Raw genomic sequence first — 230128 nt, 5'->3', positions numbered from 1 at the left:
GCACCTGACCTGACACAGGTTGTGATGTGATGATGTGCCTTAACCAATGCATTATGAAATACCTGTATGCAAACTTAAGTAAATCTCGTAAAAGGGGATGTACCCTTTTTTTCAAGGAGATTGTTAACAATATCATGTACATGTATAACCTCCACAAGTTTAAAATGACAGATAGGCAAACATGTTCACAGCTTAAAAACAATCTTGGCCATTTTGGCATTCGGCTGGGTGTTTTGAGTGACAGATACATGTATGTATGCTAGGCATGCAGGGTTTCCAAATTTAAAACTGGATCCCATCTCAGCTCAGTTTCAAAGAGCCAGACACTTCTGGCACAGCTTACCATGGTGTTGTTATTTTCAGCATGATACTTTTTACCAACCCTTAAAAGCATGAGATAGTGTTCTGGGTTCTTTTACATGCACTACCTATCCTATTTTTGATGAAGACCACCCCAAACCCCTTCCCCTACTCTGTGACAGGTTGTAACGGGCTACAGGTTACCTTACCGTTAGCAGGCTGCACCTGACCTGATAGGTTGTGATGTGATGATGTGCCTCAATGCATTATGAAACTAAAGTAAACCAGATTGTTAATAATATCATGTACATGTATAACCTCCACAAGTTTTAAATGACAGACAGGCACAAATGTTCACAGCTTAAAAACAATCTTGGCCATTTCGGCATTCGGCTGGGTGTTTTAAGTGGCAGATACATATAGGTATGCTAGGCATGCAGAGTTTCCAAATTTAAAACTGGATCGCAGCTCAGTTTCAAAGAGCCAGACACTTCTGGCACAGCTTACCATGGTGTTGTTATTTTCAGCATGATACTTTTTACCAACCCTTAAAAGCATGAGATAGTGTTCTGGGTTCTTTTACGTGCACTACCTATCCTATTTTTGATGAAGACCACCCCAAACCCCTTCCCCTACTCTGTGACAGGTTGTAACGGGCTACAGGTTACGATACCGTTAGCAGGCTGCACCTGACCTGACAGGTTGTGATGTGATGATGTGCCTCAATGCATTATGAAACTAAAGTAAACCAGATTGTTAATAATATCATGTACATGTATAACCTCCACAAGTTTTAAATGACAGACAGGCACAAATGTTCACAGCTTCAAAACAATCTTGGCCATTTCGGCATTCGGCTGGGTGTTTTAAGTGGCAGATTCATGTAGGTATGCTAGGCATGCAGGGTTTCCAAATTTAAAAGTGGATCCCAGCTCAGTTTCAAAGAGCCAGACACTTCTGGCACAGCTTACCATGGTGTTGTTATTTTTAGCATGCTAATTTTTACCAACCCTTAAAAGCATGAGTAGTGTTCTGGGTTCGTTTACATGCACTACCACTACCTATCCTATTTGTTGATGTAGCCCTCCCACCAACCCCTTCCCCCTACTCTGTGACAGGTTGTAATACGTTACAGGTTAACATTTCAAATTCCCCCACCAACAAAAGTATTTAAGTTTCATTAACAATTTCTGAATTGTCATTTTGTACCGTCTACTGTACACTACTGCATACACATGTATACTACAAAGCTGAAGACCAAAGATGGCTCATAAGTGAGTACAATCACTGTAGCTTGCAAGCCCGAGGAAACCTCTAATCACGGAGACACAGATGCTAGCTACAGGAACTAGAAACACTGGTGTTCATACCTACTCTTCCATGAGAAGTGCTCTGGGTTATTTAATGTGCAGTACCTATCCTAATGCATGAGGACCCACCTCCTTCCTCCTACTCTGTGACAGGTTGTAAAGGGCTACAGGTTACCGTTAGCAGACGCATCTGACCTGACAGGTTATGATGTGATGAGTGCCTTAAAAAATGCAAAAGAAATAGCTGTTTGTCCACTAATGTAAAACCAGCAAAAGGGGTATGTACCCTTTGTGTTCATACCTATTCTTCCATGATTAGTGTTCTGGGTTTTTGTATGTGCAGTGACAAAACCCACATGATATTGCTTGAGTGAGAAATCACATCCACAATCTTGCCTTTATGGTCGGACCAACGCTGGACAGAAGAGTATTTCGCTAGAGGAGGATACCTGGATCCAACCATAGCTAAATGGAGGGGAAGGAGGCAACGCCAAAATATAGACGGTAGTTGGGCAATAGAAACCTCACTATCGCTGGGTCGGTCGGACCAGCGCCAGACAGAAGAGTATTTCACTAGAGGAAGATCCCAGGATCCAACCATAGCTAAATGGAAGGGAAGGACGCATTGCCAAAATAAAGAGGGTAGTGGGACAATGGAAACGCCACTATCGCTGGGTCGGTCGGACCAGCGCCAGACAGAAGAGTATTTCGCTAGAGGAAGATCCAGAATCCAACCATAGCTAAATGAAAGGGAAGGACGCAATGCCAAAATAAAGACGGTAGTGGGACAATGGAAATACCACTATCGCTGGGTCGGTCGGACCAGCGCCGGGCAGAAGAGTATTTCGCTAGAGGAGGATCCCAGGATCCAACCATAGCTAAATGGAAGGGAAGCACACAATGCCAAAGTAAAGAGGGTAGTGGGACAATGGAAACGCCACTGTTGCTGGGTCAGTCGGACCAGCGCCGGGCAGAAGAGTATTTCGCTAGAGGAGGATCCCAGGATCCAACCATAGCTAAATGGAAGAGAAGGACGCAATGCCAAAATAAAGAGGGTAGTGGGACAATGGAAACGCCACTGTCGCTGGGTCGGTCGGACCAGCGCCGGGCAGAAGAGTATTCCGCTAAAGGAGGATCCCAGGATCCAACCATAGCTGAATGGAAGGGAAGGACAAATATTCATAGATTTGCACTTAACTTACATTGTACAACATGTACAAAGAAGGTAATAGTCAACAACTTCCCATGGAATAATATTGTTTGAAATGCTGAATGCTTTTTGGAAAATGAGCAAAACAAATTAGTTTTGATCTTGTCAGTTGCTTGATCAAAAGTAGCATTTGTTTAAATGAATCACTTTTTTCTATTTCTACCTCAGTGCTTTAATCAAGTTATTTGCTTTATAATACAACTAGTTGATATATCCTATCCTGATCATAATACATGAGGACCCCCCTCTGAGACAGGTTGTAGATCGCCTGTAGCTGGCCATAGGTTAATATTAGCAGATGCCCCTGACATGACAGGTTGTGAAAGAAATAACTGTTATGTACCCTTTGCGTTCATACCTATTCTTCCTTGATTACGATAGTGTTCTGTAGTGACAAAACCCACATGATATTGTTTGAGTGAGAAATCACATCCACAATCTTTGCCTTTATGTTCTATAGTTGCGATAACGTATCCCTCCTTCCGATGGCCGAAGGGAGGAGGGTTAGGTTATCGCAACTTTTTGCTAAATTTGCACTTGTTTATTACACTATTTTTTCAGAGAAGAACTCAAGAGGCGCAAAGAGAATTGTGAAAAAGGGATAGCAATCTGACGTGGTAAGATAGTACAGAACAAAGAAAGAAGGAATTTCAGGAGCAAGGAGAGGCCCCTCGGCAGAACGGACTTTTCATGAACCATAGCTCAAAGTTTCATAGCCTTGGGGGAGACCATAGAAAATGCAACACACAGCACAGCACAGCACACTTCAAGGCACCTTCAGAGACTCTCGTAGCACGAGTTCTCGGGTAAACGAAGTAACCCACAGCACAATAATGCACAGTTGAGTTAAAAGAATATTATCCCTGGAAGAAGTAATCCAGTTAACATTCACAATGGAAGAAACTATGGTGACAGATGCTTTGGAAGAAATAATCCAGTTAGCAGCAAAGAACCATAGATAATTCAGCAAAGTGTTCTTCAAAATACCCTGGAAGAAGTAGCACAATTAACCGAGAGACATTAAGAAGTGATCAATCATGAAAAAGTAATCCAGTAATTGAGGAAATACCAAGAAATTCTGGAAAAGATAATCCGGCAAGTAGGTTCTCCTCATCAGGCAGCCCTGGAAGAAGTAACCCTGTTAGCAACAAAGTTTCAAGCGACTCTACTGAAAGGAACGGTAGAGAAGAGGATACACAGAGTAGTAGGACAGGAAAGGAACAACCAATTCCTGAACTGGAGTCTAAGTTAAAGTGTATGTACACAAACGCCGACAGCCTCATGAACAAAAGGGAGGAATTTCTAACCGTAATTGAATCCGACCACCCTAACATGATTGCAGTTACAGAGGTTCTACCTAAGTATAAAGGCAGAGACATTCAGAAGGCAAAACTGTCACTGGAAGGATACGATTGCTATTTTTTGGGGAGACGGCAGAGGGGTGTGTATCCACACTAGGAAATCTACACCATGACCTCAATGGTATGAAATTCAAGGACAGCATCTGGTGTGAGACCAGATTATCAGACGAAGATAAATCCTGTTAATTGGCTGTGTGTACAGAAGCCCGAGCTCATCTGAAGAGAATAATTCACAACTAATGAACCTCACCAGCCGGATCGTTCGCACCGCAAGTAAAATCATAGGTGGCCAACTTCCATCACTTGATAAACTGTATCTCTCTCGAGTTGAAAAACTAGCCCTCTCTATAGTAGATTTCCAGTTTCACCCGGCACATGACCTCTTTCAGCCCATGCGGTCAAAGAATCGTTTCCGTTCAATTAAATCTGGATCAAATTGTACTTTGCAGAGTTTTTATCCAACAGCTGTTCATGTTCTAAATGACAGGTTTTAATCATGAGCGTCTATTTCTGATTTTAATTCAATCGTACTGTTTTTATCTTTCGTATTTGGCATGTTTATTGTTATACTTTTCATAGATGTTTATATTATAGATTCGATGTATTTTTGTATGAATGGTAAATTTTTAGTGTAATTTTTACTTAACGTTTTTTTAGACACGCAAAACCAAAACGCATTTGTTTTTATTTTAAAACATTATTCTATTCTATTCTATTCTCATCAATGCCAACCTGTACCAAGAAGTTCAAACACCTGTTGATAATGGGTCCCTTCAATTTTCCTGAGGTGGACTTGGATTCATGGACCACGTCTGTGGGCGCTTCCCACCAAAGAAACAAACTGCTGGACTGTCTACAAGACAATGTATTGTTTCAAGAAGTAATATTCAATACCAGGTATAGAGAAGGACAGCAGCCCAGTCTTTTGGATTTGGTAATAGTGAATGAAGAGCACAGCTTGTTGACGACATTACAGAGTAAAAGCACACTTGGAAAAAGTGACCACATTGTATCTGAATTGCCAAAGATCTAAAACTGATGACCAGCCAACCAGGTTTTTATATACAAAAGGAGAAGCCCTACAGAGATTATGAAGCCTACATTAAGTTAAGAAATGAGGCAACAAAAGGCTTAAGATCAGCCAATATACACACAAGAAGTCAGAGAGAAACCCAAAGGATTCTGGAACTACGTCAGGTCAAAAACAAAGGTAAAGAGCGGCATGAGTGATCTCATTAAAGAAGATGGAAGTTAGACGCAAAGTGATCAAGAGAAGGCTGAAGTTCTGAATGAGTTCTTTGCGAGTGTGTTTACAAGAGAAGATGTCACAACTATCCCAGAACCAGATGTGAAATATGACGGTGATCCACTTGAGGTACAGTCATTACAACTGAGGAAGTCCTGAAGAAGTTGAAAAAGTTGAACCCCTCCAAATCACCTGGACCAGATGGGCTACATCCAAGGGTTTTAAAAGAAGCAGCAGAAGTCTTAGCTGAACCATTAGCTGTGTTCTTCAACAAGACAATTCAAGAAAGTTGTGTACCCGATGGATGGGAGGTAGCAAAAGTGACGTCCATTTACAAGAAAGGAAAGGCTACATCACCAGGTAATTACAGACCAGTTAGCTTGACATCTGTGATCAGCAAGATTATGGAATCAATACTTCAAGACCACACCTTGAGCTTCTTGGATGAGAAGAAGATTCTGAGCGACCATCAGCATGGCTTTCGTTCAGGTAGATCTTGTGAGACCCAGCTCATCGGTGTCCTGGATTTATGGACAATGCTTGAGGAAGAAGGTGGTGTTTGACGTTGCCTATTTTGACTTCAGCAAAGAGTTTGATTCAGTTCCACATCAACGACTTATCAAGAAAGTGAAGGCACATGGTATTCAGGGCAAGTTACTGGGATGGATAGAAAGCTTTTTGAAAGAGAGAAGACAGTGTGTGGTGGTGAATGGGAAGAAGTCGTTTTGGGCAAATGTGTTGAGTGGTATCCCGCAAGGCAGTGTGTTGGGCCCGATCCTCTTTGTCATCTATATAAATGACCTACCAGACAACTTGAACGGACATGCAGAAATGTTTGCAGATGACACCAAAGTATACACCCATTTTAAATCACAGGATGACAGGGAAACACTGCAACATGACCTAGACAGCTTATGTGACTAGGCAGAGAAATGGCAGTTAAAGTTCAATGTTGGTAAATGCAGTGTGAGGCATTATGGGAACCAAGGCGGTACCAGTCTATACAGTATGCGAGATGGAACAATGAGGGCAGATGTGAAAGTAAGTAATGAAGAGATCTTGGTGTCATGTTTGACCCATCACTGAAGTTCACCAAACATGTCGGGGTGGTTGCCGACAAAGCAAACAGAATAGTGGGTCTAATAAGGAGGACATTTGCGCATATGGATGAAGATATGTTTTGTTTACTACACAAAACACTAGTTAGATCCCACCTGTAATATGCAAATTGCGTGTGGAATCCATTTTCTCAGTCAAGACATCACTATAAGCTGGAGAAAGTGCAGAGAAGGGCAACAAAAATGGTCCCAAGTATAAAGGATCTCCCATACAAGAACCGGCTGGAGAGACTTGACCTGCCCACATTGGCCTACAGACGCCTCAGAGGTGACATGATCTAGGTGTTCAAGAAAACAAAAGGACTCATTGACATGGACAGAGATAGCCTCTTTTTGATGAAGGAAGGAACCATAAACCTGAGTGGCCATAGCAAGAAAATTCAGAAGCAACATGTCCACTTGAACATCATCAGAAAGAACAGCTTTATAAACAGAGTAGTTGACCACTGGAACATGCTCCCTAAGACGGCTCTCTAAGACGACAGTAGAAGCAGCATCGATCAATGCCTTCACAAAGGTGAAATTGATGCTTTTTTTCACAAGAAAGTACGACATGAGGGACTATTAAGCAGACAAAATATCTAGGTTTGACACAGCCCCCCACCAACCCCCTTCCCCCTACTCTGTGACAGGTTTTAACGGGCTACAGGTTACCATTAGCAGATGCACCTGACCTGACAGGTTACGATGTGTTGGTATGCCTCAATCAATGCATTATGAAATAGCTTTATGCAAACTACAGTAAATCCCATAAAAAAGGGAATGTACCATGTTGTGTTTGTAAAAGAGATTGTAAATATCATAGGCTAGCTTTAAAAAAGTCTTGGCTATGGGACGGTTTGTTTTTTGTTGCATGGTCATCATAGTAACACTTTTATAAAGAAATGGTGCATATAAGAAGGTATTAATGAACAACTTCCCATGGAATAATATTACTCGAAATGCTGAATAATTTTGGAAAATGAGTAAAAACAATAAGTTTTGATGAGTGAGTTAGTTGCTTGATAAATAATTTAAAAAAAACAGCAAAAATTTGTTTTTCACACTACTTTATTTTTTTTCCCCTTTCATGAAACTAAATTAATGACAATTCTAATTGAATACATCCTGCAGTATGTATTCTATCAGAATACTGTGTTGTTTCTACATGTGGAAAACTTTTCAAATTTCAATCTCTATGGTGTTATGATATCCAGTACATATATCGAGTTGAGTCCCCCCCCCCCCCCCCCCACAAAAGAAAAACAAATAGAGAGTTAGTATTTAAATTTTAATACAAATTTCTAAATTGTCATTTTTTGGTTTGCCTACTGCATTGTATGTATACTACAAAGCTGAAGACAAAACCCCAACATCATTATTGGTAAAATGAGTGACTTATGGCCTAACTAATGCAAAATAAAACAGCTGTTTGTCCACTATAAATACAGAACCAAGGATGACTCTTCAGTGAATATAATCAATGTAGCTTGCAAGCTTGAGGAAACATCGACATGGATGCTTGCTATGAGAACCGTAATAACTGGTATCCATCACTATTCTTCAATGAGAAGTGTTCTGGACAAATCCACCATTTTGTTTTAAAAGTGTAATATATGATGACATGCAACAAAAACAAAAAGGACACGACTTGCCAAAAGAAGGACACTCACACTCCTTACCCCCCCCCCCCCCTGCCAACTCCTTACCCCCCCCCCACCCCCCCAACGCCAAAAAGAAGAACACAAACTTTAATGTATGGTTCAAATGCAAAGCCAGGGTTAAACGACTCTGCTTACAAATTTAAACCAGCAAGCTATGTACTTCCACTTCCACTAAGCAGGGTTTCTGAAGTTCAACTCTGCTTTAAGGTTTAATCCAGGGTTATCAGCAAACTATGGTACAACTGCCCCAAGCTTTAAATGACAGATATATACTAGGAATGATTCTGGTGTCTAATTCTGCTTACAAATACAAACCAGGGTGGGCAAACTATTCAAAATTTTTAAAAGACACTAATAGTTAGCCTCTAGGCGGTAGTAGAATAAAAAGCAAGACAGTTCTCTAAGAACAAACTCTACCTGGCAAGTAGATACACACATGGTGTTATCGCAAACCAAATATATGGATCCCAACTGTTTGAAAGAGCCAGACACCTCCAACATGGCTTACCATGGTGCGATTATTTTCAGCATTATGATATTACCAACCCAACAATTTTGTTTCTTCATGTTACAGTGTACTTCCACTAATATTTACAAATTTGCACATGTCTTATAATAAGTGGTGTAAAAGATATGGCAATGGTCAACAACGTCCCGTTGAAAAGTTTTGCTTGAATTGCTTTATAGGTTTTGAAAAATTAGTTTTGATCTTGTGAGTTGCTTGATCAACAATAACATTGTAATTAATAACTTTAATTTAGTTATTTGCCTTATAAAAAAACAGTTTTCATAGACATGAATATGACAAACTACCAATATTGTCAATGTGCTCTGAGTTTGTAATATTATGTTGAAGTGTACAAATTTTCATAAACAAATGAACTCCTCCAAGTTCCTTTTTTTCATGACAATTCTTTCTTTGCTTTTTTTTCTATAAATTTCTATGAACAGTATTTTAATTACTTGGATTGTGCACTACCGTTTCATTGAGAAAATTTGTTCCATTGTTCCAATTCTCCAAATACCTAACTTTAGTTGTAGTTATGTCAGGGACATATTTTGTAAATGATTTGTTGATGATCTTGGTAAATAACTCTTTGCCAGGCAAGAAACAGAGTAACTGGGTGGTGTCTCTGTTTTAGATGGCAGCATGCGTTCCTCTCGGTACACAAAATGTTCAGGTTGGCACTGATATGTATACTTACTAGTTCATGTTTTTAGGTTTTTGTTTTGTTTTTTGGGGGGAAAATACAACAAATTTAATGACAGATAACTTTCCGTATGGCGCCACCACTTTCTCACTCATTTTACCAAAAAGGGATATCTCATTGAGGTAAATTAGGTACTTTATTATTTCATATCGAATGAAAAAGTGGTTAGCCATACAGAAACTTTTCCTAAATGACTTCACTCTTCGGCGAAAACATCATAATGATCGACAACTGCTTGGGTGTGAATCAAATCAACAACCTTTATATTCTATGTTCTATAGTTGCGACAATGTTACCCTCCTCTCGACGAGGGAGGAGGGTTAGGTTATCACAACTATGTTCCAGGGCTGTCTTCCTGCCTAGACCACCAAGTGAAGTAGCTGGAGGCAGTTTGAATTACATAATGTTTTAGCGGGATGTAACAGTAATAATATTAAAACAAAAGATAGTGAGTTTTTTTCATAAAAAAAAAATAAATAAAATGTTTCAGAACACCAAAAAGAACAACATTATTAATACTATACATCTTCAAAAACTTCTTCAATAATAAGAATGTGTCAACATCAATTTTCCAAAAGGATACATTATGATGGGAGGTTGGTGTCATATCCTCATTCTGCTGTCACTGAAGCAAAGTCTTGATGAAACCATAATGACAACTGCAACCATGACAACTGTCATTGGTCATAATGTGTGTATCACGGCAGCAAGATGAGTTGAAGTTCCTAACCGTTTCTGACTGCCACTTAATATCCCTTTTAATAGAAAAATTATATCCAAAAATACTCAGAATGATTGAAAGATTATGTGTAAAGGATGGAACTTTTAAAAAAAAGTGATCAAAGTTGCAAAAAGTAAACATTGTTTTGCTCTACGGTGGCCATCATGATGATGGTCATTGTGACTCCATGTGTAAACGCTATCTGTTTTAGTGTGTTGTTGATGTACGAGAGCGAGTGCGCGTGAGTTCCGATCTTACAACGAAAATGTCCGCTTTGGTTTTCTCTTGAAACTTTCAGTAGTTGTGTTTTTGCCATCAATTTTCTCTGACATGAGTATTTTTGTTAAAACTCTACTACAAACCAAACCCTTAGAAAGTGGCAGTCATGTTGAAATGGTTTTTGCAGGGCAGTGACGTAGTCCATCTTGAAGGATCCCGGCCATTTTGTCACGGATTTCTGCACATATCGTATTACACATCAGCGTCCGGTTGCTGGTTGGTTTCCAAGACCGAATCTGCATATAAATTTAAATGGCTTTTGTGTTTTTGGGTGGACCCTGGATTGGAATTGTATGCCCATGTCCGAATAAGCGTCTACGGCTTTTTGCCGCGGCTGTATCACGTCGGTATCGTGCGTTGAAGAAGTATGGGACGGTCCTTTCATGCAAAAGTCGTAGCTTTGCTGCTCTTTAGGTTGCGGTAGTGTAAAACTAATCCATAATCAACTTTAGTTTTTTTTAAATTTGGTTAAGATGATTGATAGGTTGGACGTTTGACCCAGCTAGAACCAGGGCCTCTAATTTCATAGAGCTGCTAAGCACCAAAATTTGCTTATAGCATGACATTTTGCATTAAATAAAAAAGCGGTTTCCAACCACTTCCATTATTTGCTCATTGCTTGATACTGATATATTATTCAGCTCTTGTTTGCTTATCTTGAAAGTCATGTTGAACTTTGGTTGGTAGGCATATAAGCCTACAAAGAAGGCTTTCTTATTAAAAATAAAAGAAGAAAACAATTATATAGTGTTTGCATTTCATTTTCTAACAATTCCTTAGTTAATTCTCCTTTGTTGTTTGCTTTCCAATCATTTATAAAATTGAGGACAGCATGCAGTGCCAATGGTTCACACAGTGTTTCGTCATGCTTTGCTTTATGATGTTCCGAGTGTAGCGCCCCCGGCGCCCGCCCCCAGCTACCTTAACGGGCCTTTAAATCGGGATATCAGACTTAGAGTTTTCGCAAAGAATGTCTTACTCTTAGTTTTATCATTAATATCGTATAGTTGAGCTACTTTTAACCTTAGGCCTAGATTAGTCTGTTTTGGTTTTGTTTTCTTTGTTTCTTTGTGTGTGTGTTTTTTTTCTTATTCTATTGTTCTCTCCCTCTGTTTCCTTTTTTTAGTTACTTTTTTTGGGCCCTACTTATTCATTATTTTTACCTGCTTGTATTTCGCTATTGAACATAGAGTAAGGACAGGCAGTGCATCTAACTAAAAAAATTGTTACACAGGAACTTTGGATATAATATTAATTATTATGAACAGTGGTACGTGGGGATGGGCAGACCCCCCCCCCCAATTTCCCAGGGAGCCCCCCCCCCCCAACCCCCGTTACGACACTGTGTGTGCCGACAGCAATACGTAAAATCAACTCTATAGAAATATTTCGTAAATTTATTTGTAATTTTTTTGTAAACGACAACAGGTGTTTTTTTAAACTCTATGAATCCTTCTTAGACTTAAGATATAAACAAAAGGTATTATAGATGATAACTTATTATCACTGTGTGAAATAAAAACAGTTCGGAAAAAAAAAATACTAAAAACAGTTCGGAAAAAAAACTTAAATTTCAGAACAATAAACACACAGATTTATTAAAAAGAAACAATATAGAGTGAATATCAAGTCTACACAAATTAATGTTTAAGAAAACTGGCTCTTTGCTAAAGTAATTTGTGGAAGTCATTCTCAAGTTCAACGAGTAGGGGAATACCCCCCTCCCCCCCCCCCTGTAAGGATAGGTAATGGTGTCAACGAGAGTCAATTTGTTGGTATAGTATTACCTGTCCAAACCTCAATAGGACAAACTGAGTTGCCGACGACAAGATAGTTATGACGCCTTTTTAATTTGCCACTTCAATGCTCAGCCCGATTGCTACTCCGCAACCAATGGATTGACAAAACAAAAATAAGTTCTTTCAAAATGAAGCTCATAATAATAGTTTCAAAGAAACTGAAATTCAACTAACTCAGGTATGACAGACAAAATAAAAGTGTAGATTCCTTTCCGACAATTTATATAAGGAATCAGGGGCGGTAATCTGTCTTGCAAGATGGGGTGGGGGACATTTACGGCGTGGGGTCCGGGGCCCGCTTTAGGGGCCCGGGAATTTGTTAGGCCGTATAGCTGCTCTTTGGTGCAATCTTGGGGGTCTGAGGGTTGATGTGCCCCCCTCTCAGATGTTGGAATTTAATCCATATTTCAAGCTATGATGCACCATTTTTTTTTTTTTTGCTATCATGGTTATTGTACGTACAAAATAAAATAAAAATCAATTCATAGCTTCGTGATATCCGTACTTTTTCTGCATTATAATGCTAAGACGGCGTTTCGGGTGGATCAAGACAATATTGAAATTTTAGGGGGTGGGGTTGGTGGGTGTGGCCCATCTATTAAAAATGGAGCCTGCTATAAATCTTACCAAGTAAGTACACATTGTCTTAAAGGCAATGGACACTATTGGCAATTACTCAAAATAATTATTAGCATAAAACGTTACTTTGTAACAAGTAATTGGGAGAGGTTGGTTGTATAAAACATTGTGAGAAACGGCTCCCTCTGAAGTGACGTAGTTTTCGAGAAAGAAGTAATTGTCCACGAATTTGATTTCGAGACCTCAAGTTTAGAATTTAAGGTTCCGAAATCAAGCATCTGAAAGCACTCAACTTTGTGTGACAAGGGTGTCTTTTCTTTCATAGTTATCCCGCAACTCCGACAACCAATCGAGCTAAAATTTTCACAGGTTTGCTAATTTATCCATATGTTGATATACACCAAGTGAGAAGACTGGTCTTGGACAACTGCCAACAGTGTCCACTGTCTTTAAAGGCCCTGGCATTTTTTGCACTGTGGTGCAATCTTATGCCAATAAAGAGGCATATAATGGAACAGAACATAAAACCTTTGTGAGCAGCAGTAGAAACCTTTTTGTTTACAGCACAAGGTGTGGATCTATGACACGAGTTTTAGTGGGAAAATCTGTCAAAGAGTGAGCATGCGAGTGTGAATTCTTCACGGCATGGGTCCTGGCCCGCTTAAGGGCCCGGGCAAATGTTGCATTCTAAATGCTCTGTAGTGCAATCTTAGGCCAATAAGAGGCAATGGAACAGAACACAAGCCTTTAAAATGTGAGCAGCAGTAGAACCTTTGCAGTAGAAAGTTATGTCATCCTTTGCCCCAACGATGGTGGGACACAAGGTTTGGTCTTACCATGGAGGAATAAATGGTCTTACACAGTGCAAAACGTGGGCTTCATGATAAAGGTGGTCACAAAGATGTGGGGGGGGGGGAGTGGGGACTTTGATATTGCGTCCCCCGCCCTCTAAAAGTTGGGGCCTTTATTCGGACGACCGAACGAAAGCTTTCCATATCCATGTTTTGATTGGCCAACCGAGGTGAGCTCAGACCAATCAAAACAAACCCAGCTTTTCAGTCACTGCATTTATCCAATGGTATCATTGCACCTGTCTTTATCCTTGTGGATAAAGTCACTGGCTCAGTCTATCACGCGCCCTAAAAAAGTAGGCTAAATGACGAAGAAAGATCACAAGAGGTCGCTGTTTGAAGCAGCTATCAGCAGGACGACTACAGTCACGATCAAAGACTTGGAACCAAGTGTACAGTGTATGCAGATGACTGACATGTCCCTAAATAAGTAGGCATACGTTATAAACAAAATACATTATCGTTTTACAATTTTTTTTTTACATTGATCCATGTCACTTTTAGTTATTATATATATTTTTTTACAATCTGTGTGAACGGACTCAGTGATGTGTACGGCCGGCTCAGCGTACTTCATAGATCAAGGAATAGTGTCTGTATCACAACAATAAACGGGGCAGCACACTAATTGACCTATTTATGTGTAAACTGTTGATGCATTGTTACTTTTGTACTTTTGCAATAGGAGAGAGTAATATGACGCTGCCCGTACTTATTAATTTGTCAAGCAACCACATCCTGGGTTGGCTAACTACCCGGTCCGGCGTGATACTCAAACGGGAAACGAGTATGGTATGACCCATTTGCAGGATGCTTTCAGGCACAGTCCTGATATAATAGGGTTTTTTTTCTTCTTTTTCTTCGCTAGGGGTTTCAAAAAATAAGTCGACGGAGCCGATCGAGATAAAGCCAAATTTGAAGACGCGCGCCGCTAAAATAGTACATTTTTATTTCAACAGAGGGCGCAATGCTCCAGTTTTGTTTAATGCATTCTTACAATAGAGCTCTGAGTTTTTATGTCACATTTGAATTTTTATTTATGCAAACTGCGAGGGGTTTTATTCGAGTATCAATGTAACAAATTTAAAAAGCCTATACAAACATCTATGAATAAACTTTACTGAAATTGTTTTTGATCCATAAAAATAGGATATAATAGCAGAAGAGATCATCTAACTGAATGTGTGACTTCGGTAAAATCCATCAATCAGTATGAACGGGCAACGAGGGGAGAAAATTTGACATAACTACTAAATCGAGGAAAGCTTTAGAGATGCATGGGAGCTATTGGATAATGCAGTTGCACCATGGGAATGACGAGGCGTGCCCATGTCGCCGTTTCCTTTCCTGTAAAGTGTTTTATGTTGAGGACAACATCATATTTCCATGATGAGTAAATAGCAAAGATCACCAGGACACTGTTTATTTTATATTCAGGGGGCCTGTGTATTTATTTTATGTCACTTGATTTTTGATTTTTTAAATTTGTTTTGGTGGGGGGGGGGGGGGGATGGGCCATGGGTATTTTTTTGTACGCCAACATTGCTTATCAAAGGGCAATTTTGTTCTTTCTAAATCGATTAAGAAAAGGGAATCCTTAAGGACAAAATAATTATGGTAATTAGTGAGAATGGCAATTCTTTACTTTTTGACAGAAAACAAATTTGCGGCCGGGAAGGGGATTGTATTTGGGTTGTTGGCGTGGCTTCGATAAAGGCAAACTCTGTTGTAAGTAAAGCTGAGATATTAATCATCGCTAACTCCTTTATATAGAACCACAAATTTTTCATTTGATCACCAAATCAAATAAGTTTATCATCAATTAGTTGAGAAAAAGGGCCTTGCCGCTATGACGTCAATGTTGCCAGGCGATATACCATTAGGTAACGTTAGACCAATCACCGCTCTCCTTCTATCGCCTTTTGGCTAAGATCACGTGGTATGTTATATGGGGCGGATTTCGTCGGACTCCCAACCTCCCTTGTTGCATGTATCTTTGTGTAGCGGCCGTATATTCTGCTTTGTTATGGATGTACACACGATAAACAGCCGTTGCACCGGTTCCTTCGCTTAGCGGAGCTAGCTTCAGCCAAAACCCACATATTTCTCGTCAAATACCTCTGATATTTTGCTTCTGTGGATGCCAGTTCTGGATGACAGTATTCCATGCATGCGGGAGGGGGAGCTTTGACCCACTGGAGGTGTTTTGAGGTAGAATATTAGGTGAAATCACAGTTTTCTAAGGTGAGCTGAGTTACTTTTTTTGCCCTGTCGTTCATTTTTAGCATTGCCATTGATTGAATGCAATACACTACACACTGGCAATTGGAACAACACTAAACCACAGCAGTTTATAGTCACACGCCTTTCTTTCATGTGTGTACAGTGTGCACACTACTTCGGCGATAAAATACCAAACACTAACCAATCCATGGTTGGTTGTTTACTTGTTTACAAATCTACTCCCTTTGATTTGTTGATAAATCAGAAAAAGAGTGACGTCAACAAAGAACAATATAATTTATTTGCTAATTTAGTAATTAGTATTATTAATTACTCCTACTAGTCCTAGAACTATTTTGGTTTCGTCCGGCTATCGTCTCTCGTTAACGTTACGGGATACGATAGCCGGACGAAACCTAAGTAGTTCTAGGAGTAATTATAACACCCCTTGCAAAGATTCTGCCTGCTCATTGGTTTAGAGCGCGTCACATGACATGTCTTCGTTTTGCTACACGACGGCCGTCGGTTTGCCATGCGCTAGTCCGAAGACTAGCACATGGCGCCGTGCGCTAGTCCGACAGACTAGCACACGGCGTGCAGTACCCAGACGTCCGTTGCGTGTACGAGGATCATAAATTAATAGTCTGTAACCATTTCGGATTGCACGACACTACATGCAACACAGTAAGTAAAAGTGTTTGCAACCTGTATTCGCATCGTCCGTGGATTGTAGCATTCAGGTCTGTAACTTAATAATAATAGTACAGTATTTAGAAATGTTTGGGGTGTTATAAAACAAATATTGACTGCTTTTACTCGTGCAATGGTTAAAAACTATGACTCCCTCAGTGATCCCCGTAGCGTTCTATTTTCCCTCGGCTTCGCCTCGGGAAAATAGAACGCTCCGGGGATCACCTCGGGAGTCATAGTTTTAACCATAGCACTCGAAGCAGTCAATATTTGTATACTATTAAATAGGCCTAGTACTAGGAAGTAGTAACTAGTAGTAGTAGTATCTTCCTTAATATTTAAAAACATTGTTGATTGTTGAGTGTTCACTGACTGTAGTAGTGTTATGTTGACTGTTGTGTTGTTAAAGACTGTGTAGGCGGCCCCTAACTGTTAATAATAAAAAATAGTATACACATTATAATGAATGTTTATGAGTGCAATGGTACGAATATGTTCATGAGTTGAAAGATGGAATGTTCTATTCAATGAGGCGGAGCCGAGTTGAATGGAACATTCCAGCTTTCAACGAATGAACATATTCGCACCATTGCACGAATGAAAAACATTCATTATTTGTTTTATATAACATCCAAGTAGATCTTTGTCATTTTGATTGAAAGATACAACTTTCAAAACAAACAAAGCGTAGGCCTACAATTTTTAATTGTAGAAGCCGAATGCTAGTAATTTTACTAATATGCCTTGCAGTAACACTGCTGCGTTACCAAAGACACGCGCACGCAGTGATGTTTTTACTCAGCTTTTTCGTTCCATCCGAAAAGTACTATTGCACGCTGGCAGCGTGCCAGCGTGCAATGGTACTTTTCGGATGGAACGAAAAAGCACGGTGAGTGACTCAGCGTGCAATGGTACTTTTATTTGCTATCACGTGACGGACAATCCTCCAATCAAATGGCAAGGATCTGCGTGGGTGTTATATAATATGACATGACGTCATGAATGTAATTTTAGTTTTTGTAACTCAACATGAAGTTGAATTACTTGCATATAAAGTGACAAAAAGTGACAAAATTAAATTTAATTATTGTTGTTTAAATGTTGTTATCTCCTCACTCATCGAAAAAATCCTCACACAAAGTTACTTGGGCCTACACTAGCGGACTAGTTTTACCAATGCAGACATGACTGACTCATTTCCTGACACAACAACAGTTGAGTAATAATAGTATTTTTCTCTTACCAAAATGACCAACTTCCGTACCAACATGACCAACATTGCTCTAACTTTACAAGCAACATCCTTTCATTAAGATGCAAAGTCATTTGACCCTTGTATTTATAGGCCTACTACAGTGATGATTTCGAGGAAGTACCCATACGAGGAACGAGTACTCGCAAATCACTCGAAGCAACTCGTTTACCACACTCGAGTTTTGCGTGCGTGGAGCGAGCGAGTGCGAGCGAGGAACGGGGGAGTTCGAGGGAGATTCAAGGGCTATCATTTTGTCCCATACTGTACACAGTGACTTGTTGTACATTATACAGTAATGTATTGTAGGATATTGTGTAAGCTCAGTACATATTATGTACGAATTATTAACCAGAGCTCACCTTTGCCGGTAGTATAAACGGTCGCACGATGGAAATCTTGAGGCAGTCCTAAAAAACGCTGAGGCCTATTATAAGCTGTGGTTTTTATGATCGCGCGTCAAGACCATCGCGCAACCATAACGTGACCGACTATAAACCAGCCTTAACACTAGTCCGGATGATTGTCACATAAAAACTGACTGTGCTACATGATGTACACCACTTCTCGATTTGCTCTGTGGGATACTAAAACTCTTGTTTAAAATCTGGACAACCGGGGCTCGAATTTAAGATCAAATTCATTCCACAAGACTGCAGGGCTTGTAGCTCAAATTGTTTACCGCACCAGAATTTATTATACAAGACCAGAATGTAAGTGAGAAAGAAGCGTTCTACACAGTTCAACATGTAAACTGTTTTTATTTGAGAAAATAGTATTAGCTGTTGCAAACAACTTACCAACCAAATGGACCGATGGTATAAATGCAAACAATAGGCCTGTTTAGAGTGTGATGTACTTCAATACTCAACAAAGAAAAAAAAAAAAATCAAAAATAGTTTCGCTTTTCCTATTGGTGGAGCGTGCGTCACCTGGGGGTGTTTAAACAGTTGATTATGACCAGCTGGAGCTGTTTAAAATAACCTGTTGTTTTTGGATACGTTTGTGCGGGTAAGCCCACAACCTCGTTCCCAGGGATGATCTAATCTCTTCGTGCTATTTTAACTGTCTGTATTAAATTTTTGTGTATGTATCGGCAGCAATTTGTGTGCATTCGCTCGCAATTCATGCATGTTGGCCCTATATACTACATGTGGCCTGTGAAGTGGGAGAACCCTAGTACTTAAATGACAGGTCCACATGAAAGCTAGATCAGCAGCGATGCGAAGAGAAAAGTATAGAGCGGTGTAGATCAAACTCATTTATTGTAAGATTATGAACACAGATGTTGGCATTACAGAGAGGGACAAGAAATGTCTAACATCGAAGAATGTGGGTACCATCTGGGGGGGGGGGGGGGGGGGTTACATGTGTGTGACTAATATTTATAGATTACTTGGAAATCAGAGCTTGTTGAACACCGACAAGTAATGTGAAAATAAATAAGGATATTCATTGATTTTTACTTTTGTGCATCAATTTGTACTGTTTGGTTTGGGTGTATACACACAAATTTACCCAAACAAAGGCTTATTGAGAACTAGCTGTTTGTTTTGCAGTATCATCTTACACTTCTTGGGGGTTTCATTTGAGTACCTGTTCAAGTATTTTAAATGACCATCCATTTTTGTGTGGGTAGTTTAAGATAAGGGAACACTCTATGATTGTGAAAATAGCCTTAATTAACAATCTTGCAACATGTAATTAAGAAAAGGAATAATGATGGCGTGGGTTGTTAATGTATGATGGACAGTGTAACAAAAACTATGACAAAGTTTATTTCTTGATAGGTGATACATGTACCATGTGGGCGGAAAACTAATGACAAGCTCAAAGATCAACTTTTGATTTATAATTGCCTGTCCAGAAGAGTGACTCCAAAAAGGCCTAACTAGTTTTTCTAATAATTTCTAATAAATCCTCAAGATGAACATTAATGACAGCCAGATACGTAACTGCATACAGAACATGTTGTGAGACTTAACATTGTTAAATTTCATTTTTCCCAACCCGGACCACAAAAGAAACAAAATGGACTCTGCATCAATATCACAACTTGTCATGCTTGTTTTGTCATGGGAACAAGTTGATTATTTTTTTTTTTAAAGGAAAAACAGTTATAAAAAAGGAGTACAAAGGTTTTTATGTTTGTGGGCAGAAAATTGCATTGCGACCTTGATATGTGTGTCAGTAAATAATCCATTCACTAGTCCAGGGACTGGGTATTTCAATCGCAGATTGTGCAGGGAGGTGTGAAGTATGAGTTCAAAAAGGAGTTTCTTATCATGTAGTTTTCAGAATCATATATTATGTATGTTAGTAGGCGTCACATTGTTACGCTTGGCCCTGGTAGTTGTTGTTGTCAGATGAAGTAAACAGTACTTCAGATATTTGTTTAGCTCATGTAATGAACAGCGTAGAATTTACTGAGTATAAATAAATGTTTTCGAAAGTGCTCTTTTTAGGGAAGTACATGTAGATCTATGCATCTAACTGGTGCTTTTAAAGGATAATTACTAAATTTATTAGACAATTTTATCTGTGAATAAATAAGAGTAACCCTAAAGTAGAAACAATAAACTTCATTGAATGATTGTTTTCATCTCCCATTTGTTACTTGTGTCGGATTGGAAGCATTTCCGAGAAATTAACGTGCAAGGGCAAAACTACTTTTTAACATTCGTTCCTACCCTAAATTTTGGAGCATGTCCCTACATGTGTACCAACCCTAAATTTGTTGTTTGTGTAATTGGAAACACATATTATTTTGTTCGGCCCAATTGGCATAATTATGCCCTCTGATTCTGAAATTTGTGTGTATGGCGCACCATCCAGCTGAAATTTACTTGTAATGCCAATGCGACAAACCGATTGAGCGCAAGTTTTTTTTTAGAGTGAAAGAATTTCAAACACCCAAGTCAAAATATTACTGACAACAGGTGTTTGGGTTAAAAATAAAGTCTTTTGATATTCTCTAAAATGACCAATTGTTTGGATTGAATTCTGGGTTTGAAAGATTTTAATGAAGGATGATCCAAGCAAATTTTTAAAACGAGAATGCAATTGTGTTCTTGACACAACGACACCACTTGTTTACTTGTTCAATATCATTTCTTTACCCAATGAGTAGGGATGAGGACATGCTTCCACGCCCCCTCTTGCTTCTTTAAAATAGTAACTACTATTTCATTTTAACTTTTTACCAAGACTATTTTGGGTCAAAATAGACCTTTGTATAATTCAAACTAAGACTTTTGATTAAAAAGAATGAACAAATTGTCAACCATCTCAAATAATTGTCAGCCAAATTTTGGTATCCATGGTTAAATTTTTATTAAATTATGACTTCGCAGTTGAACTTGCATCCATTAGGTGACATTCTGGGATTGGAGACAAACTCAGCTGTGCTAATAACATAAATCATAATGACAGGAACAGAAGGGGACTGTGTATGGTATGAATTATGATTAAAGGGAGGGCGGGAAAGGAATGGGAGTAGCGTACATGTATGAAGGCCAAGGGTTGAGAAGAAATCAATGAAAGCTTCATTATTCATGTATAGAGATGTTTCTGATGGCCGCTTTGTAAATGCCAGTTGCCAGATAAATTAACGCTCCTTTACAAGTATCTGGCATCCCTTTTTAGTTGGGTTTAATAGGAAAGGAAGTCAAATGAGGAAACTCTCTCGTAGGCAGTAGGGGATGATGATGAATGCATGGTCTTGCTTTGTGTGTAGGCCATGGTCATCTGTGGATGAAAGATACATGTAGCTAAGGTCATGATAGCCTGTACAACAATTAACTTTTACCTATGGAATGCATTCACTGTTCTTTGTTCTATTTTCCAAATGCTAAAGTTGAAGATATTTAATGGTAGTGGACACTATTGGTAATTCCTCAAAATAATTATTAGCATAAAAACTTACTTGGTAACAAGCAATGGGGAGAGGTTGATAGTATAAAAGATTGTGAGAAACGGCTCCCACTGTAGTGACGTAGTTTTCGAGAAAGAATTAATTTTCCACGGATTTGATTTTGAGACCTCAGATTTAGAAAGTGAGGTCTCAAAATCAACCATCTGAAAGCCCACAATTTTATGTGACAAGGGGTGTTTTTTCTTTCAGTATTATCTCACAACTTTGATGACCAATTGAGGTCAAACTTTCACAGGTTTGTTATCTTATGCATATTGTTGAGATACAACGAGAGGACTGGTCTTTGACAATTACCAATAGTGTCCAGTGTCTTTAAATACAACATGTACATCTTTTAACCTCCAAATGGACACTGTATTCAATGTCAATTTTATACTGAAGTATTGAATACTTATTAAATACTTTATACTCAATTTATTTGACATTTTTGTTTTACCCAAACACCAGTACATTGTTATGAGCATGCACTGAAGGAAAACAATATCACAGGCTACTTAGGTAGGAATCGAACCCACAACATGGTATTTAATGGGCACATTTTTTAATCGCAACACCAACTTTGTGTGACCAATGACATGAGGCCTGTTTGAATCCTTATATATGTTTTAGTTAGCGGGCCACACATATTATTTTCCAATCAATTGTAATTTAGAGATTCAAATATCTCAATTTGTGCAAAATTTTGTGTCTTGTTCAATAAATAGTCTGAAATACGTACACTACCAGTCAAGCTGGCTCAGCAAAAGTTGTGAATCAAATCAAATGAAAATTTATTTTGGATGGCTGAAGTGTATGAAGCCTTACCAATTTAATTACACCATTTCAGCACTCGTACAGTACATTTGCATTCGCTTCCCCGTTAAATTATTTTGCCAATCACAACTGTTTTAAAAGTGCACACTAATAGTAAGAATACAAACCAAGATCTCTACTTATTTTTGGTAAATTTATTATTCAGAATGTAAACTTAATTCCGGACTTGAAAGTTTTCAACCTTAAAATCTGATTACTCAATTTAGTTCAAAGCTCACTATAAAATTGTGTACATTCAAGTAGGAACATATTTGTTTATGTAGTCTATTTGAACTGGAGTAGAGGTTTTATTCTGAGGTATAATTAACTTACGCTGTAACGTGTTATCCACATGAGTAGCAAAATGAAGCTTGTTTGTCTAGCCACTGGCACTTGGTGAATTAAAAAATTAATGAGGGTAAAAAATATGGAAGTGTTTTGTCGGCCGGTCGGCCTCCGTGCATAATTGTATGACTTACAAGAATATTTTTCTGTTGAAAGGAGACCATCCAGACTTTCTGAATTTGTCCAAGCATGGAGGAACTTGCACATTTTTCACTTTTACTTGGATGAGATGAATGCAAGGTTGAAGTTAGTTCATGCAGACACGGACCCTTGGCGTGTGTTGAGGATCAGTAGAAAACTTAATTAAAAAGTAAGGTCACTATGTACGGGTCAGTTTGGTCGGTAGATATCATGCGCACTTGTATCGTGTAATGTAACATTCATGTAAATAAGTGGTAGTGAGTTCAGGTGTACATGTATATAGGGTAGACTAAATAATAATAATAATCTGACATTCAAAGACCTTTTCCGGGAGGTTGCAAAGTGCTACACAGATTCAAGATCAAAACCAGTGATGGCAAAACAAAATTAATGGTTGGGGCACCAAGGCCAAAACCAAGCACCACAAAAGCCATGGCCTCTGTGTATTTCTGGGCTTGTGCAGCCTAAGTGGGTTTTCTCATTTTTCTTTTCCTACTGTTTTTGTTTTCATCAGTGTCTCTTATGTTAATAAGTTCACATTTCAAGCCTTTTTATGTGTGAAATCTCTTGATTTCATTACATTTAAAAGTCAGATAACAAAGCTTGTACAGTAGCAGGCCTGCTTACATTTTTCACATTTTAGTGTGTCATGGCCGAGCGGTTAAGAGCATCGGATTCAAGCTCTGGTGTTTGATTGGCGGAGTGTGTGGGTTCGAATCCCGGTCGTGCGTGACACTTGCTACGTAAAATTGGGGAGGTACTGCTTTCTGCTCTACCGGCCATTCTTCGGATTGATAATACCCAAGCCTACGTCCGTGTGGACTGTAAAAGGGTTAGGTGTAGGAGTAGGTGGCAACGGCCCCTGGAAAAAAATAATTTAGCCTTAACCTTGAAGTGGCCTTCAAAGCCTTGTGTTTGGCGACTTGCATACAAAAAAAAAAAAGAAAAAAAAAAAAGAAGAGATTTCAACACTCCCTTTAAACAGGAAATGTTGTAAAACCTTTCTTGGACAAAGTATTTTTTCTTTCAGATTCACTTTGTCAGAATCATTCTTCTGGGATGTGATTTAGAAACCCAAAGAACCCTTTAGTATAAAATAATTATTTATAAATAACTATCAGTAAGTTTTGATACTCAGAGTTGGCAACCATGCATTAATTCTACAGAATAATAATCCCCAGAGTGGCTGTGCATAAGGCACTTGACAGCTCACTTGAAACTAGCACCAATGGGGAGGAACCTTGCCAAGCAGCTGTCCTCTCTATGAATTCAATCTAATTCAATTTCACACAAGGTTATGACGCCAACATGCTGAAATTAAAATTTGTCATTACATTGTGCATGCTGATGGATTCTAAAGTAGGTAGATATTATAGTTTGTTCGTTTATTTCCCCCAAAAGGATGTGAAAGTAAGTAGTTGATAAATTTGATTTTATTAGAGGAGTCGTTGAGTGTGGGGTTTGTTGAATCATTTATTCAACGGGCAGCTTAACTTCATCAAAATGTGTTGTGTGCTGTGCGAGTATGTCATTCAGATGATGTAATCTCAGGTGAGATGATAGTGCAGTTTGGAGCACTACCGACAATGAATTGTTTGTGACCATCACAAGAAAAAAAATAAAGCGATAATTTTTTATCTGAGACCATAATAATGTTTTTTATTTTTCAAAGGGGTTAAAGACACAGGACACTATTGTCAAAGACCAATCTTCTTTCTTGGTGTATCTCAACAGTGCATAAACTAACAAGTCTGTGAAAATTTGAGCTCAATTGGTTGTCAAAGTTCCGAGATAATAATGAAAGAAAAAATTGCCTGGTCACATGAAGTTGTGTGCTTTCAGATGCTTGATTTCGAGACCTCAAAATCTAATTTTGAGGTCTCGAAATCAAATTCGTGGAAAATTACTTCTTTACTTAAGAGAGAGCCGTTTCTCACAATGTTATATAATATCAACAGCTCGCCATTACTCGTAACCAAGTAAGGTTTTATTTATGCTAAAAATAATTATTTTGAGTGATTATTTTGAGTAGTTACCAATAGAGTCCACTGCCTGTAAGTTTAAATACACCATTACACAAACAAAAAGGTCTATTCCCCTCTGTACATCAGAAGATCTCAGCATAATCTCAAAATAATAAAATCTAAATAAACAACCTGGACAAAAAACAATGTATCTCCCTTTATGGTCATCATGATCAGAAATTTAATTTCTTTGCACTACTTTCATCAAGCCCCAAGTTATTTTCCCTCATGTTTACAATAACATCTCTGGTGTACTGTTCTGTTGGAGGCAGCAGATTGGAGGGTAGATGACCTGCAGAAGCCTCCATTGATATTTCTATGATTTTCTGTTTGTCTCTGGAGTGTCTTGGGACGAAACTAGGCACACCCTGAAGACTGTCACATAACATTTCATTCCCAGTAGATGGAATCAACGCAATAGTGTGAACTTTAATCATGTTTGAGGTATACCCTCATTTTGTGCTCATTTCAGGGCATTTTCCTTCAAGTTATGGATGTACATTCATGTGTCACAAACAATTTGTATATCACACCGTGCTTGTTTTTGCATGCCCGTTTCATCAGTTTTCATCAGTTTTCATCAATCATGTTCAATTCGGGCTACAAAGCAAGAAGAATAAATGAAATTTCTGACTGTTCAATATCTACTTGGTGAAAGAATGCAGTTAATAAACCATGCTCTTTGATTATTGCATTTCTCTAGTTTTTTTTTCAAAAGTTCCTTGGGATCAATAACCCCAGGGGTTTATGTGAAAATAGTTTGAATTCAATTTTCAAACTCTTTGTAAGCATTGAATTGCAACCCTTGATCTGAGGAAAATTCTCTTACATGTATTTAAAATAGTATAAACTATCTGACAAACAAGTTGAATAAAGAGACATTAGGGGACACTTATTGTTTAATCCAAAATTGTGTGATGCTCCTGCTAAAACCAAGCACTGCAGTTCCTGCCATAACTGTAGACTTTGTTTATTTTTTTTATTGTAGAATTTAGGCCAATATAAGTTAAAATTTCCTCAATAACATTGTTTTGTAAGACATCGCATCACATTTAAACAGGGAATGATGTTTTCGATTGTTCTCACTTCTGAATGCTATTTTACGACTTTGGAGAACTCCTCAATTTGGAGGCTGCACATAAAACCACTGCATTGAACAGACGGACACAACTTAAGTGAGCAACTTAAAAAGTAAAGTTACACTTGGTCAAGTGTAAGCATCCCCCAAGTTCGTATAATAGATTCAATTAGGATTGATCAAGTCTCTGAGGTCATTAAGGATTCATATTCCTACCTGTTTGCCCTTTTAGTTCAAACCTGTAAAAACAAAGTGCTGTTTAGCCACGTATAATTGCGTACTGACCCTGTTTTAATTACGGGGCAAGTTGATGCGAGCACTTAGCGGGAGATAAACGAGGCTGCTCCTGGCTTTAAAGTTGTCTTGTCTTTGATGGTCCATTAACACATACCCCCTGCCCTCCTGCTTGGTCCATTCTCATCCACAGGGCATTAGGCCAAATAAGAAACTAAACATGTGTAGCGTCCCCGCCTGCTTCCTAAAAAAAAAAAAAAAAAAAAACTTTGAAAGAAAGCCAGTCTGGTTGTCTTAATTCGTGTGTCAGGCATCCAATTTAAAAAAAAAAGAAAAAATCTTCTTTTCTTTTTTCCCCAAAAGGGCAGGACCCTATTGAATTGATTTGGCCTTATATTTCAACCCTGTATACATGTAATCCTGCTCTGATTTGAGTGGCGTTCGTGATCAGAAGCTATGAAGTACTTGGCAGTGAAAGACTCAATACTGTTTAGCGCTGTATCCTGCCAGGTGCTCTCATACATAGTATGTCATCCTGCACTAATCCTTACATTATTGAAGTTGTGAACAGCGGCTCAAGGCGCCCTCGTGTGATAATTTACTCATTTTTGGGTGTGGTCTGAAAATGAAGTGCGGTAAACAAGAAATTTAAAGTTATCCCCTGTAATTGGCAGTGATTTAATATAGTAACCATCCTTTCTCTATGATGTATCAAGAAACCGACCTCAGTTTTAGCATAGACTTTAAATTGATCATCCAGAGTCCATCACATTGGGTGGGGGTCAAATTTCAGTAAGTGTGAATTCTTTCTAGTTTCTTTTAAAGGGAAGGTACACGCTTGGTGATTGTCAAAGACCAGTCTTCTCACTTGGTGTATCCCATCATGTGCAGAAAATAACAAGCCTGTGAAAAATTTGGCTCAATCGGTCATCGAAGTTGCTAGAAAATGATGTAAGAAAAAACACCCTTGTTGGACGAATTTGTGTGCTTTCAGATAGAAATAAAAGACTTCTAGCTAGAAGTCTTTATTATTTTAGTGAGAAATGACCTCTTTCTAAAAAACTACATTACTTCAGAGGGAGTCGTTTCCCACAATATGATCAACAGCCCTCCAGTGCTCGTTACCAAGTCAATTTTTAAGTTAATATTTGTTTTGAGTAATTACCAAACGTGTACGTGTACCTTCCCTTTAACATAAATCTTGCAGTCTGTAAACCTACATACACTATGTAATATACTAACTTAAAATGCGACACCTATTTTCAAAATATCTGTTTAGATCTACAATACTATTCAATTATTCTAACAACTCGACCCTGGTTTACTTTTGAAACATCAAAACTTAAGATGAAAGTTATTTTTGTTAGGAGGTTGATTTTGATAACATTAGTTTGACACTTGATGTCGTAAAGAAATCATTCATAGACAATCAATCAGTCAACACTGTCTGTGATTCAATGCACATTATGTAAGGGTAACTATTTAAATATAAATATGAATAGTAAACTTGCGGGTACAACCATGAGTAAAATCTCTTTGGAAGGAGTGGTGGCTCTGAAAAAAGCCATGCACTTTGCTTGTCTTCATGCTAAATATTATGAAGTTCGCAATCAGAGTTAGAACAGATCAAACCAAGTTAAATCTCACCCATTTCCCCCCATAGGGTCGAACGGGTAGACCATGCATAATAAGTCCTGAGGCGCTTTAAGCCATGCTCAAGATTATGATCACAAATTTCAGACTTGAACAGGCTGTGTGTGTTTTAATCAATGGCAGTACAATCCCAAGTACATGTACGGGTTGCTAGCCAACTCCCAACCCCCATCCCATCCCATCCCCATCCCACTGTTTTGATTACAATTCTCAGATGAGTGGGACCATCTTCCTCCATGGTTGGACACGCTGTGCATTTTAATCAATGAGGCTCTGCCATTTCAGAGTAAAAGCTACCGCTCACTCCCCCATCCTTCCTTCCTCCCACCCCCTTGTAAATATGCACACAAATTTCTTACTTCAGTACAGGTACAAGCTTTCCAATTGTAGTGCTAACCCTGCAGAGTTTAATCCTACTTCGAAGCAGGGGTAGTCATTTCCTGGGGAATGGCTTTTCCAGGGTTAGCAATTTAGGTGTGACTAGGTCATCTGAATTTCATCTTGTTTGAAACCGAATGGGGCATCTGTGTGCTAAACACAATGTTAAATTATATCTATTATCTCACTGTGCTCACAACATATCACATGTAATTGTACATTCATAAATACCTCAGACAGTTTCACTATTCCTACTGGTGGAGAGCGTGTCACGTGTCACGTGGGTGTGTATAAACCTTTGTTTATGACCGGTAGAAAGTGTTAATTCATGGGCGTGACACGCGACTTTGTACCTGTTCTTATAAGACAGTTTCTCCATTCCTATTGGTCGAGAGCAACAGCTGAAACAGTTGTGCCACATCACGCGATACGCGCGACGCGCACAACATTCCCTTACAAGGAGTTGTTTACCCGAGGGCGGCGGAGGGCTTTACCATGTGTTGAAAGAAATCATTTACATGTAACAGTTATAATTTTTGCATTTATTTTACTTTTTGACCAAAAAGTGATGATGTTTTTGACCGAAAAGGTATTTTTGAATGGGAATCAAAGTGTGTTGAATCGGTTCTCAACTAGTGGTTTAAACCCGCCAAAGCCTGGTTCTTTATAATTTTCCTCGACTTTGTCTCGGTAAAATTATCAAGAACCAGGCCTCGTTGGGATTTAACCACGAGTTGAAAACCTCTTCACCACACATTGGTTCCCTTATGTATGTAGTGTCAGTGCAAACCATTTTCACAATTTGAATCATCTGTTTCTACACTGCTTCAAGGAAACACACGGTATGAATTGTAACAGATTTGGTTTTGTAGCACTCTCCCATGTCTTAATATCAATCATGCAGGTTTTTTTTGCGGGCTGGCGAATTTGTTTAGAAGTACCCAGCAACCAGTTTGGAAAAAATGAAGATTTAACACTGTTCTCTTAATGCACCATCTCTATGCTACAAACGTACATGTACGTGTACTTACTGTATGTGAGTATTTAATGTAGTAAAATGTTGTACAGAACACATGCAGTACATTACATAGTAGCGCGCATGATTGCATAATTTTCACATCATGGTTATGGACTAAAAAGTTCATTTATAATCAACAGAATTGAAGCAAGCATTCCTTTCTGCATAACTGCACTTGAGGTGAACACAGTGCACAGGAGTCTAAGATTAAAATAGCTGAAATTAAAGCCGAATAAAAATGCCAAGTTGTTAGGCATATGGCAGCCGGCGTGCTATACATGTAAGTACTATGGTGGAAGTAATTTCATCCTGAATATGAAATGTGAAAGGTTATTGGGCAGCTGGTTGAGGCTAGTCTCAGTAAAGAGCTACCCTGGGAGAGATAGTCCGATGCACCGTGGAGTGTATACTTGCTGCTAGAGTGTTCTCACAACGGGGGTACCGTGGAGGAAATTGTGAGGAGAGAAATCAATGGAGCGGGAACCAGTGATAGAGGGAACCAGTGTGGAGGGTTTCAGTGAGGTTTATTAGTGAGGTGAAGCCAGACGTTTTACTTGCTGCTAGAGTGTCTTCACTTTGGAGGAAATTGTGATATGAAAACGGGAACCAGTGATGAAGGGAACCTGTAGGGAGTGTGGAGGGATTATCATTCAGTGAAGTTGAACAGTGAGGTGAAACCAGTCGTTTTACATGAATGTCAAATGCAAGGGGGTACTGTGGAGGATTTTGTGAGGAGACAATTGGGAGCGGGAACCAGTGATGAAGGGAACCAGCATGGAGTGAGGTTGGGCAGTGAGGTGTAAAGCCATACAATGCATGTCAAATGCAAAGAAGCGTGATGTGTACCATTTTGTTGTGAACTTGTTATTATTTGATGCAAATGTCTCTGGGGAAAAATTTAATGTCTAATTAGCGATGCTGGCGTATCAGATAACTTGTTTAACTTGCGTTGGCTACCAGTGATTGTGAGCAATTATTTTCTGTTGGATGGGTTATTGACATCATCAAGTTATGACTTATACACATGTGTAGTACAGTACTCTAGGCTCTCTACAAGATTTTTCAAAACTACGGTGAGGCCTCGGAATTTGTGACCTTGATTTAAACAAATGTTTTGCTTTAAAAGGGGTGGGGGGGGGGATGGAATCTGTCTCAATCCATGCATATTACATTTATAAGGGAGAATCCTGGTGCAGTATTTTCAAGGCATTGTTGAACAATTTTAAACCATTTCCTTAAATCATGGAAACATCAATGGACACCACTAGACCGTGCCAATGTCAGGTTCAGGAACCTTAATACAAACACTGATACAGGTGTTTTGTCTGTAAGCGGAACAATTCATGTGTACAACGTAAAGGACTTCCACTGCATTATAACCTTCTGAAAGGGTTACTGCAGAACTCTGTGCTCAGTATGTTTGAACGGATCGCTTGTAAAATATCTGTAAACCATGAAGCAACCATGAGGCTGTCACTGGTGGCTCATAATCTGAACGCACTTGGTTAGAAATGCTTTCCTCAGCCATTAAAGTATTTATGTGCACTCAGGCTTAAAGGATGGAAAGACTACTGTAAAAGATGACCCAGAACATAAAGGAAGTCTTGAATAAAACAAGACACTCGGGCTGATAATGAGACAACCTCCTGGACTCTTCCTCTACTGTGAAGCGTTACTGAGTTAGATTAATCATTAAATAAATGAATCATTTATATTTCGGGTTGGCTTTGTGTGAAGAGTGCCAATTTTTTACATTTATAGTGGATGTGTCAACTCTGTGATTTAAAGGCAGGGCATGCTTTTGGTTTGTCAAGGACCAGTATCCTCACATGCATAAAAAAAAAAAACATCTTACAGTACATGATATGCAAAAAAATAATTAGTTAAAAAAATTCTAACATAGAATTGTGCGCTTTCAAATGCATGAGATTTGAGTGAGAATGGCTTCATGACTGAAGCCTTTCTCAGATTCAAATTATTTGGTGCATAATTTGCTCTTTCTCTTAATCATAACTTTAAAGGGCGCCGTTTCTAACAATTTTTTTTATAATTACATGTACCAACAGCTTTCCAGTGTTCTGTACCTAGTAAGTTTTTATGGTAATTAATTTTCATGAAGTATTCATCAAGAGGATGTCTCTGGTCATAGCAATTTCCAATAGGCACTAACCTTCAGAAATCTGAGAAATTATTCACATGGATCGTTTCTCAAAGTAAAATGATTTGGGGAGAAAACATTTCCAGACGATATTCCTTCGAAGAAAATCTTTTCTGAAAATGTTATCCTACATGTATCAACTGCCTCACAGTGCTTTTCCTCACCAAGTAAATTTTTTGGGTAATTTATTTTTACAAAAAGTTGCCAATCTATGACCCTACCTTTTTAGCCCAGTTCATACTTCCTGCGAATGCAAATGGGAAGTGAATGTTAATGTCACAAATTAGCAACAAATAATTCACAGCTGTTGAGATTTGCTCAACTCACTTGCAATATCGCTGCGAAAGGAGAGTTGTGACGTCGAATTCACTTCAAATTCGCTTCGCATTCACAGGAAGTATGAACCGGGCTTTACTAAACCTGAGTATTTGTGAAAGTTATGACACTTGGACAAGAGGTGGTGATATAGTTACACACAGTTTCATCTCGATGTTATGAACAATGTTGCCACAACGAGTCAACTTCTTAGTTTGCAATAGGTCAGAGCAAGTCGACTTCTTAATTTGCTAGATTAGGGCAAGTCGACTTCTTTGTTTGCAAAAGGTCGGGACAAGTCGACTTCTTAATTTGGGCAAAAACAGCCTAGGTGTAAACCCTGAAAAGTTTAAACAACTGAAAGTTGTTTTCTTGTAAATGTCTTGGAGAGAGATGTCTGCAGAGAAGATGTTTCCTTGGCCACTATACCACGTGAGGATGTTGAACAAATTGAAGTCAGTACACATCTTCACTCTTGAAGGAACACATTGAGTAGGCCTCACTGTTTCTTTGAAAAAGGACAGGTAATTTGATTTCATCTTTACTCGTCCTTCCATTTAGCTGACAGGTTTGCAATCAGTTTACATTGAAGGACTGTACTAAAGGCACTTCTTAAAGTGTAAAATATGTTGTTGCAGGCCTGAATGCTTCGTTTTTGAAAGGACAATGGGCACCAAGGCATTTTCTCCTTGGTAAAGGCCACCCTATGAAGACATTGTAAATTTCTACTGGAAGATTTCAAGGGCAACAAGGCAATAACCAGGGGGCATGAAGGCAATAGCCTTTGTTGCCTCTGTCTCTGTGAAGTATCAGCCCTGTTGTTCTACATGTATTATTCATTGAATTTACTTTCCGGAATTTATTTTCCCTTGCCATGGAGGCTGTTTTTGTTCACTTCAGCTTTTTTGATAAATTTTGAAGTTCATTGCCCTCCTGCAGGTGGTTGGAAAATGTTTTTGTATTGAAAAAGTTTTTTTTGCAGTATCAGTTTATGGGAGAAAAAAAGCTAAGAATTGTTGTCATCAAGTTCAAAATTTTCTATCAAAACAACTCTAGGCTCCCCCTTGTTATTCTGACAACCGCATACCCCTAGATCTGATGTAGAAAAACAAGCACTCAAGCAAGTTTATTTTTAAACATGAACACGACACAATCCTATAAAAAACTAGGTAATATGCAAAGCCAGCCCCCACTTTTTGCATTTATACAGAGTGTTTGCTTTTTGGCCCCTGGATCCAGCCAATTTGTTATTGAGTGTATTATTGTACATGAGTGACTGTTATTATGAATGAACCCCTTATGATATTGTTGGATCAGGTCAGATCCCGGTCTATTGTGTGGTGACGTCCGTTGTGTAGGAGGAAAGTCAAATTGTGACCGTGACATCATCGGGGTCCCTGACGTACGTAATGTGGACACGTCCTCATACAGATACACCAGCGCAGCAACATGCAGATAGGAAGTGCATACTTGTGTGCGTCAATGTTTAACCATTGCGGTGATATAGCTAGTGTGTTATCAGTGGTTGGATATTACATTGTATAAAGGGAGCTTGGATTCCAATGAGTGCTTAGGTGTTGATATCTCCCTGGAGTGTGATTAGAGTGGATTGTATAGTAGTAGCCCCTGATGATGATAGCGTGGCTTGGATTTACTTTGTGAACACTAATAGAAACTTGCTGATGAAATTTGTCTAATATTTGAAGGTAAGAAAACAGGGAATTGCAGTAATGTAAACGATTGTATGTGCACTGTCATGTGATGTACATGTAGGATGTACTGTAATCTACATTTAATGTTTATATTATGTAAACTGCAATGAACTTCATTGGCATCAATCTTGTTTGATAATTTGCAGTTGCAAGAAGTAGAGTGTTAATTATAAAGCACTAAATCTTGTACGTAGACATAATGCGCTGTGTGTACACTATGCATGAGACGCATTAACTACAAGACAGCAATGCCAATATTCAATGCTTGTTGATCCCTATCAACCTTTAAACCTGCAGTGAGAGGCACAAAGTGTGATAGACACATACATAAAGAGACTCTGAATTAGGAAATACATGTAGGAATTTGTGAATACGAGAGTAAATTAAAAAAAAACACTGTAATAACAGGAATACCGACATGAACATGAATCAGCAAAATTCTTACTAAATAATAGCCTACAAAATCTTTTCAGTTGGTCAGCCCTTGTTTTCAATAAAATTATCCTCCCCTTTTTTCAAGAGTAAAATATGATGCCTGTTGATCCCTTTCCACCTTTAAACCAACGGTGAGATGCACACACTGTGGTATACACGTAGGAAGAGACTCTATTTGTGAATTAGGCATTGGTAAGACATTGCGTGTCAGTTTGATTGATTGGTTAGATAGAGTGTGAAGGTCAAACCATCTTCACCTCTAGTTGCTCTTGGTAAAAAACGACAGGCTGACTGGAGTACGTATTAATAACAAGCATACATGGACATGAGTTACGGTACGATTGGAGGATATTTTGGTAACTTTTCACTTCGGCTTTGACACCTTCAGTCGTGTTTAAAAAAAAAATAAGCAATCGATCTGTTACTCAGCCTATCAATGTTTTTTATTAGAAGTTGCATGAAGATTCAGGGGTTATATAGGGTGCAATCGTTTAGTTTCCCTGGGCCGACCCCGGTGTGTGGCGTTTTTTTTCTTTCTAGGACGAACGTGGGTTAATATCTGCACACGCTGATCGTCCTGGAAAAAAACCCCGTCGTACACCGGGGTCGACCCAGGGAAGCTAACCTTAATTAAGACATGGCTTTTAAGATGCATGTATCCGCCCACTGAACTATGTATTGTGTTGTCACGTGCCAGACTACTGGCATGCGTATTCATCATAGTAAAGTGTATTTAGATAAGACTGCACAATTAGCGTAGCCTCAATTACAAGGTTGTCTTGTTTGTCCACATACGTGTACATATGGAATGCGTCCATGCACATGCAGTACACTAATTCCACACACGAACAGACTCGGTGCATGGGTCCATGCGTGTTTGTCGTCTGTGCGGACTGAGTGTGTGCATGGGGCTGTGTGCGTGTGCGTGTTTGTCAACCGTGCGCGTGTGCATGTTTGTCGACCGTGTGGACTGTGCAGTTGGACTGTCAGGCAATGGTCGAATGTACTTAAGCGCTGGCTTTCTGGCTGGCTCGCTGTGCTTGGATTCTTGTGAGTGTTCATCTTTATCGTTCTTCGGATTCGCATTAAATACAGCCTTGTAATCAAGGCTACAATTAGGGCGGCTACTGCATGTGATATTTCCGGGTGTATTCTGATGGCTTTGTTGTGGGGCGATATTTTGGTAATAGGGCCTAGTTTGACTGGTGGATTGTATGTCATTTATGAGATTTTTCTACTGATAAAAAGCAATCTTGCCTCAAGCATGTAATTGGTATGATACACAATAGGCCTACAAAAGGAAATCATATCCTGGAATGCTTTATGTGTGTTTAGTGATATGGCTCATCAGTGTAAAAAGGAAGTGAACTTGCCAGTTTTACAATTACGTTTATCCGATCGTTTTTTTTTTTCACTATCTGTGTCAGGTTCACAGTGGCCTTGGTTCCCAATCAAAATTATTCCCATAGACTTTAAGATTTTCCAATGGAAGTGCACTTTTGCAAAAATGAAATGGCCATGAAGGATAGAATTCCAGACATGTGATGTGTGAATTGTGTCAAAAAAAAAAAAATTTGTTCGTTAACCTTTGAATGCACCCTTGATTTAAACATTCCTGCAGTCCAATGGACTACTCCATGTTCAGCCACTGGAACCGTCAAATTGGAACATTCCTGCATGTACCGGTCCATCTATTTGAGACAGTACCAAGTACATGTACACGATTTTTGTCCTTTACCCCAAAAACAATATTTGTGGGAACCCATTGTTTGAAAACAATAGTTTTTGTTGATGTAGGAGAGGCACATAGTCTATTCATGGACACACAGGAGGAAGTATTCCATGTTCCATAGACTATTCAACTACCATAATGGGTAGAACTCTGTTGAGGTTCGTCAACCACTTTTTTGGTTGTGTACTCGACAACATTTTTAGAGAGTTACATGTTACTTGATTTCCAAGTATTAGGTCCTCTGGACAAAATTATAAAAGACTTTTGATTTGAAATATCCTGAAAAGTTTGTTAAACCCTGCTCACCAGTAGATGCCTGTCAGCCCTTGTTTACTTGATTAAAATGTGCTAACTCTTTTCCAAGGGTATGTTGGTCAATGGATGTGCGCTGAGCTACATCATGAACATGTAATTCCCCCGCCCCGCCCCCCCCCCCCCCTGATGTTTTTTTTTATTTGTGTCTATAGGCCCATTCACATGAGCGCTGCAAACGAGGGTCCCATGCGATTTCGTAACATCGATGTTATGAAAACGCAAATCCACGTCGTGTGAATGCTGTATATGTTACGATATTACCTGGGTCCCGTGTTGTTCATAACACAGATCGAGAACTCCTCCAAAAAATCGCATCGATGTTATAATCACGGGGAGCCATCGTCTGAACCGAATGCCTGCGATCGTAACGAGGGACCGCTGCGTTGACACGTGAAGAACTATGGAGGAAGAAATAGCATGCATATACATGTACATATACCATAGAGTTATATATAAGAACTAGAGGGCGCACGAGTGATGCTTCGTGCACAGCGCCACGGGAATGCAAGATGAATATGAAATATACACGTTTGATTTTTTTTCTACTGAACGCTTACGCGATGCTGTTTGTTCAACTTACAAAATGGCCGCACAAACACACGCTGTGAGATGCCAGTTTTGTCAACTTAGAAAATGGCCGCCTACGCGCATGCCGGAGCGCGTATATAGGCCAGTGCGCCCTCTAGTTCTTATATATAACTCTATGACATGTACATACATGTATATCTGCTCAACTCCGATCCGTTTGGACTACGATCCGTTTGGCTGGTGGGTTTTGTGGTCGGATGCTATTTGGGTGGTCATTTGGCAAGGCTTTTAGATGTTTTAATTCACCATTTGTTATGTCTCATCAATAATTCCATATCTAAAAAACATTTTCATTCAACAATGTAGCGTTTTTAACATCCAAAAATCTATTTGAATCGTGGAATTTTGTGTTTTTCTTCGACTCGAACATAGTGACTCGACGTTGCTGGATCGCTGCATTTCAAGACAAGCTCAAACCTTGAAGCAAAACATCGTTCAATCGCAAGCAGAATACGGCTGCCTACGCGCATGCCGGAGCGCGTATGTAGGCCAGTGCGCCCTCTAGTTCTTATATATAACTCTATGACATGACATGTATATCTGCTCAACTATGATCCGTTTGGACTACGATCCGTTTGGCTGGTGGGTTTTGTGGCCGGATGCTAGACCAGCCCAAACCTTGAAGCAAAAACATCGTTCAACCGGAAGCAGAATACGTCATTTGGCTAAGCTTTTCGATGTTTTAATTCATTATTTGGTATGTCTCATCAATAATTTCATATCAAAAAGCATTTCCATTCAACAATGTAGCATTTTTAACGTCCAAAAAGCTATTTGAATCGTGGAATTTTGTGTTTTTCTTTTTTTTAGCTTCGAAAACGTAACCCCCCTTTCCGCCGGCTGCCGGGATGAGAGTTACGTTATCGCAAATGTTTTTAAAATATTCTACATTTTATGTGACTTAATTGATTTCAATGAAATTGATTTATTTTATTCCTTTTAACTGTAAGGTTTTTGTTTTAACTCAAACCTCTTGCTTGTAGACTTTTGTCCATGCAGTAGGCCTACCCAAACGAGGGACGTATGTTTACATGTATGTGTGTGCAGGTTGTGTGAATGCTCGCTAAAAAATCGCACGCGGTAAAGACCGTGACAGACGGCTGGCGCCCTTAACCAGGGACCCGCGTTTGCAGCGCTCGTGTGAAAGGGGCTTTTGTGTAATCAGGCGTATATATCTAGTTCATTGTCATCAGTTGTGAAGTGTGCACTGAACAAAAATAGGTTATAATCACTGTAGTTGCTGTGAAAAGAGACAGTTCAGACAAAAGGGTGTTGATACATGTACATGGATCCCAGACAGGAATGTGTTAATGAGAGCATAATAATGTGCAAATGTAGCATCCGTGCTTCATACATATAGACCTTTCCCAGGATATGCTAATTACAAAACATTCATAGGCCACGGTGTATGGTTCGTTTTTGAAAGGGCAAGGGCATCAAGGCATTTTTTTCCTAGGGCATGGAGGCAATCGCCTTTGTTGCCTCTGTTGCCACCGTTAAGTATCGGACCTACATTCTGGCATGTACAGACACTGGTGGTTGGCAAATCCCATAGAGATGTGCACTACTGCAGGAGATGCACAATCGCGTCTGCGTCACGCCAACATCATCCCCATTCAAAAAGATGTGATGTTCCTACACTTTGCTAAACCACTGTTTGTGCGCCTGTGTGACGTGCATACATATTTCGTGCGAAGGGTCTTTTGTTATAAGAACAAGGACAGACCATGTAACTGAACATCATGTCCATCAGCGATGGTAGTAATTTAGTGCTAAGCAGAAGTAATGTTGGAAAGAGTCAGGAAACGGAAATCGGGCAATAAAATGGCTTGAAAGCAAAAATATTCAATAAAATAAAAGTAGTAAAATGAATTTACTAACCGTATCTCTGGCCGAAGCATTCACCAATAGGAACCAACCCTCAGAAATCTAAGAAAAGATTCATGCATGGATCGTTTCTCAGTTCAAATGTGGGTTTGAGAATTATCCAGGGGTACCTCAAAGGGAATATTCACTGGGAAAGTTTTTATTGTCATTCAATCTAATGAATGTTGTCTTTGGGTCTCGGGGACATCTTGGTTTTTTAATCTTCCCGTGTACATTGTACATTACTGCAAACTCATCTAGATTCAACATGAATAAAACATGATGCTCATTATAAATGCAAGCATCAATGAGGGAGCCATACGGGTCAGTGTGCAATATTAATGGTGGATATGACCTTGAGGATGAGACATAATAAATGACATGTTCCTTGCAATAGGATACCAGATACGTCTGACACCTGACGGCGTTAATTACGTCACTATGACCCCAGGGAACTTATGGTCTCCTCGTTAAAACCAAGGACTTTCATCAATATTGCAATCCCAGGTCAGGTTACCTGTGTGTAGGGTTGTGATCACTCTGCTTATAGATCAATGAGGCCAGACTATGTCTCCTCAATTTTGGCTAAATACATTATAGCCTTAGTTTGGCTACACAGTTTGGCTACATGATGGGGACCTCAGTTTGGCTACATGTAGCCTCGGCATTGCTGTGTGTAGCCTCAGTGTGAATGATGCCTCAGTATGGCTACATGTATGTACGTAGCCTCAGTTTGGCAATGTATAGCCTCGGCCTGGCTGTACATATGTTGTCTCAATATTTCTACATGATGCCTCAGTTTGGCAATATGTAGCCCCAGTTTGGCTACGTGTACAACGTATGTAGTCTCAGTTTGGCTACATGTAGCCTCGGCATTGCTGTGTGTAGCCTCAGTGTGAATGATGCCTCAGTTTGGCTACATGTATGTACGTAGCCTCAGTTTGGCAATGTATAGCCTCGGCCTGGCTGTACATGTATGTTGTCTCAATATTTCTACATGATGCCTCAGTTTGGCAATATGTAGCCCCAGTTTGGCTACGTGTACAACGTATGTAGTCTCAGTTTGGCTACATGTAGCCTCTGCATTGCTGTGTGTAGCCTCAGTGTGAATGATGCCCCAGTTTGGCTACGTGTATGTAGTCTCAGTTTGGCTACAGATAGCCTCAGAACACCTTGATCATACATTTTTAGAGTCCTCAATTTGAAATAGACCTACCTAATGTAAGAACAGTGTACACAAATTGTTCAACTGATTATTTTGTTTTGAAGGGACTTATTTGCATACAGTACTTACTTGATTGTACTTTTAATAACTGAGAAGAAGTGTATCTTGCAATTATCACAGTGCTGTGATATCATTAAGGTCATTTACTTTTGTAAACATGCAATGCGTTATGGCTGGTGTACAATGTAACATCTGGACATGTACTATTTTGTGGTATTTACATTGATCTTCCAAAGCCGTATGAAATCCAATACTCTGTACATACGCTATTCGGCAAAATATGAATCAGAATCTGTATTTTATGAGGCATTAAGCATGTAATCGGATGCTACTGGTGCAGAGTGCATTGTGTTTACATAGGAGGTCCTTTGTGTCTCTGGTACCCCCCATAATAACCTTGTAAAAACCGTCACGTTTAATCCACAATACTCCGAGCATAGCTTGTGGATGGCTTGATGAGGAGTTACTCGCACATGTACCAAGTATTACATATCAATAGTTTGTTTGTACAGCTCCGGGAAATTATTTGAAATGAAATCGGAGAGGACGGCCTAAATGTCATAGTTCGATAAGGCAACGTCGAATGTCCACGTGTTGGAAATGCTAAATTATTCACCGTGCGGGTTGTAGTAGCGGGGTTGAGGTTGTGTGTAGGTTGGATCCAGACGATTGCCTTGTTTCCAGTGGTACAAGAACTGAACTCTGACATTAAAGAAAGACATCAAATGGACTGCAAGTAATGCACCTCAACAACTATATAGATGTGTTGGTGAGGTTTATTTTCTTGGTTCCAAATACATGTAGCGGAAGTTTACAATACAGTATACAGCTGAAGAATAGTATGACAAGATGGAGGTTTTGAATGGCACAAGTTACATGACATTAACATTGTACCATGGCTTGATTGTTCAATACCAAATTGATTCTGACAATACCAGGAGATACCGTTCACCACAGATCAGCAGTGTAAGGTTGTCACAAAAGTTTGTTGGTGTACTGTGAATCATCGTAAACCACAAAAATGACACAAAAAACAATGGGTTTGATTGTATTAGTCATCTTCATGGTACCACCCACACCTAGATTTGATGACTTCGCTTGGAATGGAAACAAAAGAAGATGGCATCATTGATTTAAAGGTCTTTTGTAATTAAATGATTAGTTTGTAAGAGTTTTATCGGGGTGGGGGTGCTTTTTTTATACACACTGCTAGTGTACTGTACATCGTACATATTCTGAAATGTCAAGGATGAAAGCACCTTTTCATTCAACTGTCAATTTTAAGGTTGACTGATTTCATCAGCTGTTCATAGCGTGAATTAATACATTCAAAACAGGATCCCCTTTAAATATATTTTCCTTTTCTGCACAAATTTGTAAACGAAATGAAGAATGTCATTTTAAAAACACTTTTCGCAGCAATCCTCATGCATAGATTTTGTTTCATTTTTGAAATTTCCTTAGATATAGGAGATATTTACAGTAAACTAAGATGGGCATTTTATGTGCTCACCTTCGATGACCCAGTACAGGGCAAGTGTACACAGCGTTGACGCTAGAGAACTTAAAATAAAAAAAATCTGCCCGTATTTGATTGGGAAGCCATTGGTGTTTGTCCAGTGCGAAAGATTTTTATTGATTAGCGCTGACGACGTGAGCCTTGCTGCTAGCAAGTTTCTCCCTGCGAGCTGCCCTGCCGTCGTTTTAGGCATCCTGTGCATACATAATGGCCGTGTCTGCACGCTGGCTCCTGGTGTGTTACCGTCCCTGGCTCGCTCTTTATTAAACATCTCAGCTTGTCACGAGACCTCATATTGGACTACTAGTACTAGGTATATCATCTGCACATCTTGGCTGTAATTATCATAATAAGATGTTGTAGTACCTTGTTATTTAGTCTTGGGGTACTTGTGGAGAGGTTTAAGTTTAGGACTGTGTGTCTTGGGAATCGGAATGGTAATTATTACATTTGTAGTGCTTGTTTTGTTTGTCGTTGTCTTTACAAAGCATTCTATTAGCCTAATCATTGTTTCTATGCTCATACTTATCTACACTGCTTTACATTTCTCTATGTATTTTTTTCTGTCTAAAGACACTGGACACTATTGGTAATTGTCAAAGACTAGTCTTCACAGTTGGTGTATCTCAAGATATGCATAAAATAACAAACCTGTGAAAATTTGAGCTTAATTGGTCGTCGAAGTTGTGAGATAACAATGAAAGAAAAAATATTCTTGTCACATGAAGTTGTGTGCTTTCAGATGCTTGATTTCGAGACCTCAAATTCTAAATCTGACGTCTTGAAATCAAATTCGTTGAAAATTACCTCTTTCTCGAAAACTACGATACTTCAGAGGGAGCCATGATTTTCTCACAATGTTTTATACTATCAATCTCTCCCCATTACTCGTAATCAAGAAAGGTTTTATGATAATAATTATTTTGAGTAATTACCAATTAGTGTCCACTGCCTTTAAATTTCTCTTTCAGTTGAGACGAAACATAATGAAGATCATATCTAAGATCATGTGTAAAGTTTCCCATATAATACACAAGATTGCAATGAGATTTACGACCATAGAGAAAGGACCGCGGATAAATCTTTCTCTATGGATAGACCATGTTCTTGTGGGTGTCACTGTCATGTTGTTGGATGAATAATGAACCTAAATCCATGTATGCATCGTCGAATAGAGATTGATTTGTATGCGACCGACAAATCTCCACCTCAGGAAATGAATGCGTGTAAATAATTGTTTCCTGTGGACTCCAGGAAGTTATATGACTAAATAGCTGATTGAAATATGCATTTGTTGATTTACAGATCTTTGGAGACCTCCCAAGCTTCGGTCCTTGGTTTCTTGTAACATATTAAGGTAAGTTGTGTACTTGATGCAAATCATTCTACTCGAGACAAAGTATGCGATTGTCCAGATAAATAATTTGATTGATTGGTTTGAATTCACTATTGGAAATTTTATCTAGCCGCACAGTTTAAAGAGCAGCTACTTCAACATTGAGTTGTTGTTAGTTTCGAGAAACAAGTTGATTTTGGGGAATGGAGAAAAGAATAAAAAAAAAAAAAATAATAATCAAGGATAAAGAAAGGAAGAGTTTGATGATGGTGGGATATTTGTCGCAAGTAAGCACTGCAAGTGCAAGCTACACTGTATGTTAGGAATGCTTAACGACCAGGAGGCCTGATGCTTCAGGGAGGCAATTGCCTTCAACTGCATCCCTGCCTCTGATCATTGCCTTGGTGCCCCTTGAACATTCCACTAGAAATAAACAATTTCTTCATAGAGGCGCCCTTTAAACTCCTCGCTGCCCTTGCCCTTTCAAGAAACGAAGCATCGGTCGGTCAATAAGGGCGAGTTCAATTGATTCATTTGAAGAAAGGTTCTTCAAAGAAAATTTGCCAAAGGGCATCGTTGGTATCCTCTAATTGGACAGCAAATTCAACAAGGCGCGCAGAAGAAACTTCTTTGACTGACGCTTCGCAGTGTGATGGAGTAACGCTGTCGTCTTACGCTACGCCCCCCCCCCCAACCCTCAGATCTCCCAAGCTGTATGTGGATAGGTTAATAATCCTACACATGGTGGAATTAGTAATTAGCTAGGTCACCCCCCTTGGACTAGTCTTGGTTCCAAGACGCTTCAGTTGTGTGGTCACAAAAACCCAATCGCTGTAAACCGCTATCACCCCCATCACTAACCACTCGCCAATTGAGGGCGCTATCACACCACCAACCACTATCACACCACAACCGCTGTAGTGGTTCGTGGTGATATAGTGTTTTACTGGAATGATAGCTCCCTCTAGTGGCGAGGGGTTTGTTGGGTGATAAGCGGTTTATGGCGATTATATTTTGTGACTACACAACTGGAGTGTCTTGGAACCAAGACTACATGTACATGTAGGTCACCCTTACTCCCCCACTTCATTCACCACACTAGCTGGTGACATCATCTATCCTTAACTCTTACACTGAGGTGGCTGCCAAGTTGGCCATTCAGCTAAACTTGCAACCAAATTGACATTTTGTTATTTAGGGAGGGTAGACTAAGGTGATTTAATGAGGGGTTTGATGCGACTGGAAGACGCTTATTGTGGTTTATTTTCGAGGTGATAAATTTATTGTCCTCGATTAGCTGACAGGAAGTTATTGATGTACATGTACTTGTATTCCGGTGAATGTGAATGTTCTTCTATCTTACCAGGGCAATCTTTGATTTGTTTCTATTTATAGTTTTGAAAAGATTTTTTTACTAGGGATTGGATTGTCTGGCAAATGGAAACTGGATTATTGAGGAATTAAAAAAAGGCGGCTCTAAAATACATTTATGTTAACCATAACTGAACAGAATCAAAATTTCATTTCTGCTAAGGACACAAATTTGCTGTCAACTGAAAAAGCTGTCATCAGTAGCTGATTCCGAGCCAACCTGCAATTCGATTTGTGCTGTTTCTTCACCGGTTCCCATCTATAAATGTACTTAGCTGAATGAATAGCTTAGCATGTTTGGGTGAAGATGGTCATTATCGATTGCTCTCCGTGGGATGGACTTTACAAATATACGCTGTCCACCTACGTAAAATAAACAAATTTCACTCATTCAGCTGGCAGTGCTAGCTTTTGATTCCGTAAAAAAAAGACCTAAAGTAGACCATAATGGGCAAGGATTTCAATGTGAAATGATAAAGATATCAGAGCAGTGTATGTTTCTGTTACGCTACGTTAATTAATTATCACCTGAAACAATAATCAAAGGCCAATCGGGTTTCCTTGGGTGGGACTTCAAGGCTGTTTGTTATTTTGCATATATTGTAGGTAACTGTCAAAGCATTCCCAGGGCTGGCGGGAGGGTTCTTTTTTTCCTTTTTATTTTGGTCTTAGTCTTCTCTTAGCCACTAAGTCCCGCCAGCATTGAACCGCTTTTAGCTTGACTCTGCACTCATCATACAATTAATGCATTAACACATGCAGACAGGATAGATCGATCTCGGGGAAATGGCCAATATTTTAATGGCGTGATGTGGGGTCTAGGGTAGTTTCGCCTGGCTGTGTATAGTATAAGTAATAATATCATAAGAGAATGTTATTCTAAGGATTGGAGGTAAAGATAAGGATTTCTGACATTAACTTCATGTATGCATAATGCAGGTACATGGACATGATGTCGTTCAGTCAGTTTGCCTTTGAGGGGTTTTCAGACAGTTTGCCTTTACGCAGGGATCTCTGAACATCTCTCAGAAGTTTCTTCTGAAGGCGTTTATTTTTTTGTCTTTCGACGTCGCTGTCGTCGTTAGAGAAATGGTTCCTTCCAGGGGAGGGGGAAAAAGTGGAAGAAGCCGGAATATATGATGGGGAGGAATATATGATGGGGAGATGAGGAGGGCCGTAATTGCAGGGAATCGATTGTTAAATTGAAAGGTACCTCTGGGTAATTGCAAATTGAATGAAATAACACATATCTAATGATAGTGGGTATTTTTTATAATACACGGGTTGTAAGACTTCTATTGCAGTTAGTGTAGCTGCATATGAAATGTGTGTCGTCAGAACTCGGGCAGGTGATGGTGGGTATCACCTGGTACTTGAAGACCATTAGTGGACACACTTTGTACCTGAATATTCTACATAATGTATCCTTACTACGGTGGGATGCATGCCTCATGTGGGAAGAATTGTGAAGTGATCTTATTATGCGAGCTTTTTATTAGGTTGTTCTGTTGTCGACAAAGTAGGACAACCGAAACATCAGGCAAGATTCCAAAGTGTATTGTGTCTGAAACATATGCATGTAATGTACAAGTTGAGAGGCACATGGATTGGATACCTTGTCATGCCTGATACTTCACGGAGGCAAAGGAGGCGATTGCCTCCGTTGCCCCTTGCCATTGCCTTGGTGCCCTAGAAATTCTCCAGTAGAAATTTACAATTTCCTCATAGGGTGCCCTTTGCCAAAGAGAAAATGCCTTGGTGCCTTTGCCCTTTCAAAAACGAAGCATATAGGCCTGCCTTGTTGTATACCTAATAGACCTTACGCAATGATGTCATCCAGCCGCCGTCTTAGAGAATAACGGTGACGAAACAATCGAGACACGCAGATTTGTACGCGTGGCGCACGGTATTGGCCGATGAACAACCCCCTTTTGACCTCTACATGTAGGTGAGGGCGCCCTACTGAAATGACGTCATGTGCATAAGGTCTATTACAATGTACTACAATTTATGTGTTACTACTGAAATCTCTTTTAAATCTACATTATTTAATAAATCCAGTTTTGAGTTTTAGGCTCAAAGTGCTTAGTTTTACATGTATAATTGATTGATTTATCCCCTTTCAAGTCAGTTTGTCTCGTCTTTAATTAGTTTGGGTTTTTTTGTGGAAAAAAAAAACGGGCATCATGCATGCATGTTTTCCTTAATGTTTGCTCTCTCGTCTGATACTTCGTTCTTGTGAAGGCAATTTTTTTCATAGTAAATTAAATTACTGTAAAAGCTATCAGAATTATCAGAGTGAATTCTATGTGTAATTAAATCCTTTAATAAAAAAACGTTCACAATTTCCTGCGAGGCTTGATGGTATTAATGCCATTTTAAGAGGCCACCGCACATGACTTCCTTCTGGCAATAAACCAGCTTTCATTTCATATTTAATTTGTCCCTGCAATCACAAGACATTTATTTCTAATGCTCAGGCTATGTAACCTAGGCTGTAAGCTGTTGAGGGAGAAATCGTGCGTGCCATGGCATCCAGTGACACATACTCTAATGGCGGTCATGCAGCGTCGTACAATAGATACAGGCACACCGTTCTCTTGAATCATAAAAGGAACTTATCTTCAATTAGTCCTTACAACAAGTTGGGTCAAAGTTTCCCTCCCTAAGTATCGCCTAAATTGGCTTTTAATATAAGTGGTGTTCCATTTAGGCAAATCTAACTTCCATCGTCAAGGGAAGCTTTTAAATCAATCAGATGAACAGGAATTGGTGGGCAGTTAGATAGTCAGTTAGAAGATTAAAAGTGGCACATTACTGACAAATTTATGTATTCAAGACTTTCACAGCCTTTATTTTGATTTTGCTGTTCAAAAATAATTCAAATGGATACTTCTTTAAGACAATGAGCCTTAAAGGGTGTGTTCTGTACTACATGTACTGTACCTTGTCCAGGTGCGCCATGTTCAGATTTGTGGTTGATATAATCAGCTGAAAACAATTATGTTACTGTTCCCTTTAAATGGATACATGAAGACAAAAGAGTTTTTTTCCTTTAAAATAAAGCTCTCTGAGAACACCATCACAAAAACAGGCCCTGCTCATGGTGTGGCATCACTGGTGAAACAAGGAACATTTAAACAGAGCGTCTGAATTTTGTTTCTAACTTACAGACACACATGGTTGTGGCAGCATTAAAGGGTGGCTGCAGTGGTTTTTTTTTTAAATTTAAACGATTAAACATGACTTTTCAAACCTGAAATATTTTTTTATTTTTAAAATTTAATGCGCAAGTATTTTAAAAGTGGTTTTCAAGAGATTAGGGGAACCCACCCCGCCCCTAAAAGGGAGCCTTCATGTGACGTCATGTCGGGTCCCCTGGCTGTGTGCATATAGAGACGTGTGCATTGTGTGGCCTGGTACCTAGGCGCGTGTAGTTAGGAACCAGACTCTTTTTGCCGACGATATGTTTGAATTCCCGACGTGACGTTGATGGTAGGGGGACGGTAACAATCCACAAAAGGGGGGCATGACTTATTCGCTAATTACGCAAGTGAGATATGTCGGGGAAAAAACAAAACACATTTTATTGATGTTCAATACATATATCAGAAATAAATGACAGCAAAATTAACTGTTTTATTTTAATTCACTGCAGCATCCCTTTAAGCATTTCCTTACCTAAAGATAGGGTCATTGATTGGTCAATACTCCAAAGATTAATGATGGTAAAAACTCACCTGGTGAGTTGTTAATAGAGTTGTTGATAGTATAAACAATTGTGAGTAAAGATTCCCTGTGATATGGTTTGGATAATTTTTTTCTGAGAAACAATTCATGCATGAATCGTCTGTCAGATTTCTGAGGGTCGGTGTCTGTTTGCGAATGCTGCGGTTTGTACCTGCTGTCACCTTGCTAAACATGGATGGATTTGACGCTCCTGTGAAAATATTGTGACAGTATTTTTTTTCTTTTTTTTTTCGCTCCAGCAAATAGACAATATATTAAGCTGAAACTTTCACATGCGACTCTTATTTTATCTGTCTGTATGATTTTGCCTATAAATAAGCCTTGCAACGACCTTTTGAGAAAATTTTGTAAACATGTCTTTGTAGGAAATATTGATATTACATGAAAACAATTCTTATAATGGTTTGTCATTTACAGTAAGAATCTCTCATTGAACAAGAGGTGACTTTTAAGTTTACGTGTAGGTCATTACAATTGGAAGCCCATTGTGTTGACAAGCCTTTATGCCTTTCAACTTGATAAAAAAAAAAAAACGAGTAACTTTATTAACCAACTAATTGTGAGGGGATTAGATGCCATTGGAAGAGTAATCTACAGAGTTCTTTTGTCGCTTCAAGTCATTGCTGATGCATTTATTCTAAATATACATGTACTTGTACCTTTGGAAGGCCATTTTAGCTTTAGCTTTTAATGCATTCAATATGTTTACAGGATTGGTAAACAAAAAAATTCTTTGTTTCATTTGTGTCTGAAAGTTTATTGATTATGAAGTTCATACTAGAATCTGTTTTTTTCTCTGTGAAATATTTTCTTCTGAAAGTAAGTAATTTGAGAAATTTATCTGAAAGTGTAAAAAAAACCCAGCATCATTTAATTTTCAACCAAAACTAATGTTTAACATGCTGTAAATTGTCATTTTTCCCCCACAATTTGTATCCATACAGCGGATTAAGTAAAAAAATGTTTACAGTTTTTTTTTAAATAGTAATTACATGTATACAAAACCTGAACACTGTGTGCGACTGTTTTGTCGGCTCCGCCAATCTTGTACAATTCCTTTAACCGTAAGCAAAGTGAAGGTTGAGAGAAAAAAGTCCGATCCTCAATTTGGAATTAGGAAATAGAAATTTGAAAAGGTCCTCGCTATTGTGCATCTGGAAGGATGCAAGAAGGACTCGTTTGACATGTAACACTATGGGAAGTCTAAGAAAGTCATTCTGGTTGAGAGATCTGAAGCTAATTGGGTTAGTACCTCTGAAATGAACACCTCACACGTTTGGGATTGGATAGATACATGATGCATGAATCTTGCATGAATGAATGGGTTCATGCAGGCGTAGGGTTGGCAGATTGTCTTACTTTACTGTATTCCGTAGTATGAGTCCAAGCAAAGACCATTTCCTTGGTCCAAGCATGAAATGGTCAATGAGTTCATGTAGGCAGCAGTTTCTATGCCATCTTTGTGAGACCTGCACTACATTTTTTAACCTAGATGTGCAGGTCTCTTCAATGATATTTAGTTTAAAAGTCTTAGGTCCTCTCCTCTTTTCCCCATCGGGTGAAAAGGGGAACAGGGGGGTTGGGGACGCTTACTCCATGTAGATTTATAAGGCAGGATTTGGAACACCTAATACTACGTCAGAAAGCATCATAGCCACTACGTAAACGTGGAACTAGAGTGTGATGCCAACACCTCCCACACAGGCGAGCTGTAAGACTGCCATGAATTATTCTATGGGCTGTGCTTTAAATAATTGATGCGTCGCCGCCGCCGCTGCGCTGCTGCGGTGTACACTGGGCGGACATGAAGGCCAAGCAGAGGAAAATGAGTGTATCATCTTGCTGTAATTTGATCGGGGAGGGAGAGTAGAGACTAGCTGTTGGATGCCGCATTGCTTTCTTGTCATGGTTTCCCGGGGAAGAGAGGAGGGGAAAAGAAGACGAAGAGGAAAAACACAAAAACCTTCCTTGGTCGACGGCTCTGATTGAAGAAGATGTCTCGTTGTCACAGGAAAGGGGTTTAGCTTTTAATCCCATACATTGCCCCCCGTCTCCGCTGAGGATTTTCCAATGACTGGAATGGACTGAATTAAGAGACAGGTATTCGGTACGTGCTCATTTCCAGCAGATAGAAATAAGATCTTGTCTAAGAGGGGTCTGTTGAGAAAGAGAGAGAGAGTAAAGAAGAAGATACATCCACGAACTTGGGTCGGCTTGTTACAATGCTAGACTGATATTTTGTCTGATAGCCAGGCTACCTGGTTGAATCCGCACCATTGTGTGAAGCTCAGATTAGATAAAACAAGCGGGAGTTGACCCCTGGGAGACTACTAGCCACAATGATGGGCGGGAGGATGCCTTGTTGTTGATGCAAGATTCTCTCATAGGGTAATCATACAATATCTCTCCTCGTCCTGGCTTTGGTCAGCTAACACCCAAGGGTACATCCTTGATTTGACTCTCAGGTTTTGCATTACACTGATTTTTCTGTGAATTTACAATGAACTTTCATATCTCACAGGTCACACTTGTTGACAAAGCCAAGAAAAATGGATGGTGTTTTCCGTTTTGAATTACAAAATATAATTTTGTTTTTGTACTTTAGTAACAAAGGGGTTTGGCAATTCGTATTTTTTTCTGAAGATAAGAACACAGTTGACACAGTTTGATCGTTTGAATGATAAAGTGTCTGTACAGGAAAAGTAAAAATAAATGTTTGGAGGTTTTTTTTTGCTCTGTAGAAGATTGAGTGTGCTTTTAAAATTGAAAAAATTATGAATTGAGCAATTTGTGAGTGCATAATAAAATCACAGTAAAGGAGAATATTATCCTTACTCTACTTGTTAGAGTTTCAAATCACATGTTGAAACTGTTAAACGTTCCCTTTAAACATCTATTTGGGGCTGATAGGGCTTGCGAACTGTTAAGTATACATGTACATGCTGCATGCACATTCTGTATACGAGTATGTGTTCATATTCTAGAGAGGAGTTGAAAGAGGTAACGATCGTAAGGAGGGATAAATTGGAGCGTGACCGTTGAGCGTTTGTCCCTAGGCCACCTGTCAATGTGTCATATACAACGCAAATCAAAACACTTCGCACAGTTTGTAACAATTTTTTTCTTCACCTGGATGCAATTTTCTTGCAGAGTACCGAGTACTGAATAATAATAGTTAATAATAGTTAAGACATTTGTAAAGCGCCTGGTGCAAAAGTCTCTAAGTGCATAAAGAGAACAACAAAAATTACAATGAGTGAAAGATACAATTACAAATACATGTAAGCAGATTATAACAAATAAGCAGCTTCAAACAGATGAGTAAAACAGTGTACAAAAAAAGTAGACTGGGGGATATGCATAGGAAGACTATTCCAAAGAAATGATGCGGCGTAAAAAAAATGATCTCTGGCTTTAAAACTAGTAAGTTCTTTCATGTAGTTGAAAGCAATAACAATACGAAAAAATACATGTTTTGTTTGTACAGATTTGCTTTTGTTATTAGTCATAGCCCATTGAATATATTCCCTAGCCAATAAAAAAAAGTGCCTTTTAGTCTTGATGATTTCTTTATGAAATTTAGAGATGTCTGTCAGGCCTGAAGATACACAGAGGCCATCGTCTCTGGTTGCCTCTGCTCTTGACCATGGTGCCCCTTCAAAGGTTTCCCATAGACTTTAAAGATTTTGCTCTTCTAAAAAGAAAAATGGCCTTGCCCTCTCAAAGATGAAATTCCAGGCATTCGTGAATGAACACCAACCCTCAGAAATCTCAAAAACGATTCGTGCATTCATCGTTTCTCAGATATCTTGGTGTGAATATAATTATCCTTCGAAGGGAATCCTTCTAGGAAATAGTTTATACTATGAACAGCTGGTGTGCTACTCACAAGTACGTTTTTATGGTTATAAATGTTTGGAGTATTCAACATGGTTACCAATCTACATGTATGACCCTACCTTTAAAGGCAGTGGACACTATTTGTAATTACTCAAAATAATTATCAACATAAAACCTTACTTTGTGACAAGTAACGGGGAGAGGTTGATAGTATAAAACATTGTGAGAAACAACTCCCTCTGAAGTGACACAGTTTTCGAGAAAGAAGTAATTTTCCACGAATTTGATTTTGAGACCTCAGATTTGTAATTTGAGGTCTCGAAATCAAGCATCTGAAAGCACACAACTTTGTGTGACAATGGTGTTTTTTCTTTCATTATTATCTCGCAATTTCGACGACCAATTGAGCTCAAATTTTCAGAGGTTTGTTATTTTATGCATATATGTTGAGTTACACCAAGTGAGAAGACGGTGTCTTGGACAATGACCAATAGTGTCCACTGTCTTTAAGGGGCTGTGTATTGTCCGATCACTTCTTCATTGTGTTTATATATTCAGTGAATTTGATATCTTAAACGGTAGTACCGCCCAGTTTGGCATGCTAATGGTGCATGTGGAAATCCATGAATATATCAATTGCTTTTATCAATTCAATGCAATTAGGGTCAAATTATTGTCCTGTGGCATGACCCTGAAATCTGAAGAAGAAAAAAAACCCTCATTTGAGTCGATTAGATTTGCATAGATCTCCTTCATGAATAAACTGCAAAGTGTTTTATCATAGCACATGATGATGTTTGATGGACTGGGGCATTATTTAAATTTGTGGTTTGCGAGAATTCCCTTGAAGAAAAAAAAAGGCCTGAAGTAGTTGGGCTGTCATTTGGAAGATTTTTTTTTGTGTAAAAATAATTACATGTAATATGTTGGATTATTGCAAGCTAACAATAAACTAAATGTTACAAACAAAGTCATAGATCTACAAGATGGTACCTAATTAATAGAGTGTGACGTACATGTACATGTACACAATATGCAGTGTGCAAAATGTATGTTCTTGAAACTTTAAAATACAAAATATTATACACAAACAAAAAGTAAGTCTTTAATTATAGTACGTAATTATAAAGTACATTGTAGTTATTATTAATATTATTATTATTCATTGTACGTTACATGCCATTCCTATTAATAATAATAATTTATTGTACGCATTTTGCTAGAAACATGTTTAAAAGCGCAATACAATATAAGATATTATTATTAAGCTTATCAAATTAGCCTGAAGTTATGAAAAACAAAAGCAAACCAAATAGGGGAAAGAAGAAGAAAAAAAAAAGAGTTGCACATAGTATAAGTACACACGTAGATTAGCCAACTGCTTGTTTTTTCAATAGAAGGAATGTACATGTAGTCTTTTCCAGAGCGCTGGTGCAGCTTGTGTCAGTGCCCTGTCCCCTATAGATTGTTTTCAGTTTCCCTTTTGGATGAATTAAAATTCAATCTGTTATTAGTTTAGAACATCAAGAAAAGCAAAACTAGATTATCCATACATGGAGACGATTAGGACTATTAGCAAATTCCTGTCAACAGGGTTGATATTTAAGGGGGGAAAAAGGGGGGGGGGCGACTCAGAATGCTGACTGTCTTATCTTGATGAACTTTGAGTAGCTTGGGTTTATTTCACCACTGGAGAAAAAACGTCAATTGAACGTCGTTAATAACCGGAGGGGGTGATGATGATAGTGAGTGGTGTACCACCACGGTAAGAAAGCGCCCGGTGTCGTTGGGAAATAAAACAACTCCAACAGCTGGGGAGCATCTTGTGAGCGTTTAGATCATCCCATGCCCTTTTCAATTTCCACAGGCAAATCAGTAAAGAATTGCACTGGGAGAGGTTGACGACAGGATGCTACATGTACATGTAGCTTGACAGGCGATGGGTTTATGAGATCTAGACTCGGAGTTCTGTAGTTTACCAGAGAGTCAATAAATTTACAATCATCATGCTAGTCATTGGAATTGGGAGCTTTCCATAAAGTTTATTTTGGTTAAATTCGTGGTTTCCACATGCAAATCAGTAAAGAATTGCACTGGGAGAGGTTGACGGCAGGATGCTACACACATGTAATGTACATGTAGCTTGACAGGCGATGGGTTTATGAGATCTAGACTCGGAGTTTTGTAGTTTACCAGAGAGTCAATAAATTTACAATCATCATGCTAGTCATTGGAATTGGGAGCTTTCCATAAAGTTTATTTTGGTTAAATTCGTGGTTTCCACATGCAAATCAGTAAAGAATTGCACTGGGAGAGGTTGACGGCAGGATGCTACACACATGTAATGTACATGTAGCTTGACAGGCGATGGCTTTGTGAGATCTAGACTCGGAGTGTTGTAGTTTCCCAGAGACAATAATTTTACAATCATCATGCTAGTCATTGGAATTGGGACTAAAGTTTGTTTCGGTTAAACTCATGATTTCCATTGTGTGGATGGTTTGAACTGATTTGGAGATGATGCTGGGTCTGGAATTCGAGAAGGCAATGCCATTTTCATTTTGCGAGGGCATTTCCATTGGAAAATCTTTAAGTCTACAGGAAACTTTTGAAGAGGCACCAAGGCCAAGACCAGGGGCAACAGACGCCAAGGCCTCTGTGTTATTCCAGAACTGGTTACTAGTTCTGCGCCTTGAACACCCAGCAGGGTGGATATGTGCGCATTACAAGTCTTATTATTATTATTATTTATTAGTAATCACAATAACGAATACAACTAAGAACATCTATACTTTGTTCTGGCATACAATGTGTTAATATTTATTTACTATCTACATTTATGACTACATTACTTGAATTGTTTTCCATAAAATTGTACATAACCTTCAAACAGCCTGTGCATTTATATAGAAAAAAAGACCTACCCCGGCCCCCCCAAACATTTTTTACTTGCAAATTGCAAAAGGCAAAATCGGTGCAAATTTAATTTTCCTGCACAGGGAAATAAAACACGTCCTTGAATAAGGTAGGTTACAATACAATCCGGTACATTATGAGAAATGATAACTAGCTGTAGATTATAAACAAACAAGTAGACTAGAGATACCTGCAATTGATGTTGATGAACGTTTAAAATGTACCCCCCCCCCCCACAACATTTTTTACTTGCAAATTGCAAAAGGCAAAATCGGTGCAAATTTAATTTTCCTGCACAGGGAAATAAAACACGTCCTTGAATAAGGTAGGTTACAATACAATCCGGTACATTATGAGATATGATAACTAGCTGTAGATTATAAACAAACAAGTAGACAAGAGATACCTGCAATTGTTGTTGATGAACGTTTAAAATGTACTTAGTGTTTAACTACGTGTACCAGCACACTCGTGAATACATGTGAATGTTGATTTCACCGAAGTGTAACAGAGCTACAACCTGCTGGGGCAGGTTAAAAAACCCTGACTACAAATGCATGTGACCTTAATGCTTTTCCAGGGTCCTGGCTTTTGGCGCCTGAATAGATTTAAACACGGTGAATCGGTTGTCTCATCTACATGTAACAAGGTGAAAATAACCCCATTTGGACCGCACCATTTGTTCCTGCGTCTGTGTTCCTGTCCCAATGCGTCGTGTTAGTTCGTCAGGCATGCATGACATTATTTCCTTGGGTCACCTGGCAAAGCGACATGTACGCTACACTCTTGAGACGGGTTGGGATGAAATAAACATACTTTGTGACAAGTTGATTTCCATCGTCAAGTGGCTTCTACACAATGACGTCACATCAACGTCAAGAATATATATCACAGAACTCCATGAATATATGACATCAATATTGCATTAGATTTTAAAGGTATGATATCATCCATCTGGTGCTGACGGGTCACGGACATTTGCTTTTGCCCGTCACTTGTGAAATAACTATTCAGCTTGGAGTTCACTGTGCATGTCAAATCAGATATTAGCGTAAAAACCATGTAGTAATAATTTATTCTACGGTGCGATTGTGATGTTAAAGGTTACGAGAGTTTGGTATTTTGGAGGGGGTGGATAAGAATGTCAGCTGAAAGTGCATGGTGAGTTAGTTGATGAATAGACAGCATGTCATGGCCTTGACTTCTTAGGATGCCGTGGTCACGACGTCTCGAGCCGAGTTCGGCCCGAGTAGCACCAACTATATATAGGATGCTGTAGAACATTCCAGTGCAATGAATGACAGAACACCAGTGATGGATACGTCTGATATCATGAGTTCTGCTTGCTCCTCCATATACTCCTTCCTCAATGTACAAATGGCCAATAGACCGTGCAAGTCTCGCGCGTACATTCAAATTTCCAGGACCAAGTTGTTTCTAACTATATTGAGTTTTGTAGATGGGCGATTCTGTTTTGGTAGCGTTAGTGAATTGACAAATTGGATCATTGTGTTGGAAAGGTAAAATTTAGCCATGAAATGTATGTAAGTGAAATATAGTCAACAAAGAAAGCCAGAGAAAAAGACTTGACCTCTATTTCGTGTTACTCGTTTACCATTCAGATATTTGCCCCGGTGACGTTCTTGTTATGATTAAGTACGTAATGAGTTTCAAAACAGAAATTTTGATTTCTTAGAAAAGTATTGCTGTGAGAGACTTGCACAGTCTATTACCTGAATCACATAAGCAGACATTTTCTACTTTAAGGGAGTGCCTCCAACCCACTCACAAAAATTTGTCTATTTGAGTGAATAATGCAATTAAGGCAAGGACATGTGTGTAGGATTCTTGCAAGCAGATGATCTGTTCATCCATCATGCTGGCTGCACAACGTTTTTATTGATTGTCTTAACAAATAAGAACTTTTTGAGGTACACGTAGAAACTACAGTACTATGTTTTGTAGGCAGAAACTTGCAAGTGTTAAGCATTTTATACGTATGTAGCTTGGTCATATGTATTGTCACTGGGCAAGTTGGACTTGACAAGTATTCAACCTTCCTACTCTTGGTTCCGCTCCCCCCCCCCCCTGACAAGTTGACCAACCATGTGATTATTTTGGGACTGAAGCTGCAAAGCGTCCAATAATTATTCATATTGGACTCCAGTATTAAATTGTGGAGCACCGCGGCAGTAAATACATGGTGAAATAGTGTATGACAAAGTGACATGTTCTCTACCAATCAAATGTCAAGGATGTATGCAATATATAAAGCACTCTAGAGACATATCGGTGAACGGTAAAATGTAACTTAATTGCAGCACATTTAATTATTGATATCAGTAAATTCCGTCAATTTGATAATGATAATTTTGATATTTTGATAAGAATAAGGAGACTCCAGTCATGATTGACATTAAGGAAAGAGCTACTTTCAAGATCATGTAACACAAGCATCCACATGGAAGTCATTTGTTGATGTTTCTTGAATCATTATTACTCTGGGAGTTTATTCTTCCTCGAGTTGCTGTTCAGCAGGTTTTCATCCCTGTTGACATAAGCCAGCCAGGACATCTTGTAACTATTACACCATCTTCAAGATGAGCTGGGGGAATAATGTCCATCTCGGAAGCTCACTCAGGCTGTTGTCTGTTGAGGAGGGACACTGTCTCCTCTATTGTTGCCATGGTACAACCTATACCTATATTGCATCCTGTCGCCTCGGCGCTACCTTCTTTAGTTTGGCTTTAGCAGCAGCCGTCTAGCCGGCGGCAGTCACTTTTGTTATCTTGCGCTTTACATGGAGACTTGCGGAGAAAGTCCTTAGCTCTCGGATCCCAGCTATTCTTAGCTCACAGAGCTACTAGATCGCAGTGCGGACGCCAAGTACAGGGATCATAAATAATTACTTTTAAAATCTGCCTACATTATTGCATGGTTAAAGTCTAATCTCTTAAAAGGGCAGCGGTGATGTCACAGCAGAAAGGAATGAGACGAATGGAGAGATGTTAACAAACTTTACGTATAATTCCAGGCAACGAGATGCATTAGTTATGTCAGTGATTTCAACAAGTGCATGATTGCCGATCTACATTCATGTCATGCTAGATCCCCAGCCACTCTAAAGGGGTGAAGCGACGATAATACCCATTATGAGATTTAAAAGGTGGACATTTAAAATTGTACACTATTGCTACAAAATGAAAAGTCAAAAAACTATAACAAATTTACCTTATAAATAAGTTTAGGTCCAATACTCAGATTAGTTGTTATTTTGGAGGTTAATCTCTGCACGTCATTGATGCAGCTACATGTACAATGAGACTTTGCTACTAGAGAAAACAAACAAAGCCTTGTTAAATTTAATTTCTTGATCTATAGGAGTATTTCTTGCTGAGCTGATTATTTTTAGATAGTTTGTGCCGTCATTTTAGTTTTCATTTCAGGCGCCATTTTCTCCAAACATGCTGCAGACAATCGGTCTATTATGTGAAACAGCTAATTTTTTTTTTTTACTTGTGGAAATGTATTATAGGACAGTTGAATGGGACACTTTTGCTACAAAATAAAAAAAATACTACAAAATTAACCTACAACCCTACAAGATGGAAAATAATTTTTAGGTCCAATATTTTGATTTGTTGTTATTTTGTAGGTAACCTGAGACTGTAAGGTAACTGAGTCTCTGCAAATCATTGATGCAGCTACATGTACAATGAGACTTTGCTTATAGAGAAAAAAAAACACACCTTGTTTAGTTTCATTTCTTGATACATGTAGCAGTTTTTCTGAACTGATTATTTTTAGCTATGAGCCACCATCGACAGTTTCGCCATGTCAGTTTCAATTTCAGCTGCCATTTTCTCCAAACAACGGCTGTATACAGGTCAACTTTGCGAAAACAGTTAATGAGTTGTTTTTGTGGAAAAGTCTTCATTCACACTGTCTTGTATATTTTGAAAGCAAAGATGTCTACGTACATGTATACTTGATAGATGAATATCAAAGAATGCCATCTAAATGCCATTGTAGTCAAAATGTATACAAACAAAAGAAATGAAAGGAAAAACATGAACTAACGTTTCACAACTGCTCACTACATTGACGTCATACCAATCACCAAAACCATACATTGTTCACAAAGGATACATTAAACCTCCATTATCTTTTTGGTTGGTTTTTAAACTCATTTGTATTGGTAGATAAGAGAGTTACACTCACATTAAGTAAACAGTTAATACAATGTGTATCTCGCATCAACATTTTAATTACCAAACAAGTAGTTTACGGAAAGTGGAGTGATCCAAGGGAGAAATATGTCGAAAGTTGTCCACAATATATATTAAGTGAAACTGTGAAATACATGCATGCATATAGACTGTCCTAGTATTAAGCCCAGTTCATACTTTTTGCAATTTTGTGTTTTATTAAGAAAACATTTTCTAAAACAGTACATAGGTACATTTATTTCAAAGAATTCAGTACAAATAATTTTGTTAAAACATGATTTGTTTTCCCGTTTTTGATACTTTCACAGTCACGACATTGTGCATGATATATCTCCATTAGAACAAGTAGCCTGCCAAATGCCTACATGTCTACATGTACATGTTTGTGGACATGTAATGTACGTTTATTCCTATAAAGCGCAAAGGCACTCTTCACTGATATGCGTAACAAATACAAATGCGTTTTATTAGTATCTTCATTACTTATTAGCCCACTGGAGAACCTATTCATAGACAATCAATTTGTGTCTCTCTTTGTACTCTCTTTATGAGTGATATGAGATGGGCAGTGTAGACACAAAAATATTTATCTTGTTAAAGACAATTATGGACTCATTTGGTTTGGTGTATGTCTACACGTACTGTATTCTGTACTGTTCTTCGAGAATAGTAAATAATATATGTTTATTGTTATGCAGCAATAACAGCAACTAATATGTTCATGTGCTCTAACAGTAGTCAATGCCTAAACCAGTTAAAATTAACAATTCATGGCTGTGTTATATTTGCATATTTTGTCAGCAAATTTCGTAATTTTCTGTGATAATGTTAGGATTTTCTATATTTACCTAATTCAAAAGTAGCTTATTTGCCTACCAAATGGAAAGGAAAGTCTATGAATAAGAAAGAAAAAGGTTGAATATTTTCTCCGAAATGCAAATGTGCACCAATTGAACTGTATGTAATGAGCGTATAGTCCACTGAACGTATTACATTTAGAATCAGATTTAAAAAAAAATTGAATATTTTACATGTATGTACATGTAGTACAAATGTATAGACTGTATTGAATAACCCCCTTTTTGCTATGAAAAATTGCCATCTTGTAGGGCAAACCGTATGCGCGTCCAAACGCGTACATCATCGAAGCATGCATTGCGCAACATTCCCGTTTTGATTTCGCACACGCACAGACGCCATCTTGTAGGTCAGATATTTGAGCTGCGTGACGTCATATTCAATACGGTCTATATGAATATAAATGTATGAGCGACAATAGAGCGTTTTACATTTAGAATTACATGCAGATGATGAGAGACATTTTTAATCAGTAGGACTCTCATAGTTAAAGCCAGAAATTTAATCTGGTTCACTCAGTCCGCTGCAGGGCACATATTTTCATATTATTATTCATCTCATCTTCAGGCTTGACATGCTGTAGTAAATGTGTACTTCCTGAATGATAGCTTGCTCTTTAAGTGGAGCTAAAATACATCTGCTTAACTTGATTACTGAAAATGTAATTTGAGCAGCTAGCATTTTAAGCTGGGACTCAAGTTTTCACTGAAAGATATTACTGCATGTATTGCATTTATATGGGACTGGTTGACTGAAGTGGACTGCTATTTGAGCCTCTGCAGCGCCTTTCAAAAATATGTCCTGATTCTGTAAAATTTTGATAAATTTATGCCCATATTTTCCACAAGAATGAAGCGAACAAAAACAATGTGCGTGAAAATTACAGCTTGGTTAATTTTACCTTTACCATATTTATTAATTTTTTTGTTTGTAGAAGTAATGTTTGACCACCGAGCACTTGCGTGAAAGGATTTAAGCATCTGGCTGTGGCTACAGAAGCAGTGATCCAGCCATAGCTGTAGCCAATGCAGGCCTCATACACGTACCTAATTTCTGATTTTTGTACCCTCAGAAAAAAAAAATCAGAAAAAAATCTTTATTTAGTAGACAGAAAAGTCTTTAAAAAAAAAACCTACATTTGCACCATGTGTTATGTACATTGTAGTTCTGCCCTTGTACTCAATGAAACTGTCATACACCGTACATTATTTCAAGGGCCAAATATACCTGCCAATGTTGTCTGTGCCTATAAATTGAATTAGTAGTCAGTATAATTGTACCATGGCTACCATTAATACCAGAATAGTTGCAATGAAATACAAAGCACCAGTGATGGATACATATCTTTACACATCATGTATTCTGCTGGTTCCTCCATAGTCAATGCTTCTTCCTTCATGTACAGTACAATGGTCAATAGACTGTGCAATCTCTCCCAAGGCCTGTATGCTTCGTTTTTGAAAGGGCACCAAGGCATTTTCTCCTTGGTATAGGGCCCCCATGATGACTTGTAAAACTCAACTGGAGCATTTTAAGGGCACCAAGGCAATGACCAGGGGGCATGAAGGCAATCACTGCCTCCGTGAAGTATCAGGCTTGTCTCCCGCATTCACGGAATTATCCAATAGACCCCGAAATCTCCCCCAGACAAGTTGTCTTGTACTGTGGTTTAAAACTTATCACTGGGCCAGAAATAGTTTTTTTAAAAGACCTGAAAGGTATGACGCTGTTGTTTTTTATGGGGGCAGGGCTGAACTTTCAGGGGGAAGTTTGGAGTTTTAAAAGCTTTAAATGTATGTTTGGAAAAGCGAAAGGAAGATACTCATTAAAGCCATTTTCTGTAGTGTTAGACCAATGAAAAAATGCCATTAATATACAAATTTTTTATGAATATTGATTAGCTATTTTTGGGAGAATGGTTTGTTTTGAGAAGAACTTGCCGAGGATTGAGATAATTGAAAGTCTCAGCATCTCAAACAGTGTACTTAGCTAGTCTCTTCAGGAGGCTCTCAGTTCTGTACCAACACCTCTCACAAACAGATTTTGTTCATACATGAATGGTCGTTCATTAAACCTACCCTCTGCATGCCATCAAGGATGAAGTAGTACAGCATCCAAGCTTCTCAGAACTTGGAATAGACACTTTACTGTATTGAATACTTGGACATTGATCTCACGCATGCATGAGCCTCACTCCTGTAAGTAGAGCCATTATGCTAACACTGGGTGGGCCTGGCGCAAATGGATCTCACCTCAAAAACAAAATGAGAAGTTAAAAAAAATTCCAACTAGCCTAATGGAATCACATATTAATTTTTTTCCCCTGTGAGCCATGATGTCGGAGTGAGGACTTGGTTGGTACTCAAGCTATATACCTGTGTTAGTATTGGCGTTGAAGTGGACGGCTTCTGGGTACAAGACTTAGAATGAGGGACTCTATAGTGTGTGCTTTGTGTTAGAGGAAGAGAGATTTAAGGTGCATCTGTTGCTCTCGGCACCTCATTGACTAAACTGCTTTCTCTTACTACACTCGATAATTTACCTCCAATGCCTGCTCGTCAAGAGGGTACTGCTGCATAATAGTGCTGGGTATTGTTGCCTCACACATCCCTGTGAAGTACGAGAGTGAACAGGTGAAATGTCAATTAAAACCGAGACACGGAAGATAATTGAATAAATAGAAACTGATCAATACATTGACAATCACCTGATTTGAAATGAAAAGTAGAGAAATCAAAACAGGGATATAAACATTTCACAAAGGACGATTGTGTTTCATGGGATGAGAAAGCATATGTACATGTAGCGGACAATCAAATTTATTTCGGCAGCAACAAAGCATTTTTATTGCTGTATCACTCTGAGCTAGATTGAGTGGGTGTCTCTTGAAATGCAGGATTGTGTATCCCTGTGCGTTTTTGTAGCTTCCCCGACCAGAAAATGGAGAGTAATATAATCACTAAGCCTGCGGTTGGTATTGACGTGTAAAGAGTTCACTCTATTATAATGTACTATGGACTACTTGTATGTTGAGCGCTCAATAAGCAGCACAAAACACACATTATCAAAAACCACTATTTAGTCACCAATCTCGAGTGAATGAGTCACAGTCCCCGGTGATAATAATACTCTCTGCATAACGCACCGTCGGTCCCACCGTCCAGTCCCCCGATTGTTGGGAGTTTTTACATCATCACCAGGGCTGTCATCATAGACCTTCTGCAGGCTATTTATAGAAGACTCCTCGGTCGTTCATTCACGTTTTGATCTTCAGAGGGCCTGGCAAGTGCCGGCTTGTCGACGATGACTACTGCTGGGAAATGTTAAAATGGTAGAGTGTAGGAGGACTGCTAAGGGATTTTTATGCACCCATCGGATGCTATAGAAACAGTCGCGGGTCTCGTTGTTGGTCGACGTCGAGGGAAGGTTGGCGTAACGGGGTGAGTCTCTCTTGAGTTGTGGACGTAGACATTTTGTTTGTAACGGACTCACTGTCTCGATGAACACTTACTTGCCTCATGGCCCCTGATGTCAGATCTTCCTAGGAAAACAGCCATACTCTTCCTACTTGTATTTTAGTCTGTTTGTTTTTGCCCTGTGAAAATCAGAAAATTGTGATTAAATAGCTTGCGAAGTCTATGAAAGCCTCCACCATGTGTCCATAGGTCAGCCCTTGTCTTGCACCAATAAAATACACAGACATGCATTCCCTGCCTGACATTTAGATAACAAGATTTGTCAAAACTAGTTTTTTTGCAATAAAAAGATGATGATGAGATATTATTTGCATTTTTTTCACACACAACCCACCCATATAGTTTGCCGAACCCAGTAAATCAAGGACTTCCCGTTGTTCTTCCATTGTTTAGACTTCATTTAAAAAAATTATTTTTAGAGCTGATTAGTTGTGATTGCTTTTGATCAGATTGGCTTTGTTCACAATATCAAACCGAAGATGTCTTTGCTCCCTTTTGTTAAAGGCCCCATTGTCAACCAATGGACATGTTTTATATATTCATTAATACCAATTTAACTGCACATGCTGTGACAGATTCCACAAAACGTAACTCTCATAATTGCTAATGCCAATGAACCAATTGAACAACTTTTTAAGATCTGGTTTGATAACCTTGCCATATTATGCTTAAATAGGATTCCAAAACTATAATTTCAGGATTTTTATCAATTGTCAGTATTACTGAAAAAAACCTTACACTCACATTGAGCACTGGTTGCAATTTTCAAACCATTTTCAAGTTTATCGCAGAATTCTGTGAGAAGCAACGCCATGAAATTAGGTCCTGGTTTATTGTTAATTGTTCGAGGCTCTTACTGTACCATTGTTACATGTGTACTGCAATCAGTTTTCTATTGTTTTGCTTACGTGGGTAAAGTTGTACTTTGTAGTTTTCACAAAAAAAAACCAAATAAATAAAAGAAAGAATTTTTAATGATGATGCCACTACGTGAAGTGAATAGTGATTCTTTGAAGAATAAAAAAAACCAATTATGCAGTGAAGTCCTGCATAATGACATGAATGAAGAACCCAAGGTTATAAAACTCAATTGATGTTTGTTTGTATAACATGCTCACACCTTACACACATGTAACATAAATCATAATTGAAAATGTGGGACATGTCCTAAAGCGGCTTTGCTAAAAATAATTGTTTACTTCACACTGAAAGTGATTAGATTAGTACATGTATACGAACAGGTTGCCAGCTAGTTGCTATGTGATGCATAGTTGCTATGTGATGCGTATATTATTGAGATGGTTCCCTTTGTGTTAGGCAGTTGGTGCTTTTGTTTGTTTGTGAACCAGCTTTGCAGTAAGGCAGTGGACACTATTGGTAATTACTCAAAACAATTATCAGCATAAAACCTCACCTTCTAACGAGTAATGGGGAGAGGTGGATAGTATAAAACATTGTGAGAAACGGCTCCCTCTGAAGTGGCATAGTTTTCGAGAAAGAAGTAATTTTCCACGATTTTGATTTCGAGACCTGAAGTTTAGAATTTGAGGTCTCGAAATCAAGCATCTGAAAGCACACAACTTCGTGTGACAAGGGTGTGTTTTCTTTCATTATTATCTCGCAACTTCGACGACCGATTGAGCTCAAACTTTCACAGGTTTGTTATTTTATGCAGACATGTATGTTGAGATACACCAAGTGAGAAGACTGGTCTTTTGACAATTACCAATAGTGTCCATTGTCTTTAAGCGTGTCCATAATTAAATGTACTTTTGTACTTAATTGGAGGGTAGCCATAAAGACAAGAAAAACCTTGTGTTTGCCAGCAGTTATTGCTGTTATGTTGTGGATGAGTGGAGACCTAATTGGTAATGAGCAATGGCAGCATTTAAATTTGTTTTTTTGTATGTGAAATACATGAACCACCTTTGTGCACATAGTTAAGTTTATTGTGCTAATCACATATTTTTTGTTACTAATCATACAAATGTATACAGTATAAAATTAATTAAGGATATTGACTTTAAAAGACAGTAGACTTTTGTAAAAGAAAGGGGCATTATGCTAGGTTCTAGAGATTTTGTTTTATTTGTGTTATGTTATGTGTGCCACTGTCTGTGCTGGTACGCTTACATTACATTAACAAAGATGTAGATGAGTAAAGAAATGATTAAGACAAATATTTGATCTGTCAAGGCAATCAGATTAGTATGTGATCAAATGTAAAGATGCTAATGTAGAGCAAATACAACCAGATAGAGATTGATTATAAATAATTTAACGAAAGAAGAAGACGTAACAAACAAGGAAGCAGGGACTAAACATTTTGATTGAGATCCAATTTATGTGAAATTTTTAAAGTACATGTACTTTTGTCAAAGTGTTTCTGTTTGTTGTTGGAGGTTGGCAATTTATTTGTTTATTAGTTTGTTAAACATATTTTTATTAATTTAATTTATTGTATTATTATTATTTTCTTTGGTTTGGGGTTGAAATTTCAACAACATGGTTCCCTCTTCACTCGGGGCACCGTATTCTCCATTATAGGGCATTGGATTATCTGATTATATTTTTGATTGGATCTGGCACTATGCACAAGCCAGCCAAGGTAACATGTATTAGTGGCTAGTTGCCTCATGTGTATGTACAATGCCAATAGAGAAAACGCTTTCAACTTCCAATCCACTTAGCAGTAAATAGAAAGGTTAATGGTACGCTGCACGATGACAAAATTTGCATTTTGTGCACGGCACAAGCGGCACACATTAGAAAGAGATACAACTATGTGCACACATTGTATGAGGTGTAAATATTCATTAACCTATTTGATGTTAATTTCGACCATGTAATTTTTTTTTTTTACTAAAAGAGTGACCTTGTACATTCCAGTGCTTTTCTGGCAGGCAAGTAAGCACTGAAAATAAGGTTAATTGGTTATTCCTTAAAAACATTGTTTTTACTCTGTTTTCATGAAGTATGGAAATAAATAAATATCAGTTTTGAATGAATGAAAAAGGTAAACATGGTGATTATGACATTTATTATCATAATTTGGACATAAATTCAAGCGCTATAAAATTGGAGTTGAATAAATGTTGAGATGTGCCTCCTTATAAATTGTATCAAAAGTTGGTAAAAAATCAAACCGCGCAACCTTTGTAAAATATCGATTTGAAATATCGGTTTTTGATTGGGGTTTTTCCATTGGGCTGTGTAAAAAATGTGCCTGCTGGAAGTGAAAGCTATGTGGCCTGTTGTAAACTTGTCACAGGTAACGTGGTCTATACAATATGTACGTACATGGACAAGTTCTGGCAGAAATCATTGGGGGCGTTTTTTTTTTCCAAGTGAGTGTGTACTAATGAATTTTTTTTTAATGAAATCCGAAAGACTTTTTTTATATTTATTCTGCTTCGCTTTGTATGTAATGTAAATCTGTGTCAAGAAGCACAACCTTTTCTATAAATCAAACAACTGACCCACTACTGGAAACAAAGAGAAACTGTCTTTCAATTTTCTGGTGCGGAAATTAGGTGTGTCTTTAGGGAATGGGGGTAAAGAGGGGTGTGGCAGTGATGCATGAAATTAATTAAATTGTGTTATTCTCAATGAGGTTTTTATACTTATTGAATGTCAGAGCTATCTCAAGGGGGGGGGGGGGGGGTATACACCGGTTAGGAGGTCAAGTATTCACTCTGATTAAATTCTGACTGATATATTTGTTAAACAACCCGCGTTGACACATCATTTAGTTGAGTTTGTTGACACAACTTGTGATTTGATTGACTCTGTGGTAGAAAGATGTCTTGCTGTCCAGGTCTTGTTATCAATCAGGTTTTGGTAAATACTCACTCCTGGAATATTTAAACAGTGGTTTGTAATGCTAGGCGATTTAAAACATTCTGAATGGCGATATATTTCGGGTAAACGAAAATATTGCCGATATATGACAAAATATGTCAATATATAAATCAATTTGGTGACTGCGGTGTCTTGACCTGCTGTCTGTACTGCTCACTGGCTTACACAATACAGTGTAAGAAATCCTTTACTGAAACCTTTGCAGAATATTTCAAAGACTGTTTAGCTTACGAAAGCGGACTTTTGGTTACTTACAATATTTTTTTTAGCAAACAAAAGACAAAATTATCTATGTATTAAGAGTATCGTCTAAAGTTGTCACTATATTTTGATTTATTTGAAACCAACATCGATATTGATTGTGATATTGACCAGTGTGCTAGTGGTTTAGTTCATGTAACATGTACATGTATACACACAGGACTTCTCTTCCTGCGTACCTGTTTGTCAAAGGCCGAGTGCATCAAGGTCGGAAATTCCATCGGTGGTAAAAGCAAAATGTCTTGTGCGAAATGAGCAGTTAAACAAATATTCTTTGAACTTTGCAGTGCAGATTAAATTATAGTGCTTTGTTTTTTAATAAACATTGACATTTGCAGTGACCTGGTTTGTCTGCCTTTTTTTCATACCAGTCTGTAGCTTACACAACTCTGTGCGTGTAGTTGGTAGAGTCTGATGGTACAGTGTACATTGAGCTATAAGATGTAATTAAAACTCATCGCCATAAAATACCTTCAGATTGTTAACATGAATAAGCGTACATTAATTAAGTAGGAAAGTATTGTATTCAATGTCATGCGCTTTTACATTTAAAATGTAAACCATACCTTACAAATTACTTATATTATTGCTATTTTTTTTTTAAGGTTATTGTTGGTTTATGTATTTGTGTACGTGTGAAAGTGAGCGTTGAACCTTACTCCAAAGCATGTATACCAAGGAAGTAAAAAAACCGAGAACTGACACCAAGGAAGTGCTAACCCAGAAACATAAAATGTACATATATTAGCAATGTTTATAGGTAATTCATGTACATGTAATGCACGTATCAGTTGCAGTCCCGGCCCCGGGGGACCCGGGACTAGCAGCGACTTGGCCGGCCGGATGGGGCACTTGTATTTGGTACATTCCAGGCTATACACTTGCCCCGGCATGCGGGGCACATTATCACAACTTTCGCTCGATCCCGGCCCCGACATGCGGGGCATTTATAACAAACCCCGCACGATCCCGGCCCTGACATGCGGGGCATTTGTTACATACCTTGCACTATTCCGACCTCGACATGCGGGGCATTTGTTCTGACTGATGTCTATTTACCCCTTGGTATTTTTATTAATGTTTTGGAAATATCACAAATAAACAAACATGGTTTGTTAATTTGTTTGCAAGAAATGTGTTGAGTAAACAAAGATATCAAAGATATGTTGTTTGATTTTTATGTTTTTTTTTGACAGTGGGGTCCTAGTACTCTGGGATCTAGAGTAGAGTGGGCCAGTGCATGTAACGTAACCGTGGGATGATCCCTAGCCTTGCTCAAGGCAGTCGCATTATTCGCTCCGAAAATACGCCGCTGTAAACCCACCCGTATACCCTGTGCGTGGTGCGCGTGCGATCACACCGCATGACCCACCCGTATACACACTGTCACATCGTACGACTACTGTGCACACAAGTCATCCGCACTCGTACCACTAACCGCATGCGGAGGCCGTCAGGCCGACAGCCTTGTCGGGTCTGTAACTTCCGGGTTTAATGTGTTGTATTGAAAAATTTCCACAAGTGGAAAAAAATGGTGGGGCTCTCGGATATGCTAGTATGCAGCCATGAATATGTATATCTTTCGTCAGACCTACATGTATCAGACAACACAGGATGTGAGGCAAATGAATTATTCATTTTGACGTCCAATCACGCACTTCCCTTATCACGACCTTTGGACCCTATGCGTCCGGCCGTGGTGGTGGTGTGTGATGTAAACATGTCTCGTCTTTTGCGGGCATTATGGCACGGTTTTTGCACATCCCCGTCTATGTCCCGGCTACCTCTGCCAAAGTCCGGGTCCCCCGGGGCCGGGACTACAATTGATACGTGCATAACGTTGATGGAAGTTTTACTATACATGTTTACATGAAGGTAAAGTGTTGGAAACAATAAAGGTAAGAAAGTCTCGTGCCAGGGTCGAAACGTCGGGTCGTTAACTATTTTTGCATTTATAGGTCCTTGTGGTTTGTAAGAAGTTGATAACAGCTATTTCTCCAAATTATTTTTAGGACACTTTCCATCTTCATTTTGGACAAATAAGGGTAAATATTTGATCTGTCGAGGCATATTTTTGATTTAGGTACGTGATCAAATAGATACATGATCAAGTAGATACATGTAAAGTTCCATCTTCATTTTGGACTGTATTATAATTCCTACCTGGCATCAGCCTTTAACTTTCTATACACATATAGTTAAGCATTCAAACCATAATGAGGTGTGTGATGCACATCGTCAGCATCTCAACCGCCTACGTAGTTTCCCCCATGTCTTTTGCCCGTTATTAAATTGACAACACCTGTCTTCACAGAGCTGGTCCTCATCATGTTCGAGTGGCCAGTCCACAAAACCAATCAAAACTGGATGCAATGTGGCACTCCAAAATAAAAAAACACGCCAGCTCGTCCCTAACGCTGGATTATACTCTCCCTAGATCCTGTGTTTTTATTAAACGAGGGGCTTGTTCGAATGGAGGTAGGCATTAAAATGTCAGGACTCAGGACGGCCAGGATTAACGGTTAAAAACCGGGAAGGATTTTTTCGTTTTTGTCTCTCTCGCGGATCGATCGGCGATTGCAGATACTTTGAGGTAATGATTCTGAAAGATGATACGTTGTTTTGGTTCATGTGTTGTGGCATGATGGAGATGAGCCTCGAGCCATGTGCTGTTAGTAACGAGGTTAATATGTTAAGTTTGTCGCCACATTCTGGTGGCTTCTACCGTCAAGGAATAACTGGGTCATTACGAGTGAACTTGAACTTGATCTGAAGACTGTCCATGTCTGTCTTGAGCTTAAACCATAAACCCAATGCGTTATCAGCTTTCTGTAGTCACTGAAGGAACATGCCAGTCTTCATTGACGTCTTGGCGGGAGACTTGCCTAGGGACTGGGCGGGACATTTGCTGTTGTGAAAATAAATTGTGTTGAGGCGGTGTTCTGAATTTGTTTGTTTATTTGTACAACTGCATCACTGGGCTAAGAGATGCAGAGGCGTGAAATGATGGTCGTTATTTAGGGAGCAATTACACGTATGTACTTCCATCTATATTCTGCATCGAATCCCTTATGTACATAAGAATACTTTGTTGGTCTAATTTCTATATTAAGGAGGTTTAAAAAAGTAGGGTACGTCGACATTCATTTGAAGATGTAATGAACTGCATCCAGGCATTGAGTCATCCTCTCAAGTTATTATCTTGTGGCAGACCACCTCGGAAGACATTTGTTCTGAGATGGTCTCTGATGCAAGAAGTGAAGATGTTAACCGTCTCAAGGTCCCTTGGGGATGTGCACTAGTAGTGCTACTCAGGATACCCGGGAAGATAATGACTTGCATCCATTGAAATAGAACCCCCATGAGCGCTGAGCTCGACTGACCTCTGTGGTGTATCGATACCACGTGACATGCACGTACATGTATGACAAAATATCACCCGACACCCATGTACGACTATGAAATCCCGTGACAATCATCTATGACAAAATAATACCATGTGTTACGCAAGGATTACAAAATATCATGTGACACACACATGTATGACAGTGTAATCGTGTTACACCTTTGTCACTCATGTACATTTTTGACAATGACATCATGAGACACCCATTTAGGACAATGAGATCATGGCACACATGTATGACAAAATGATAGCGTGACACATGTGTGACAAAAAAACACGCGACACTCATGTCTGACAAAATGATATCACAAGACACCCATGTAAGACCAACTCGGAACGTCTTGTAAGACCAACTCGGAACGTCTTGCACCAAGACGAGCAAATAGCAAATGAGCAAATGTGATGCAATGACTTGCATGTACCTTCACTCTACAGTAAGCAGTTCTCTGCACTCTGAAGAAAAAATTTGTAGCGCTGAAAAATCCAGTCATAATCTATAGTAATAGGTCGTGCATATTTTTTTAATAGTGAAAAACAATAAGGCTGCGGGGGTCTCTCATAGACACTGTGATAAGTCAAAAAGTACATCTACCACTTCATAATGATCTTTAAATGTCAAAGAGTATGAAGTGCATGTATTTGCTGGGATAATTGCGGTGTACAAGTGAAGCGGTGTACAAGTGAAGCGGTATGTTTTGGGAAGTAGTGGGAATTTATCTTTTGTGAATCAAGATTGATTTCTTTTTTGTGTGGGAATTTATCTTTTGTAAATCAAGATTGATTTCTTTTTTTGTAAGTGTGCACCGTTCTGCTTTGTATTATGTGACCAGAAACAAATTGTGCTTGCGCGTCTTTGTGTTACTTGCAAGTTATTAAAATTTGAAATGCTAACCTCTTGTACACACTTCTTTAATAAGGTACAGAATGAGCCTACATAGATGTTTGAGTGCATTGCTGATCAAATTGACTGCCAGAGGGGCTGTAGAGGGTTTTTAGCCTTGGGGTCCACAGTGTGACATCAATGGCTCTACGTGCGTTCTGATAAAAATGAATACCGCCTACAACTAACATGATTCTATATTCCCAGAGTAATGTAGCTTGAAGTAGGAAATGAAATTAATCATTTATGATGGATATTTTGACATTTGAAGTTTTGAAGAATCTTCAGAATGTTTCATATATTATGTGAATGTAGTTGAGGTTCCGTACTTTTTTAATGCAAAAATTGAAGAGGAGTCATTACTGGGAAGGCTTGCATGTATTGGAACATTTTTGGAAACCTTGGATTCTCTTATACATGTTATACCAAGCCAAGGGACTCATCTTATAAGAGTGTAAGGCCATTTTCATTTTGCAAAGGGCACTTCTATTTAAGCCACTTCGGAGTTCCAGCTGCGCATGTCTGTTACTGCTGAAAATGCATTTTGTCTATCTCCAATAACCTTTAGCGGGTATTGTCAAAAGGTTACGGGAGATAGACAAAATCCGTTGTCAGCAGTAACAGACATGCGCCACTGACATTCCGAAGTGGCTTATTGGTCTGTTATACTCAGTGTTTTATATTTCCAGCCCAGTGTGCACAATGCATTCCACACATAATCTATACTTGATTTTGTGTCCAGAGGCGTGAACAAATAAGTTATTAGTGTAATATTTGCAATTAATTAGCCTACCAGAACAATGTTTACCTTACAATTGCTATCAAATTATCAGCGCAATTGCACTAGCCGTTCACAAACAACATTTCTCACGTTTTCTCAATGAGAGCTGATTTCAATGAACACAACTGAACTGTAGCGTTTTTAATATGCATGACCAGTTGCAGTGTTGAGTTACAGTGGTTAATACGTGCGTGCATGCGTACATTGTACATCATGTACATGGACATGTACATGTTCATGTACATGTACCCTGCATCATTTCATTGTATTTAAAGACATTTGTTTCCATTCTAACAGAGAATCAAAATAGCGATAACGAAGAACAGTAAGAGGAGAATTGGGAAAAGGGGTCATAAACAGGAAAGCCCAAGCTTGTAGTAGGTTTGCCCACAGACAAACAAAAAACACAAATGGACCAACATGAATTAACAAGTATAGTGAAAGTGCATGTAGATACAATGTTTAACTTAGACAGATTGGACTCTATGTGAACTTAAGTTGCTTCAGATTACGTGCAGTCTATTATAATTTGCATATTTTATGATTGAGTTTCAGTGAGTAAGATGCATTACATTGTTTGGTTGAGTAAAAAAGAATTAATCAAGAATTGTATGGCAATTAAATAATGCAGTGTTCAGAATTTTGCACGTAAATTGAGTGCTGGTCGGAGCATGGAGGAAAAGTTTATTTTCTTCCTCCTTGTTCGGAGTGACTGTGACTGTGACCATTTTTTTCTTGTTGATCGTGGTAACCAGTGGCCAAATGCCAACCAGCGCAGATCAGCATAGCTACCATGGCTACAGCACTGCATGTGATGAACATTGCTTGAGACAAGTAAGAAGTACAGAAAAGACAGTCTTGCACTTTGACATTCAATGTCAAGTATGCAGGTGACTTGCACGCCATCTTGTTAAAAAGCAGAGATGCTAACGGAGTAGTTTACTGCAGACACATGTACATGTACCTCTTGCTTGTTTAAATGGAGACACATTTAACCAAAAGGTTACTCTACCTTGGGTAAGGAATATTCAATAATGACACAGTGTATTTTGTATCAAGTTTTATAACACCCCTTGCAAGTATTCTGCCTGCTCATTGGTTTAGAGCGCGTCACATGACATGTCTTAGTTTTGCCAGACGACGGCCGTGTGATAGTGCGTCGGTTTGCCATGCGCTAGTCCGAAGACTAGCATACGGCGCCGTGCGCTAGTCCGACAGACTAGCACACGGCGTGCAGTACCCAGACGTCCGTTGCGTGTACGAGGATGATAAATTAATAGTCTGTAACCATTTCGGATTGCACGACACTACATGCAACACAGTAAGTAAAAGTGTTTGCAATCTGTATTCGCGTCGTCCGTGGATTGTAGCATTCAGGTCTGTAACTTAATAATAATAGTACAGTATTTAGAAATGTTTGGGGTGTTATAAAACAAATATTGACTGCTTTTACTCGCGCAATGGTTAAAAACTATGACTCCCTCGGTGATCCCGGAGCGTTCTATTTTCCCGAGGCGAAGCCGAGGGAAAATAGAACGCTCCGGGGATCACCTCGGGAGTCATAGTTTTAACCATAGCACTCGAAGCAGTCAATATTTGTATAATAGCCCCTCTTGCACTATACAAGATTAAAAACACATGTACATTAAGTTGTTTTAATGAGGGCATTGATAAAGTTTGTTTTCATATTTTCGGACCTGAGCAACGTGACAAATGGATTAAGCTGGAGGCGAGACAATTTACAGACGAACTGGTAATTTCTCCAGAGATGATACTATGAAGTGCACTGACTCACAACACGCCAGTAACTCTACACCGGCCACGGTTTGTCCTCTCTCAACTGTTATCTTTGGATGGCTCTCTTGTTGACTAATCTAACAGGAGAAATTATCACGCCAAAATAAGCGGGGTAAAAAAAAGAGCAGTCAAATTCCTGCGGGCGATAGGGCAGTGTGGAGGATGCTGTGAAACTTTAGGAAGATGTCATGTATGACCTACGCCTAAGCTTACCTTTAAAGGTGGTAAGGAGAGAAGATAACGCCGAAACCCAAACCAGGGCTGAATTTCATAGTGCTTCTGATCAATAAAGTATTGCATTACAAGTGATAATTTGTTGAGTCAAATTAGCAGGGAGCGCAGTCTCAAACATTAGATATTGCAAGATTGTTTGGTTGGTGACATGTTTTTTTGCTGATTTTTTTTCTGTGTTCAGGATATCATTGATCAAATCATGGTCGACTTTTAGTACATCAACCTGTGAACTGACTGATTAAGTAGAAATCCTGTAATAATGGAGATAAGAGAATTGTTACACATCCATGTCAGTAAGATAAGAAAAGCTGCATATGAAACCTTCAAGTGGTTTTTGTTTCCTCTCAAGGAATAATAACATAGTATCCTGTTTTGAGAATAGACCGATCCATTAAGCCACGCCCCATTACGTATTGACCAATCACAACCCATTGTTCGACAAATTAAGGTCCGACATGCGTGCGCGAATGCTTTGGGCGCGCGGCAGAGTTGTGCAGAATGACATTGAAGTGCGCAGTGGGCGGAGCCTAATGGATCGATCTATTACTAGAACTACATGTGGGCCTATCTCGCTGTTAATTTTTGAAACTGGAAACCACACAAAGATGATACAGGTCTATTCCTCGACATGTACATGTGTATGTAGTAGAGGTTTGGAGTGCTTCCCAAGAATATGCCTTATAGCTTCTCTTTATAGTAGTTCCATATTTACCTCGTGTCGAACACCTTATTATTTTTGTGTTTTTAAAAACCAATCACTGGTTAACACAATTGGTAACACAGTGACACAACCTGCACTCTTGATGATGACAGGTTTTCCTCCAGAGTGAAATGTTTTGCTCCTTCCTGTAATGATTCTATTTCTGTGTGGCTGCACAATTCAATTGTGGTGAATCTCCTTGCGGGAAGGATCGAGTGTAAAGCATCGCGGTATTGATTTGATGGCCCGTAGTACGCCAGTCTAATAATAACGCAGGGCTGCGCTGCGTCATTGGGGGGCCATAGCCCTGTTGCGTTGATTCTCTTTCCATCTCACCTGTGACTATTGTGCCTGAGGGGAGTTCGCAAGTTGATGATTCTTGTCTCTTCCCAGCTTTCTGTCTGGGGAAGAAAAAAACACCTTTGAAAAAAAAAGGGGGGGGGATATATCTGAGGCCTGGAATCTCATCTTGAGAGAGGGCAACGTCACTTTCATTTTGAAAAGGGCACTTCCATTGGAAAGTCTATGAGAAACTTTTGAAGGGGCAACAAGGCCAAGACCAGGGCAATGGAGGCCACGGCCTCTTTGAAATTCCAGGCCTGTAATATTGGCTGAAATAAAAAGCCTTAAAATAAGAACACAACATAAAATCTTCATGGATGACTAACACATTGTAAAACAGAACGATTGAGAAGTATATTGCATAGAATATAAGAAGAATAGAATAACGTGTCAGTAACAGAATGATACACCAAACGTCTCGATCACAAATCCATGACAACGGAGGTTGTGAGGCTAAATTAGTATTTTCGTACAAACCCAATTATCATTAGTCTTGTTTGTTACACTAGAGAAGCAGTGTGGATACAAAGCCCTCATTTATCCAACGATCGTAGATCACTTTAAAGGCACTGAACACACAATTGGTAATTACTAAAAATAATTGTTAGCATAAAAACTTACTCTGTAACGAGCAATGGAGAGCTGTTGATAGTATAAAAGCTCCCTCTGAAATGACATAGTTTCTGAGAAAGAGGTAATTTCTCACTCAAATAATAAAATACTTCAGCTGAAGCCTTTTATAATTCATCTGAAAGCACACAAAGTAATGCTACACAGGTTTTTTTTCTCTTCATTATTCTCTTGCAAATTCGATGACCACAATTTTGCAAATTTGATTTGAGCCCAAATTGTTCACAGGTTTGTTATTTTATGCATATGTTGGGATACACCAAGTGAGAATAGTGGTCTTTGACATTTGCCAAGCATGTCCAGTGCCTGTAACAGTGCACTGTTTGAATGTCGACTGAGCTGGACTGCAAGTAGTGTATCGATGTCAATAGAATTAGCCAGAGATAAATTGACACTGAATGAATATGACCATAGAACTCTATGAATGATATGACAGACTGCCTTAGAAACTATGACAACCTTATTAAAATAACAATGTTGAATTGCAACCATTGTGCCCCCGAATGTAATGTATATGATCACATTTTATAATCAAACTGGTGCAAATTTTATAATCAAACTGCACTGTAGGTGCTTAAGACTGTGCAAGTCTTGCAATAAAGTAATACACAATCATAATAATTTAACACACAAAGAGCTCCAGGTATATCAAATAATATGCTCCCAGGCACTGCTATTAATGTCTATACATGTAGGTAACCTTTTGGTAAGCATACTGTTGTTATGCTTAGCTACATGTACTGTACATTGACTATTTCTGCTTTAAGTGCTTAATTGGGCCCAGGCGGTGTTCATACACAAATGATGCCATTAGCCATCTCATGACTGTCCCTAGCCCTAATCACAGACTCATTTTGTTTGTACATTACAATGAAATGAGTCTTTGATTATAGCGCTCCTGTGTGCCCCATGCTTATTTGCCTAGTATGTACCGAGGCCCGTGTTCATGGTTACATGTGTCAATACCAAGAACCCTTCAGAGGTTCAATTTTGGAATGTTAATTTTGTGCATAGATGTCCCGAAGTCGGAGATCGAAGATGAGCAAGCATCTCTCCATATCTCTCTCTCTCGTCTTTGGCATGAGGAGATATTAGTTAGGACAGCATCTTTAGACAGCATACTGTGGTGTGTGTATATCGAGCACCGCGCTTCAACAGTAACCTGTCTACCATGAGTGGCTAGGTGAAATTACTCGGTTACATCACCGAGCTAGAATTACACTCTTGTATGATTTGGGCCAAATTGAAACTTAACGGATGACACCGGGAAGTTGTCAGTTTTGCAGTTGTTGTTTTTGATCTGACACCAATGCCAGGTGTTTTCTTTTTACTGGTTGCTTGAGATTATTCATTTGTGTTGGGATGATATTGCTAAAAGAAAAATAGCGTGACTTTTAATATTGTGATAGATTACATGTTTGGAGGCATTTTTGTTTTTTTTAGCAGAGCAGTATTTTTTAAATCTAGTCTTGAGAGATTAGTGACAACTGTGGCACATAAATTTGGACGACATCTTTCTTTTTTTACTCCTTGCTTTAGATTATTCATTTGCATCGAAATAATATGTTGCTGAAAATAAGGTGACTTTTAATAGACAGATTCTGTGCTAATAGACATTTTTGTTTTTTATCAGAGAAGGAGTGTTTTTTAAACATAACGTCTGAACGTACAGAAAAGATGAAGCCTTGAGAGATTAGTGTGGAACTGTGGAACATAAATTTGGACTACGTCTCTCTTTTTTCGTTGCTTGAGATTATAAAAAATGGAATGACTTTTAATAGACAATATTAGTGACTATAGGCATTTCTGTTTAGCGGGAGCAGTGCTTTTTTAAACCCAACATCTGAACGTTGAGAAAAGATTAGTGACAACTGCTGAACATAAACTTAGACTACATCTTCATGGTGATACAGCATTTAATGCTGTAAAGTGGGGTTTGCAATAAGACGATGTCGAGTCTAATCTCTGTGGGAGACCGCAAGGTTGTCAGAACAGCATCTTAAAAGGGTTTGTCCGATGAAGCGTTCCATGCGAGTGATGTGACCAGGTCTCTTTACCTTTAAATGTTCAGAATCATGTTAGAGTGCAAGATGGTTTGCGTACAGTGTATGTGTTGGGGCCAGGTACATGGGCATTGTACATTTATTAAAGTCTAGTAAAAAAATGTGTACAATAATAATTTTAGCTGATAGTTCAAGAAGATTGTAGCACTTCGATTTGATTTTTGTAGTCAATAGGGTATTTGGAATGTTTTTATTTTAGTTTTGTTTGTTTGTTGGGGTGTTGACTTAAGTGGACATGATCCTAAAGGGAGACATTCTATACACTTTTTGGTAATTAAGTTGTTGATGGGAAGTGTCTGGTCGATAATATGTACATTGTAGGTCGTGTACTAAGAATGTCTTGGCCAAGTTTTTTGTTATTGTGTCGGCAAGAGGGCTTACCCTGATGCCGACACCTTTACCCAGACAACATTGCTTTTTAATATTCCCTTCACCGTTTCAAGCCATCATAAAAATGGCAAAAACAACCCGCCCACTAACAGTGCAGAGTATTATTAGTGTACTCGAGATTACCATGGGAGTACACCCTGGAAAAATAGGCAACTTCAAAACAAAACCAAAATATGAGAAAAACAATTTACTCCCTTCGGTTTATAATTTGTTTCACCCACACAAATGCATTTGTAATGTTTCTTTATAGAAAAGTGACTTTATTATGATGTAACTACGTACGTCATTCAGTAAATAGCAATGACATTAAAAAGAGATCCCATTAAGAAAAGACTAGAACTTAATAGTACAAGAAGCGTACGAATAATTATACTCAATTTTTGTTCTCAAACTCTCTGATGAAAATATACATCAACAAATGAAGTGTTACAGTCACAGGGACATAATCTGATGGTATGATTTCGGATTTCTAAAGAGAACGAAAACTTACATAACAAGTTTTGAACCGAAATACAGTGTTAATTTGGAGATGAAAAAAATATTATTTGATATGTGAAATAAAAAGTTGCACACCCTTTCGATGATACCTCTGCTGCTGTTAAGTTGGGTGTGATCCCAGGCTACCGTTAAGTTGGGTGTGATCCCAGGCTACTCGGCATGCAGTTACAGGTTGAATGGCTACTGCCTGGCACTCCTGAGCAAATTATATCTCAAACTGAACATAATTTGGTCGTTGTGTAGCCTGTGCCGTAGACAGTAAGATCAATTGAAAAAGACAACAATAATGTGTAATACAATGAAACATTAGTTTATAATTTGGTAGCCATGACACTTTAACAAAACCTGCAGGACAAAACCTGCAGGTAGACAATGTGTAAATATTAGAGTGGGGATTGATATTAAAATTATTATTTAGATAAATTTAGCAGCAGAGGTTTATAAATATTGTAGTCCACAAAGCTTGAAATCATACTATTAGCCACTTGACCTTGAGATATTTCCCTCTGACGATTGTAGAATGACAACATGGACCTGTGAGTCTAGTGCCCCACCCACCTTCATCTCTCACAGGCTGCCTGTGGTCAACGGTGAAACCTGTGCAACATGACAGGGTTAAACCAAAAAAACGGGCTGATTTGCCACGAATGTCATTAGATAAGACACCACAGTGAGTCATCACTTACCCGGCTAAGAATACTCGTAAAATTGCATCAAGTACGGGCATTATATGCCGTACTAGAGCCATGTATACCCGCGTTAAAAGCCAGAACGGGTGCATTTCAAGTAGTTATCAATCGGCTACTCAGCGTATCACAGCGTGCTGATGTTTCTTAGCATGGCTTATTAGATGATTTATGTTTTGTCGAACACTCAGCGCGACAGTGTTTGGTTCATGTTTCCACATTTCAATGTCTTTGAGTGCTGTACTTGTTATTTATTAGCCTGCCTTATTCGGTTTACATCGGTTCGCTTGATTGAAAGAAACACTAAGAACCTTTCGTATGGTTATCTTTTATGGTATTAATTCACAACGATGCACTACATGTACAAAGCTGGTCACAATCAAACATACACATTGTAGAAAGTTCGTTTCAGATAGTAATAATATTTTAGCCATTGTGCTGTGATGAAAGAATGCTAGCGATGAATATCAGTAATCCTTTTTTTTAGATAGTAATTGTAAAAAATATAAAAAAATTAAAGAGAAAATTTACAGAGTCTTCTGTTAATTATCAATATCTCTGAGGTAATTGTATAAAATTGTCAATAACCATAATCCTTTTAGAGTATTTTACTAAAATTCTTCCTCCTAACAAAATCCAACACTATTTATGGTATCTCAAACACCTAAACTGATGGACTCTGATATTGGTGGTGAGGCCTGGTCTCATATGACGCATAACGCAGTCCTCTCAATCCAACAGAATTAAACAAAACATGGGCTTGAATTTTTAATGGGTTGGATGGTTTGGTATAATGCCTCGCTTTTCTCTTTAATCACCATTTGGCGGTGAAAGTGCATGTTTTTTTTGTTGCAGTTAACGCATAGCTTTGTTTTCAATCATATAGGAAAATGTCTGCGTTGTTCAAGCTAATGAACAGCTAATTTGGTCGTTTATTCTCCGCTTTATCAATTGATTGCTCGGGTGTGATCTCTGGCTATGTGTCAGTTACAGGCTAAATGGCTTCTGACTGGCGCCACCGATCAAAGATATTAACAGAATAGAGAGACTTGCTAACATTAGGGCTAGATAGCTCAGTTGATTGAGCGTTGGCAAGTTAATCCAGAGGTCTCAGGTTCAAATCCCCCTCTACCCAATTTTTCTTTGTCAACCTTTAAGGCTATAATGTATAATTTTTTACACCCAAACTGCAGATGCATACCTGAGTGTAGACTGGGAACACATTGGTCATGGTTAAAGGGTGGCTGTAGTGTTTTTTTTTAACAATTTAAATGATTAAACATGACTTTTTAAAACTGAAATATTTTTTAAATTTTTTTATTTAATGCGCAAGTATTTTAAAAGTGGTTTTCAAGAGATTAGGGGAACCCACCCCGCCCCTAAAAGGGAGCCTTCATGTGACGTCATGTCGGGAACCCGAGCCATCGGGTCCCCTGGCTGTGTGCATATAGAGACGTGTGCATTGTGTGGCCTGGTACCTAGGCGCGTGTAGTTAGGAACCAGACTCTTTTTGCCGACGATATGTTTGAATTCCCGACGTGACGTCGATGGTAGGGGGGCGGTAACAATCCACAAAAGGGGGGCATGACTTATTCGCTAATTACGCAAGTGAGATATGTCAGGGAAAAAACAAAGCACATTTTATTGATGTTCAATACATATATCAGAAATAAATGACAGCAAAATTAACTGTTTTCTTTTTTTAATTCACTGCAGCATCCCTCTAATATAAGTAGAGAATATCATCACCTTGAAAATTGGTTTTGTTCAAATTCTCTCCAAGGGTTTTAGGGATTTAAACAGCAATAATATAACTCTGATCCATTTGGGTCAAAGTTAATGAAAAGAAAACATGCAAAAGACACAAACAATTTAAGCTTACATGACCGCAATTACCAGAAAATAAATGATGTGAAACCTCAAAAGGCTCAACATCGAATTCCGTTCTCTGCGCTCCTCGTACAAATAAACACGTCTAGAAGATGTGTCATTGTTAACATCCGACCTAAAACGAGGGCATCATGAGCCAGCCTTGTTTGACACCGTGCGAGCTGTGTGAGTGAAATGTTTAGCTTAGGAAGACGTCTGAGAATAAGACGTCTGAGAATAAGACGTCTGAGAATTGATTGTGAATACCCCCCAAGCAGGTAACTCTTAATTTACTGAACGCCGTGGTCTGTGACCGTACCAATATGGTGGCGCAGTTTGAGGAATTAGCCAGAATATCATTACCTTTGATGTACGCCGACTGAGTTGACCCCTAAGTTGTCCGAAAGAAAACGTCAACTGCTATCTTCAAGATATGACAGGTGATGCCAGTTTGTTCAGAGTCTGCCTCAAGTGCTTTCATCGTTTCAGGACAATTATGAACCTTTTTTTCAGTCCTGTCAAGTAACTGCAGGTCTCCATTAAAGGTAACTTTATTGTGAAGCATTTGTTTCAGTTGGTATGCCATCAGAAATGTTTCAATTTTTCAGAAAATGTTTGATATACACAAACCTGGAAATACATGGAGGCCACAGATGAGGCTATTGCCCCTATTGTTGCTTGCCCTGGTCTTGGCCTTGGTGCCCCTTCATAGACTTTAAGATTTTACAATGGAAGTTTTATTTGCAAAATGAAAATGTCGTTGCCCTCTCGAAGATGAAATTCCAGCTGATCTCCTTTCTGGAAAATGTACCATAAATGTAACAAAGTATGGTTTCATTTCTCACAAATCACTCAACAAGGATGACCAAGTGAATTATTCACAGAAGAGTTAATTCAGACATCTTATTCAAAGACATTACAATGCAAACAAAATTGTCGGGTATTTTGACTGCTGGATTGGAAGTGCCTACCCATTCCTCTAATTCTCTAACAAAGACTAGGTATTCTTGCCAGTAGGTGGCCTCAATCCTTCCATATCATCTTCTCTAGTGACACTCCACACCAAATAGTTTGGACTTAAGATAAAGATTGGACTTCCTGATAAGTTTGCTCTTTGGTCCTACTGGATTAGCCATTCTGCATACTTCACTTTGGCAATTTACTTAAATAAAAGGATTTCGGACTGCAAGGATTGTAATGATCATTTTAACGATGAATGTTCTCCTTCCTTTAAAAAAAATACAAACAGTTGATCGATCGTGCGTTCCCCACCGTCTTGGCTATATGTGGAATCAATAGATACATTAAAGAGAAGGATTGAGCTTCTACCGAAGTCCAAGAATCGCAACTTGATGACAGGATCCCGGGAGCGCCCCCGAGGGACAATCTCAGAATTTAAAAACCCACAGATTGATTGAGCTGACTGCATGCAATGACATGCATGTTGAGTTAGTGTCCATGACTTCCAAGGAGAAGGGGGAGGGGCTTCAGTTCAATGTGCACAGTCTCAGGTGTCTTCGTTATTAATATTGATGTTGCTGACAGTATGCCATGGTGTGACCTTGTCATACTTGAAGAGATAGGGTCCATAGATTTAAAGGAAAGGAGAGGGGGGGGGGAGGGTGAAGTTCGCTGAGATTCCTTTGGTGTTTTTTGTTACGAATTTATTATCACATTTTGAGTGAGTTGAGTGCATACTGCTCACACATGGTACAGTGTGGTTTAACAGTTCATTATGAGCTAGAACCCGTTGATCAAAAAGAGAGGTGGGGATGAGATACAAAATCACCACGCGCCTCTGGGAATCCAAGACTGTAATTAAGTGATCTTACACCTTAGAGTCCATTTGATGAAAGGAGTAGAGAGTGGAGTCGTAATGTTACCTCAGGGAATACAGTAGCAGGCACTAACACATTGCCTCACTGGCTAGGACCCATGGACCAATGAGACAAAAGTGTGTATCTCAAGTGTGTATCTCATAATCGTGAAGAAAAAGACGGCAAAGTTACGGAAGTTATATTAACATGGCTGTACCCTGTGGCACTTCAAATTTGTCTTTATTTATCCTGGCTTGGTAAAGTCGGACCACGGCCCATTTGCATGGCTCTGCTTACCATCGAATTCTGCTTATGATCTGCTTACAAGCACGGAATTTCAGCACTAGCTGTGTAAATGAAGAATGCCTAGTATAGTAACATACAAACAATTTTTGCTAAACCTATGAAATAATTATGGTTAGTGTAAGCACACAATTACCTGCTTCTGTAAGTGTGATTATATGCTAAATGGAAAGCAGAGCCATGAGATTGGTCCCAGTATTCCACTTGTTACCTTTTTGTGCTAAGCATCTCAAAGGTGTAATCTTTAAAACCACAAAGATGCTGCTCGCTCTGTCTGTCTCTATTCCACCACCTGTTCGCTGTTACAAAGTGGGGTCTGCTGCCTCTTATGCTTGAATAAAGACTCAAGTTAATGAAGTGCCTTTGTATTTCACAGGTGCCCTGAACATAAATCTATTGTTCAGTTTGTCTATATTGTTGGAGTAGACTAGTACCCTTTATGCACCCAAATTCATTACTGCTGGCTGTCCTCAGTGTCACATTGGCCCTCCATTGTCTTTTGCACTGCATTGACTTCTGCTTATCCTCAACATTTTTTTCCAGTGTCTCTTTTTTAGTATGGATATGTTAGTTGTGCTGTGGCCTCATGTGTCTTCTGGTTCCATGTTAGGGTATTCAGTTAACCAGTTCTGAAACTACCTCATTCTTTATAGACTTTAAGATTTTCTTGCTGGAAAATGTAAGCTGTGCTGTGGCCTCATGTGTCTTCTCTTCTGGTTCCATGTTATGGTATCCAGTTAACCAGTTCTGAAACTACCTCCTTCTTAGCTCCTTAAGAAGTGATATCCAAAGTGTATTCTACTCTCCCTGATCTTTTCAGAGAGTTGTTTTGACAAGTCCCTGTTCAATACAGCTGGCTCTCCTTAAAACAAGATCGCTTGGACTGGCTAAGTTAACTCTGTATCACTGAAACGTTGTTGTAAGAGGACAGCAAAACAAAGAACCACAAATGAGCAGAAGTGAGAGTTGGGACTCCCGAGTGAACTCTTTATAAGCAGAATCTCTTGCAGTGCGCTGTGTAACAAGGGTTGACTGTAGTTCTCTGTTATTGATGTGCTGGTTCCACTGTATGTTGGGTGTTACTCTAAGCACGGAGGAAAGCTTCTATACTCTAAAGCATCGCTGTAGCAGTAATCAAGTTCTCCAAGTTGGGAAGCAAGAGTAGGACTGATTCTACTGTTCTAGATGAAGAGAAGCAGATACAGAAGGACCTGAATGTAGAGCAATCACAGGTATCTTAGTGGACACTATTGGTAACTACTCAAAATAATTATTAGCGTAAAACCTTTCTTGGTCACGATTAATGGGGAGAGGTTGATGGTATAAAACATTGTTAGAAACAGCTCCCTCTGAAGTGCCATAGTTTTTGAGAAAGAAGTAATTTTCTACGAATTTGATTTCGAGACCTCAGAATTAGAACTTGAGGTCTCGAAATCAACCATCTAAACGCACACAACTTCGTGCGACAAGGGTGTTTTTTTTCTTTCATTATTATCTCGCAACTTCAATGACCGATGGAGCTCAAATTTTCACAGGTTTGTTATTTTATGTATATATGTTGAGATACACCAACTTTCAAGGCTAGTCTTTGACAATTACCAAAAGTATCCACTGCCGTTAAGCACAACTACTACTAGACGCCATGGGAAATTCTTACTTGTTCGTAGTGCTCATGTTTATTCATTTTCATATGTGAACAAATAATAAGCTTTTAACATTTGTTAGGTTCGTTAAAATTTGTGATGCTACCTATAATACATTAGAAAGATACATTCACACAATGTAACATCGGTTACATTGCAACCTCGGTGGTCTAGTTGGTAAGACACTGCTCTAGACTTGCAAGGGTCGTGGGTTCGAATCCTACCCAAGTAATATGCCTGTGATATTCTTTCACAGGACTCGGGGAAAGTACTGAGTATACAGTGCTAATACACGTCCGTGTATGGGTAAAAACCAAAATTAATATTCTTTATCCCCTATGCAAATTTAACATCTATTATATACATTCATACAAGGCACAATTTACTAGCCCAGTGGGCTACTGTACAAAAAGCTACAAAGTGCAAGACATGATTGTTCATCTCTCCTTTTGTGAATGAACTTCTTGATAGTTCCAACATGGGAATGTGTCAGTCAAAACAGCTGATTGCAATCAGAGCCATTTTAATGACCAGCCCATACTACAATTCATGTGTCACACATACATGTTTGTGCACTCCAAAATTCACTATGAGCCGGCTGTTATACATGTATGTTTTCCCCCAATCCTCAAAACAGATTCTGTTTTAATAAAAGTGACACATCAATAGAAGAAGCAAAAAAACACCCCCAAAAACACAGAGAATGTCTGTAGAAGTGGAGGCAATATATCACCATTTGGCATAACGGTGACAAATTACAGCGATGCGGGCCTGCCAAACGAGCGCAAAACAGCAATCAAGGGATGCGTCATTTATCATTAGGGTCTGGGTGATGTGGGGCGGTCTCTTTACATGCTTTAGGCCAATTGACAAAAATACCAGTTGATCGTCTCCTCCTCCATCCATTTTTGAGGCTGCATCCTCTTTTTAAATCATTTTTTATTTTAAATTTTGAGACTGAAGAATTGGTGGCCAGGCTGAATTAAAATGCTTGGCGACTACCTTTGAAAGAAATTAAAAAATTAAAAGGCCCTCATCCTCCTCTTTTTGGAAAAATAAACTGTTTTTTTGTTTTACTTGGCCTTATAAAGATTCTTTTTGTCTGTACATGCACATGGACATGGAGGTAATTTCGAAAGAGGGCGGACAGATTGCCAAGTGGTAACATGAGCTGTTATAATGAATTTTGTTCTTCTCTGTTATGAGAAAAGAAAAAAAATAGTAAAGAAAAAAAAAGGAAAACGAAAATGGCCAATCAGAATACCTTATCTGGTTAATTCCATTAAAGGAACACGTTGCCTTGGATTGGACGAGTTGGTCTTTCAAAAAGGGTTTGATACCGTTTGTTATGAAATACATATGGTTAGAAAGATATTTTAAAAGTAGACCCTTTTACGTCGCGAAGAAACACGTTCAGCCATTTTATGGAGTCAACTTTTTGACTCAAAAAAATGGCTGACCGTGTGACTCCATAAAATGGCTGGACGTGTTTCTTCGCGACGTTTTAGGAAAATCATGCAATTTCGAGGCTGTTTTGTGTGGATCATTATATTTTAAAACGCTTTTAAAGACCAACTTGACCGATCCAAGGCAGCATTTTCTTTTACGATTCCAGTCATACATGTAATACATCTGTACCTTCTCAGTATGAATAGCCCATGCTGAGAACTTGCAAATGTGTACACAACCTTTTGAGAAATGTATCAGCGTAAACAGGTTTGGGATGAGGACTTTACGACCTTGTGAATGCCAGAGATGTGATTCTGAACATCTTTCTGTTGTTTAGAGAAGGGGAATATGAAATGTTATAACATTGAGTATTGACTGGCAAGGAATGTCATTCATGTGACCTCCAGATTTGTCTTCTCAACAGTTGTGTTGACTGATGTTAATCGGTATGGATTGATCCCTAAAGTGCTATGGGTCCTTGTTTGATCATAGAGCTAGGACCTAGCTCTATGGTTTGATGGTCTATGTAGGAAGCTAATGATCACACCAACGGGTGGTACATGTAGTAGTGCTTTGCATTGGTATGAATGCCTCAGATGGTACAAACATGGAAGAAAATACCTTCCTCCACGCTACAAGTAAGGCATGTGTTCCCACTGCACATCATCTCACCGCAAATTTGATACTGTTGTTTTATGAAAGTTTGATGGATTCATTATCATCATTATTGACAAGGTGCTTGGCATTTTGATATTGTAAGGGGTCTGCAGATTTTGGTTGGTACTAAATATCAATCGGCATTGTATAATTTTCTTTGAATATGTTTTTAAACTTGCATATATAAATAAGTCACGGCTTGGACTTGTGACTCTGACTCTGGCTCCATAGGGAACAAACTAAGACTCAAACTCAACCTAAATGACTGGGGAATCAAACTTAGGTTTGACACCAATAAGGACCCAAGACTCAAATTCAGGTCTGGTATGGACTGTAACTAGCAGGTGTGAGGTCTACTGCACTAAGTTCAGGGATAGTTCAAGGGTATTGTTTGTATTTGTGCGTGTACAGGTAGGCCTCTATACTGTACATGTACATAGTTCATGTACATTACATGTACAACTTTGGTACAGCAATTATAAAGGCAGTGGACACTATTGGTAATTACTCAAAATAATTACGAGCATAAAATCTGACTTGGTAACAAGTAATGGGGAGCTGTTGATAGTATAAAACATTGTGAGAAATGGCTCCCTCCTGCAGTGACGTAGTTTTTGAGAAAGAAGTAATTTTCCACGAATTTGATTTTGAGACCACATAATTAGATTTTGATATTTAGATCTGAAAGCACACAACTTCGTGTGACAAGTGTTTTTTTTCTTCTTTCATCATTATCTTGCAACTTTGACAACCAATTGAGCTCAAATTTTCACAGGTTTGTTATTTTATGCATGTTGAGATACACAAAGTGAGGAGACTGGTCTTTGACAATTACTAGTAGTATCTAGTGTCTTTAAGTGTATAACACACAGCAAGAGGAATTCACAGAAAGGCACGTGTACATGTACACCGTGTTGTAATTAATCTAATTCCATCTTAATGCGCAATTTGCTAATTATCTACAGGTACCTGTTTTAATGAAAATCTCTTCCATCAATGATTCATTAAAATTGAATGCACGAACTGTCTTTATGCGTTTTAGTCTGCACGTATCACTGACACAGACTGCACTCAGTCAGTTACACAATGTTTTATACATGTAGGTTTGGTCGTTATGTAACACTTTTTCATTGACGTAGGTGTTACTTGACAACGTGACTCTGTATTCAATACCTCCATGCTCTGTCTATGATTGGCCGACTGCGCCTCACCAGGGCGCAGTGAAATTTACATCAGGCTGCAATTTCATAAAGCTGCAAAGCATAGCAAATTGCTTTTAACGGAAACAGGTTACCAGCCGAGATGTCATGTGATTAATATTTGGGATATGACCGGTTACCTGCCAAGTGTTGCTTGAAGCGGACAATTTTTCGTGGTCACATTTTCTGCTTGACAGCTTCATGAGATTTGGGCCCAGACAATCATACTCTCTCAAATTGGTTTATTCCCTATTTCTTCTGTTCCTTCGGCGTCATCTTTGTGGGGGGTTGAGTACATGTACGTGTAGTTAAATTCCAAACAGTTTTACTTCATAGTTTTTAGCTGATAGACACATGGATTGTCATTTTTAGCCAGTTGGCAAATTGCTTTGCATGACAATAACATCACAATTAATTTGACAAAAACCCCCATAAATATACACAAATTATGTGAGGTGAGGTAGAGTTTAAGAAAGTTGAGGTTGGACAAGAGCGTCAGATAAGGTTTGGAGGGGGGGGGGGAGGGTTGTCTCAGGGGTTAAGGAAATATCCATCCATTGTGATTGTTCTGGGCCCAAAAGATGCAAAGCACAACAAACAAATTATGCTTACCAGATTAAGGTTACCAGCCAAACTACCTTGTCACATGTACCATTTGTGACTGGTGTACCCTGCTCATTTCTGCTTGGCAAAGAGTTGTTAAGCAATGTTTTTCAATTCAATTAAATTCAATTCAATTCAATGAAACATTTTGGGGGGTATTGCCTTCACATGATGAAATTCATAATTGGTGTTTTCTGCTTATAAAAAAGCAGCTCTGTGAACATGGGCCAGATACACTAAGACTCAACGTTGTTATCTTCATCTTCAAGTTACAAACAACAAGTTGGCAAAAGGCCATTGAACTTAACTGCACTCCTTGATGGAAATTGGATATCACTTAAGGAGGGAGGGGGAGAGGGGGGTGGGGGCGTTCGGGCAAGACTTACCAGTTGGAGCCTCAGTTTCAACTGGCATAATCTTGAGTTATTAGGAAAACATCAGAGCATTGTGTTGTATTGTGTTGTTTTCTATAGCAAATCGTGCATAATTTACACCATGTAATTTGTGCTCATGCTGTACTTGTACATACATATTCATGTCCTTTTGACACGAGGGATATATCATACAGACAGCATGTACATCCTTCATGGCAAGGGGTCATATGAGTTTCTGCTCGTCAGTATTCATTTGATTGAACAACCCTTTTTGCCCTGTTTTGAAAGACGGTGTAATGCAATACCCTTTGTGGACAGGCTGTTTTGTAGAAAGTGACAACCTCGCCCACATGAACTGTATGTCTTAGTCATTTTCACTCATTCTACTTCAGTTCTCATTGGCTAGTGGACCACTGTTTTAGAGGAGAGAATCTGAAGAGTACATGTACATGTGTGTCTGTGTTTGTTATAGCGTCTATTTCTCTCGTTTATATCGGCCTGTGTTTGAAGAGCAACAATTTATGTTAAAAGTGTGTATACGTGCTGACACCTTTACCTTTAGGTTGGCTTGGTTTGCCCTTAAATTTTTCAGTGACTAGCCAGCAGGAGTTGTTGAAGCTTGTCATTTAACGAGTCGGCCAGATTTTCTCACCAGTCCACAGTTAGTATAAAATATGGATGAAATGTTAACTGTGAACTAGCAAGTTTTTTAATTTTATTTTAATTTTATTTTTTATTTTATTATAATTACATGTAGACCACTTGAAGTGATTTTTTTGGCTAGTGGAAAAGAAGAGAGAACGCTGATTCACTTCATTTCAGGTTGATGAGAATCAAAGTTGAGCCAAAGCAATCGAGGATGATATGACTTAATTTCCAACCGAAAATGTACAGCACTATTGTAAATAAATAAATAAATAAATCAATCAATCAATCAATCAGAAGACATTGGTATACATGCAGCACCAAAATCAAAACAAAACCGTCAAAGGCGCTCAAGACAGTTACATGAAGTTACTTGAAAATACAATACCAAAAATAACATTCTCGAGAGCAATTTTTTTGAAAATGTGAAAGGTGAAGAGGAACCTCACAAATTGACAATACCGATTTATTAAATCTTCCCTGAATTTTCATTGAATTATGTTGATTGAATCACACTGTCTCCTACATTGAATGTTTCTTGAATATCGGTTAGAAATACCTGAGTAGATTTTGTACATGTTCCTATCACCTCATGCAGCTTGATCAAAATCATAATCTTAATCATGAGACTAGATTTCATTGACCGTGATAAGCATTGGGGCATCATTATCATCCTCTTCACATTCACCTCTTGTGGTGTGTATCCGAGTGTAAAGTGATGCTGATGTGGGAGTCAGTAGGGAGGACTCAAGATCACTCAAGCACGCCTTCAGAGGGCAGGGTGGGGCGGAGGGTACCTGAGCTTTCCGATAAAGGGACACCGAACTCATAGTCTACGGAAGGTTTGCTGAAAATACACCTATCTTTTCATGTTCTGAATCTGGAGAGCAAATTCGGAAATCACCTTATAATGGAAACTCTGACGCTGTTATGTTGAATGAAATTCTAAATATTATCTTTCTGATTGTTGTACAACATCTCCCTGATTCCAAGATGCAAATGTTTGCAGCTCTGTCAAACTAACAGGTAAAGGTGCAAAGATATTGGGGTCGTATGTACGTGAACATGTACATGTTCTTTTGAACTATAGGCATTATAACAGTATGTATGGTCTAATTGTACGCCTAAACAGTAGACTTTAAAACATGTACAAGCTAAAATAACCCACTTGTACTTGCCCCACATACTAGTTAAGTGCATGTTGTTACCCAATGGAATATTTATTTGTAATTGAGCGGCTCTCTCCACTTCTACGCTTCATGGGCTGTACGCAGTCTGACTGTGATTTTGCGCCCTTTACCTAAAGGTCGTAGCCAATATGAATTGCAGTGGAGAGATGCCTTATGGCATGACATGAATGTTTGCAAAGGCATAATTGGCACAACCGCTGTTGGTTGTTCTGCGGCACATGATGAACTCAATAAAGAGCAGTGAGGAGGAACTCCTGGTTGACAAATATGTTTCTCATATCACTGGAAGAGTGTTGGTGGAGTGTATTAGTTGATGGTTGCTATTATAGAAAGGGGCCATGGAGGATATGGTATGCTTTTTCTACGGTGGTGATGTAGAGGCTAACAGGGACATAGACTGGTCCCTTTCTGCCTTGTTCAGTACTTAGATGTACTAGGAATACAGGGACCTAAACAAAGAGTCATGGATGTACAATGTAATGAATTTGGACATGGCCTTACTCTTCTTCTTTCGATTCCATCATCTACTCTTCAAATGTTTGGCCAGGGCTGGGCACATCTCACAGCCTCACTGTGAATGTAGATGTTTAAAAATCAGGTCTACCCCCGATGAAGGGCGGCCCCTCCTGTGTATCTGCACCTTGTTATTACAACGGCAGGGCACATCATGGATAGTAAGAAATGGCTGCCAGTGTCTGATTGCTATCTCTCGCTATTCCCCTTTATCATCCTCCATGAAGACAAAGACGGAAGTTGGTCCCATCAACCACGTATTCTGGACTCCGTGATGAGTTTATGATCAAACGCCCCCCCCCCCCCCCCCCCCCCCACCACTCTCCCTGTTCAGTTTATAACCCACTCAGATTTGTATTGATTGCAATGATGAATTACTGCCGGGGGAACTCCTCGGGGTGATTTTTTTCCAACGAATGATTTGATCGCCATTTGCCAAACAACAGGGAGATGTAAAGAAGCGACGTTTTAATTTTTTTTATATGCTTAATTGCTTCTTTTGTTATTAAGATGTGGGCGAGTGTAGTTGGAGGTGGGGGGGGGGATTAATCTGCTTGTTCTGTCTTGGCGTTTGTGTTATTTGTTTATGTGTCATGGTGTGGAAGATGAATCGACGATGAGGTAACGTGTTGAATTTTGACTGGACTATCGTTTGCGTTGTGTTCTGGAGGGGACGGGATCCCTCCATGACCTTGCAAGGCAGCGTGATTTCATTTGTGAAGAACTGAAATCAAATTTGTCTTGTTTGTTGGGTTGAACCCATAAAGCGAATATGTGTGAATTCACTTGCTTCTAATGCACGCACTTCATAAATTAAATATGTCTTTATTCATAAACAGTTTGTATAGATCAATTCATCACATTTCATTCTCTGGAAATTTACAAAATACTCTGCTTTTATGTTGTACAAAAAACACACCATAATTGAACAAGTTTAGCATAACTTGATTCCCACTTTACAGCCCCTTTGTTTTAAAATAGGACAGCTGAAAACAAAGCTGTATAACAACAGATTTAACGTGTCAGTAAAATTACGCCAGTAAAATTAAAAAGAGATTCACAACAGATTGTTAAATTTATTCATTTCTTCAATTTTGTTTATTGTTCTGAACGTTGTGAACACTTTCTTTAAAATGTTGAATTGCAATTGGTATAAGAAGGAAACAACCAATTATCAATCATGTTGCTATCTCCTTACAATCAAGCGCACACACACGTACACACTCTGGGGTTGATCTTGAGTCAGCTTCTTCAAGATCTTAAATAATTAAGATTCCACGGATAAGCCAGGGAGGATTGGGGGGGGGGGGAAAGAAGGTATTAGTATGCTGATAAAACGAGGAGCACTACTCTCTGGCGTTTGTAACTGTAGCAGTAATTAGCGTCAGATGTGGGAAGTGAATAACCATGAACTTTGGCATTCTGTCTTAAGACGGTTCATCTTGGCTTATCGTCAATGGGCCCTCAAGGAACTGATGGTACTACCACCCCCTCCCCTCGTTCCCTCTGTCACGCATGAATCTAATCAGGGTTACACATACTTTTAAGACAAACAATCAATTAAAGTCTGAGACATCTGAGAAATGCTTTAATTGACCATAGAGCGAGCTTGCTGTAGGAATTAACTCACCCGTGGAAATCGTTAGATACATGAATTGGTGTTAATTATTACTTTTTGAGCAGACACATTCAAATTGTGCTTTCATTTTTAAAACAAACTTATTTTATAATTTATATTTTTTTATGGAAATGACCTCTGCGATTCAAGAGCAGTGTCTTACCATGGAAGTAGAAATAGTCCAATACATGTAGTCTCCATGGTCTCCATGGTGTTACCAACTAGACCACCGAGATTTCCCAATAGCTAGAAGCGGTTTTGAATTCTATATTTTACCGTTGGGTACTGCAACGTATTCCTCCATGTTTGATTTGGTGAGTTACTGGCTCGACCATTATGTATAGCAATCAGTGTGCATTACATCTTCCACATGTACAAATGTATGCTATTTGAACACCTTAGTTAACAGGATTGAGCACACTATCTCTATGATCACACCTAGAGTTTGCTATCAAACCTTGCATTGATTTCCTTGTTATGATCACCATTCGCCGCTTACAGGCTAGCATCAAATTTCTGTGCTAACTGTAATCGAAGAATGCATAGTAAACTTCAGTTAGTGGATTTTTTTTGTGCCAGATTTAGAAGAGTCGCCAGGACAGAAGCTTTGTTTATTTTTATTCAATCTGTCGGGCTCTGGCTGGTTCAATGCTTACCTTTCTTGTTGAATGTCGCGTTTATCATATACTATACTTGTAGTGTGTGATTAGCTTGAGAAATGAAATAAAAATAAATAAGCATGACAAAACAGTGCACTGCAACCAGGAGGAAACAATGTTTAATATGATGGCGTCAGATGCGTACTCATTGATTGCGCCATTAAAGAAGAACTCAGTTGCTTGATTGTCCCTTTCTGCAGGCAAGGACTAAACAATACAAACTTGCAACGATGAATGCAAACACACTGACAGTTCTTTTACTCTCAAGGGACTTCTCTCCACTCCTCTTTCTACAGTTGAAGAATGAATAAAAACCAATTATTGATGAGTCGTGGACAAAAATGAGTACATTAGTCTCCATTGTTACTGGCAACTCAATTATACTAGGAAGATTGGACATGTTGAACTGAGGTGGCTGATCCATGGTCACTGTTTTTTGTAGATGTCTCCTTATTGAGGATAATTTATGTGTACGTCAGCTTCATAGATTGTTCATCTGGATGATTCAATGATTAATTTTAATGGAATTTTTTTATATTTTAATTCAGGGTGCAAAGTTCCTTGTGATTAGACAGATTTGATTAATAACAAGTGTTTATCATGCATTGTTATGTACACATACTGTACATGTTACATGATGTGTACAGAGTAATGTGTTTGTATGTTAAAGGTACCTATAATTTACTGTAGGTACGTGTACATGTACTTTTTAGAAAGTACAATGGTAGAAATACCAGAACAAGACAAGCAGAAGATATGTCAGAGATAACATGTATCCTCCCCAAGTACATGTAGCTGAAAAAGATTACCAGAATGTTATTGGCCAAATGACCAGGGCAACTATATGTGAAGCCCATTTGCTATGAAGGCTAGTTATTTCTACTATTTTTAACAGTACCTACAATGTACATACACATGGTATGAGCCAGACTAATGATGATCTTTTCCACAATATAAAGATTATCTATCTTCCTGAAAGAGTTTTGGGTTTGTTTTGTGTCTGGTTTTTGCCCTTTCACAGTTGGTGTTTTTTTGGCTCCTGTGGAATAAAACCACAGGCATATCACTCGAGTGGGATTCAAACCCACGACCTTTGCCATGCTAGAGCAGAAGTCTCGACCCCTGATTTTTATTCCGTTTTCTAAACCTGTGTTTTTTTTCTCTCTTCTATTTTGATTTCCTTATCTGCAGGTATCCTAGGTAATGTATAGCAATATGGCGGACGAAGAAGTTGATGGTCTGGCACTTACCATACCCGTTTCCGAGCTACGGCAGCTCATGGAAATTAGGAAGGCGGAACTCGCAAAGACAATTAAGACGAAATACACGGACAATATAGGACTATGTCAAAAACTACGCACGTCGCCAACACATGGTAAGAGAGTCAGTTAATTTTTGTCCTACTTGTTTACCCGTCCAGTCTGATGTAAGAATTTTAATAATGGAAGGTATTTATAAAGCGCCATTACATAAAAAATCAAATCGCTGAACAGAAAAAGATGAGAGCCAAGAAAAAGCTAGGAGCATTCCTGATATTGATGGGGATGTAATATTGACTGGCAATGAGGTAATTAGTGAGCGTCTATTCTCCCGAGGGACTTTGAGTGACCAGAAGAGGGACCTATTTCCCGAGGCCGAAGGCCGAGGGAAAAAAGGCCCTCTTCTGGTTCCCTCTTGTGGTCTCTCTTCTGGTCACTCACAGGCCCCCAACCAGCTGGTCATTGCCTTGGTGCCCTTGAAATGCTCCAGTAGAAACTTACAATTTCCTCATAGGGTGCCCTGTACTAAAGAAAAAAATGCCTTAGTGCCCTTGCCCTTTCAAAAACTGAAGCCAACAGGTCTGCATCTGATGTTATCCTAGTGCAGGCAAGACACTACCCCATAGAGCAATTAGACACGTCAGTCTATCAAATTTGTGATTTAATTACTGTGACCGGTACTCGTCATGACAGACTACCAGTTTCCCCACCTTGCAGTTTGCTCTTGACACGTTGCCGTCACTCAGTGTAGAAATATGTCAGTCAAGGTCAGACCGCGCTGTTAAAGTCTTTTGATAGTCGCTGATGCAGTCATGGATATATTTTTCCACTTCTGCTTCTGTTTTGTTATGATAAAACTGAACCTAAGGTGTACGGTATTCACTTCACTGGCTTTTTAGGGTTATTGTTTTTTTTTAAGTGGCAACCTGTAAAGTGTTTCATGCGTCTTTGTTCATGGCTAGGAGAAATTGTTTCGACGTATCCAGGGCCAAATTTCCTAGAGCTGCTTAAGCACAAAAAGTAGCTAGAAAGCACACCAAAACTATGTTAACCACAACAAGGTTACCAGCCAAATAACCATTTCACGTGTAGAATTTGTGACTGGTATCCTGCTTATTTGTTCTAAGCAGAATTTTGTTTAGCAATTTCCGCTGCTTAAAGGAACACGTTGCCTTGGATCGGACGAGTTGGTCAAAACAAAAGCGTTTGTAACCGTTTTTTTTAAAATGCATATTGTTGGAAAGATGTTTTAAAAGTAGAATACAATGATCCACACAAGTTTGCCTCGAAATTGCGTGGTTTTCCTTCTACTGTGCGAACTAACGCGGTCGGCCATTTATGGGAGTCAAAATTTTGACCCCCATAAATGGCCGACGTGTGTTGACGAGGTAAAAGGAAAACCACGCAATTTCGAGGCATGTTTGTGTGGATCATTGTATTCTACTTTTACAACATCTTTCTACCATATGCATTTTATGAAAAACGGTTACAAACGCTTTTCAAAGACCAACTCGACCGATCCAAGGCAACGTGTTCCTTTAAATAACTCTATGCAATTTGGCCCTGGCCTTGAGCTGTGCTCTTAAAAGGGCACAGCATTTTTTCTTATGGTAAGGGGCACTTTTATGGGCAAAACGTAAGTTTCTATTGGAACCTTGCAAAGGGGCACCACAGCAAAAGCACAGGGCATCGGGGCAATTGCTGTGGGTGCAGTGGGGGTAGTTCAAGGCCTGCATGTCATTTGTTGCATTTGTAATAATAATAGACATTTATACCACGCTAATATTTAGTTTCTAAGCGCTACAGTCTAATTTAAGAGGAAAGGAAATGAACAATCAAATTTTGTGATAGTCATTTTCCAAAAGAGTCCTCATGTGAGTTGGGAAAAAAACATTATAAATCTCTAGCCTTGTGGTAAGTTGTGTAAACTGCCATTGCATTTGATACCCTTCCAGTGCAAATTTTTTCAACACCCAAAGAATCTGATGACATCATTCTGAGAAAAATGTGTATGACATTTGACATTTCCCTTCCTCTTTAAAGTAAACCAGGCCACCTCCACCAACAAAAAAACAAAAGATACAAAATTACAGAGGGTTTTTGTAACATCTGAGAGAATGTTGTTATCTGTGGTCTTGCAAAACCTTGCTTTAAGAAATCCAAGTGTGCATTTTATGAGAGGTTAGGTCACTAACCTCTGGAGTTAAGTGGCACTTTAAATCAAATTTCAGGATTTAATAAACTTATTGCATTTATAGTGGTTGGAAATGGCTTGTACCAAAATGCTCATCGCATCTGCAAATGCCTGCCAGATCTGACCGACTTCCACCTAACCCCAAAATGTTGCTATGTAAAAGGAGTAGATCTCATCATTCAAATGTAGTCCCACATACCTTGCAGGAAATACTGTATGTTAAAGCGCCTTGAGCGTCACTGAGTGGCGCTATAATATACATGTAAGAAGCCACTTTTACTATTATTATTATATTTCCTATTGCTAAAAATCGTTACATTGATCCGTCTTGTTTACCAACAGGTATAAGCGGTAGCCAAGGAATGAAACTTGACCTAGACCAAAGGATGGAAAAATATGGCCGGAATGAAATCCCTCCCAAGCCACCCAAGTCCTTTATACGGCTGATGTGGGAGGCTGTTCAAGATGCTACCCTTATCATGCTTGTTATAGCAGCTTTCATCTCCTTAGGACTAGCTTTCTTACCAAGTAAGTACACATTGTCTTAAAGGCAGTGGACACTGTTGGTAATTACTCAATATAATTATTAGCATAAAACCTGTCTTGATTACGAGTAATGGAGGTTGATAGTATAAAACATTGTGAGAAACAGCTCCCTCTAAAGTTACAGAAGTAATCTTTTACGAATTTGATTTCGAGACCTCGGATTTAGAATTTGAGGTATTGAAATCAAGCATCTGAATGCGCACGACTTTGTGTGACAAGGGTGTTTCTTCCTTCATTATAATCTTGGGACTATGCAATTTTCCTGGGAAAAATTACATACTAGAGGTAGCTGTTTTTCCCGGGAATAGCTAGTTCCTTGGAATTTGGCAGGGTCAGCAACTCCAGAGTGAATGCTGTAAATTTTAAGCTTACATCCTTAGAGTCTGTAGATGTGCTGGGCAAATTAGATTTCCAGCTCTAGAAGGTCACGGTTGTGATGACTTTTTGTTTGACTGGTCCGCGGCAATTTTTTGCTTTGGAGTGCACAGCTACATGTAGCTGTTTGGGTTCAAATGATTACAATCGAGTACCTTAAACTCTTGAGTGAGAGTTTCTTCTTAAGTGGGTGTTTCGAGGTGCTAATTGTGTACATGTGTAGGTGTGATTCTCTGACAAGGTTTTCAATTTCATTTTGCTAAAAAAAGTGCTGACTTTCCTTAGCTGATATTAATATAGCCAGTTAGTACACGCATCTCCCAAACCTGAGGGTGTAGTGTTGAAATGCAGTGCCCCATAGCAATGAAAGCCAACTGCCACTGAAAGTGTGAGGTGTTTTTTCCCCTCCCCCCCCCCCCCCCTTCTTAAAAAGTTAGATGGAGTTCCTCGGAAGATCGTGTCCACAGCAATCTTGTCTCCATTACTCTGTGTCCCTATCTAAAACGCAATATGTCATTCATCATCATCAGCGGAGATCAGCCTGGCCATCCATCAGAGCAGTGGATACACAGGCCTTTTGGGCTGTGCAGACCAAACACACATTAAGAAACGGTCGTGTTAACTTTCTAGAATTAATCACAGTCCTTTTGCCGTAGGTACGGTGATGTCAGTTTCACTGGCAAATGAAAGTGAGGTAGACTATTTGGACTATGCCTCGATCTAAACAAGGACATATTGTGTGAATGTGAAGATGTTTTCACTTTATCCATGTTCTTGTGGCTGTTGATGCCTTATTTTTTCAAATGATAAAAACTGAATGATGTTTTTGATTTAAAGACACTGGACACTATTGGTAATTGTCAAAGACCAGTCTTCTCACTTGGTGTACATGTATCTCAACATATGCATAAGATAACAAACCTGTGAAAATTGAGCTCAATCAGTTGTCGAAGTTGCGAGATAACAATGAAAAAAAAAAAAAAACACAAAAAACCTTGTCACACGAAGTTGTGTGCTTTCAGATTCTTGATTTCGAGACCTCAAATTTTAAATATGAGGCCTCAAAATCAAATTCGTGGAAATTTACTTCTTTCTCGAAAACTACATTACTTCAGAGGGAGCCATTTCTCACAATGTTTTATACTATCAACCTCTTCCTATTACTAGTTACCAAGTAAGGCTTTATGCTTATAATTATTATTATTATTATTATTATTATTATTATTATTATTATTATTATTATTATTATTATTATTATTATTATTATTATTATTATTATTATTATTATTATTATTATTATTATTATTATTATTATTATTATTATTATTATTATTATTATTATTATTATTATTATTATTATTATTATTATTATTATTATTATTATTATTATTATTATTATTATTATTATTATTATTATTATTATTATTATTATTATTATTATTATTCCCTTCCAGCCTCATCAATGATTGGAACGGACACAGAATTTTTAGGAAGTTAGAAGTTTGACAGGAATGTCAGATAAGGTGATTTTTCTTTTAACATTCCACCCTTATTGTTTCCAGCCTCATCACACCATGAAGCAGGGGAGACGGAAGCCCAGTGGATCGAGGGTGCAGCCATCCTCCTGGCCGTTATCGTTGTCATCTTAGTCACGGCTTTCAACGATTGGTCCAAGGAGAGACAATTCCGAGGGTTGCAGAACAAGATTGAGTCCGAGCACAAAATCACCGTCATACGAGCTGGGGAAGCCATCTTAGTCAAAGTTACTGAAATTGTAGTCGGTGATGTCTGTATGATAAGATATGGTGAGATTTTTAAGAAGAAGTATCTTGTGTATATTCGAACAGGTTTTTTCCTTCTCTTTTGTCCCCCCCCCCCTTTTTTTTTGTCATGTCAAACTGTCTTAGAGACAAAACCAGCTCTTTTCAGAGCTAACACTCCCTCAAAAGAGAATTACTACGTGGTTGTACTCGCAAGTTTACTTCTATTTACACTTTCAAATCAACCCTGAAGACCCATCTTTTTTCAAAAACATTTCAGTAACATTCACTAGACATTGGAATTTGTAATTGTTCTTGTTCTTTTGCACTGCTGGAGAACAACCAAGGGGGAATATTTTTATTGGAGCAAGTGCCATGAGCACTTTTTTGTGGATACCAGCGCTATATGTAGAAGACGTCATTATTATTACAAGAAATAAACAAATAATTTTTTTTAATGATATATCTAATGATAATTAACCATTTTTATAAAGCACATAACACAGAGAGTGATAAAACATGTTGCTATGCTAAGTGTTTCTTTAAAGCGATCTTAAACTTATCGGTGTAATCAATATTTTTTCAAATAATTCGGAAGACTGCTCCATGAGGTTTAGGCATCGTGAGCGTAGCTGCGTTCAACATATGACCTGGTAAAAACTGGTGGAATAACAAATGATTTTTACTTTCAGAACAAAGATTTCTAGATTGTGTGTACAATTATAACAATGTAATTAAAACAGGTGATGTTTGCTGCCCTCTCTAGGTGACCTTTTACCAGCCGATGGTATTGTTATACAGAGTAATGACCTCAAAGTTGACGAGAGCTCCTTGACGGGTGAATCCGATGCCATCAAAAAGAGTGTTGAAAAGGACCCAGCACTACTCTCAGGTATTCAACAATAATTTCATGTGTTAATCTTAGAATAAGTCTATCTTAAACATAACAAAACCCTGAGAAGTATTTTCTTTGTTTTTTTCCCCCTTTTTCTTTCTTTCTTCATCTCAATGGCGCCTTGTGGCCAAGTGGTCTAGTTCTGGTGTCGGCAGCAGAGTGTGGGTTTGATACCCGGTCACGACACTTGTGCCCACGAGCAAGGCCCTTAACCATAATTGCTTTGTAAACAATGGAAGACTTTTAGACAGTCCTTTTTCACAGTAGTGCGCATGCTCAGACCTACGCGCTAATACTGAGCATGTGTGCGCACGCTCAAAACAACAAATAAGGACCGTTATGTCTGCTGCCGCCAGCGTCTCAAAAGTCTTCTATTAGGAAGGTAGTGCACTCTGCTGATACCAGCCATGTTCTGATGAACACATTTGAAAATCTTCCTAATTGTGGAAACTTTTCCCCTAGCATGTAGAATGTATATAGGATTTGAGTTATTGCATGGTGAGGTATCAATGTATATTTGGTTTGCGGTTACACCGTGTGTGTATCTACTTGCCATGTACACGTAGAGTTTGTTCTTAGAGAACTGTCTTGCTTTATTCTACTGCCGCGGAGTAGATTATCGGGGGTACGGGAGACTTCTCAGTTCTGAAAAGAACTGTCCTGCTTTTAACTATTATCAGGGCGGATAGTATAGAAAATAGACTTGGACTACTACTTTAGCTTATAGGATCGTATTTTTACTGTACTGTCGCGGAGTCAGTTCTGAAATTGGTCTCAACGTTTCGACTAGCTTGCTCTAGTCATCGTCAGGAGACTCCATTTCTATTAATGTAATTCCCTGTGAAGCCAATCGCCCGATTTTTTTTTCGTCTCCATTTAATTACCCGGGAAATCAAATTGTATATCCGGGTAAAGTCAAAAGGCTAAGGGCTGGTAATTTATTTTCAAATCAAACTGTAATGTAATCATGACAGTGGTGAATTAAAAACAATGCCCTTCGGTTTACAGATGATTAAGTTAGAGTCATTTGACTAAATTGTGGTTACGGTCTGATGAGATACCTGCCTGTTCCTTTAGACCTTGTGCAGACTTGACGACAAAGAATCAGGGAGAAATAATTGTTGATAATTTGTCAACCTTTATGATTTATAGTCCGAATCATTTGTATACATGTTTTTTCTCCTGGTTTGTTAGTTTGTTTGTTTGGCAAACTCCGACAAGGGGATATAAACGCCAAGCTGGCAACAGCCAATCTCTCTCATACAAACATTGGTTTAACATGTATGATTATGAATTGAACAAATCATGTAATTGTGTATATTATATTAATGGTTTATTTAATCTAAATAAAAAACAAACAAAAGGTTAACAACACTCAAATTCACAATGTTTTTACAGAGTTAAGAAAAATGAAATTAACAATAAACAGATTAAATCAATACACAAACACCAAAAAGTTTTTGAGATTATAAAAATTGAGCATAAACTGGTAAAAGCATGCCATCAAAATACAAACAAAGAATATAAAAAAACGGGCAAAAGCATACATCAATACACACACACCAAATTTACCCAGCAACCCAAACATTTATTTCAAGTTTCTCGATAAAGAGGGTAGCTTCGATTCTCGTAGCGCTCAGTATTGCATTTTGGTATGTGAAAGCCAGATGTCGAAGCTGCTCTGAGTTGCATATTACATGTGTTAGTTCTCTGCAGAGGTAATAAATGACAAAATTTTGATTAATTACTTAGACGACAATAAATATTCTAGTCATTGTGGAATCGGCAGTTAGCTTATCAGAGCTTATTAGCTTATTAGCTTACCATCAGAGCCATCAGAGCCATCCAGACAAAAGACACTTTCAAAACGACCCTGAAGACTCATCTTTTTTATAAACATTTCAGTTACTTTCCAACACTGCTGAGGACAACCATGAGGGAACTTGTTATTTTGACTTATTAAAGCAATTTTTGTGGATACTGGCGCTATAGAAGACGTCATTATTGTTATAACTATATGATGTATGATTATTTTTATTATTTGACAGGAACTCATGTTTTGGAGGGGAGTGGTAAGATGGTAGTAACAGCAGTTGGCCTCAACTCACAAACAGGTCAAATCTTCTCATTGCTACTTGGTGTCAAAGGTCAAAAGCCTGAGGAAGATGGTGTTGCCGATAGAGGTAAGTCAAGGCAGTTTTTAGAGCTAATCATCAAACTCAATGACGTACTTGTACACTGATATTTTTTCTTTTCTTTTGAGAATTCAACTGGACCTCTTGTGAATTTTAGGCCCGATGTAGCGACATGTATGTGAAGCCTAGGTCATGGAGACCTTCACTTTAAAATTGTTAATGGACTGATGATTCGACCATAGCAGAGCCTTTCTCAAAAGGCAAAATGACTAAAGGGCAACAATTATCTTTCCAGCATTGATCTGCTTTGTTTTGCATTTTCATGAATAGTCTCAGGTACCCATTTACTTCAGGGTGAGGGATCGATTATACAAATACAGCTTGCTTAGGCCCTTTTCAAAAACACGGGTTTGGTTACCCACTCAGGGCTTAAAGGAACACGTTGCCTTGGATCGGTCGAGTTGGTCTTTGAAAAGCGTTTGTAACCATTTGTTATAAAATGCATATGGGTAGAAAGATGTTGTAAAAGTAGAATACAATGATCCACACAAACATGCCTCGAAATTGCACGGTTTTTCTTTTACCTCGTCGACTAACACGGTTGGTCATTTATGGGAGTCAAATTTTTGACTCCCATTAATGGCCGACCGCGTTAGTTCGCACAGTAAAAGGAAAACCACGCAATTTCAAGGCATGTTTGTGTGGATCATTGTATTCTACTTTTACAACATCTTTCCAACCATATGCATTTTATAACAAATGGTTACAAACGCTTTTTATAGACCAACTCGTCCGACCTGAATCCAAAGCCGAAGCTGTGGTTTTGGAAAAGGGCCTTAATTAGCCTTAAGTGACTTGACCGCGGTTTGAACCAATGTTGAGATGACTCAAAGTCAGCTGTGTCAGCTGTGTCAGCTGTTGGGACTCGAGTCTACCCTAGATTATTTTTAGATTCCATTTCTTTCGTGCTAAGCTTCAGGGATGATAAATTTCAGACTTATCTGAATTCAGACTGCTTGTTGAAAAAAAAAAAAAAAAAAAATACAGCTGTTATTTACTTCAGATCGATGGAAATATTATTCTGTTTTCTACTTCTCTAATGCTGAGGAAACTTTGCCCAAAAGCTTCTAGAAATCTATAACCTCAGGGGTGTATCGAAAGGTAGAAATGTCGTCATGGGTGGTGGGGTTGGCGTAGGTGTATCTTTCCTTGCCTTCTACCTCTAGGACCCTGGTTCGAATCACGCAGGGGGCATTATATTGATTGGGTTTTCAGTCTCTACCTGACTGCGTGGGTTTTCTCTAGAACATTTATTTGGGGTTTTCCTCCCACACGTAAACTGAAAATTCATTCCTTGTCTTCTCTCCATTCAACATAACTGATGCTTTGAAACTGCAGGCATGATTTTTCTCCTACTTGGTTGTATATTTTGCTCACGGAAATATCAGATTTTTTTTTCACCAACTAGCCTGAAAAGTCTACTAAAGCCTACACCATATGAACATGAAATTGTCCTATTTTTTCCCAAGCAACAACTGAAACTGTCACAATAGCTAATGAGGGTATGTTTTTGTTTCTCTCCTGAAGCGGTTGTCAAAGTACCAGCAGATGGTAACAACATTGATGAATCAGCAACGGGGGCCGCCAACAGCCGTGGTCCTAACCCAGAGAAGGAAGCCATGCTGCAAGAGAAGGAAGAGTCCAATCTGATGGAGGGCAAGTCTGTCCTGCAGGGCAAACTCACCAAGCTAGCTATCCAGATTGGTTATGCAGGTAAGGCCGTGTTCCAATTAGCGGCTATGGCTAAGTATAGGAAACCATTAGCAACAGCCGCAGCCGTAGCTGTTGTCGCCACTTCGGATAAATGCCTCAATTTCAATGAATACATCCCCTAGTAAATGGTGTTCATGGCCGAGCACCAGACTCAAGCTCTGGTGCTTCTGAGCAGCAGATTGAGGGTCCAAGTGACACTTGTGTCCTTAACCAAGACACTTAGCCACTATCGCGGCAACCTTCAGATGGGATTTAAAGCCGTAAGTCTCTTCTCAAAAAGAGAAGGGGTTTGCCTCGTTGTTCCTGGTTCGATTTGATGCATGTTAAGTAGGATTTAAAAACTTTGCGTGGTTGAAATACAACTAGAACAGGTTTGTGGTAACACAGTGTGGATATCTGTTTTTGAATACTGTTAGTTCTGAAAAGAACCAGTGGTTAACTATCGCCAAGTTCTGATTGTCTTAAGACAATTGGAGCATACTGATCTAAACAATGAGTCGTTAACCACCAGTTTATTTCGGAAACCACACTACTCAAAAAGAGATATCCACATGTTGTTACTGCAAACTTCTCCTTGCTGCATATTGCTCCACAGCGCCTAAACCATTACATAGTGCTCTTTAAAGGAATAGGTCTCATACTTCAAAACGTAGCACCACATACCTTGCAGGATAAACAAATACCAAGCAACAAGTTTTTCTTCTCTCCATTTCCTGCAGGCGTCACCATAGCTGTTCTCACCACTCTTGTCCTCATCATTCGTTTCTGCATCACCACCTACGGTGTCGACAAGCAACCGTGGGAAACAGGTCATCTGCAAAGTTTTGTCAACTTTTTCATCATTGGTGTGACTGTCCTCGTCGTGGCTGTACCGGAGGGTCTACCACTGGCTGTTACTATATCTCTGGCCTACTCGGTCAAGGTGAGGGATACTAAACTCTGTTACATTCAACCCTTTGATGTTTGGCTTTACCAACTTAAGTCTTAAGCCTGGGCGACAAGTGTCACTGTTGATTGCTTTGTCGGGTCGCGACTACCGTTTTTCAACTACTCCGTTTATCAGGCCGCCACGACTACTACAAAACTAGCATTTCCGGCTTGGTGAACCAATTGTGTTGCTCACGACTATTCACAACAACAAAATTAACTTACGAAACACAATCGGATATTAGTGACACAATTCGTCAATCCTTTCAGCATAAACTTTGCTATATTGCGCCTACGGCAAACAGTATGTCGCAATGCATCTTGGGAATTAAAAATTAGGCACGACTAGTGTCAAAGTCGCAACTATTTGAGTCACGACTAGTGGAGTAGTAAATTTCACTAGTCGTCCAACTATCCATTCTTCTTTCCCTTGCATTTTGTCACCTGCCTTCTTGTGCTCGAGCTTTGTTGCACTCACCCTCTCAAAGTTTACCCTGATTTAGGATAACCTTTGACTGAGAATGCTTATGTCCTGTAGTCCAAGCAACATGCCAGATCTAACTCTGAAAAACTTGTCTTTTTGTTTATAGAAAATGTTGATGGACAATAACCTCGTGAGGCATCTTGATGCCTGCGAGACGATGGGGAACGCCACTGCTATATGCTCAGATAAGACTGGTACCCTGACCACCAACCGGATGACGGTCGTCCAAATTTACACGGGCTTGAATCATCACAAGAAGATACCGAGCTACGAGGAGTTTGGTGCCGACCTGATACAACTGGTTTCTGAAGGCGTCTCTGTTAACAGTAGCTATGCTTCCAGATTGCTGGTTAGTTGAGAGTAATGTTGCTCCCCTAATGTGGAACAACCACCCAATACCCATTAGAAATGTTAACTTTTTTGCCAATGTTCAAGAATGGAAGTGCCAACGAATGGCCTCAAAGGCCTCAAGTATGTTAACTCAGATAACTAGACACACGGCCTTCTCTGAGTTGCATTTATATGATTTCGTCCAAACACAGTGAAGCGTAGGGTGGCATGGCCGACCGGTCAATAAGACAAATTTCACATCACTCTTTTCAAATATTTTCATAATTTAATTCCTCAAAAGTTACCTGCAGCCGATTTCACGAAATGCTAGGATTAATTATCCTATTTCGAGCTAGGACGAGTAGTGTATCCTAACTTACATTGTGTGTAGGATGGGTTAAATGTGTCCTAACAGTTAAGGATACGGAACTTTGCTAGTCCTAAGTCCTAGGATTAATCCTAAGTTAGGATGAGTTTGGTGAAATCGACGGCTGGAAACAAACCACCAACTGTCATGTCACTTTACTCTTTTTATTCCTAACCTTGTTCACAGGCACCGGAGCAAGAAGGTCAGTTGGCCAGGCAGGTCGGCAACAAGACAGAGTGTGCCCTCCTAGGTCTGGTCGTTGGACTTCAACAAGAGTACCAGGCTATTCGAGATCGGTGGCCCGTGGAGCGTTACGTCCATTGCTACACCTTTAACTCCACGCGCAAGTCCATGAGCACTGTCATACCACTGGAGGGTGGTGGCTTCCGGTTATACTCCAAGGGAGCCAGTGAAATCATTATGAAGAAGTAAGTTCAAGTTCCGGGGAAATATAACTGGCACCAGTGTGTGTCGGTTAGTAGGTATACACGTTAAAACCGTATAACAAAAGAGGACAACAGGGGTCCGCGATTCGGGAAAGGTCCACGGTTGGAAAACTCGCACAAAAACAATGGAAGCTGTCGCACAGTTTAAACAAACGATTGACAAGAAGGAGTTCACGGTTGGATGTGTATACACACTTGCTTGTGTTTGTGTACTTCACCTTTGCTCATCCACTTCCCAATTTGAACAGACTGTTATCTTAGCTGTATGAGAAACTTCACCTTAATTTTCCCAATGCTGTCATGTCAAATGATGTCACACTGCACGTTCTATGCTCGCTTTTAGCAAAGCAATCGTGGCCCTCCAGCCCAATATCTTTCTTATGACGTACAATGTGCAAAGCTCCATGCTTGATTATGAAAAACGGCACAATGTCATCACCTACCTGCCGTACTACATCTAAGCAGAGATGCCAACTCTCCCTGATTCTTCAGAAAGATCCCCGAGTGTATACCAATCTGTCCATGTTCTAATGAACAAATTCAAAATATTCTCCCTGATTATGTAACATTTGTCGCTATTATGTCCAAAATGATTATAAGTATCTCCCTGACCGTTGTACCGAATCTCTCCGATTGTAAGATGCAAACAGTGGCAGCTCTGTCTAAGACATGTTCTTATTTATCATCTCGATTCAGATGCACAAAGATCGTAGACGCTAACTGCCAACTGCAGCCCTTCAGTATGAAAGACAAGGAGTCGACGGTCAAGAACGTGATTGAACCCATGGCCTCGGATGGTCTACGTACGTTGTCCTTGGCGTATCGTGACTTTGCCGCGGGAGAGGAGGTCAACTGGGAGGATGAGAACAGTGTCATGACTAATCTGAACTGCGTCGCCATCGTCGGGATCGAGGACCCCGTCAGAGATGAGGTATTGCAGTCAGTTTTCCTTTTTGTAGAGATTAACTAAGAGAGAATTAAGAGTAATTATAAGCATTAATATGAATAGTAAATTAGCGGGTGCAAACATAAGTAAAATCTCTTTTGAAGGAGTGGTGGCTCTGAAAAGAGCCAGTTTGGTCTCGACGTTTCAAACAGTATACTCTGCTTGTCTTCAGGAGAAGAGAATACTTTTCGAAACGTCAAGACCAAACTGGCTCTTTTTAGAGCCACCACTCCTTCAAAAGAGATTTTACTCCTGGTTGTACCCGCAAGTTTACTATAAATATTTATAGTTGCTCTTATTATCCACACCATGCAAAGCTTCAAACACCATTTAAGAGAGGTTTGTGGTAACACCATGTGAATACCTTTTTTGAGAAGTGCAACAGAGTCCAGCATTCTGACCAGAATGATCAGAGCATACTGATCGAAATGTTGAGTTGTAACCACTAGTTCTTTTTTAGAAGCCACACTGCTCAAAAGGGATATTCACATGGCAATACCGCACAGTTGTACTTCCACCCTGCAAAGTTTCAATGCCTACTATTGTTGAGCTGTTTTTCAATCAACTTTAATTTCTGATTTTGAGGTTTAATTTCACAGAGATGCTGAAGCACAAAAATAGGCTAAGCAAGGAAGAATTAGTTTGATTTTGAGACCTCAGGGTTAGATTTTGAGGTCCCGAAATAAAGCATCTGAAAGCACACAACTCCGTGTGACAAGGGTGTTTTTTCTTCCATTATTATCATGCAACTTGGGCGACCAATTGAGTTCAAATTTTCACAGGTTTGTTATTTTGTGCATATGTTTGAGATACACCAAGTGAGAAGACTGGTCTTTGACAATTACCAGTTAGTGTCTTACCATTAACTAAACTCATTTATTTACATCTGCTCAGGTACCGCCAGCTATCGTCCAGTGCCAGAAAGCTGGTATCACTGTTCGCATGGTGACTGGTGACAACGTGAACACGGCTCGATCCATCGCCACTAAATGCGGTATTCTCATCCCCGGAGAAGACTTCCTAGTCCTCGAAGGGAAAGAGTTTAACAGAAGAATTAGAGATAGATTCGGAAAGGTGGGTGCATTTCTTTAGTCTCGTATTAGCTGATAACGACAGGTTTTTCCGAAAAGGATAGATTGATTTACTATTCTACGGGTATCTATAGTATAATATCCCTTGACCAAACTGTGTCACACTGTTGCTAAGCCCATACAAATACCTTGCTGAAAAATTTTATTCTCAATATTCACAGTGCTTTTTACATTTAAATTTACCAGATCTTCTTCTTTGCCCAGGTTGTATTTTAAGAAGCATATTATGAGCTTCTTAGTCTTAAATAATTAATTATTTAATTATTTAAATAATTTATTAATTAGTTTTTATGTTTGTTTTACTGTAAGCCGTGTTTTATCAGTGTCCATACTGTCTTTTAAATTGTCTATTTCTTAAATTTGGGCATCTGGAGATGAGTGGGATAGAAATTTAGTTTACTTATTTGTTTAAATCCACGTTCCACTTGTAGGTCCAGCAACGCCTGTTGGATAAGGTCTGGCCCCAGCTTAGAGTGCTAGCTCGGTCATCTCCAACGGACAAGCACACACTAGTCAAAGGAATTATCGACAGTAAAATATCGGCTCATCGTGAAGTTGTAGCTGTGACCGGTGACGGAACGAACGATGCACCAGCCCTGAAGAAGGCTGATGTTGGTTTTGCAATGGTGAGTCTTCAAGGCCCAGTTTCATGCAGTCTCTTAGCACAAAGGTTTGCTTAGCACAGAAAAGTATTAATATAAGAAACAGGTTACCAGCCAAAATTACATTACGTTTACATTATAAAAGAAATTTCGTCAAGCGGTATTTTCTGCCTAACAGATTTATATAAAATTCTTTTCAATCCCCTGCAGAAATGAGCAAAGCCCATTTTCATAGAGCTGCTTAAAGGGTGTATGTAACTTTTGTAGGGCAAAAAACACAATGTCCACAGATTTACACTAAACTTATGCAGTTTGAACATAGTCATTGTAGAAAGCTTCCCTGAAAATATTACTTGCTGAGGTGCTGTAGTTTTTGAGAAATAAGTAAAACAATGTCATGAAAATAATTTTTGTCTCAGTGATCGTGAGACGAAAAGTATTTTAGTGTGTAAAAACGTATTTTTCATGACATTGTTTTACTCATTTCTCAAAAACTACAGCACCTCAGCAACTAATAGTTTAAGGAAAGCTTTGTATTTATCATAATTTTCATACTGTGTAAGTTTAATGTAAATCTGTGTTTTGTGTTAGAAAAAGTACCCAAATCCTTTATGCCGAAAGTACTGCCTAACAGTGTTAATGTAAACCAGGTTACATGGTCTATACAGCAGTTAAAAAATATGTTTTAATCCTTATGTAATGAATATCCAAATTTACTCTGAGAAAGACACTTCCATATCTTACTACTTTATCCTTACCATCATTTTCACGTCTTCAGGGAATTGCTGGAACTGATGTCGCAAAAGAAGCCTCCGACATCATTCTGACCGATGATAACTTCACCAGTATAGTCAAAGCCGTCATGTGGGGACGTAACGTCTACGATAGTATCTCTAAATTTTTACAGTTCCAGCTGACGGTTAACTTAGTAGCTGTGATCGTAGCATTCTCAGGGGCGTGTATTATCAATGTAAGTTCCCTTTTTCTACTTTTTAAAACTTTATTATCAACACAAGTTACTTTGTTTCTACTTTTATTTTTACTTAATCAACAATGTAAGGTCCTTTTTTTCATAACTCTTTTAACTTACTATCAATGTAAGTTCCCTTTTTCTGTTTTTTTTTCCTAATGCAAAGCTGAATGCCCAAGTTTTGTTGTAGCTCTTATATGTTCTGAGCATTCTTATGTATTTGTAAACCTGTTAATTTGTTTTTATGTACATGCAGGTTCTTCAGCTGTTCCAGAAATTTTTCAAGGTTTTACTTTAACGATTTTGTCTGAAATGTTATCCTATTTTCATGGGGTACTAAACTTGCAGGGTCGTATTCCACGGGGATAAGAGATTAAGAGAAAAGGGCTTATAAAAGGTCACTGCACTTTAACTTGATATTTGTTTGTTGTTACCCCTTGTGTATCTTCAGGATAGCCCACTTAGAGCCATCCAGATGTTATGGGTCAACCTTATCATGGATTCCTTCGCCTCTCTGGCCCTAGCTACAGAGTTACCCACACCATCGCTTCTCAATCGAAGGCCGTACGGCCGCACCAAAGCGCTCATCTCCAAAATTATGATCAAGTCCATCTTAGGGCATGCTGTATACCAGTTGGTTGTCATATTTACCATTCTCTTTGCTGGTGAGTTGGTGTTCTTTGTATCAAAAACTTTTCAAAAAAAAGAGAAAAAAAAAAGGCGGGTTTTGTACTATTTTGTTTACTTACAAATGTTGGTGTTTCCGTTAGTATCGGGCCGTGTCCCAGACAGTGACTTTGGCTACAGCTACGGCTATATCAAGCACCTCTCCCCATTCTTCAACATGAGCAGACGCACTGATCTTCAAGCCGTAGCTGTAGCCAAAGTCGCCGTTTAGGACACGGCCCCAGTGAAAAATAAAAGCTTTCCAAAAATAATTGTACATAGATTTGTTTGGTTATGGTTTTAAAAAAGTATAGAGAAAGAGCCGATGAATTCAGAATTTGAAGAATAAAACACACACATCTTGTTTTATTTTTTTATTTTAGGTATACACACACCTTAATTCTTGAGGTAGAGTTTATTTAACCTGTCTCAACATGTAGAGATTATCAATCACATTCATTTACTCTACATGTTGTCATTATTCATTTTATCTTCTTGTCCATTTGTGCTTTTCGTTTAATGTCTGTATAGGATGTTCTCTCTACAGGCTCTGCTTGACTGTAAATAGCCCCATACTTTTCACCATCTACTGTTATTTATTTTTTTTTTTTTCCGACTATAATTCGAGATGTCTACCATAAAAATATTCTTGAATTCCTTTAATCTAAATTGATGTAGATAATATGGAAAGAAGTGAAAGTATGGAAATAACTGTTGTTTTGAACTGAATTGATTCAAATTGAATGTTGGTCTACCCTGAAGGCACACACCTGCAACTTGAACCCTGAGACTTGTCCTGACATGACATCCACCATGAAGGGACACCTCTTGAAAGGTCATCTACTCATGTGGTTGGCCCCTCAAGCTACTATCAATTGAGTTGTTGATGTGATAGTATATACCTCTGGCATTTAGACATTATTCAAGCGTTATCGTGCAGCTCTGTGGTTGTGTCTGCATTGATGGATTGGGCACCAGCCGCTGCAGCCGGATCGCTCAAAGGGTCCAATTGCATAGAGCAGATTGAGCAGAACGTACTGCTTTCGGCTAAGCAGAAATGAGCAGGTTACCAGTCAAAAAATTGTACATGTGACTTGGTAGTTCACCTTTTTCCTGGTGAGCACAATTTTGTTGTGCTTAGCAGCGTCTGTTAGTGCTTGAGCAGCTCTATGAAATTCGGTCTTGCTCTTGATTGTTGTCGGCCGTAGCCAATAGCCACAGCCAGCCATAGCCACAGCCAAAGTTGCTTGTTTCGGACGAGGTCTTACTTGTTGCAAAGTGACAATGCTTATATCCAGTAGCTGAAATGGAGATCAAGGAAAAAAAAAAAAAAATCGTGCAAGCAAAAGGACTCCTTAAGTGAATTCAATTAGAAGACTGGGGTGCTCTCCAAGGAAATTTTTTGTACAAATGCTATGGGAAACTGTTTTAATGCAGGGATAAAGGAATGAATAAAAATAATGCCAAGAATGGGCGTTATGAATTATCACAATAATATTATCAAAATGTTCGTCAACAATTGTTGTGTAACTTGTACTTTGTAGGAGGTTCTGCTATAGGCAAACTGGTTTATTTAAATGTTAGTAGTTGGTATAATGATTGTGTTTTGGGGATTAAGAGTATGCTATGTTTTACAATTGAACCAGTGTGTTACACCAATGTATGTCAGGGCTGTATGCTTCGTTTTTGAAAGGGCAAGGGCACCAAGGCATTTTCATCTTGGTAAAGGGCACCCTATGATGAATTTACAAATTTGTACTGCCAGAGCATTTCAAGGGCACCAAGGCAGTGACCGGGGGACACGGAGGCAATCGCCTTCGTTGCCTCCGTGAAGTATCAGGCCTGTGTGATGAGCAATACATATTCACTGCTTTGGGGGTCCTACAGGAAACAAACATTCCTGGGGGTGGGATTCAAACCCAGACCTTATTAGCATTCAAGAGCAGATAGTTTAGCAGCTAGAATCAACCGTGATTGGTGTCACATCGGGTGTAAGTGCAAAACCATACTAAAAAACAGGTACATAGTAATTTTGTTTAGTAAATACTTCATTAGAATATTATTTGGTTTTGTGTCGTAGGGTTTTATTGATTTTCTTTTTTATTCTATTTTTTTTACCCTCTGCTAGGATTATTTAATGTTTCTATCTTGTACTAGTTTATAGGGGGAGTGGGAGTCGGGATTCTTAAACATGATCCGCGGATGTTGTAATGTTAGATGCCATTTGAGATGTATAGTCGTTAGTACAATATGTTTATTATTGGTTTATTTTAAACAGTCGAACTTTGCAGCCAAATATATTTAATCAAATGTTAACATGTACCCACATTGTATCAGACATAACACACCTCTGAAATCAATGTTATTGTTTTTGTACTTTGAAGGTCCTTCTTTATTCGACATAGACGATGGTTCAGCGATTGGTCCCACTGGCCCGGCTACCGTTCACTTCACCATCATCTTCAACACCTTTGTGTTGATGCAAGTGTTTAATGAGATCAACGCCAGGAAGGTTCATGGAGAGAGAAACGTCTTCTCTGGCATCCACACCAATCCAACGTTTCTTGTCATTGTCATAGGCACGTTTGGTGTACAGGTAGGTGCAAGGGTACAGACTAAAACCTGGGCCCATTTTGGTTTTGGGCATGAATTAGTGTTTTTTTAACTGTTGATTATTTTTCATCCTATGAATGTAGACTTATACGACACAACTAACCTGTGAAAATTTTATTTCATGTAGACTTATACAGTACAACTAACCTGTGAACATATTATTTCAAAAAGGTTGTCTCGTTTTTGAGACAAACTCAATCGTTGTAACCCTTCCCCATGGTAACGGGGGTGCATTCCTTTTGGATAAGAATAAGAATTGAAATTAATAAAAAGTTTTTTGTAAGTAACAAAAATCCTCTGCAGGCACTGGATATGTTTGGAAATTGTCACAGAACATTCTTCTCATTTGGTGTATCCACACATGTGCATAAAATAACAAATCTGCGAAAAAAATTGTTGACCCCATTGGTCACCGTAGTTGCCAAAAAAAAAAAGTCTTTTAAAATTTTAATGAGAAATTACCTCTCGCTCAAAGGGAGTTTTTGTTCACAATGTGTTTAACTTGATCAACAGCTCTCCAGCTTACCATGAGTAAATTTTTATGCCAACAACTATTTTGAGTCATCCAGTGCCTAAAATGAAATTTGAAAATTCCTCAGGCCTTAATCGAATGCTAAATTTGGTTTGCGACAGATAATACTGGTTGAGTTTGGTTCCATTGTCTTCAGCACCACTGGCCTAAGCCTGGACGAGTGGGCGTGGTGCTTCTTCCTGGGCATGGGCTCTCTACTCTGGCACCAGATCATCATGTTGTTCCCCACGCACTGGTTGCCGAACTGCGCATACGGCCGCGGGAGCAGTTCGGAGCAACTGCCCAGTATCACGGAGATCGACGAGATCGATCGAGGCGACTCTAGGGTGGAGCTGAAGAGGGCACAGATCCTGTGGATGAGGGGATTGACACGCCTTCAACAACAGGTAGGTTTTGTTGTTGTCTGCTTCGGCTGTACTTTGGAAATCTGTGGGCTTGGGTTGATATGTGGCGGGGAGGGGGTCACTAAAAATTATCACTTTTCTTTTGTCTTCTTTTTTTTTTTTTGCTTTCTGCTTTGGTCATACTTCCAATTGGACTGGAAACATGTAATTTTTTTTTAATAAGAATTATTGGCTTATTGCTGAAAGCACATTGCAGCCAAAGGCTGAATTACATGAAATTTGGTTTGGACGAGGTTTGGGTTGGTGTGTGGAGGGTAGAGGAGTTCATAAACAAATTCGCACTCTTTTTTCTTTTTTGGGGATTGGGGCGGTAGGTGTCTTTTTGGGTCCATCATTGAAAGATGGGTTCATGAGCACGGATCCGCTAAGTTGTATCAACTGAAAATGAAGCAACTGCACATGATTAATATGTACATGTATATTCAGATGCGTTCAATAACCAGTACTGTATTGTTGGCTTACAACTTTGACTCTTTGAAACTTCATGATATGAATTTCAGACTTATTTCACATTATTGTTTTTGTTTAAACCGGTTGGGGAGAAAGTACGATTGTAAGAAAGTCTGATTACCGTGGGGGGGGGGGGGGATGGACTCCAGGCTTTGTGTATATTTGTACAGAGACCATTTTGTGTGGGATGTATTCGAGGCTAGTATTGATGTTTCACGTATGGGAACCGTGGGGGATAAATTCCTTAGATAACTAATGTTATTTGTAAGGGGAGGGGAACCATGCCATATGAAGCATGGACTCCAGGCTAGCTACTATCATCACATAAGGAACCAAGTGTAATGAATCCCAGGCTAGCCCATTGGGATCGCTAGCTACCAACCGTAAGCCTAACCACAGGGACTAGAACATACTCTTATATCCCGCGAGGAGGTCCCTCATCAAAGGATGGATTTCAAGCTATGATCTACACTTTGTTCTAGTCGATCAATGTGTGTGCACTCCAGGCTAGCCCTGTATACTCTATTATGATCTACATGCTGATGGTGGTATCATTAAAACCAAGATGCACAATCTGTCTTTCTCTATATATACTAACTCCCCCCTGCACCAGCACAATGCCAGCCTGGTTTCACTACCTGTAGGCTGCCACCAAGTTCAATGTCAGTCAGTACTTCCAGAGTCCGGTCATGTCCAGTATTTTTGTCATGTTGGTGTCCCCCCCCCCTTCTTGGAATGACAGTATCAGTACAACAGAGGGCAGCAAACATTCAGTAAATTTCAAGAGTCAATTTTCAGCCCATTGTTCTACTCTCTCAGTTCCTCTCCTAAGTTTCCAAATGTCTCCAAACTTTCAAAGAATAAATCTGCAATTATTTTTGGTACTTTTCTTTGAAGAAAAGGGATGTCATTTTTCTTGAATACAAAAATCCAAACAAACTAAAGTTCACCATGAACCCCTTTGCACTGGCTAATATAACTGAGGCCCAACAATGGAACAAATGCGTGCGCTGCGCACAACACTCGGCCAATGATGGTTCTTCCTTTTACCTCAATGAGGGCGCTGTTTGGGTTTTCACGTCGTATGCAAGGGATCTTTTGCAAATAATGAGCCGATTTCCTTTGTCAGTTTTAAAAAGCTCTGACAATCGAACTCAAAATCTGAAGAAAAGTCATAGCTGAAGGAACTGAGTGATTTTGAGTTTGTTTTGGGTCGACGGGTAATGATTTTGACATCGCAGGTTTTTTAACGTATGTTTGTGTGTATTTTGTATACAATATCGTGTGAGTGGTGTTTGTGTGGATGTCTTTACTATTCATGTACTGATTGCCTACTGATTGTTTCCTACACTGGTATCAAAAAGGGAAAGTGGGTGTTTTCTTTTCCTGTGGAAAATACTTTTCCTGGCAAAATGAAATAGAGGTTACATTTCTGATGAACTTTGACTTTCAGTTCTCTGGTTCATAAAAATGTTAAGAAGTTTTGTTTTTCCTTTTTGAGATTCATGGATTGACATTTATTCCAAATGAAGCAAGTTATGGCGACATGTTTTCTAAACGTTGACAACATTATCTACAGAAGGAGAAAAAAAATCAATTGATACTTTTGTTTATCAAACCAATAATCAAATATAAGTGGAACCACTTGAATGTTTTGTGGATTTGTGTATTGTACGGTGATCAAGTGTGAAGTCATGTATTGTATGTGAAGAGTTGACTTGTAATCACAATGTTTAATCCAAAACAGGTTCCCCTATTGTTCAACCTCCGTTGTGTCGTCTGAATGGTTGTTGTTTTTTTTTTAAGAAGGAAAAAAACAAAAAACCATGCCATTGTTTACTTGGACCTCTTGTTATCCATTGTTCACTTTTATGTCGTATTTGATCCATCGTCATCGTCGTCGGCCATTTTCTTCCAGTCTTTTACCTTTTGTGGTTTTTTATTCCCATCTCCGAAATTCTCACGCTGTCCTTGGTTCTCAATTTGCGCTGGAAGTCCCGTGCTGTGAGTAGCATATACTGCCTACATCTTAATTTGCTGTGATTAGTTGGTCGTACTAGAATAACAGAACCAAGCACGCTGCGCCGACTAGCGGTGGCACAAACCAAAAAAAAAAAAAAAAAAAAAAAGTTCTGTTATAATTTTTTGAGTGTCATCATGCCAGTGCATTTCATTTCCCCGTGATTTTTTGCTGAATCCCTCTTTCCCATCTTCATGATCAAGTGGCATCATCTCATGTAGCTTGAAAACCATTTCCGCTTGTACGTCACCCAGCTCTATATATTCATCAATTTTTACTCCATTTGCTTGTGCAGCATATTGTTGTCAGTTGTCGTTTTCTCCTTCGTTGTTGTGTACCCCCCTTCATTATGTTCCTCTCTCTGAGGTTGTCCTGCACGGATTTGTAATTTTGTTTTTTTGATTTTATTTTTAAATCGTTGCCTGTCTGTCATTCTAGCTGTAGTCATGTTTTGATCGTCGGATCATTTTGAGGCTTTTGTTGTCATATCATGTAGGTGCTATTACGTGCAGGCAGTTTATATGTGAACACAGTCATGGGACATGGGCTAATGCTAGACACCGGAGCGTGTTAACAGAATTTCAAAGTATGAGTCATTCCAAAAATATTGGCACAGTGTTTTTTGTCCAATTTCTTTCTTCACTGGCTTGCTGGGGGATGGTACAACATTGGTTTGGGGTTGTTTTTCAACTTTGTCAATTAAAGTCTCCAATACCGGGGGACATTTTTTAACTGCTGCCGTCTTGTGAACGAAATGCTGGAACAGCAAGTAATAATAATAGTTATAACAATTTATTTTGCGCCATCTCCATCTGAGGATGTTCGAAGGCTCAAATTACACACAAATTTTATAAAAAAATTGCTGCAAATTACAAACAATAAAGTTACAGAAAAACCCCCCCCCCCAGACTGATAAGTCTGTAAAAAAGAAAAAATAACACAGAAAATGTTTCGACCATGACAATTTGGTGAATCTCTTTTCTTAATTTTGAAAAAATAACACAGAAAATGTTTCGACCATGACAATTTGGTGAATCTCTTTTCTTAATTTTGTTATCGATGAAAACAATCATGGCAGTTCGGTATCTGATAATTCACTTGTTTTTATTTTGGTGGCAGCCTGGTATTTGATAATTTACTTGGTTTTTTATTTTTCAACTAGACAGTAATAAATAACCAGCAAGTTTTTGTGAAAAAGCACACATGAGGTTGCTGACAGTAATGTCCAAACCTGACGGATTCAGGGATGACTTGATTAAATTCCTCTCAAAATTTGTGCGTTTGGGTACGATTTGTTTGTGTATCTTTGCTCTTTTCTGTGTTGTACCTACCCCCTTAGTGAATGACTCCATGCCCTGTTACAGCAATTGAGAAACCTTGGAAGTTAAAACTGTCAGAAAGCCCCGCCTTAAGAAAAGTTCTTTCATCCAATCAGGTTCACTGGTTGATGTCACAAGATGTCAGTTATAAAATAACAGAGGATCTGATTGGACCAATGGATATCAACAAGTCATTGTACAATGTTTGAAGAAGAAAAAATCAAAATCATGTTTAACTATTTTTATTTGTCAAACACGAAAAAAATTAGTCATTAAATTAGTTTAATGCTTCAAATAAGTGTCTTCTGATAGGTCTAACAAATCATGGTTGTTCAGATTAGAGTGGACAAAGAAAATGCAAAGTAACAATTTCAATCAGCTTCTATTAGCCTTAATGGTGGACACTATAAGAGTTCACTGTTTGGTTTGGGTGGTTTGGCACCGAAAAATTCACCCAAAAATGTAATAGTGTCGCAGCATTGTGTCTGCCATCTCTCAAAATGGCTTATGGGTCAAGCTGTTACAGTGTAGCCTTGAACCGCCAAAGAAGTCACGTTAATCTAAGCTATCAAGAAGAAACAAAATTATGATCACAGCTATGTGAGAGAAACACAACCCCTACCTAGCATTAGCCTTTTTCATGGCCTACTTGGTTGTTTTTGTTCTTCTCGATTCCTGCTCGATGTTCTTCTCGATGTCCATGTTGGATACACCCCTTGGATGAATGTAGAGTTTGCATCTTTTGTTGAGTTGTGATTGAGTGAGGCATGGTTGACAATCGTAAAGATGAAAACCTCGTTTTTACACCCCCCCCACCCATGAGGTCTTTCATTTTGGTGTTTTTATCTCTGGCTGTTTTATAGTATTTTTTGCACAAACCTTAAAAATGTTGATTTGACGTCTGTATGAATGTGGTGGCATAAGGGATCGGAATGCTGCTGGCTGGAAAAGCACCAAACACACAAATGGTTATGAGTATTGAAAAAACAGTATGGAAATGCTGTTAAACGGCCATACCGTTTACGGGAAATGAGCATTTTGCACCAGCACTAAACTAACTATGGCCCTTTTCAAAACCACAGTTTTGGCTTTGGATTCGGCTCAGGCTAGCCTGGCCCCGCGGTTGCTTTGACAATTGTGCACGTTTTGCCTATGCACTCGGGGCTTAGACGCGAGGATGGAGCTTGAAGCCAAATCCAAAGCCGAAGCCATGGTTAAAAAAGGGCCTATGTATGTATAGGTATGTTGCATGCATGTGTGAAGCTGTCTAGCCAATAGTTGGTAGGTATATTACAATGTAGGATTTGAGGCATTACAATGATATCACCTTCTCATACCTAAATATACTGTTGGTAGTTTTGTATGTGAGGCCATGTCCGAAACGGCGACTTCGGCTACAGCTACGGCTAGATCGCGCACGTCTGCCTATTCTTCAACATTGGTAGACGCGCTGATCTAGATGTAGCTGTAGCCGAAGTTGCCGTTTCGGACACGGCCTTAGTCATACATGACTATCAAATTTCGACGCCCATTACATTGAAGTGACTCTGTAAGAGGCTTTTTCAAATCTTAGACTTCAAATTTCTAAACAACTGAATGAAGTAGAAGCTCTGTCAATTTCATGGCTTAAAAACTTTACCGCCTTGGTCAGTATGGTACCTTGACTGTCCTCAAGCCGACAGGGAAGGTTTGAGAGACAGGGCCCATGCTAAGGGCATTTCAAGCACAGTTAAGCCCGGTTCATACTTCGTGTGAATGTGATTGGACGGGAATTTTGACGTCACGAAACATTCGCTGTGAAAACAGGGCTGTGACGTCAAAATTTGCTTCGCATTCGCAAAGGAGTATGAACCGGGCTTTCTTGCAGTATCCAGGAAGGTTAACTTTGCTGGGTTGCATAACAAACTAGAATGCAATGTGATTGTACAGCTTACCGTGTTTAGTTGTGATGGGATAACACAAAGTTTCTGCTTCACCGATGTCTGAAACCGTTCCATGACGGTGCTTGAATCAATAACTTGTTCGAAAAGTCAAATCTAGACTCGGCTTCTAGCTTCTATGACAAAAGGTTGAGTCAGAGATTGGGTTCAAAAAAAGTCCTTTCAGTACCAAACCAGTTTTCTCGTTAGACAATGATGTTATAATTCCAATCGGGGTATAGTATTATCATTTGGGATGGTTTAGTTGTGAGTTATCCTCTACATGTAGCTACAATATAGCAATACAATCTAGGCTATTGTAGGATTTGACTTTGCATGGTAGAGATAATCAATTTGTTTGTAAGGTACACCCTATGTATTTCTTCTGAAGAGAAGTGATGGTTCCGAATAACAGACAAACAAACAAACAAACAAACAAACAAACAAACAAACAAACAAACAAACAAACAAACAAACAAACAAACAAACAAACAAACAAACAAACAAACAAACAAACAAATAAACAAACAGAAACCTTCTTACTTCAGAGGCAACACTTTTTCCTAGACAGAGAATGATACGCAACATACCTGAAAGAACTTAACAATTAAGAACTCTAGCATTCTTGTAAAAAACTTCAGGTCAGGTCATTGGGTGAAAATATTTCCAATAAATGCCAATAAGTATATCCCGAACGGGGTTGTTTTTAATAAACCCATTTATTATGAGTGTGATTTGCCTGGCGTGAAATCAACTTATTCTATGCCAACTTAACCAATTTATCAATGAGCACTATTGCATTTGTAAGAGTCATTTTACACTAGACCTCAATTTTAGTTTTTTTCTTCTTCACAAAACAACTTTGAGACTTCAAATTTTCTCGAAAAGTAGTAAAGCAATCACCAAAGGGAGAAAAAAAAGGTCCACAACAAGTCCAAACCTGTAGTTTAGTGTTTCTGTTGATGGACAGAGTCTGTAAACTCCATTAATTGGTAATACCAGGTCAAGAGTAAGGGGGGGGGGGGGCTAGACATGTAAGCCATTTTGTTTAAGTTACTCACTTTCATCCAATCTCGGAATAAGGTCACCAGCCAAACTACCATGCCACAAGTACAATTTCCGACTGGTATCCTGCTCATTCCTGCTTAGCAGAGAAATGTTAAGCAATATTTTCTGCTCAAGCAGCTCTTTGAAATTGGGCTGTGATGCTGAGAAAAATTGCCTCTTCTGACAAGAAACAACGCACCTTTCCTAGATTTATTCCACCATGTCATTTGAAACTTAACATCAAGTATTGGGAATCAGTAGGTGTACCTGCAAATTTTAACCTAATATGTTCACCCCCCCCCTTCTTGAAGTTGATGATAACAGTTTGAGTTCAATTTACGTTTGCGTTTGGTCCTTTTGACTTTCTTGTTTTCAACAGGTGTGTTGCATTTTGCTTTTTCAAATCTTTTTGATGTTTCTCTTGTGATACATTATCTTTCATTTTCTTTATGTATGATTTCATTCAGTTCTCTTTATTCATCTTTAAATATCAGGTTGATTTAAACATTTTCATTGGTGTTCTTCTTTTCGTCTCTCATTATAAATGCTGTGTTTCTTTTGCCTCAGTCTTAATTGCTTTTCTCTTTACATATTTTACTCTTTAACCTTCATTATCTGCCTTGTTGAAAACAAAAAAATAAAACTCGGCACACGTACTAAAAGGTAACAACATTGTTCTCTTGTGTAGCAAGTTCTCTGCACCCAACACACCAATGATCCAATCTAAGTGTTTAACACCCTTACCCTTGAGTTAGATAATAGGACAGAGGCTCCACATAATCGTTTTGTTTGATAAGCGTTTTGAAAACCCTTTCATTTTTGGCTTTTGTTTTATTCCCTTATCCCTGACAAAGTGATGAAAGTTTTCCCAACTTCCCCCCATAAAGCAGCGTTCCACTGTTGCCCTTGATAATAACGAGTAATCAAGATGTAATCAAGATGTAATCTCATTGGATACTCATTGAACTCTAGTCTTTGACTCGTGATTGTTCACTGTCTGGAGGTCAATGGTCGATTGAAGGAATGCCCAATGAGATTGACTCTTTAAGGCTACCAAATAAACCTTTAGTGTGGCATCTGGGCACAATTTTATGGCTCTGCTTACCGTAAGGGAAGAATCGGCACTTGCAGAAGCAGGGAATTATGTGCTTATGTCAAGCGTATTTCATGGACTATCTGGGAATTTGGCTTGTGTGCTTACACAGCTAGCGAACAAAATTCAGCGCTTGCCCTGCAAGCAGAGAATGGTGGTCAATAAGCGCAGAATTTGACAGCAAGCACAGCCTTGAAATTAGCCGTGACATCTTACCATTAAGATTGAAAGGGTAACATCTTTCTGGAAGGCTGTTTTTAGATTCAAACAACAGCATTGACTTTCGAGAACGTCGGCTTGGCTGTAATAGCTTTGGCTCCTTTTGCTAATGTTGCAGATGTGTGCTATGAGCACTGTCATTCAAAATGGTAGTGGGAGTCATAGCCAAACAGCTGATCATTTCTGCCTGCATTATTTTCTATGAATGCAACTTAAGCTAGTACCAAATTAGCAGCTGTGGCTTGACTGTCATGTACACGAGCATTGAAGCTCTAAATACCCTTAGCAACAGCCGCAGCCATAGCCGCTGTCCCCAATGCAGACTCCGTCTTATGCTGTATCCAAATTGGCGGCTAAGCTATGACTGTAGCTAAGGGTGTTGGTTTAATGCATAATGACCCAGTGATGTAGCCGTAGCGGCTAATTCTGACATGACCTTTTTATTTGGTAGCCTTATTTGGTAGCATTATTTGCATGGTTTGGTACCCTGACTCTAGTCTGCACAATCCAAGAACACTTATGTCCAGTATTGACGCCCCTTATTCCTGTAGCCCTATAGTAAAGATAGGGCGCATTTCAAGTTTTGGTACATGATGAGGTACATTTTAACATGTAACAAAAAATGTGCCTTATCTTAAAAAAAAAAAAAACATTTAACAATAAATGTGACCTCTGATCTACCCAAGATGCATGACACTAGTGATGCACAAACCTCACTAAAGGTGAATGATACCTCACCACACGAGGTACATTAGTACATTGAGGTGAAGTGAGGCTACTGTTAGGCTCATATGAAGTGAGGCAATTTGTGAGGTTATAAGTTCTGGTAGTTGGATCTCAATGACACCTAGATATCTTAAGTAAAATTCACTTGACTTCATTTCAGTACAAAGCACATGTAGGACTGACTACCTTATCACATGTATGTTTCTGTAAAGCACATGTAGTCAGTTTTCTCATTTGGGGATTTCAGCATCATTTCTAAACAGGGCCCAATTTCATAGAGATGCTAAGCACACAAATTTGCTTAGCATAACATTATTGCCTTGATAAAAACAGGAATACCAACCAAATTTCCAAGTGATTTTCAGGATAAGCAAACAACAGCTGAATACCAGCAACAAGCCAAGTAAAACAAGTGGAAATTTGGTTGATAATCCTGTTTCAATCAAGGAAGAATATTCATGCTAAGCAAATTTTTGGTGCTCAGCAGCTCTATGAAATTGGGCCCAGGTTGCATGCTGCACAATGAGTAGTCTTCTCCTAAGGCTATCGTCAACTTCTAGGGATACATGTACATGCAATTATTACTCTCCAATAGTATCCAAAGTCAAACTAACAAAATTTTAGGGTAAATTAAGCCACAATTGTTCACAATGTACCATAGTTTGCAATTAAATTACATGTTTTTCATTATAGATGGATGTTGCATAATTCTATAGGCACATGTTGTCTTCTTTCCATCATCAACATTTTCAAAAACCATTTTATAGCTCTGGAATGTTCTTCCCTAACGAATCCACCCTACCCCAACCCGCAAGATTTTGCATGAACAGTGTGCGTATAGTGGCCAACTGCACCCAATCACTGCTAGGAAGTATTTTTAAGCAGTCATTTTTGGCGGAGCTTGTTTCAAAAGTTTGTCCTTGGGTGGGCGGGGGGGGGGGGGGGGGGGGACCACTCTTTTATCCCCAAGGGGAACCTTTTTGGAGTCCTTTAAACGATCTCCCTTCCTTATAACAAGGGAATAATATATTGTTTAATTGATGTATCCATACATTTTGTAGTGCCTGTGTAGTTTGTGCATGACAATGAAAGTGTTGCAACATAAATATTTTGTTTATTGTTCAAATTAATTTGAGATGATTTTGTATCCCTTTAACTCACAGTTTGCAAAAAAGAAAGAAAAGTTATTTGCTGTGATTTGTGTAACTCTGGTTCCGACCTTCTGTTTGTTACACTTTTTTCTTTCTTTTCTATTTTCTGAAAGTCTTGTTGACCTTTTATTATCTTATCTGTGACATTGAGGGCGCTCTTTATAACAGCAGTGGCTGTTGCAGGGTCATAGCAGTTGCTAATGATCTTGTTTAAAAAAAAAAATCCCTGTTGGAAATATTTTGTTCTGTCTGAGAGCAACTTCTGTATTGAAATACAAAATTACTACGCATTGCAATAATGATATATGATAACTTTAATGAACCTTGCCTCTAGTTCAGTTTTTGTTTATTACCTTTATTGCACAAACCTTCAAATATAATGTGTTGCAAAAAGGAAAACCCCCGGACAAACACGCAGGCCCACTAAATGGGGACTCTTGGTCACACATAAGAATAAAACAAACATACAGAGAGAACAGCAAAAAAAAAAAAAAAAAAAAAAAAAAAAATGGAGAAAACTAGGAACTACAAATAGTCATTAGACCACTCACTGACCACCATTCAACCAATAGGACTGCGCAAACTAACTCAGGGTGTTTATAAATGTTCATCTAAGCATGCTAACCAGAGATACACTCTGTGAGTAAAGGCCACTGCTATATGCATGAAGTGCCCCCTCAATAGTTTCTTGACGCCCAATCTCTACCTCTCTATTTCTCTTTCTATCTCTCTTGGTCTGTATGAATTAAACATCCCATCAGATGTGGACACTTTCTTTCAACCTCATTCTCACTTTGATTGATCCCCTCTTGTAGATTCGTGTGGTCCATGCCTTCCAGTCAGGGGTGAATCATCGCATCGAGCGTAAGAGCCTGAGCAACTCCGTCCACGAGTTCATGGCACCACCACTTGGCGAGTCGTACGACATCGAGCACACCAAGAAGGACGATGACAGCGCCCCCACGGTGTCCTTTCATAGCGTAGAGACCACGCTGTAGACCGGGGGATCAGGAATTGGAATCTGCCATCATCAGGGTTTGGGGTTTTCAACATCATGACTAGAAAGCTTCACCATTGTGTTTGACTGGAGAGTGGCCGATATGGTCTCGTAGACACAGTCACATGACACATAAAGATGGTGTTGGTTGGTCAAGAAACCTGACCTTTGACATCGTATCCAGGGAATTTTATCAACAGACCGTGACTCGTTACTCTTTTAAGTGATCTACTTATGTGGAAGCGGATATCGGTAGTTTGTTTGATTGGGAATGAAGATTGAGTAGTAGAAAAAAACGGAAACAGGTTTCAACTGTGAAATGAGAAACAATGGTGTAAGATATTAATGTAGGAGGGTTTTAAGGAACGTACTGAAGTGGGGAATGGGGTGTGGGAGTTATCGGTAGTGTAAGGGGGTGTGAAGGAAAAAACGCTGGTTTGTCATTGGTTGCAATTTGTACATATTCAAATAAAACTGCAATGCTGCTGTGTCATGCTGGGGAGAATGCTCATTAAGAAAGCATTGTATATAAAACAGGCACCAAGGAAGCCAAATGCCGTCTTTCAGTATTGGATGCATAAGAAATCAAAACCCAAAGGAAGATGGAGAGGGTTCCCCCCGTAAAGACATCAGGGAGGCACTTGCCACGCCCTTATGGGTGTGGCCTGCATTGTAATAATAAGAACAATTTTTAAATCTTTGGACAGTTTAATCATTATTCAGGTAAACTGTTTGTTTTTTTTTCTCTTGTATGGGTGTCGAGTATTACCAAGCTTGGTGCATGTAGCCAGTATTTCTCTTGTGTGGTGATTGGATCTTTGCTGTGATCAAGTTTTTGAAGAAAAAAAAATAGTTACAAGGAAAAACAAAAAAAGTGAACATGTTGGCAAACATTACTTTGAAATAAAGAAATTTTCAATTCTGTTGTTGGACGTCAATAGGTTTTCAAACCTTACTGCTTCATTGCTTTGTAGTAGTGTCGACGTAATAAATCTGTTTAAAAATCAAATCTGTTTAATGGACTGTTCAGCTCCTAAAACTTAATAACAAAATACATGTGAAATCCCTGTAGAACTACCAGACAGTCGCGTTGGTCTAATTGGTAAGACATCTGTTCTCGAATGGTAAAACTCTTGGGTTCGAATCCCACTCAAGTAATGTGCCTGTGGATTTATTTTTTCACAGAGCTCGGGGGAAAGTACTACAGTGCTCGATACACATCAGTGTATGGGTATAAACCAAATCAAGGGGGCACAGAGACACAAAGGTCTAATATCTAAATATTTCATTTCATTAATTTATTTACTTGGTTTGTTCAATATGAATATTTAGTTAAATCCGTTAGATCCTGAGTGTTCACTCCCAAATGAGTAGGACACTTGAGGGACTGATAACGCTGATTATTGAACACATCGTTGACCACATTCATGAAAGGAAAGTTCTGAAGGAACTGAGCGTTGTCAGAGCTGCTGAGTTCTCTCACATTTCTTGTTTTCGCACTACTTTAACAACACACTATAAAGAAAGTATGAATACTTCATTACAAATAAGCCAACCTAATGTTCCTTAAAAAAAAAAAGGTAGAGAGTTTGTAGACTTTAGTCACATAGGTTTGAGGCATTATAAATGAAAATTGTTAACTTTGTGTATTTTCATTGAATAACTGCAAAATTGACATAAACGATTATTCTGTGCACAAACTTTGCTTTTTTTTTTATATACCGATTAAATAATGTTGTTTCTTCTATTAGTCCTAGTGTTTTTTCTGGAGGGAACTAACAATGTACATAACCTTTTTCTCTTCTTGTAAGAAGCCAGCATTCCTTAATGGAGTACTCTGTTACCAATGACCTTTCGTTGTGTGTATAAACTATGTGTGAACGTGAGACAAAATAAGTGATGTATAAAATAGGACCTACATGTAAGTAGTGGATTCAGGTGGTCACCTTTGTCCCCCTTTTCCCCGTTCCATATTCCATGGTGTGGGGGTCTATTGTGGAAGACCGCACCCCATTCCTACTCTGCTGTAGATTTCAAAGTTTGACGTCTTTGGGGAGGATAGGTGGTAGATTGAATGCTTTATACACTGGAGTGACACTATGCTTCCAGCTGCTGACTTGGCACATGAGAAGCAAGGTCAGGTGTCCAGTACACTGAGATTCTGATGTGTTCTTAGCCAATAAGACACTGTCTGTGCTTGGATTAGACCAATCATATCCAGTGCAGACTGACCAATCAGATTTTAACATGCATTTCAGGAAGTAAATTAAAGACCAATGACACTTCCCTGTGTGACACTCTCCTTGCTTGTTTGCTAGATTCTCCAATGATGTATCTGACCAGTTGTGCTTCATGTTTACAGATAAGCACGGAATGATCAGGTATATCACATGATATTTATCCGTGTCTGAATCTGAATTATTTAGGCGGCAAAGCATGGAAACTTAAAACCAACTGTTTAAAAGTTCCGATGAAGATGTTACAGTTTTAGACGTTGGAGAGCAAACCCTATAGGAAAAAAACCTAGGCTACCAGTATTAGGTAGGGACTGATAACCCAATCCACATGCCAGGCTCCTGTTTGAGGTGGGATTCGAACCGGCGTCCACAGAGGTGGAAGCATAGAGTTATATATAAGAACTAGAGAGCGAGATGACAAGCAAGATGACAAGCGTGTCCTTCTGCACGCGCGTTGAATATGAAATACACGTTTGAGGTTTTTTTTATCGAACGCTCACGCGATGCTGTTTATTCAACTTACAAAATGGCCGCACAATCACACGCTGTGAGATAGCTGCTTTGTCAACTTAGAAAATGGCCGTCTGCGCGCATGCCGGAGCGCGTATATAGGCCAGAGCGCCCTCTAGTTCTTATATATAACTCTATGGGTGGAAGGCAGGGACAGAAAACCACTGAGTCATAAGTGCATACAGGATAATGTCATAGGGTTTTAGACCAGGTCAAAGGTCAAATGAAGACTCTACTGCTACAGTTGGCTCCTCCCCCTGTATGTCTAAGGTTTCCATGGTGACATGAAAACACTTTAAGAAAAACGGACTGTCAAAGACAAGAATGCTGCCAGAAATATCTAGTAATCATTGTCAACTAAATGTAGATCAGGTGTACAATTTGAAAGAAGTCGCGGTATTGGAAGAATTAAAAAATGTATTAACTATTTATACAAAATGGGTATTATCCGTTACAGGTAGAGTTTTTTGATTTAAGATAATAAAACATAACAAGTAGCTTAAGTGTGACAAAAAGGTTTTCCAATGTATGTACATATTATTGAAAAAAGGTTACCGTGGTAACCTGCATTGTTGATCTGGCATTTGCCAGTTATTCTAGGGTTTGTTTCAATTTTAACGTTTAAAGCTCAAAGGCTTGTACTATTATATATATATATATACATATTAAACATTGATGCATTGAAGCTTTGATCTGTTTTTTGCTTATTATAAAAAGTAATCGTGTGAACGTAGAAGAGAATCTAGTGGTCGACGTCACTGAATAGTTTCGATGTTTCAATTAAATATCAGTCCAATGTATACATTGTCAAGCTGACCTATGTCTGTTTGGGGTGTTTTCGTTTTGATTTTCAATTTTGTTTTTTCCAAGATGCTAGATCATGATGGAAAGCGTTTTCAGAGCGGTAGTTTAAGAGGTTTGATTTTTCAACCAAAACCGGTTGTTGTTACTAGGCCGTGTCATGGTGTCTGGTAATTGAACGGTTTTACACTTTTTGCAAGCTTTATTAAATTTAAAAATTTAACGTGAATAAGATGTGTCTGACCTGATTGGCGCTGGCAAGGGCTGTGGTTGCTGACTATTGCTTCAACACTGAAGCCGTAGTCTCAGCAACAAGCAGCCCAGTGGGATGCATTGTATTACATCTCAAATCAACCTTGCGCGCCCTGAATAAAGGAAACACGCCCCCAGTTGGCAATTACTCTGGATGAGAAATCCGCACCACAGAGATATCATGAAGACATTTAGCTTACAATGTACACTTTTAGAATCCAATTATCCCACAATATATTAAATGTTAATTATGCAGAATGCTCATACATAATTATAGATGTGTTGAATATCCATGAAACAGGCCCATAATCTACCTCTAATACTAGTCCAGGATAAAACAGAACAATGTTTTTGGTAGATGTGTTTTTGCTTGCTACTTCCAATCATGTATCAAGTTAGATTACAGCTTGTATTAAAGATGTTTTAAAACGATTGAGAAACCTCAAACTAGTGGTGGCTGTACAAACAAAGTTATTCTTCAAATTTTCAGATGCAATTAATGTGTTCTTGCTAGGGTAGACCATGGGTAGACCAAACATTTATTTATGTTGTTTTTAATTTTGTTGGTGATGAAATAATAAGAGCAGCAATTTCTTCTTTATATTGAAGTAGAGTTGTTCGCACAATTTTGTTGTAAATTTTATGTTCGACTTAGTTTTGTTTTTAAATTCAAAAGTTGTTATCTTTTTATGCCGTAATTATTTTGTGTACCCAGACAGGTTTGATTTTGATTTGTACTGTGTGGAATTTTCCTTTGTTATTTTTCTATAATTATTTTGTAATTTCCTATACATAGCCAAAGTTATCTTTTAGTGTGATTGAAGACTTTGCAATCAAGATGCCTGACTCTAGAACATTACTTTGTAGTTTTGAATATCAATTTAATTAATACAAACTTGCAGTTGTTTAATGGCACAACCAGGCTTCGTTTCTTGACTTTAATGTTGTCCGAGTTTCCAAAAATTTCTTTGACCCCTAAACCCCAATATTAACCCCAAATCTTCACCCCTCCCCCACCCAATCACCTATTTGCCTTGTCATAAACAGAATAGGTGCTTCCTATTTCATGTAGTTAGGCATCCAACACTTCTTTGAGCCTCCACCCCCACATCACAAAGAAAAAACAAACTTTGCGAGCAACGATATCTTATAGGATTCATTGTTGAGTTTAAAAACACTAAATATTGTTTAAAACTTTATGAAGGAAGGCCCCCAAACCCTTCAGATTTCATTCTATAAAAGCTGGGCGCATAATATTACAGATGCTACGGCAATACCCGAGGTTACTGGTCTATAATTATTAGTTTTATTTTTTTCGTTTTATAGGTTTTGGGTTTAAGGGTAATGAGAGTCTTGCTGCACAATTCCACAGTCCAAAATGTTTCTGCATGAAATGTTTCTCAGATTGTGTGTTCCAGTTATGGATCATTTGTCCTCCCTGACATAACCGCTCCCGACTTTCGGCGGTATCTCACAAACGCTACACCTTTTGAAATGAAATTTTCACAGGTTAGTTTTCTACACAGTCAAAACAATCGAAAGGGTCCAAAAACCAAAGGTATATTTTGTCTTAAATGAGGTTTATACAGGTCGCTTTACATTTATTATACAAACCAAATTATGTTTGATATCTGCAATGTTTCCCAAAGGTTAAATGGTGTTGACTCAACTTCAATGGGCGACAAAATAGTACATAGTTTTTGGTGTAGAATCTCTATAGTGTTTCTCAAAAATACCCGAGAGCGTTAATAAATCACTTTTGATTCTTGAATCGACCTTTGTAGATATCTAGGCTGCTTCTTAGTTTTTGTTTGTCCAGACTGAATCTAGCAGAAAATCTGTGTTTGAAATTTTTAGCGTGTCTTAGCTGAGCGATTTGTCACATCAAATAGACCCTATGCACAACACAAAGCGCACATACATGTGCATATCTAGCATTTTGCGTGTCAAAACATGGACAAAAGGAAGGTACACGTGTTTACTCACCTTCAAACAACTACTGCCTTTTTGGGGGGAGTCCATTCCTTTTGTGCACGTTTTTACACACAAAATGGCAGACAGTAGACGCGCTTGTATGTGGGCTGTGCATAGGGTCTATTGGTGATAGCAACGTCATTGGAATAATCCTAGTTGTGACACTCATCTCCTTGAGCAAGACCTTAATTACAATTGCTTCCCGTCAACCAAAATCACTAGCCCAACCAAGTTTCGGCGTACACTCTAAGGTACGCATAAAATCCACTAGGAGTTCCTCCCTTCTTCATTGATTGTTGTTCCTAGTAAGGAGCCGATCAATCATCATATCAAGATCAAGATCCCAAGACCCAGAAGAAAATGGATACCTGTGAGGGTAAAGATTGTTGCTTTGAATAATGAGCAAACTATGCACTCATTTAGCTGCTGGTGCTGCATACTCCTAAGGAGTTGGGATGGATACATGAATAGAGAGGGTCCAGTAATAAAACTGTAAGACACTTTTGAAGGCCTATTTGGCTTGAAAAGGTGCATAATGAATATTTTAAAACAAATTATCATCATTTTTATTATAGTTAATATGCGTTTTTAATTTGGTAATGTTGCAGACTATACATTTGCTTCATCTTGTACATGTTGTGTGCCTACATGTACTTTGAATCAAACAAAATACATCATTTACCATGTTGGTAAAGATGTTGTTCCTAAAATGCTCAAAATCTTTGAATAATTTTGTTGCATCCCTGTAGAGCCATCTTTCCTTTGTCCCTTTACGTTGTGGTTAAGAACCTCCCATAGACTTTGTACACCAAATTCCCTGTGGAGCATCCCAGTCTTAAGATGTCTGTGGAGACCATTAGTTTTTCTCTTTTTTTGGTCTCCAAGAGGTAGGGCATATTAATTCACACAGTTAAAGACACGCGCTGCGAAGTTATCCCATTTTTCCATTACACACTCGCCGACGATACCTCATCAACTCTCAAGCCAATGATTCATCAAAGGCATCATTAAAAGTCCATTTTGGCTGAGATTTAAAGGCACTGGATACTATTGGTAATTACTCAAATTAATTGTTAGCATACAAACTTACTTGGTAACGAGCAATGGGGAGTTGTTGATACTATAAATCACTGTGAGAAATGGCTCCCACTGAAGTGTTAAAAACATAGTTTTTAGAAAGGGGTAATTTCTCACTCAAATAATAAAAGACTTAAGATGAAGCCTATTATTATGTGTCTGACAGCACACACAAGGTTGTTTTTTCTTGCTATATTCTCTTGCAACTTGAAAAGACCAATTGAGCCCAAATCTTCTTAGGTTTTATACGTATGTTGACAATGACCAAATGTGTAAATTTCTCCATACTCTTTCTAACTTGGGATTAACCTTAGGATTTAGAATGAGTTCATTTCTGTATCCATGGATGTTAGGATGCATTGAACCCATCCTAAGTTAGGACGGGTTACTCGTCCCATGGAGGTATTCTACCTCCATCTCGAGATAGGATTAATCCTAGCATTTCGTGAAATCGGCTGCAGTGCCTTAAACTGCTGTATAGCCAGGGATCACACCAAAGTTTATGGGACGAAAATAGCCAGGGGATCACCAAAGGGGATGCCCTTTAAACATTTATGACAAGGAAATAATTAGACGGTGGTAATCAATCAAGATTGAGTCGTCTGTTGATGATGCCTCAGCCATTAGGGACTACAGTCTTAAGAGTGATTCATCAAAGAGCAGAGATGAAGTAAAGAAAGACGTTCATCATCAGAAGCCCAAGAGGGTTGAAAGAGTGCGTTTCATTTTCACCGTTTAATCATTCATGAAGGGTGAGGGGAGTCAACGGAAAATATCAAGATGAGGTTAATTGTAGGTTATGAAACACCAATAGACCCTTTAAATGGATGTTAAATTTGTACGGGGATAAAGAATATTATTTGGTTTTACCATTACACGGATGTGTGTAAGCACCCTATACTCGGTACACTCAGAACTGGGGTAGGTACTGAGTATACAGTGCTACCTCACATCGGTGTAAGAGTAAAAACCAAATAATAACAATAGTACACCCAGTCTCCTGACGATGACTAGAACAAGTTAGTCCAAACGTTGAGACCAATTTAAGAACTCGCTCCACTCTAGTGCAATTAATAACGATCCTATAAGCTAGAGTATTTTCCAGCCAATTTTCTATACCTTCCGCCCGGGTAGTAGTTAAAAGCAGGGCTGTTCTTTTTAGAGTTGAGAAGTCTCCCGAACAATCCGATAAATCTACTCCGCGGTAGTAGAATATAGAAAGACAGTTCTCTAACAGAACAAACTCTACCTGGCAAGTAGATACACACTTGGCGTTTCAGCAAACCAAGTATATATTGATACCTCACCATACAATGCCTCAAATCATATAAACAGTGGACCCCTTGCACTGGTAGCCATCTTTGATGAAACGTGTACGCTTGAAAGGATCATTAATTTGCTGAAAGTTACGCGCAGAGCATACACAAAGTGTATCTTTCCAATGTTTATCATCAAAGATTTGAATAACAACCAATGCTTATTTCCAACATCCAAAATGACACAAACAATCATAACAATTTAATCTCAAGTTAAATATCATCTGCTCCGACAGATAAATTATTTATTTGACACACATCTGTTAGATTAAAATTAGACATTCATTGTCATGAAATGGAAAGACAGCCTCAAAAAGCTCATCTCAAATTATTCTAAACTACGTTAAGCGTTAAGTATTCATAGATTTGATAACCTTTTTGAAACCCTGCGGGGCATGAGTGTTTTCAAATATACACTGGGGCTTGCTTTTGTGGAAGAACCTCCATACGTATAATTAGAGTAATTAGCCCCCCATTGTTCTCCCATATAGTTTCCCATATCTGATAAACCAAAGGAAGAGCAAACCAAAGGATGAACCTACAAGATTATGGCCACACTTTACAGCCAATTGTCCCATGACACCCAGCACATTAACACGGCACAATGTCCATGTTGTATAAGTGCGTTCAGTGAATTTTTGCTTGTGAGCGTGCATACTAGGCGATATTTGCTTTATGCAGCATTTCAGAGTTCGCACAGTAAGTCAAATTATTTCTGACCTAAAGCATAGAATTCAGCAGTAACCAGAGCCATGAAATTGACCCTTCCCATGAAATATGCTAATTACATTCACGCATGCGTATAGACCCTGTTGGTTGGCAAACACAATAGAGTTGTGCATTAAGCAGACGCGCAATCGCGTCTGTGTCACGCACCCTTTAGCTGTGTACAAAACAGCGCGATGTTCCCTCATTTTGCCAACCAAAACGTTAGTGCGCACGCGCTATGTGCAATTTACATATTTCATGGGAAGGGTTTATTGGGCCCTGGTGTCTTGAAACATTAAAGGAGTAAAATATTTCAAAACCACCTTTTGAAATGGTTGATCCAATCTAACGAATATATAATATTAATTTAAGAAACCCTATTTCTTCATTAAGAATTAGGAAACCATAATTAAAAGCATTGGACACCTTTGGTAATTGTCAAAGACCAATGTTCTCATTTGGTGTATCCCAACGTATGCATAGGATAACAAATCCGTGACGACTTTTATTCAATTGGTCATGGAAGTTGCAAGAGAAAAATGAAAGAAAAAACACCCTTCTTGCACAAATGTGTGTGCTTTCAGATGCCTAATAAAAGGCTTCATGCCTGAAGTCTTTTAATATTTGAGTGAGAAATTACCTTTACACCAAACTATGTTTCTTTAAAGGGAGCCATTTCTCACAGTGTTATAAACTACCATAAGCTCTCCATTGCTCAAGTAAGTTTTTATGCTACCAATTATTTTGAGTTTTTACCAATAGTGTCCAGTGCCATTAAACCACCATACTGTTGAACCCCCACCACCCCTTCGATCACTTGTTTACATACACCCTCTCAACTTGTTGACAAATAGTGTGACCTATTGATTCCAGGGCTTTACCCGGCAGGCAAGATAGTACACTTGTCGTATGAGAAATGTGTACATTTTGTATCATAATTGCCACTCACACTCAAGAACGGTTACAATAAAGCGCCGATAATAATCCTTTACTTTATATCAAAATTTAATTTGATAACCAAAAAACTCCACGAAGGTTTTATTTTCTTCCCTTGTATTGATTTTAAATTGTTGTGGCTCTGTGTCTCTTTGAGAAACATGTTGTCACCATTTTAACCTCTGCAGCCAAACTTTCATGTTCGGAGAAAACCGCTCTTGAAGTAGAACTTATTTTGAAAACGATGACAATGTGTTGTCACATGTTACATGCTCTTAAGTATAAGGCCGTAGAACCGTAATATTTTTGTTAACTGATGGCAGACATTTTCAAAACTTCTGAAGGAACCTTAAAATGCTACAAAAGGTTCTCCTCTCCTAATTTTAGTGAAAAGGTCATGTAAAATATCATTAATCTCATTGCATTATGGTTTCAAATAAATTGTTTCAGTGGATGAAATGAATCTGTTGTGTTCATCTCACAAATGCGTAGACTGTACTACCATGAAGAGTAAATACATCACGTAGATTCACAGACGTCAGTTCTGAAAAATAGAGAAAAATAGAGAAAAAAAAAATTAAAATATTTAATCAAGAGAAATGGAAAAAGTGACAGAAAAAGTGATAGGTCAACTAACAAAAAGAAGTAACTACATCCTACTTCAAGTTTTCAACTCTGATCCCCTACAGTGCAGTCAAGAATACCATGTTATAATTACAGCCTGTGGCGGGCTACCAGCGAATTTGTTCCTTGGAAAAAAGAAAGGAAAACCTCGGCAATCATCTACCGTCCTCATTGTTTGATCCACGGAGTGCCAGTTTGAGTCCCGGTCGTGATACTTGTGTCCTGAAGCTAGACACTTAACCATTATTGCTGCATAAAGCTGTACGTCCTGTGTGTTGTTTTCCACATAAAATAAACCCAGTGCGCTTATCGCAAAGAGAAGGGGGTTTACCTTGTTTCTTGTTCCTTGTTTGATCGACTGCATATTGCGACAAAGCACCTTAAAGGAATAGGTCACACACTTTGAATACATATCTCCACATACCTCGCAGGAAAAATACTAATCACTTTGATACTAATTGGGTGTGATAAAGCTATATAATACTCCATAGTATTATTGTATTTGAACAATAAAACAACAACTATCAACTAAGACAGTTTGCGGTAACACCATGTGAATATTTCTAGTTGAGTAGTGCAAGTTCTGAAAAGAACCAGTGGTTAACAAGTCAACGTTTCAATCAGTATACTCTAATGGTCTTCAGGAGTGCTATCCACTTACCATTTGTCATGTCCTTTGACATGTACAGTCCAATTTTCTTGCCATGGAGTCCGAAGACCACACCGACCTGTTTGACAAGCTCCGGAACCGAAATAGGGAAATCTCCCCTTGGGTTCTCCAGGAGTATGGTACCCTGCGTTGACGAGGCTCCACACTGTGGTTGTGTACCACAAAGTTCGATGTTTACAAACCTACAGAAAGGTGCCGGGCCGATGGAGGTTGCTGTAGCAGGTGCGGACATTGATTTGGTTTGACCTTTGACATTACCTCTGACGAAGACCAGTTCGAGCTCAATTCCCTTAAGCTGAAAAAAAAAAAATTAATGAGATTAATTAAAATTACTAAACAAGGTTTACCTGACCTTGCTAAGAAGAGGATCTAAAAAAATATCCCACCACTGATGCAATCTTTATAATTGCTCCTTCAGTCACCCCAAATGTATCCGCCCGCCACACCTCACGATCACAATGACAAACATAGCGGATATAATCAACTGACACAGACACCAAACTTGTCAAATTTTATTTTGCAAACCTACATGGTAGTTCAATCAACCGTCATAAAATGTCACTGAATTGGACAGCGCCATCATTTGTTTACCATTAAATCTAACAGCTTAAACCACAACCCTAAACAAATGGGTTACATCTTACCTGGCAGGTCTCTCTGATAATTTCTTCCCCAGCCGCTACCGGGAACGGACAAATAGGCTGCTTGATGGTGGCATAGATGTACTGGTCATGTGACTTGATGATGTCACTCAGGCGGTCTGTTGATGGCTTGACTTGAGTAAAGATGGTGATGTCATCCGAGGGTACTAGCTTGGCCTGATCGAAAATCACAGATAAAAATTTTTTATGACCAATAAAATAACCAACTTTTTGTTTTAAATGTGTAACTCAAAAATTATTAGACGCAAGCAATGCATCCCTTTTAAGGTAATATTGTTACTGAAGCTTCCCAGGTTGTATTGTAAACTTGGGTGTGATCATTCTCTTTAATTGGTGGCTACATGTTGTATGGTTTTCGCTGGCACCCACGAACAAAGATATTGACAAAATCGGGAGACCACCAACATTAGGGCTAGATAGCTCAGTTGGTTGAGTTAACCTAGAAATCAAGTTTACCCAGTCAGTTGCCCTTGTAAACTTATTAATACTTAAGTAGGATTTGAAACTTTGCATGGTGGAAATACGATATAGAAAGGTTTGCGGTAGCACCGTGTAATAATAATTCTTTACCAGAAAATATTGAAAAAAGGTTACCTTTTTCCTGAGTTTCTGGATGCGGTTGATGACTTCCCTAGCTGTACCTTCGTCAAGCATGGACTGGTCTGGAGTAACGTCAAGTAGGACTAGAATCTATACAGGAATGAAATCAATTCATTATTAAGCCTGGGCGACTAGTGAAATTTACTACTCGACTAGTTGCACCTAAAACAGTCACGACTTCAACACCAGCCAAGACTACCTTATTTTCCTGCGGATAAGACGCGTCTTATCTGACTTTTTAGACCCCAAACACGTCGATGCGTCTTATCTTTCGGTACGCCTTGTCTGCTGACGATTGATTTATTTTGACGATCAATGCATGAAATAAAAAATACCTTCATGTCCAGTTCAAATCAACGATCTTTGTGTGAAGAATCCTTACTCACTAATGCGGTCGAACAAGGCTATTCAGACAATGAGACCGTATTTTCGTTCGAACAATGCCGCAATTCCCCAGACGGTCCAATTATTCCAACAATGCTGCAACGTGTTTAATCCCCATGACCGTGCTTTCATTCCATTAATGCCACAATGTGTCTAGCTTTCGAAACAGACGTCGGCGGCGTCCAAACGTTTTTCTGTGTGGCCGGATATTCGTTCCGAAAACGATTGACAGTCAATAACTTCATACAAACGTCATTCACCCAACCGCTATTGTGTGGTAAACTTTGAGGGTTTTTATTGTAGAGAACAACTATTTCTGAAGTATGCTTTAGGCTGAATATTGACTGCCTCTTTTTAGACGTTTGCTTTTAAAAAGTATTATGAGAACGGACGTAGCATTTTCTTACAAGGATATGATTTGTATTTGTTTGTGATGCCAAATAAAATAATCCAACACAAGCCCCCAACAATAGGGAATAATTTATTTTATTGAATTATTTTATTGCTTCAAAACTTCGGCTAGGAACGGTTGTTAAAATCATGGTTGCCCTTGCATGAAACTTGCCGGTAAAATCAACGATGTCCAAGTTTAGACTCGAAAATCTCTCAAAATGACACAGAAAATTAGCCCCAAAACGCAACCGTTCCGAGGTCTGTAACACGCAACACAAAAGCAGATATCACACCTATAGTCGTTGTTACTGTGCGTGTGACAATAAATACAAGAAAAATTTAACGCTAGAGGGCGTTTTGGAACATTGTAATAGCGTGAGTTTAAACGCCCTCTATTGGTCAAAATTACGCGAATTAGCAATGAACGCATTGAGACGAGACTCGACTTGTCTGGGCTAGACTGGGCCCCTGTCTTTATCCACAAGGATAAAGACGACGGATCCCAGCCGCTAGATCCAGTGATTCCCAATTGGATACACTGAACGTGCAGTGATGACATAGATGCCCAAATAATCACTGCTCTCAAGTCCGCAATGGAATTTGACTGCGTATCTATACGTTCAGGCTATGTCTGGGCATGCTTGGGACCCACACAGTCACGTGGGAATTTTGGCGCATTTCCAGGCAGCGCAAATGCGAGGGCGTAGCGCAACCCATCAGCGAACATCGCTCAATACGGTGCCCACCATGTCTCCAACATCTGTTGTGCAATCTTGAGATTGCGCAGCGCAATCCACAGTGTACACGTGCATATTAATGTGCATGCAGCGGCATCCCGGCGGTACGATACATTACCACAAACACACCCAACGTCCGTCTGTCGTTGCAATGTATCTGTATCAGCAAGGATCCTCGTTGTGGGACGTCGGATGTCCAGGGAGGCATTGTGTTCATGTTGCAAATAAAATTAACTTCAGACAGTGCGTGGACCATGGTTTCTGCCCGCTGATTGGGCCGAACATTGTTATTAGCAATATACAGCGTTTGCTGATTGGATAAAGGTCGGTATACATTCTCAAAGGCAACAAATTACGTCTTTGTGTCAATGAACCGACACCGGGTGGCGCCAGGTGTTCTTTTGTATGGGGTTAAACGTGCGCCTTGTGCGGCGGTGCGCCTTGTCTGCTGACGTTTGAATTTTTTTTTGTCATTTTAGCGTCCTGCGCCTTGTCCGCCGAGCGTCTTATCCGCAGGAAAATACGGAAGTTTTTAGTTCCCAAGATGCATATCATTTGCAGCAGGTGAAATGATGTCTGATTGTTTTTTATAAGTAAATTAAATTTTCGGGAATAGTCATAATTAATAGTCACTATTTTTGTAGTAAATCAGTGATCCTAATAGTAAATTGGAATTTGTTTTTAAGAAATGATCTGCAGACTTAACTCTGCAAATAATTAGCAGGGAACCAGCTGCAGACAATGTAAATTATATTGGATATCCTGGTAACCTACTTTACAAAGGCTTGTAAATTCAAATAAAATGACCAACCTGGTTGTCAGAGTGTGCTTCGTACTTGGCTTTGTCCCCGCCATTCCCCGTCTGAGCAAACGCATAACTCATCCTCAACTCGCTCTCTTCGATCACATGACCGAGTATCTCGATCTGTCCCACATTGCGGACCTCCTGGAGTTGGGCGTCGGTCAGCTCTCGTACGGCTTGAGCTACCTTCTTCAGGTCTCCTTTAAGACGTCTTCCGAGGACGGCCTGATCGGGCTCCGCCTTGAGGGATACGCCGTACTTCTCCTTGTCTTGGGACGTGGTGACGCTACGGATGTTCAATTCCTGTTGGGTTAAGATCGGACGAGTTGAGTGTCAAAATGAAAACATTCTTATTTTGATTTGATTTCTTCCACTGATGTTGGCTCAAAGCTGATTGGCTGCATATTGCGCCACAGCACCTTGTAAACCATTACATGGTGCTATGTAAAAGGAGTAGGTCTCATAATTCAACCGTAGTCCCACATACCTCTCAGGAAAGTACTGTATGTTAAAGCGCCTTGAGCGTCACTGAGTGTAGATGAGCACTTTAATAGAAGAATTCACTATTGCTATTTCTGTGTTGCTAGGCTGCGACTTCCTGGTTAACTCCACACACTTAGGCGCAATTGTAAGCATAGACAATTTTTCTGTCACGTTTTCTGTTCTCTGTCTGGGAATGAAACTGTCTTCTCTGAATTTTGTTGTTTCTTGAATCTTCTGAGATGAAATTATTTTAGCATGTACAACGTATTTACAAGACTCTCCTGATAACATTGCTCTGGGATTTCACTATTTTTCCTCAAAATTTACATACATGTACATCTTTATTAATTTTGGTTTTTTTTTACACATACACCGATGTGTGTTAGCACTGTATACTCAGCACCCTCCCGAGTCCTGTGAAAAAATATCACAGGCATTTTACTCGGGTGGGATTCGAACCCACGACCCTTGCAATTCTAGAGCAGTGTCTTACCAACTAGACTACCGAGGTTGCCCAGCAGCTAGAGGCTGCTCTAGAATTGCAAGGGTCGTGGGTTCGAATCCCACCCGAGTAACATGCCTGTGATATTTTTTTTTCACAGGACTCGGGAGGGTGCTGAGTATACAGTGCTAACACACATCGGTGTATGGGTAAAAAAAACCAAAATTAATATTCTTTATCCCCGATGCAAATTTAACATCTATTATGTACATCTTTATTCAATACGAGTAGGGATTCATGTCACGACAAAACTTAATCTACAAAAGATACCGAAACCCTTTAAGACATAGGCGGCATATTGCCAGGAGTTACTAGCCAAAGTATCAAGAGACTCACCTCCTTGATGTACTTGTCAAGAGACACCACATCATCCAGACATTGCTGGTCAGTGTGGATGATCACAGCTTCTCGTAGTGGATACTTGGTGGGCATTGTGTTCCTATCACGGATCACTCTACCAAGCTCAATCACGCTCTGCATTCGACCAACGGCTCTCTCAATGGTGGCGTCTGTCAGATCAGTTCTGAAACAAGGGTTTAAGAACTGAGTAATTACCTAGGGCTAGGGGGTCTTTATCAAGGGCTAATGAGTCTTTATTATGGTGCAAGGGGGTCTTAATCAAGGGCTAGTGAGTCTTTATTGTGGTGCTAGGGGGTCTTAATCAAGGGCTAGTGAGTCTTTATTGTGGTGCTAGGGGGTCTTAGTCAAGGGCTAGTGAGTCTTTATTGTGGTGCTAGGGGGTCTTAATCAAGGGCTAGTGAGTCTTTATTGTGGTGCTAGGAGGTCTTAATAAAGGGCTAGTGAGTCTTTATTGTGGTGCTAGGGAGTCTTAATCAAGGGCTAGTGAGTCTTTATTTTGGTGCTAGGGGGTCTTAATCAAGGGCTAGTGAGTCTTTATTGTGGTGCTAGGAGGTCTTAATAAAGGGCTAGTGAGTCTTTATTGTGGTGCAAGGGGGTCTTAATCAAGGGCTAGTGAGTCTTTATTGTGGTGCTAGAAGGTCTTAATCAAGGGCTAGTGAGTCTTTATTGTGGTACTAGGAGGTCTTAATCAAGGGCTAGTGAGTCTTTATTGTGGTGCTAGGGGGTCTTAATCAAGGGCTAGTGAGTCTTTATTGTGGTGCTAGGAAGTCTTAATCAAGGGCTAGTGAGTCTTTATTGTGGTGCTAGGAGGTCTTAATCAAGGGCTAGTGAGTCTTTATTGTGGTGCTAGGGGGTCTTAATCAAGGGCTAGTGAGTCTTTATTGTGGTGCTAGGGGGTCTTAATCAAGGGCTAGTGAGTCTTTATTGTGGTGCTAGGGAGTCTTAATCAAGGGCTAGTGAGTCTTTATTGTGGTGCTAGGGGGTCTTAGTCAAGGGCTAGTGAGTCTTTATTGTGGTGCTAGGAGGTCTTAATAAAGGGCTAGTGAGTCTTTATTGTGGTGCTAGGGGGTCTTAATCAAGGGCTAGTGAGTCTTTATTGTGGTGCTAGGAGGTCTTAATAAAGGGCTAGTGAGTCTTTATTGTGGTGCTAGGGAGTCTTAATCAAGGGCTAGTGAGTCTTTATTGTGGTGCTAGGAGGTCTTAATAAAGGGCTAGTGAGTCTTTATTGTGGTGCAAGGGGGTCTTAATCAAGGGCTAGTGAGTCTTTATTGTGGTGCTAGGGGGTCTTAGTCAAGGGCTAGTGAGTCTTTATTGTGGTGCTAGGGGGTCTTAATCAAGGGCTAGTGAGTCTTTATTGTGGTGCTAGGGGGTCTTAATCAAGGGCTAGTGAGTCTTTATTGTGGTGCTAGGGGGTCTTAATCAAGGGCTAGTGAGTCTTTATTGTGGTGCTAGGAGGTCTTAATAAAGGGCTAGTGAGTCTTTATTGTGGTGCTAGGGAGTCTTAATCAAGGGCTAGTGAGTCTTTATTTTGGTGCTAGGGGGTCTTAATCAAGGGCTAGTGAGTCTTTATTGTGGTGCTAGGAGGTCTTAATAAAGGGCTAGTGAGTCTTTATTGTGGTGCAAGGGGGTCTTAATCAAGGGCTAGTGAGTCTTTATTGTGGTGCTAGAAGGTCTTAATCAAGGGCTAGTGAGTCTTTATTGTGGTACTAGGAGGTCTTAATCAAGGGCTAGTGAGTCTTTATTGTGGTGCTAGGGGGTCTTAATCAAGGGCTAGTGAGTCTTTATTGTGGTGCTAGGAAGTCTTAATCAAGGGCTAGTGAGTCTTTATTGTGGTGCTAGGAGGTCTTAATCAAGGGCTAGTGAGTCTTTATTGTGGTGCTAGGGGGTCTTAATCAAGGGCTAGTGAGTCTTTATTGTGGTGCTAGGGGGTCTTAATCAAGGGCTAGTGAGTCTTTATTGTGGTGCTAGGGAGTCTTAATCAAGGGCTAGTGAGTCTTTATTGTGGTGCTAGGGGGTCTTAGTCAAGGGCTAGTGAGTCTTTATTGTGGTGCTAGGAGGTCTTAATAAAGGGCTAGTGAGTCTTTATTGTGGTGCTAGGGGGTCTTAATCAAGGGCTAGTGAGTCTTTATTGTGGTGCTAGGAGGTCTTAATAAAGGGCTAGTGAGTCTTTATTGTGGTGCTAGGGAGTCTTAATCAAGGGCTAGTGAGTCTTTATTTTGGTGCTAGGGGGTCTTAATCAAGGGCTAGTGAGTCTTTATTGTGGTGCTAGGAGGTCTTAATAAAGGGCTAGTGAGTCTTTATTGTGGTGCAAGGGGGTCTTAATCAAGGGCTAGTGAGTCTTTATTGTGGTGCTAGGAGGTCTTAATCAAGGGCTAGTGAGTCTTTATTGTGGTACTAGGAGGTCTTAATCAAGGGCTAGTGAGTCTTTATTGTGGTGCTAGGGGGTCTTAATCAAGGGCTAGTGAGTCTTTATTTTGGTGCTAGGGGGTCTTAATCAAGGGATAGTGAGTTTTTTATATGGTGCTAGAGGTCTTTATCAAGTTCCTATGGAGTTTACTTACTGATATTTATCAAAGGCTAACAGGTCTTTATCAAAGGGCTGGTCGGTGCTCTGTGACCAAGGGGTCGTTTTTAAAGGGCTGGTCAGTTTTTATTTAGAGGCTTTAGAGTCTTCATTAAGGAATCATGGTGTCTCTGTAACACCCCTAGCGGGTCTTTATCAAGCTGTTTGTTTTTTATTTAGAGGCTAGGGAGTCTGAATATTGGTTGTCTCTGTATCAAGACAAGGGGTCTTTGTCAAACTGGTTGTTTTTTACTCAGAGGCTAACAAACAACTTTCTGTGCAAAAACCTTGAGAAGAATCGGGGCAACTTGGAATTGTAAAAGCAAGCAAAACAATCTAGTGTAAATGGTCCACATGCATCATTAATAACTGTTCGAAAAATGCTGGGCTTTATTTCCCAGTCATCCAAATCAATAAGCCTACTGACGAAATCTGCTTGTTCGTTACAAGTTCTAGGAATCCAGTCTACTTCTAGTAACACATGGTTGTTGAGACAAGTACAGAATATATCTTGAGCCAGTTGTTGCAATTCTAGATTCATACTTCCAACCTCTACGATGCGGGCGGTGGACTAACTGTCCGTTAGAATTTTCAGTTGTGAATTAGAGATAATTGGCAGGAACGAGCACAACGCAAAATAAATGGTGTTTAATCAAGGAGTCTTCATCAAGGAATATTGGTGTCTTTGTAACACACCTATGGGGGTCTTTGTTAGCTCACCTTGGTTCTGGAACCATGAGATAGTGCACACTAGCCGTGTCTGGACCCTGCGATGCGTCTGGCTCCAACAGGTGCTGAAGGTTCTGATACATCTGCTCCGTTAAGAAGGGTGTAAAAGGAGCCATGACGCGCACCATGCTGAAGAGTACACTGTAGAGCGTATGGAGGGCGCTCTCACAGTCTGCGCATCCATTCTCACCCTGAATGGTAGATAATAAAAACAGGATGAGGAATATGTCTGCAGTGTGTCAGCAAGAGTAGGTATTCAAACTGGGGATCTATAACAACAGAGGACAATAGAGTCCAGGGTTCGGGAAAGGTCCACAGTAGGAAATTAAGTACAAAATCAATGGGAGCTGTTGCGAAAAGAGTTATAAACAAAACAGGTTTTGATCCTGGTTGCAGGCGTATACAAGCTTAAAGTGGTGGGGGTAGGGTCGGGTGTGTGAGGCTCAGGTTAGATGGGGTAGGGTTAAAGGGAGTAGGGTTATGGGGTTGGGTTAGGGTAGGGTTGGGGTAGGGTAGGGTTGGGTTGGGTCGAGTTAGATTGAGTGGGGTTAGGTTTGGATTGGGCTGGCGTTGGGTTAGGGTGGGGGGGGAGGGGATCAATCTTCATATTCAGCAGTCAACATGTTACCTACCTTGATTCGTCTTCTGTTGGAGCGCACATACCAGTTGGTCAGGGTGTCTACAAACTTGACGAGCTTAGGTACCACTGTGTACAGACGGTAGGCTGGATGGAGTATAGAGTGCAGAAAGGGAAAATAGATTGTCAACTTTATGAAGATAATGTCAAAAATTAGCTTTTCATGTACAGATATACAGAGTATTTGCGACATCTGGTCATTTCAAGTTATTTGCTGTATTTTGATGTAACATGCATCTGGACAGTTGTTTATTTATGTATGTTCTTCTTTAATTTTCCAATCTTTCCAGTAATGAATTTAAAGGACCCTCAAAATCTAATACCACTGTGACCCATAGGCCTGTAAGATACCTGTGTGGACAAGGTGATGAAGAAATATTAGACCTGAAGAAAGTAAACTAGAGAAACCTATGTCACAAGGCGGGATTCTAACCGCGTCTACCAATGTGAAAGGCCAGGGTAAAACAACACTAAGCCAACCTGATCCCCAGGTAGTTAGTTGTCTGTGTCCAAATAAGGTTAATTAATTTGACAGAGATAACATGTGCATGTTTTTAGGAAGTAGTATCCAGCCGTAGTTAAGACTTTTATTTGACCACTAGCGTACCTGCCATTTCTTGTTTGACGAACACAATAAGCGACTGACAAGCAGATAGAATCCATCGATCCATGTAGTTATCAGATGGTTGAAATGTCTGCTCATTGTGAAGAAACGTTATTCCCTCCTCCTGTCAAAATACACAACGGAAATAAAATGCAGACTTTATTTTCTATTGTTACTTTATTTCAGCCACATTTCGCAGCGCAAGTGCAAAAACAGGATCGTTAAAAGTAACATCAAAAAGCACAATAAAATTGACAAGACATGACAGATTAAAATGACAAAAAGTTCTTACATCCAGAGTTGCATTTGGATCAGGATCTTCAAAAAAACATTTTCATTCGTCAGAAGTTGTATTTTCCACGAAAGAAGAATTTCCCATAACCTTAAGCCTTTAGAGAGGCGATTTTAACCCAGTAAATTTACTATAGCGGGATTTGAACCAACAACCTCCAGATTAACATGTTGTACCAACTGAGCTATCTAACCCTATGTTGGCGGTCTCCCTATTTTGTCAATATTTTTGTTCAAGGGTGCCAGTCAGAAGCCATGCAACTGATAACTGCTGTGTATTCAGGCTACGGAAATTTGGAATATTCTAGAATGCAAGTGGTCATGGGTTCATATCCCACCTGAGTAGTGGAAGTTTTAGATTTACTCAGCAGGCCAGGGGAGGCGCTGTGCATATTACACATCGGTGTTAGCATCCAAACAAAAATAACAATATTTATTTAGTTACCCTGCAAAAGCGTTCCACGTTCTGCATGAAGAAGCGATATGCATTGTACCACGGCAAGAAGACGTCTTTAATGACGTCTTTGACGCCCTCCTCCTTGAATCTGAGAGTCTCCGCCTTCACAACGGGAGAGTTGATCAGATACAACCTACGCAAATATCAAGAAAACTATTAATATCAAAAATAGATATAAAAGTAAATGATAATTCATTTATGATTATTGCTTCAAGTACCCAACAATATCTAAACATGTTCTCATAAAATTTTCGTTTTTTGGAACCATTGTTTATGTTTTAGTAACTCAGTCCCCGGCTGTAATGAAAAATGTTTTTAATAATAAAAAATTGTGATTGATAAGTATATCTGATGTCTCTTAAAGAAATGTTGCAGATGCCAGAAAAATACTGGAAAAGTGTTAACTATTGTTAGAAGCTCAAAGCAAGAAGGTTCTTTTCTGACTTGCAAAAACATTCCTTGAAAATTTCTCACCTGAGCGCGTCCGCTCCAAACTTGTGGACAACCTCAAGAGGGTCTGGGTAGTTCTTCTTTCTCTTGCTCATCTTCTGCCCGTCCGCTGCCAGGACAAGTCCGTTGACGATAAGATTCTTAAACGGTGGTTTGTCAAAGAGGGCGGTAGAGAGCACTAGGAGGGTGTAGAACCTAAGATAAAGATCGAGTAAAACCCGGATGTTAGGAACTTATAGCAGGGGTGTGTTTTTGCAGGAAATATTGTAATGTTAAAGCTCCTTGGGCGTCACTGATTGATGGATAAAGCGCCATATGAGACGCCACAATAATTATTCTTGCAAATTAAGAACAAAATGAAAATAAGTATCAGTCTCCTTGTGGCCTATGAAAGAAATAAACAAACAAGACCATAACTAAAATAAGGGAAAAAGTTTATTAATGCGGGGGTTGAAGCAAGAACGAGTATATCTAAAGACATCCTAGTAGGTTTGTGAATGTTAAGGAAAGCTAATTGTAGCTAACAACATTTTGCTAGCTGGGAGGACTAAACTGAGAAAAAAAAACTGAATTGAAAAACACAAGACTGCTTGACTTGCTCGACCGTGAGTTTAGTGGTGAAGCTAAAATCACAACGCCTCGGGCCTGCGCTCCTGAGCTGTGCGTATTTTAAGCCTGGCATTAATCCAAAGACGTACAGAAGTTTTGTTCTAGTTATATTATAATGTTAGCGGTGACAGGGGTCAGGTTGTACACATCTTAAGATGACAGTTTCTATACTTTTGCTACAACCTTGACAACCCCTGTCCAACTTGTAATAATTGTGTTTTTGTCTAAAGATTTAAATACAAAACAAAAGGAAATAAAAATGAAATAAAATAGAATGACCAGTGGTCCTACCATCCTCTCGTCTGATCGATCCCCTCAGCGATGAAATCAGCCGGGAAAGACTCTTCAAACTCTTTCTTGTTCTCAAATGGGTAATGCATCTGTGCATACGGCATGCTGAAATCAAACATGGAGAGGAATTATAAAATTATGCTTTTTAGTCAATATTGTTTCCATCCAAGGCCCCTGTATTTGTGCGTAATAATGAACCCAAACAACCTTGAGTGGTTAACTAGGATCCTTAGTCATTTTGACAAACACAACACCCCGAATCTGACCATGATGGTGTGCCTGATCCCTTGTAGAGCATAACATAGCTGTAACAATTTAAAGGATGCTCTAGAACAGGTTGTTCTGGAAGGTGTAGATGATGTGACCTATGTTTACATTCAAACCGCCCTCTGTTGACAAAGCATTGTACATGTCATGATTCGCCGGGCAAAATGACGCGTAGTCATGATAAGATTGCATACACTTTCTAGCTGGCTGCCAAAACACAAAGGTTTTGCCTACAGTGTTTATGCGAATCTTGGTCTTCGAGTAACGTCAGAGGTCACACCGTCTACATAACTAATTGTGCAAAATCAAATTCCAAATGACAGGTTCGACTGGAACTTAACAGCTTGGAGAGAACAAAAAACAGACAAAAGATTGGCTGCAAGTGGCTAAAAAAAAAAAAAAAGACATAATCTAGAGGATTTTAAATAGCTATTTCTGACACCATTTACAAGATGGATGACATAAAAACTAACCTTCCACTTTCAAACCAGCAGTCAAAGACTTCATCCACGCGTTTCAGTGGTGGCATACCAGGTCTCTTGGATGGGATGGTCAGCTTGTCAACGCTATCACAATCACACAAGAACAGAAAAAAGCAACAGAAGAACATTTAAAACAAATTCAACTTGTGAAAATAAACAAAGTTATTGCCAGAAATTGCCGAAGCAGATATTAAACTTTATCTCTTTCAACAGTGGCTCACATTCCAATGCAATCGAGCACAGCTGGTGGCTTCTCCAGTTTACCACTCAGTTTCTGTACTCTCTACATCAACAATTGTGTGTGCTTCCAATTGGTGTGGCTTTAATGAGGTATGACAGACCTGTTTGCTTTGTTTTTAATAGGGCAAGGGCACCAAGGCATTTTCTCTTTGAAGGGCACCCTATGAGAAAATTGTAAATTTCTGCTGGAGCATTTCAAGGGCATCAAGGCAATAACCAGGGGGCATGGAGGCAATCACCTTTGTTGCCTCCGTGAAGTATCAGGCCTGATATAAATTTTGTTTTATTGATAAAGACACTACAATAAGAGTTGTTTTTTAATTAAATGATCCAACTTAATGATTGACAAGAAATCTTTCTTCAAAGTCTAACCTCTCTCTGTGAATATCAGAGATCTTAGCTCCGGTCAATTCCTCAAGCTCTGCGATGGAACCAATGCAGACCACTTCCTCCAGATCTTCACTGCACCATAACGGGATCGGTGTACCCCAGTAACGGTTACGACTTACGGCCCAGTCATGGGCGTCTCGTAGCCAGTTGGCGAAGCGTTTGTCCTTCACAAACTCTGGCACCCTATTGAGGACATAGGAACAAATAGCAAGATGGAGATTTAGAATGTCGGCCTGCAGTATGATATCATGTGGTGTATGTGTCTACACATTTGAGAGTCAACCCTCCTACTGTCTGATCGTTCATTATCACCCACTAAAGTTTTGAAGTATAAACTATCCAACCTGCAATTATGATATGTATGCATCTACGCAGTACACAGTCAACCCTCCTACTGTCTGACCATTTAATATTATCCACTGTAGTGTTAATGATAGATGAACTATGCAAGCCTGCATATGATGTCTTGGGGACGTATCTACACAGTACACAGTCAACCCTCCTACTGTCTGACCATTTAATATTATCCACTGTAGTGTTAATGATAGATGAACTATGCAAGCCTGCATATGATGTCTTGGGGACGTATCTACACAGTACACAGTCAATCCTCCTACTGTCTGACCATTTAATATTAGCCACTGTGGTGTTAATGATAGATGCACAATGCCAGCCTGCAATATGATGTCAGGGGGATGTATCTACACAGTACACAGTCAATCCTCCTACTGTCTGACCATTTAATATTAGCCACTGTGGTGTTAATGATAGATGCACAATGCCAGCCTGCAATATGATGTCAGGGGGATGTATCTACACAGTACACAGTCAATCCTCCTACTGTCTGACCATTTAATATTAGCCACTGTGGTGTTAATGATAGATGCACAATGCCAGCCTGCAATATGATGTCAGGGGATGTAGCTATACAGTACACAGTCAATCATTGTACATTCTGACCATTCAATACCATCCATTGTTGTTATGAGTAATAAACTATGCCACCCTGTTAGATTGTTATGTTATTTTATTATTATTCATGGTTTATTCAACTTGTAAAACTAAAAATAATCAGTTTTTTTTTTTTTTAAATTACAAAATATAAAATGATACAAAATATAAATACACACACTCTCAAAAATGCGTCCTTGTGGAGCATTCTTTTGCTCTTTCATTTGTCCATGCACTTAACAAATTGGGTTTTGTCCTTGGTCTCCAGAGAGTACCGAATATGAGCACCAGACATACATAACAATTGATAGCTGGTTTATAAGCTGTTTGATTATGTTATAGCAGGTGGACAAAACCAAACAAAAAAGACAGATTTACAAAATCATTGCCTACCAATATGTCTCCTGGTTGTTAGCGAGAAGCTTCTCCACCAGGGGTTCCACCCTAATAAACCAGCTGGGTACGGCTTTATAAATCAGGGGGGTCTCTGAGCGCCAACAGAATGGGTAGCTATGCTTGCAGGTGCTGTGGTCAACCAGACGACCTTGATTCTTTAGCCACTTGATGATCTGTTTATCGGCATCCTGAGGGGGTTAAGGTGATGGTTGTAAAAACACACATCCATGTTAAATGACAGGCATTCAATGGGCAACTGGGCAAGTACTAAAATAATTATGTAGAACTGGTCCCATCTCTAATGAGTGAGCCTGGCCAGAACTCACACAGTCTCATAAGCTGTTTACCTTCATTTTGTTAGTCGGGTCGTACCTGCATCATATGTTTAACCTTATTTTGCACTTCATAGTCATTATCGCTTAGCAATAGAAAGCCTATACTGTTCATATGCCATAGCAGTAAGTAGGGCTGGTGTGTCGCCTGATATGTGCAAACTGCTAGCCGATATAAAGTTCACAAAAAACACCATATAATAAAATATTTTAAAATTGAGCACAAAACACGCATTTCAAGACCGCATTTCATTTTAGATTTTGAGGCCAAATCTGCACAATTTACCTTTGGAATACCCCCCAAAACTGAAAAATCAGCTGATTTCAATACAGTAGTTACACAATGCAAAGCGTTCAACTTACCTTGACGTACTGACCAGCAAAATCAGTGACCTCGCTGGTGAATCTACCACTAGAGTCAACCGGACATACCACCATCTCTTTAGTAATGATCCCTTGCTCTAGACATACACGGTAATCATCCTGACAAGAAGAGAATCAGAGTGGAGTTAAGTAATTAGTATATAACGCTTCAAGGATTCGAGCATTTTTTTTTAAATGTCCACAGATTTACATTAAACTTACAGGGTTTGAAGATAGTGATGGTGGAAAGCTTCCCTTCAAATATTACTTACTAAGGTTGTGTAGTTTTTGAGAAATGAGTTAAACCAGTCACAAAATAATTTGGGTCTCATGAGACCAAAATTATTTTAGCATGTAAAATCTCCTTAACCAGTTATGATATTATACCAAAACCATAGCATAACTGGTTAATACGTTTTTACATGCTAAAACTGAGACAAAAATTATTAATTTTAAAAGACCCCAGGCCTTAGCCATTTTATTAGGTATCTGGAAGCACACAAATTTGTGCTGCAAAAAGGGTTTTTTCTTTCACTATAGATTTATTATTTGATGCATATGTTGAGATACACCAAATGAGAGTACTGGTCTTTGACAATTACCAAGGAAGTGCCTGATTTTGACAGTGAGTGCCATTATAGTTTTCAAAGCCGGACCGCCATAAACAGCTAATTGTTAGGACTGTCAATTTGGTAGATTGAGATTTACCGATGGAAAGCCACCAGGCATGAGGGCGCCCTTCAATCAATCAACAAATTTCTAACAAATTCAACTACCTTTGTGGTTGCTTGATTAACTTTGACAATGTGGAAAGCAAATAAACCTCAAAACATACAATCAGCAATCAGCCTGACCTGACTTAAAATTTTATTGATACAATGTATAAAGAGATGACGTCATATTTTTACCTGGCCGAAGTAAGCTGCTTGCTGAACGACACCCGTACCACTGTCATTGGTAACATATCCATCAGTCAGAACTCTAAAGGCACCAGTCTTTTTCAGCTACAGATAAAAGAATATTTACAACACAATGTTAAGTCGGACATCTTTACAAGCAATGAGTAATTTCTTTTAAAACACAGGTATGAGAAATCGTCAGAATCGTATGTGCTGACTTACATCCAATTCGAAAGACGAAGCATCATGGATAAGTGTCTTGCTTAAGGACACAAGCGTGACGACCAGAAATTGAACCCACACTCTGATGCAATCTTTCATCCTTTGTTCTGTATTTCCGACTTTGATTTGCATTTCATCAGCGGCTGCGGATTGATCATCAAATGACCAAGGGGTTTAAGCAAGGGCCACAGCAACACCCTTAGCAACAGCTGCAGCCATAGCCACTCAGTCAAACGCAACCTTAGATTGCCATAATGAACCTTACTGTCCTTATCTTACCTCAATAAAGTAGTCGAAGATCGGTTTATAACCCTTGCCTTTGAGCACGCTGCCTTTGAACCTGAGGTGCAAAGAATTAAAGAAAGGGTCGTTCATTGTTTTGTTTTTACGTTATGCTGGTTTACAAGCAAAGTTATAAACAGCAACAAAAATGTCACAGTATTTTCACACAAACATTGAATCCATCCACGTTTGGTTAGGTGACAGCAGGTACCTCAAGTTTATGAAGCCATGCTTTTTAAGATTATCAAAGTTCAACTTTGACCTTTACATGTTGTATTTTACCCTTTTATATGAAACAAATTTGTACTCACTTGTCTAGTATCTCATATTCATCTTCACCTTTAAACAGCGCAGGTAGTCTGGCTTCCATCATGATGTACATCTATAAATTAGACACACATTTTTATTTGTTACATCTTTAAAAACAACAGATAGCCTGGCTTCCAGCAAAGCTTACTTTAAGATTGAAAACATGACATATTTTTTAGCCTGTCTTCCATTATCATGTACACCTACGTGTATTAACTAGACACAAGTAGCCTGGCTGCCATAACCAAGACACACGAGTTGTAGCCTGGCAGTCATTATAAGGATAGTGTATGGCTATTATTGAGAGTAACAATTTCAATATTTCTTTTTTCTTTGCTTTTGTGTTGTGTTGTGACGTTATTTAGGAATCCATAAGTACGACAGTCCATAAATAGCTAATTGTTAGTACCTGTCCATGGAGATTTACCAATGGGAAGCCATCGGGTATGAGGGCGCCCTTCCATGGATTGGCACATTAATTTGTAGTTGACTGATTAACTTTGATTATGTGGAAAGCGTTTCAGAACGACTAGACTATGTTAAGAGTCAAAACATGTACGTAGTTGGTGTTTAATACCTTGTCGTCTTTCTTATGCACAATCTTGACGTAGTCCATGTCACCGTTTAGGCACACAGCCAAGTTACTCGGTAAAGTCCATGGTGTTGTCGTCCAGGCTATGAGACTCACATTCGGGTCTTCATCCAATGGGAAACTCACAATCACTGTTCAAAGTAATAATTATAACGATATCGATAATCAGCATTTAGCAATTTTCCAAAGGTTACACAGCACTACAACAAAACAAATGAAAACCACAGAGGAACTGTATTGAACAAGTGAGTATCAAGAAATGCTTTTTTGAACTGGGAAGCGGAAGACACATTGGCCAATGAATGAGTTGAGTTCCAGAGTGTGGAAATGGAGTTACTCAGTGAGGTATTGAGTTAACCTATAACTTGGCCTATAACTTGACCTATGACCCCCGACTTGACCAATGACTTACCAGCAGGATCTACAACATCCTTGTAGTTCTGTCCGGACTCAAAGTTAGACAGCGGAGTATTACATGCTGTAGAAAATGGCATCACCTAAAAAGAAACGATTTAAACACTTTAGGTAACACCATGTGATAAAGATCAGTCTTGAGAAGTGACGGTTCTGAGATGATACAATTTAAACTTGAAACTCTGATTAAAAATGAAATACTATCTAATGACCATGCCTGTATAATTATTTGAAGAGTGGAACAATTCCTAATACTGTTCGATCTCTTCATCAATTATTTTTTGTTTCAAATATATTTAGGCCTATTTGTTGATTCCCCGAAGAGCCAGAAGTAAAATCTTGTGTGTGTTCCTTACGCCTTCCTTAAGGCTTCAGTGGACAATGTGATAAAGATCATATTTGGGTAGTGGTGCTTCTGAGAAGATCCAATTTAAACTTGAATCTTCGACCAGTTTGCTCTAATTGAGAATGAAACATTACTAGTGACACCGTCTGTATAATTATTGGGAGAGTGGAACAATTCTGGCCCTCCTAACACTTTTTGTTCCCATCATCAAATAATGTTTGCGTCCGATATTCATTTGTTGATTCCCGAAGAGCCAGAAGTAAAAGTTTATTTGTGTTTGTTCCTTATGATGCCTACCTTGAAGCCTCTGTAGACCAATCCGCTGTCAAACAACTGTCTGAAAACCCACCAGATGGACTCCATGAACCATGGGTACAGCGTCTTATAATCCTTCTTAAAGTCAATCCATCGACCCAAGCGCGTAACGATGTACTGCAAGAAATACGTCAAAATTAAATATCAAGTAATATATAAACAACAGCAGAGTGAAGCAACGCCAGAATCTTCATTTTGGTTTTACCCATAGACCTCCTGCGAATGTAACACGCATCTTGGGGTCGATTTCACAAAAAGTTAGGACTAGTCCTAACTTAGGACTAGTCCCAGGAGATATACAAATTGCATGGATAGTCCCAAGTTAGGAGGAGTAACTGGTCCTAACTCGAGATAAGACTAGTCCTAACTCTTTATGAAATCCACCCTTGATATCACAATTTCACAACAAATAATGCACATCAGTTGACTTATGCTCAACTCCTACTAAACGTTCGCTACGAAAACAGCCTTGTGGAAAATTAAAACTTGCTCGCACTCGCATTCAAAGCAAGTATGAAACAGGCTTTTTTAGCGGTGCAATGGTAGACTCTCACCTCCCAGTCGTTGGAGTATCTCATGACAATCTGACGGCACTCGTTGTTGTACGCCTCAATTCCCATCTTAGCCACATCCTCAGGTCCCTTGATGCCAAGAGTCTTGTCAATCTCATACTCCTGCAGATAACATGAGTTATAATGATTAATCAATAAATAGTGAAACAATAGGAATGTTCCATTGTGGCTGAACTGATCCCATCAATAGGTCCGACAAATGTCAAACTTATCAACTGTGATAAACTTAGTTCAAATTACGCTAAGCATAACATCCAGTGTTGTAGCCAAAGTGGGTAGTGCCGGGTGGGCATGCCCATGCCAGAACTTACAAATTTTAGCTGGCACTCTAGCTGAGGAAAATACACTGTGCTGCCCAGTACAGATTTCCCCCAGATTGCACTTCAGCAATGATGGCCCCCCATATCTAAACATGAATAAATTGACCCTGTGAAATTGACCCTGGATTTCTTATGGCCTCAGTAACAAAAGTTGTCACCAGGCAGACACTAACAAATCTGACATTCGGTTGAACTTCGGACATTTCTCAGTCCTTAAGACTTACAACTGGTAGCCCATGACAATCCCAGCCAAATCGTCTGTCGACATGGAAGCCGCTCTGATGCGCGTATCTCGTCACAATATCCTTGATGGTTCCAGCTAGAATGTGGCCATAATGAGGTAGACCGGTTGCAAACGGTGGGCCGTCATAGAATGCATAACTGAAAAGATAACAACATCAATTGAGTTAACTTTCTGTGAACCAATGTAAATTGTTGAACAAATTTACCAGAGCAGTTTGAACCAACGACCTCTGGATTTACGTACCAGCACTCTACCGAATGAGCAATCTAGCCCTATGTTGACGAAATAGAAAAACAACACTGATTTAGATATAGACGATAAAGTGATACAAACGTTGAAGGAATCTTTGAGTATTACCGTGGCTTTCCTTTTGACTGTTTCAGCGACGTCTGAAATGCATCCAGTTTCTTCCATAATTCTAGAATCTTCTCTTCTTCTTTCGGGAAATTAATCACGTCTGGTACGGGTTGCATCCGATCCATGCTGAATCTTTCCTGTCAAGTGTAAACAAATATGTGACATAGTATTATAAAAATAATGAAAATAACCAAACAATTGTAATGTGCACATATCCACCTACTCCTCGACCTTTAAGGTTCCTTCTGCCATCATCTCCACGTGGAGACAATAGCAGAATGAACTTCACAGTTCTAAGATTAATATCCAACCTGCTGGGTGTTCAAGGAGCAGTAAATCCAAAAACAAAACAAAACAAAACAAAATAGACAAAACAAAATAAGTCCTTGAAAACTTGTGACATATTAAAGATAGGTTTTGTTGAGTAGAGATTTTAACTTTGTGGAACAAAATCCACCATTGTCTAATACGTGATTTAATAAAATTTTTAACAACTGACTTTTGGCTTGAATTATCTTTTGAAATTGATGAATGATTTGTTCCTCTAACAAACAGAATTTAGAAATATCGATCACATTCAAGTATGGATCCCTTTTTGCTTTTCTTATTCTTCTTTTTTGCGTCCAGTGTCTGAGAATACGTGCGTCGATCATGGATAGGGTGAATCACTTCCTGTTTTTCTTTCCCATTATAAATTACTAAACTGAACTGATCAAAACCCTTGTTGTGGTGTTTGTTTGTTTGTTTGTTTGTTGTTTATTAGATGATCTTCCCATCAAGGAAACTCGACAAACTCCCACAAGGGATATAACACATAGTGTAGTTGCGATAACGTAACCCTCCTCCTGATAGTTGCGATATAGCGTAACCCTCCTGCCGACAGCACCTCTGGCTCTGCCGTTGGCAGGCAGGAGGGTTACGGTCTCCCAACTACCTCCCGATATAGCGAAGCCGGCCAGAGGTCGGGACTCGGGAGCAGGGTTACATTATTGCAACTACATAAAAACACGACCAAGCTGGCAGGCACGACACCAACAGCCAATCTCTCTCACAAACATTGGTTATAGCGTCTATGTATGATTATGATTTACACAAGTCAAGAAGTCGTAATAATGAGTAACTAGGTATACGAGTAACAGATTATAAACAAGTCATGTATAAGATGGTAATTCATTTACTACATAGTGATAGTCACAAATCAAACTCAAGTGTGAAATCAGCGGTAAGCTTTTGTTGTGATTTGAACCGGGTTGTTCTAAAACCCCCTCGACCCACGACCCCTCGACGTCCGCCCCGGGTTCGTATAATGTCCCAATTCCGAATTCATAAAATGTAGCTTTTATGGCCGATTGAGAAGTCCCCTATTTATGTGTGATCCGCGCAGCACTTCCTTCCATGACTAGACTTGATTTCAAGTCTAAGACTGCGGTTATTTATCTGCATCAGCCACACAGAATTGGGAGTATTTACTCTCCGCTTCCGCACGTCATGTGCACATTGATTGGGGACCCCAAACACGTCCGTGTGGCCATTTGGTCGGTCGGGTCTACAACCTTGATCTCCGCTTAGAGGAACTAGTAGTACCATTGAGGAACAGTACACAGGACGGGAGCGATCGGTCGGAAATAGGTCTGCCTGATCATCGCGTAATAAGTTGGCCGTAATCATATTCGGGCGGTACACGCAGTTTCCCAGTTGGGATAATAATCTCGGATCGGCCAAGAGATACACGAGGAAATGCCACGTTTTTTTATCTGTACATCACAATTGCCACAGGCCCGATCTCAGCAGCCAATCACGCGAAGTTTGCTTCGTGCATACTACGTGTGTATGGTCCGTCACGTACGCTGTGTTGTTGTGATGTGCAAGGCATGGCAGGTAGTCGACGTCAGCATTGTGTGCGTGATTGGCAATTTCGGTGTACAGAAAAAAGATCACACAAAAGTCGAGGGTCGAGGGAGTCCTGGGTCGTGTGGGTTTTAGAACAACCCATATTAACCTTCTCCTCCTACTCTAGCTAGAACTGTTTCAGTTTCGTCTCCCGAACGATAGCCGGACGAAGCCGAAATAGTTCTAGGAGTCATTTGAACCCACAACCTTGTGATTGCAATTCCTGTAGTCTAACCACTGCACCACTGTGTTTAGTTTTTTAATTAAACCTTCTAATAAAAGTCACTTTTTACAACAAATCATCACCGGCCGTCTTGATCAATATGATCAGCGATTGCATCATCCTGCACGAAATTATTGTGTACATGTTACATGTATGGCCGGCCGGGTGGACAACCGTAGGTAGAACAATATTTTAATTTAATGCAACTTACTTGAAAAACGTTGTCTTTTCAGCTCAAACGATTGTAGGTGGATCTCTTGTTTTAGTGAATTACGTTTTTCACCAAATCATGTAAATCGTGCATTTCTGATCATCGAAACCGTCGATGAACAAACTGCATTAACCTTGTTTCGGCACGTGTAAGTACACAATACGGGTCCTACTACTTGCTGCCAACTCGCCGTCAACTCACTGGCGCCGTCAACTCGCCGTCAACACCACCAATATACATTTAAAATCCTCAAAAGAAGCATAGAACTGTAAAATATCAGCTCAAAGATAATTCTCGTAACTTTAAGGTCATATCTCGGAATAAAAATTGAGTTTTTTTCTCGTGAAAAAAAATTATCGAAGCCGAAAAACTGTCGGCCGCCATCTTGCTTTTTCACAATGATTAGTCTTGGCCCAAAATGTCAATTTTTTTTATCACCACAAAGTCGTTTTTGTGAAAGAATTTTTACCGAAAACCACGAGAAATATGTAGTTTAGCCCAGAATTAACACTTCCGTGCCCCTTTTTTATGGATTTTTCATGTAAATTTAATGAGTTGACGGTCCGAAAATGAGTTGACGGCGAGTTGACGGCAAGTCAGCGAGTTGACGGCAAGTAGTAGGACCGCACAATACAACCGGTGGTACGGAAGCTAACACGGTTTTTGGGCCCGAAATAGCCGGCCAGCCGCTTATTAGTTCCCGACACAGCCAGCCGCGTATTCAGAAAATAAAACACATACAGTACAGGGAGGTTACTAAATGTCACATTTGATAATTTCTGAGTGAAGTCCGTTATTTTTTTCGAACGAATTCTGAAAAACAAGCCATAAGGTACACATTTTTAGATGACAAGTATGACAATTTTATCGCTATAAATGATTGGAAAGCAAAAAACAAGGGAGAATTAATTAAGAAATTGTTAGAAAATGAGCCGCAATAAGTTTCTTTTGCTTGCATTGTTGTTTTCAATAAGAAAACTTTAGTAGTACTAATAGTACTCAGGATTATGCAAAAATATGGAATTTTGTATGGAAACCTTTTTTATGCCAAATTTTGAGCAAATTGTGATGCTTAGCAGCTCTGTGAAATTGGGCCCTGGTCCCAGCTAGGTCCAACGTATGGTCCAACCTATCAACTGAATTTCATTTATGGATTCTTTTACACTGTCGCTACTTAAAAAGTAACCATGCTACGACTTTTGCATGAAGACCGTCCCATACTTCTTCCACGCATGATGCCGACGTGATACAGCCGCAGCCAAAAGCCGTAGACGCTTATTCGGACATGGGCATACAATTCCAATCCAGGGTCCACCCAAAAACACAAAAGCCATTTACAATTTATATGCAGATTCGGTCTTGGAAACCAACCAGCAACCGGACGCTGTGTAATACGATATGTGTGTACAAACATCACTGACAAAATGGCCGGGCTCCTTCAAGATGGACTACGTCACTGCCCTGCGAAAACCATTTCTTCATGACTGCCACTTTCTAAAGTGTTTGGTTTGTAATAGATTTTTAACAAAAGTACTCATGTCAGAGAAAATTGATGGCAAAAACACAATTACTGAAAGTTTCAAGTGAGAAAATCAAAGCGGACATTTTCGTTGTAGGATCGGAACTCACGCGCACTAGTCTTGTGCATCAACAACACACTAAAACAGATAGCGTTTACCCATGGCGTGTCAAATGACCACCGTAGTACAAAACAATGTTTACTTTTCGCAACTTTGAACACTTTTTTAATTCCTTCCTTTCCACATATTCTTTCATTCATTCTGAACATTTTCGGATGTTATTTTACTTATTAAAAGGAAGATTATAAAGTGGCAGTTAGAAACGGTTACGTCTGACGAACTTCAAGTTCAACGCATCTTGCTGCCGTGATACACACATTATGACAGTTGTCATGGTTGCAGTTGTCATTATGGTTTCATCAAGACTTTGCTTCAGTGACAGCAGAATGAGGATATGACGCCAACCTCCCATCATAATGTATCCTTTTGGAAACTTGATCTTGACACACATGCATATTATTGAAGAACTTTTTGAACATGTATATAATATTAATCATGTTGTTCTTGATGGTGTTCTGAAACATTTATTTGTACTTTATAAAAATATTATTACTGTTACATCCTGCTAAAATATAATGTAATTCAAACTGCCTCTGCTTCGTTTGGTGGTCTAGGCAGGAAGACTGCCTGAACATGTAGTTTTGATAACCTAACCCTCCTCCCTTCGGGCGTTGAGAGGAGGGAGTACCCGCGTAGATGTAATGTAGATCGCAACTATTGAACATAGTATGGAAAGGTTATTGATTTGATTTCCACCCAAGCAATATTGTTGATCATAATGATGTTTTCGCCGAGCAGTGAAGCCATTTAAATTGTTGTTGATCATCTATTTTGTTATTTAAAACATATATCCCAACACAAAAAACAACAACTAAAAAACATTAGTTATTTGGAGAATTGGAACAATTGAACAAATTTATCAATGAAAACAGTAGTGCATAATCAAAGTAATTGAAGTAATGTTTACCAAAAATAGTAGAAAAAAAAGCAAAGAAACAGTTGTCATGAAAAAAGAAACTTGGAGGAATTTCTTGTCTGGTTAAGAGTTATTTAACAAGAACAAAAATAAATTGTTTACAAAATTTGTCCCCGACTAAACTACAACCAAAGTTAGTTATTTGGAGAACTGGAACAATGGAACAAAATTTTCTTAATTTAACAGTAGTGCATAATTCAAGTTATTGAAATACTGTTCACAAAAATTGGTGGAAAAAGGCAAAGAAAGAATTGTCATGAAAGAAGGAACTTGGAGGAATTCATTTTTTATGAAAATTTGTCCAACGTACAGCACAATGACCAGATTGGTAAATGTGTCATTTCCATGTCAATGAAAACTAGTGTTTTAAAGGCAAATAACTTGATGAAAGTTATTAATTTTTTAATGTCACTGTTGATCAAGCAACCTACCAGATGAAGACTAATTGTTGTCCTAATTTTTCAAAACTTTTGTAGTTGTATAATGAGGCAAATAACTTGATCAAAGTTATTAACAAACAACTCATGAGATGAGATCAAATCTATTTATTTTTACTCATTTTTCAAAACCTAAAAGCAATTTAATACTAATCAAAGGAAAATTTATGACCATTACCATACTTACACCAAATAAGTCATTTGCAAATCTATTTGCGGAAGTACACTGTAACATGAAGATACAAAATTGTTAGGTTGGCATTATCATAATGCTGAAAATAATTACACCATGGTCAGCCATGCTGAGGTGTTTGGCTCTTTCAAACAACTGGGATCCAGTTTTCAATTTGGAAACCCTGCCTAGTGGCTATTACTAGTGTCTTTTAAAAATTGTGATAGTACAAATAGTTTACTCACCCTGGTTTGAATCTGTAAGCAGAATTAGACACCAGAATAATTGCTAATGCATATCTGTCATTTAAAGCTTGGGAAGTTATACCATGTACATAGTTTGCTGGCACTCTGGATTAAATGTTTAGGCAGAATTGAACTTCAGAAACCCTGCATAGTGGAAGTACATACATGTATCTAGCTGGTTTAAATTTTCAGGCAGAGTCGTGAAACCCTGGCTATATCTTTTGAACTATGAATTAAAGTTTTTCTTCTTCTTTTTGGCAAGGGGGGGGGGGGGGGGTAAGGAGTGTCCTTCTTTTGGCAAGGCGTGTTCTTCATTTTGTTTTTGTTGCATGTCATCATATTATAACACTTTTAAAACTCTCTCCCCCCCCCCTTTTTTTTTGGGGGGGGGAGAACTCAACGCCATTCATGTACTGAATATCATAACACCATAGAGATTGATATATGCAAATTTTTTCCACATGTAGAAATAACACAGTGATCTGATTGAATACATACTGCAGGATGTATTCAATTAGTATTGTCGTTAGTTTAGTTTCATGAAAGGGAGAAAATAAGCAGTATGAACAATTAATTTTGGCTGATTTTTTTTTAATTCTTTATCAAGCAACTAATTAGTCACACATCAAAACTTATTGTTTTGCTCATTTTCCAAAAACCTACAGCATTTCAAGTGTGTAAGTCTCAAGTTTCAAGTGTACATTTTTTAAAGTGGACACTATTGGTAATTTTATTGTCAAAGACCAGTCTTCTCACTCTGTGTATCTCAACATAGGCATAAAATAACAAACCTGTAAAAATTTGAGCTCAATTGGTCTTTGAAGTTGCGAGATAATAATGAAAGAAAAAACACACTTGTCACAAAGTTTCATACTATCAACCTCTCCCCATTGTTCTTTACCAAGTAAGTTTTTATGCTAATAATTATTTTGAGTTATTACCAATAGTGTCCACTGCAAACAACTTGATCAAGCTACTAAATGCTGCTTTTGATCAAGCAACTCACAAGATCAAAACTAACTTGTTTTGCTCAAGTAATATTATTCCGTGGAAAGCTGTTCACTTATACCTTCTTGTGCACCAGTTCCATATAAAAGTGTTATTATGATGACCATGCAACAACAAAACAAAATGTTCACAAAGCCAAGACTTTTTAAAGCTAGCCCTCTATGATATTGTGACACTTTTCTCTTACGACCCCCTCCCGCCGGCGTTGGTTCGACCGACCCGGCAAAGCTGATATTGGGGTTTCCATTGCTCCACTACCCTCTTTATTTGTCATTGCCGCCTTCCCTTCCATTTGGCTATTGTTGTATCCTAGCAAAATACTCTTCTGATGGTGGGGTTTCAATTGCCCCACTACCCTCTTTGTTTTGGCATTGCCTTCTTCCCTTCCATTCAGCTATGGGAGGATCCTTGGATCCTCCTTTAGCAAATACTCTTCTGTCTGCATTGGTGGTCCAGCCGACCCGGCAAAGGTGATTAAGGGGTTTCCATTGCCCCACTACCCTCTTTATTTTGGCATTGCGTCCTTCCCTTCCATTTAGCTAAGGTTGGATCCTGGGATCCTCCTCTAGCGAAACACTCTTCTGTCTGGCATTGGTCCGACCGACCCGGCACAAATGAAAGTGGGGTTTCCGGTGCCCGACTCTCCTCTTTATGTTGGCGTTGCGTCATTCCCTTCCATTCAGCTATGGTTGGATCCTGGGATCCTCCTCTAGCGAGACACTCTTCTGTCCGACGTTGGTCCAACCGACCCGCCACAGGTAAAGTGGGGTTTTCATTGCCCCACTACCTTCTTTATTTTGGCATTGCGTCCTTCCCTTCCATTTAGCTATGGTTGGATCCTGGGATCCTCCTCTAGCGAAACACTCTTCTGTCTGGCATTGGTCCGACCGACCCGTCACAAATGAAAGTGGGGTTTCCGGTGCCCGACTCTCCTCTTTATGTTGGCGTTGCGTCATTCCCTTCCATTCAGCTATGGTTGGATCCTGGGATCCTCCTCTAGTGAGACACTCTTCTGTCCGACGTTGGTCCGACTGACCCGGCACACAGGTAAAGTGGGGTTTTCATTGCCCCACTATCCTCTTTATGTTGGCGTTGCGTCATTCCCTTCCATTCTCAGCTATGGTTGGATCCTGGGATCCTCCTCTAGCGAAACACTCTTCTGTCTGGCATTGGTCCGACCGACCCGGCACAAATGAAAGTGGGGTTTCCAGTGCCCGACTCTCCTCTTTATGTTGGCATTGCATCATTCCCTTCCATTCGGCTATGGTTGGATCCTGGGATCCTCCTCTAGTGAGACACTCTTCTGTCCGACGTTGGTCCGACTGACCCGGCACACAGGTAAAGTGGGGTTTTCATTGCCCCACTATCCTCTTTATGTTGGCGTTGCGTCATTCCCTTCCATTCTCAGCTATGGTTGGATCCTGGGATCCTCCTCTAGCGAAACACTCTTCTGTCTGGCATTGGTCCGACCGACCCGGCACAAATGAAAGTGGGGTTTCCGGTGCCCGACTCTCCTCTTTATGTTGGCATTGCATCATTCCCTTCCATTCGGCTATGGTTGGATCCTGGGATCCTCCTCTAGCGAGGCACTCTTCTGTCCGACGTTGGTCCAACCGACCCGCCACAGGTAAAGTGGGGTTTTCATTGCCCCACTACCCTCTTTATTTTGGCATTGCGTCCTTCCCTTCCATTTAGCTATGGTTGGATCCTGGGATCCTCCTCTAGCGAAACACTCTTCTGTCTGGCATTGGTCCGACCGACCCGTCACAAATGAAAGTGGGGTTTCCGGTGCCCGACTCTCCTCTTTATGTTGGCGTTGCGTCATTCCCTTCCATTCAGCTATGGTTGGATCCTGGGATCCTCCTCTAGTGAGACACTCTTCTGTCCGACGTTGGTCCGACTGACCCGGCACACAGGTAAAGTGGGGTTTTCATTGCCCCACTATCCTCTTTATGTTGGCGTTGCGTCATTCCCTTCCATTCTCAGCTATGGTTGGATCCTGGGATCCTCCTCTAGCGAAACACTCTTCTGTCTGGCATTGGTCCGACCGACCCGGCACAAATGAAAGTGGGGTTTCCGGTGCCCGACTCTCCTCTTTATGTTGGCATTGCATCATTCCCTTCCCTTCGGCTATGGTTGGATTCTGGGATCCTCCTCTAGCGAGACACTCTTCTGTCCGACATTGGTCCAACCGACCCGCCACAGGTAAAGTGGGGTTTTCATTGCCCCACTACCCTCTTTATTTTGGCATTGCGTCCTTCCCTTCCATTTAGCTAGGGTTGGATCCTGGGATCCTCCTCTAGCGAAACACTCTTCTGTCTGGCATTGGTCCGACCGACCCGGCACAAATGAAAGTGGGGTTTCCGGTGCCCGACTCTCTTTATGTTGGTGTTGCGTCATTCCCTTCCATTCAGCTATGGTTGGATCCTGGGATCCTCCTCTAGCGAGACACTCTTCTGTCCGACGTTGGTCCAACCGACCCGCCACAGGTAAAGTGGGGTTTTCATTGCCCCACTACCCTCTTTATTTTGGCATTGCGTCCTTCCCTTCCATTTAGCTATGGTTGGATCCTGGGATCCTCCTCTAGTGAGACACTCTTCTGTCCGACGTTGGTCCGACTGACCCGGCACAGGTAAAGTGGGGTTTTCATTGCCCCACTATCCTCTTTATGTTGGCGTTGCGTCATTCCCTTCCATTCTCAGCTATGGTTGGATCATGGGATCCTCCTCTAGCGAAACACTCTTCTGTCTGGCATTGGTCCGACCGACCCGTCACAAATGAAAGTGGGGTTTCCGGTGCCCGACTATCCTCTTTATGTTGGCGTTGCGTCATTCCCTTCCATTCAGCTATGGTTGGATCCTGGGATCCTCCTCTAGTGAGACACTCTTCTGTCCGATGTTGGTCCGACCGACCCGGCACACAGGTAAAGTGGGGTTTTCATTGCCCCACCATCCTCTTTATGTTGGCGTTGCGTCATTCCCTTCCATTCACAGCTATGGTTGGATCCTGGGCTCCTCCTCTAGCGAAATGCTCTTCTGTCCGGCGTTGGTCTGACCGACCAGGCACAGGTGATACTGGGATTTCCTCTGTCTCACCATTTCGTTACAATATTTACAAGCTCCTTGACAAACACAACAGGGTACATCCCTTTTATGGTAATTATATTAGTTTGCATACAGCTATTTCATAATGCATTGTTTAAGGCACAAGATCACAACCTGTCAGGTCAGATGCATCTGCTAACGGTAACCTGTAGCCCGTTACAACCTGTCACAGAGTAGGGGGAAGGGGTTTGGGGCGGGCATCATCAAAAATTAGGATAGGTAGTGCACGTAAAAGAACCGCAAACACTTCTCATGCATTCACCTTGCTTGACGGTCTAGGCAGGAAGACAGCCTTGGTACTTGTAGTTGTGATAACCTAACCCTCCTCCCTTCGGCCGTCGAGAGGAGGGTTACGTTATCGCAACTATACAACGTAAAGGCAAAGATTGTGGATGTGATTTCTCAATCAAGCAATTTCATGTGGATTTTGTCACTGCACATACAAGAACCCAGAACACTACTGTAATCAAGGAAGAATAAGTATTGCAAAGGCTACATAACAGCTGTGTCTTTGCGTGCACAACCTGTCATGTCAGGGGCATCTGCTAATGTTAACCTGTGACCAGCTACAGATGATCTACAACCTGTCTCAGAGGGGGTCGTCATGCATTATGATCAGGATAGAAACTAGTTGTATTATTAAGCAAATAACTTGATTACAGCACTGAGGTAGAAATAGTAAAAAGTTATTCATGTAAAATCAAATGCTACTTTTGATTAAGCAACTGACAAGATCAAAACTAATTTGTTTTGCTCATTTTCCAAAAAGCATTCAGTATTTCAAGCAATATTATTCCATGGGAAGTTGTTGACTATTACCTTCTTTGTACATGTTGTACCATGTAGGTTAAGTGCAAATCTATAAATATTTGTCCTTCCCTTCCCTTCCATTTAGCTATGGTTGGATCCTGGGATCCTCCATTAGCGAAACACTCTTCTGTCTGGCATTGGTCCGACCGACCCGGCACAAATGAAAGTGGGGTTACCGGTGCCCCACTCTCCTCTTTATGTTGGCGTTGCGTCATTCCCTTCCATTCAGCTATGGTTGGATCCTGGGATCCTCCTCTAGCGAGACACTCTTCTGTCCGACGTTGGTCCGACCGACCCAGCACACAGGTAAAGTGGGGTTTTCATTGCCCCACTATCCTCTTTATGTTGGCGTTGCGTCATACCCTTCCATTCGCAGCTATGGTTGGATCCTGGGATCCTCCTCTAGCGAAATACTCTTCTGTCCAATGTTGGTCCGACCGACCCGCCACAGGTAAAATGGGGTTTCCATTGCCCAACTACCCTCTTGATTTTGGCATTGCCTCCTTCCCTTCCCTTCAGCTATATGGTTGGATCCTGGGATCCTCCTCTAGCGAAATACACTTTTGTCCGACGTTGGTCCGACTGACCCGGCACAGGTAAAGTGGGGTTTCCATTGCCCCACTACCCTCTTTATGTTGGCGTTGTGTCCTTCCCTTCCATTCAGCTATGGTTGGATCCTAGGATCCTCCTCTAGCGAAATACTCTTTAGTCCGATGGTGGTCCGACTGACCCGGCACAGGTAAAGTGGGGTTTCCATTGCCCCACTACCCTCTTTATGTTGGCGTTGTGTCCTTCCCTTCCATTCAGCTATGGTTGGATCCTGGGATCCTCCTCTAGCGAAATACTCTTCTGTCCAATGGTGGTCCGACCGACCCGCCACAGGTAAAGTGGGGTTTTCATTGCCCAACTACCCTCTTTATTTTGGCGTTGTGTCCTTCCCTTCCATTCAGCTGTGGTTGGATCCTGGGATCCTCCTCTAGCTAAACACTCTTCAGTCCAGCGTTGGTTCGACCGAACCGGCACATGTTATAGTAGGGTTTCCATTGCTCAACTACCCTCTTTATTTTGGCGTTGCCTCCTTCCCTTCCCTTCAGCTATGGTTGGATCCTGGGATCCTCCTCTAGCGAAATACTCTTCTGTCCGATGGTGGTCCGACCGACCCGCCACAGGTAAAGTGGGGTTTTCATTGCCCCGGTACCCTTCTTTATTTTGGCGTTGTGTCCTTCCCTTCCATTCAGCTATGGTTGGATCCAGGGATCCTCCTCTAGCGAAATACTCTTCTGTCCGATGGTCCGACCGACCAGGCAGAGGTGATAGTTGGATTTCCTCTGTCTCACCATTTCGTTACAATATTTACAATCTCCTTGACAAACACAACAGGGTACATCCCCTTTTATGGTAAATACTTTAGTTTGCATACAGCATTTCATAATGCATTGTTTAAGGCACATCATCAGTTTAATCTTCTTTTTTTTGCGTTAAAAACTAAATTTGTAGGCCTTCTTTTGAAAGTTGGTAAAATTATCATGCTGCAAATATCAACATTATAGCTATGCGGGAAGTGCCTGGCTCTTTGAAACCGAGCTGGGATCCTGTTTTAAATTTGGAAACCATGCATGCCTAGCATGCTTATCTGTCAATTAAAACACCCAGCCGAATGTCCATATGAGCAAGATTGTATTGAAGCTGTGAACATTTTTGCCTAATCTGTCATTTAAAACTTGTGGAGGTTATACATGTACATGATATATTTTCAATCGCCTTGAAAAAAGGGGTATCCATTTTACGAGATTTACTTTCAGTTTGCATACACAGCTGCATAATTCATTGATTTAGGCACATCATCACATCACAATCTGTCAGGTCAGGTGCATCCTGCTAACGGTAACCTGTAACCCGTTACAACCTGTCACAGAGTAGGGGGAAGGGGTTGGTGGGGGGGCTTCATCACAAATTAGGATAGGTAGTGCACATAAAAGAACACAGAACACTTCTCATGCTTCCACCTTGCTAGGTGGTCTAGGCAGGAAGATTTATTATGTAGTTGTAATAACCTAACCCTCCTCCCTTCGGCCGTCGAGAGGAGGGTTACGCTATCGCAACTATAGAACATAATGGCAAAGGTTGAGGGTTTGGTTTGCCACCCAAGCAATACCATGTTTTGGTTTCTGCGCGTACACATTCTTGAAAACGTGAACACAGTACATTGGGCAAAAAATTACAATTCAGAAACTATTGTTATATTGAAATACTACCTTGGGAGGGGGGCAATACAGCTCCATACATGTACTGGCTATCACCACACCATAGGGATTGAAATTCTAAAAGTTTTTCCACATGTAGAAACACAGCATTCTAATTGAATACATACTGCAGGATGTGTTCAATTAGAATTGTCATTAGTCAAGAGAAACATAACAGTGTGAAAAATTATCTGCGGCCTGAAAAAAGTATTTTAGGGTACTTTACAACTCATGGTTACAATTTTATGACAGAATCTTAGTCCATTTCACACCCTTTTTCGTAATGGGGGCATGAAGTCACTACAGTTGGTCCAAACATTAAGGTCTCAACTGCTGACTGGACCAGTGAACTTTATTATATTCCAATTATCCTCATCTCTGTCAAACTTCTCATAAACTTCAATGGTGACACTTTGTAGAGGCAGTTTCCTATATTAGTGCATGGTGGAGGCAAGGGGTGGTTTTCTAGAGGCCATCCTCTGCAGATACTTAAAATTAAACCATGCATGAATGTAGGTGCTGCCATTGTTAGAAATTTACTTCAAAGTTAAATTCTAATTTTACATTTGTTACCTACCTTTAATAATTAAAAGGAGCATTGTGTTTAAAAGCATTTAAACAAAAAAAATCAATAGTTACAACAATTTCTAACTGTGAACCTTATGAGTGTGTGTGTAAACACTACAACCAAACTCATGATCATTGGTGGGTAATCAACAGAACCTAATGTCAGAAACAGAGTGTGGTATTACTTGATGAGAGATTGACGTGTGATAAGATGTGTGTGTGTGTGCGTGAAAATAAAACCTGTGGCCTTTTTTTTGTCTCACAAAAAAGTACTGTAGCTTGGAAGGTAGGCTTGGGTAATATTGGTAATTCATGGGTTACCAAGGCCAATAGAAAATGCCCAAGCCTACCATAAAACATGAGATGGCGCAGGTGAAGGTGGAAGACTTTTGAAGAAACCAGGGGTCCTTGGTGTGCACCATCAGTAGGGTACCCCAATTGTATATGAGGACATAGACAGCTAGTTATTTCAGGGAGTTTCCGAGAGAGAATACAGTGGTTTTGGCAAGGAGGAGCTTTTTGGTTGGTGGTATCTTGATGTTTGGACTTTTGATCTAGATCTGAGACCCTTGGCAGACACTTGCACTTCCTGATGTCCTCCTCAAGCTGTGACCTGTGGTTGTTGGGCATTTCGGCGGTTCCTGTGGGTAATGGCAGGGTGGGAGTTCGCTGGGATGTTTGCTGGGGTATCAGGTCCTGGCTGTATGGTATGCCAATGTTGCACCGTCAAGGATAGCAGCTGATGGAATAGGGGTTATTGTGGTTGCCTCTGTTGTCAGACGGGTCTTCGTAAGTGCTTCTTGAATCTGTGTTAATCTGGGTGGGTGGTTGTCGATAGTTCTATGAGGAGGATGTATGTGGCTAATCGTGAATGTAAGGCGCTTCATTACAGGGTGTAGACTTGTAAGGTGCACATGTAGTCCAGACTTGAGGCTGGCATTGAACGGGGTCCATGGCGCCAGCACAAGCTAGTCCGGTGATGATAACTACTGATTTAATCCATCAATGGTACCTAGATGGGTTAAATTAGTACGAGGGAGCTGGGCGAAACTTGTGTGGATCTCGGGAGATGCCAAGCTCAACTCTGTAGGCTCACATCTTGCTCGTTGGAGCCCCGGTAATGAAGTTCATTGCAGTCTTACAGGCATTATTAGTTACATACATTCTTCCCACTGAACCATCGATAAGCACACATTCAGAGGAACACATTTTCTGGAGGCCAGAGAGTCGGCTGCTGCACAGACGATCACCGTAGCTCTTATCCATCAGTTGCCTAACTTGATGCTGCAAGGTTGGCATGGCATGCAGACGGGGCTTGGAACTTCGGCCATTCCAGTGGCTTTTGCTCTGTTCATTATTCACAGGTGCCAATGAAATGCTTGATGATCACATCTCACAGCTTGTTTAGGTGGGCACCAAGAAGGTCAAGTCTCTGACTAGGGCCTTGGTGTCTTGATCAGGAGCCCGGGCATCAAGATTCCATCAATTGGGGAGTAAGTCCTTGACATTACCACTTCTCTCTCCCCCCTTAGTGAAATAACTAGTGATGTCAAACCACCTGTCCTTATATACAATGCATTATCACCACCAATCCTTATAACACAGTAGTGCATAATAGTCATCTTGCATGCGTGCTGCACACTTAAAACCCTGCGCATCAACACCTTAGATCACACAAAATGCCAAAATAGTTAATAACTACCAACAAAATACATTCAACAACTTTCATTTTGTGTAAAGTATATCCTGTAAAACAAACAGGAAACATGTAATGTGTCTAAAAATGACCTTGATCCAGCCTGTTCTGTTTACTGTAAAATCAAAAGAGAGAAAAACAAACACAAGTTGGCTTTGGGAGGAAATAAATTCAAGAATGAAAAATTATTTACATCATCTGTTCTTTTTAAAAAAAAAGACAAATCCTTCAATGCTGCATATTTTAACCATGTGGTTGCAATTCTTCTTGAAAACACTTTTCTTCTAATTTTGAAAAAAAGAGCTACCAGTTGCGTGTAGATTGACTGGCTTAGGAACTTTTTGTACTGCCAGTGGAGGATTGTCTAAAACAAAACTTTCCTGGCAGATTTAAAGAAAGTAGCATAACTTCAACAAGAAACCTCCCGTCACAAACTCAACACTGGACTTAAATTTCAAAATGACTGGATCATCCTGAAATAATTCATCCAAAATTGAGAAAGAAGCACACAAAAACCATCTTTTCTTTGAGTATCAATGGAAATGGCTGAAAGGTTCATGGCATGACTGATGATTTGTGCAAAAATTTAAACAGGGACATTTGCGGCATGTGATGCAGCAGCGTGTAGTGCATCCTATTATGCTCCTAGACTGTGTTAAGGACTACTGGTGATGTGGGTACTCTAAAAGGAAGTAGCTATGATGGTGGTTGCCCTGTGAATAACTAACCATCCCTCCATTTGCAAATGCTCTACTCATTATGGAATGGAACAGAACAAGAATGCACATTTTATTGAATACTCTGGTCTAATTGTTGGGAATTTTATCATCTGCTCAGGACTATAATATCATTAGTGCAGCTCATGGATTTCATCAAATTGCTTTTGCATATTTTGGAGCCCTTGGAGTTTACTGCGAAAAAGTGGTCTTCAAGGCTTTAGTTTGGTAAAAAAGAAACATTTATTTTTAATGTTTTTTTTTTCCAAATATATTCACACTTTTCATGTAATGACTTTTGATCATGATGACATTTTTGTATGTCATATTTCAAAAAAATATTCATGACATGCGTATACTCGGAAAAAAATAAATTGAAAGAAACGAAGGACAAGATGTACAACATAATGAGAACGAGTATGAGTTTATGGAGGGGGTGGTGGGATTGTGATGGCATTTATGTGTCGTTATGGTTAACCAGAAATATTAAGGCTACATTTGTATGGCATATAGCTACTTCCTATTGCATAAGGCACACCATTAAATCATACTGGTCAGGTCAGGTGCTTATATTAGCTTGCATCTGCTAACGGTAAACCTGTAGCCCGTTACAACCTGCCACAGAGAGGGCCCTCCTCGCCCTGCTACAAAACACCACCCCATTGTAGCATAGATGCCACCATCTAAACATCATGGTGGCGAGGACTGGTTTCTTCAAAAGTTAACAGCAGGGCCCAATTTCATAAAGACGTGAAGCAGATTGGTTTTAATTTCTTTCAAAATAATTTGCAGAGCAAGGAAATACTGTGGAACTATTTATAAACAGTCCATCCACTTGACTAAATGGTTCCTGCTTGTGCTTTGCAAATTAGAACTAATAAAAAAATCCAAACTGGAAGCAAAAATGTGTATATCAAAACAGTTAACAGAACCTATGAATGCATTTCATCGGTTGTGGCAGCTATGCTTTATTTGTAGGTAAAAGACCAAAGTGTCAGATGCATATGATACTTGGGTCTACTTTACATGTCTTGTACATACTGTGTTCTTTGGGTCTACTTTACATGTCTTGTACATACTGTGTTCTTACAAAGCAATAATTTCTATAGTTAATTTCGATGGTTGATCCGTCTCGCGCTTCAGCTTGAAATTGGGCCCAACAGGCCCGTAGCGACACTACTTCTTAAATTCCATCCACAGAAAATCTTAGTTCACATTTCAACACTCATTATATCTTTTAGAGGACTCATTTACTTAAGTACTTTCCTGGGGATGAGGCATATAACTATCTTTAGCGGTTGTCCAGGTGGTGGCCCTTGGGCCCGGGGGCCACCCTCTGTCCCCTACTCTCTTCAGGAAATTTCTTTATAAATAGTGTAAGGAGGAAGAACAAATGTTTTGCAAAATATTTTTTCTTCTCAATTCTCTTCATCAAAAACAAATTTTCTCACCACACATTGTCAGGTCAAGTGCTTATATCAGCTTGCATTGCTAATGGTAACCTGTAGCCTGTTACAACCTGTCACAGAGAGAGGGGGAGGGGGCTTGACTATCCTGCTCAAACTAAGATACCAATCACCCAATAACTTTGCAACACAATAGAGCAGGCTGTAAATAGTGACACATTAGGCCCAGCAGGGATTTCAAACCTTACAAGCCATTAGTTAGACCTAACAATAATAGTGTCCCCCAAGCTACGGGCCTGTACTAACAATCGCTCCCATCTTCCACTTCACCTGCATTTTCCATCTACCATCTACATTTTTGTCATACTCAAGTTGTGTACAGTACCTAAGTGAGACAAAAACTACCATGTTTTGTAGAAAATTTTAAAGTCACCATATTTTGGCATTGTTTGCCCAAAAAGTATTCACAAACAAAATTATTTTGATGTTAAGATTTAAATTGGTAGTGTTTTACTGAAAAGAGGTTCACAGACAGACAATTTTATTTTACCTGATGAAACCATGGTCTTTTGTGCATTGAAGAAAGTGTTTTCACAAGGCGCATTCTAAAGTATAGGGCTACAGGTTTTGAGTTTACAGTTTTGTAAACATCTGTGAGATATGATAAGTTGAATGTGTGAATGTCCAGTGTGAGAGAGTCTTGGCATTTTGAGGAAAATAAATTCAAGGTTTGCATTGTTGAATGTCAAATATAGTCTACTGTATTTTATCCTAGTTCAAATATAATGCATTTTCCATTATGATACCAGAGTATGAAAATGGAAGACCTTGGTTTTCTGTCATGAAATGAGAACTCCATTTTTAATTGTTCATGCTCAAACATGATTTTAATATCATAGCAATTGGAAGAAAAAATTATATTTATGTACGTTTGGACTACTGATAGTTGAGTGGAATCAGACGTATGCTAGTGTCACTCTGTTTCTGACAAGTTTCTGAGGGTATTTTACAGAATTTTGTTTTACATCGCATCGTATAAGTGGCAGGGTGTACATGTACTTTGGGTACTGTCAAAGACCAGTATCCTCACTTGTGTATCACAACATAAGCATAAAACAACAAATCTGTACAAATTTGAGCTCATTTAGCCATCAAAATTGCAAGAAAATAATGAAAGAAATAATTACTCGTTTTGCATAGAATTAAATGCTGACAGATGCCTCAGCAAGGCTTCATGTGTAAAGCCTTCCTCAAATTCAAAACTGTAGGTGAAAAATTACCTCTTTCTCTAAAACTACATTCTTCAAACTGTGTCATTTCTAGCAGTGTTTATAACTTCAACAATTTCTCAAATGCTCTTTACCTACATATCATGCACTCTTTTTTAGTCCTTTACCTCGGAGTAACTACCAAAAGTACACCCTGCCTTAACACAATGTTCCTCTACCAACTTTTCTATTCATAGGCTCACTGTTCAGTCCAGCAGGATGGCTGCATGATGCAGATATTCATCTATGCATCTTGTATAACCTTATTTGTTTGGGTCGAGATCCCTCTGTGATTCTGTACCTTTTCATTCGAATATAGGGCAATTATTTATGGTATGGTGAAACTCCTGGTCAATACATGTAGCTAATGGTCCTACTGAAGGCCCCTACCCCAAGTTTTTTTTCATATCGGGCATGATTTTTTTTCAGCCTAATCTAATTTCTGCTTACTTTTTTTTCCAGTAAAAGTATAGCATAAATTACTTAGCCCCCTCCACCAGCATAATCGGTCAAAACACTTTCTGGACTCTGGGTAGATATTTAAGATTGAACTATTTTAAATATCTACGTCTATATCGGACAATGTCATCATAAAAATGTCATAAAAATTCAAATAAAACAGAGAAATGTACACTGACCTCCAGCAAGTCTTAAATGAATTTGGCAAAATGTAGTACAAAATCAAGACCAAGTATTTTCACAACAGCTCTATTTGTAGACCAGCCTTGTACATGTGCTTCCATTCTGGGTTCAACTTATGAGATGGCTCTGGGTTCTTAGTTTCCCGTGTTTACTTGAAGGAAAAACTCTGTACATTCTTTACAAAAATAATGGTTTCGAAGTTGTTATGTGTTTTGCTTCAGCAAAGTAGATGCATCTTTGAGCATTTATATGCAATCTTGTTGGTGTAAGGTATGACATCTGCACTACCATGCAGATTGTTGTGGGTTCGAGTCCCACCCAATTTGCCTATAGGTGCTTGAAGGCATTAAATATGCATAGAGCTAGATTGCTGAAGTTCAACATTTACAACATAAAAACAAAACAATTAAAAAGCCATTCCAAGTTGTTCACAAAAGCTTTACTTGTACACCAGCAACTCCTATACAATATGTAGTTCATGTATAGCATAAAGTACTAAGCACCATTCACCAGCATAATCCGGCAAAATACTTTCTCAACCAACCTCTGGAATCTGGATTTATATTTAAGTTCTAATGAAAAATTAAAACAAAACAGAGAAATGTACAGTGACCTCCAGCAAGTCTGCGATGAATTTGGCAACATGTATGGTATTTGATTTTAAATGAAGGCAAAGAATTTGCGATGCAAAAGACAAGTGCATAAACCAATGCTATCCAATTTTCACTCAACTGACAGGGCTTCCCAGAAAAAGAGCTCTCCAAATTTGATCAAGGTTTTCAAATAATCTGAAAAATAAAATTTTCTCATATTTGAGTAACATATTCTTACACATATCTTCAGAAACAAAATCGTGACTGGTAATTCTTTTTGGATAACTTTGAAATTAAAAATCAATATTTATTAAAAAGGAACAGTAAAACAAGCGGTCACTGAGTAAGCGAAGTGACAAAAAAAGAGGCAGTTTCTTGTTAACTTGTTGTACGTTTGTTTATTTTGTGCAACCATACCAAGTATGTCCACAGAAGCCTAATTGGTACACCTGCAACTTGTACGAGTAGTTAAACTGAACATAATGAGATAGTTCTGGGTTCAACTCCTCTCATAGTTTCCTAATTTGACTCTGTGTATCTTTTAAAATTATCTGTTTTTTCTTTTTTTTTTTTTTGCATCAGCAACCAACATATAAAGCTCTTTTCATTAAATAATTGACAGACAATCTTGGTAAGCTAATGTAAGACATCTGCACTACCATTCAGATTGTAGTGGGTTCAAGTCCCACCCCAATCTCTTTCCCAGAGGTTAATAAACTAGCTGCATAGAGGCATAGCGCTAGGTTGAGTGAGTACAAAATCATCATACCACACCAAGTGTTTTTCACGACACCTCTATTTGTAAACCAGCCTTGTACATGTGCTTCCATTCTGGGTTCAACTTATGAGATGGTTCTGGGTTCAATTTCTGTCTTACTCTTAGTTTCCAATATTTACTTGAAGTTGATGTGTTTTTTTTGCTTCAGCAAAGTAGATGCAAATATCTTTGAGCATTTATATGCAATCTTGTTGGTGTAAGGTATGACATCTGCACTACCATGCAGATTGTTGTGGGTTCGAGTCCCACCCAATTTGCCTATAGGTGCTTGAAGACATTAAATATGCAAAAGCTAGATTGTTGAAGTTTAAAATTTACAACACTTGAAATGCCTTCCATGTACTTTCACAAAAGCCTTTTTTGTACACCAGCAACTTATATACATGATGTACTTCCAGTGAATGCACTTTAGATGATTCTGGGTTCAACTTATGCTCCCCATAGAACTTATCAGAGCACAGTGTCTAACTCTACACTGAAACCTCTGAATCGGTCTAAATAGGCCAACTTCTCTTATATCTCTTCAGTCTCCTGACGATGACTAGAGCAAGCTATAGTCGAAAAATTGAGACCAGTTAAGAACTCACTTCGTGGTAGTGAAGTTAATGAAATAACAATTCTACTGGGTAAAGTAGTAGTCCTGGTCGATTTTTTACCTTCCGCCAGGTAGTAGTTAAGAAGCAGGACAGTTCTTTTCAGAACAGAAAAGTCTCCTGAAAATCTACCTCACGCAAGTCAAATATATAGCAGGAATGTTCTCTGAAGAGCAAAATCTACCTGGCAAGAAGACACACACATGGTATTACCACCTCACCATGCAATGCCTCAAATCCCATAGGAAAACATTCTCAAACACATTAAATTAATGATTGAAGTTCTATGTCAAAGTATTTTCACAATAAAGCCTTATTTGTAAACTTGTATGCATTATGTACTTCCATTGATCTCACTTTGATGGCTCTGGGTTCAACTTATGCTGAATTTTTCTCCTTTTACTTGGTTGAAAAACTTGATATATTTTACTATCAATATTGTTGTTCAGTTTTTATATTTTGTGCTTCAGCGACTTCCCTATGTAACGCTACTGTAATACCTTTCAGCATTGATAGGCAATCTTGTTGGTGTAAGGTATGACATCTGCACAACTATGCAGACTGTTGTGGGTTCGAGTCCCACCCAATTTGTCTATAAATGTTCTAAGGTATTAAATATGCATAGCTAGGTTCCTGAAGTACAAAACTTTCAACAAAATTTGATTGATTGAGTCAAAATTAAACACAAATTCAAAAGCATAAGTTGTACCCCAAAGACATACATAGTGTATTTCCTTTTTCGCACAAACTTATGCAAATAAGTTAGAGAAAATATGCAAATGGCTTAGTTGTTGAAGGACAAAGTTTCCAGAGCTGTGGATGTATCACTTCATTTATCTTCTGTATAAAAAAAACCACTTAAGATAAGAGCAATTTTGTGTTTGCATGTGCCGGGGTAGACATTTCTAGAAAAAAATGTTAGCAGTGATGGAACAATGTTTACACTTGCATGCTAACCATTCTTTTGGTTGCACCTTTTGAGCTCACCAACCAAGCAAGTAACTTGAATTATGCCATGTCTGCCAAAATAAGATTTGAGATATTTATTAGATGAGAAGAATACATTGAAAACTGGAATGATTAAAATCCTGTTAGAAGGTAGTACTCATAAGCAAGGAATTCCTCCAATGTTGCTCAATTTATTAGAAACCTATAGTGGCCAAACAATGATTTTCATGTTGTTCGCCAGCAATAACTGTATCAGCTATAAAAAAAAAATCATTGTGAAAATGGGTCACTCTTTTGACTAAAAGTCCAAAGGCCCACTCTCTGTTATGAAACTCATACCAGTTCCGATTCTCCAAAACACATTCTTTTGACTAAAAGTTCATGACGAGTATATTTCCTCATAATGAAACTCATTGGCATAAGGCCAAAGGCTCACTCTCTGTTATGAAAGTCATACCAGTTCCAATTTTCCAAAACAAAAAATTCATAAATAAAATGAAGAAAAACCAATCAATCAGACCAAACAAACAACAAAAACAAAACCCCAAACACCCCTTGTTAAGGGCCTGGCAAAGGCTCAAATGTCAACACAAAGCGCATTGCAGCAGAAGCAGTTACTGTACCATTATATCCTTCTTGCTGTGAAGGAGTTTCCAACAGCCTATTTCATTTTAACAACAACAACAAAAACATAGTCAAAACATCAAACTCATTCTTTAACAGTCACCTTTCTATTAGTTTCAATGATATTCCACCTTTTTACAACTGAACTAAAAAAAAAACTGTTGAAGATATTTACTGTTAACGATGCTGGAGTAACAGAAACCAACTGTGCTATCACTTGCTTTGTGGTGCCTGCTTTTGCTAAACTTGTTTTGAAAACTTTTCACTGTTGTGTATCTGATTTTGAAAGCTTCTTATTTCTAATGAATTCCTTTTGAATTGCAATGCAGTATGCCAAGGTGGTCTTGCAGCAGCAGTGATTGATGGTATCCCCTCTTGGACATCGTCATGCATGGGGTTGGACGACAAAAACTCTGCTGGATCAACAGACTCACAAGGTGGAGCATACAAGGACTGGCGAGTTCTGAAAGTGTCACTTTGGATGGATGTTGGATGCTGATGGAGGGTTTTGTGGCAACAGCTCCCCCATGGCTGGATCCTACCATTGGTGGACATTTTCAAAAACAAGACTGAGCAGGACATCATAACTTGGGCATATTACTGGGGTGGGATTCGAACCCATGACCCTTGCAATTCTAGTGTCTTGCAGTGTCTTACCAACTAGACCACCGAGATCGCCCGGTAGCAAGAGACAGTTGGTAGCTGATTTGAAACTTTGCACAGTAGAAGTTTGACTAAGAGAGGTTTTCGATAAAACCATGTTAAAATCTCTGTTGAGTAGTGTTGGTTCTAAAAAGAGCCGGTGGTTATTGACTCCATAATCAGTAGCCTGACAGTGATGAGGAAGGAAGACAATCAGAAGGAGTTTTGAAAGTGTCACTTTGGATGGATGTTGGAAGCTGACCACAGTTCCCCCTGGACCTGGATCCTGCCATTGGCAGACTTTTTCAAGAACAAGACTGAGCAGGACACCTCAAGTGATTGCTGAAGAGTAAAGCACAGTTTCTTCTGTGAAGGTACAGAACAATTTGTTTTTAAACATTATTGTAACCATCTGAGTTATGACCCAGTTTTTGTTCCCAATTGCAAATGTGTAATTTTTGTAATCGAATATGACTTCTTGTGACAGCTGTACTATCATATCAATTATTGAGTAATTACTCAATTAGGCATCGAGGTGTTACTCGCATAACTCATTGAGACTTTACTCTTGGAAAAATAAGCCTCCTGAGTAAACAATTCTAGGGGTTTGTAACTTTTGACTTTGCAAAACAAAGGTTTACAGTGTATCTTGATTTGGCTGTGTTCCCTATACCCACAATTCTTTGTTGTCTTTAAGCCACTATTGCATCGTGCAGCAGCAGCTCCGTGTAATAAATACGCTAGTGAATCGAAACGTGCTACGGTTACAACTTTCCCATGTTACCCGTATAGGTCTGCATCAATTTGAGTATGTAATGACTCCTGAGGTCAGGATATCATATTATTATAAGGACCCCCTTTCACTGCCATGGGTCAGACCACGTCTCTGACCCAACCAGATTTGTTGAAGAATTGCCCTCAATATGGACATCGCGTGCTGGACCAACGGGTCTGGCAAATGGATTTAGCAGCATTTTACCATTAGTGTAGCAGGCTTTATTCAAAACAATGCTTTTGCCATTGTGATTACATTTAATTTTGATTGGAAGAACCAAAGGAAGAGGGAAATAATGTGACTGTGTGAATGGCATGTAGCAATTGTTGAAGTTTTGTTAATTGGACAACTGAATACCTTGATTTAAAATATCTGATGCTGTATTAATATTCTCCATAAATCATAAATTATCAGACTTTAAAGGCACTGGACATTTTGGACATTGTTAAAGACCAGTCTTCTCACTTGGTGTATCTCAACATAACCATAAAATAACAAACCTGTGAAAATTTGGACTCAATTGGTTGTCGAGGTTGCGAGAGAATAATAGGAGAAAAAAATCCCAGTTGTCGCACAAGTTATGGCTTTCAGTATTCAAATGTGACTCAAGATCCATTGTTATACTAAAGCCTGTGGCGAACTTTGATGTGAAGGAGATGTGTTTGTAAATGGTCAAGATATGCTGGCTCTAGTTCTGAAGGCGGAATCGTAGAATGTAGGTCAAGATCCTTAGTCATGGTTAGGACTGAGGTGAACTTTAAAGCTTAGAAGGGTTGATTGTTAATGGTCAAGTTATCTTGGCTCAAGTCCTGATGGCCGAATCATAGAATGTGGGTCAAGATTCATAGTCATGGTCAAGCCTGTGGTAAACAGTAATGTTAATAGAAGCGTTGATTGTAAATGGTCATCTTGGCTCAAGTTCTGATGGCCGAATCTTAGAATGTGGGTCAAGATTCACACAACTTACAATTAACTCTTATATTAAGATTAAAGTTCACCACAGGCTTAACTATGACTATGGATCTTGACCTGCATTCTACGATTCAGCCATCATAATTTGAGCCAAGAAAACTGGAACACTGAATGATCAATGCTTCTTAGCATCAAAGTTCACCACATGCTTAACTATTACTATGGATCTTCACCCACATTCTCTGACTTAAGTTCTGATGACTGAGTAAAAAAATGTGGGTCAAAATCCATTTAAGCAAGTGTTGCATTGAATTGTTAGAACCATTGATTGTGAATTGTCAAGTTATCTTCAAGCTTTGGAGCTGGAAGTAGCTAAATCAACGGGTGTGCCTCAGATGTGTGACGCAATATCTTACATGAAGTCTAGTCACAGAGTGGTCTGTATGTCATGTTTGATACTGATGGAGGACTGTCATATGTAATGTAGCTCAAAAGCAACAACGACCATTCAAGATATCAATAAGTGTAGATTTGATGGTGAAATAGTTAAGGGAAACATGTATAAGTGGAAACTCAAGATTGAAGTATAGAAGCAAGAACTTCATATGATTGACAGCAACATCAATTGTTTATGTCATGAAGTCCAGTCACAGAGTGGTCTGTATGTCATGTTTCATACTGATGGAGCACTGTAATGTCTAATACTGTTCAAGAGCAATAATGATCAACCAATGTGTTAACTTAATTTTGTTTTAAATTTTTTTAAATATCTTTTTAACCTTTTTTTACTTTTTAAAACTTGTTTTAACTTTTCAAAATGTTCAAACTGTGCCAAATTTTTCAGATCTGCTTTAAGCAACCAAAAAGTAGCTATGCACAATGAAATTGTGTTTACCAGTTTACAAGCAAAAGTGTCATGTCACAATGTTGAACAGTTTTAACTTTTCAAAATCGCCATTAAGCAATCGCTGTGAATGACGCAATAATCATAACTTTGCAAACACATATGTTTATTTAATAAAACAACAGTTGACAAATATTGAAATGAACGAGCCAGTAGTGACACTTGTGTCTTAAAGCAAGACACTTAAACCTTGCTTTATCCTTTGGATGGGATGTTAAGCCCTTGATCGCTGATGTAAGACTTTGATATTATTATTTATTATTATTATTATTATTAATTATTGTCAACTGTCATAGAAAGCTGGAAGTTGGAAATTCAGTTTTTAGTCTTGGTTTCTCCATCTGATCTATTTCAAGGAGGTATGCATCAAGGGTAAAATGTTTTAATTAGCGAATACTAAATTGAAAACCTCAGAGTGGTCTGTATGTCATGTTTGATACGGATGGAAGATCTGCCTTTCTCAAGTGCAATAATGAGCAACGAAGATAAGTCTGGATGGTGAAATAGTTGTGGGAAACATGTATAAGTGGAGACTCAAGACTGAAGTATAGAAGCAAGAACTGCATCATTGACACCAACATCAATTGTTTATGTCATGAGTATCATTTATCATGGTGTCTTTATGATTTGTATCAGTAAACACTATGTCAAACTTGATGTATCCCCCCACCCTCTCCAACCTGATCCATCAATGAAAAGGGCTACTAGAAGATACTGCAATGTCTTCTGTTGCATGTAACCATCAATAAGGCCATTTTATGTCAGACAAGGCATCTGGGCATCTTCTCCATCTTCATGATGTTCAGGTAAATGGAAGATATCTCTGCAAGACACTGACTGATAAAAGTGTATTTAACCTGAGAAACATTCAAGGAAATGTAACAAAATGGCATGTCAGCTTTTGTCCTCATTGTACGTTACATCAGGAATCCCAGTCAGATGAAAGCAATCAGATTTCAAGCATATTTCATCATGCCCTGGGAATTGTCTCATCTTCATTGCAATCAAACCTTCTTGAACAACATCTTAACCAAAGGTAGACAGAAGATGCTGCAATTAGAGAGGGCATTTGTTTGAAGTAAGTTCATATCATGTGAAGACATTCCAGAAGTTATCTGTTCTCAAAAGTTGTATCTTTGGCATGACAGAATGCTAATCACAATGCATCTAATAAGTGGGTGGAGACTCCAGATGGAAGTAGATGCAAGAATTGGTTGTTTATTTCATGAAGTCCAGTCACAGAGTGGACTGTATGTCATGTTTGATACTGATGAGGACCTTAATATCAAAGGAGAAAAAAACAACCAGGACACCAGTATGTGTTGATGGTGAAATAACCATTGGAAACACAAGTAGTTTGAGACTCCAGGCTCAAGTATATAGACACAAGAACTTCATAAGTGATACCAACATCGGTTGTTTATTTCATGAAGTCCAGTCACAGAGTGGATTGTGTGTCATGATTCATACTGATGGAGGACTGTCATATCTAATGTAGTTTCAGAGCAACAAGGATACCAATGTTGATGGTGAAATAGTCAAGAAGCATTTACATTGGAAACACTTATTCAAAAGAATTACAGAAGCAAGAACTGGATATTTGCCTCCAACGTCTGTTGTTTATTCCATGAAGTCGGATGCATGTGTGTGACGCAATGTCTTACATGAAGTCCAGTCACAGAGTGGTCTGTATGTCATGTTTGATACTGATGGAGGATCTGCCTTGCTCAAGTGCGATAATGAGCAACCAAGATAAGTCTTATTTGTGAAATAGTTATGGGAAACATGTATAAGTGGAGACTCAAGACTGAAGTATAGAAGCAAAAACTGCATAATTGACACCAACATCAGTTGTTTATGTCAAGAAGTCCAGTCACAGAGTGGTCTGTATGTCATGTTTGATACTGATGAGGACTGTCATATCTAATGTTGTTCAAGAGCAATACTGAGCAACCAAGATACAATTTTTTTAAACTTGCTTTAACTTTTTAACTGTTCAAAATGTTCAATCTTTGCCAAATTTTTCAGATCTGCTTTAAGCACCCAAAAAGTAGCTATGCACAATGAAATTGTGTTTACCAGTTCACAAGCAAAAGTGTCATGTGACAATGTTTAACATTTTTTAACAGTTTGTTACCTTGGCTCATTTCCTGATGGCCAAGTCTTGTGATGCGACTCAACATCCACTGTCATACTAAACATGTTGCTAATTTAATGAGTAGTAGATGTGTTTATAAATGGTCAAGTTATGTTGGCTCTAGTTTTGAAGGCAGAATTGTAGAATATGGGTTAAGATCCATAGTCATGGTTAGGACTGAGGTGAACTTTAAAGGTTAGAAGGGTTGATTGTAAATGGTTAAGTTATCTTGGCTCAAGTCCTGATGGCCGAATCATAGAATGTGGGTCAAGATTCATAGTCATGGTCAAGCCTGTGGTGAACAGTAATGTTAATAGAAGCGTTGATTGTAAATGGTCATCTTGGCTCAAGTTCTGATGGCCGAATCTTAGAATGTGGGTCAAGATCTACACCATTTACAATTAACGCTTCTATTAAAATTTAAGTTTACCACAGGCTTAAGTATGACTACGGATCTTGACCGGCATTTTACGATTCAGCCATCAGAATTTGAGCTTAGAAAACTTGACCACTAAACGATCAATGCTTCTAAGCATCAAAGTTCACCACATGCTTAACTATTACTATGGATCTTCACCCACATTTTCTGGCTCAAGTTCTGATGGCTGAGTCAAAGAATGTGGGTCAAAATTCAACTTTATAAGCAAGTGTTGAATTGAATGGTTAGAAGCATTAATTTTCAGCTTCCAGCTTTGGAGCTGAAAGTAGCTTAATCAATAGGTGTGCCTTGGATGCATGTGTGTGACGCAATGTCTTACATGAAGTCCAGTCACAGAGTGGTCTGTATGTCATGTTTGATACTGATGGAGGACTGTCATATCTAATGTAGCTTAAGAGCAATAATGAGCAGCCAAGATATCAATAAGTCTTGATGGTGAAATAGTTAAGCGAAAACATGTATAAGTGGAGACTCAAGACTGAAGTATAGAAGCAAGAACTGCATAATTGACACCAACATCAATTGTTTATGTCATGAAGTCCAGTCACAGAGTGGTCTGTATGTCATGTTTGATACTGATGAGGACTGTCATATATAATGTTGTTGAAGATCAATAGTGAGCAACAAAGATACAAAAAGGTGTTAACTTAATTTTGTTGTGAATTTCTTAAAAATTTAAACTTTTTAAAACTTTTTAAAACTTTTTAAAACTTTTTAAAAATGTTTAACTATTCAAAATGTGCAATATAGGGGCCCAATTTTTCAGATCTGCTTTAAGCATGCAAAAAGGTCACAATGTTTAACATTTGTACCTTTTCAAAATTGTCCATGAAGGGTATACAGTGTTACAACTTGTGTGCATTCCATAATTTTTGCTTTAAACTGTGTTTTTTGGTAACCTTGGCTCATTTCCTGATGGCCAAGTCTTGGGATGTGAGTCAAGATCTACTGCCATAGTAAAGCCTGTGGTGAACTTTAATGAGTAGGAGATGTGTTTGTAAACGGTCAAGTTATGTTGGCTCTAGTTCTGAAGGCTGGAATCATAGAATGTGGGTCAAGATCTTTAGTCATGGTTAGGACTGAGGTGAACTTTAAAGCTTAGAAGGGTTGATTGTAAATGGTCAGGTTATCTTGGCTCAAGTCCTGATGTCTGAATCATAGAATGTGGGTCAAGATCCATAGTCATGGTCAAGCCTGTGGTAAACAGTAATGTTAATAGAAGCGTTGATTGTAAATGGTCATCTTGGCTCAAGTTCTGATGGCCGAATCTTAGAATGTGGGTCAAGATTCGAACCATTTACAATTAACGCTTGTATCAAGATTAAAGTTTACCACAGGCTTAACTATGACTATGGATCTTGACATGCATTCTACGATTCAGCCATCAGAATTTGAGCCAAGAAAACTTGACCACTAAACGATCAATGCTTCTAAGCATCAAAGTTCACGAACTGCTTAACTATGACTATGGATCTTCACCCACATTTTCTGGCTCAAGTTCTGATGGCTGAGTCAAAGAATGTTGGTCAACATCCTATGTTATAAGAAGTGTTGAATTGAATGGTGAGAAGCATTTATTGTAATTTGTCAAGTTATCTTCCAGCTTTAGAGCTGAAAGTAGCTTAATCAATAAGTTTGCCTGGGATGCATGTGTAAGGCGCAATGTCTTACATGAAGTCCAGTCACAGAGTGGTCTGTATGTCATGTTCGATACTGATGGAGAACTCTCACATCTAATGTAGCTCAAGTGCAATAATGAGTAACCAACATATCCATAAGTCTTGATGGTGAAATAGTTAAGGGAAACATGTATAAGTGGAGACTCAGTCAGAGGGTGTTTATTTCATGAAGTCCAGTCACAGAGTGGTCTGTATGTCATGTTTGATACTGATGAGGACTGTCATATCTAATGTCGTTCAAGAGCAATAATGAGCAACAAAGATACAAATAAGTGTTAACTTAATTTTGTAGTGAAACATTTTAAATTTTTAAAAACTTTTTAAAACTTTTTAAAACTTTTTAAAACTTTTTAAAACTTTTTAAAACTTTTTAAAACTTTTTAAAACTTAACTATTCAAATTGTGCAATCTAGGGGCCCAATTTTTCAGATCTGCTTTAAGCAACCAAAAAGTAGCTATGCACAATGAATTTGTGTTTACCAGTTCGCAAGCAAAAGTGCCATGTCACAATGTTTAACATTTTTAACTTTTCAAAATTGTCCATGAAGCATGTGTGCTTTGGAGCTGGAAGTAGCTAAATCGTTGGGTGCTCCTAAGATGCACATGTGTGACTCAATGTCTTATGGAATAACTTTTAACGGAGAAAGGTTTGCAATTTAGCTCACACTTTCACAAAAACAAGTTTTAAACTATTTCCATTTCAACTGCAGGGAAGGACTACCCTCATTTCAACAAAATTGAAGTTGACAATAGTAAAGACAAGCAAACACAATTAGCCTGAACACAATTTGTAATTTCTGATGTTCTGATGTTCGAGTTGTGAAAATGTTAGTTTAGATGCAGATATTGATGTAGCTAGGGGGTGGGGGCAAGGGGTGAGGACATGTGCCACATGATTTGTTGTGTTTATTTTATGTTCTGAAGTTTTCGGGGGGGGGGGGGGGGCGGGGGGTTGAAAGTTTCTGACATGGCACCATCCTCTCATCTTGCCCCCAGGCGCCACGAACCCTTTCTACTTCAATGGATGCATAAATCTAAACAAAAGTTAGACAAATGTACACAATGCTAAATTTTTAAACGTGTCACTTGAAAAATTTAATGACAACTCTCTGACAACTCTCTGACAACTCTCTGACTTCCAAGGTAGTTAATAGCAGGCTGTTGATAATGATATGTGTTAAGGGGTGATATGTTTATTGCAACCGAATCAGATGTTTAAAGTATTGTTTTGGAGATGCCCTTACTAAGTAAATAAACATAAGTTGGAACCTGCAATTGACGGTTGTATGTCTGCCTAGTGTGCACGTATGGAACTTCTATATAAAATTTGCTTGCCACCTTGGACTTCATGTGTGTACAGCCACTGGTCATAGTTAAAGACTGGTTTATTGGTCTTGACAAGGATATTTATCAAACACTGATGATCGTCAACATCCTCTGCGACTACCCACTGTGCCTCAATGATAACTATCAACAGTGTTTTGTTTGTGAAGTCAGTTGTCCAACTACAAATTGGCCGTACAGGTCAGATTAAAAACATTGATTCCTGGATGCTGTGTACCACATGGTTTTTGTGGAATTTCTCAGTTTATTCTGTCAAAGAAAAAGTCTATCTTCAGTGAATGTTCCTAACAAAACTTCAGAGAGGACAAAATTGATGTTTATGTATGAGCTTCTTCATCTAAGGAGACTTGAATGAGGCAATGGTGCTTGTGAATCAATACTCACTGTGTGGGGAAACAGCACTGTCTCTACCAAGCTTCTCCAAGTTGTTGACTGGATTGCTGCTCATAAGATGCTACCTCTTTCTTCTGATGACGTTATCTCTGATAATAAGATGTGACTCTGTCTTCATCATCATGATCATGTTGCTTGTGCATTGGTGCTTTTGAATCAGTTAAAACCACTGTTTGGAGGGTGAAAACCTTTTTGTTTATTGGTGGAAAGTTAATTCGACATGGACAAAACATTGTTTTATTAGTTTACAAAGTTTGCAGGTTGCAGGTTGTTGAATATCCGTCAATATCCCCCAGATAGTTAACTGGGAGTAGTCAAATGGGACTGAGGACATGATGGTTTATAATTGTTTGTTCATGCAGTAACTTTAGGACAAGAGACAGTAAGGTGAAAAATGCTTGTTCATCATTGGAAATTGTATACAGATACATAAAAATAATGTGCAGAGCTTTGCAAGTTCTTTCATTTTTATAAATTGTGCAGTACACATTGCGCACAATGCATGATTACACAAGCAAATTTCCTGTCCTAAAAAAGAATCCTGACAATCTTTCGCTCATAAAATGTTTTGAATGCCTTAAAATTTGGAATCCCCTCAAACCTAAAAAATGCTTCACTTGAAGCTACATGGAAATTGGAGGATTTGGGAGGCTGAGTGTTTAAATTAATACAGCAACTATAAAGGTCTTCTAAATTAAAATGTTGTATCGCCATTCATACTGTTCATATATCTTGGGAATTTTTTGTTAACTTTGAACAAAATGTTTTTTTGTTTTGTTTTTAAAATTATCTTTTTGTAAAGCCTTTCCTCAGTGGTGAAATGTTGTTCACGAGTCCACGTCCATATTGAGTGTCCTTAAAATGAATCATTGCCATCGTCGTCGTGCTCGGTTTTCGCGGCAATTCGCAATAGCCGGGTCCTGCGTTCAACTTATTCACGGTTGTGCTTTAACGCACTTTCTGCTCTTCTAGTATTTAGGCTAAGTTGTGTCTGATTTGCAACACCTAAATACAAACTATAAAACTAGGATTGCATAATGATGTATAGCCGTGCAAATTTAGGCAGAGGAATTAGTATTTAAACTAGTTTAACACAGAAACCCAATTGCAGTTGTCATGGCGCATAACATTGCTCACCTGCTCGTAGTATTGCTGCTTGTACATAGTGTGGGTATAGAAACACAAGCCACATTTATATGTTTTCTTCATCAACTTTGATTTTCAGAACTTGATTGATCAGCTGTCACAATTAAGAAGTCATGTTTGAGCTTTGCATCTGAGTCCCCCTTGGTGTTTGATAATGTGCATATTGTACCAATTGTAGTTTTTATTTAGTATTAGTAGAAGTATGCCCACTGCATCTATGCATACAATAAAAGCATTTATTTATTCAATCATTCCTCCTCATTAAAAACCATCGGCAGTACAAAGCCGAGTTATGTGACTTCTTCAGAATCCATTAAAAGATGTGTATTTTTTGTGAAAGTTATTTTTAAGTGTATTGTGATTACTCTCAAACGTATACAATAAAAAAAACTCTCCTTTACAAACAATTTACTTCTGTTAAGATTAATCTGTGAACTTAAAGTGAACTCTGCAGCGGGGAAGCACGTTTGGGTTTTGGCTTAGTGCACGTCATTTCATGGCCTAAAACTTTGAGGATCACTGATTCATCTTAAGTTTTGCATGTTTAAATAGTCTGAGGGAGTGAACAAAATATACTTGAGAAAATATAGTAAGCTGTTTCCAACCTGCTTACCAACCAAAAGGACATTCGCTATAAATGCAAAAAATTTTAATTGCCTGATATTATTATGACCCTATAGGGTCAAAACATTTAAAGTAAAAAACAAATACAAATTACAGGTATTAAATTTTTCTTATAAGTTCTCCTTGCTCTTGAACACTTAACCAAGAGAATTTCCTGAGAAACAGATTTTGTTTTAAATTATCAAATGGTTACACATTATTTAAATTGCTTTTATCTTTACGTGAACTCTGACCTGAAGAATGCCTGTTACTAGACTAGCAATATTAAAGAAATAAGATTCAAATATTAATTGTACAGCGCAAGCAGAAACAAGAAATATTTCTAAAATGGGATACACCTAAGAAAGAGAAAGATATATTTTTGTCATTTCTCTTTGAAGTTTGGAATAAATTTTCACAAGTATTAAAAAAAAACAATTCAAGATTTGACAACTAAGTTACATTTGGCTACATGTACATGCAGATTGGGCTTATATTTACCGTCTTTTAACAAATTGCAGCAAATAGACCCTCTTGTAATGGCCGCCATACTTGATGACATGCTGTTTTAAAAGACTTTTAGCCAATGGCTCCATAATTCTTCGGACACATTTCATCAGCTATGGCGGCCATTGCAAGGGGTCTATTGAGTGAAAACCACAATGCAAACTATTATAACATTCTTTTACCTCTGGTCAATTGAATGCCAAGTGTTATTGCAGCTTTTCAAAATAGAAACAAAACTATCGAAAACCATCTAAACTAGGGTTAATTTTTTGAAATAGGCCTCAACATAGTATCAAAAAAAATTCCAAAAACTTTCTTCAACAAAAGTGTTGGGCTGCATGCTCTCTATGACTAAACATGACAAGTATTTCTCCTTGGCACTAGTGTAGTGAACAGACTCTGTGGAGTTGCATATTTTTTTTTGAATGGCTTCTCTTACCTGGCAAGACTGAAGAATTCAGCTTAGATCAAACAAAATGTTCTTGAAGATGACATAATTTCACACTTTTTGGTTAATAGCATAAGTATCACCTGGCACATGATGATGAATGGACCAGTGACAACTTGACTCTTGGTCATGAATATGTATGAGGCTTAGTAAAATAGGGTAGCACTAGTATAGTTTTTTAAGTAAATAGTAGAAGTAGTAAGTAGCAGTATGTATAAGTAAATAGTAGGAGTAGATAAGTAGCAGTATATGTAGAAGTAAATAGTAGAAGTAGATAACTTGCAGTATGTAGAAGTAAATAGTAGAAGTATGTAGCAGTAGGTAGTATAGAAGCAGATAAGTAGCAGTATAAAGAAGTAAATAGTAGATTAGTATAGAAAGTAGCAGTATCTAGAAGTAAGATAGTGGTAGGATAGTTTATCAGTAATTATCAGAAGTAGAAGTTTAGATTAGCGCAGTATGAACAATAGTAACAGTAGGATACTTTATAAGAATCTTCAAGAACATTTTTGTAAAATCTGATCTCTCCTTACTAGGTGAGAGAAATAGCTAGAAAAATAAAACAAAATATACAACATGTCACAGGATGTTTGTGCGCATGCGCGTATAGTCTTGGTTCAACACGTTCTGTTTTTCCTTTCACACAGCGCGGCCAACTTACCGACAGCGCCCGAATGGCCCGTAAGGACCGCAACCGGTTTTAAACACTGTTCACTATCAAGGGCTTAAACAGAACAGCGAAACTGTCTCAGGTTTTTATTAATGTACAATAAAACATTGAGTTTTATAACCGAACAGAGGGCATACAAAACCATATGACCAGCCAAGCAAGCAGCATTTTGGGGCCATAGAGAAAATAGCGTTGATTCATCGTAATTATAACAACACAGGTCAAACATTAAAATTAAACAACCACCAGTTTGTAAGAGGACATTTTGTTTGTACTTTTCTGTTTTACGTTATCAATTATGCTTCTAAATTAAAGTACCACGTATACACCTTTAGACATTTGAAATGTTTTTTAATTTGAACAAGCAACATTGACAACGTTCTCATTTGTAAGTAAGTTTCTCAACAGAATTGGAAGATATTTAAGAGAATGTAAAATTATTTGTTTGTTTGTTTGTTTGTTTGTTGTTTAAGTTACTTAAGTTTGTTTTGTGTCTGTTTTCAGTGTTTGTTTGTATCTGTGTGTTTGTTGTGTAAGTGTTCATTGTCTAGTTAGAGTGTTTGTTTGTCTGTTTGTTTGTTTGTTTGTTTGTTTGTTGTTTGTTTGTTTGTTTGTTGTTTTTGTTTGTTTGTTTATTTGTTTTTAGTGTATGCTTTCAATTTAGTTTGTTTGTTCTTGTCTAGTAAGAGGGGATGTTTGTTTGTTTGTTTGTTTGTTTGTTTGTTTGTTTGTTTGTTTGTTTGTTTGTAAGAGTTTGTCTGTTCTTGTATCTGTGTGCTTGTTTTGTAAGTGTTCATTGTCTAGTAGGCCTAAGCTGTTCGTTTGTTTGTTTGTTAGCTTGTTTGTTTGTTTGTTTGCTGTTTCAGTTTCTGTAAGTTTGTTGTAGTGTTTGTTTTCAGTCTGTAGTTAATCTGTTTGTTCTTGTAGCTGTGTGTTTGTTTTTAATTTGTCTGTTTTACAGTCTAGTTACAGTTTGTTCATTCTTGTATTTATTTTGTGTTTGTTTTGTAAGTGTTCATCTGTTTGTTTGTTTGTTTGTTTGTTTGTTTGTTTGTTTGTTTGTTTGTTTGTTTGTTTGTTTGTTTGTTTGTTTGTTTGTTTGTTTGTTTGTTTGTTTGTTTGTTTGTTTGTTTGTTTGTTTGTTTGTTTGTTTGTTTGTTTGTTTGTTTGTTTGTTTGTTTGTTTGTTTGTTTGTTTGTTTGTTTGTTTGTTTGTTTGTTTGTTTGTTTGTTTGTTTGTTTGTTTGTTTGTTTGTTTGTTTGTTTGTTTGTTTGTTTGTTTGTTTGTTTGTTTGTTTGTTTGTTTGTTTGTTTGTTTGTTTGTTTGTTTGTTTGTTTGTTTGTTTGTTTGTTTGTTTGTTTGTTTGTTTGTTTGTTTGTTTGTTTGTTTGTTTGTTTGTTTGTTTGTTTGTTTGTTTGTTTTGTTTGTTTGTTTGTTTGTTTGTTTGTTTGTTTGTTTTGTGTTTTTTTGTTTTTTTGTTTTTTTGTTTTTTGTTTTTTGTTTTTTGTTTTTTGTTTTTTGTTTTTTTGTTTTTTGTTTTTGGTTTTTGTTTTTTGTTTTTTTTTGTTTTGGTTTTTTTGTTTTTGGGTTTTTTTTTTTTTTTTTTTTTTTTTTTTTTTTCTTGTTTTTTGTTTTTTTTTTTGTTTTTTTTTGGTTTTTTTGTTTTTTTTGCGTTCGTTCTTGGTTCATTGTATAGTTAGAGTATCTGGTTTTTTTTTTTTTTTTTTTTGAGTTTCCGAGGTTTGTTTTAGTGTCTGCTTCCAGTCTAGTTAGAGTTTGTTTGGTATTGTATCTGTGTGCTTGTTTTGTGTTAATTGTCTAGTTGCCCAGAGTATCGATCTGTTTGTTGGAGTACCTATATGTGCCGGTTTATAGTATATTTTTGTTTTGAAGTATGGTATTTGAACTGAGTTTAATTAAAAGTTGTTTGAAATTAACCACAAATTACTTTGGACAGTTTATATCAATATATTTTGTTAATGTAAACAATTTTTATAAATTTGTTTTAATTTTGTATGATAAATAAAGTTCAATAAAGATGCAATTGTTTTTATTGGTGTACCTGTGCTTTATTGACTGAGTCCATGTGATGGGGAATAACTATGCATCCTTTTGTTTATGAATTATGTGGCTAAAACAAACTTCTCAAAACATTTGCATTTTGGAAGAGAAAACAATTCTATGAATATTTAAATTTGTGTGGCATAAACTTTTGACCGAGATATGCTATATAATCAAGTAAGTTATAAACTTTTGGCATAAGGTTTTGACAGAGCTATCCTAATGTTGAGGTAAGTCAGATAATCTGACTCAGATTTATGAAATACTAAACCCACTCTGCACTAAATTAAATTTGTTAAAATGAAATTATATACTGGTTTGAAATTAATTAAATCTGATCAGATCTGATTAAATCAAGTCAAAATATTATATTAAATACTAAACTACAAAATACTACACTATTCTGAAAGTAATTGAATTGAATTGAATTTATTAAAGTTAAAGTTAAGGTAAATTGAATTAAATTTGAATTTAAATTAAAATCAAGGTACTTGTCTTTGCAGATAAAGACAGGGCCCAGTCTATGGTTTAAACAGCTTTGATGCACACAAGAGGGCGCCATTCACTCACACTGATGTCGGGTAATAATCCTGTTTTTATCGAGGAAAAAAGTTCATGCTAAGCAAACTGTAGTGGTTATTGTAAAAGTAGGCATACAACGGTTAAGAATAGCTTTTTGGATACCAAAAACACCAAGATTTGTAATTAATTTTGTGTAGCCCCCCCCCCCTTTTTCTCTCTCATGGGGGGGGGGGGGGGTTCGTGCGCACCCCCCCTTTCTCTCTCATGGGGGGGGGGGGTCCGTGCGCACCCCCCCTTTCTCTCTCATGGGGGGGGGGGGGTTCGTGCGCACCCCCCTTTCTCTCTCATGGGGGGGGGGGTTCGTGCGACCCCCCCCCTTTCTCTCTCATGGGGGGGGGGGGTTCGTGCGCACCCCCCCCTTTCTCTCTCATGGGGGGGGGTCCGTGCGCACCCCCCCTTTCTCTCTCATGGGGGGGGGGTTCGTGCGCACCCCCCCTTTCTCTCTCATGGGGGGGGGTTCGTGCGACCCCCCCCCCCTTTCTCTCTCATGGGGGGGGGTTCGTGCGCACCCCCCCCCCCTTTCTCTCTCATTGGGGGGGGGTTCGTGCGCACCCCACTCTTTCTCTCTCATGGGGGGGGTTCGTGCGCACCCCCCCTTTCTCTCTTGGGGGGGGGGTTCGTGCGCACCCCCCCTTTCTCTCTCATGGGGGGGGGGGGGGGTTCGTGCGCACCCCCCTTTCTCTCTCATGGGGGGGGGGTTCGTGCGCACCCCCCCCTTTCTCTCTCATGGGGGGGGGGGGGGGTTCGCGCGCACCCCCCTTTCTCTCTCATGGGGGGGGGGGGGTTCGTGCGCACCCCCCCTTTCTCTCTCATGGGGGGGTTCGTGCGCACCCCCCCTTTCTCTCTCATAGGGGGGTGGGTTCGTGCGCACCCCCCTTCTCTCTCATGGGAGGGGGATGGGGGAGGGGGAGGTACGTGCGCCCCCACGGATGGAATTTTAGGGGAATAATGAGTCATGTAATGGGCCTATTCATTAAAATACAAACACTGACTTTTCAGGTAAACGATTGTCACCAGGAGGAGTGGGGCACAAAGTTGTTTGTGTGAGCCAACCTACATGGTGTGAGGAAACAATAGTTCAGAAAAGAAGAAACACTATTTCCCCTTGTTTTTCTTTTTATAACATAGAGAAGTTAATTTGTCTAATCTCTATGATTTTATGAACAGTTTATTTTATTCATTATTAATATATACATTGTTTATTGGCCAAATAAAGAATAAGAATATCCCGTTATGATTTTTGCGATGCCATCATATCTATTTTAAGTTTAACTGGTACCCATGTCGGCACGCGGATTTCAACAAAGAAATGCCAACCAGCGAAAGCCTGTCATCATGACATTCCCACAGTGCTTTGCAACCAGGTGCATTTTTGCTTCTTCCGGTTTGTCGTTTTCTGACGGTAAGTGAGGACAGTTGCCTCTCGTTTTAATCCTAAGATATTCAGTTTTACACTGAGATAAATGTGGAACAAATACTCTTTTTAAAGATCTTAGGTTTTGGGCGTTTTTGTAGGAGTAGTATAATTTCCTTTGTTGTACGGTAACGAATAGGGTCCTCCAAATAAGTCGACGGCTTTTGTGTGTGGTCAAAAACACGTCATCACAGCACGTGAGAATTTATGATAAAATAATCTCATTTTTGGACAAGAATGACCGAATGTGATCTTATTTAAAAGACCAGCAATGAGACTCTGTCAAAAGCGTAAACATCATATTTAGTGAACGTTGAAGGTAAACATTTTGTTCTCTCTGTAGAAGCGGGATTGCCGTATTTTTAGTTTGTATGCGTGTTTGGTGGCGTGAATTATTTTTGTAGCCCAGTTTCCGGACAGCTATTTCCTTTCTCGTCTGGTGGAAACTTTTCAGAACGTTTTGGTTAGTTAATGAATTGTACATTATATTATTAGAGGTGCAGACAAACACATGAAATGGATACATGCTATGGATACTGTAAATTATAAATAATTTCCATTGTCTAAAAAACAACTCTAGCCGCTAGGCCTAATTGTCATGATTGTATTTTTTTGTAATGAATTGTGTAATAATAATAATAATAATAATAATAATAATAATAATAATAATAATAAATTACATTTATATAGCGCATAATCACCATGATCACCACTGTCTGACTGTGCATGCTGGCCATTCTGAATATTAGTATAACTTTATCTATTTATTATAAACAATTTATTGATTTTCAAAATAAAAGTTGTATTATATCATGTATTGTTAATGAACGTTATCCTTGTGTTGTGTAAAACAAAATATGCATCCGGCCACAACTTTTTAATTAAGGTAGTTCATGATTCCATTATATCATAATCATGTACTATTGTACATGTTTACTTGTTGTAGTTGCAATAACAAAACCCTCCTCCCACCATTGGTTGGGAGGAGGGTTACGTCATCGCAACTAGAGTTTACTTCATGGTTTTTTTTTTTGAGGGATGTTGTGTTGCTTTAAAAAAAAATCCTCTTGAGGATTTGGTGGATGAAACTTTACAATTTTTAGTTGCCAGTGTTCTCCACAGACATTTTTTTGGGAGGGCGGCATGACGTAATAAAAATGGCGCCCGTCAATATAACCATATAACTTACCAAAATGGCGCCCATTTTTATATGACGTCATCAGACGTGAAAGCCACAAATGCATGAGAAAAACTTTTTTTATTAATCCCAGGCCCGGACGACGCTACCCATTAAATGACATCCATTTCGATCTGAACAACATTAGTTTAAAAACGAAATCAAAACATATAATTTGTTATAAATAATAATAATAATAATAATAATAATAATAATAATAATAATAATAATAATAATAATGATAATGATAATGATAATAATAATAATAATAATAATAATAATAATAATAATAATAATAATAATAATAATAATAATAATAATAATAATAATAATAATAATAATAATAATAATAATAATAATAATAATAATAATAATAATAATAATAATAATAATAATAATAATAATAATAACAATTAATGTACTAATAATATAATAATAAGAATTTTAGAAAGTGGGTGATCGGATGGCCTTCACATGGAATTTAAAAAAAAGGAAAAAAAACACACAAAAAAACACATTTTTTGACAATCTTAAATCTTAATCTCAAATCTTTTTCCATCAAAAACCATTTCCATGAATAAATGATCAGCGGTTCCGTCGTTAAGAACTTTCTTTGCAATAAAATCAACGAGATTCAACGATCGGTAACGCACAGAATTTTTTTAACATGGTTGATTATGCTTCAAGGCTGTTGTACCATTATACAGGTGTGCAGCACACTGTGTGACAATTCTTTCTCTACGAACCATGTGGCCGTGTGTGCATTGAGTTTTAACAATTGTTTATGATCGCATTTCTGATGCTGTAGTTTTGAAGTCTGTTCCCTTGTCAGGTACTCGTTTGATCGTATTAAATCATGATTAAATGCATGCTAAAGATAGTCTGTTTGTCATTTTTGGGGCAGGGCAGCCAATATTTTTAGGAGAGCGGCCTGACCCCCCCCCCCCCCACCAAAACACGCATGTGGAGAACACTGAGTTGCGATAACGTAACTTCCGGAGGGTTACTAGACATGCTCGAACGGCAAACGGCAATCTGGTCCAATTCGAAAGCTAGTCAACAGCTTTGCACCATTTTTACCACTTTCGAAAATCATTACAAAAATTCTAGGAACACGATGTTAATCCTCAATATCTAATGAACACTCGAACACCATTTAGAAAATATTTTTGAAGAAAAAGGACAAAAACTTACCAGATCCTGGAGCGAAATCCCAGGTAATATTTTGGACCTGTCCCATCGCATGTTCGTTTGGTCACCAAGTGCTGAACCGCAGGTACCAGCCTATTGGATTGACGAACTGCCGCATTGATGATTCTGTTAAAGGGGTGATACAAGGCAGTGCTGCAGTGCGTGCGCGCCATATTAGTGCACACGCACTGCCCCACTGCCTAACACTCCTTTCACAGAATGGATTAGTCCAACTCGGTCGCAGCTTGGCAGTCGGCAGTTCGTCAATTAAAAAATCAAAGCTACAATACAAGACTGTATGACTAGGTGATAAGGCCCTATTTCATAAACCCACCTATAAACTTTATTAGCACAGAAAAATCTTGCTTTGTTGGAAATTTACAAGCCGTCAATCCATCAAGTTTACATAACATCGTTGCCACTGGTACCCCACTCATTCTTTTTTGAGCAAAGAAATTTGCTAATCAGTATTCTCTGCTTAACAGCTTTTTACAATTTATTTAGGCCAAGAGGTCACAGGTGGTCCACGAGATATGATCTTTTAAAGTTTACAGCTTCCTGTTTATACCAGACGGAAGGGTAAAATGGAATAACATTTTACAGTCGCCTGAAAGTGGTATTTTGTCAAAATAAAGCATTTGTCATGTTTGTCACTATAATATGTGTTTTGATGAGTGGATTATGAATAAACAATTATCTAAGGTTTCCATGTTATTTACAAATTTGAAAATAAGCCCGACCCCAGAGGGCGCTGTTCGTGACGTCAATCGAGGCGCGATGAATCGCATGCAGTGCCAACACAAGATATTGCTGCTTGGCGCAATCTAAAAACATGCCCTCAAAGTTAACATGCTTCGATATATCGCGATATATCGATATTTCGATTAAAACCAAATCATCCGATATCGAAATCGTTTCCAAATTAGTATTGCGAAATTCGATAATATCGTGTTATCGCCCAAGCTTTCTCTAGCTACCAGGCAATCTTGGTAGTCTAGTGGGTAAAAAAAAACAAAATTAAGGACAACAGTTAGTCAATAATGTGAATCAATGATAGCAAGACTTACCTTATTAATTTTGTTTTCTCTTGTTTTTTCCCCGACTGGCAGATGTCATCTAGACCTCGAGAAGATTTGGATAGTCAGTCTCCAGTAAGCAAGAAGCTTCGACTTGACCCTGAGTCACAGGTGCCACTAGCGGAACAGTCAAATAACTCAGTTGGTTCATCAGGGAAAGTAAGGAGACACTTTTTATTATCACCTCAAAAAGAAACATTTCACCCCAGAGAAAAAGCTTGGATCTGTAAATTAAATGGTTACAATCACCTCTCCTTACAAAGAGGTTCTTCTTAAAAATTGTACATTTTGAAGTCCTGAATCTCATTTCGGTTTTGTGTTCTTTTTTTTTTGCTGTCCTCTTTTTACAATGTTCCTGTTATTTTGGTAATTTGGCCAGTACCAGCCATCTTGTTATAGCAAAGGTCAACTATATTGCTGCAACTTTAATGTTCACTGGACTTTCAATCATCCTGACACATTCAAAACAGATGCCTTGTTGACAATAACGTTAGTTAATTCCTAATTGCCCTGAATGATCTACTGTAATCTCTCTTTACTCAAAAACAAAATCAACACACAAACTGATTGGTTGATCGTTTATTTATTTAAATCATGTCATGTCATAACTGTGACATAATTCACAATCGTTAAAATATTACAAAAGTTAAAACCATTGCAATAGAAAATGCATTATCAAAATATGATTATGGTGGTATGCCTGATCCCCTGAGTGGTTTACTAGAATCCTTCTTTACTCTAACAAAACCCAATACCATTTGGTAACTCAACACCCCATGTGAAGTGCAATCAGTTTAGTAGTGCGTTGAATTTTTGTGTTCAGCTTTACAGAACGCTACATGTCTAAGAATACTAATATCGCTTTTTTTAATTTACAGAACGCCATGGCTAAGAACGGGACCGGGACCGACGGCATCGATGAGGGTCTGTACTCCAGACAACTGTAAGCTACTTCAAGATTTTCAAATTTATAAAATCTTTTTTGACTGGATATTCAATTATATCCATTAACAATATTCAAACATACTCGCACCTAGAGAGTGTTTTGAGGTTGGGATCACAACGTTAGCTGAAATAGTCTTTTATAACTTTTAAATCTGGGACTTCGCTAGGTTAATGAGTCGGGCAGGGCAGTGAGACTGAATCTGGGGTGGATTTCACAAAGGTAGTCCTAACTTAGGACTAGTCCTAGGCAATGCTAAGAGATAGGACTGGTCCTAAGTTAGGACCAGTAACTCATCCTAACTTGGGACTGGTCCTATCTCTTAGCATTGCCTAGGACAAGTCCTAAGTTAGGATTACCTTTGTGAAATCCACCCCTGGTGATTGGAACAACAAGTTCTGTTGTTTCTATCTATACACCCAATGTTTAAGTTCATGGTCGGGCCTGTATGCTTCATTTTTAAAAGGGGAAGAGCACCAAGGCAGTTTCTCCGTGTGAAGGGCACCCTATAAGGAAGCTGCAAACTTCTACTGTAGCATTGCAAGGGCACCAAGGCAATGACCAGACCAGGCATGGAGGCCTTTATTGCCTCCTTGAAGTATCGTGCCTAGTATCTTGGTGCAGCTACCATCTTTTGCTTTTATTCAAATCAAAGCGAGAGTGGAATGGAAATAAGACTGGTACCATTTTTATAAATGAAAAAAAAATACATTAACATTACTTTTGCACATTTGGGACACAACAAAGATGAAAGATTAGTCGAATATAACCATTGTCTGTGTACTTTATAGGTATGTTCTCGGTCACGATGCTATGAAGCGAATGAACCGTTCAGACGTGCTCATCTCTGGTATGGGAGGCCTCGGTGTTGAGATCGCTAAAAATATCGTGCTTGGAGGCGTCAAGTCACTCACAATTCACGACGAGGGAAATGTAACGATAGACAACCTCGCCTCACAGGTATGTCGGTCTTCATTGATGTCACACTAAACACCATTCATTTGTCCCTCTTGAGAAAGGTTTGAATATACATTCATCCATGTAACATAAAGGAACATGTTACCTTGGATCGCCTTGGATCGGTCAAGTTGGTCTTTGAAAAGCGTTTGTAACCGTTTGTTATAAAATGCATATGATTAGAAAGATATTTTAGAAGTAGAATATAATCATCCACACAAGTATGACCCGAAATTGGGTGGTTTCCCTTTTACCTCGTTAACTAACACGGTTGGCCATTTATGGGAGTCAACTTTTCGACTCCCATAAATGGCTGACCGTGTTAGTTCCCAAAGTAAAAGGAAAACTGCACAATTTCGAAGAACATTTGTGGGGATTAATGTATTCTACTTTTAAAACTACATGCATTTTATAACAAACAATTACAAACGCTTTTCAAAGACCAACTCGACCGATCCGAGGCAACGTCATCCTTTAACCATCATGATATTGAAAAAACTTATTCTCAAGCTTTGCACGTGTTCCTTTAACAATCATGAAGTTGAAAAAACTTATCTCAGGCTTTGCATGGTACATGTACATTTATAATAAATCAGAACTGTTGTAAAGGCACTGGACACTATTGGTATTTTACTAAAAAAAAATTGTTAGGATAAAAACTAATGATGTTTAAACTCTGTGTTTTAATGAGACCAGTAGTCATACTTTGAAAACAGGGTGCCAGTAGTGTGGAGTATAGGGTCTTGTCTGTATATTTATGTGTTTTTTTTTCACCAAATAACTATTATTAGTTTATTTGCTAATTTAGTTGTTAATGCTGGAGAAATAATCCTACACGAAATCTGTGAGGGTCTCAATCCCTTTTAATTTTTTTCGAAAAAATGTATTATAATAGTAAAGCTTAAAGGCAGTGGACACTTTTGGTGGTTACTCAAAATAATTGTTAGCATAAACTCTTTTATACTTGGTACAAGCAATGGAGAGCGGTTGATAGTAAAAACAGTGTGAGAAACAGCTCTCTATGAGTAACATAGTTTTTTGAGAAAGTGGTGTTTTTTCGCGAATATATTTAAAGACTTCAGGCCTGAAGTCTGTTATTAGAAATCTGGATGCACACAAATTTGTGCAACAACGATTTTTGTTTCATAATGCTCTTGAAGGAAAATTTGTCTCAAAATACAGACCCAGAGTGGTTACAAACATCTATCTGGAGCTGATAGTGTAACTGTCGTTTTATCTTTGCAGTTTTTCTTCAGCGCTGCTGATGTCGGCAAGAATCGAGCACTGGTGACAGAACCCAAGTTGGCTGAGTTAAATTCTTACGTACCCGTCAAGGCAGAGAACAGGCCACTGGCAGAGGACTTCATCAGTAAATTCACCGTAAGTTTGAGTTATTATTGTTTGTTAATTAATTTCCTCTCAAGTAAACATGTCGTAACAAATTTGCTTTGAAGAAAATTTGAAGATATGCGATATAATTTGATGTGCTGCATGCATCTATGCAATACACAGTTAACACCTCCTACTGTCTGACCATTCAATGTCTTCCATGGTTTTGAAAGGTAAATGCACTACCCCAGCCTGCAAAATGACACCAATTGGTGGATGCATCATTTGCACCACCGTGCACAGTCTCTGCTGTTAAATGACTGCAAATGGTTGGTTAGCTCGCTGAAAACAAATGGTACCATGTGTAGGAGGGTTAAGAGTAACTAGTAACTGTTGATGGTGATGTCTGTGTGTGGATGCTTTGACATACCCTGACTGTATGACTTTCTTATATAATACATGATGTTTAAACAGTCTGCCACATACTTCATGGCTGCCCTGACTTCGGACCACCAAAAGGCAAGCAGGGACTCAGAGACCTTGACGAGGATACCATTTAAATTTTTGTCAATAATCACCTTGGTCCAAAGATCAAATAAAGAAAGTAGAAGAGAACATTTACAAGTTAAACCTGTTGTTTCTGATCCAATTATAGGTGATCGTATTGACCAAGAGTAGTCTAGAAGCTCAGCTGAAGATAGGAGACTTCTGCCACTCTAAGGGAATCCATCTCATCATTGCCGACACTAGGGGACTATTCGGACAGGTGTTCTGTGACTTTGGTGATGACTTTACTGTTATTGATGTCAATGGGGAAGAGCCACTCACCTCTATGATATCTGCAATCACTAAGGTAAGTGTAGACTTGGGCCTAAGCAGAGATTCATGCTTAAAGAAATTCTGCTTAGCAGAAATGAGCAGGATATCAGTCACAAATTGTGCTTGTGACATGGAAGTTAAAGACACTGGACACTATTGGTAATTTGTCAAAGACTAGTCTTCATAGGTGGTGTATCTCAACATATGCATAAAATAACAAACCTGCGAAAATTTGAGCTCAATCGGCCGTCGAAGTTGCGAGTTTTAATGAAAGAAAAAAACACCCTTGTGGCACCTTGGTCACTTGAAGTTGTGTGTTTTCAGATGCTTTATTTCGAGACCTCAAATTCTAACTCTGAGGACTTGAAATCAAACTCGCGGAAAATTACTTCTTTCTCGAAAACTACGACACTTCAGAGGGAGCCGTTTCTCACGATGTGTTATACTATCAACCTCTCCCCATTACTCGTTACCAAGTAAGGTTTTATGCTAATAATTATTTTGAGTAATTACCAATAGTGTCCACTGCCTTTAAGCATACTTTGGTTATGCTCAGCTTGTAATTGTGCTTAAAGGCAGCTCTATGAAATTTGGCCTTGGAATTACATAGAGACCATGACTTATGCAGAATATGTTGCTTAATAAGTTTCTGATAAGCATAAATAAGGTAGGACACCAGTCTTAAATGCTACAAGTGACACGGTATTTTGTCTGGTAACTTAATACTAGGCCACCAAGATCATCTGGTAGTAAGTTCTTATCCTATATCTTAACATCTCAGGCATGTATTCTTGTTTTTGAAAAGGGCAATTACACCAATGCATTTTCTCCTTGGTAAAGGGCTCCCGATGAGGAAATTATAAATGTATTCTAAGCATTTCAAGGGCACCAAGGCAATGACCAGCGGGCATGGAGGCAAAAAGGCAATTGCCTCCTTGAAGTATTAGCCCTGGCAACTCTTAGTAAATTTGTCACTTATGTTTGCGTTATCAGGAAAAGGAATGTGTTGTGACATGTCTGGATGAGAGTCGTCATGGATTTGAATCTGGAGACTACGTCAGCTTCACAGAAATTCAGGTAAGACACATGTTATAATGATACTTTAATTAATAATAAGGGAATAAAAAGTGGCAACGAGTTCTTTAACAGCCAGTATAAAACTGATAAAGGCCTAGCCAAAATTCACTAGCCATTTTAACACCCCCCACGTGACGAGCTCTCCTCCAAAGAATTGAAGGCGGGTTCTCTGAGTACGTCCGACACCATGGTGTTTTGGGCGAATGGCGTCTATATCCAAAGACATGGATGAGTAATTTTTGATAAAATAACTTTAGTGACTGCCTAATACCTCTATCCAGAATAAAAATTCTTTTTGTTTATAACACTGTAATAATACACTCTGTTAAAGTGTCCGAAATGTACGTCCAACCCCGTGGAACTGCCCAATAGGAATAGCGCAACTGTCTGGGGTATTTATGAACAGTAATTTGTTATACAAATATCGGATGTAGTTGAGTGCATTTTTGTACAATATACAGGGCTTGAAACTAATTCTGAACCGCGGGCCCCAAGACCAGTGATCATCTTGATTTTTGCAACAGCCTCCTTTCTGGGATTTCGGCTCGTCAAGTGCAAAAGATGCAGGTTGTGCAGAACTCTGCAGCTCGTTTTTTTTTATTAAATCGTATTAGGAAACATGAATCTGTGTCTGTTATTCTAAGAGACTTACACTGGCTACCTATTCACTCTCGCATTTCATTCAAAATATGGTTGTTAGCATATGAATGTTTTTATGATTTTGCGCCTCCTTATTTGACAGAGCTATTAACATTGTACACACCTTCTTGAAATCTTCGTTCTAATAAGAAAAAGTTGTTTGTTATTCCACCAGTGATGACCAAATCATATGGTGAACGCAGCTTCGCTCACACTGCCTCAACCTTATGGAACAATCTCCCGGAACACATAAAAAACATTGACTCCATTGTTAAGTTTTAGATTGCTTTAAAGACGCACTTATTTAACATTTAATTCATCCATTTTGTTTGTTACCCAGTACATCTTGTCTTTGTATTCTGTTGTGTTTTTCTCAAGAGCGCTTAGGGACATGTTTGATTTCTATGTGTTATGCGCTATATAAGAATGGTTAATTATTATTTATTATTAGTGATTTTAGCTTCGGGCCAGTAAATACATGACAGGAAAAGTACTTATTTTTGTTTTAATTTGCTAAGAGTAGTTCACTGTGTCATATCTTTTAATTGTGTTGAAGCATACTTAAAGGCAGTGGACACTATTGGTGATTACTCAAAAAAGTTGTTAGCACAACAACTTACTTGGTAACAAGCATAAGAGAGCTGTTGATAGTATAAAACATCATAAGACACAGCTCCCTCTGAAGTAATGTAGTTTTCAAGAAAGTAGTAATTTTCCACCAAAATATTTGAAATTGATTTTGAGACCTCAGAATTAGATTTTGAGGTCGCGAAATCAAGCATCTGAAAGCACAAAACTTTTTTTCTTCCATTATTACCTCACAATCAATTGACGACCAATTGAGTTCAAATTTTCATAGGCTTTTTATTTCGTGCCTATATGTTGAGATAAACCAAGTGAGATAACTGGTCTTTGACAATTACCAAATGTGTCCGGTGTCTTTAATACCATGAACAAATTAATGATATATATATATTTTCTTGTGTGGAGTTATTAACTTGTGTACTCTTTACAGGGCATGACTGAGTTGAATGACAGCGAACCAAGGAAAGTCAAGGTACTAGGCCCATACACATTCAGTATTGGTGACACATCAGGGTTGTCTGACTATGTACGTGGAGGAATCGTCAAACAAGTCAAGATGCCACAGAAAGTCAACTTTGTGAGTACATTTTTTCCTCTTAGATTTTTTTATTATTTTATTTATGTCATCTTTGATGAGGGAAAACTCCGATCAGCTCCTAGCAATGTTTTCCATGGAGGCTCTTAGCACAAAGATTGTATTATTCAAAAAAACATTATCACATTTTACACCATCAACATTTTTGAATAAGGAAAGGGCCGCCAAAGCCGCTAGAAGCAAAAGTGGAAATGGCCAAATATCCAAATACTTTTGTAACACATTAATTTACCTATATAAACCAAATCCCTTGCCTTTATCACAAAAAGCACAATTGTTATTAGTTTTTGTGTTATGCCGCCTTACTAATGGTCTCTTGCTTAAAAGGCAAATCTTTACACAGAATTGTAGATTCATTGTAATTGTAGATTGCTCTTAGATTATTTACACCAATTTCATGCTATTTTTCTCAACCGGATACGTTTAGAGGTATGGACATAGGTTGATTTTTGTTAATGTTAAGCTGATTTATAGGCAAAATTAAATAGAAAGAAACAATAAAAGTCTCATGAGAAAGTTTCAGCTGAATTAAGTGTCAGTTGCTGAGAAAACAGCACAAAAAACCTAAGAAATCCGAGAATCTACTTATGCATGAATCCCTTCACAGATTCAAATGTTTCTGGGTGAAAAATTGTTCAAACCATATTACTTCAGGGAATCCTTTCGTAACATAGATAATACTGTTAACAACCGCAGTGTATCTCACCAAATAAGTTTTTTGTGGTCATTAATTATTGGAGTACTTACTAATCTTTGACCCAAACCTTTATCTTTGTGTCTACAACATTGAGTGCATGCTTGGCAACTTCCACAAAAAAAACTAAAATGATATTTCTTTCATTCATTGTTTATTTTCGATCGACAGAAACCCCTTCGGCAGTCCTTAGCAGAACCGGAGCATGTCATAACAGATTATGCGAAGTTTGATCGACCAGGTCAACTTCATATAGGATGGCAGGCTCTACACAAATTTGAAAAAGACTGCGGAACATTACCTCGACCTAGAAACAAGGTGGGTGCATTTTCTTTCAGGCCATTAACTTTTCTTTGGTTGGTAAGCAGTTTGCAACAGGCTCTGATTCTTGATAACCTAGTAACTTAATTGTGTAATATTTTGAGATAATGTAGTAGATTTATTGGTCAGAGGCTTTGGAAGGAGGTCCCTGTTCAAATCCACCGATTGGCTTCAGAATCAGCTAACAAGACTGAACTATTTAGGTCTGTTCAGCAGCAGCTGACAAGACTTTGATTGATACTTGTGTTCTTTGATTGTACAGCGCCTTGTTCTAGCTGCTAGAATAATATGTCCACTCTGTAAAAACCTGTTATTATTGAAACTATTTTGCCCTCAAAAACTTACATACTCAGCAACTAGTAATTTAAAAACTAATATACCATGCAGATGCCCACATTTGAATCACACATGGAATGAGTTACACAATTTAGGGCATTAAAAATCAAAAACTTACTTTTTAAGCATTTTTTTACCAAAACGGACATTTTAGCTCATTAATATGTGAAAATGTCATAACAAAAAATGTCATGTCATTTTGGTTAAAAAGAAAGAAAGATAATTTGGATTTAGGAATAGCTTGTTTAGTTTCTCCATAATCTCCCCTTAGGTTAGCTTAGGAATCTCTAATATCTAATTTAAATATCTGTAACATTAACATCAACTGATTACAACCAAACTTGGCACAACACTTTTTTTTAGCAAGGACAGAGGAGAGTGGGCAAAGACAGAGGAAAGTGAAAACAGTTTTCTGAGTCTGACAGATTGATATTGATAATCATAACTTTATTAACTTTATGAACTTATGAAGTATAAACTATATAACAAAAAGACCAAAAAAGTCAAAGGCCTAATGTTGTTATCGTTCACAATAACGTTAATATTTATAATTAAAAAAATTAAAAAAATAATTTAAAAAATAATAAAATTACCGAATTTTGTTTAAGTTTAATCTTGTGTTGTGTAATGAAATTGCAAAAAGGGAAACTGTTTCACAAATTTAAGCCTAAAAAAAAAACCTTTTCTAGTTACCTGGATTGTCGTTGTTCGGCGACTTCACTATTTTCAGTCGATCAGGTGACTTTTGTGTTTATTATCAGTTGAACCACGACGCGGTCAGCTGATATTTAAGTATATTTAGCTCATGACTCAGCGTTGTGTGCGTGCAAAACATGGTGCAAAACAAAAGGCGCCATGATGAATTCACAAAAATGTCCATAACTCAAAAGTAAACTTATATTTTTTGGATAAAAAAGAAAACATTTCTAAAGTAAATATTTCTAAATAAAATATAACGGGTTCCATTAATAATTATAAATATTTTAGTGAAGAAAAAGTATTAAAAAGTCTTTAAAATATCACAACTTTGTAAGTTTATAACATGAATCAACCTCTTTTTTCCAAAATTCTGTGGAATCTTTTTTAAATTTCAATCTTAAACGACGAATGATAAATCCGACTTTTTAAAACTAAAAAATCTTTGTTCTGTGCCTTTGACGCGTAGCGTGTGTGCAGTGATTGCATGCGTTCATTTTCTACATAAAGTGGAACCAGTTTCAACCACCATGTGTGTGAGCCCTATTATTATTATTATTATTATTATTATTATTATTATTATTATTATTATTAAAGCCAGTGGACACTATTGATAATTGTCAAAGACCAGTCTTCTCACTTGCTGTATCTCAACATATGCATAAAATAACAAACCTGTGAAAATTTGAGCTTGATTGGTCGACGGAGTTGCAAGATAACTATGAAAGAAAAAAACACCCTTGTCACACGAAGTTGTGTGCTTTCAGATGCTTGATTTCGGGACCTCAAATCTTAAACGTGAGGTCTCGAAATCAAATTCGTGGAAAATTACTTCTTTCCCGAAAACTACTCCATTTCAGAGGGAGCCATTTCTCACAATGTTTTATACTACTATTCTCTCCCCATTACTCGTTACCAAGTAAGGTTTTATGTTGTAATTATTTTGAGTAATTACCAATAGTGTCCACTGCCTTTAAATGAGAACTAGCTTCAAATCCCACTCAACCTCATTTTAGTGTCGATGGCAAGTGTGCGTAGATCTTGTTTTTATCCTCTGGTGATGTTTTGAAACAATCTCTATCTAGGATGACGCCAGTAAATTCTTGGAGTTTGCCAAGGAGATCAACAATCAGGCATCAGAAGCATCTAAGCAGGGAGAGTTAGATGAGAAGTTACAATCCCACCTGGCCAGTAACGCAACTGGTGATCTCTGTCCGATGCAGGCTTTTATTGGTGGTATTACAGCCCAAGAGGTCATGAAGGTACAAACTAGTAGTTTTAGTTTTTAGTCTTGGAATAAAAATATGCAAGCAGATAAATTAAGATACAAAGAAACAAGGATAAAACACCAAGCCTGTGTGGGGCAAGGAGAAACAGGTGAATAGTACAAAGCTGCCTGCCACAAAGATTTAAAATGGCTTGTAAAATGGCATTTGTCCGGTAAAAACCCTTTGAGCTATAATAGCCCTACAGTCATTTGGAATTTTACCCCATATTCAAATTGATCACACAAAACATGAATGCTATCTGTGACCATTTTGTTTGGGTTTTGGGGGCCAAAATAAAAGATATGTTGTCCGCTTAAAGGAACACGTTGCCTTAGATCGGACGAGTTGGTTTATGAAAAGCATTTGAAACAGTTTGTTATGAAATGCATATGGATAGAAAGATATTTTAAAGTAGAATATAATGATCCACACAAGTATCACTCAAAATTGCACGGTTTTCATTTTACGTCGCAGACTAACACGTTTGGCCATTTATGGGAGTCAAAGTTTTGACTCCCATAAATGGCCGACCGTGTTTGTCGCTGAGGTTAGACGAAAACCACGCAATTTCGAGGCATATTTGTGTAGATCATTGTATTCTACTTTTTCAACATCTTTCTAACCATATCGATGTTATAACAAAAGGTTACAGGCACCTTTTCAAAGACCAACTCAACCGATCCAAGGCAACATGTTCCTTTAATGAATGAGATTAATTTGAGCGGGCCATTTTTGTTAACATTTGTTAACACTCCATTCTTGTTTTTCATTACAGGCGTGCAGTGGTAAATTTAATCCTATCCATCAATGGATGTACTTTGATGCTCTTGAATGCCTACCTGAAGATAATCCTGAGGGTCTCACTGAGGAGGATTGTAAACAGGTTCGTTGATCACCTATTGGAGACTTTTACCTGCTTACTGTTCATTCATTCATTCATTCATTCATTCATTCATTCATTCATTCAAACTGATATTTATTTCCATACTTCATGAAAACATAGTACAAACAATGTTTTTAAGGAATAACCAATAAACAAAGCTATTTAATGAGGGTGAGAAAAATGGGGTGTGGTTTCTCCATTTTTAATCTGAAACCCGTTTTTAGCAACCCCCGCCCCCCCCCCAAATCCCCCCACCTTTTGCATGGTGTTGATAAAGGATAAGGATAAACTATAAATAATGTTAAACTTTTGGGTGTAACACGAAATAATTCTCTTTTGAGGGAGCGTTTCCTCTGAAAAGAGTCGATTTGGTCTTGATGTTTTGAACAGTATACTTTGTTCTTCTTTTCAGAGCCAACGCTCCCTCAAAGATCGTTACATGCAAATTTACTATTATTTATAGTTAATTCTTATTTAACTTTTAAAACTGTCCATAATAATTTCTCTAATTTGTTGCATCGTCTCTTACCCGATCAGACCAACAGCCGATACGATGCCCAGGTCGCCGTTTTCGGTTCAGCCTTTCAGAAGAAGCTGACACAGCTGAAGTATTTCATGGTCGGGGCTGGAGCCATCGGCTGTGAACTCCTCAAGAACTTTGCCATGATGGGGGTTGGCTGCAGTCCGGAGGGTAAAGTGACCGTCACTGACATGGACATCATTGAGAAGTCCAACCTCAACAGGCAGTTTCTCTTCAGATCGCACGACGTACAGGTAGGAAATTCATTGTAGTCCGTTGAGGGCACTGGACACTATTGATAATTGTCAAAGACCAGTATTCTCACTTGGTGTATCTCAACATAAGCATAAAATTACAAGTCTGTGAATATTTCTGACTTAATTGGTCATCTAAATTGCAAGAGAATAATGAAAGGAAAAACACCCTAGTTTGTGTGCTTTCAGATGCCTAAAAAAGATGCCTGAAGTTTTTAATTACTTGAGCGAGAAATTACCTCCTTCTCATATACAAGAAGAACAGTGGGTGTTGAGGAAGGAAATTAAAATTTTAGATGTGGCAAGAAAAAACCCATAGAATTATTCCAGGGAAAACCTGTTCAGTCAGGTAGGGACTGGCCTGCTTCAAACAGGGGGACCCAGAGATGGACGGCAAGGACTGATAACCACTACGCCAACCTACACCCATTCAGATATTGGTTCGTTGCCTGTATTCAATGTGCCCTTACGAAACTCCTGTTCCACACACAATCCTAAGTCGTTTTTTTGTTGGTTTGGTTTTTGTTTTTGCTCCTGTAAAGCGTTTTTTTTGTGTTCTTTGTATAGTGCAATATTAATGATCGGTATTATTATTCTTATTATTATGTATCAACGACAATCAATCACAATATACACTGTGTCTTTGAATCCCATGCAGAGCCCAAAGTCAAGTACAGCGGCCAAAGCAGCTAAACAGATGAATCCTGACGCTAATATTACCGCTCATCTTAACCGAGTCGGACCGGAAACGGAAAATGTCTACAGTGATGACTTCTTTGAGGGACTAGACGGCGTTGCAAACGCTCTGGATAATATTGATGCACGTAAGTCACTAAAGACGTTCATTTAGCTCACATCACCAAGAGGCTCAAGTTGATTCAATTCAGTTCAAAAGTTCTAGATAAGAACTGCATAACACGTGAAGGAAACAAAATAGTGCACTTTATTAAGGCCCAACATTCAAATGTGCACAACATTTTACTTTATTTGTACTAACCTGGCATGTCATTTCCGAGCTGTCTAGTTTACCAGACCCAAGCTCTGGTGTTGTGAGCAGCAAGGTGTGGGTTCCCGTCCCAGTCATGACACTTGTGCCCTTGAGCTACGCACTTGACCTTAATTGCTTTGTAATCAATTTGGAAGAAGTGCGTTCTGCTCTGCTAGCCATGCTCCTAGTGGATGATACCCATGCAGACTGTGAAGGGGGGTAACCCTGTTTAGCCCCATGAGTAGGAGGCAGTTGATTCAAGTCAAAAGTATTTACTGGTAATGGTCTGGTTCTTGTCTCTCTACCACAGGTATGTACATGGATCGGCGTTGTGTCTACTATCGTAAATCACTCCTAGAGTCTGGTACCCTAGGTACTAAGGGTAATGTACAAGTAGTTCTACCTTTCATGACGGAGTCCTACTCGTCGTCTCAAGATCCCCCAGAGAAATCTATCCCCATCTGTACCCTCAAGAATTTCCCTAATGCTATCGAGCATACCATCCAATGGGCTAGGGACGAGTTTGAAGGACTGTTCCGTAATCCTGCGGAGAATGTACAGCAGTATATACAGTAAGTAGCTTAATAAATGGTTTCTTAATTATTATTTTTACAATTGATCCCTACCAATATTTACAAGCAATTTTTTACTCTTTCAGTGCCCACCTTTTTTTCTGTGTTTTGAATCTAAAACTCTGTACATCTATACGTTATGAAACAAAATTGTGGGTTCAAATCCCACCCTAGTTATACATGTATGCCAGTGGTTTTATTTTCACAGAACTCTGGAAAGAACTAGGTGTACAGTGCTTACACACATCGGTGTAATATTAATATTCCTATCCCGGTGCAAATTTAACGCCTATCAAAAATTTAATTTTTAAAATTCTTTCTTACCAAAGGAGATGTATCTTGCTGATTTTTCTGTGAATGTCCCAAAGTCGATAATATTTCTTGAGTGATAATGCCCTCTTGTGATTACATGTATAGGTCGGACATGTACAATTGACTACACATAAACAAAATTGTACTTGTACAATAATGGTGCTGTCGGAGTCCATAAAAAAGATCGTACGTGTGTGACCTTGGCACTGAAGACCAACAATTTGTTGCCAACAATTTATTGATGTTGATGGTTTGTTTTTTGTTTGACAGTGATCCTAAGTTTATGGAGAGGACAATGAAACTACCTGGAATGCAGCCGGTATGTAGAACAGTAGCAGCCAATTCTCCCTGATTCTGAAGAAAGTCCCCTGAAAATTAACCAATCTTTCAATGTTCTGGTGAAAAAATCCCGGTTTATGGAAACTTTTTCCCTTGTTATGTTGGATGTAATTCCAAATATCTCATTGAGTATAAGTTGTATTTAATTGTACTTAATTGTATTTAATTTAGTTTTTCTTAACTACTATAGTTTTATAGAAAGCTTTGCGGTAACACCATGTAATGACTATCTCTAATGAGTTGGGGTTGTTTTAAAAAGAACCATTGGTTTCAAATCGACGTTTCGATCAGTTTGCTCTGATCATCTTCTTTTGAAACCAACAGTTCTTTTCAGAACCACCCCAATTCATTAGAGATAGTCATTACATGGTGTTACCGCAAACCTTTCTACATCGTATTTCCACCATGCAAAGTTTCAAATCCTTCTTACTATAGTTTTGTTACTAGGATTTTTCTTAGTCCTTGATTTGTTTCATCGTTGTGGAATAATTCATAGGCCCTTTTCGAAATCCATGGCTTTGGCTCCATAATTGGCTCTGGCTAGCTAGGCCTCTCAGTTTTGTTGACAATTGCGTGTGGTTTGCGTACGCTCTTAGCAGGGCTTCAGCTGAGAGGAAGGAGCCTGTTCTGAAAAGGACCATAGATCTTTGCAGTTTTAAACCTGTCTTTTGGGATACACATCTAAATCTGTGAGTATTATTTGGTTTGATGTTGATCCTGTGATTTGTGATCCAACAGGTGGAGACTTTCCAGAATCTGAAGACAGCTCTGATCGACGATAAACCCTCTAACTTAGAAGACTGCATCGCCTATGCCAGAAATCGCTTTGAAGAAATGTACACCAATCAAATCAAACAACTACTCTTCAATTTCCCCAAGGATCAGGTACGTTCAGCTCATTTAAAAACAGTTTTAATGCTTGACTGGTGTTTTGCAGCGTACCGGACCCTGGTGTTTCTGAAACAGCAGTGTGGTTTCAACTCGTGCATATGACACCAGTGCCCTTGAGCAAGATGCTTAACCATTATGGCTTTGTTCTCCGGATGGGCATAAAGCAGTTTGTCCTGTGTATTGTGTAATGCATGTACAAGACCCTGGTACACTCGACTTGTTTTTGCCATGGTTAGCTTCAGATTGCGCCACAGCACCTTTTGAGACTTAACAAGGTGCTACAGGTTATCAGCTGTGCTTCATAGCTGAGGTTTTGCTAATCACGGTGAATGCCTATTCATACTTTCTCACATGACTACATCGAGGAGTCCCAGTGCTAATTATGATAATCCTTGTTCTTTTGAAAGAAAAAACACCCTTGTTGCACAAATTTGCGTGCTTTCAGATACCCCCTAAAATATTAAAAGACTATCAGTCCTGTAGTCTTTTTATATTTGAGTGAGAAACTTCCTCTTTCTCAAAAGTTACGTCACTTCAGAAGGAGCTGTTTTCGCACAATGTTTTATACTCTCAACAGCTTTCCATTGCTCGTTACCAAGTAGTTTGTTATGCTAGCAATTATTTTGAGTATTTACCAAAAGTGTCCAGTGCCTTTAAAGTACTAATAGTTATCGGTGATTTCCTCTTACAGATTACTTCATCGGGTGCACCATTTTGGTCAGGACCAAAGAGATGTCCACACATGCTAAAGTTTGATGAATCCAATGTAAGTATTACTCAATCCTTAAGTCTCTGTCGTCCTCTATTAATCTTGGCTCATTTGACATACGTACAGGAAAGGTAACGGTGGTAACAGAAAGTTGCTTTTGTAAAAATTGATGTGGTCTGCCTTTGGGCAGTCCCGATGACACTGTTTGTTTTTAGTACATCATTGCACTCTTTCTGTTTTTGTAATCTTTAGCCGGGAATTGAAGGTCTTCTATATGTTTCCTGAATTGTGTTTATGAATTAATAAATAATGTATATATTGTGTACAAAATAATAACAAATAAATTACGGTAAATGACTAGTTTCAGTATTTCATGTCGGTTTACTGCAAGTAGCGCTGTATGGGCTATGTCTGATGAGCCGAACAGAAACGTTTCTCAAATTGTGTACTCTAACTGTGTGGACATAATCGCTCTGTATTAGGCGATATATCAAAAACGTGACCACATTTTGGAGTGAAATTTGTTATATTTTAGTTTCATTGCATACATCTGGATTTATATAGCATTAAAACAATAAAACAGTTCCAAAAACCAGAAGTTACCTTTAATTACATCTGGGGTCGATTTCACAAATAGTTAGGACTAGTCCTAACTCAGGACTATTCCTAACCTAGGTCTAGTCCTAGGATATATTAATAATAATAATAATAATAACAGGTATTTAGACGCGCTCCCCTTAGAAAACTATATCACAGCGCTTACAGAAACTGAAAATGCACAATAAACAACAAAATCCTATCGGAAAAGCTACATAAACAAAGTTTGAAAAGAAAAAGAGAAAAATGTATGGCTAGTCCTAAGTAAGGACTATTAACTCTTCCTAACTTGAGATAAGACTAGTCTTAACTCTTTGTGAAATCCACTCCTGGGGACAGAGACGTGCTTTGTTTGTTTCTTTTCTTTGCTTCTTCTACTATATTATTTTGTTTCTTTTCTCAGCCTGCTCACATTGATTACATCATAGCAGCAGCCAACTTACGAGCCTTTACTTACGACATACCTCAGAACAGAGATCCTGCATTTATGATCAAAGCGCTCAAGGGTGTAAAGGTCAGGGAGTTTATTCCAAAGTCTGGTGAGTAGGAGCATTTATTCCCTGCCCAGGGCCCAATATCATACAACTGCTCAAAAGGCACCGGACACTATTTGAAAGATACTCAAAATAGTTGTTAGCATAAAATCTTACTTGGTAATGAGCAATGGAGAGCTGATGATAGTATAAAATATTGGGAGAAATCTTTATTTTAAAAAATAACTCAAACACTCAAAAATAAACTAACACATTAAAAAAAATATTGTTTGCTGAATGGAAGAAATATGAAAAGTAGGTTAGACAGTGTTTAGTAGCTTACGGGCAAGTTGAGAGATGGTGTTTACTAGCCTGTAGCAGTTTTTAAAAGAGCGTTACAGAATTGATAAGAAACAAAAATCATGAAGATCACAGATTGACATAAAATTTAATCCTTCTAATGATGATGATAGTTGAAAACATCCCTTGAAATATTACTGTCTGAAATGTCAGATTTGATGAGAAATAATTACTCTAACTTCGCGTTTGGAGTTTATCGCTCAGTGAGTGTTTTATTCATTTTTATTTTGGCATCGATGCAAATTTGTAATCGATTTTTCACTATTCTCTCGTGACCCAGATGGCCAATCGATCTCAAACCTCTACAGGTTTGTCAGTTTATGTATATGGTGGATTGCATAAAGTGCTTACACTGACAGCAACTGTTTTGTTAGCAAAAACCAATTTTGTAATGTACCTTTAATAGACAATGTACCCCGGGCTAGTGTTGAGGACTTTCATCAATCCAAAAGCTATCGCTACAAGTTTTTAATGTGGAAAGCATCCACTTAATGTATAAACTTGTGATTCTAATATTGTAATACCTTCCCCCCCTTTCCTACCAACCCCCCAAAGGTGTAAAGATTGATGTGACGGACGCCGAGGCTCAAGCATCCGCCCAGGTATCGGCAGATGAGGCACAGCTCAAAGACATTCTAAATGCATTACCATCACCCGCTAGCCTCAAGGACTTCAAGATCGTCCCTGTAGACTTTGAGAAGGTATTGGATTTTTACCATGCTTTTGAAAACAGTTGTTTTAAATAAAATAATTTCTTTTCAAATGAATCAAATTTTGGGGACTCTGGCCAGAGATATTTTTTTCACGTAAAGATTTTTTACAAGAACGATTTCTGAGAGCTATGCAAAAAACATGGTGATTACCAGAAATAATTTGTGACATAATACATTTTTATGCTCTAAAAATGTATTGACAAAAAATATTAAGCTCTGGGGCTGTTATGTCTGAATTATGTTTGTCCTTGAGATCTAAGACTATGTGACATATCTTGACTCGAGGAGGTATCAGCACAAAGGAAAATGTTAACTTTCTTTTGCATGCTGTGAGAAGATGAAATAAATATAATAAAATCGGCAGAGGTGTTGGTAGATACTTAGGTGTCATTGTATTTCCCGAATCTGTGGTAATTCTTTGCTTTGTTTTCCCCCCGTTGATGTACAGGATGATGATACTAACCTACATATGGATTTCATTGTCGCTGCATCAAACTTTAGAGCAGAGAATTATGATATAGCACCTGCAGACAAACACAAGGTGAGAATCCGCAGACCCTCTTTGCATCTGGTGTCGATTTCACAAAGAGTTAGGACTAGTCCTAACCTAAGACTAGTCCTAGAAGATATTTAAAACTTAACATATAAGGCCGAGTCACGCTGCAGCGATAACGAAAACGATAATGATAACTACGCAAAGAGAATGCATTTTTGGTTGAATTGCTCCACGCAGATTACGCCCATGCTTATTCAACCAATCGAGGGCTTGCATTTTTAATGTTCTCGTTTTTTTGTTGTCGTTATCGAGGCCTGTGTGACCGGGCCTAGAGACCTAAGCACTCGTCCTAACTCGAGATAAGACTAGTCTTAATTCTTTGTGAAATCCACCCCCTGATGTCACAAAATTGAACAGCTCCCTTGCTGAGGTCAAAGGATCACGCATTATCGGCGCTGAGAGATGGGAGTGGCAACAAGGTTCCATTGTTTGACCTTGGCGATGGCGGTGTCTGGTTTAACAACTGGTGTGGGCTATTGGAACGGCCTCAGTGAATCTAGCACAATGTTTTCCACGTTGAGTATAATCACCAGAAATATACCTTGCTTAATATGCGGCAAAGAGGCCCCCCCCCCCCCCATTGAAATGTTCCAATTCACTAACACATTCTTTCTGTCTCGTACAGAAGTACCCCCAGGGGTGGGGTCACACATGCCACATATCATGCCCGAAATTACCAGAAAACATTATTGTGTACTGCATAGAGGAAGAGTCCTACAAGGGCTTTACTCGGTCGTAAATGTGGTCCTTTGTATTGATGTAAAATGTAATCATGTTATGAAGATATGTATTGTATTGTTTATCCTCAAAGGACCCAACTGAAGTGTGTTTATTTTCATCAAACAAATCCCAGTCACTATGGTTGTAGTTACTTAACCCTCCTACTGTATGACCAATTAATGTCATCCTCTGTTGTTTCATATGGTCTAGAATATAACACATGTGGTGAATGCGTCTACTCAGCACATGGTCAACCCTCTTACTGTCTGACCATTCAATTGCATTCATTGTGGTTTTGAATGATAAACTATGACAGCCTGCAATATTACATAATATATCTTTTGTTTATTTTCTTATTCAGTTTGCTCTGTGTTAATATTGTTTGTGTCATTTTTATGATCATTGTATTTTGTGTGTACATATTGTCATAACATATTGTATTGTAATTTGTAACTGTTTGCCAGTAGAAATCAAATTGTTTTTGTTTTCAAATGTTGCCATTTATTGCCAATCTAATGTCATGTAATCTAGTCGTGTGCTGAATATTCAGTACACAAGTACTCAATTAGTTTTGTTCAACTTGCTGTTCATTTTTTTCAGATTAATTTGTTTGTTTATTTCCAAATGCCACAATATATATAATCTTAAAACATTTTTAATCTTAAAACATACATACATTATGTACAATAGGGCATAAAAAACGATATATTTTGTACAAAACACATTATTTTGAAGTAAAAGATGTCTCAATTTGATTTATACTATCGTAAGCTGCTATAGCCTTCTAACCAAAAGTTTGTGTTGCCATATATTTCAAAGAGTTATCAGTTACCAAACATGTAGCCTTCCCTTAACCTTCTCCTAACACTTATTACATCATGTGGTGAACGTTAACTACACATGTAGTCAGTAAATTCAGCTTGCTGTAAAATTTCTCAGATTCACAGTTCGGGGTATAAAAACATTTATCTTATTACAGAATCACATTACCTCAAAAGGAAACTTTTCTCAAAATGCTTTAACCTATCATAAGCTGCTATAGGCTTCTTACTAATAGTTTTTATTGCCGCTAATTTTAAAGAGTTATCAATCACCAAATGTGTAACCTTTCCTTTACTTGCTCCTAACACTACTCTCATTATTGTCTCGTCCTCTAGACGAAGCTGATAGCAGGTAAGATCATCCCAGCTATAGCAACCACCACCTCCGTTGTGGCTGGCTTGGTCTGTCTAGAACTCTACAAGTTGGTTAACGGAAATAAGAAACTGGAATCTTACAAGAATGGTTTCATCAATCTTGCTCTACCGTTCTTTGGATTCTCAGAACCAATACCAGCGGCGACACAAAAAGTAAGTTATCATCGGTGGTTCGGATGAAAGAACCACTTTCAACATTGTAGAATTTGTCTTTCAAAAGGATTTCAGACCAAGTAATTTTATTATTGGTGATTTAATGAAAGAACTACTTTCAAAATTGTAGACTGAGTCTTTCAAAGTGATTTCAGACCAAATAATTTTGCAGGATGCTTACTAACATTACCAACTTAAGTAGGTTTCAGTATGTCGGTTTGAAGGCCATTGTCCAGTCTGTTCTGGGTTGGCTTGTTTTCTCCCTATGGCTCTCCTCCACTTGGTCATGTCCGTCGCGTCCCTTGGGTTGACTCCAAGCAGTTCCAGCAGTTCCAAAACTCCAATACTGCTGATGAATACAGGCAACGACTCCGCTCATCAGCTGATCAGACCCGGCTTTCCGTTCCTAGAACTAGACGGAAAGCTGGGGATAGCTCATTCTCCATAGCTGCCCCTCGCCTATGGAATGAGCTCCCCGCGGGTCTGAGAGAGGCGATCTCGTTGCCTGTATTCAAAAGCCTTCTCAAGACATTTCTTTTTCCCCACCCATCCTAGTTTGTTTGTTTTTCTTTTGTTTTGTTGTCATAGTCTCATGTAAAGCGCTCTGTTCTCCGTAGAGCGCTATATAAATGTTTCATATTATTATTATTATTATTATTATTATTATTATTATTATTATTATTATTATTATTATTATTTGTCACGGAGCTCTGCCCCGTTCTCGCTGACGGCCAATGGGCTTGGGCCCACCCACAATTACATTGGTACACCTCTTAATCAGAAGAAAATGACACACACAATTTTCTTGGTCATTACCAAAATTTGACCCTTCCTTTAAGGTTTAAAGACACTACTAGACACTATTGGTAAATGTCAAAAACCAGTCTTCTCAACATATGCATAAAATAAACCTGCAAAAATTTGAACTCAATTTGTCGTCGAATTTGTGAGATAATAATGAAATAAAAAACACCCTTTCAGATGCTTGGTTTTGAGACCTCAAAATCTAATTCTGAGGTCTCAAAATCAAATTTGTGGAATATAACTTCTTTCTCAAAAACTTTGTTACTTCAGAGGGAGCCATTTTTTCACAATGTTTTATTCTATCAATGGCTCCCCATTACTCCTTACCAAGTATGGTTTTATGCTAGTGACTATTTTGGGTAATTACCAATAGTGTCCACTGCCTTTAAGTAGAAAAATTTTGATGGTTTTATATTTTATTTTTTTCCCCCCTGCAGTACTACGACAAAGAGTTCTCTCTGTGGGATCGCATTGAAATTCAAGGTGTTCTTGAAGACGGCGGAGAGATGAATCTGGAACAATTCTTAGATCACTTTCAGAATGAGCTCGGTCTAGAGATCACAATGATGTCACAGGGTGTCTGTATGTTATATTCATTCTTCATGTCTCCGGTCAAACGCAAGGAACGCTTGACTTTGAAGTAAGTGTGTTTTAACAATCCTTTAATCATTGGTAATTAATACTATTTATCATTGGTTTATTCACACCATATTGAAGCCCTAAGGCTGAATGGCACAGTGGTTACAGTTTGTGAAATACAAACAAACAAGAAAAAAATAAAAAATACATAGTCTATATAACAACTATAAATCACCAAAAAAAAACAAGCGATGAAAACTTGGTAACGAGTGTTGTTATAAGAGAGAAAAAATTCAAAACAGCAGACTTACCAGGTAAATTTCCATTGTTTACATAGTTTTGAGCATGTGCAGATTATCGAGAACAATGGATTTTACCTGGTAAGTCTGCTGCCACCAAGTTTCCCATTGGTTGCATTACAGGTGCTTGTAAAAATGACCTCGCTGATATGACCCTGGGAAGTTTTGTTTACGTTTTTTTTCCCTTCTCTGTTGTATTTCAGGATGTCCGATGTGGTTACCAAGGTCTCAAAGAAGAAGATTCCCAAACATGTCCGCCATCTTGTCTTGGAGGTTTGTTGTAACGATCGTGACGGTGAAGATATCGAGGTTCCCTATGTACGCTACACGTTCCGCTGAGTATCGGCTCATATCATTCACGATTATCGTCAACCCCTCCTTTCATATCAATGTAGCTTGGCGTCAGTGTTGGAGTTTTGGGCGCTAAAAATTGCTAAGCAGGCAAGATTGGTTAAGCGGGAAAAGCAGTCATACATTACATTTCTGATGATAAATTATTTGTTTTCTGCTTAAGTTACATGAGGTCACTACTCAATGCGTGATCTCTTGGTCCTATATATTGTTATCACGATGGCAGCCATCTTGTTGTTGTTGTCTAAATCACATTAATGTAACCATAATGAGGGTGTAAGGTCAGATTGATCCAATTAATTGTACGGTACAACCTCGTTCCCAGGGGAGATCTATTTCGCTGTGCATTTTCCCCCAGCATAACCCCTGGATTTTGTTCATTAAAATGTGCTAGAATCTAGCACATTTTAATTAGGCCTGTAATCGATCCTTTCTTTGGCGCATGTCTTTCGTCTTAAAGAAAGTTTTTTGTTTTTAAAAAAGGTGTTCGTGCCACATAAAACGCAGGCGTGATCAAACATTTAATTTACTGGTAAAACTCTGTGCGTGGCGCTTGACATCTAAATAAAGCATAACTATTTTCATGAGTGAATCAGGGTTGTTTCCCAGTACATCCCTTCTAGGGGTTAGTGACGAGAGCTATCGATTTGGCGCGCTGTTCGTTGTAGCAAAGCCGTATACAGAAAGATTTGGAATTAATTTCATTGGGAAAACGTGACGCAAACAATGTCGACAGTCTTTCATAGACTGGATAAGCTGAAAATATTGCATTTAAGTTTATTTGCTAAGCGGGAAAAAGGGGAGGGGCTATTGACAAGCAGTGTGAAAGTTTACACAGTGACTGGTTAACCAGTTTAAGCAAGATTTTTCTGCTCAGCAAATTTGTGTGCATGGTAGCTCTGAGTATTGGCGCTGGTTTACTTCAGTTCAGGTGCGTTTAATGATTACAATCAGAGATGTGTATAAATTAATCAGTGGGGCTTACTCTTTGTTTCAGTTCTTAATCAATTGAAGTTTTTTTGTATGAGGTCAGTTGAAATCTACCGACTTTTTATAAGGTCGGTAGCTTTTTTGTTACTGACCCCATCCTTGAAGGTCAAAGGTCATGTGCAGAGCAGCATCGGGGACGATGGTTTAAGAAACAGAGGATGAGAATTTCAAGTCCCTTTGGAATTATCTTTCCATAGTTGTCCAGATAAGCGAAAAATTAGACACAAATTAGTTGTTTAAACATGTTTTTTTTTTTTTTGATCATGTGTTTTTGTTAGCAAATGTTATTTGTGTTGTACTTGTTTTTAGAGAAAGGGGGAAGATTTGCTATAAGCAGCTTGTTTTGTGTCGTAAAAGATCACTGTAAGTGACTGCCTTATATAATGCATGTACATGTTATACTGAGTGTGTGAAGAGACAGACATATGTCCCTAGTCAAATACAACAATATAAAAATATAATCTCTACAATTAAAGCCCTAACCTGCGCCGTCTTGGATTGAAATTGGAAGGTCTTTTGGTCTATACAGTAGATGTTAAATTTTCATTGGGGCTAAAGAATAATAATTTTGGTTTTATGCTTTTACCGAAGTGTTTAAGCACTGTATACTCGGTACTTTCTTCCTGAGCCCTGTGCAAAAAATTACAGGCATTTTACTCGGCTGTGATAATACTCTCAATATTCTTAATCCTTGATGCAAATTTAACATGTAACATATCGTTGCGGCATCTGCTGATAAAACATAGGATTCAAACTGCCTCTTAGCTACCAGGCAATCTCGGTGGTCTAGTTGGTAGGCACTGCTCTGTGGGTTCAAATCCACCCTGAGTAAAATGCCTGTATTTTTGGTTCACAGGACTCGGTAAAGAACTGTGTATAACAGTGCTAACAAAAACTAAAAATTTTAGATTATAAAAATATCACATCAAAATTCTGAGGTTGGAGATATTGTTTGGGAAACAACTACAACCCAGCATGAACTCCAATCCTTCAATATCCAACTTCATGTTTTGCTTGATTACGAGACTGAGTACTGCGCTAAGTAAACTAGACTATGCTTAGATACATACTGCCGTTATCAGAGCCCAACAGTTTGGATGTAGAATTAACAATCAATCAATCAAAAAACATATAAATAGGGCCCCAAAAAAATATAAAAAAATTAAAAGGCGCTTAAGAGTTACGTGAAAATATTTACAATACTCTTGTAAAAAACTAAAAAACATTTAAGCAGGTCTTAAAAGTATGGATAGTCCGAGCATCCTTGATGTGATTCAGAAGACAGTTCCATTATTTTACTCAATAGCAGGAGAGTGACCAACCTGCAAATGAAATTGGGCGTAGAATGGGGTAAACAATTGGAACATAGGGATGATGGTATACCGCCACCTAGTGGTCACAGGCCCCCAGGTTACTGCAATTTTGTAATTTTCAGCAATGACTTCATGAGAAGTGCCTTTGTTTTGGAAGAAAGTAGGGAATTCTGTAGTCAGGTACAAAAGGCTTGTCTTCTTGGCAACTTTTAGAAAAGTGAAATGATTTTTTTTCTTCTTCTCAGAACCAGATTATTCCCTGTGTTATTACTGCAAACTATAATGATCTTTTAGTAGACTATAGTATCAAGTTATTTCAAACGCAGATCCTGTTATTAGGTGTTCGGCCACAAGCCGAACAACTATTGTTATTGTTCTGTTTTTTTTTTTTTTTTTTTTTTTTCTGCGTGTTCTTCTCCTCGAACGTTCTCGCGCGATTTTCGCAAAAACTAAAGCTTGTATGAACCTGAAACTTACCATATATATTGATCTTAATGAGTAGACGAAACAGCAACATTTTTGGAATGATGACGTCATTGATGACGTCATTACGTTCAAAAAAACGCTAAAAATTGGAGAGTTCATATCTTGAGAACTACAAATGCCACACACAAGATATTTGGTGCATATAAAAGGTCTTGTAATTAGCTACAAAAGTCGTGCACAACGTGACCTCATGTGACTTTTACTTCCGGTTGAAACCGGAAGTTCAAAATTTCAAAAGTTCATATCTCAAGAACTATATATCATATTCGCAAAATTTGAATATCAGTTTGAAGATCAGTTATCCTGCTCAAACTTTTGCACAAACATAATGCCAGTTGAATTTTGCCTTCTGGTCGTAAAAGCGCGCGTTTGTGTTGACCTCCATTCATTACGCGTAGAAACCAGATAGTATCGCCATTCATGTATGTGAATGCTACTATTGTATTGTGGGTGTGTGGGTGTGTGTGCGTGTAGTTCATGTAGGCCTACATTGTATCCATGCTCTACGACAAAACAGCACTGCGTGGCTGTGGGCATTACGGGTTGTGTATACACATGCAGACTCCGTTGAAGGCGCGCGTAATTCAAATTCCACTACGCTGGGATTCGCCTCATCTTTCTTCGTGCGATTTTGAACAAAATTTTAAACTACTATGAACTTGAAACTTATCATAAACATGAACCTTCATGAGTAGATGAACCCGCAACCTTTTTGGAATGATGACGTCATTGATGACGTCATTATGCTCAGAAACACGTTAAACACTAGAAAATTCATATCTTGAGAACCTCAAATGCTACATACAAGATTCTTTCACTACATGAAACCTCTTGTAATGTTCTACAAATGTTGTACACAACGTGACCTCATTTGACCATTCACCCGAACACCCTGAGTTTGTACACAAACTCTCAATTTCTAGTTGTGAATTGTGATTACACTTTATATACTATAGACGTATGACATTTTAAACTTGAATGTAATGAATGTATAAGCCAGGCATAATATTCGTCATACTTCATGTTTTTTTGATATTTTGTTTGCCCTTGGATAAATAATTTGTTTTTTTTTATTAAACGGCCTGTAAAGTGTATTAAAACCTACACCATTATGTACACATGCATGTAGGTCAGTATGGGTACTCAATAATTTTTATAACAGTCCTACCTTTTTCTGTGAACCAAATATCATGCTTGCATATTTTCCCTTGAATGATGGATGGTGATAGGACAGAATCTGTGGCTAAACTTGAAACGCTATTTGAAAAAATCTAAAAGACGATGACACTAAGCGTTTCAGTGTTTACTGGTTTTTTCTAATGGAAGTTGCGTAGATACAAATTTAATTCAAATAAAGAGCTGTTTGTGTAAATCATTTGTGGGTCAATGTTGTGCTAATCATTAATAAATAAGTTGATAGAAATACAATGTCTTTAAGTTTGCTGATTTAATCTAAAGTCTTGTGTGTAATTGTGGTTAATTGCTGTGGCACATGGCAGCACATGATTGTCACATGATGGTCACATGACTGGCATAACGGTCATCTCATAATATGATTGGATTGAAGATGTTTCAATGTAAGGCTGTGTCCGAAAGGGCGACTTTGGCTACAGCTACTACTAGATCACGTCTGCTGCCTATTCTTCAACACTGGCAGACGCACTGATTTAGCCGTAGCTGTAGCCGTAGTCGCCGCTTCAGACATGGCTTTGGAAATTGTGTCTAAAGGCAAATTATTGTTGCTTAGGCTAATTGTTGCTTATCTGAAAGGGGTCTGGGTCTGGATCAGTACTGCAAGCAGTCTCCCAATTTTGGGATGTATAGGTTGCAGGTGTGTTTGCAAACGAAGGATAATGAAAACAAAGTAATATTTGAATAGCTGAACTAAAAAGCAGTACATACATGTATATTGCGATGTATTGACTATGTAATGTATTTTGAATATGTTGTACATTGCATTGGGCTACAAAACTATGCTCTATTTAAAGGGAAGGTACATGTTTGGTAATTGTCAAAGACCAGTCTTCTCACTTGGTGTATCCGATCATAACCATAAAATAACGAGCCTGTGAAAATGTTTGCTCAATTGGTCATCAAAGTTGCGAGAAAATGATGAAATAAAAAAAAAAACCTTGTTGGACAAATTTGTGTGCTTTCAGATAAGAATAAAAAGACTTCTAGCTAGAAGTCTTTTATTATTTTAGTGAGAAATTACCTCTTTCTCAAAAACTACCTCAAAAACTACGTGACTTCAGAGGGAGTCGTTTCCCACAATGTTTTATACTACCAACAGCTCTCAAATGCTCCTCACCAAGTCAGTTATTAGTTAATATTTGTTTTGAGTAATTACCAAACGTGTACCTTCCCTTTAAAGGCAGGGTGTACTGTTGGTAATCACTTCACATGTAAATGACCATGAAAACTTACTTGGTAAGGAGTAATGAAGAGCTGTTGATAGTAACACAAAAACAGTGTGAGAAACGAAACCCTTTGAAATTTTGTAGTTTTAGAGAAAGTGGCAATTCTCACCCCACAAATTTGAATCTGAGAAAGCTTCAGGCTGAAGCCTTCCGTAGATCCACATTTTGGATGAAGCCTTTCTCGGGCATCTGGAAGCACACAATTCCATGCAACAAGGGTGTTTTTTCTTTTCTTATTTTCATGCAACTTTGATGACCTGTAGGGCCTAGAGCCCAAATTTTCATAGGTTTGTTGTCTTACGCATATGCTGGGATTCAGCAAAGTAAAGAAAATGGTCTTTGGCATTAATTACCAAAAGGTACACCCTGCCTTAAAAGTAATCATCTAGAAGTATAAGTATAATCTCAAATGGTTTAGTTTGGTAAAGGATATTATTATTGGCCTACCGTAAGGTGTTGAACATCTTTGGGTGTGGTAACAATCCCTCCAGGGCTGATGTACAACACATGTAGACCTTATGCAAATGTCATATTAGTATGGTGCCCTCACCTAGAGGTAAAAAAGATGCTGTTCATTGGCCAAACCTGTGCGCCGCATCACATACAAATCTGTGTATTTCGTAATCAGTTTACCTCTAAGACGGTGTCTGGATTAGACATCAATGCATAAGGTCTATTGAGAGAGTTTTGATAATTTGCGACTTAAAGCCATTTTCTGAACCAAAATTGTTGAGGATTCATGTAATTTATTTATATTTATCCCGGCCTGGGATTACACAGAAGCCACAAAATGGCCTTTCGCCCTGGTCCTTGCCTTGGTGCCCCTGTCGCATGCAATTATGTCCTCCTCTGTGCAATACAATCCGGAGGACATTACTGCATATGCAATAATGCCCGCATATGCAATCGTGTCCACCCGGACGCTGCTGCATAATGCAGTTGTGTCCGCCCCCGTGCAAAACCGTCCTTGCAGTAAATTCACACTTGGTCGACGGAACACGTTCGCCATTTTTTTTTCAAGCTACGTGCATGTCATGAATGACATAGGAAATGTTCGGTCGTTTGGGTATTCGCTGCTATAATAAAATGCATGAATATTCATGTTGCATATACGCAGGTTCAGTGCATGCACGTTCACTTACGCACGCACACATATGTACAGTCAAGTCATGTACATGTCCACCAGACGGTTTTTGCATAGCCCCGGACACGATTGCATATGCAAAAGTGTCCGGAGCGGACAGTATTGCATGGCAGACACAATTGCATCTGACACCCCTTCTGTGCCCCTTCAAAAGTTTACCGTCGACTGTAAAAATTTGACCGTGGAAGTACCCTTTGCAAAATGAAGATGGCTTTGCCCTCTCAAAAGTGAAATTCCAGGCCTGTTCCTTAATTGGCGAATAAAAAGAAATAATCTGAATAAAAGCAGACCAGTGTCAAAACTATAACCTTAAATGACATTATGACTACTTTGTTTCATTATTTATTCAAACAAAAGTCACAAGTTGTTGTGAAAATGTAAATGCTCTGTCTTAAATTAAGCATGAAACAAAGGCAGACTTTCTGCTTCTTCTCACCTATAGGTATAGATACATTATGCTTTGCTGAGATAGTGTGGTCCTTTTTGTTTTTAGATAGGCTTCTGTTCAGCAGAGTGTGGGTTCGAATCCCGGTCGTGACACTTGTGTCCATGAGCAAGACACTTAACTATAATTGCTTCTCTCCACCCAGGGGTAAATGGGTACCTGTGAGGGCAGAGATGGTTCTTGTGATTGATTTAGCCGAGTAGCGCATATTAATGTTGAACAACGCTGTATACTCCCCACCAGGGAGCTGAGATGGTTTAAGAAATGAATTAAGGCCCAGTGACCAGGGGTAATAATGTGAAGCGCTTTGGGACGCCTTGCGGGTGTGAAAAGCGCTCTTTAAAATCGGGTTATTTTTATTATTATTACTATTGGTATCGTATAATAAAAACAAACATCTGTAGGTTTGTAAGCCAGTCTCTGTCTTTTAAACATTAGTGCAAGTATCTACCAACAAGGTACTCGAGGCGCTAACCATCATCAGGCAGGCCTAAGGGGGCATGTCCCATGCTTAAAAAATGTCTTGATTTATGCAGATCATTCAAAACAAGTGGATAATAGTGAATGTTCAGGCAGTAGGAGGGTTGGCTGTGTAAAGTGTACATGTAGATGCATTCACATTGTAGGCTGGCTTAGTTTATCTGTCATTTAAAACCACGGTGATG

General features: G+C 38.8%; 3 protein-coding genes across 5 annotated transcripts; 2 read left to right on the top strand and 1 right to left on the bottom strand.

Annotated features, from left to right (window-relative positions):
• Positions 1–15628: 15628 nt before the first annotated feature.
• LOC139950567 (plasma membrane calcium-transporting ATPase 3-like) lies at positions 15629–131926 on the top strand. Of its 2 annotated transcripts, XM_071949318.1 has the most exons (19): positions 15629–15872; positions 42561–42612; positions 95291–95474; positions 97895–98080; positions 100036–100278; positions 101000–101125; positions 103177–103311; positions 104851–105036; positions 105756–105958; positions 106554–106796; positions 107331–107572; positions 108287–108521; positions 109431–109610; positions 110059–110253; positions 111008–111199; positions 111651–111864; positions 114250–114461; positions 115112–115396; positions 126174–131926. In XM_071949318.1, exons 3-19 carry the CDS (start codon positions 95303–95305, stop codon positions 126354–126356), a joined length of 3432 nt encoding a protein of 1143 aa, XP_071805419.1. In that variant the 5' UTR covers positions 15629–15872; positions 42561–42612; positions 95291–95302; the 3' UTR covers positions 126357–131926. The 2 variants fall into 2 exon arrangements, with proteins under 2 accessions (XP_071805419.1, XP_071805427.1); XM_071949326.1 differs by lacking the exons at positions 15629–15872; positions 42561–42612 and adding an exon at positions 62699–62995.
• A 2804-nt stretch (positions 131927–134730) lies between these two features.
• On the bottom strand, positions 134731–160205 carry LOC139954135 (isoleucine--tRNA ligase, cytoplasmic-like). Its single transcript, XM_071953811.1, has 26 exons — positions 159632–160205; positions 157308–157444; positions 156931–157087; positions 156369–156488; positions 155797–155931; positions 155152–155236; positions 154725–154870; positions 154150–154220; positions 153836–153896; positions 153344–153439; positions 152436–152555; positions 151738–151928; positions 150376–150576; positions 149755–149847; positions 149015–149119; positions 148139–148309; positions 147653–147797; positions 146920–147040; positions 146308–146399; positions 145667–145866; positions 142360–142546; positions 141048–141341; positions 138717–138812; positions 138105–138278; positions 137452–137755; positions 134731–136710 (listed from the first exon to the last, which is right to left on the bottom strand). Exons 2-26 carry the CDS (start codon positions 157430–157432, stop codon positions 136640–136642), a joined length of 3561 nt encoding a protein of 1186 aa, XP_071809912.1. The 5' UTR covers positions 157433–157444; positions 159632–160205; the 3' UTR covers positions 134731–136639.
• A 36417-nt stretch (positions 160206–196622) lies between these two features.
• Positions 196623–229335, top strand: LOC139934092 (ubiquitin-like modifier-activating enzyme 1). Of its 2 annotated transcripts, none has more exons than XM_071928382.1 (23): positions 196623–196681; positions 200171–200296; positions 201016–201080; positions 201872–202040; positions 203283–203417; positions 204022–204219; positions 205179–205262; positions 206917–207063; positions 207947–208093; positions 210214–210390; positions 211172–211279; positions 211817–212053; positions 212712–212877; positions 213352–213613; positions 214196–214244; positions 215003–215149; positions 215847–215921; positions 216865–217000; positions 217850–217995; positions 218456–218548; positions 220441–220632; positions 221874–222076; positions 222518–229335. In XM_071928382.1, exons 2-23 carry the CDS (start codon positions 200171–200173, stop codon positions 222651–222653), a joined length of 3198 nt encoding a protein of 1065 aa, XP_071784483.1. In that variant the 5' UTR covers positions 196623–196681; the 3' UTR covers positions 222654–229335. The 2 variants fall into 2 exon arrangements, with proteins under 2 accessions (XP_071784483.1, XP_071784484.1); XM_071928383.1 differs by lacking the exon at positions 196623–196681 and adding an exon at positions 196820–197012.
• The last annotated feature ends 793 nt before the right edge of the window (positions 229336–230128 follow it).

Source organism: Asterias amurensis, chromosome 2 (assembly GCF_032118995.1).
Source record: "Asterias amurensis chromosome 2, ASM3211899v1".
In the NCBI taxonomy this organism is placed as follows: Eukaryota; Metazoa; Echinodermata; class Asteroidea; order Forcipulatida; family Asteriidae; genus Asterias; species Asterias amurensis.
This window is presented reverse-complemented; position numbering and strand designations above follow the sequence as displayed.

Excerpts from the sequence above, each read along its gene's own strand:
- LOC139950567 (XM_071949318.1), top strand. The coding sequence starts at position 95,303 with ATGTATAGCAATATGGCGGACGAAGAAGTTGATGGTCTGGCACTTACC. Across the intron at positions 95,475-97,894 it reads ACGCACGTCGCCAACACATG|GTATAAGCGGTAGCCAAGGA; the intron begins GTAAGAGAGTCA and ends GTTTACCAACAG. Across the intron at positions 103,312-104,850 it reads AGATGGTGTTGCCGATAGAG|CGGTTGTCAAAGTACCAGCA; the intron begins GTAAGTCAAGGC and ends TCTCTCCTGAAG.
- LOC139954135 (XM_071953811.1), bottom strand. The coding sequence starts at position 157,432 with ATGGATCGGATGCAACCCGTACCAGACGTGATTAATTTCCCGAAAGAA. Across the intron at positions 154,871-155,151 it reads GGATGTTGTAGATCCTGCTG|TGATTGTGAGTTTCCCATTG; the intron begins GTAAGTCATTGG and ends TACTTTGAACAG. Across the intron at positions 136,711-137,451 it reads GTCAAAGGACATGACAAATG|AACTGACGTCTGTGAATCTA; the intron begins GTAAGTGGATAG and ends TCTATTTTTCAG.
- LOC139934092 (XM_071928382.1), top strand. The coding sequence starts at position 200,171 with ATGTCATCTAGACCTCGAGAAGATTTGGATAGTCAGTCTCCAGTAAGC. Across the intron at positions 204,220-205,178 it reads TGATATCTGCAATCACTAAG|GAAAAGGAATGTGTTGTGAC; the intron begins GTAAGTGTAGAC and ends TTGCGTTATCAG. Across the intron at positions 207,064-207,946 it reads TGCCACAGAAAGTCAACTTT|AAACCCCTTCGGCAGTCCTT; the intron begins GTGAGTACATTT and ends TTCGATCGACAG.